Genomic DNA, 213,528 nt, shown 5'->3' with positions numbered 1-213,528 from the left:
GGAGATATATTCTCAATCTGATTTATATCATTTACCATGCTTTTTTTATCATTTCAATAAATTTAGATTTTCCTATATGGCCCAAACGCTGATGCCACAATTGATAATTTCCCTTTTGTGTACTAAATGCTTTTTTATCATTTATTTGAAAATCAATGCTAAATAAATTATTAAAACTCTTACCCTCAATAATCATTTTACCACCTTTATTTATTGTTACTCCGTGTTCATTGAAGATAGTTGTCATTCCAGCTTGTTGCATTTTTCGCACAGACAGCAAATTGTATGGGACATCAGGGCAGTAAAGCACGTCCTCAATTATACCCTCTACACCAATATTGCTAGTAACACTGAGATTGCCTTTCTTAGTGGCAGATATGTATGCACCATTTTTGGCAATATATATTTTGATTGGCGGCTTCAAATCCACGAACTCTTTAGTGTATTCCTCCTTGTTTATTATATGGTCTGATGCTCCAGAGTCCAAGAGGAATGACAAATGTCAAGATATTGACACCAGCCATAAATGCGAAACTTGAAGATTCATTATTTGCAGTCGAAGGCTCATTAGACTGAGCTGTCTGGACGATTTTTTTGTTGTAATTATTATTTTTGTTTAAGTTTCCCCTTTTATAATAAAAGCAGTCGTTTATTGTGTGTCCTTTTCTACCACAGTGGTAACACTTTATGTTATTGTTATTTGTTTTTTTGTTTGGTTTATATTTTTGTTTCGAACCGTGATTGAAATTTTTATTAAATTTAAAGTTTGAAGATTAGGTTTATTTTTAAAGGTCGAAGTTCGAGTTTCTACGTGAAGAACTTTTAAACTTGTATCACGATTCTCGGCAGCCAATTTAACTTCGTGGTCAAGCAACCGCGTTTTAACAAAGGCTAGTGTTAAATTGTCTTCCGCTAAGGTTTCAATTGCGGTTACAATACCATCGTACGAAGAAGGGAGTGTAATAAAAAGATGAGAAATTTTGTCCGCTTCTTGTAGTTTAGCACCCGCAGCTGACAACTCGGCAAATAACTCGTCAATCATTAAAAAATGTTTCGAGAGGGGGGTGCTACCTTGAAGTTTGAAAGTTAAAAGTTTCTTACGAAGCGCCAATTGAGTAGCGAGACTTTTTCTCTCATACACTTTGTCAAGACTTCTAAAAACGTTTTTCGCGGTATACTCTTGTTTAGCAAAATTTAAAAAAGAATCGGACAAGTACTCCACGATTGTGCCTTTCGCAATACGCTCAGCCCTTTTCCACTCATCATTTATAACTTTCGGAGTTTCGTAGTCTATGACTTTAATAACGTCGAGTTCACTGAGTAAAGCACGTATTCTTATCTTCCATACACTGTATTTTTCACCGTCGAAAACTTTGATATTCTTTTTCTTTTCCATAATGATAATGATAGACAAACACTTTTCCGATCAGCGACACAATTTTTTTTTTTGCTCTAACAGAACACAAAAAACAGTTGCACACGAATGTGTGTTGTTGTCGATACTTTTCTGTTTTTTTGTTTTCTCTTTTTCTTTGTTTGTTATCTGTATATAGGCAGATCGCAGATGTCTAGACGAATTTGATTCAAGTAAAAAAACGAAACACGAGAGTGAGACACAAATAGTTTTATGTTTAGGCGTACACACACAAATGCATAATCAAGAACCGTTAGCCTTAGCAGACAAGCACAATATGAACGAGAAAAAAAAGAATAAAAATAATGCGCACTTTAAAAAAATTAAATTGAGTTCTTCAAAAAACATTGAATTGAAATTTCTTTAATCCGAGAAGAAATATTTATAGAACAGCGAATTACTGGTCCCATAACCTATTGGATTGATTGAAATAAGGCTAGGCGCGCACATGCAACTTTTAGTTTCGAAACTGTTTGGTTTCTAATTTGAGCACTATAGACTTATACGAGAGTCCGCGCACATGCAGAAACCATTCGGTCGCCCATTCGAGCAACTTTTTAGTTTGTGTTTTGACACAAACTAAACGATCACCCCAAACCAATTCCTTAGTTTGTGTCTCAAGGAATTTTAGGTAACTGCGCGCACTTTCAACTAAATCGTTGAACAATTTTCTTTAAGTGCAAGAGAGAAAAAAAATTAGACAATGTTTTCCTTTCACAAAAAATTCTGAGGGAAGAGTACCACCATACATCTCAATTTCGCTAGTTTTCTCTTTCATACATTAATTGCGAAAATTTATTAGTTGCTTAAACCCATAAAAAATGTCTGTATCCTACTATGATACACGTAACTGCGCGCACATGCAACTAAATAGTTTCTTTCGTATGTTTGTATTAGTGCATTTCAGTGGAATGATTCTTTAAAGTGTGACGAGGTTAGTAGGATACTTCCAGACGCGCAGAATAATATATCCTTCTCGTATGTTTGTTTTCATAATTCAATTTGCTACTTTTTAAATGTCTTTCAAATGTATTTATGTACTGAAAGGAGGTGGTTATTATTATTTGTAAGTCAAAACAAAACATATTTTTAATTTTTTTTATTTTTAGATTATTATGTACTTCAATCATATCAAAGTGCGTCATCGTTTAAAAAATGGCACAATTATTTCAAATGGAATTTCGCCTCTCACAAATGGGAATGTTAAGAGTAAAACAACGCTGTCGCCGTCGAATCCGAATGATATCAACCAGACTGCAAATGGAAATTTATACAATAAAAAGTAACATAAACAACAGTGCAACGGAAAAGCAGCCACAGGAGCAGCAGTATTACGAAGACTAGGATTGTATGACGATCCTAATCGGAGCAAATCTTCATTCGAACATATCTTGGATTTTACCTGCTCATGATATTGGGCTACATCAATCAATTGACGTGCGACCCAAAAGTCGCGAAAGAAAATAATCGAGAGGTCAGACGACGATTTGAATCGATTTAAAATCCACGAACTGACTGAGTCTGAAATTAGATTTGTTTTCAGGGTTATGTTACGCTCTACGATGCCTTCGAGAGCTTCTAATCACGCTATATATATCGGAGAGCTCGAGATTGCTGGAATCCACCGATTTGCTGTGTCCCTGGGGCGGAGGTAACCCTCAAGGATCTCATAATCCAGGACTACGGTTGGACATTCGAGTTCACTGGAACAGAAACACGATGTCTGAACCTGAAGTACAACTACTTGGAAAAAGAATCATGCATCGATTATACTTGGCATTCGATTGTCAGGAGCCACAACAAAAGTATTCAGAAAACAAAAACATGAAAGATCTGGACAGTGGTCTGCGACAATGCAGACAATGTCCGATTGCCTGAGGTAATTGCATTAATGAAGAAATACAAAGATTATTTGTATTTGGATGCGGAGCATAGTGTGGGAGCGATGGGACCAAATGGTCGCGGCAGTGCTGGCGGTCAAATTGATGAAATAAGTGATTCAGTAGGCCTAAATTATTTACAATTTTTAAGGAGGTTTTTGTATGAAATTTTATACTCACAGTTTAAGGCAGCTGCTTGCCGAATTTATAATTATTGAATATAAGAATGAAACAACAACAACTTGTGTGTGCTACCACCAAGTTCACAGGCTGGAGTTATAGCTATTTCACGGGGGCCAACCCGATCATCAGACTCCTTTAGTGGTGCTTAATCGCTTTTTGTTCAATTTAATTTTTGAAGAACTTTTGCCCGAGCTGGGCTTGAACAAGCGATCTAGCGTGTGAGGAGCTAGTGCACTACGCACTACGCCACCGCACCCACATGAAAGTTGTAAGCCAATTACAGGTTTTTTCGTTCTATCGTACTATACTGAACCGATTAGCATTTTTCTAAGTACACACAAGTAATTGTTGTTGTTTTATTCAGTTTCTTTCTATTATCTCCTCTCTTTTTCATAAGCCAACGATTTCGATTGGATTCGTATGAGGAGGGAGATGGGGCGAAAGAGTTGACACGGGTCAAGATTTTTTTTTAAATTTTTACAATTTTTAAGGAGGTTTTTGTATGAAATTTTATACTCACAGTTTAAGGCAGCTGCTTGCCGAATTTATAATTATTGAATATAAGAATGAAACAACAACAACTTGTGTGTGCTACCACCAAGTTCACAGGCTGGAGTTATAGCTATTTCACGGGGGCCAACCCGATCATCAGACTCCTTTAGTGGTGCTTAATCGCTTTTTGTTCAATTTAATTTTTGAAGAACTTTTGCCCGAGCTGGGCTTGAACAAGCGATCTAGCGTGTGAGGAGCTAGTGCACTACGCACTACGCCACCGCACCCACATGAAAGTTGTAAGCCAATTACAGGTTTTTTCGTTCTATCGTACTATACTGAACCGATTAGCATTTTTCTAAGTACACACAAGTAATTGTTGTTGTTTTATTCAGTTTCTTTCTATTATCTCCTCTCTTTTTCATAAGCCAACGATTTCGATTGGATTCGTATGAGGAGGGAGATGGGGCGAAAGAGTTGACACGGCTCAAGATTTTTTTTTAAATTTTTACAATTTTTAAGGAGGTTTTTGTATGAAATTTTATACTCACAGTTTAAGGCAGCTGCTTGCCGAATTTATAATTATTGAATATAAGAATGAAACAACAACAACTTGTGTGTGCTACCACCAAGTTCACAGGTTGGAGTTATAGCTATTTCACGGGGGCCAACCCGATCATCAGACTCCTTTAGTGGTGCTTAATCGCTTTTTGTTCAATTTAATTTTTGAAGAACTTTTGCCCGAGCTGGGCTTGAACAAGCGATCTAGCGTGTGAGGAGCTAAAATTAAATTGTCCTGTGTGGTTCAACGTTGCACCTTCCCAGATGGAAAGGTTTCGGGTGTTCGAGCGGCAGTGTTTACGACGCTGTACCGGCTTATATCGAACAGCCGAATCTTCTTATGTGCATTATTATTCAAACGAGGTCCTATACAACGGGGCTCGAATCAACAGAATTGACAATTTCGTGATAAAACTCGTTCGAGGTCACATTGCAAGAGCTATGTCTTCGACCAACAATTTAATTTTCGGGGCGTTCTATCCGAAAGACGAGTATTTTGAGAGTGCACGCTTGAGCGGCTTCATTCCCCCAGAGGCATTCCTCTTTTTAGATAGATGCGGTCTGATACAGGATAGATTGGCAGTTCCGTTAATCTACCACGTCAGACGAAGAACCGTGGATAGGCGACTCCTGTACAATCGGGACGTCATGGCACAAGGCGGAGCAGAGCTCCTTCGGTTCAGTAGGGCTGTGTCCGAACGGGACCGAACTGATAGGGTGAAGCAGGAGAACCAGTTTTGGTGGCTTCAATCGGCACTTGATAGTGGGTAGTCGGGATGGGGTTTTTAAGCCTTGGCCGGCTTACATACTTGTTTTATAGTTTTAGGGTTTAGTTTTAAGTAGAATAGGCATGGTGGCACGAAAAAAAAAAAAAAAAAAATAAAAAAAAAAAACAAAAAACAAGAAATTAAAAAAAAAAAAAAAAAAAAAAAAAAAAAAAAAAAAAAAAAAAATTAAAAAAACATTAAAAAAAAAAATAAAAATACAAAAAAAAAAAAAAAAAGACAACGAAATATGAAAAACAAAAATGTTAGATAGTTAGATTTGCTGCTGTGGTTGTTCTAGTTTTAAGTAGTTTATAGGTAGAATAGGTAGTTTAAGTTAGTTTTTAAGTTTTATTTAAGGACCTTATTTTAAGTAGTTTGTAAGTAAAAATAAATAAAAAAGGTTATTGATATTAGTTTTTTTCAAAATTTTCTAATAAAAACAAAACAAATAAAATTTAAATGGAAGTAAAATAGATCTTAAGGCCGAAAGGCATTAGTAATTAGTGTTATAGTTTAGCTTAGAGTGTCCGTATGGGACCATTAAGTTAGTTGTAAGTTATGGATAATTTAGGCTAGTTTTATGAATTTTTGTCTAGCTTTAAGATAGGTTTAAGATTGAATTAAATAAAAATGAATTTGAAAAAAAAAAAAAAAAAAGTGCACTAGCTCCTCACACGCTAGATCGCTTGTTCAAGCCCAGCTCGGCAAAAGTTCTTCAAAAATTAAATTGAACAAAAAGCGATTAAGCACCACTAAAGGAGTCTGATGATCGGGTTGGCCCCCGTGAAATAGCTATAACTCCAGCCTGTGAACTTGGTGGTAGCACACACAAGTTGTTGTTGTTTCATTCTTATATTCAATAATTCTAAATTATTTACGTTAACCACGAGATCTTAATCTGATTACTTATTAAGTTAAAACGAATAAATAAATAATAATAAATAAAGGAATAAGTTCATTTTATGATTCGTTAAATAAGAATATCATTTATTTGAAGATCTATTATATTTGTATCATTAAAAATAAATAAGTAAAGTAAAATTAAAAGATGTTTTATTTTCATTGAAAAAAGTTAACATCCATCAAAAATGGCAGTGTTAAAAACCTTTTTGCAACCGAAAGGAAACCAAAAAAAGGAAAATCGCAGTCGTCTAGTAGCCACAATTTTGTTGGGGGTATTTTGTTTTGTGCCAATTTGTAAAAATCCATTTCCAGAAATTTGTATTGACCTATGATATTAAAAAAAAAAATATGATTTTGAATTTCAACAATATATCTACTATTTTCTTTCATAAGCAAAAGAAGAGGACAGATTTAAAACAATTTCTTTTCGTGTATATGAGATAGAAAAAGTGAATAAATGCTTCCTGTGTATTGGTTTATTTCGTTGATTGCTTTTGGAGTTGCTTATGTGCGCGATGTTTGGGCAACTAACGATCAAACTGTTTGGTTTCGAAAAAGTTGCATGTGCGCGCCTAGCCTAAAACAAACAATTTTAACAAAGAAACACTTCACAACTTTATTCCTTTTAAAAACGAAACAGACTAACTACACAGTTGGTTTTTGAATACAGTAGAAAAGGTTGTGTTCAGCAATAACTTAAAAGATATTGAGGTGGCTGAATTCAGCTACAATTCAACAATCAGTGTGGTTTAAGACCAGGAAAGTCCACAGTTGATCAAATATTCACATTACGGCAGATCCTGGAAAAAACTCGAGAACACAAAAGAACATCCACCATCTTTTCATCGATTTCAACCAGCTGTATAGAGCAATGTCTAGTTTTGGCATCCCTGCCAAACTCGTCCGTTTGTGCAGGATGACCATGGAGAATTTACGCTGCTCCATAAAGGTTGGAATCAACTTGCAGAACCTTTCGATGACAAAAAAGGTTTTAGTTAAGGTGATGCGCTGTCATGCGATTTTTTCAACATCGTGCTTGAAAGAATAGTGCAGAGCTCACACGTCAACACTCTAGAGGCACTATCTTTCAAAAGTCTGTCCAATTACTGGCATATGCTGATGACATTGACATAATCGGAAGAACTCAGCGTTATGTCAAAGGGGCTCTTGTGAGTATTGAGGCAGAGGCGGCAAAAATGGGTTTAACGGTTAATGAGGGCAAAACAAAGTACATGCTGTTGTCTAGAAAGGACATACAACACCGACGTCTTGGTCAAAACGTCACAATCGACAGACGTAACTTTGAGGTAGCCAGGGACTTCGTCTACCTGGGCTCCGCTGTAAACGCAGAGAACAACACCAGCGCTGAGATCAAACGCTCTTGCTAACCGCTGTTTCTTTGGACTAAGAAAGCAATTGAGTGGTAAAGTCCTCTCTCGAGGGACCAAAGTGTTGCTATATAAGACCCTTATCACCCCCGTCCTGCTATACGGTGCGGAAGCATGGACCATGACAAAAGCGGATGAAAGCACCTTGGGTCGCTTCGAGAGAAAAGTTCTTCGTGTGATCTACGGTCTCCTATGCATCGAAGGGGAGTGGAGGAGAAGATGGAACGAAGAGCTGTACGGGCTGTACAGCGACGTGGACTTGGTCAGAAGAGTAAAGGTCCAATGACTAAGATGGCTGGGTCACGTAGAGCGCATGGAAACCAATGCTCCGGCCCGGAAAGTCTTCGAATCCGCACCCGCAGGACAGCGCAGTAGAGGAAGACCGCGAATCAGGTGGCGCGCACAAGTGGAAGGTGACCTCACCCAACTTGGAGCGCGAAACTGGAGACATCTAGCTAGGGACCGAGCTAGATGGAGAAGTTTGTTGGGTGAGGCCCTAGTTCACACAAGACTGTAGCGCCACCTTAAGTAAGTAAGTAAAAATAAATAAATTGGGTGTCGCAACAGAACGTAGAGAACCAGGGCCTAGTGACTTACAACTCTCAACGGCTAATTTGAGAAAGCACTTTTTCATGACAAGAATTACTCTTGGAAAATTTGTCAATTCCTCGCAAGAGGCATTACCCGTGAAAAAAACTTCAGGTGGCATAGGATCGAACCCAAAATCCCAAGGTCATGCCACGGGTACAACGATACTAAACCATATACAAAACTCCCCTTAAAAGTGAGTATACCTCTTTAGCTATGCTTGCCTTGTTGTAGGTTTGGCGGACAAAATTATAATTAATTTTCAAACGCCATTTGTTATTTATTCGATTAAAAAATTAACGTCAAAAGTTTCTTCATTAGCGAATAGAGATGACACTTAAGTCAAGTTGGCTACTAGTAGTTCAAATCTAGTAGGCCAATGAACGTTGCATTTTATTTTACACTGTTAAATGTCAGATGGCTGTCCTATTGGGTAGCTTCTTCATCCTCCTAATAAGTAAGAACTAACCAGTTATTGTAACACAGTAATGAATTTCCGCCTGATAATTAGGTTTCAAGTAGCTTAACAGTGACTTTACTTTTATTTTGTAAAACAAGTCCCCTGGAGTATGTTTTTTTTTGCAAAAGTCGAAAGTACATAAATATCGTAACATAGTCGGTTCTTTGGCATACATCTATCTCTTTATATTTTTTTCCTTGCAGATACAAATTTATTAGCAAGTATGACCTATTTTTAGAGACAAAACTAAATGGTTTTATCTCTTTCACCCTACAAACAAATTGAAAATGACTTCCCCCATTAGATCACACATATTGATATGGTGCAACGCATTTCTTATGAAACTAATTCGAAATGTATGTAGTTTTAATCACTGGGCCAAAAAATCTGGGGGCCGAATTAATTTTTCAGAATCGACACTAGATGATTTTGGAAATACAAAAATGGTCACAAAAATGTATCAGTGCGAAAAATTGATAATCTTTTTATTAACTGCCTGGAAGTATAAGACAAATCACTAATAATTGGACTGTTGAATTTGGGGCCTAAGTCTACCCAAAATTGATATACATTACATTACACACTACTCAGCACATAAATGTACAGGGTAGAGAACACAGCACCTTGAGCGAATAGACTTTGTAAGGTGATAACAACACAAGCCAATAAAGGAACAACTATAATAGGCATAAACTAGCATATGCGCGCATAAGTCAACGTGCGAATACAAAGAATCTCAATACGAGTGAACATAATGGAGTCTAGCTCCGTTTCGTTCAATTTTTCTCAGTTTCATTACTTAAGCACACTTAAAGCCTAGTACATACTTCCTCGTGAAGTGAACGTTCGCCAGTGGAGAAAGTGAACTTTTGACATTGCTCACTGGTACACACTTGTGAGTACACGTTGTGAACATGAACAAACCAAATGTCAAAGCTTCACCAACAGTTCCCGTACATTTTGCACGTGAATTGCCCGTGAACGAAAACTCTCCACTTTGTTCTCCACTCAGCTTCACGAGCAAGTTCACGGGTGAACTAAAAACTAAAATTTGTATGGGTTCACGAGATGGTTCACAAGTATGTACTAGGCTTAAGCAAGAACAATCCCAGTCGCTCGCCGCATAAGTAAAATTTGACATGTAGATACGTGAGCAAAATTGTATTATAGCTATGCAGTAATTTCGCAAACTTTAGTGAATTTTCGTTGGGTTTTTGACATAAGCTTATGTTTGCTTATGCCTATTATAGTTGGGCCTTAATACAAGACATGAGGACAGAAGAGAAAGAAGAACAGACAGAAAGAACACATGACAACAGCACGCGGTAGGTTTCGAGACGGTCCCCCATCTTTCTACTAACCACACTCACTGATGCTTGATTTCGGTGATCGATGGGAACCGAAGCTTTATAAGTGACTAGGCCGTTGCCTAAAATCGATATATTGGCGTTTCTTTCCGGTATTCACACTTGATTTGGATCAAATAACGATTTAGAAAAAGTCGTTAACACGCAACTTTCGTTTGTGTTGTATTAAAAACTTTAATTATTAGACAAAAATCTGCATGCCCCATCAAACATTTTCATCAAATCAAACTTTAATCTGGTTGGATATGGTTGAATTAAGTTTTTGCCAAAAAACTGATGTAAGTAAACCGAATGCAAACAAAAGTTTACGTGTAAAAGCAGCATAGTTTATCGAAAAATAAATTGCTTATTATACAAATCTAGTACAATTTTTATTAAAAAAAAAACACAAGTATGGCAATACTAAAGTGACATCTGGCGAATAAAATCGAATTCGCTTTGAAAAAAGCACTTTGTCAAAACAAAAGTCGGCGTTCTTTTTTATTTTGTAAGAAAAGTTAAAATTTATTTTTAGTTTCAACTTCAACAAAAGTCTGTTTAACATTAAATGTTTTCATAAAAAATAAACAATATGTCCACAACCGAACTAATTCAATCGGCTTTTCCACTACCCGCCCAAAGCGAAGATAGCATTTCCAATTGTAAGACTGTAGGCATCAAGAGACCCTCGCGTACCGAACCCGCAGAACAAGATCGAGGAACATTTTTTCGCGCTTTACAAAGTTTCCATGAATCTCGAAAGTAAGTTATTTTTTAAAATGAATACTGCTCAGCGCTAGAACTTATTTGCTTTGCTTTTCACAGCACTCCCATAACTCGTCTACCCAAGATAAATGGCCAAGAAGTTGACCTATATGTGTTGTACAATGAGGTCACTAACCGCGGCGGCTGGCTGAAGGTCAATATTCGCAATGAATGGAACGAGCTGGTAGAGAGTTTGGGCTTTCAGCCGACATGTGTTAATGCAGCTGTAGCTATAAAATCTATTTACACACGCTATTTGGATAAATATGAGCGATTGCATTTCCTCGGCGAAGATCCGGATAAGAACGACGATTTGGATGACGATGGCCGACCGAAGAAATGGTCATCCAAAACGTACAATTCGATTCCAATGACCTACAACTACAAACAACATGAATTGAATGAAGAACAAAGGAATGCGAATCGAATGTCCGAGGATCTGTACAAAGCGTCGGAGTACGATAGGCTACTGCTTTCTCTGATATCGCCACTTCCGAATGAACAGGACTTTGCCATTAACGTGTGTACGCTAATGTCCAATGAGAGTAAACACACCCTGAAGCTAGACCACTGTCCGAAACTTCTTGACGCTCTGCTGGCTCATGCTGGAGTTTTTTGTCATTGTAAGTATTTAAAGCACAGACTTAGAACTCTATCCGTGGGTTATTATAAAATTTTGTAAACCTTTTAGATTCCATGCGTGAGCTATTCCAAGAACTATATTCAAATGTGAGGAAGCATTCATTGCAAACGTTTTGGAAGGATCTGCTTTATGACAAACCACAAATCTTGGAGCTTTCTTTTGACGACTTTTTAACAGAAAAGAATATAGAAAATTCAGACTTAGATGGTCCAGCATTGGAAAGAATCTTCCAAGATGGCTTAAATGCCAATTCAGACGACGCTTATATGCGTTCCCTGGATTTTCTCTCATTGGGACCAGGCCTCGGCACCCAGGAATACATTGGTCAGCGAATTCATCAAGTTTCGTCGATCATAAGAAATTTAAGTTTCTACGAAGAGAACACATATGTATTGGCAAAAAATCGAACTTTTGTGAGGTTTCTGGTGATGGGAGCTAACATTCGCTGGGGCAATCTCCACCACATGGTTTTGGATATGTTTGGAAATATTGCTAATGAATTAGATTTACTAGATCCAACACTAGATGAATTGACACGTTGTCTAATGTCGACAATTTGCGAGGGAATTGAGAGTTCCGATCGGGGTGTTATCATCAGTTGTCTGGAAGTGTTGTATAAGATCTGCCAACAGGATAGCAATGAGGAGCCTATACACAAGTGTCTGGATCAGAAATTTTATAACACATTATGTCTGTACTTGTCATTGAATGACATAATGCTCTTGTTGTACACTTTGGAGGCTATCTACGCACTCAGTTCTTTGGGACATAAATCGTGTAGCTCTTTGGTGCAGGTTAAAGGTATCATTAATTCGCTCGTGTCGCTAATCACAGTTGAGGTAAGAATAAAAGTTAATTTTTCAAAACCTTTACTCTTCATCATTTTCTGTATTATCTATTCTATTTGAAGGCACAATCTTATGGCCCGGATGGGTGTATTCTTATGCGAGTTGTTGAAACAGTTCCTGGGAATATGTTACCAATGGTTGCCCAAAACATTGCAAATATTGCAAACTTACAAAATGCCATACAAACAACTCAACCACCGTCTCAAACTTCTGAAAAAAGTTCAATGGGCCGAGGTAAAAATTTATTCATAAATTAAAATATGTACCTAATTTAAGAACTCTTTAAAATCTAGCTTCTCCAGCACCAAATCGACCAAATCAAGAAGCAACCCCCACTCATGGAACAAAATCACCAGTTCCCACAAACGTAATTAGAAATAAATGCAATTTATAGGATTTAACTAAATTTCTTGAAATTCTTTCAGCAAGATCATGAAAATTTCGCATTGTCTTGGCTAAGTGCTACTTTTGAACCAACACCTTCACCTGATAGTCGTGTTGAGCAACATGAACTCTACCGCATGTACTTGTCGGCCATTCAAAAATGTGGTCGACGAGGCATTGTTTCACACACTCAATTTCCGCGTATGGTTCGAACGATTTTCGGTGCGCAAGTTGTGCCCAATTATAATAAGAAAGTTGAAAACCCTGAGGGCACTAAAGAATATTACATTTGCATTCGTGTTCGATCAAATCCATTGCCAATCCAAATGAAAGTCTCTACAACTCCGAAAGGCTTAAAAGATGGCAAACAAAAGCTAGAACCGGGATCTTCAAAGAAATCAAAGAAAAAAATTCGCTTACACGAACAAATGCGACAGGAACAATTACAGAAATCTACAATTACAACACCACCCATGAGCCCTGTGACTGTTCAGAAGCAACAGCAAATCGTTAATACTCCATCAAATCAACCAGTTATTGTAAAATCTGATATGAATGTCCAGCAGTCCGCACAGCAGACTCAAGTTACCCCTCAAGCCTCGATCAAACAAGAAACACAAATAGTAAATACCCCTCTAAGTCTGCCACCTATGACACCTATCTCAAAAAATGTATGAAAGTTAACTTTACCTTTATGAATTTTGAGAGCATCTTTTAATTTGTTTTTTATTTTTTTAAGGTTAACCCCAACATGCCACAAATTTTGGGAAATGTTCTTGTTACTCCATCTAATCAAGCGACAATAGTTCAACAGGCAGCAAAGCCAATTCAAATTACAACTATTGCTGAACAACCACAAATGGCCCTCCAACAACAGATTCAATTGCCTACTTTATCACAGGCACAGACGCAACCGCAACTGCAGCCACAAGCACAACTAAACCAACAACAACAACAAATTATTGTTAACGCCAATCCAAGTTCGTCAACATCAAATGGTGGTAACGGTGGTGCACAGCCATCCTCGTCATTAGTTAAAAGCCTATTGGCAAATAAGGTAACATCTTCCCCCACAGCTACAGCTATTACTACTACCAATACTACTTCTGCTACTGCCAATGCCAATATCCCTGCTGCTGTTGTAATCGATACGAATGCGAGTGCAGCTCTAAGTACTCCTCAAAGTTGTTTGATTACCCAAAGTGTTAATTTGCATCAGGTAACACCTTTTCTTGTTGTTGTATTGTAGTGTTTTGTTTTCTGTTTTTATTCTAATATTTTTTTCTTAATAATAATATGTAAAATAATTTACTTTTGTAGTTCTAAAGCATCTTACTTGAATAATTGTTTTGTTTTCTAACTAACAGTATCACATTGCTTTATCGCTTGATTAACACAATTATGAGTTTACTGACATAATTTTTTTGAATTTATTTTTTAAGAAAAATCTCAAAAGTTTCTTAAAAGTCGTGAAATTAATATATGTATGTATGTAGAAGAAAACGACAAAATGTCCATTTTATTGTGGGCTTTATTTATGTCATCGCTAGTCAAATTATTAGCTTTGTTCTGTATTCTGTCTAAAAGCCTTCTAGATGATTCTCTCGTATTGATTTAATAAATACACTACGCTTTAAAAACCTCATGCTTATTACATCGAGTTCAGGGTTAAAAATACTTACCGCTGTTTTCTTCGAACAAATCTAAAGAGCGTTGATGACGAAAAAAGGTAAAAATAATGATATTTACGCTACAATGAAAAAAAAACGTGTAAACTTGATAATTTTTCTGATTTTGTCTCTAAAAATGTTTTATTCACTTGACACAACTGAATTACTGACAGAATCAAGCATCCGCAATTGCGGATTATTCGCAATAATTCCAACATCAGCATCCGCATCCTCATAAAATGATGCGGAGTTTGTTGTGGATGCGGATGTTTTTTAACGCTTTTTTTTCAAATTCGAAAAATAGCAACAGCACGGCATACATAAAAAAAACGACCCTTTCACCCTTTTAAATTAAAAAACCTCAGTCCCAAGTAGGCGACGACAAAAGCAACAACAAGTCATATGCAATGGTCACAGATTTGAGGATATAAAAGCTCTTGCTAAGTGCCTCTGGCCAATTTATTTGTATATATTAAGTGAAAAATTGATACAAATACATATCATAAATGCCGCCACCAATAAAAAGCAACATCTGGATCTATTTTAATTTAAATAAAAATGATCCTGACAAGTCCGAATCCAAAAACTGTCGTAAAACATACTAACGAAAAAGACGCACGACTTCTTTGTTGAAATACCACTTGAAGTCAAAGCACCCAGAAGAGTTTGTTTTATTTGAGAGCGCCAACAATGAAAATCTTTAAAAAAAAAGAGGGTGCAGGTATATTTTTTTATAAACATAAAACAAAGGCTTGCTTCGGAAACGATATGGATATGATGCTGGATTTATCAACTGAAGACGAAAGTGAAGGAGAATCTGATAACGCTAGTCACGAAGCACTTCCCCGAAGGGAGTTGGCATGTTACCGAAATAAATAAAAATCAAACAGACTTTAAAAGGCTCTCCAAAGTTGCACTGAGGTATTTATCACTTCCAAAAGCCAGTGTTCCCAGCCAACAACTATTTAGCGGAGCTGGATTAATATACGATCCACTAAGAAACAGATTACAGTCTGAGAAGGCTGCAATCTTGCTTTTTATCAAATATAACTACCCATTTTTAAATTTAATTATTAAATGCAAAGATAATCAATACAATTTTCCTTTATTTACGGATTTAAAATTTTTTTATGTAATAAATCCTAAAATCCGTATCCGCATACGCATCCGCGGATGTGATTCTCAAAAAATTCGCAACCGCTTCCGCGGATGTCAAATTTTGTACATCCGGAACAACCCTGATACATATATGTACATACATATATGTACAAACCTTTCCTCACTCAGCTCCAATTATGTTGGAATTATCTCTTATTCTTCTGTCTTCAATTTGCTCGTACCGTTCTTCATTTTCTTGCAAATTAAACCAAATTCCAACGGTGTCCATTTTTGTAATATTATTCTTGTCCAAAAATTAGATTGTTTTTTTTATTTGTTTTTAAAACTGTCAAACAACTCGATGGGTACTCATTCGAAAGTACAAAATTGTTTGAAAACAAGTTGGTATACCCGGCAACCGATTCTACTTTCATACGAAGTACGAATTGGAAGTGGAATCGGAAATAAGTTTAGAATAGAATCAAAAGGAGAATTGAGGTACATAGTAGGGCCCCTGTTCTTTATTGGTTATAATTAAATTAATAAAATTTCTAGAAGCTCCGTAAAGTAAATTACTGAAAAAATAATTCAGAAAGAAAAAAAGAGTAATAGAAAAATCATATTTTCTAATAGCTAACTACAATTTCAAATCAATTAGATTGATGAAAGATTAAGCATTTTAATAATAATTTGGATTGAAGAATCAATATTTAACATTCTCAAGCTGTGATGAAATAGTTTCAATCATAACATGGAAACGCTGTTGATGATCAATAAATCGCACGTCTCGTGACACTTCTTCCGTCCGTTACTTTTGACACCGCTTGTTGTTAATTCTTAAAGTACATTTCTGTAACGAATGAGATGTATATCTTAACTTAAAGCTGATCACGAATGAGCCAACTTTTCCAGTTGTGATCTGACTTTGTTGATTGATTTGAAGGTATGTGGATATTCAATTCGTTAGATCCTAACTATAAATTCGGCTTAAGCTTTCTAGAAAATAAAAAAAAAACGACGTTCTTAAATTCTTAAGAGTTTAAACGGAGGAATATATTCCAAAAAAGAGTTTCACATTTAAGGTTTTCATAGTTTTCAATCTTTCAAAACAAGATTCAAGTCATGAGAACAAAATACACATAGCTGTTCAAAATAATAGGAAAGCAACATTTTAGAAAATTATAAATTTCATAATTTTCTTAAATAAACCGAGCAATTTTGGATTTGGTTTGCAATTTTGTATATTTTTTCAAAATAATTTGTTTATTTTTTATTAGGAGTGTTTAAAATAATGGGAAAATGTTAAACTAAGTATGTGAATCGGTCAAATTTAATTAATTATCAGTCAGTTTTGAAATAAGAGAAATAAGAACATTTTTTTTCAATAGCCTCCTTCATTGACCTTTAATAGCCTTCTTCAAAAACATGGTAGTCCTTTGTAGTAGTAGTAACCTTGTTATTCGAATAGAAGGAGACATTGCGTTAAATCTGGGATTTTGATTTGTTGGTGATTCGTTGGTTACTAGTTTATGATGTTGGCCTAATTAATAACCAGAAAAACAGCGAAAACTTTGGGCTTTTTAACTTATTTGTGTTTTTTACCCTGAAGGAGATTTTTTTTAAATACAATTATGTTCTACGATTTTAAGGAAAATGAATCAGCCTAAAGTCCTGTCTATACTTTTAGTACGATAATTTGTTCATGAACTTCTCGTTTACTGATTAAACACCAACAATCTAAATTTGAAAATATATTTTAGCTATTAGAAAATTCGAAACCATTACATCTGCCATACTATTTTTTAGTCAGTAGTCTTTTCTCCGAACATAAAGAGCAGTTTCCTTAAATCCGGTAGATTAATTTTTGTTGTAAGTGTTTGAGTCGTTGGTTTAATAAATAATATAGGTTTTGAAGATCAATTACGGAATTGCATCTTTTAAAATATCAAGATTGGTCTAGATTATCATGAATTTGAAAAATCGGTCCAGCACTAAACTAAGAAAAGCAACCGCATATTATGAACCCACTGCCTCCGTGTTTCACTGTTTTGTTTTTGTAAAACAGAACTGAAACTTATTTTCTTGAAGAAGCCTAACATTTTATTCGTAGTTAGACCCAAAAAGATTTATTTTTGTTTCATCACTCCAAAGAATGTTGCTTAACATGTCTTGTAAAATAATTCCCTATTATTTTAAACAGCTGTATGAGTATAGCTGCATAATTGAAGCTACGGCTCTAAACGTCATTTACTTCTGTGAAAAATAAATGTATGCAACATAATTGGATGTTTATTTGTGCATGGAAATAAAAAACATACTTTTGCGTATCGCTTTTTATCATTAAGATCAAAACAGTCTAATTGAAAACTGGAAAACTCTTTAAATTCTTCAATATTTTTTTCAAATGATTCACATAGTCAAGAATTGATTCTCAATTATTGTCTTTAAAAAACTGCTGTCTAAAGAGATATGTGTTTGTAGTTTAGCAAAAGTAGTTTAAAACTAACAAAAAAAAAACGTACAAATAGTTAATTTATTCAAAATAAAATGATAAATAACACTGGTCAACAAAATTCGGTTTTTCTGTTACACAAGCAATAAAATACATTTTTAAAGCATGTCCCGCCTGACATCTAATCTCGCCTTATAATTTTTTTATCACATCCGGTTTTTAAATTATGTTAAAAGCAACAAAAAACTGTGTTTTTGCAGCTAAACTAAAACAGAACATAGTTCTGACAGTAAATGGTATGATAATTTTGCAAATTTTAAACAAATCTTTGTCTTTGTACCTAAAGTACAATTTAAAGCATTAAAACATTTCATATATTTTCTGGAAGTTCTCTTTTTGATTATGAGATTTCATTTGAGCCTAAATTAAGTTTTGGGAAGCCTTGAACTTAATACTTTCATGGTTTTAAAAATTACATTTTGGAATTAATTTTGAGTGCTCTTTGAATCCCAAATGTATAGCTTCAAAAAGCAGATTTATTGAATTTTTAAAAAGTAATGACTCAAAAGCCTGACGTGATAGTTTAATTTTAAAGTCTCATTTGAATTGAGGCTATCAAAACTCCTTGGAAAAGTGCAAATCATTGTCGACCAGTGTTATTTTTCAAAACCTTGTCGACCAGTGTTATTTTTGAAAACTTCTAACATCCTAACGTACCTAAAAAAAACACTGTTTTTAAAAAACTGCATGTTAAAATTAATTAATAACTCGCCTAAGGTTCTTAAATTCCTAAATCCTAGAGTTTACATAATTAAAATGGCGAAGCACAATTTTAAAACTTTCTGGAATGGATTATTATCCCAATTGCGAGTTAAATTTGTCCTATCTGGCTTTCCGCCAAAACTCAGTCAACGAGCTCTTGTTTTTTGTCTCATTCCTTGAATTTGTAAGCACACAAGCCAATATTTTGTATGGATTCTTTAAATTCTAAGAAAAAAATATATATTTTTCATTAAAATACAATGAAAACTCTAATTTACATTTTCTTTGAATCTGCTTAGCAAAAAACTAAAATATCGTAATATTAGTCTACTAAACCGTCGTGTTGTCAATAATTTTTGACTTGTATCTAACTCCCCTTTGACGCAGTATACTAACAGAATAGTTTATTTTCAAATCTAACCCAACATCAATAACTCCCCTGGGATATCGGGTTACAGTACAATGCAGAATGGAGCGGTAAACATCAACCTCAACGTCAACAAAATCATTTAATTTTTAATTTCATTACACATTTTTCTATGTACATTTTCATCAGGTGAAAGATTTTATTTTATTTTAATTTTATTTCAATTGCAACAAATTTTAATCCCTTAAAGTAATCACCCTATTTTATGGAATATATAAATAATGGTAAATTCTTATAGGTGGCTCAACGTCAGCAAAAACAAAAAGAGCTCGCTGCCCAACAGCATCAACAACAACACAGTTCACCAATGAAAATGGCCACCACATCGCTGAGTGCTGTGGTTAATAATCCTATGATGCACACGACGCCAATCAAAGTAGGCCAAACAACAATCAAGCCCTTGAATAGCAGTTGCAGTGATAAGAAAACAACTATCATAACTAGCGAGAATTCGGATAATTCTAATTGGGATCCCATTCCACCATTGGCTCCTTTAAGCTCGGGTTCATTGATCCGTTCGAACGTCATTATCCAGCAGCAGCAAGTTTTGTCGGCAAACGATGATTCGAGCTCAGCTTCGATGGCTTCAAGTATTATTAGTTCATCTCAAATTGAAGGTGATGGATCATTTGCGAGCTTTGAGGGTTTGCTTATGTCGAAGTCAAATAAGACTGTCAGTTCATTTGGCATCGATGACGATAGCTCTAAGGATTCTCTGAGTCGCGGCTCTAAGGACAGTGTACGCATGATTGGTGCAAATCAGATGCTTGTTGATTTGTTGGATAAAAAAGCCTTGGAACCACCAATGGGTGGAAAAAGAAAACATGACGACGACTACGAAGAGTCTGATGAAAAGAAAATCCTTCTCGAGGTGGAGCCAAAGGTCACCGCCTCTAAGAATGCAGCTAATCTCTATGCCGAAATGGCAGCTTCTATTCTCGAAGATGAAGATTTGGAAGAGGAGCAACAGGTGCCACAACAGGCATCTGTTATCCAACAAACGAAGTTGGCAGTTCAACACCAGCAACAACAGCCAGAGCCACAGAATCAATTGATTTCAGTGCCGGTAAATGTGCCGCGCCAACTGATTATGAATCCCAATAATCCCAATCAAATGATTCTGTCTCAAGGTCCGCAGCAACAAAGCCTTCCAACTGCTACGGCCACAATTAAAACCGATCAGGGTCTGCAGACTGTTCCGTGCATTCTGCAAAAGAACTCAATGGGACAACAGATCCTCCAGCCAATGATGTCACAACAACAACAGCCGCAAACACAAACGCAGTATGTCCTCGCAACCAATCCCCAGGGACAGACGTATCTTGTGGCTCAGCAGACGACTCAGCCTCAGCCACAAACCCAGCGCTTGTTGGTCACTCAAACGCCACAACAACAAGCCGCCGGTACAAAGACCATCATAATTCTCCAACAACAAGGTCAGCCCGTTGGTCAGCAGCAAATGATTAACACATCTCAACCCCAGAAGGTAATAATGACTACGTCACAGGGCCAGCAGATGATTGTTACCCAAATGGCACGCCCAGTACAACATCAGATCTATATGAATACTGCTGGAACGAACGTCATTCAAACCGGACCAATTCCCGTCCAGCAGCAGATGATTCAGAAACAGATCACGAATCAATCAGGAAACGCAAATATTCTCTCTCAGCTGTCACATATACCGGCTACAATCAAAATCCATCAAACATCGTCGCCCATGGTAACGTCATCAATTGCGCAATCGATCACAACAACAGCAGCAACTACATCATTACCCCGTCTAGGGAAGTCCGTATCAATAGTACAACAGCAGGGCGTTCCTCCCCCACAGACACAGATGACTCCAGCGGTAATGCAAACGCAGATTGTGCAGCACACTGGAACTCCAGGCGGAACAGAAAAGCGGCAAGTTATCATTTCTAGCGGCAGAACAATTGAATATGCCGATTCCCAGTCACAACAGGGTTCACAAGTAATGCGGATGATACAGCCTGCGACGACAAAACCACAGCCACAAATTCAGCAGGTGTCACAAGCGGCACAGAAAGTAACAACTGCAGCTGTACAAAAACCAGCTATACGTCCAGGTTTGCAAATTCAGCAGCAATCGGCTGCAATAACTCCAGCACCAGTGAAAATTCCGACTCCCCCACCACCACCACCTGCTCCTGCACCTGTGCCAGCTGCTGCTCCCCCCGCCACATCAACACCTCCGCCAACTGTTACCAGGGTTGCACCTTTAAAACCCAAACCAGAAGTAAAAGTTGAAGTTAAAGCGGAGATAAAAGATGAGCCAAAAACAGAGAAGACGGATGACGATAACCAAGTCGATCCTAATTGGCTATTCGTTTGTGATTGGCGAAATTGTCCCAGACGGCGGTTTAAATCTATTGCTGACTTGCATCACCATACTTGTTTGGTGCATTGTCCCGAGCATTTGGATGTTGGTGCCGAAATTTTCTGTCAATGGGGCACTGGGCCAGGATTGTGTGACGGCATTCCACGCAAACGGTTCTCGCTCATGACACATATTCTAGATCGACATTTAACCATTGAGGTATGATTTCATAATAATAAATGTTTATTTTTGTCTTTCATTTTATGAATGTGTGCTTCGTTTCTGAATTTACCTTAAAGAGTCTTCGAGGAGCAGTACAACGACGTTTGGCTAATGGCGCCCAAGCCCCTAGTACAGGTCCGCCCGTAACAATTATTAAAAACTTTGCAGCAGCTGCTGTTGCACAACAACAAGCTGCGGAGAGTACGCGGGGAACCGCATCGCCGGCTCTCTCCACATCATCGAATGGTTCAGTACCATCTACAGGAAGTGCTGCTTTGCATGCAATCAAAAGACACGCATCCGATTTCATCAATCCCAAAGAGCTTATGGTGAGTAATAATTTGTTTTTCGATTTGTAATAGTTTTTTTTTTGTAGTTTTTGTTTCTAGTGATATTGTTGCACTGTATTTAAGGTGCATTTGATTTGTATATGCATTTATTAGAGTTGATATTTTGTCTAGTTGATGCTTTTGATCTATTGACCATAAGCAATCAAAATGTGTTCCCTTTATTTGGTTTTTGCATTTAGATTAGAATTGTAGTTGTAAAACAAACGGAATGTTCTTCTGTTGACTTATATAGATATAAACAAATTTTAGGCCATTTAAAATAGATTCCTTAATAATTGTGTTCATATATACAAATTATTAGTCATTAGTTCATGTCCAAGAACAACAGATCCGTCACGACTCGCATACGTTTTTGAAATGGACTCTTAGTATATGTAAAAAACAAGTACCACGTTACAATATGTGTTCTAAAACATTATTTTTACAATATTTTACTTGTTTTTCGATTTTCCGGCTTCTTAATAATATAGGGTACTTGTTAGGGGCAAATAACTCGACAATTTCATCGCATTTCATGTTTTAAAATATCTTCTGGCATATGGACACCGTGACTGTTCTTTATCAACACTATTCTCACACTACAGTTTACCAAGACTTTCTTTAAGACTTAAGATAAAGATCTACGAGATGATGATGTTTTATCCTCTCTCCTCTGGAAACTAGCAGTAAATGAAATACTAACTGGACTGGATGGGGAGGGTTTCAGAGTGATTGCCTATGCGGATGACGTTGCTATAGCGGTTTGAGGAAAGAATTTATACACCGTAAAAGAATTCTTACAAAATGCCTTACACCAACTAATACTTTGGGTTAATCACGCATTAGTTATACACGGTAATCAGACCGATTTTAACGTAGATAAAGCTATAAACCTCGAAAAAATCCTAAATAAAGTCCAACGTTCCTCTTGCCTATGTATAAGCGTATCACTTCGCACGACCTCATCCGCGGCACCGGACACCCTCTCAAACAAATAGCTCTAAGCTCTGTTATTCGCCTTAAAGTTTCTTCGTAGTGGATTAATAACAACATTGGCCACTCCGTAATTCTTAGGTATTTAGAATCAATTCCAAAGCACACCGACTACACCATCTTCTAACTGCAATTCGACAGAAACTTTCAGATTTCTATACCTACCAGATCTTTCTGGGACGAGAGGACATTCCTGGAAGACGAGTCAGTCCACTTTTATACAGATGAATCAAAAACAAAAGAAGAGGTTAGTGGAGGTGTGTACTCTGAACGACTGAAATTAAGTCTCTCATTCCCCTTTCCCGATCATTGTGGCGTGTTCCCGGCGAAACTTTTGGCGATAAAAGAAGTCTTGTTTTGAAACGTGATATCCATCTGATATCCGTATTTTCTCAGATAGTCGGGTTGCTATAAAATGTCTGCACTCTGTCTCTACAAACTATATAACAGTCCATAAATGTAGATCATATCTAATGGAGATGGCACAACAGTTTAATATTCACCTTTTGGTGGGTGCCGCTCCATAGAGACATTCCAAGAAACTGTAGTGCAGACTAACTCGCCAGGAATGGTACAATACAACTCATTTTACCACGTTTGGCAAATGCTGGCATAACAATCGCTTGACTTTTGCAGAAGCTTTACGGATGAATAGGCGGAAGAAATAGTTCTTCATCTTCCCTGCACATATCCTGCTCTAGCTCAAAAGCGCAAGAATTACCTAAAAAAAATCGTTTTTAATGATCTAAACGATCTTAATCATATAAACATAATCAGCCTCTAACATTTCGTAAGGGACTCAAACAGGTTTCATTGAACTTAGAAGAAAGCCTTAAGATTCATCTGGTATAACAATGGACCATTAAACTGGCCTAAGGGTGCCACTTTTACCTAACATAACTTAACATTCATGAGATTATCAGATCGTATTTCGTCGAATGTTATTATCTAAATTATTAATAGTTTACCAGCGCAGATGAAAAATTTAGTACCTTATATTGTTGGAACCTTTTTTCCTCCAAATACGTTCGATTTTCACGGTAATAATGGTATCAATTTCGGATATAAGGATAAATGTAATTTAATCCGAACAGTGATTTTTTCTGAAGAGTCTCATTACGTTTCTACTCCAAAAATGATAAATCTCTTTTTTTTTACGTACCAGTTAAAACGCTATGTCGATGTAAACACTGGAAATAAGCATGATTTTCGGATTTTTTTGAAAAATGTATTCAACAAATTTTTCGCGAACAGAATACATTCCGTTATGTGAATCATGTGTTCCTTAATATTTTCCACTTATAATTAAAAATAAATATTTATAAGAGACTCATACACCTTCTTCGAAGTGACTTAACATAAATTGTTTTCCACTGAGGATGTTCTAAACTTTGGTCATGAAAAAGAAGCGGTCGGTGTTTAAAAGGCTGTCATTCGGAGGGTATCAAAAATGTAACCTTGAAATTTTCAAAGAATATTCTTGAAAATATGCCTACACTGTCCAAAAAGTCAAATATTGATTTTATTCTATGTCACTATCACCTAGTAGGTAAGCTGACATTGGTTATTACATTTTTTTACTTAACTTTTTATATAAAACTTCCAACACCATCGTGAAGCTACGGCGAACGTAATAATACTATACATTTTATATACAAAGCCTGCATGGGCCTTTAAGACCGACTTGAGTTTTATCGGCCACTTTATGAATTCCTTTATAAGATTAGCGACTGAGTGCGAATTTTTGAAACACGAACCATGATTTATGAAAATTGTTCTGATGTAAGTCTTTGCAAAGCGATTTGCTGAAGTAAACTGAAAAACACTTCAAATCTCGTAGGTAACATCAGCTTGGGAGGAACTACCTTAGATCTTGTTATAATTGATATTTAAACCTTTACTAAATGCTTATCGACTCCATGACTAATTAATAATCAAACAGAGAGAGTTTAAAACAGAAACTGATATAAAGGCATCATTTCCACACATTCGTCTTTAGTGAACATTCAAATACCTTAGATCTTGTTATAATTGATATTTAAACCTTTACTAAATGCTTATCGACTCCATGACTAATTAATAATCAAACAGAGAGAGTTTAAAACAGAAACTGATATAAAGGCATTGTGGCTTTCATTATTAAGCTTATGAAAAGGTAATCTTGAAATAGAGCATCATTTCCACACATTCGTCTTTAGAAGTGAACATTCAAATGAGTGCCTTTTTGCTTTGAGTCTAATTCTCGATTTGCTATTCATAATTCATATTTACATATTTTTTTTCTATTAAAAATAAAATAGTTTTTATAAAATATTGTTTTAACGTAATCTATTCAAAAATCAACTTGTTAACTAGTTTCCGGTGTTATTTTAAGCATGATATGTTTTTTTTTTTCATTATTACCCTAGTATGTTTTAATAGACATTTAAAGAAATAACAAAAAAAATTAATTGAAATACTTTCGAGTAGAATCCCGACTTTGAAAACTTACTTAGCATAGAATCTACTGCAAATACCACTGTTGCTTCGTCTATAACAAATCCAATGCATCCTGCTTCCAATTCTGCTTGCACTACTACTACCACTTTTGACATCGGTACGGATACTTATTCAAAATCAGTACAAAGTAGTTCAGATTCAATGGTTCCTGATGGTGTAAGTAATCGTTCATGTCCATGTCCATAAAGTATACAAATTTATTTTTGTGCTTATTATTATTATGGTTTAGTGGGAAATGTTTCTATTTAAATAATAATAAAATTTAATATTAAGTTATTTAAAAAAAAAAAGAAACTTATTCATATTTTTGTTCTAAATAATCTCAAAAATTCAGGACGAAAATGAAGGTCCAGTTACCAAGAGTATTCGATTAACAGCTGCTTTGATTCTAAGAAACTTAGTAACTTTTACTCCACTAGCTAAAAGGTTCGTATCAATTATTATATTACTTAAACTTTAAAATCTTAATATTTTTTTGGATTTACAGGACTCTGCGGCAGTATGAACCACATTTGGCAAGCGTTGCTTTAAGTAATGTTGAGTCCAGTGGAACTATTTCACAGATTTTATACGAATTGAATAATTAAAAGAGGAATTGATTTTATGAATTAAGAAAACGAATAAGGAAGTAAAAACTAAGATAAAGGTTATGTTTATAGAACATTTTGGAGCAGATTATTTTTTATTACATACATTTCAGTGTTATTATTAATTATAAATACATATATCCCAAAAAATACTTTTTGGAAATAAAGTACGTGTTTAGTTCTGATTATTACCTAACTGGGATTTCATCCATATTTCTAGATGAAAGACAAAACTTGTGTTCGACTATGAATCATTTAAAAAGTTCAAGTACATTTTTCCATATTCCTAATTTAGAAGGAGAATAATATGGAAAGTAAGCCAAAGAATCTATAGATAGTGTTGGGTGCTTCTTTAGTAGCTTATAAGAGATGGGTGGAAGAAATTTCAGGGGCAATTCAATTCGTTCACCTTACCATCATTTAATTTGTATTAAAGAGTATATCTAATATAAATCGTTGGCAATCTGAATAATGTCCAGAAATTTTCCTCAAAAGAAATTGGTACCTGGAAAGAATGTCTAGGAAGTTAATATGGATTATGTACTGCTAAATCCAATTTTTGAATTCTATTGTGCACATAAATTATAAAAATATATATACATTTAAATTTAATATACTCTTCGCTTATGAACATTGCATTTTAGTGCATGGTTCTGAAAAAGATTTTCCTTTATTGTCATCATCATTACAAACAACTTGAAAAAAGGCCTTTAAGAGTACGCTTTATAGAAAGGAGAATGGCCCTTATTAGGAGGAGCGAATCGAACGTTCGACTTAAAGCGAGCGTTTGAGAAATCCAGTATAGAACAAAATTAAGATGGGTGCATTTCTACGTTCAAATGGGTCAACACCTCTTTTTCCAAATAAGTAGGCTTTTGAAGTGAAAATTGAAATGAGATTCATGAAATGAGTGTTTGATTTGCTTTTCGTAATAAAGTTGAGAACTTTTTAAGAATGAATCATTTGGAATTACATGGAAAAAATATTTTCAGATTAAAGATTTAAAGATGGAATTATTGAAGTTATCCAGGCCTCAAAATGTGTGAACTGGTCACGGAAAGTTTCCTGAAAGGATAGTTTTGTATTATGAATGACATACCTTTTTTCTTTTCAATTAGTAGGTAAGTAAATGTTTTTTCAAACAAAATTAAGGTATAGTATGTACAATTTTGTTTTTTAATATAAGGATTCATAAATTTAATAATATTAACACTAAACATTGCATTTTACATCAGTGGCTCTGTTGAGCCGTCTGTTGCGATCAAATATCCTTGTTGTTGTTGTTATTATTGTTGTTGTATTTGTTGGTGTTGTTACTGTTGTTTTTGGTGTTATTGTTGTTGCTGTTTTGTTGTTGTTATTGTTGTTCTATCCATTATATTCTCTTATAAGTGCGTTTCGATATTTCATAGCTAGAGAGAAGTATTTTACCAATGAAATCCAATTCCCTTTGCCATTGAGGATGTTCACCATGTTTTCCGTGGTGAGTGCTCTTGTCCCAAAATATAAAAGACGTAGTTCTTGGAGTACAGGGCATATTCCAAGAAAGTGGACAAATGTTTCGTCTTCTCTCAAGTTACACAAGGAGCATTGAGTTATTCTGTTGCCTGTTGAAAATGTACCGTTTAAATACAAAAGTCCTCCTCTTGCTCCTCCTCCGACCTATTTCTTACGTGTTCCTTTCTTCCTGAAAATATCTACTACCTTCAGTATAGTTGAGGGTATTGTACAGCCCATGTCATGTTGACGCTTGCGCTTCGCTTTCCATTATCTGCGTGTCAGCCAAATCAATCGCATACTGAAACCAATGAACCCAATAATCAAACTGGATCAGTGAGGTAAACGATCGAGAACACAGCTATCACCGGATCAAGCACGTTCTCAAAAAATGCTGAAATCTCGGACGAACAATCCATGAAGCTTGATCAAACAGTAGTGGAAATGTCCACATGGGACACTATGATGGAGCAATTTCGAAGAATCATACAGGAAGAAATGAAGGGCACAAAGGATATAGTAGATTCTCACTCAAAAGAAATAGAAGAATTGAAAAAAGAAACCATCAATCTCAAAAACATACCATGGCATACCGTGGAATGACGATTAGTGCGGTTGAATATCTATGCTATATGTTTTGGATTCAATACCTGCCTGTGCCATCACGGTTTTCACGGTTACAGCCTCTTGCGATGAGTTGACATATCCTTCAAGAGTAATTTCTGTCATGAAAAGTGCTTTCTCAAATTAGTCGTTCGGATTTGGCTTAAAACTTTAGGTACCCTTAATCTCTGGCAACAGTACTCGGCCACAGGTTGAGATTTTTAATCACTAGGCTCTAGATCCCAACGGATTGTTACGACAAATTAAAAAACACTTTTGCTTTTACTTACAAATTTAAAATTATGTATTTTTCAGATTCCTCCTAATTCAACCATTTTTTTTTATCTAGATCTGTCAAATAATTTAATGGGCCAAAATAGATTAATTTTTTTTGTTTACTTGAGATCAAATCTGTAGATTTATCCCTTTTTATATTGTTACTAATACAACTGAAAGAAAGTTTACCTGCAAATTTCACAGCTCTAATAGGCTGAAAGAAAACCGTCATGGACACATGTTTTTAGAATCAGGAATTCGTCTGATATTTTGGTATATGATTGTTTTGGTTATGGTTAACATGAAAAAAGTTATTAAAGATTTAAGTTGAAAAATTCTTTTAAGAAATATTAAAATGGATCTGGCAAGGGGAAGGCTGAAAGTGAAACGTCTAGGACACACATTTTTACAATCATTAGAATTTTTCTGATTTTTTGATGTATCATTCATGTGGTTATCATTTCGACCAAAAAGTTGACTTTTGCGCATTTTGGAGGCCGTCTGTCAAGGGGAAGGCTGAAAACAAAACGTCTTGGACTCACTTTTTTGACATCAGGGCACCATCACTTTTTGTTTATATATCCATTTGAGTGGTTATCACTTCGACCCCAAAATCGAAAAATTACCATTTTCGACCGCCCACCCCCGCTCCCGGCTGAAAAAAACTACCAAAAAGTTGAATTTGGCATAATGTTCCTTCTAAGCTCATTTTTGAAGTGTTAAGTATAAAGAAAATACTAAATATTTCATTCAGGAAATATTTTAATTTTTATCTTTAGAGAAACTACATTATATTAAGTTTAATACAAATTAATTTATTATTGATCATTGTTTTTATTTTCAAGTGTTGTAAGTATGCATTAACATTTTGCTTCGATCAATGCAACCGCCGCCAACAAACAATTAATTCTACCAAGTGCGTGCTAACCATTAACTTCAAGTACCCAAATTTGTAACCTACTGTTTTATTTCAAAGCTTCTCAAACCATTCCACCACAGCATTTAAAATGTCAAATATGTGACATCTAAATATAAAAAAAAACACACCAGCAAAATAAAAGCTACATCTGTCAAAAGTGACGGAAATGGCGCTGACAAGTTTTATTCGACCGGTGCTAGTGCAAGTGTTTCAATCGACGAATATTCGTGCCGCGTATTTCGCCAAAACTGTATCCACGAGATCATCTTCTATCGCTGCAACATTAAATTTCTATTCCACGTCTGTGAATATGTCTGGAAAATATACAACTGTCGAAAAGGGAGCACCCAACTCCACCAACTACAGCATTTATTTTAGTAAGTTGATAAGACTAAAATTATATAATTTCCAAGTCAATAAAATAGATTAACCGGAGTTCTTTTTTTTTCGTCTAAGTTCTCTTATCATTGATTTATACTTTTTGTGATTGATTATGAGTTTAAAAAGCATTTGGATTAAACATTTTACGTAATAATTCAATTAATTAATGTAGATAATCGTGAATAACTTTTTTTGTCTAACGGAAAGCCATTTGAGGTACCAACTTGGATACTTTCTAGTTCTGTCCTTGGTGGGTCATAGTCACAGAACTCACGTCATCAAATTTGCATGCCATTTCGCTAAGCATATTATGATAGAAGTTGATTCGATGGAAACTACAGTGCTACTATATTGTACCGTATTGGTTTATAGATGGCTTGAACAGTTTTTAAGATCAAACCTGATGTGCTATTATATATTTTATAACAGTAAATTATGTAGAAAGAAAAGACTTTAAATATAAACATGCACATACCTATATGACATTCAATTTAAAAGAGAGAATCATCGGTGAATATTTTGTATGAGGGTTTGGTACAAACTAATTTATTTCAACAACAACAAACCGTAATTGTCTGCAAACTTTCCTGACGGTCTTTCAAACAGCAATCTTGTTATAAAAGGTTGGTTAACTAGCTATGGTAGACAACTTTTCTGACTTCTAATAAAAGTTCTCATTGCCACATAGGAATAGAACATTTAAGATAAGTTAGTGAAATTAAGTTGTAATTTGTTAGTATTTATATTTATTAGTTTATTTTTGTTCGGCCTCATAAAATTGGATTCGTAATTAGTTTTAAGGATTGCAAAAATGTCATATTGGATTCGGTATTAAAGCTGGAAGTTAGGTTTTTGTTGCCATTCGTAGCATGAAAGTTGGGGCTTTTTATAATGCATACAATGTCATTGTGTTTTTAAATCTTGTCGAGACTATAACAGTCACATTTGCAATACATCGCCACAATTTAAAAAGAGATACATTTGTATAACCACTTGAAAGACCTCTTTGGTCTTAACAAAATGTATTTTTCATGTTTGGGAACAGAGAGAATAATTGCTTACAGCATCAACACCAGGTTATGAGCCTTAATTTGACGGCAAGTTTTTAAACTTGCTGCCCCTTGACTTGTATATTCGCCTAGTTATTGAAATTAACCAAAAGGATTTACGCAAAGATTTACTCTTTCTTATTTAGCGAAATGCTTCAAGTGAGTTCCTCTTTTTAAGATATAACAAATTCACTTCCTTGTTAGCCTTTGGTATTGGCTTACTCTATCTATATATTGATTTTTTTAGTAATATTAAATCAATACCCTATGCTATAGAATAAACCACAGCCACAACGATACTCTCACAAGGAGGCCATCCTAACATATGTTCCTGGAATTAACAAGGGGGCTATAACATATCCCGTTTTAATTCCACTTTTTTAAACATATATTAAATATCGTTGACGTTTCATTCGATTTGTATATTTACTGATACTTATTGGGTTTGTATAATTTGTATCAGTAAGTCAACCCCTGCCTAATGGGTAGGAAGCAGTCCTTTGTTTACCACCTTTCGTAAGATTTAATCTTAGGAAGAAAGTTACCCGTAGCTTCTTGCGTTCGCTCACAAGTTGAGAATTTTCTCAGTGCAGTTCTAAGCTGTGTCTTTTTCAATAATTATGAATTGATCATTATCATTCATCATCGAGCTGCACTGATTTCTCTAACTTGCTCACCAGGAGCCACCTCGTGAAAGTGCGAGTAAGGTCTTCTTCCTTTAAGATTGTAGACAAGCATATAGCATCCCTACATCTACACGGAAGTCAGTTTGACTCCCCATGTTTGAGAACAAGAAAAAGTCAGTGGATATGAAATCTATACTTGTGGATGACCCATCAGTTTATGTTTTGAGTCAAAAGTTTTTAAGATCAAACCTGATGTGCTATTATATATTTTATAACAGTAAATTATGTAGAAAGAAAAGACTTTAAATATAAACATGGATATGACATTCAATTTAAACGAGAGAATCATCGGTAAATATTTTGTATGAGGGTTTGGTACAAAATAATTTATTTCAACTACAATTCGTAATTATCTGCAGACTTTCGTGACGGTCTTTCAAACAGGAATCTTGTTATAAAAGCTAGGTTAACTAACTATGGTAGGCAACTTTTCTGACTTCTAATAAAAGTTCTCATAAAGGAATAGAAAATTTAAGATAAGTGAGATGTGAAAATGAAATAAAGTTGTAATTTGTTGGTATTTGTATTTATTAGTTAATTTTTATTTGACCTCAAAATTGGCTCGTCTTAGGAAATACCTAATTTGTTTTAAGGATTGCAAAAATGTCATATTGGATTCGGTATTAACAGTCACATTTGCAATATATCGCCACAATTTAAAACGAGATACATTTGTATCACTCCCCGCTTGAAAGACCAAAGAGTCTTAACAAAATTTATTTTTCATGTTTGGGAACAGAGAGAATAATTGCTTACAACATCAACACCAGGTTATGAGCCTTATTTTGACGGCAAGTTTTTACACTTGCTGCCCCTCGCATTGTATACCTATTCGATTAGTTTTTGAAATTAACCAAAAGGATTTACGCAAAGATTTACTCTCTCTTATTTGGCGAAACGCTTCGAGTGAGTTCCTCCTTCTAAGATATAACAAATTCACTTCCTTGTTAGCCTTTGGTATTGGCTTACTCTATCTATATATTGATTTTTTGAGTAATGTTGAATCAATACCCTATGCTATAGGATAAACCACAACCACCACGATACTCTCACAAGGAGGCCATCCTAACACATGTTCCTGGAATTAACCAGGGGGCTGTAACATAGCCCGTTTTAATTCCACTTTTTTAAACATATATTAAATATCGATGACATTTCATTCGACTTGTATATTTACTGATACTTATTGGGTTTGTATAATTTGTATCAGTAAGTCAACCCCTGGCCCATGGGTATAAATTTAATCTTAGGAAAGAAGTAACGCGTAGCTTCTTGCATTCGCTCACAAGTTGAGTATTTTCCCAGTGCAGTTCTAAGCTGTGTCTTTTTCAATAATTATGAATTGATCAGTATCATTCATCATCTAGCTGCACTGATTTCTCTAACTTGCTCACTGAGCCACCTCGTGGAGGTGCGAGTAAGGTCTTCTTCCTTCCAGATTGTAGACAAGCATATAGCATCCCTACATCTACACGGAAGTCAGTTTGACTCCCCATGTTTGAGAACAAGAAAAAGTCAGTGGATATGAAATCTATACTTGTGGATGACCCATCAGTTTATGTTTTGAGTCAAAAGTTCAGTTATTTAAACAGGATATAGCTTTTAAATAATAACACTCTAGAGTAACATTTTAGTCCCATTCATCCTCAAACAAGGAATACTAATCAGTTAACCTTGGAGACGAATTTTGAACGTATGTGAAGTATGGAGATTCTGTTTTTAGCCTCAATACGCAAATGTGGAATGCTTTTCGCGCTCCTCTAATTTCCTAATTGCTCGCATGTGTTTATTATTTTAAGGGTGTTTAGAACCCCTTATAGTATATAAAAAAACACTCGTTTGCGTTTTTATTATGATTCGCGTCTGTTGTTGGTGTTCTGCATTCCGCATCGACCGTTCTACGATCCCAAAATAGTATTGTGGCTAGGTGTTTAGTTAGGGTAGAGTAATAGGCGACCACCTATTTGCTTGGAAATTCTTCGATTAAGACAAAATTTGGTTGGATCTTGAAACACACACTTTCGGCAGTTGCTACATTTCATGTTTATTGGCATAGATCTCTTTTTTAACTTATGTTTTACCGAGCTTTTGAACCATCAATATAGAGCAATATGGAACATTTCCTCTCGCCAATTTTAAGTGACTGTCAAAGTAGACAACTTTTTCCCAAAAAAGATACTGATGTTGATAAAAGCCATCTTGACCCAAACTTTATCGTTGAGTTTTCACCCAATATCGATTAAAGAATTTAATAAACTAAAATGTAACATATAAATTGAATGGAGCTTCTAGACTATGGTTTATACGGTTTCATTCTAGGCAATGCACTCTTGCGTTGACAATCCACTTCGAAAAATCACTTCCTGAAAACGAACTCTTGGCACAGATTTTTGGCAAAACTTTTAATCAATTTCCTAACAACTATTTAAACACCCAATTTTATCTGTTGAAGATGACAGTCAATCGAAGCCAAATTTTCTATCAAAGAATTGTCGCACCTATTGCAATTGATTGTACTCCATTTTTTGGTATTTTCAAATAATTGGATAATTGACCACTTATTCGATATACATATTTTGAAATTTAAAAACTATGAAAATCGAAAGAAATAAGAAGTTACCGTTTGGCAAAATAACGAAAAAGAAGTTGAAAAGAATTGGACGCATGAAAAAATTTTACAAGATAGTGGTTATTGTCTGCTTTATTATTGTTTCACTTTTTGTAAATATTTTTGCAACCAACTTCTAAAATAAATGTTCATATTGGGAAGGTCCAGACGACATAAGGGGCTTGAAAGTAAGGCAAGTGTTAGTATCTGATTGGCCAGCTGCCAAACTATCAAGTAAAATCTACTTCTGTCAAAGTGACAGTTTATCATGCTTTTCGTTCAACTGAAAACTGAACTTTATTATTTATTTATTTTCTGTACAACTTTAATGTTTTCTGTAAAAGGAATCCTTGTCAATTTGGAAAAGCAATAAGCAATATGTCTTTAAGCGGTCCCTAGACTATCAATATTATTGAACAATATATTGCACAATATTATTGACTGGTATCCCACACTGAACAATATTTTGCACAACAAATCATTTGACAGTTCTTTATTTGTGCTTCAACATCATGCTGCTCTTTGAAGAGCATAGTTGTTCTAATGCCTTTAAAAATGCAGCGCATCAAAATAAGACAATTTTTTTTGGAATCAGACATTTTTTTTAGTTCTTTCCAGTAATTGGTTTGCAAAGAGTTCAGTTTTCGGATCAGTTGAGCCTTATCAGCGTCGGGATATCTTTTGCGGTATTTTGCAAGCATTTTTTCGTATGGATCACTTTTAACATTTCTGTTGGAATAATCTTTACGCTTCACAATCCAAAAAGCAGGCACAGTTTCATACACTTCGATTAATTCCACTATGAATTTGCGTTTCTCTTTTTAATTGTTATTGTTTTTCCATTTTGAAATGTTATCACTATGAAAATTCAAAACAATGGACAAAATATTGTGCAAACACGTTCACAAACTATACAATAAATTTGGTTGCACAATAAATATCAAAAGGATTGGATTTTGTACAATATATTGCACAACTCTTCAATATGAGCCCTAGACTAGATAGTCTACGAACTGCTTTACAATACAATATTCAAATATTGATTGACTTGAAGCTTGCCTGAGGAGTGTTTTGTAGACAATTATGTTTTATGTAGTTTTTGTACTATAAACTTAAAGTAGAGGTTTGTGAAGTTCTGTATTTGAAATTCATGTCACTTGAAAAACTAACCAGTTGCTTTGGTCAAAATGTACGTTCAAATAATGAAGTTGACTCCAAATGAAGTCGTTTATGTTATCTGAACCTGCTCATTCTCTGTCATCTGTCGAGAAAATTGTCTTCCAATTGTTTTCTTTTGTTTTCTAAAGTCTTTTACCCGTGTAAACATGAATTGGAAAAAAAATTTTTGGCAAAGGTCATCCAATTTTTTACCAAAAAACGGACAATTTCTACATGATAGAAAATTTGCAATTGTGATCTAATTGGATGCTATTGGAAGATTTTTGACAGTTCGGCCAACATTGGAAGATCTTCCAATCGTGTTTAATTAGCTTTATTCTATTATTTATTGAAGACAACGCTGAACTCCAATATTTCTTGATCTAGACCACCTATAGGGTTTCAGGATTTTGATCTAGGAATCATTCCCTTTCCATTGGTGTGCCTATCTTTGAATAAGACCAACTTAACAACAAGTTATGGGCAAAAATCCATGATCAAACTTTAAATGCGAATATCTCACTTAATACGCTTCTTACAGGCATAAAAGGTTCATACAACATAAAGGACTTAATTTGCAGTCAACTGCATTCTTTGAACTAGTTACTTTTTCAAGTGTGATAAATGTCAAACTCAGAACTTTACTTTATTAACTTCTACCTTTAGTTCATCGTAAAAAAAACTACCAAAAACAATATTGTCTACAAAACACTCCTTAGGAAAGCTACATATCAATCAACATTTCTAATTTGTATTTTAAGAATATATTACTTATTTCTTTTCCAATTTGACATGAAAACCTTTTCCACAAAACATTAAATAAAATTGGTCAGAAAATAAAAAAGTCATAAAAAGAATAAAGTTCAACTTTTACTTGATTGAAAAACATGGTTTACTGTTATTTTGACATAAGCTGACTTGACTTGACAGTTAGGGAGACTTTTTTTGACTAACATTAAAAATGCCTTAATTGGCAGGTCATTTTGGGCAGCTAGTCAATCAGATACCAGAGCTTGCTTTACTTTTAAGTCCCTTATGTCGCCTGATCATGCCCACTTTTAAACCGAGCTAAAAACGTGATGAAATTAAAGAAAAAACAGGTAAATAATACTTGACTTATTTGTCTTCTCTTTTTTAAGGGGAGTAGTAAGTAGCCTAGGTAAAGAGGATATTTTCAATTAGATATTTCTTCTTTCATGATTGAAAGATTGCGTGCCAAAAACTTGTCAGAACAAATGGTTATTGTAGTATTGAACATAGATTGTACTTATTTAACCATTTCCAGGTTGTTATAAAATTATTTTTTCATCATAGGTCTTAGGATAAACCAATTTATTAAAGTAATTTCCTCATTTAGTTGATATTTCTATAAATTCTAAGGAATGAATTTATTGCAATTTTTGAAAATTTGAACTTAATTCGTTTTAAGTTGCATGTTTATAGCGAAGCGTTATCTTGATGATAATGAATTTGTCTAAAAACATGATAACAGAGTTAATTAACTTGTCTATTAATCATCATATTTTTTGTTTGTTTTGTGTCTTTTTTCTGCAGAAAATGAAGCTGGAAATGCCATTTCACCCCTTCACGACATTCCATTGTTTGCTGATCAGGCTAAGACTGTATATAACATGGTAGTTGAGGTGCCACGATGGACAAATGCTAAAATGGAGGTAATAATAAAAACAAATTTTTATATCAACCAATCAGTAAAATAAACAGTTATAAAACGTTTTGATTTTATTAGTATTTAGTGGGGTGACTAATTTGCGTCGTTATAATCAAAGAAACTCATAATTTATTGTCATGTTTATCTATGCACATAAACACAAATAAAAATTCGTGACTCAATATAAATGTTCTATTCCCAATTAACAGATCAGCCTTAAGAACCCATTAAATCCTATTAAGCAAGACGTGAAAAAAGGTAAACTTCGTTTTGTTGCCAACTGCTTCCCCCATCATGGCTACATCTGGAATTATGGAGCTCTGCCACAAACCTGGGAGAATCCCGATCATATTGAACCATCAACCAGTTGCAAGGGAGACAATGACCCGATTGATGTTATTGAAATTGGTTCTCGAGTAGCAAAGCGCGGTGAAGTCATGCAAGTTAAGGTGCTTGGGACAGTTGCTCTTATCGATGAGGGAGAAACTGACTGGAAAATTATTGCTATTGATGTCAATGATCCGCTGGCCGGCCAAATGAGTGATGTTGGAGATGTTGATAAATTCTTCCCCGGACTTCTTCGCGCTACTGTGGAATGGTTCAAAATTTACAAAATTCCAGATGGCAAGCCAGAGAATCAATTTGCATTTAACGGTGAAGCAAAGAATGCAAGTTTTGCTACAAACATCATCAACGAAACCCATAAGTTCTGGGTTGGATTAATTAAGAAGGATTTAGACGGTGGTTCTATTTCATGGTAATACAAATTTTTCGAAGTAACAAAAAAAAACTTTATTGATTTTGATTTTTGTTTTGTATGTAGCGCAAACACAGCTGTGCCTGATTCCCCATTCCTCATTGCTCAAGAAGATGCTGATAAGATCATCGAACAAGCTCCAACTGATGGAGATGTCGAGACTATTGGCGATATTAGTAAGTGTATCAAAATCTTAATAGTGATTAGAATGTCTTATTGGTTGGTTTCTTTCTTTTCTATTTACAGTTGATAAATGGCATTTTGTTCACCTGCAGTAATACTCTGGCAGTCTAAAAACAGTGTGTCTAGGTGTAGAAGTTTTGTGGTATAAAATAGGCTATCAATATGATTGATTCGTAATATCCGTGTCGTAATCGAATTTAATTCAAAATAAATGTTGAACGGTACAAAAAATTGCATATGTTGTTCTATTTTATTTCTTCGACGTTTATGTCTTTATCTAGTTGACATAAAGGGTAATTTATCTCGTGGTTTCAAGTATGTAGCGCTGGCACTTAACAGCTGTCATTTCAACTGTCATAAAAATAGATAGCTTTTTATATAAAGATTTCTTGTCAACTTGCAAAGGAATATTAACCTTTTACCTTTGTTTATGTTCGCCATAGTTCTTAGAGGTTTGATTTGCATAAAATAAGTTAAGTCAAAAATATGTATATGCGCGAAATAATGGGCAGGTTCATACAACCTGTAAAAACATGCCGTTTTGTCACAAGCAGACTTTATTTAATAATAATAATTAGGGAAATTTGTCTTAACTACCTTTCCAATCTATTTATCCAATAAATAAGAAGGCAATGAGCAGGTTCAAAAAACATAAGGGACAGTCAACTGCATTCTTTGAACGTAAATTATGACTGAAGCAACTAGTTAGTTTTTCAAGTGTCTTAAATTTCAAACTCGAAATTTTACTTCACAAACCTCTACCTTTTGTTGATCGCACAAAAATTACCAAAAACATTAATGTCTACAAAAAACACTTCGTAACCAAGCTTTCAAGTCCATCACAACCAGTATTTTCAGTTGTAAATAAATATTACTTATTACTTCTCAAATTTGACAAGGAACCCTTTTACACAAAACATTAAATGGAATTATGCATAAAATAAATAAATTACACAGTAATAAAGTCCAGCTTTCAGTTAAATGAAAAACATTATCAGCTGTCATTATGACATAAGTATACTTGACTTGATAGCTAGGGAGATTTGTTTGCCTAACTTTCCAATAAAGCTGCATTACTTGGAATGCAATTTTTCGGCAGCTGGCCAGTTAGATACTTGAATCTTGTCTTTACTTTATGTCCCTTAAGTCGCCTGAACCTACCTAATTTTTTGAAGCTGCCTCACTTTCAAGTACCTTATGTCACCTGTACATTCTAGATCGCCACCGAATAGTGCTTGAATTGTCTCACAGACTTTAATCAGTGAGAGGATTCACTATGAATGCTTTAACAGTAGGCGGCGTTTAATTGAGGGGGATCTGGTCGTATACCAAGACTCACGATACAGCACGAACGAATGGAATTTCCTCGTCTTCACCAAGATTAAACCGAGGCTGACTGGGTCCAGGTTTACCTGCTCTGGAGGTAAACCGGCGGTGGTAAACTGTCCAGGGGTAAACTGGCAGAGGTAAACCGGCGGAGGTAAACTGAATTAAATTGGGGTCAAATTAAGACATATATTTTTTTCGATTTGGATCCTTTACCTGAACAATTTAAAAAAAAAACATGAATGAATGATCTTTAACAGGACTTTGAAACCATCGAGCTGTCTTAGTCGGTATTTATGAAGGTGCTCCTAGTTGACTACATGGTGCGAGAGTTTTTTATCATCTTGTAGAAAGATGCAACGTACCCTCTAGGTCAAAATTTAATTCCTCTTTTTCTTGACAATGGACATCCTTTGGAGAAGCAAATTAACACACAACTTAGCCAGGATAACCATAGAGTGAATTTTTGGTTTCCTCAAAGAATGGTTTTGACGTCTGTAGTATTTGGATGTTGGAAGTCCTATGCTGGCCAATTAAATTTTGAAAGCTAATTGAGTTTTGCACAAACACATTCATATATTTGAATGTTCACTATTCATTCTAACCTAGCTAATAAATTTGCTTTGCATTTCTTTTTATTCTTTTTGAATTATACGATGGAGAATTCTTCAGAAAACGAATCATAAAAATTCTTTTCTCAGGAAGAAATTCATATGAAATTTTGTATATATTACTGAGCATACGAAACACTTCCAATTATAAATATGTCTTAAGAGTTTTATAATAGTTAATAAGTTTTTCTCGACCTCCGTTGTTAACCTTAACTTTGACTTCTATCAATTTTGTATGAATCCATTTTTTGTACATAAAAATACAAATTTTAAATTGTTAAAACTTTTATGAATCCACGTTACCAAACACACTTAAAATGAAAAGTACAACGTAGACCTTAACCGCAGCTTCTCAAACTTTGGCAGCCACTTGCACTCAAACCATACTGTCAAATAACAGGAACAGCTGATTTGTTCCACATAAATATAGTTTTCGTTTTTTGTGTTTATTAAGTCGCATTCTCTTATTATCAATTAAAAAGCATTAAAAATACTGTTTTATTCGTAGATAAAAAACAAATAAATAATCATGGACGCGAAACAACTCAAACAATCATTGAAAGAAGTCCGTGATGCTATAAAAAATGGAAATAACCCCTTGGCCATTCAGAAATGCCAGGTATGTGTCCAGTCCACTTAATTTACATTTCTTACCGGCAACTTCATTTTCTTTACAATTAATATACATTTTGTTTTATAAATAAAGGAAATCCTCCAAGCTGATCCTAAGAACTACATGGGTCTTATATTGCTTGGAGCTGCATATCAAAGTACAGATCAAAATCAAGTAAGATACTCAATAAGTCGCCATATAATCCTATATTGAACATAAACTTTCCAACCCAGGCAGCAATACATTTACGAAAAGCTGTAACCTGCTCCACAACACCCACTTTAGCTTTGCAGGGTCTAGCGAATTGCGCTTCAAAAGAAGAACTTCCTGAAATCTATGAAAAACTTTTAGATCTCGTTCCGTAAGTCCTAAATATTTTGATTTGAATTTTAATAAAATTGGGTTTTAGCGAGAAGTCAATTGAATACTACGAGAAAATATCATCCATTGGGAAAACTTCGCCGAAAGTCATCCAAAAGTGCATTGAAGTTCTTAAGAAAGCAGCTCTTGCCGCTCAAACAACAGACACCAAACAATCGTCTTATTTAAACTTGGCAAAACTTTGGGTTATACAAGATGACATCGATGATAGTGATCTGGATTTAGTAAAAGAGCCTTATGATATTATTAAATTCTTAAAAAATAACGGTTTGTCATTTGCAGTTCAGATCCTGTCTTGAAATTGCCATAGACGTCAGCGATAGCAGTGATCCTCGCATGCAAATTAAATTCTTCCAGAGATATTTAAAGCTTCTTTATAAGCAAAACGATTTGGAAAAACTATTAAAAACATCCGATAGCATGTATAACATCTTTCCTGACGAACTTTGTTCTCTAGAGTGGATCTGTAAGATTTATTGTGAGAATTACTTAGCTAACCAGGATGTTTTGTCAGCTCTGGAAATGCCCATTGACTTCTATGCTGAGAAATTGGAAAACCTCAATAAACAATCCAGTTTAGCTCTTCTCATTAAAGCCATTAAGGCATTTGACTCAGATCAAATGGCCACAGCTAGAAGTTTGCTCAATCAAGTAAATCAGATTCAGCCGGGCTACAAAGTGGCAATGCAATTAATGGCCAACACGGAAATAAAAATTGGAGCGTATACCTTAGCTGCCCCTATTGTTAAAACTTTGGGCTGGGCAAAAGAGTATGCAGTGTGCATGTCGTATTCTAGGAGTCCAGATGACTTGAGGAAAGCCATAGAAACACTCGTCACTGTTGATCAAAGTGAAGAGGTTTTAGATTCTCTGGCAAGGTAAGGTTTTGTTTGGGGTTAAAATTCGATTGTTTGCTGAATTCTCATTTCAGGTGTTACCGCCGACTTGGCGAAGAGAAGAAGCTGCAGGGTCTCTCCTTGACTCCGCTTTTGGAAGCCAAGTATAAGTTGTAAGTCATGAAAAACCTGTTCGATCTTTCCTTTTTTAATAAACAATCAATATAAAAACAGGTCACCAACAGAAGCTTTAGAAAAGTTAGGCAATGAAGAATCTTACGAAGTTCTGATTTTGAAGGGAGAAAAGAACATTTTGGTTCAAAACTACGATTCTGCTTTGATATGTATGCTCAAGGCTGCTCGTCTAAGACCATACAGAGCTGAATGTTTTGAATATCTAGGGAAAATCTACTTGGCTTTGAAGGATCAAACTCGAGCTATTAAATGTTTTGAAAAATGCACAAGTTTAAATATTCTCAACGAAGCAGGTGTTGATCTTTTAAGTTCAATTTATCTAGAATCTGGAGATGAAGAAGTAAAACTCAAATCTATCGGTTCCATAGAAAAGTCTAAAACTGAAGAATATTTTTTGTTAAGTTTCAGGAAAAGAATCTTAAACTTCTGTTGGCTGCCTTGGAAAAGAGTCCCACTGGAATGTTAAAATGGGCATATTTCAAATTAGGAATACATTATTTAACTGCTAAGGATTATGATGGAGCAATTAATTCGTTTAGGGATTCGTTAAAGTTTGATGTTACTGCAATCGTCTCTTGGGAGTGCTTGGGTGATGCTTATAGGGAGAGAGGGTCTTATAATTCAGCTGTCAGAGTATTTCAGAAAATTCTTGATCTTGATCCAGTAAACGTCTATGCTAAATTACAAGTTGCTTTGATTAATATGGTAAGTTTCTATCCCCATTACTTTTTAACATGTGTTAAAAATCAATTAAGGAAGATAATTATTTTGGTTAAGCTGTTTTTAAACTTCCCATTTAAATACAACTTCTTATTTAATAAACTTGATAGACAGTTCGAATGTATACAGAAGCTATTGAACAATTTGACGAACTACTGGCTGAGCATCCGGACTATCTACCTGCCTTGAAGGGTGCTGCTGAATCTCACATTGGGTTGGCCAATAATCTAAAGCTTGAAAAACGTCTTGGTCGATGCAAGCATCATCTTCAACAAGCTGTCAAATATTTAGAGAGGTTAAAAAGAGTTTAATCTTTAACATTATCTATAATTTTTCAATTTTATTTATTTTGTATTCTAGAGCTTTTATAATTGGCAAAATCGATATGGTCTGGTTGTGGCGACTGGTGGCGAGTACATTCGTTCAAGTTGCATTACTGCCCACATCCAAGGCTCATTTAGAAGTTTCTGGCAAATTGGCAAAAAAAAGTGACGATGATATAGTTGTGCTGGATCGAAAGCAGTTATTAGCTCTTGCCACAAGGTAAGCACTTTAATAAACTTGGTGTAAGTCTTCGAGCTTATTTCACCTTCATAATTTAATAATAACAGATTTTATACTTGTGCCTTGAAACTGACTGAGAACACATTTCTGTGGTATGAGCTGTCGATTTGCGCATATTATAGCGCCAATTTTGAACCAAATAACGAAGTCAAGCATCTAGATCTGGCAGTTAAGGCTTGTAAAATGGCTATAACTCATCAGAGTGATCGTTGGGAGAACTGGAATGCACTTGGAGTTTTTAATGCCCACAAAGCAATCAACGACTTGCCCTTTGCGCAGCACTGCTTCATCCAGGCTTTGATGATGGATCGAAAGTCATACACAACCTGGACAAATCTTGGAGTGCTCTATTTAAAGTTGAGTGATATTAAATTGGCCAACAAAGCATTCCAACGAGCACAGCAATCGAGTCCAATATATCCAAATGCATGGATTGGTCAGGCGATGATAGCTGAAATCATTGCCGACGAAGAGGAGGCCCTTGATCTTTTTAGACATTGTCAGCAATTTGAATACCATTTAGAATCGACCATTGGCTATGCTCATTGGGTGTGCAGTATTCTCTGCGATCCAGAGAAGCGCAAGGAAGCGAGATTCAAACGAACAATCGATTTGATGTTCGCCGGAACAGTTGCTCTGGATGCGATCAATTGGTACTTTGCTGTTGAGGAGGACAACTGCTCCCCGGAAGCACTGTCCTATCAAGGTTTTCTCAATGCCCAACATCAGCTTTGGCGTCCAGCTATTCGTGGTTACTTACAAGCAGTAAAAACTGCAAACCCCGATGCGAGAAATAAGCTCTACACAAACTTGGGATATATGTTCCTAAAGAACAATGAGCCTGAGAAAGCAATTGATGCCTTTAATTCAGTGTCAGAGGCAAGTTTCCAGCCGATTGTTGGTCTGGCTTTGGCCTATTTCCGAGCGGGACAGCATCAAGAAGCCTATTCCGTTTATAATTCGATTCTCAAGAGTGTAGCTGGAAGCGAGGAAGATAAAGCAGCTATGATTTTAGTGGCAATGGCTTCGATGGTGTATTCCTCACAGGGTGAAGCTGATACTAAGACTATTCTATACCAATGGTAAGCGACATCATTATTAGTTTTTTTGCATCTTGTTTACTAATTTATTATTGCTCGATTTTAGTATTCTCTTAAAGGACTCACCAATTGAAGCTCTTTATTCGGCCTGTGCTCTTGGGATCCTCCATCATGACAATCAACTGACTGAGACAATTTTGTGTGAATTGAAAAAGTATGAACGATCTCTAGAACATTGTGCTCACATTGCGTTCCTTACGTCACAGTATCATCTCAAAAACGTAGGTTCAAAATAATGATATGTTAATTTTATCATGAGTTTTTAAATTGTATTTATTTCTTTTTCTTTTTAAAGAATCAAACGAGAAAAGGACTTACTTATCTCATTTCTCGAGTTCATATGTATCCCCAATGTGCCGAGTTGAGGAAGGTTCTGGCAAATTATTTATTGGAGAATTATGGACAAATGCGAAAGTATTTTTTGGCCATCAGTCAAATGGCATTGAGTGCTATCGATTTAGGGCACAGTAGCACCAAAAAGTATGATTTTTATTTCCAAAACATATTTTTAAAATTAATATTTTTTTGGGAATTTCCTTTATTTTGTTTGTGTTTTGTAGAAGTTCATGTTTGGAAGATGCACATTCTTTGATGACGGCCAGTAGAGCATTGAAAGCTGTGGATAAAAATAAATCGATGAAACTCATTCAACGAGCCATACACTTATGTCCCCAAAACAAAGATGCGTGGAATGCTTTGGCTGTGAGTGTTGGAGCTTGATTAATATTGAATGAAAAATAATGCTTTTTTAAAAGAACACTGTGCGTTTTAATTTAATTTGATTAAAGCCTAAGGATGTACATACATATCAAAACAATAATGAAAAGCAACATTTAATGTAAGTTAAAGAATTTTTGATTGAAATAGTAGAAAGATTCGTGTGAAAAATCTTAAACCTTCAAAACAAGTTACAAAATATTTCAGCCGAAATATTTAGTAGTCGTAGATTCTATTGAATTTTTATTTTAATTTAAGATTGAAAATAGAGTAATGTAATAGTATTTGTGATAGGTCGTTTTTTACAATCAAAACCCGAAAAAGAAGAACAGAAGGGGTTAGATAATGAGAAGCTATAAATGGTGCCCTCGGGAAATTTGTCTCAAAATATTTAAAAGTGAGTAAAATTTTGAATTTTTAAGATCGATACAAATATTTTAGGAATGGAAAGAATCTATGTACAGTGAGTGTCATTATCATCAGTTCTACTCTGAACGTCGAACTTGTCGAGTTGTAGAAGCTGAGTAAGGTCAATGATTCTCGAGAATTTTCTCCAGATGAGTCCTGAAACTAAAGGACGTTCTTATCCCTCTACCTTCCCAAAATCATCATCCATTCACACATAAACAAGGCATACCAGCCTACGTTTATGTAACCAACTCCCATCTCACATCCCACGTTGTAATTGCGAAAAAGCTAGCAGCGGTCCTATCTCCAATACTCCTTCTCACTCTAGGTAATCTGTGCAGACGGACATTTTTTCTTCGCATCTCGTTGGACCAAAATGAATAAAACTAACAACAAAAACAAAAATAAAAAACAATTGAGACCGGTATCTCTTCAGGACCGGGCGGCAGCTTGGCGTCAAAGCCTGCGGCCAACACAGAGAAGGGAGTAGTGGCTAACCATTGACCCTCCTCTGCTGTTGGTAGCAACGAGAATATAAAGGTAGCGATACCTAATTTCAGTAGTGGCAGGGTTGTGAAAAATGGCCCTACCACTACTAATGAGAATACTTCCAGAAATGGAAAATTCTCAAAAGGCCTTAATAGACAAAGGCGGCAAACGGCGAAAATCTTAAAGGCCTCTGGTGCATCATCGGGGGCTGAAAGGACACCGCAGCAAACCGCTAGCGTCGAATGGGCCAAAAGCATCCTTGCTACAACAAGATCCAATAAGGACTCTACGTCCAAAAGAGAAAGGTCTCTTGAGGGGGCCGCACCGACACCAAAACGGCCTCGGGTGCACAACACCAGCACCCCTCTCAATCCCATCAGGAAACAATCCAGTTTCAGTGACGGTGAACCTAGATCTTGCATACTATTGAAACGTAGCATTAATGTATTTTTACTCCATCGTTTCAGTGACAAAGATACCACCGTAGCTAGGCTGGAAACAACCAAAGGAAGTTTCTGGCTGGTGTCGGCGTTTCTTGGTCATGACCACCTTGGCCTTCTCCCTGGAAAAACCCTGGAGAAAGTCGTCGCTGAAGCGGAAAGGCAACGGATCCGCCTAATTATTGGGAGTGTTGGAAATGAACCAACCTTCATAACTAAAATTTGACAAGAAGTCTTAGACATAACTCTTGTCTCAGATAGTATACACCATATGATCTTGGACTGGAAAGTATCCAAAGAACACTCGTTCTCTGATCATAGATATATCCAGTTCAATATAAATGTGGATGATAACCCGAGGCCATTGACTTTTCGACACTATCGGAAAACTGACTGGGCTTCATACAGGAACTCATTATAGAGTTCACTAGAACCTGGACATCTAGTCCTTCCTCTAACGCTAATGAACTTGACAACAACGTCAATGACCTTACCTCAGCTATGAATAATTCGCTAGAAATTGCTTGTCCACTTATACACACAAGAGGAAAGAGGAAACGACAATGGTGGGCCTCAGAGCTTGACTCGCTCAGGAAGGAATGCAGGAAACTTTTCAACCGGGCCAAACTAGCCTCTCATTGGGACTCCTACAAAGAGTCCCTAAGAATCTACAAGAAGGCACTAAGGAAATCCAAGCGATCTTCTTGGCGATCCTTCTGTGGCACGATAGAAGAAACTTCTGATGTGCTGAGAAAATGGGTATTTCAAGTAATTTCAAATTTTTCCAGGACAACGAGCCGAAGCACAAGGCGAATGTTGTAAGGGAATGGCTTCTGTATAACTCTCAAAAAGTTATTCAAACACTTCCACAATTTCCAGACCCAATCGAGAATTTCGGGATGAATTGGACCGTCGAGCTTGCGAAAACCCTGTCTCTTCAATAAGTGCACTAAAGCAACGGCTTCAAGAAGAATGAATCAAAATTGACATGGAATACCTTCAAACAATTATAAAAAATATGCTCAAGCGACTGGAAGGAGTTTTATCCAATCAAGGGTATCCAACAAAATATTAAAATCAATGGTAAGAAACATGAATTAAAAAATGTATATACAAATGTAAAAAAAACGAATATTAATGAAGTGTTACTTTTTTAGTTGTCTTATTCTTTATTTAATTTATTTTGTTAATTTGCTATTTTAACTAAAAAATGTATATATATTTAAATTATTAAATACAAAATATTTTAAAGAAAAACTAGTTTTTAACTTTTTTAAGTTTAAAGTGAAAAGTAAAGTGTTTTTATGGAAAGAAACAAAAAAAAAACGGCACGAGTACGATAACTTTGGCGCCGAGATATAATAACGGTTTTTGGTAGAGGGGCTTAATACAAGCATTTTTTACTATGGGAGGGGGGGTCTATCTCCCCCCGTTTAGGCGGTAGGGGCAATTTAAAAAAACATGTACTTTAAATGGAAAAAAAATAATTAAAAAATAACGGTAATACTTACAATTAAGTATTATACCTTTTTTTAAAGCCAACACTTGTGTCTAGTAGCTTGTTTTTAAATCAAGTCAAAACTATGCATAGTTTGCGAAAAACACTGTTTTAAACTCAAAATTTGGTAAAAAAAAAAGTTAAAAATATGGTTTAGAGTGTAATATTTCAAAACTTTTAGATTATCTACAATTTTTTTTTTTAGAATACATTGCCCTTATTTATTTTTGATCGAAAACTGAAAACTAGATGATTTTATGTCTTTTAGTTTTTGAGAAAATTGAAAATAACCACAACTACTATTTTAATTTAATTCTTTTTTTTTGCTTCAAAAATCTTATTTTGATAGTAACAATGGTAGGTGCAAGTTTGGTTGTATGCAACAGTGGGATCCGTAAGAGGGGGGCATGCTGCCACCCTGCAACCCCCTGCTTGGGCTCACTATAGGATTTGGGGTGGGTGCAAGTTGGAGTGCGTGCAAAGTGAGGAGGGAGCAAGGTTCGGTGAGTGCAAGATGAGGTGCATTCAAAGTTTTTTTTGCATTTAAATAAGCTGAATTAAAAAATAATTGATATTATATACATAAACATATGTACATATATGTCATGTCCATTTCAATCTCTTTTTTCTAAATATACCGTTAGGTACTTGACAAAAACTTTAACATTTAATATATTTGAGCATAAAAATGTATTGCATTATAAAAAAATTTGCATTACCTTTACAACAACACAATGGAAGCAAATTCTCGTAGTTTCTTAACATGCACATATGTTTATGTCATACATAAATATGCATATAACTATGTACACACATATAATGCAGCCATAGTAAAAAGTATGTACCTATATAGTTAGATCATAAATAACAAGAGGAAGCATTTGATGTTTAACCGTTTTTTTTAACAAGTTTGGTGCAGGTTATTGTTTACCAAAGCCATTCTCCATTTAACGTTTGAATAAGTCGGATTCCCTTTTTAAAAATGGCGGCTAAACATCCACTTCTTCACCCAAAATTAAATAATTTTTCGATTTTTTGTTCGTTTGGGGATTTGGTATCAACAAACGAAAAAAGTTTCGCGTTTTTGGAAGAAATCGGGTTAATTCCCTCCAAAACGTCTACTCCACCTCTGTGTTGTGATATTTTAATGACCGTGGAAAATTCAAAAAGATCAAAGTTCGGTTGGTTTTGGCGATGTTCAAAAAAGGGCTCAAAAAGAAAAGGTGACAAAACTTGTAGAAATACAATCAACCCATCAATAGGAACATTTTTCCATGGCCCTCAATGTCGGCTAGAGATAAATGAAGTGCTTGCTATAATTATCTCTTTTGTGATTAAAATGCCTGTAAACATGGTTTTCCAGGTAATTAATTAAATCTTAAGCTACAATTTAAGGATTTTGTTTTAAATATTTTCGTAAATTCTCAAATTAGCAATTAATCGCTTGGCGAAATCACGACAATAAAGATAAATTAAGTAAATCTACCATCATAGATTACTATAATTATTGTCGGGAAATAGCCGAAATAATATCCTCCCATATTGATATTAATATTGGCGGTGAAGAAAAAACGGTTCAAATCGATGAAACATTTTTAACGAAAAGAAAATACCACAAAGGCCGTGTCACAGAACAGATGACAATTGTAGTGTTGGGGCTATATTGCAAAGAAGATAAAGTCGGACGTTTCTTTAAAGTCAATTCCAAATGTAGGGAAGATTTGTGGCCTTATATTCATAAATATGTTAACCCCAATACAAGTCGTATCTGTACCGACAGCGCACGCCAATACATAGGTGTTGAAAAATTATTCTCCAGTTCTACTAGTCATGGCGTAACAAACCACAGCAAAGGCGAATATGTCGACAAAGCCGATAAGACTAACACAATAAACGATCTAGAAAATCAAAATAAACTTCTGAAAAAAACAATTTTATGCCGCAAAACCACACTCCACATCCATCAATATATGGCACTTTTCTTTTATAGAAAATATTGCCTTGAAAAAAAATATAAAGACGATTTGGGATCCCAAATAATGGAATTCTTACTAGATATGAAAAAAGTATACCCATGTTTGGTTAATGGACAAGAAAGTGTAGGTCTGCAACTAAAGCACTTCGACCCTCCCGACGTTTGCAGTGAACACCTAGAAGATGTGTTACCGCCAAAACAACCACGGCTCTTGACCATCAATGACGAACTTAACGAACTCCACAGTGACACTAGTACGGACGATGAATTCATTGACGAGACTTACATACCTTCAACACATTGAAAATTAACGTGACTATTTTTCAATAACTCCTGACTTACTTAAAAACTAACTGACTGGGACGCGGAATGCAATGCAATTCTACCTCCTCGTGGTGCATTCTGGGTTATGCTAAATGAATTGCTTTACTTGACTCACAAAATGACCTAATCTTTAACAATTATCCTGAAAGTAAATACCAAAAAAACTCTTTAAAAAGTAGTTTTAAAAACCCCAAAACCAAAATAAAACAACAATCACATATGTAGGTATATACGAAATTTCTAATGCAAACAGTAAGATGCCTAAGATGCAACCCCCCTGCTTGGGCTCACTATAGGATTTGGGGTAGGTGCGAGTTAGGGTGGGTGCAAGGTGGAGAGGGTGAAAGGTTCGGTGAGTGCATGCAAAATTTCATATGCATCTAAATAAACTGGATATAAAAAAAGTAATTTAATTGAAATATTTTGTTTTGGTAATTTTCAATTTTCTCAAAAACTAGAAGACATAGAAACATCTAGTTTTCAGTTTTCGTTAAAAAATAAATAAGGGCAATGTATTCTAAAAAAAAAAAATTGTAGATAATCTAAAAGTTTCGAAATATTACACTCTAAACCATATTTTTAACTTTTTTTTGACCAAATTTTGAGTTTAAAACAGTGTTTTTCGCAAACTATGCATAGTTTTGACTTGATTTAAAAACAAGCTACTAGACACAAGTGTTCGCTTTAAAAAAAGGTATAATACTTAATTGTAAGTATTACCGTTATTTTTTAATTATTTTTTTTCCATTTAAAGTACATGTTTTTTTAAATTGCCCCTACCGCCTAAACGGGGGGAGATAGACCCCCCCTCCCATAGTAAAAAATGCTTGTATTAAGCCCCTCTACCAAAAACCGTTATTATATCTCGGCGCCAAAGTTATCGTACTCTCCCCAAAAAAACGAATATTAATGGCACTCACTGTATGTACATATGAACAAAGTTGGATCCTTAAACCACAAACATAAATGTGTTGAAATTAAAGCCATGTTTCATTGTTTATTGTTCTTGTAAAGTTATTACTTAATTATTTAGGCTTACAAGAACTGACAAACTTTTTCAGTGAGGAAATCTCGTAAAATTTTGGGCATTCATCTTTATAACCTAAACAGTTTGTAGATCTATCGAACATTTTATAGCAAATATGTACATATGTATATAGGTATGTCAAATTCGCAAATATGACAGTATCACAATTCGGTTTTACGAATCCCTCCTTCGTACCCTAAGCTTTTCACATTCACATTAGATCCACAACCCTGCTCTTCAGATGTGGATCTTCAACGGCTTATATACTTGCTGATAATATCACCGTCTAAACACTTACATTGCTTAAATACAGATTAACACAGATTGCGCTCTAAAGAAGTAGCCAATTACGTTCCTCCCCTCAAGTAATTCAACTGTAATACTCGAGCATCCATGAGTACAAATCAGTATACCCTCGAGCCCAACTTCATTTGTACAGAGATTTGTTCTTATTAGCCGTACTATGCTAATGTAGAATGCGCCACACTCTCTCTCTCCCACTCGTTGCAATATTTAGGAATTCAAAACCAATGTGTACCGACACCTCCCTTCCCTTTCTTAATGCTCACGCTTTGTTTTGGCATAATAATATTAACAAACATCATCGAGTGTGTATTTATATACATAAACAAAAATAAAAAAATCAACCCAATCCTTCGAGCCGGATTTGAACCAGCGACCTATGGATATCTATTGCATTTTTTCAACTCTACAGTCCACCGCTCTACCAACTGAGCTATCGAAGGTTGTTAAAAATTGGGTGTCAAACTTCGTAATTCAATAAATAAAAAAAAACATAGGTTTAAAAAAGATAATAAGGGCCAGTTCTAGCTGTCATTGAAGTTAATCCGAACAAATTGTTAAACTAATATTTGACTATGGTCGCATTCACAAAGCTAGTCGCTACATAGTCAAAATTCAACTAGCTTTGTGAATGCAAAATTGCACTACAAAGGTAGTCAATCAGGAACTGTCATATTATTGACAAATACAAATATATAAAATAAGAAACATTTGTGTTTTGAGACCTTTAAATTGTTGTTTTTTCTTTTTAAATTCAATAAAACCAAATAGAAGATATAATATAATTGAATTATATTTGTTTTAAATACCGAAAGGTTAATTTCATTTTGAATTCTTGTGTCCTTACCCACAGCTGATTGTGAAACGTCAAAACCCGTGTGCACTAACTTTGTAGCCGAAATTTGTACACTACGTCGGAGGGGAAATTTCAACTACTTTTGTAGTTAGATTTAGCCAATCAGAATCCCTTGACTACGTAGCCACTAGCTTTGTGAATGCGATCAATGATAAAAACCAATGACAGCTTTCATTGGTTTTCATCATTAAAAAATTTGTTTCGAGGTTTTGAAATAGTGGAAAGAGTCAAATTTGTATTGTCTGGTGTTAAATTGAAGGTAATGACTTATATATTTATATAAACGAGCACTTTTCTTTTAGTTTATTTTTAATTTTATTGGAATCGGTTAAATCAATCTATTAAAAATGTTGATATTTTCGACGTTTCAACTAAAATCTAATGGACCAGCAGCAGCCTTATGGATTCAGTTGTTTAATATGATTACATTTCTTAAAGATTTTATTCACGTTTAGCGTCCTGGTGATTGGAATGCCCATATTACTTGTGTGAAGAATATGATTTCATATTTCCATGCCCCCTGGAGACTTCAGGACATGATAAAACTGCCTTCTGTGATGACCTCAGATGAATTTAAAAGCTTTGTGCAAGAAGGTTACTTTACTATGAGAAGAACTGACCGATTTTGGACAGGGATGTGGTCGGACCAGACAATTGAACAAACTCTAATGCGTGTAATGAAAAGTATGGGTGGCTTTGCAACAGGGCGTGGAATCACTGATAGTGTACTTAGGAAATGGGTTCTAGAGCTGACTACTACTCATAAAATTTGCTCATCACTCTACTAATAAGAAACATGAAAATTTTGGGGAGGCACGTAAAATAAGAGATAATACAGACATTCCAAAGCTGTCAAATTGGTTCCAAAGTCATCCTCCATTTCCAGTTAGAAATTAATGAAATCATGTCAATAGCGAGTGGCATCGTTAGAGATGATAAAGTAACTTGCTTCAACATTTATTCTCTAGGCATGCAGGCAATGAGCCATATAGTGGGCCAAAGAGTTTCAGGAGTAAAAACGGACATAAAAATTGAATACTACAGTTTTTTTTGTGGACAATTACAAAAAAATGCATACCATTATTTTACAAAATAAAAAAAGTACAAACAAATTAACATCATATTTCTTTAGGAAATTTAATAAGCTTTAATTTTGTAGAAGGTTATTTTTTGATACGACACATAGTTTTGAAGATAAACCAGAAAAACCCTTATATTTGTAAAATTTAATAAGCTTTAATTTTGTAGAACAAAATTTTTTGATACGATAATTATTTTCGAGACAAACGTGTAAAACTGAAATAATCTCCAAGTTTCTCTTAACTGCCGCTAGAGCTCACGGCGGATTCTTGGGGACTTTTTTTTGGGTCATCACCAGACATCCTTTAGTAAGTGTGCCAAACTTCAATGATGTTTTTTGAGGTGAAAACCATAGACCCACCATATATGTATATATGGTTTGTCTATGGTGAAAACCTTTATTAACTGGACTATAATGCATTTTCGTAGTAAATGTTAACAATTTCAATACGTCGACGAAGCCAAATGTCAAAAGAGGCCATTTTCACCAATGAGTATAAAATTTTATTCAATTCGGAATTAAATGTGTTGTGTTTAATTTATTTTATTTTCTTTTTACAAATTTTTTTTAAGGATTAAACTTCGTAATATTTATAAACAATACTTTAGTTTTAGTACAAAAATAATAAAAAAAAGGTAAAATATTATCTTAATTAATGGTTAATAATTGGTTTTATAGAAAAAGAAATTAATAAAAACTTAAAGTAAATTATTAATATTTTGCTGTGAATATATAGGGCCTTACCAATAATCAAATTTAGTGACGACTTAAATATTTAAGTGGACTCTAAATAATGAACCATACCAATAATCAAATTAATAGTCAGCTTAACGCTAAACGTCACTCTAAATTTTAGAGTAGAGAAACGCGTGTTTAACTTCGTGATTTAGTGTAAACGTCATGTTTGTGCTGTCATTCTGACAGTTGGTAGCAAAAGAATTTTTTTTCTTCTTCGGGATTGTGACATCTCGTCCAAAATGTTTATATCATTAATAATGTATGTATCGACGGAACTCATAATTTATTTGTACTTTTAATAATTTCACTTAAAAACTTTTATGCTGACATTTCATAAATAAAACAAATACGTATCTGTTAGCATCCAGAACGTGGGGAATGTCATTTCGACAGCAGCTGTCTGTTTGGGAAAAATGTATTAGATAATAATGTAATAGAGCACAGTTTAGTTAAAGACGTGTTTAGTTTGGTTATTGGTTAACACACAAATAAACTCGTCTCTAAAGTTTAATGTGGCGTTTATCTAAACGCTTGTTTAGTCAATAATTATTAGTAAGGCCCATAGTGTTATGACAGCAGCACAGCGGCCGTTTTAAAGGCTAATTCCATAATCTTTTAGTGAGCAGGCCGCTCCATAATCTCGAAACTTTTACTATATGTGTTTTAAGTAGCATCTCACCGTTTTAGTATCGACGCGTAGGGCCTTACCAATAATCAAAATTAAAGCTCACTTAATTATTTAACTGGGTTTCAAATATTTTGGCATACCAATAAATATTTTAATAGTTGGTTCAAGGGCTAACGCCCAGTTAAATTTTATTGTTGGGAAACTCAACTATAAACGGACACTTAAATTAAACTCCATGGTTTGCACTGTCATTTTGACAGCATACGCAACAAATGCTTTTTACGTCACAAGAGTTAAGATTTGTTACCAACATCCTTCTATATATCTCAGTCCCTTGTCAATACAATTAGCTCACTTGAAATTGCACCACCTCTGTTGGTAGCCGAGCCGATGTCTTCCCGCAAACGATCAATAATGAATCGAGCAGTTGTCTTATCAAATCTTGAATTTATTTGTTTTATTTTTTTAAGTTTATGCTGGAAAACAAAAATATTTACCTATAGTGCAGATAAAACTCGGTATCGTCATATTTTGTGAATGGTTCACTTTTGTTTTTGTATACTTTTTGTTTTTGTATAATCTTCCATTATTGAATCGTCCGAATCAATTTCAAAACTTAATCTAAAACACTCTATATAAAGATATAAATCCTCGGTAGACATCTTGGTTTGCCTACAAGCTAAACCGGGAATCAGGATTTATATCTTTATATAGAGTGTTTTTGAACTTAATTTTAATCAAATATTTTTGTTTATGTTTGCAAATTTGTCTTATGTCAATTTAATGCTTTCTTGTTGACAGAGAATGTAGTGGATATTGTAATAGAAGGCTAAGTGTGTTTAGCGATTTATTATTGGTAAGGCCCATAATGATTTGTAGATTTTTTTTTAACTTCCCATAGGAAGTTATTGTAATGGGTCCGATTTGTCAAATTAAAAAATTTAACATTTCTCGACGTTTCAAGGTTCCTAGAGTCGAAAGAAAGATGTCTGTGCGTGCGTGTGTACGTACGTTTGTACGTCCGTACGTTCGCAACGTTTTTTTCGTTGTCCATAGCTCAAGAACCAGAAAAGATATCGATTTCAAATCAATTTTGTTGTACAGATAATAAGGCAGAAAAATGCAGAAAGGGTTCTCAAGAAAATTGCGTGTGTGGTTTTTTTACCATAGCAGTTTGACATGACATTTTTGTTCAACCCTAAATATCTTACGAACCAAAAACGCTAGAGACTTGAATTATATTTTATACTAGCTGACCCGACGAACTTTTTTCCGCCTTAATGGCAATAAATAAGCAGATTGTGTTTTTTTTATTGGAAAAAATACAAACAAAAATGAAATAACTACATTAATCATTCATTATTATTTCTGTATTTTAGTACATAGGTTGCTCTTCACTTAAGTACCTTGTGATACACGACATTTTTTGTTTTTTTATCAGGCGCAAAAACAAACAACGCAGATGGTCTTCCGACCCGTGAACATGCCACGTATAATTGACCATGGGAAAAACATGAATGTTCTAGATTTAAACCACAAACTTTTAAGGATTGGCTTTGTGATTTGTTGATGGTCATGGCAAATGCAAGACGTATCGGAAATTGAAGTCGGCATAAAGGTTGGGATCATCGGGATCCTCGGAATGAGAACTTCCTCACCTTTGAATTTTCCTATCATTATCGTAGCGTAAATTACATTGTTCATCAATTTACTAACCACCAAACGCGTACCGTTGCACAGTTTTGGTTGGTTTATGTTTCGAAGCATGATTACTACGGAGCCAACCTTTAGGCGTAAATTTTGCGGTGGTAAGCCAGGCACGTCCAAAGAGTTTAAAAATTCAATTGGATAGTTGGTGGCTTCATCTTTATTTGTGACGCAGTCAATAGATTTGAATGAATGCATTGTTCCAATGATCTTATTTTGAATTATGTAGTTCAGGTCATCTACATCTTTATTCTTAGCCGCTAAAATTGCTCGCTCACTCAACCATTCACTATTTTTGTAGTTAGAAATAATATTTGGAAATACATTGTTGATAAGTTCGTGTTTTCGAAACGCTGCTGGATTCAAATCACCTAAATATCTTGTTCTGCGTCGCAAATTATCTATTTGTTGCCTTCTGTTGTTCGCTCGACGATTCTGCATTTCCAACCGAGCTGTTTCACGGGCTGCTTCACTTTGCTCTCGTGATTGAGAAGCACGAAGTCGAGTCATACTATCGCGGCGCTGTTCACGTGCAATTTCTTGTTCTTCTTCAGTCCTTTCATTTGCAGTATTTTGTATTCTTCTTGCATTACGGCTTTGTCGGGAAAGATTCGATCGTCTTGGTCGCGGCATTATTAATTAAACTTCACTTCACTTTTAATTAAACTTTACTTCACTTCAATCCACTTCTTAATTATTTATTTAATAGAAATAGTTTTAATATTGATTTCTTAAAAATATCAAATTGCCATCCATACGTCATTACATAGCTGTCATTTTACGTCAATTACATAGCTGTCATTTGCGTTTTGTTATCCCAAGTCTGATTCTTTTTTGTTATACCACGTTTTATAGTGACTGACGTTTCATGTCAAGTCACACGGGGACGCTGTCGAACGGGATAAAAAGTATCCTATGTCCGTCTCCTGGCTCTAAGCTACCTCCCTACCAATTTTCAGCCAAATCTGTTCTGACGTTCTTGAGTTATAAGTGGTGTAACTAACACGACTTTCTTTTATATATATAGATTTTTATATAAAAATCCAACATTCCGTTTTTTTTATAAAAAATAAAATCTACAAAAAATAGTACGCAAATTTGGTATAAATTGATACGAGTACATATAGACAAACTTTTAAGCAAGACAAATCGACAGACGGGATGCGAAGTTATCAGTGTGGGTCACATCCCAGCCTCTTTTTAAATTTTGGTTCTGATCTATGATATTTTAGAGCCAAATTATAGGACTACTCCATAGTAAGTATCCGCCATATTTAAAGGTCGTAGTTGTGAAATGAAAGTTAAGCTCTGTCTTTGAGGGACTTCCAATTTATTAACGAGATCCTATTCATTTAAATAAAGTAAGGAAAATATTTTTAAAATAAAAAATTAAAAAAAAAATAAAATCCCAAATTGAGTATGATTGAAAAATCACAACGCCTTCATTGCTCGTAGCTGTATATTATATTCTAATAAAATCAAAAAATTATCAATTCTGGGATACATTTTGTAGCTTTGGATTTCAAAGATCCCATTTAATCCAAGACCAAAACCTTTTTTGTTTTCAGCGACTACAAATCCGTACTAGTGCCTAACCTCCTACTGAATGACAAAATCCAGCTCTCAAAGAGTAAATTCTCTCAACCAAAAGGTGTTTTATCTGATTTTTCAATATTCTCTATCGTTCTCATTCCCATATAGGTACATTTTCTAATACAAATTCCTCTCTAAAAACTCTCTTTTCACACGTTAACTTCATCTAAAACGCCCCAACCATAGTCATAGGTAAATTTTAACGAAAAAGATCGGAACAAACAAAACCAAAGCTTAAACAAAAAAGATACAAGAAAACCGTCTGGTCGGATCGTCAGTCATGAGTCAAGTCGTTGTAGGTTAGGTATAGTCGTATAGCTATCACAGCAAAAGACAGAAGCAGTGAGTTGTAGAAGCAAGAAAACAATAGCCACAGGTTTTGTTAAGGCTCTACTCCAGTCACCATCACCAGTTACAAGTCGTGTTTACGACTTTCATCAGTCGTTTGCTAGACACACGAGTTGAAGGTTCGCTTAACGGTTAAACTTCAGTGTTCCTTTTGCTGAATTAACGGTCGATTATTATCGCTCGAATTTACACAGGGTATATCTTCATCAGTTTGGAGTTTTGAAATCAATCCAAGGATTAAGTGCGATTCGTTGAATAAAATTCAAAAAAGTGACAAAAGTCACTTCAAATTGACAAGTGAAAAAATAAATATCTAAATACTTGTGTGTTGTTCGAAAAAAAGAAGATATTGTGTAAAAAACAGAGCGTGCGAATTGAGCGCAGTGCAATATCGTATTACGCGATCGCCTACGCCCGGCTTTGGATTTGTATTTGTAAATATTTTGTTGCAGTAACAACAACACCTAACATCAACACCCCACTGTGTGCGGTGGTATCTAATTCAATTCACCTGGGGCACCAGGCACCACAGAGGTACCTAGTGTAGTTGTTCCAGCACCTCGCACCTCTGCGTCTTCCCAACCGTTCGATCGGAACGACAACGAACATACCGCAAATATTTTTGGTTTTCTCCATCCCGCATTCGTGTGATTATTTACGATCATTTATTTTGTATTCATTTTATTTGTTTTTATTTCATTCGTTCAATCTCGGGATTGGATTTCAAATCCATGTGATTAAATATTCAAAAAAATAGACAAAGGCGGGAGAGAGAGCTACGAGCGACGAGCAACGATCAACGCAACGAACGAGGAAGTTCGAAGGAGTACCTGTTTTTCTATTTGCTAGCTGTCAGGCACAAATTGTCATAATTATTTTTGACCTTAAGCTCTATCTAAATGTAAGTGTACCTATCTTTAATTATTATTTAGAATGTAACTTTAAAGATGTTTGTTATATTTTATTGTTTTTTCTTCAACCGGAGGTAAGCACGTTATTTAAAAAAAGAAAAACATTCGTTGGTGCTGTCGTGTCAGTTTGAAAATTGACGTTTGAAGATTGTTTACACTTGCCTTTAGTTTTTTTTCAAGTTTCTTTGGATCTTTCATTTTCGGCATCTGGGGTAGTGTGGGTAGCATGATTTTGACTACCAACCATCAATAGTAGTTATTTATGAATGGTCGTGTTAGAGCATGTAGAAAGCTATTAAATGATAAACTTTGAATTGTGGACGTCAATGAACCTGTAGTCGACGACGACCCACGTGACGTAAGCAAATTATTAAAAAAATAAATCGATCTCGAAAAGTTCCACTCTTTCTAATGACATCCGGTAGACGTCTAATTATATTCAAAGAAGGTTTTTCTATTGTTTCAAGGTTTCCATTAAATTGTTTACCTTAATATTAATTGCTTTTGATAAAATCTTTTCTTTTTGTTGACAGAATTTTACTTTTTGAAAGTGTTAAGAATACGGCTAGACAGGTACCTATAATACCTATGCAATGACTTTTCTATTCACATGTGATTTAAATTTTTTGAAATTCAATAATCAGACAAGGTCATCAGTTTGCAATGATGTTTTCTTGCTAATTTGAGCTCACATAAGGTTTTTATTAGATCATTAAATAAACATTAGTGTACAAAAGAGAAAAATTGTGCAATGTTTGGTGTGTAAAAGATACAAAGTGCAATTAAGATAGGTTAAAATAAGCCAAAGTGCACACATTTAGATGCTTGTAATTACACAGCACTAACTATTACAACTTTTGTGATTTTGTGCTCAATTGTCATTTTGTGTTCTTTTTTGAGTCAAAAAAGTTAATTCTATTGAAACAAAAGATTTTTTATTTAATGATTTTCACACGTTAATGTTACGAGTCATTCGAAAAAATTTTAAATGTACAAAACCACATTTGTACGAGAGTAGAATAGAATTAAAAGCTGCACTAAGACTAAGTAGATTTTTGTGAGATAATATTGCACATATTTTTTTTACGCAAAACTTAAAAAATATATCGAAAGAACGAAAAATTCAAATAAAATTACAATGTATAAAACAAAAACAGAAAAATTTTTAACTGATTTTTAAAAAATGTTTTAATGAACGATGCAGCTTCCTCTTTATCCTCAATTGAGAATTAAATTTGAATATTTAGGGTTGGATATCATGCATGGCATAAAAAGAATACGTTCACAGTTTTTTCAAAGTGAAATGGCTGTGTTCTAAGTAAGATGATTTATTCTTACATCTTTGACGTTTCATTGAAAGAAAATAAAAAATATCGCCAAACTAAATATTTCACCATCATTTCCGAATAAAATATCGAGCGGTTTCGATAAGTGCCTTATGATGCTTCCAGGCCAACACTGCGTGACACCTGTTTTTTCATGGCCCTGTGTTACTATTAGGTCAAATGATTAAGTTCTCTACTATAACAAAGTGGAATCAAGGTCAGCTTTTTGGTCTTTGAATTGTGTTAAAAAGGATTCTTGAAAACATTGCCTTGACCTAAATTCTCTTAAGATTTAAGAAAACTCCTTGCATATTTTTCTTGTCTTAGTAAGTTCCAAATTTTAGAAAAGCAATTTTTGTCATACAAAAGTAGTAAGTTTATTAAGCATATGCATATGAAGATAACCACTAATTTCTACAGCTTTCAAAAACGTACATAATATGATATTTGTTGCTTTTATTTATGTACATATATCTTTTGAAATATCACCGCTTTATTGCAAGAAATTTAAAAGTAATAACAATTAAACAAAAAATTGCAATCTTTTTTCTGTCTAAGGAAACGTCAAACTTTAACCCAGTTAAAAATCTGTATACGCCTGTTTCTGTCACGTACTAAAAAGATATTTGCCAAATGAAGAATTCAAAAAGTGAATGATGATTGTTTTCAATCAAGTCAGTTTTAATAGTTGTTGATGGCATTTTCATTCCACAGCCTTCAATGGAATTGTATTTAAGACTTGAATGAATTAAAAACTATAAATGTGTTCAGAAATTCGTCATATACGCTTTTTTTTTATATTTAATGTCTTCGATTTTATAAAATGGCTTTAGTATTATTCTTTTTTAACTATGCTCAGCATGTTAAATCGTAATAAAAAAAATGGTTGTTGACATAATTAAGTCATTGATCGGTTGTTACCCTTTCTGCCGTGATAAAAAGCTGGTCTATTTTCAAACCTAACTCACTAATCCGGGCCATGAACTCGCCCTTAACTTTAAGAAAATCTATGTTTTAAATGAAGCTATAACTTGTTGTGTTTGGGAAAAGTTCTCCTCTAAGGCTTGTTTATCAAAATTACAAAGAAAACATCGCGTTTTATTACCACAATTATCCATCCAATCCAGATCAGATCAGATTAAGAAAATAAAACAGCTCGGATCATCACATCTAAATTATATTATTTGACGTTTAGAGCAAAGTTGCCATTCGATCGTTTTTGTTCAAAAACGAATGTTTTGTTCAGATTTTTGAGGAAAAATGTAACCTTTAATCCCAAAAATAGACCCAAGCATAAAACGGGATTTCCCTTTCTTGTTGTAACGCAAATAAATAGATGAGCTTTTCTGGATTTCGTCTAATGTTGACAACATGTTGATTATGTTGCTGATTGAAGTTTTTTAAACAGAGAACCAATGGTATTTTGACAACTAGGGGTTCCCAAGAAAACCTAGACTAACCCTGGCTAAGATTTATTAACGAGACTTGATAGGTTATGCAAACTTAGAAGTCTGTTAAATTTGAAACGAGTTTTTGATGAGTTCCTCTCAGTTTACCGGAAAAATTAAAGAACGAAAATCGTAATTTACCTTTTCAAAAATTCTAAAAATAATGTTATTGTATATACAAATTTAATAAAAGTACCTAGTTCAAAATGATTGCATATTATAATAAATCGGACTTCTGCAATGTTGCTCAATTAACTTGCAACAGTATTTTATAATTAACCAAACTAAGATACCAATCAAAAACAAGCGCGAAATATTTTTTTCTTTTAATTAAATATGCTAAATTCTCATAAAGTTATATTAAAAAAAAAAGAAACAATCATTAGCTATAATAAACCTACCTATCCCACCAACCAGGCGTAATGATCAATTATGTATAATTTTTTTAGTTGGTTGTTGTTGGTATTATTTTACTCCACCATTCATGTAAAATTTGCATTTAATTGCAACATTCAGTTGCATGCCAAATTACCATCCAGGAGAGTATTCAAAACAAAACACTCATATATGAAGCACTTTTTCCATATGAACACAAAATGTGCTATCCATGTTGTGTTTTTTGAGTCAGATTGCTGCGTCTCATGCTATGACGTAAGACTGCATGGAATGTTTCGCTATTATTTTTGTGCAATTTGCAATAAATTTTAAAATGGAATTCACCATGGAAAAGACTTTGACTAAGAGGAAGACCAACAAAATAGACATACACATCAGACACATCCAGAGAGAATGAACATTCAAAACCGAAGAAAAAGCCAAAACCAACATCTTGCTTGGTGGTTTGGATTCGGTTTGGTTTGGTGTAGCCCCATCTCCATAAAGAAAAAGCCCATGTGCACCACACTTTAGCCGCATATTATAATATGCTTTCGGAGCTTGTGTTTATCTTTTAAAATCTAAGACTGACTGAAGGTGTTCACTAGACCGCAGATGCCAGGTTTAACCACCAAAATTATGTATAGAAATAAGTACATATCCATATTTACGTGTAGGTAACTGCACTTCTACACTAATTTTAAAAACTGGCGAAGATATTTATGCACTTTTTGAAGTACAAACTTAAGTGAACAAATATTTTCTTTTTCCCGCTACATTGTCCGGCACGTTTAGTAAGACAATTACCTTTAGTTCTAATTGAGTTATAAAATAGTTGAGAAGTGAACCCTTTTGTTTTATTCGGATATGTCAATAAAACTGTCAAAAACTGGTTTTGACAATGTTGGTTGGAATAATGTTGGTTGGGTATCAAAGGGAACACTCACTAAGCTAGTAGCTACGTAGTCAAGTAATTCTGATTTCCCCTCCAACGCGAGTAGTGTAAAAATTTCGGCTACAAAGTTAGTGGAGAATGATTTTGACGTTTCACAATCAGCTGCTGGGTAAAGACACAAAAATTCGGAGAGAAACAAATCGTTCAGTATTAAACTACAAACATAAATCATTCAAATTTATACTTTATTTAAAGAAACAAAAGATAAGTTAAAGTTATCAAATCAAAAATATTTCTTATTTTAAATATGTCAAATATGTCAGTTTCGGACTGACTAAGTTGGTAGTGCAATTTTGCATTCACAAAGCTAGTTAAATTTTGACTACTAGATTTATGAATGCGCCCAATTTAGCAGACTGCGCTTGCAGTTACAATGGCTGCTATTTTGGATCCGCTGTTCTGTTACACGTAAGAAGTAAAACACTAATAAAATGGTATCCGGATATCCTATCTACCTGAGATTGAACAAAACCAAATCTATCTGAGATTGGATCTTGTAGTTTCAGTATGACAGTTCAGCCATCTTTAAAAAAAGAATGCATCTTGATTTGATTTAAAAATCGAAATTAAAATGTAATTAATATATTTCAAGCAACATCTCTGTCATAACATAAGTTATGGAAGAGATGTTGCCTAGAGTTGGAGACTGCGGGTATTTGCTTAATTTCGTTCGAATTGCAACATATTGGAACCACTTTTCTTAAAAGTCGTGAACTTTAATTACCGGCGAGCCGGCCGTGCACGAAAAACGGTACGATACCTTTAATTACTACGAACCCTGGAAAAAAGATAAATTCGGATCATCAGGAATAATTGTACTTGCAGTAGTAATATTTTCGATTTAACTGAATGCACCCGTTCTATTAACATTTCTTGACAATTTTACCTATTGCCTACATAGTAATGCGTGAAAATTGTCTACATTAGAATTACCAATTTAAATAATTTTGACGTTTTGATCGATTTTTAAGCGATCCACTATCATAAAAGTCGAACATTCAACTAGTATAATGACACTTCAAATGACATCAGAGTTTGACAGGTGTCAAAATGCTAGCACTAAAAGCTTGAAACCATGAAATAAATTAAGCGAGATTTATATATAAATACTTTTTTTTTGACGAGGAAATTGAACCCCTATTAATTGCAATGTTCTTTTTTAAAATACGATATACGTTTCGTTTCCTTCATTTTAATGAGAAAGAGAGTGCCAAAAAATAAATGCCACTGATTTGACGTTTATATTCGTCTGCTTGTTAATTTTCCTAATTTTAGAATGAAAGCATTTAAAATCTTAACAAAACAACTATGTACAGTGTCAGCAAAACTCAGCGAATAATTTCGCGAACCTGTCAATCTGACATAAGCACATGAGGTAATATGTCTTTAATGTTATGTTATGAATATTGTATTTAACTATTTATCTATTAAAAACATACAAATATCAATCTCCATCACGTTCCATAATACTTGTGCCGAAAATAATGCTACGTGTTCTGAAAATATAATTATTTTATTAGACATAAAATGTATTGCTTCATAGGAATTTGAAAAGGTTTCTTGCAAAATTTACGTAATTTATAATTATATCGAAATTTCGATTTCACTTAAATGAAACACCCGCAATGAATTGTCAATCTAAATTTGGCAGCGGCTTAAGCTTCGAATCAACTGCAGATGTCGCTTATTTATGTTAAAAACTAATTAAATGATACAAGGTGACGATTAATAAATTGAAATAAATATTTGTTTATGGATTCAGTACATTGGAAATTCATAAATATATTATATAAAACTCAAAAAAAAAAAAAAAAAAATTCCTTATATCCGGAGATTATTGCACTTATCCATATTGCTCATCATTTCTGTCAATGTTGTTAACCTTTAGCAGGCTAAAAGAGAAACAAAACAAACTTGAATATCTTATTCAAGGTTTAATAAATTATTATTATTCAAATTAAAATCTAATGAACCTGGAATTATTTTATTAAACTAACACGGTTGTAGGTAAAGTTGGTGGAAGTGAGATTTGAGATACCTTTTACTAACAAGTTGCCCCCCAGCAAAATATTATTCGTTTTTAATAGTAAATGCCACACAAAGTCTGGTATTTTATTAAATGGTATTTAAATCCCGATAGCGTTGCTTTATAGTATTTAAAAAACAATCAATTTGTCAAAATGGTCATGAGAGATAAGTTTTCCGGAAATTGTATGGTTTTTGTATGAACAATAAACATTTTTACGGTAGAAACCCACTTTAAAAATTTTACTATAATCATTATTTTATTTGATTGCGTAGGTTTTTGACATTAAGAAAATAAATGCATGTAAAGTGACAGTTCCATGACATATTAACATCACTTTGTTATTTATAAATTATCTACTCCAACATTTCGTTTTATTAACATAATCAAAAATCAAAAGATATTTCCAACCAAATCAAAAATGTAGCACCTATGTTCTTGTGTAAACAACAAAAAACTTCATAATGGGTCATGAAGCTTAAGGAACCTGTTACACTGTTACCTGTCAAATTAACACAATCTATCTAATTGGTATTTTCTCAATCAATTCATCAATATCTAAACAGAAATTGAAAATGAAGAAATTTCTGAAATACCTTTTCGAGTCCCTTTTGATTATCTATGAATACACGATGGCACAATCGATCAACTTGGCACATTAACGCACAAATAATATCATGAGTTGCAAACGCACTGAACATAACTGCGCTAACTTACTTTATGCAAACTTTCACTAATGGGTAAACATGCCAGCTTCAGCTTTTTGGTACCAGTCCAGTCTGTGGTGTGCTAACGCAATTTGAATTGGACGCACCTAACTATGTGTATGTTTTTTTATTTTTTTATAATAACAACTTTCCAATATTTTTTCTCTGATTTTTCTTTTCTTTCGTTTTCTTCTACATACTTATAATTTATTTATGTGTGATTTTTGATTAAACAAAAAAGTAAAAAATAAGAAACAAACAACAACTACCGGAATCTTTGCTTAAAGGTATAAATGCGGTATAAAAACTTTAGCAAAATGACAGTTAATAATAATGTAGTCTTGCTCTTAGATACATATGTATGTACATATATCTAATTGAAATAAGCTGTCATTTATGTTTTTATTTTTTAAACAAAAAAAAGATATTAAATCTACTAATGACTTAAAAACTAAAGCTGAGTGCTTTATTTGGACATCATGAATATAGTATGCACTTGACATGAGTATCAAATGAATGTTAGCATTAGCAGTCACACTTCAGTCAGCCCTCGTCAATGTGTCAAAATGTTGAAATCACATAAGGTACACATTGATTGCGATAATGTTTTTTTTTCACTATAAATTTTCTCCTTGATTTATTTCAAAGTTGAATTAGTTCGAAATAGAAAAAAATAGTGTTTATTCACCTTCACACGTAATTTAATTTGACGGTTAGCTAATAACAGTAGCTATCATCGTGTAGAAGTCGATAGCGAACTATGAATTGACATAAAATAGTTGCGTGTTATATGAGTATTTGTCTTAGGGTGTTTTCATAAACGTCAAAAATCTGCGGCAGTAAAATCACCTGTCCAGAACGCGCCGCTGTCTTCCGCAATTTGATACGTCAAACAGACACGGGCAGCTTTTGGCGTTCCATTGATCCAGTTCAAAAAGCAAAGGCAATTTTTTTTTGCTTTTGTATTAACTGTGACAACAAATAAATCAGAAAAACGAAACCAAACAATTCCAGAGTTCTTTTTAAACAGCAAAAATAAATAATTTAAGTTTTTGGTGAATAGTGAGCACCGACGATAAAGCCCTTTTTCTGCATTCCTTGTTGTTTCTTTGTTTTTTAAAGTTTGACAGATGCGTTTTTTGCAAAAATCTTCAACTTCAATTTGACTGTCATTTGTGACCACTGGACTTGTTTGCGTTCTGTTTGAAAAACAACGTATAATTCAATAGAAGACAGGGAACGCGACCGCCGGGCGAAATTGTATCCCATACCGTCAGAATGCGTTCTGTTTGACCAGGCCTTAAATGAATTCGGCAGAATGTGTGCAGGATTTCTTAGTTTCTTCAAATACAGTGCATGCTATAAGGTTAAAACTTCAGGGCTAACTTGCAGTCCTTTTTAAGTTCAGATCTGGAGCTTTTTTTCGTAACATTGGCTGCGTTCAATATCGAGTTGGATTAAGGCTGTCATGAATATGTATATTTTAAGATACCTTATTGAAAGAGTTGAAAACCTAAATTGAGTTAGCTGTTCAAAAATAAAAACAACTTCCAGTTGTTCAAAAATCGGACAAAAATTTTGATTTCGAGGTCCTAATTAATGGAAAGCTGAATTTTCAGATAATTTTGATAATTCATTGGATTTTTAGTAAAAATCATACGAATTTACAATTTTCGAGTTGCTTAAATTCAACCATATTTTGAATCAGCTGTACTGTCAATTACCCACATACCCATTTTGGATCAGCTGTTATTTTCCATGTAATTCACTAAAAAGGCCGATCCATAGAATCCGTCATTTGCAATTGATTTGTTGGCATTGATTGTATACATTGAGTTGTTTTGACAATGCGAATAGAAGACAATATACGGTCTGTTCAAATTCTTGAACCCAATGCGTAGTAAGGAATTTCCAATCTTGGGTCTTAGGACAGTCAAAATAATTTACAAAACAAAGAAAACAATGAGTAACTCATTTTCGTATTTTGTTGCAGTTATCGTTTTGTTTAATTTAGTTTGATTTTAATTCGACGATGAAATACGAAAAACACAAGAAAATAAGACTGGTGGTCAAACCTCATCAGAACAGAACTAGTTCAGAGCTCAGCGATGCGTCATGTTATTGAACGTGCCTATTATAGACAACTAATGTCAACGGACCTCCCGGAGAGAAAAGTTAAAAGCTCAGCTACTTCTTGCGTTGCGTCCGGTAAATGCAGTACTTATAGGCCACATTTACCAAACTATGTAATTAATCGAGCTGTCAGTTGTACACTGTGCTGCAGAGCATGTGACGGACTTTTTGGGTCGGCACCTTTTAAAAAATGTCTCCGGATACCCTTTCAGTCTGATATTGAACGCATCCATTTAATATTTGTGTATTGCATATTTTGACAGCATAAACCGTTAAAATAACGGTAAAAGAAGGTGAGACAAGAAACATTTCGACGATGTTCAAGCGACGTAAATGATTTTATGAAGGTAATATCACCAATCATTCTAAATGCTCTACGTTCAATACTATCCAAGAGGCTTAAGTAAGTTGCAGAAGCACCGCCCAGATATGGGAGTTATACTCAAGCTTTGGAATACATATATAAGTCTTGTAGATAACAGCCAGATCAGAGGGGGAGACAAATTTTTGGCATCGCCTTCGAAAAGCCAAACACCTTGCTGCATTTTTGGCGACATCGCGTATGTGATCGTTCCACAAAAGGTGGTTGGTGATACACTTACTGAGAATATCGAGATGTTCAGTCTCCTCGATGCAAGTGCCATCTATGGATAATGGAAAGGGGGGTATATCTCGCTTTAACGGTACAAGACAGCATTAAATTTCAAGCGGTTTTTTATTCCCCATTGTACAATGATGTTTAGGTCGGAATTTAATGAGCTTATCATATTTTGTTGTTGCAGTTCCACATCCGAAGAAGCGGGATGTGAATCTGAAAACGAATAAGAAAAGCTAAGAGTACTACCGTCATCGAAAAAATGTTTTGAATTAGAAGTTGAAGACAGGAGATCATTAATAAAAATGAGAAAGAGTGTTGGAGATAGAGCAAAGCCCTGGGGCACACCAGCATTTATTTTGTGGTTTTTAGACTTGATTCAAAAGATTATTGAACTACCAATTTGTGAGGCATAGTCCCACTATTTAAGCAGTTATAATGTTTGAAGCTAACGTATTTGACATTTGACAAGCAAAAACTCGTTGATATTTTTTAAAATTCACTTCAAAAATGATTAACAGTTTTACAATAAGAGTTTATTTACGGTGTTATTTCTCTATGACGTAATTTTATTAAAGTCTCTTTAATTTGAAGCCACATGAAAAATAACATCTATGCCAATATTTCTAAAATCCTTTCAGGATCCTAGATATGAAATTCGTGTAGTTAACGAAGGCATACAGCTGCAAAAGTGTAATTCAAACATTTCTTATAGTCCAAGAGCCCAGGGCCGCCAGATGTTACTTACCGGGACGCCGGCCAAAGCGAGATTTTAAAAATGTCTGGGGGATATTTGGCTGCTACAATTTGTCTGGCTGTTTGTAAAGTGTGTTGAAATAGTTTCCAAAATATCATGTATAAAAATAAAGACTCAGACTCTAAGAAAACTGACCTAATTTTTTCGCAAACTTTAAAGTGTCTGACAGAAATTACCGCCGACGAAAACTGTCTGGCAATATTGATTTTAAATTTTTATTGAAATTGTATAAAATATATACAATCACTCAGACTTTTAAGAAAAGTAAGAGATTTTTAACTTCCCATAGGAAGTTATTGTAATGGGTCCGTACGTTCACGACGTTTTTTTCGTCGTCCATTGCTCAAGAACCAGAAGAGATATCGATTTCAAATTATTTTTGTTATACAGATAATAAGGCAGAAAGATTCAGAAAGGGCTCTCAAGAAAATTGCGTGGTTATTTTTTTTACCATAGCGGTTTGAAAAAAAGGTGAAAATTTTGGTTAACCCTAAATATCTTACGAACCAAAAACATAATATATTGTAACATGATACCAAACAAATATTATTTTTGAAAAAAAAATTCCATTTAACTGTTTTTTTTTTCTATAAATCAAAAAAACTGAAGAAAAATCGAATTGACAGTTTTTTTTAAATAAAAATCTAAAAATAACATTACTCAAAGTTGGTAAAAATTAAATATTGATTAAATATTGATTTTTAAAAACTTGAAATTTAGGCTTCAAACTTATTTTATCTTATAAGAAATATTGTTCTCAACATTTTGAAAAATGTTGAGAAAAATCGAATTGACTGTTTTTTACAAACAATAAAAACATACAAAAAAAATTAATAAAAGTTGGTAAAAATTGATTTTCGACTCAAATATCTTTTCAAAACTGTGAGGTATTGGCTTTAATTTACTTTTATCTTTCAAAAAATATTGTTGTCAACATTCAGTAAAATTTTTAAAAAAATTGAATTGACAGTTTTTGTACCAAAAATTAAAAACCGAAAAAAAATTTACAAAAGTTGGTAAAAAATGATTTTCGAGTCAAATATCTTTTCAAAAATTTGAAATATTGGCTTCAAACTAATTTTATTTTATAAGAAATATTGTTTTCAACATTCTAAAAATGTTGAGAAAAATCAAATTGAGAGTTTTTTTACAAAAAATAAAAACCTAAAAAAAACATTACTCAAAGTTGGTAAAAATTGAATATCGATACAAATATCTTTTCAAAAACTTAAAATTTAGGCTTCAAACTTATTTAACCTTATAAAAAATATTGTTTTCAACATTCTAAAAATGTTGAGAAAAATCGAATTGATAGTTTTTTTTTACAAAAAATAAAAACCTAAAAATAAATGTATAAAAGTTGGCAAAAATTGATTTTCGACTCAAATATCTTTTCAAAAATTTGAAGTATTGGCTTCAAACTAATTTTATCTTATAAGAAATATTGTTTTCAACATTCGATAAAATTGTGAAAAAAATCGAATTGACAGTTTTTTTACAAAAAATAAAACTCTAAAAAAAAACATTACTCAAAGTTGGTAAAAATTGAATATCGATTCAAATATCTTTTCAAAAACTTAAAATTTAGGCTTCAAACTTATTTTACCTTATAAAAAATATTGTTTTCAACATTCTGAATAATTTTGAGAAAAATCGAATTGACAGTTTTTTTTACAAAAAATAAAAACCTAAAAAAATGTATAAAAGTTGGCAAAAATTGATTTTCGACTCAAATATTTTTTCAAAAATTTGAAGTATTGGCTTCACACTAATTTTATCTTATAAGAAATATTGTTTTCAACATTCTAAAAATGTTGAAAAAATCGAATTGACAGTTTTTTTTTACAAAAAATAAAAACCTAAAGAGAATGTATAAAAGTTGGCAAAAATTGATTTTCGACTTAAATATCTTTTCAAAAATTTGAGATAATAGCTTCTTATTAATTTTATCTTATAAGAAATATTGTTTTCAACATGAGGACAAATTTTGAGAAAAATCGAATTGACAGTTTTTTTTACAAAAAATAAAAACCTAAAAAAAACATTACTCAAAATTGGTAAAAATTGAATATCGATTCATATATCTTTTCAAAAACTTAAAATTTAGGCTTCAAACTAATTTTATCTTATAAGAAATATTGTTTTCAACATTCGATAAATTGTGAAAAAAAAATCGAATTGACAGTTTTTTTTACAAAAAATAAAAACTTAAAAAAAAAATTAATAAAAGTTGGTAAAAATTGATTTTCGACTCAAATATCTTTTCAAAAATTTGAAATATTGGCTTCAAACTTATTTTATTTTATAAGAAATGTTGTTTTCAACATTCTAAAATATGTTGAGAAAAATCAAATTGACAGTTTTTTTACAAAAAATAAAAACCTAAAAAAAACATTACTCAAAGTTGGTAAAAATTGAATATCGATTCAAATATCTTTTTAAAAACTTAAAATTTAGGCTTCAAACTTATTTAACCTTATAAAAAATATTGTTTTCAACATTCTGAATAATTTTGAGAAAAATCGAATTGACAGCTTTTTTTACAAAAAATAAAAAAATAAAAAAAAACATTACTCAAAGTTGGTAAAAATTGAATATCGATTCAAATATCTTTTCAAAAACTTAAAATTTAGGCTTCAAACTTATTTAACCTTCTAAAAAATATTGTTTTTAACATTCTGAATAATTTTGAGAAAAAATCGAATTGACAGTTTTTTTTTTACAAAAAATAAAAACCTAAAAAAAAAAATTTTTAAAAGTTGGCAAAAATTGATTTTCGACTCAAATATCTTTTCAAAAATTTGTAGTATTGGCTTCAAACTAGTTTTATCTTATAAGAAATATTGTTTTCAACATTCGATAAAACTTTGAAAAAAATCGAATTAACAGTTTTTTTTACAAAAAATAAAAACTTAAAAAAAAAACATTAATAAAAGTTGGTAAAAATTGATTTTCGACTCAAATATCTTTTCAAAACTGTGAGGTATTGGCTTTAATTTACTTTTATCTTTCAAAAAATATTGTTGTCAACATTCAGTAAATTTTAAAAAAAATCGAATTGACAGTTTTTGTACCAAAAATTAAAAACCGAAAAAAAATTAACAAAAGTTGGTAAAAAATGATTTTCGACTCAAATATCTTTTCAAAACTGTGAGGTATTGGCTTCAAACTAATTTTATCTTATAAGAAATATTGTTTTCAACATTCGATAAAATTGTGAAAAAAAAATCGAATTGACAGTTTTTTTTACAAAAAATAAAAACTTAAAAAAAAAAATGAATAAAAGTTGGTAAAAATTGATTTTCGACTCAAATATCTTTTCAAAACTGTGAGGTATTGGCTTTAATTTACTTTTATCTTTTAAAAAAATATTGTTGTCAACATTCAGTAAAATTTTTAAAAAAATCGAATTGACAGTTTTTGTACCAAAAATTAAAAACCGAAAAAAAATTAACAAAAGTTGGTAAAAAATGATTTTCGACTCAAATATCTTTTCAAAACTGTGAGGTATTGGCTTCAAACTAATTTTATCTTATAAGAAATATTGTTTTTAACATTCGATAAAATTGTGAAAAAAAAATCGAATTGACAGTTTTTTTTACAAAAAAATAAAAACTTAAAAAAAAAATTAATAAAAGTTGGTAAAAAATGATTTTCGACTCAAATATCTTTTCAAAAATTTGAAGTATTGGCTTCAAACTAATTTTATCTTATAAGAAATATTGTTTTCAACATTCGATAAAATTTTGAAAAAAATCGAATTGACAGTTTTTTTACAAAAAAAAAATAAAACTCTAAAAAAAACAATACTAAAACTTGGTAAAAATTTACTTTCGACTTAAATAGCTTATCAAAAATTAAAAATATTTGCTTCAAACTTATTTTATTTCACAGAAAATATCGTTTTCGACTTTCAGCAACTTTTATAAAAAATCCTCTAGTCCGTATTTTTCATAAAAAAATAAAATCTACAAAAAATAGTACACAAATTTGGTAAAAATTGATACGAGTACATATAGACAAACTTTTAAGCAAGACAAATCGACAGACCGGATGAGAAGTTATCAGTGTGGGTCGCATCCCAGCCTCTTTTTAAATATAAAAATTTAATCTATTCTGGAGAAAACTCTATACAAAAACGAACCAATTGAAGAAATCTCAAGAATCAACTTTTAAACATTTAACACGGTTTTTCTTTTGATATTTTTAATAATCAATAAATTTATTGATGGATCATCCATAAAAAAACAAAACAATTATTTTTTCAATCAAAATATGTATTTATAGCGGATTAACACTCCCTATCTAAAATCTTCGTTTTCCTCAAAGCAAATTTTATCATAAATACAATAAATAATAGGAATCCAATGAAAATAATTATTTTTTAATTACAAATAGAAAATTAAAAAAAAAGAATTCGTTTTGCTAATTTTCTCAATGTTCAATTACGAAAGAGAATTCAATTAGCTCCATAAGAACTATTTGCCAATATTACATATAGAAGTCTCGAGGTAAGAGCTCTGGGCTGAGTAGAGTACACCTTGGCTTAGTAAAAATTAAAAAAATCCGTGAAGGCATATATACCTGTTAGCCTGTTTGTTACTATGTATATTGGCTTTTTGTGATTTTATACACAAAATATTTTCGTGATTCAAGTTAGAAAAACTCATTCATATATCAATTAAACACACCGCACCAACAAAAACCAGTTAATCTGCATTCTTAATAAAATAAATACAAAACAAAATAATAATAATATTCCCCTCAAAATAAAACCTACACACAAGCTTAGAAATATGTATCTTTTTTTTTTTTTGAATTTAATTTCTTGAAACCTACATAACACTATATAGGAATTTGTATCTATCTATAGTCTTGGATATACTTTTATATAGTTTATACGGAGACGGGCTATTTCGATGTCAAATAATATAAATAAACAATTCCAATCAGCTCGCGAAATTTCAATGGTGCTGTGAAGTTGTATTTGCTGTTGGTTTTGCTGTTACTGTTGGCTGGTTTGGTTTGGGGCTGCCTTCACTTTTCGATCCGAGGGACTAGCCATTTGAGTCGGACTGTTATAAGAGAATTGTAGCTCCTCAGACTCTAATCTGAGGAGTGTGTTAGATGGATATTTTTTATTTCTTTAAAACGATTGCGCAGGTGAATGCTAATTCTTCAATATGAATTATTATATGAGTACAATTTTTGATCTGTCTTTTTTTTTTTCGGCCTTAAAGGTGGTAAACTCACCGATGTATATGAATTTTTTTACTTATTGGAACATGTTATGCGGGTCTAGGCTTTGATGATGGCTAAGGTGAAATTTATGACAAAAATGCGGGAATGCGCCATACAAAAATGTATACATATGTTGGTAGTAGGTATGTAACGTGTTTTGGTTAAAGATTCTTTGAATATCTTATGAAAAATATATATATATGTAGGTGTACAAAATGTAAACGTGCATATGTATATTTTTTGTCAGGTATTAATTTTAATGTTTCTGATGACCGAGTTTTTTTGTTTTTATAATGGTTTTTTGAAACCACATTTTTTAAATCGAGTATAAGTTTTTATTCATTTTCGATTTTTTTATGATGTGTATTCGAAATATTTAAATTTTGAAGATGACAAACATGATTACTCCACCATACAAAAATCCACGCCCATTTTACATATGACTAGAGTTTAAACGGATGAAATAATTTTCTTACAGTTTGTTACTTAAACTAGACATAAATTATTCAATGATTTATCAAAATTATAAGGTTTTCCAATAAGTAGTTTAATTTTGAGATCTGAACATAAAACGGGATTTTTTAAAGAGAAATCAATACATGTTTATTTTATTTTAAAGAGGAAGGAATGCCATTTATAATGAAAAACGATTATCTCCAAATAATTCGGTTGTAGTATGACCAATTAGGAGAACAATAAGCGAAATTGTTAGATCATCTGCTTTCGGTATTAGTAGTCCCAAGCAGCTTACTTACTTACTTAGGGTGGCGCTACAGTCCGGGGCGGACCTGGGCCTCAACCAAAATACGTCTCCAGCCAGCTCGGTCAATAGCTAGCTGTCTCCAGTTTCGCACGCCAAGTTGGTTAAGGGCTTCACCCACCTGAGTGCGCCACCTGAGTCGCAATCTTCCTCTACTGGGCCGCCGTCTCTTGCGATTGGATTCGAAAACCATCTGGGCGGAGCGTTGATGTCCATCAGCTCTACATGACCTAGCATTCTAAGCCGTTGGACTTTAATTCTGCTAACAAGGTTAGTGTCACTGTACAGCCCGTACAGTTCGTCGTTATATCTTCTCCTCCATTCTCCATCTATGCGTACGGGACCAAAAATCACCCGAAGAATTTTTCTTTCGAAGCATCCTAAGACGCTCTCATCTTTCTTAGACAGAGTCCTGGTCTCAGGGCCATAAATGAGAACCGGGATGATGAGTGTCTTATAGATGGTGATTTTAGATGCTCGAGAGAGGACTTTACTTCTCAATTGCCTGTGTTTATAGCGGTGCCTAGGTAGACGAAGTCCTACCTACTTTGAATTTATAACTGTCCATGGTGACGTTTTGTCCAAGACGTCGTTGTTTAATGTCCTTTTTTGATAACAGCAAATATTTAGTCTCATTGACCACTAAACCCATCTTTTTCGCTTCCGTCGCAATTCTCAAAAACACTCCACTGACATCACGCTTTGATCTTCCAATTATGTCAATATCATCTGCGTATCAGAGTAATTGGGTGGACCTTTGGGAAATTGTGCCTCTAGTGTTGACGGTTGAGTTTTGCACAATTCTTTCTATAACGAGATTAAAGAAGTCGCATGACGGTGCATTGCCTCTTCTAAAACTTCAAATGTATCGGTGAGATATTTTCCGACCTTGATAGAGCAGCGTGCATTCTCCATCGTCATTCTGCACAAACGGATAAGTTTGACAGGGATGCCAATATAGATGCTGTCATACGTGGCTTTAAAATCGATAAAGAGATAGTGGGTATGGATTTGAAGTTCCTGGGTTTTTCCCAACGTCTGCCGTAGTGTGAATATTTGGTCGATAGTGGACTTTCCTGGTCTGAAGCCACACTGATAAGGACCTATCAGGTTGTTGACGAACGGCTTCAGACGTTCACATAATACGGCAGAGAGGATATTATATGCAATGTTATGGAGACTGATGCCTCTGTAGCTCCAGCAGCTTTGTTTGACTTAAGTTTTAATATAGCTATCCTCACTTCGTCAAGGTTGGGTAGGCGGAATTGTTGATCTGCGTCGCCGAGGTTTAGTAATTCTATCTCCCTTACAGCGGAATTCGGTTCGTCATCGCCGTTATATAATTTGGATAAGTGGTCTTTCCATATTCTCAACATAGACTCTACTACGATGTTTCCCTGATCGTCCTTACAGGCTTCGGTTCGTGGCTGTTTCGAGGTTTTTTTTACCTTTGGTAGAATTTACTCACCTCATTCTTCTTGTGACATCCCTCTATCTCCTCGATCGCGCACTTCTCATGCTCTATTTTTCCATCTAAGAAGCCGGTGTTCCTCTCGCCTCTTCTGCTCGTAGACCTCCCGAGCAGCTTTGGTCCTTCTGTGCAGCGCGCGCCGTTTTGTTTGCCTGTTGTTTCGCTGCGTGCGTTTCCCGGCATTCGTCGTCAAACCAGGGATTTCGATATTTTGACCATATGAACGCTATCATTTCAGAGGCGGCATCTCTGATGGCTGCAAGACAATGTTGCCACTGGTTTTCAATGCTTAATGCAGGCAGCATACGACTCCTTAAGAGGTTATTAGAGACTCGATCCGAAAAGGACATGGCAGTCACTTGCGATTGTAGCCATCTAACGTCGAATCTTCTCACAGTACTTCCTTGTTTTGTCTTGGATCGGGATATCCGTAGCCGTATCTTGCCTACAACGAGGTAATGGTCCGCGTCAATGTTGGCTACTCGGAATGTTCGGATATCCTGTATAATGTGGTCAATCTGATTGACGGTTGACTGATCAGGAGTTTTCCATGTCCCCTTGTGGATATTGGGATGTGTGAACTGCGTACTAGCTTCCAGAACGTCTCGCCCCCAGGCAAAATCGATCAGCCTTAATCCGTTGTCGGAGGTGGTGTCGTTCCGGCTGTATCTCCCGATTGTGCCACTAAAGATGTCTACTCTTCCTTGCTTGGCATTAAAATCTCCTAAGACAATTTTAATGTCATAGCCAGGGCACTGCTAATATGTCTTGTCCAAGAGGTCGAAGAATATGTCTTTGGTGTCTTTATCTTTCTCCTCTGTTGGGGCATGCACCCATATTATGCTTATGTTGGCGAATTTAACCTTGATGCGGATTGTCGTGATGCGCTCGCTCACACTGTTGAAACTCAAGAATTTTTGCCTTAGTCTAGTTCCAACAACAAATCCACACCCAAATAGACGCTGTCTTTGTTATCGGTAGCAGTCGCCGTAGTATACATCGCAGTCTTTTAGTTTGCGTTTGCCCGGTCCATCCCATCGCACTTCTTGGATGGCGGTAACATCTTTCTTGCAGCAGTTTAGGGCTTCCGCTAATTGTTCGGACGTGGTCTGTTAAGGACCTAACATTTCAAATACAGACTTGAAGTTCGTTGTCCTTACTTCGTTTGCTTGGGTTGTCAACAGTGAATCCGTCCGTATCCGAGACTTGTTGGTGTTTGCAACTAAAGGTATTTTTTACGTGGCCAGGAAGTCACCCCGACGGCACAACCCCCAACCTAGAGGGCCAGATCCTAAGTATAACTCCAAAGATGGGGAGCCGGATAAAACCACTCCTTATAGGCCTGGGCTTCGAATTAGTCGTAGAAGCCGTATAAGGTCTTCACTAAGTAGTTGCAATCGTTTGTACACCGATTACTTATGATTGTCCTTTAAATAAATTTGGTTTTCAACATCTAGTTCTAAAATTATATAGTTTTTACTAGCATCTACCAAAAAAAAACAATTTTTTTAATCACGAATCCGACGTTAAGCAATCGTTTGTCCACTCAGAGTTTCTCCAGAAAATGAACATATTTTCCAAAAATTAAAAGTTTCCTAAGGTTATGTTAGGTAAGGTTAGGTTAAAGTGGTTGTCCATGATGGAAACGGATACACTTGGGCAAGTTTAATGGCCCATTGTGATACCACATGAATCTTGAGGCTTCCTCCTAAGCTCAATGGAACCAGTTGTTTGAGTCCCTTACGAACGTGAGAGGTTGATTATGCTGATATGATTAAGATCGTTAAAGAAGAATTCTCCTAAGTTATTCTTGCGTTTTTGAGCTAGAGCAGGGCATGTACAGAGAAGGTAAAGAACTATTTCCTTCTCTTCCACGTCCATACAGCTACTGCAAAAGCCATTTGAGAATACGCCTAGTGTAGGGTTATGACACCTATCATCGAGCTTGTATGCCATCTGCTTAGAGACAGCAAGAACCTTAAAATTAAAATTGGGTGGCGCAACAGTCCGTTGGGAACCAGGTCCTTGTGACGTACAACTCTAAACCATTCCTGTGTGCGAGTACTGTTGTCAGGAATGGAGGTGATCTACAGTTTTTTAGGCCGAATCCGAACGGCTAATTTGAGGAAGCACTTTTTCATGACAAAAATTACTCTTGGAGAATTTGTCAATTCCTCGCAAGAGGCAGTACCCGTGAAAAAGACTTTAGATGGCACAAACATGGATCGAACCCAAGACCTCTGGCATGACAGTCCATCGCACTAACCATCATGCCACGGTACGGCAAGAACCTTGAACGTTTTAAATCTAGTGTTGGCCAGATGTTTTTTGTGACCTGACACGTAGTGATGTTGTTCCACCTGGTGTTTGCCTTCTTCATAGCGTCTTGCATTAGCAATAGTTTACAAGTACCGATTGGTATGCCAGTACTTCCCAAACGTGGTAGGATGGGCTGCAATGTACCGTTCCTGGTGAGTTCATCTGCCTATCAGTTACCTGGAATGTCTCTATGGCCCGGCACTCTGCAAAGGTGAATATTAAACTGTTGTGTCATCTCCATCAGAGATGATCGACAGTTATGGACTGTTATAGAGTTTGTAGAGACAGAGCCCAGAGATTTTATATCGGCCTGACTATCTGAGAAAATACGGATATCAGATGTTGATATCACGTTTTCTTTAAGTCAGGACAAGACTTTTTTTATGGCCAAAAGTTCCGCTGGGAACACGTTACAATGATTGGGAAGGCGGATTAAGATACTTAATTTCAGTCGTTCAGAGTACACTCCTCCATCAACCCCTTCTTTTGTTTTTGAACCATCTGTATAAGAATGGATTGACTCATCTTCCAGGAATGTCCTATCCTCCCAAAAAGATATGAAAAGTAAAGAAATCTGGAAGTTTCTGTAGAGTTGCAGTTATGGTGATGATGTAGTCTGTGTGCTTTGGAATTGATTCTAAATACCTAAGAATTACGGAGTGGCCAATGTTGTTGTTAGTCCACTGCGACGAAGCTTTGAGGCGAATAGCAGAGCTTGCAGCAAGGTTGACAAATGGAATTTTTTATCTCGAAAATAAGACTAAATCGGTTTTGTGTGGGTTAACACCCAGTCCACACCCATCAGCCCAAAGTATTAGTCTGTCTAAGGCATTTTGTAAGAGTTCTTTTAAGGTGTTAAGATGCTTTCCTGAAACTGCTATAGCAACGTCGCGTCGTCCGCATAGACGATCACAATGAAACCCTCCGCATCCAGAATAGCTAGGATTTCATTTATCAATACTTTCCAGAGGAGAGGGGATAGAACACCACCTAAGACAACTGATAACTATTAATGCCCAAGTGGTGACTGTGAATGCACAAATATAACATTTAAAAAATAGATATCAACAAACATATATTATACCTACACATAATTTAAGTGGATTTCCGGTCAAACATTTTGATGGTTTCTTGTGTTAAACAAAAATGCGTCATAATGATTTTATTTCTTTTTCAAACTAAATTTTCTTAATCATCGCATGGTTCTTGAAATTTTGATGGTGAAAATCAATTTGCATTTATTAAGGAAGATTTTTGTTGTTGTTTTCATTTACAAAAACAAAAAACGAAGTGTTTGAAGAATCTACTATATTTTAAAGAATAAAACTGAAAAAAAAGGTTTGTACCTCAACTCTTTCGTTTGACATTAGTAACAAAGAATTTAATTTAACTTAATGCAATTATTTGAATTTTTTTACTGTTATGGTGGAAAATTTAAAAAAAGATAAACAATAAAATAATAAAAAGTATATACATATATTGAAATATACATACCTAACTATTTTCAAATACAAATTAGCAGCTAAGTTAAAAATGATTTGTTTTTCAATCTCCAATCAATCGTAATGTTATTTTGAAACTTTGATTGATTACAAAGAATTAATAAATAGTTATCAAATATCTCCTTAAATGTGAATTGAAGTATAATTAAGTTGTCTACTTAGCAGCTCACATGATAAACCAAAACGTAAAACCAAAACAATAAATTAAGAAGTTAGTTGGCGGCGCGGCGGCACGGAGATCTACATAACAATAGCCATTTGATATTTTTACCAGATGAATAATTTGCACTCAATCAAAATCCTCAAGTTTTGTAAAAATAAAAATACATTACGAAATAAAACTGATTAATGATAAACAAAACATATATATGCTTTTTTTTAATTTCTACTCGATGGCGTTGGCGTCAAAAAAAATATTAATACAAATTTAAATTCTTAAACGCTTTTGTTTCATCACTTTGTGAGCATTGCGCTAACCATAAAAGAACAATGCATACAAAACAACAATCTTCAATAATAAAATTAAGCAAAACCGACAATATTCTTGAAACATCTTTAGAATTTTAATTAATAGATATAAATGAATAAATGAGTAAATTTGAAAACATCACGTCTTGTCCGTAGTATTCTTTTCAACATCATATAATTACAAGAAAAATACTCTTTTACATATTTTATATACATGCATATGGATATGTATATTATATACTTGAAATAGATATAAAGATTTATATATGCTTGTATTTATGTGTATAAATATATTTGAATACGTAAAATGAAAGTATAGAAACCGGATTTTTATTTATTTTGTATTGAATTTATTTAAAAATTCATAAAACAGCTATAAACTTTTTTTTTTGTTTAACGAAAAAATGTGTAGTTTTAATGTAAATAAGTTTAAGTGAATCTTTAATTTATTTAAATTATTATAATAATCAATATAAAATGTGAATTGATGACAATTTATTTGTGTTGGTATTTTATCTTTTTATTTATTTATCAAAAGAATAATTTAAAAATAAGTTTATCCATCATAAAGTGTGTGATATACTTGTAGGCTATGTTTTAATGGGGATTAAAATGAAGAAACGATTACCCAACAATAGTGTTCAAAAGCTTCTTTTTTTTATTTCTCTGAGTTTTAAGTATTTTTTAATGACCTAAAATGCCCCTAATTTTTAAAAATTTAACTTTTGATAGCAGACTTTTGGAAAATAAACTAAATACCAAAATATCAACTTTGTTTTCTGAATGAAATTTTCATCATAGCTGTAGCTATGACTGCGTAATTCATTTTAAGGTATTCGAAAACCTTTGTAGGCCTTCAAAATCTCAAAGTTATTTTCAAAATAAACACTCTTTCCATTTTCACTTTTCCATTTTTAATTTTTGACCGATTACAGATTTTTTTTTTTAAATTTTAAACTGATTTCTGAAGGTTTACCCAAGGTTAGGGTTAGGTTAGGTTATAGTGGTTGTCCAAGATGGAAACGGACACACTTAGGCGAGTTTGATGGCCCATTGTGATACCACATGAATCTTGAGGCTTCCTTCTAAGCTCAATGGAACCAGCTTGAGTCCTTTACGAAACGTGGAAGACTGATTATACCGATATTATTTAGATCGTTCAGATCGTTAAAGAAGAATTCTCCTAGGAAATTTCGAGCGTTTTCGAGCTAGAGCAGGGCACATGCAGAGAAGATGAAGAACGGTTTCTTCTTCTTCCTCGTCCATACAGCTTCTGACAGTGTCCGGTTATGACACATATTATCGAGCTTATATGCGATCTGCTTAGAGAGAGCAAGCACCTTGAACGTTTTAAATAAAGTGTTGGCCAGATGTTTTTTGTGGCTTGACACGTGGTGATGTTGGTCCACCTGGTGCCTGCCCTCCTCGCAGCGTTTTGCATTACTAGCAGTTTACAAGTAGCGATTGGTATGCCAGTACTTGCCAAACGTGGTAGCAAACCCAAACAAATTCAATTTTTAAATGGTATAATTATAACAGAAAATAACAATATTTAAGCTGAAAAGTAAAGACTTTAAATCAGATTTTATTAAAACCATTGCGGAACAGAGATCCAGTACCCAACGACAGTATCATTTTCTGACTGATAAGTATACACTCTAATGCGGTTAACGCTGAAATTTCTGTTTTTGTAGATTGACCGTCACTGCAGATTGATTGTAACCTAGAAAAGTAATTTTTTTTCCACAAACAAAAACATTACCCGTGTGTTGTTGGAAAATCTATCAATATATAGGATTTTACCCAAATAACAAAAACCACATCCGCAGTATGAATACTACCGATAAAAGTTAAAGTAGAGTCTTAATATGGATGGGTTTTTGCCATTTATACGAGTCTCGAATGGATCTTATGTGATTTTGTTCTCAAATCTTGTTACGATTGATATTGCTTTTATATCTCGATGGATGTGTTCGTTGAGTAGTTGTGTTGTGTTGAAATCATGTGTTTTTCATTGAGGAAAAAAATCAATCTATTACTGTTGATACTATTTACTTTTGTTAATGAAAATGGACTAACTGTGCTTATTTTGCAAGAGAAAATAATAGAAAAGATAGTTAAGTTTTGATTTTCTATCTATGTTTCCACAAAAGGTTTAGATTAAATAAAACTTTTTGGTGTTTCCGCCGCGCAAGAATATTTAAAAATGATTAAGTTTGACAGCAATTTCTAAAATGCAATTGATGTTTCGATGTTTCTTATAGAGTGCAAGTGAGATAGTTTGATTCGCGTTAAACTATAAAAAACTGATTAGTTCAGCGCCATATAAGAATATGCTACTACCTACTCCATGTTAAATCAAAACTATATTTTTTGTACACAAACATGCAAATAAACAGACCATAATGCATTATTTGTAAAACCAATTCCTCCACACAGATTTTTCTTCACAAATTTTGACTCGACTCCGATCCCAGACCGGAATCGTGTCGAATTAAGCTCATTTTAACTCGATTCAGGTATATAAAGAATTGAAGCTTCAACACCACATGTAAATGTAGTAGTCTACGAACAAACCCCCTTTTTGAAGTTTTTATTTTATGTCAAATTGTTTGGCTAAATTTTTGAAATCGACCGCTAAGTGTGAAATTTCTTTTTTCTTGCAAATTGTCCATTTTAATAGTTTAAGATAGTTTTTTTGTTGCTGATTTTAATTTTAACTTTTGATTTTCACAAAACTTTCTTCTATGTGTGTATTTTTTTATTATTATTCTGACAGATTTTCTTTCAGTTGTACCAATTTTTAAATACAAAAATCTGGCTACTGCCGATGGGTTTTCTTGGGAATTGTCTACTATACTATTTATAGAATACAAAAAAAACACGGGTAATGTACATGAATGAAATTTGTTCCAATGCTGAAAGTAGGTTCTTTTAAAAGAAAAGAATTTAACATCTTCATTGTGAACGTTCTTTAAAAAAATTAACATGTAACAGATACATAAGTTGAGTCACAGATTAGACGTATTCAAAATTATTAAATGTTTATCCTCAGCTTAGCACTATGCGATAGTTGCAGTTTTAGTTTTCTGGAGTAACATAATGTGTACCATATTTCTGAGCACGCCTGATTCCACAAGTCGTAAAACGGCTAACTCGGGCGTAGTCTAATCTGGGGGTCCACTTTTCGATTCTTTTTTCCAACTTTTGTTGTCGGCAATAACGTGGAGGATGTTGTCCTCTAAATTATCAATCGTTTTGGGTTTTTCGGAGTAGACTACCAATTATATACGTACATTGTATCCCCACAGAAAATAGTCAAGTGGCTTTAAATTGCACGATCTCAGCCGCCAGCTCACGAGAACGTAACGTGAAACGAAATAGTTATCAAGTGTTTTGTTCAATAAATGAATTGTGACATATGTTTTGTGACATGCTTCGCCGTTAAGTTGAAAGATCTGTTGCACATTATGGTGTTCCAATTGATGAACGAACAATTCAGTAATCATTGCTCTACAGCAGTCATTACAAGTACAACATGTAACATTCTGTACAGCATAGTTTTTAAAGAAGTGTTCACCAACTATTCAGTTTTTGTGGATGTAATACGGTGTCTCAAAGTACTGAAAATTATCGTCACTCTAAACACTGCGGTTTTGCTTAATGACATACCCATTCAACCAAATGTGACCTTCCTCTTGTTTAGGCCGTCGAATTCAAGTAGTATTGAATGGGGTCAAGGTTCAGAAGTACAAACGAATTATGGCGTGCCCCAGGGCTCTGTTATATCTCCAACACTCTTTTTCATTTGTATTAATAATCTCCCTTTTAAAACTTCTAATCCTCTTACCTGCGGACAGTAGTATCTTCAGGTTTTCAAATTCTCAAATACTAAATGCTGCTTACAAATACATAATTTACTACCTTTGCCACTATCCATGATAACACCATCGTCTTATCCTTAACGCTCTTAAACAACTTTTTTAACTTTTCTTTGAAGGATTTTGCTCTAGAGAAATAGCCAGTTGCATTCCTCCCCTCAAGCAATTCAATCGTTATACCCGCAACACTAGAAATGCTCAACAATATACTCAAAAGCCCAACTTCTGTCATACTGTCAAGTACAAAGATTCGTTCATTAGCCGTACTATGCGAATGTAAAATGCTTTACCAAACTCTGTCTTTCCCTGTCATTGTAATGTTTAGGAATTCAAAACCAAAGTTCAATCTTCTATCAAACCCTCTCTCAATTTCCTAATGCTCGCACTGAGTTTTGGCATGACAAAAATTACCAATTCTACGTTTTATTCTTCCATTGCCAATCCAAAGTAAAAATAAATTACTTGAAAACTAACAAAATGGCAGCTATAGTTAAAATAGTGTTGCCAACTTAAAGTTCTTTATCTCTAAAAGAGCACTTATATTAAAGAGATGGGAAATTAAATATTGCAAACAAATTGAAAAACGTCTTAATTAAAATCAAATCACGTTTGTTATTTTTATTTTAACTTCATTAAACTACCTAACTGTTTCATAAACAGTTAGGGAATTTTTACTTATAAGCGACAAGCGACCAAAGAATGAACGAATATTTGTTGATTACGACACTTCCTTCACATGGCTTGTTTTTACTCATCATTAAGGGCCTTGCACATGAGAGCGAATAACAAATGAACGAATGGACGAATAAACGTGATTTTACACATTTTCAAAAAGTCATTTTAAAAAAAAGCACATTTAAATTATAAGAAACCAATTGACACCTATGTTAAGCAGGTTTCACATGAGCGCGACCAACGAACGACAAAACAAAACACAATAATGATAAAAAAAACTATTGTCAAAGTCAAACTTCATTCGCGAAGAATTAAAAACTCTCATGTGAAAGAAATGTCAAAATCGACGAATATTGTTCATTCATTGGTCGTGCTCATGTGAATAGTGCTTTAGGGTGATAAAATTTCATTTTGTTCCCCAAAAAACAAGAAAATTTTGTAAAAACAATTTGGTAGTAAAGAATTGCAGTGTGATTGCTACGAACTGTCAAACTCTATTCGCGTTCCACATACCATCCACACTGCAAAGAATAAATTGTTCCCGCACAACTTAACATCAAAATTATACCACTCTTGTTTTATTTTTTGTGGGAAAGATCATGGCTGAGGATAATATGGAAAATTCGTCGCTGTCTGCGAAAAGAAATAAAGCTCATGAAAAGTCAAAATATGCGAACATCCATAAACCAAAAACGCTAAAACTTTAGTTCCACTATTGATTGTGAAATCATAAAAATTTAAGAATTATGTTGTAAGCAATTTTATTTCTAATTCTTTTATCCTCTTACGGACCCTTACGCAATTTAGGTTCTGCTTAAAAACAAAAAGGAAATTAATTACAGCTCCCAACCAAGTAATAACAATGTTAGCAACTAGCGGTTTGTTGCTTTGTTTTAAGGCATGTGCACATTAAGAGTTACCACAGGCTTGTGCTCAATTGCATCGCTTTGGAAATATTTTTTGTACTTATTCATGTGGGAAAATTTATTTTCTTTTTCACGCATAATTTATTTCATATAGTGCAATATTTTTTCCTCAATAATTACACAAAACTTAATAAACAAAAAAGTACCTTTTCAATTTTTATTGTTGTTGATGATGACGAGATAAAATCTTGAAATAACAATGAAGAGATGTAAAAATGTTGACACTTCGACTTCGACTTCATGGATTCGAATTCCCTCTCTCTAATCAGGTTAACAATATACTTTTATTTTTGTGTTCAGATAATAATTTATTCATGCTTACTGCAGGTAAAGTAGTAATGGCGGGGTATATCGCTGGAATAATATGTATATGGAAGCACATAGATGACTTTCGTAAATGAGGTAGGCATTAATGAAATATAAATAACGACGTCGTCGTCGCAGTGCTGTCAACAGGTCTCTTGACCTCTCTCCATATTTAAGTATAGTGAAGCTTTCAATGTCATGCACAGCTCTAAGGCCTATTGAATTTGGAAGTCACTTTCTATAATATGGCAGGCCATTCCCAAACAGTAAATGAATATAGGTATACGACGTGATTGATTGGGGGTTATTTGAGTTGATGATTGATGCTATATTTGAAGAGTTACACGCAACGCACATTATCAAGGTGAGTTGTAGCTCGTTGAATTGTTTTTTTTATTTCATAGACCATAAAGGTGTCAATACTGTCAATCAAACTATAACGTGGGATGAATTACCCAACAATAAATATACAATGCAACTCATCCTCATTAGGAAATTACAAATGCAATGCAACAGATAATGTGGATTCTTTAAATGGAATTATTATTTGTGTACCTTACCTATACCTAATGTGCGTTTTCACTTTTTTTGTTAATTCTTCTTCTTCATAAGACAATAAAAGACGTAAATAGAAAGTCTAATTAAATATAGCTGAACTAATTCTTTTACATATTTGCCTACAACAACTGATGTCTGCCTCTAAACAATGGCTAAATAACAATATAAGAAAAAATGTCTCGTCTAAATGTGAATTTTAAAAGTAGTAGATCATTAGAAATGAGATGATAATTATGATTTAATTTGTGCAACGTGATTTTGTTTGTTAGTTCAGTTTCTTATTTAATTTGTTTGTTTGTTGGTGTCTGCCACAATGAAAAAATATAAACGCAAAATGTCACAGTTAATTTCCAATGACTGCTTTTCGTGTGAAAGTTTTAGGATGTGAAAACTGAAATTTGCGTGGATGACAGATGAAATACGATTTACAATGACAAAGTACAAACTTTTGAAAACGTCAAAATATACGCCATTTTTAATCTTGGCAAGTTGGAATCATGCTTATAGTTGTTATACTTAATCTCTAATTGTGTGGAAAAAACTCAGAACATATTTCATATTTGACATATGTCAATGTATGAACAATTTTTAAATTGGTTCCAATTCTTAGTAACTTTCTTCACATTTGGGATTATGATGCAACTGTTTTATGGAAAAACAATTAGTTGCGATTAAAAATTTCTCCAACAATAATCTTTCAAAGCACATCAATACAATATGACGTTTAAATATTGTTTAAATTGGACAGGTTCAGACGACTTAAGGGACTTGAAAGTAAGGCAAGTTTCTAGCATCTGATTGGCGAGCTGCCGAAAAATTGCCTTCCAATTAAGGCAAGTTTATTGGAAAGTTAACTGGAAAGCTAACTGTTTTATGTTTTTTTCCTTGTCAAATTGGAAAAAGAATAAGTAATATTTTTTGTATTTAAAAAATACAGGTCGAGATGGAATTGTAGCCTGCCTGAAGAGTGTTTTGTAGACAATTATTTTGTTGGTAGTTTTTGCGGTATAAACTGCAAGTGAAGTAAAGATTCAATTTTGAACCCTGTGAGACTTGAAAAACTTTGCTGAAATTTGGGTTCAAGGAATGCATTTGAATGCAGATGAAATCCCTTTATATGAACCTGCCCATTCCGTCCCACGCAAACAAATTGCAATTACGATAAATTTGTCATAGTCTGACAGTAATATAATTGTCACGCTAAAATTGTAGTTGTATAGTGACAATTATGTCACTTGCCAATACGCTTTGTTATGCAAACTTGTGCGACACATTTGTAGAATTGTCAATTGTCAATGTTTATGAAAAAGGCCAATGCTTTAGTTTTATAAGAACGCAATATGTTTTTAAACAAACCTTTTACATCTTACTATTGCTTGATCCTCAACTTCTTACTCCATCATGGATGTTCTTGTTTCACTTTGACATAAAACAAAAAAACAACAAACGGAATCAAATCAAATAAGATTCAATTTGTTGATCAAAATGTTTGCCTGCCTTGCACTAACCTCAATTGAATCTGTCAGATTTGCAGAATGTCACAACTTTACTTAATTTGAAATATTCATCGATTTTGACGTTTCTTTTACATGAGAGTTTTTAATTCGTCGCGAATGAAGCCACAGCCGAACACCATTCACCACCGAAAACAAAACAAAAATGAATTTTTAGGTTAAGTAAGCGCGATTATTTTATTCGTTGCGAGTGTGGATAATGTGGAACGCGAATAAAGTTTGACAGTTCGTATCAACTATAATTTTTTTCGCGACGAATAAATTTGTTTTCTTTAATTTATTAATATATTACAATGTAAAGTAAAAGTATGTATCATAAATCAAATAGAAACAATTTTGTTATCGTTTTGTTAAGAATTTGTGTGGAAATATGTCTTCAAACGTATATAAACTCACATTTTGTAATTCATTCGTCGATCGTTGGTCGCGCTCATGTGAATACTACTTTAAACATAAAATTCTAAATGGCTGCATAAAATATTTGTTGAAGCCAGTTTTCAATAATTATTCAATTACTCTTCATCTATCACTATTTTGAACACATAAAGGTGGGTTTTAACTTTTAAGTTTTTTCATAGTCTATTGTTATAAATGTATTTTATCTTCTTTGACAAGAAATCTGACAGATGACAGCCCACACGCACTCTATGTGCAAATCGCATTCAAATTATTATTCACCAATTCCATTTTGAACATAAAACATGTCGTAAAAACATTTTGCAAATAAATTACTCGTCTGTCGTATCGTAGGCATCTATAATCAGCTTACTCTCTTTTTTTTTTTAATTTCGATTTCGAGGGCAAAGTTCCAAATATGATCGTGCCTCGTTTGACATAAATAATTCCGCAAAAAAAATTAATAATTTTGTATGCTAAATGCGTAATTTGTAATTTAACTAAATATGAAGAAACTTTGCAATATCTACCTCGGCATACAACATTCCAAAGCATTCAAATTGCAATTAAATTGTTTTAAATGTTTTTAAATTTGCATTTTAGTTTGTTTACCAAAAAATGCCTACACATCAACTACTACCACAAGGTTAAAACCAAACCACGATTTAAATTTTTCCAAGTTATTGACCATCCTTGCTTTCTACCGAGCGAGATAGCGAGGTACTATTTTCGTTTGAAGTCTCTCTTTCTTTTTCTTTTATACAAACTGTCAGTGAGACGCGGCTGCGAGGAACCGCAGCAATAAGTAGGTAGGTGAGGTGCTTGATGTTGATGGGTGTCGATGGCCTGGATTGCATGCTGAAGAGCAACCTCGTTTAAAAGATGATTTATTGTGGTGGTAACGGTTTTCCATGAAAATATTTTACTTTTAATAATTGCTGATGTTGATGCTTTTCAAATCATCTATTGTCTTATTCTTTTACCTTCGTTCCACTTCCACGGTGGCGGAGCGGCGCTGGCGCTGGTGTTGAATCTTGTTAGAAGTCAAATTTGACATTGAACTAATTTTGACAGAATAATAATTAGATAATCAAGAGTAGCCTTGTTGGTGTCGAGTCTCGAAAATAGAAGACTGACACTGAGTCTTGTAACGTGCGATGAATATAAGCTTAAACTCTACAACAACAACGACGACGCGTATTTGTATATTACCAATAACCGCATAAATAATTTGTTATGGTTTAATGTTTCTCCATATTATTTGAAATGAAAACATCATAATGCGTTTGGATGGCGCTGTCAATAATGATGATGAGAGTATGCGCGCACACGATTAGTTGTGTATTCTTCAAGTGGATGGCGTGCGGTTTCGGTTTTTGTAAACTGAACGCGTTAACTTAATTCCACATAGGTATGCCTTATATTAATTTAGCGTGCGATGAATGCGATATTTCGTATTGCCACCGGTTTCGTTGTGTGATGTGGAACTTGAGTTGATATTTGACAAGTTTTCAATCTCAGATTACAAAACAATAATAATAATTAGTAATGAAATGATATATTGCGGATTTGACGTGTGGCAATAATGAAATTAATTGCTCAGTTAAATTGTAATAATGCGGCAACGCTTACGCATTTTTTCTTTACGTTTTTTTTTATTCGAAAGAGTTATAAGTGTGGAAGTTATTGTGTAAGTGGAACTTAGGTTATTTTGCAGTCAATGATTGCGGAGAAATCTGATGCGTTGAATAATTGAAGTGTATTATGAGTATTTATTTTTTTTATCAAAAAGGTCAAACTCATGACAATTGTAAGTTAAAAATCAATGTTATGATATAAAGATCCGGGAATTGGAAAAATAAAACTGAATATGAGAGAAGTCATAGTGGTTATGCGAAAAAGCTTTTGAATTCATTGAATTGAATTGAATGGTAACATTTTTTATCAATCTATTTTTGTGCTATTCACAAAAAAAAAAATTAAATATAAATAATTATAGAGATGGAAACTTTAAGTTTGTATGCTATCTGATGGAAAAGCATTATTTGTATTATTATGGTACGGGTATCTTCTGACACCCCCTTTAAAGTGCTAATTCATTGCCATCGATATAAATCCGTATTTATAATTCAAACATTTAAATTAAATAGGTTGTTCGTTACATAACTGAACGGTCTATTGCACATGTAGCAACAGATATAGTTTACAATCCAATACTCTTGCTTAGGTACATTTTAATAATTTTACTTTTTTAGCATGAACTTTTGAGCCATTGCATATACAGTCTGTCAAGTAAGAGCGTTTCCGTGTTAGTTTATAAAACACATTATTTTATGAATCTTTCATATTTATATATGTATGTACATATATGTACGTGCATTGTGAACATTACAGTGATGCAATTTGGTCAATAATGTTTTATTGGTGGAAGTTGACTAGGCTCGCGTGAGGACAGAACGTGCCCATATAGAACGTTGATCAGTAAAAATGACATTTTAAAAATTTCTATCAATATTCTCATGCGACCTAGCGAGTCGCTTAGTCACATGTTTTTCAGTCGACAGAAGCTTCTTGATTGTGTTCCGCCATTTCAGACCATGAGTATGAAGAAGGGTTCGGATAGTTTTGTAGGATATATCTTAACCTTTTGCCATTAATTTTGCTTGTCCTTGCCGTAGTGTCAAAGCAGGATTCCGGGAAAACAGATTGACTATTCTTTTTGTATTTTTTTTGTCCGCTTTTCCTATCGAAACACGTTCCGGTAAATCATCGAAATTTTTAGCCACTTTATATCGCTGTATCCACTTCTGCCCAAATGCCTTCGACTTTCTCATATATTTAGTAGACGCTGATTGCGACAATTTGGAACCTTTTGGGTGGATGCAAAGGAACACAGCCTTGTAGCGCGATGCGTACTTAGCACTCATGGCGTTTAACGTGATTCTCTTTCAAAAGATCAACGACAACCGAACCTTTGTTGACAGTGCATCAAGGACAAAGCTTTTCTCTATCGGCTCGCGAAAGAATTAGAGCGAAATCTTTCGTTAACTGTCGGTAAAGTCACGCTCTTATACGTATGTATAGCATAGCTTTTGCCATTCAACTGCTTTCAATTCACGGTGACATTTCACAGAATATTTCATAGATCGTGGTGAATATTTCAACACAAATTGGTCTTTTGCCTTTACCCATTTGAGTACTTATCTCGTGTACATACTGTCTTGTAATTTGTGGGTCCCGAAATATCTTCCTTCTTCGCCTTTCCCCCGTTTATTTCTCCATTCACTTCTTTTAAGTGTATGACGTACAGACTTAGGCTACCCGCTGTCTATTTGCTGTTAGGGACAGGAAACGTAGTCCCAACCGTTTATTTCATTGTAACTTTCTTCTAAGAAAGTCACGGACGAGTATCTTTTGGTTTTCTGCCAGGGGCACGAAGGGGATTTAGCACTATTTTAATCCGCCGTCCACTTTTTCTAAGAGTACGGCAGACAAGGCTAAGGCCGACTGATTGTTCTCTAGTTTGCTACTAGGTACGTGGAACGCAAATGCAAACGCAATCCCAATCCCAAAATAATATACAAATAAAGTATATGAAATACCTTGTTAAAATAGTTGGAAAGTTTTAAAACTCTAAACCCAAGTTTTATTGCTTTCTTTGAGAAGAACTCTGGACCCCGAAGAGTACACCTTACAGTTGTACAAAAACAGCATCACACTTAAACTTTCCAAATTTCATAATTGGAATTCTTTGACAGAATATTTGACTTGGATTTCGAAAAACCAGTATTCGTTTACTTTCCAGAACTGTCAATGCATTACAATTTCTTTCCAAAGATCTTTCAATGTGATAGCGATAAAAAGTTTAAGTTTACTATTGTTTTGAAATTGTCCACTGCACTTTGATATTGAGGCCAGCCACCGTTGCAAAATTTTAAACGTTTTTGTTTCTGTCAAATGGACATCAATTTTGATCCTGCGTTTGTTTTTATACTAGTATTTTTTCCACAACTGCGAATGTATAAGTCAAAGTTCTGTCAAAGTGCAGTTGTTTGAATTAGAATTATAAAATATTTTATTTAATTAATAATTAATATATAGTACACTGATTAATATACCAATGAAAAGACGTAAGAGTACAGATTTTTGTATTTCAAAATTGGCACTACTGAAAGAAGATCTGTCAGAATAATTATAAACAAACAAACAAATCGAAGCAAATTTTGTGAAATTCAAAAGTTGAAATTAACTTAGCAAAAAACTAACTAAAACTAAATAAATGGACAACTTTCAAGAAGAAATACTAAGAAAAAATCTGAAAATTGAAATTCTATAAAAAAGTTCATTTAACAATTGCTTCAAGGAGGGGATGTGGTGTTAAAGCCAGCTTGAAGCTCGCCTCAATTCTATATATACCTGGACCGAGTTGAAATGAGCTTGATTTGCCTCGATTCTGGTCGGGGATCAGAATTTTTCATTGTTTAACACGAATCAAACTATCTCACTTGCACTTCATAAGAAACATCGAAACATCCTTTTCATTTTATAAAGTGCTGTCAAACTTAATCATTTTTAAATCTTCTTGTGCGATAAAAACACCAACAAGATTTATTTAATCTTAATAAAGAAACCTTTGGTGGAAACATAGCAAAACATAAATATCTTTTCTAATGTTTTTTCTGGCAAAATAAGCCCAGTTAGTCCATTTTCATTAACAAAACTAAAAAATATCAACAGTAATAGATTGATTTTTTTCCCCATTGAAAAACACACATGATTCGAAATACTCAACGAACACATCCATTTAGATACAAATGCAATATCAATCGTACCAACATTTGAGAACCAAATCTCATAAGATCCATTCGAGACTCGTATAAATGTCAAAAACCCATCCATATTAAGATTCTACTCTAACTGTTATCTGTGTTATTCATACTATGGATATTGTTTTTGTTATTCGTGTAAAATCCTACTATAGTGTGTATAGATTTTCCAACAAAACACGGGTATTATATAATTTATTACAACATATTCTTATAAACGTTTTTTAAATGTTCTTCTCTTTTTGACAACTCAACAATTGCATTCAAAATATTTTGATACATTTTTTATGACTATTTATTTCATTTACAAATATGATGTCCAGCTTTTCTACGAAGTGAACCGCACTGTATAACTTGTTAGTCTTGCAACACTTTTACCAACTTGTTTTATTTAATTTGTTTTCATTGATCTAGTTTCTTCAAGAAGATTTCTATACTTAAATCGTAAGAAATATTCTGTTATTCTGATGTATGCATATGTATTTGTATTTATTGTAAATTTTAATGTGTTTCTATTTTAATTTTAAACCCGATTCAAGAATTTATGCACCGATAACATTTGCCTCAATTCTTGTTCTAATGTTAGGGAATAATTTGTGGAATTTATTTGGTTTAAGTATATGCGCCATTGATACTGTGAGATTCGAATTTAAGATTCTTGGGATTACAAAAATTCCAGTGAAAGTTTAATGTAAGGTATACATAAATAAATTTATTCATCTAAGACTTTTCTTCATATACCCTGTAAATGCAATAACTTTACGTTGATTGACTTTTATCCCCACATAGCATTGATTTTTTTACTGTTCACACGTTGTCCACCTTAATGGAATGTGTGATGCATTTTGTTCTGTCAAATTTTAAATGTTTGACACAATCTTTGCTCAAGTGGTTCCGTAAAGTCACTTTTATTATTACAAATCAAATAGAAAATCGGAACCGGTCAAATAGAATTTGATTATATATATAAAAAGAAATTAATCAAGTTATAGCAAGTGATTTAAGAAATCTGAGAAATTTTACTTACTTTTATCTGAACTTATGACATAATGACGTATGCTACCACACTTTGCCTAGACATGTATAAGGCATTATTCTAAGTTGTTAAATAGATCTAGACCTGAATTTTTAAAATTGCTACGTCTAGAGGCCCTTTTGAATTGCAAAATGAATTTATCTAAATATAGGAACAAATTCAGTCTCAAGCTTTTTGACAGCTAAAGTAAAGAATGTTCCGTTCGAATTCTGTATCAATCGTTTATTCTGGTAGCGTTCACATTACTTTTTAGTGTTCATTTTATATAGGAATTTAAAAGTGGAAAATTTTTTTATATTTATTAATATTTCCTACAATAATTTATTATAATAAACGAGTCTTAATTTCTTGAATTTACTTTTTTCCATTTCAGATACCTTTATACATCAACAGAATTACGTGCCAAATCAATTCCATCCAATTTTGGACTTAAAATGCTGTGTCCGGTTGCTAATCGTTGTGCTTTTCCAAAATGCTTACTTCATTCGTTTCTAAGTGCAATGCTATTTATTTGAAGTGAATCAACAACAACAACAACACAAAAATATAAATCTTATTTATATCTTTTTCGATTCTTCACTGTCGTAAACGTCAAAGTGGTGGCTTTAAGTTGTGTCGATTGAATGCGAAGTGTTTAAGTGCGTGTTTAGATTTTTCAATTTGCCTCAATCCTTTTAAGTATAAATATATTATTATAATATATCTACCTAATTCAAAATAAAATAAATAAATTTCCAATAATAGCAATCATGAATAGGCAAGTAGTTAAATTCTTAGCGATACTCGTGGTTGTCTTTTTGTGTGCATTCAACTTTGTTTATGCACACGTCGCGTTAACCTATCCACCTGCGCGAAAATACGATTTGGATTTTTTAGATAATTCTCGAACCAAAGGACCATGTGGAATGCCAAAGGGTAAGTTAAAAAAATGTTTTTAAATTCAAAATAATAAAAATAAAAATCCACAAATATCCATCCACCTTAGATAAAAGGTATGCATCTAAATCTTAAGTAATTATTTGCACCTGGGAGTGGTGTTGCCTCCTGATATGAAGGCAAAAACCAAGAAACTCAAAGTGAGACAGGATGCAAATGAAAATCTAAAGAAAAGACTCCTACACCGTTATTTCCCCAGGATAGGTACTTTTGAAATTAATTGCCAGGTCTGGATTAAGGTTTTTTTTTTTTAAATGGGCCAAACAAACTGTTTCTAATCATCTGTTTTATAGTTCTTTAGAAGTTTTTAAATTTTTAATGGATAAAAAAAAATGTAAGATAAATTAAAAAAAAGGGGCTGGGATTCCGGCCACACTAATTATTTCCCATCCATGCCAGTCTGTCCACTATTCGAAAACTTCAAGAAAATATTAATAGCAATTCTTTAGCATTTCGTAAAAAGGCCTGAAGTCTAAAAATTTAAGTTTAGGGTTTTGATTTGGTGTGACGGCATTTCTTTGTCTCATTCGTTTCATACTACCAACTTGAGTCTAGAAAAACTGTTAAATTACGTATATCTTTAGTCTTAAACAATAGGACAGATAAAATTCTGTTTTTTTATTTGTATGAGATGACAAAATTTAAGGTCAATATCCTTCTTAATTCGTAAATACTTGAGTTGTAAAACATGTTTTTATTTTAGATTTTCGTTGTTGTAAATATTTGGCAACAATATTTTCCGTATAATAAATAAGTTAATTTCAAAATCTGTTTTTGGTAACGAGATTATTAGTCGAAAACCTTTTAGTTGCATTTTTCGAAAGAGCCTTTGTTTCGTTGGCTGAGCTGTTGAAACCTCATATCGTCCACGTCCATATCTTTCGATTTGGGATTTGGGCGGGACACATAAATGTCGCCATTTTCTTGAAATTTCATAAATTCTTGAAATGGAAAATTTGCTAAGTTTGCTGGACCGACCAGATATTTTTTTGTTTCCAAAGACATCATAAAGGAGATAAAGCGTTCCCTTGATATTCGAGCTTCCGCCATGTGCTGCGAAAACTGCGAAGTTGTCTATTAACTGTCCTTTAGTTATAAAGATGAAATCAAAATTTCTGCTGCTTTGTTAGGGCACATTACTTACTTAAGGTGGCGCTACAGTCCGATGCGGGCCTCAACAAACATGCGTCTCTAGCCAGCTCTGTCCCTAGCTAGCTGTCTCTAGATTCGCAAGCCAAGTTGGTTGAGGTCTTCACCCACCCGCGTGCTCCACCTGAATCACGGTCTTCCACTACTGCGAAGTCCCTCGGGATTAGTTTCGAAGACCTTCCCGATTGGAGCGTTGATGTCCATCCGCTATTTCAGCGCTGGTTCGTTGTCTGTGTTTATGGCGGTGCCTGTTGGACTAAGTCCTTAACTACCTCAAAGTTATAGCTGTCCATGGTGACGTTTTGTCCAAGACGTCATACTTCAATGCCCTTTTTTGATGACTTAGTCTTGCCCTTATTGACCACTAAACCCATTTAATTCGCTTACGTCGCAAAGCTCAAAAACTCTCCACTGACATCACGCTTTGATCTTCCAATTATATCAATATCATCTGCGTATCCGAGTAATTGGATGGACCTTTGGAAGATTGTGCCTCTAGTGTTGATGGTTGAGTTTTGCATAATTCTTTCCAGAACGATATTGAAGAAGTCGCATGACAGTGCATCGCCTTGTCTAAAACCTTTTTTTACATAAAATGCATCGGTGAGATCTTTTCCGAACTCGATAGAGCAGCGTGCATTCTTTGCTGTCATTCTGCACAAACGGATAAGTTTGACATCGATGCCAAAACTAGACATTGCTCTGTAGAGCTCTTCCCTATAGATGTTGTCTTACGCGGCTTTAAAATCGATAAAGAGATGGTGAGTACCGATTTGAAGCTCCTGGGTTTTTTTCAAGATCTGCCGTAGTGTGAATATTTGGTCGATAATGGACTTTCCTGGTCTAAAGCTGTTAAAGCATATTGCCAACATTTTTTCTTTAACAAAAGTATAAATTTTGTCTGCTACTACTACTCAGTTCTAAGGTCTTCGTATGTTGGGTCTAAGAACGATGCTACTAAACTTGGGCATGTACAATTTATTTTTGCGTTGATTTAACTTTTAAAGGATAAATCAATTTATATTCTCTCTTCTTCAGTTAATCCATTCGGCGAGATTTAACATTGATCACAAAAAGTCTTTTTTTTTGAGAAAAAAGTTTAATTGGATATTTATTCTTCGCTAAAAATGTAAGGACTGAAATTCATTTTCTTCACAGCTGATGCTTTTATGTTCAAAAGTTAAACAAATCGTTCCTCTGATTTGCGTACCAATTTCCAATGACAGATTTCTGTCAGTAAAAAATGTTCGATGGATTTCAATCAGGTATTTTTTTTCTCAAAGACAGATATTTTTAATGAACGCCAATTATGTAAACCAATGATAGCTATAATTGGTCCCTTAGTTCATTTTTAATTTTTCATTGAAAAAATCTATATTTAATGTACAGCTGATTGTTGATTTAAAATTTCGGAACAAAATCGTTTCACTGGAAGTGTTTCACTTTCTTTGTATTCCCACCTGTCAGTTTTACTTTCAATGATCAACTCTAATCTTAAATGTTTGATTCTAATTAGAAATTTGTGTTCAATCACAGACATTTTTAATGAAACCTTCATACGACAATCTTGTCATAAAAAATTTTAATGATGAGTTTCAATGATGAAATCCAAGGTTAGATATAAATAGGTCCTAACACTAAAATATCACTATATATTATATGATTTTACCAATCAATTTGACAGATAAATGTATATGTTCTATTCCAAAAAATTCCTGAAATGAATCCCGTCAAAAATGGTGAATTTAAATTCATTCACAACGAACAACGTTTTTGTAATTGGCCCTTACGCAAGATCAACTAAGGCCCAAAAGGAACTCATAAGACCCATTCCATCCCCTTTTATAAGAGTCAAACCAAGCCAAAGTACCAAACCAACCATGCTGTGTTTTATTGTGTCATTTATTGTTAAAAAATAAAATCCCAAAGTGACCGTTTAAGCGATTTGGGAAATACTGTAATTGAACTAGATTTGAATGGAACGCGTTTTTGTGTTTGTTTTTGTTGGGTTTATTTTAGTTATTGACTAGATTCGAAGAGATTTTAACGTCCGTGGGAACTATAGTGAGTCTGTAGGTATCGACAGACACACACTGGTCTGGTTATTGCATCAAACCAGATCGAGTACAGCTTTGGTCGTCATAAGAGTCTATGATCAAACAATCCAGGTCGTGTGGGATTTATTTATTTTTTTGAGATTGAAGTTGACCTGCATTTTGAATGCAGATAAGCTCGCACGTAATTAATGAAACACATGTACTATGTTATTATTCGACTTGATGTAGTATTGTTAAAAAAAGTCATTAAAAAGCTCATAGTTTATACTGACGACTTGCATTGCAAATATTGATATGATTTAATGTTTCTCACTCTGTTAAGACCCTAATAGTGCTTTGTAGGCTATGGGAGAAAATTCGTTTGGTTTTATAGTATTGCGGAACAAGTTGTGCAAGTAAAGTCTAGTTAGTTGACACATTGTGCAGCTATGCTATAATGCACCGATAAACTACTTTGGTGCTGGAGCAGCACTGGATGATACTTAATATTATGATCTAGTTCGTGATCTACGTGATATGGTGAGTTGTTCCTTATCAATTTATGAGGCTAGTTTTAGTGCCAAGAAAACAATATTTTGTTTTTAAATTGGCAGGAGTGAAATATGTGTACGAATATTTGCATATTTATTGCAACTTGAAAATAATGTCATAGTTTTCTCTGAGAGTTTTATTATTTTTGATGATGACAGATAGTATACAATACATACTTATATGCAAGTTTTGTAAGACAAAATTGTGTAAGTTAAAAATTTTGTAAGGACTTAAAATTTAAACAATTTTATAATTGACAGATTAGAGACTAGTTTATTTTTTCTGACAGTGTTAATGTTAATTATTAAGACACATGAGTTTTCACGCGTAATTGAAAAGTTTCCTAAAATAGTCAGAACTGGATTATAAAAAGTTTATATTTGACGTTGATTTTAACAATATGTATTATATGTAAATGAAATGGTACTCGTTGCGTTAATTGAACTTCTTTAAGATTTCTTCATTTTTAAGATTTAGCTTTTCTAAGTTTTCTGGTTCTCACAAAAGGACAGTTCATCCTTACACATCCAATCGCAAATATGTTTCTTCTTCTTAATTATTAGTAAAAGAACCGTAAGTCTTTCAATTCGTTTCTTTGCGAAAATGACTGTCACCTTCACTTTACTGTTAAACTATTAAAAAATGTCAAAAAACAACATTGGAATATACGAATTATTCCTCTCCAAAAAAAAACATTTTTGGGACTCAAGTCATTATTGAGAAAGAACAACTTTCAAATTTGTATGACATTTTCGATTGGAATAGTCAGACTTCGATCTTAAATTTGATCTGAAATATCATGGCCAAAGACACTCTATATAAAGATCGGAAACCAATCTGTCATTCTGGTTTGCCTACAAGCTGAAACGTCAACCACTATGCTAATATCAATTCCCCACTGTTAAAGTCAATTCACCACGAATGGATGAGAAATTCATGAAAGTCTTTGAAAAGTACTAAAATACGAAGAATGAATTGTGTAGTGCTTACCTGACCTAAAATGGAAAATTTTATTGCAACATTGGTTAAAAAGAAAAAAAAAAATTAAATCTAATGCTGAATATAGGGATAATAAAATAAAATTAATTAATATTGGGGAAGTATTTCGAACACATTTAGAGCTACCATACGTTTTCACAAATAAAAAAATACATTTGTATTGTAAAATAACCTTACAAGTAAACTTCTTTCTGAAACAAAATTCTTTGAGTGATTTCCGACAAAACAGTATATAATTTTCATTATTAATCAAAAGGAAACATAAAACCGTATTTATATATTATTTCAAAATTAAAAAAGGCAAATGTCATTTGGGTAGAATGAAAACGCTACTAGCGCTTTTGTAGGTTTATTGGAAATATGGAGGAAGTTTTGAAACTTGGTTTTTTAGACATCCTTTGAAAACTAAAATACTTGTTAATGGTGTTTTAAAATTAAATAAAATTTGTTCCACCACACCAAACAAACATACTATAGTAGATGGAATCTTTGTACAAATATAGATGGCGCCACCCAGTGGCTACGGCGAAATTAGCTATTGCATTTGTTTGATCATTTTTTATATCGCTCAAAATTACCAAGGTTGCAAATTTCAAAATTGGTTTTATGATAAAAAAAACTACAAGCTAAAATGATGACTTTTAGCTTATACTGTTTTAAAATGTTTATGTTATAAACTTTGACAGGGCAGCGCACAGAATTCTATGCTTTCTTATTATTAAACATCTTACAGAAATCATTAATTCGGGAACGTTTTTATAAGTTTAATAAAATCAACAAGAACAAAACAAGCACATAATTTAAGCTTTGTTTCATAACATGGGTGTATTATGTATCTATATTAAATAAGCAATAATGAAAACAATACCCACGAAATCTTCTACAAGGAAAATACGTCAAATCATGTCCGGGAACGTTCCCAAATTGACCGTTCATGAAATGACGACTTCTAATAAGAGCGCCCTTTGACTATACGGCCGCCATCTTAAATACAATCTGACTTTGTCGATATGAACATATTTGAGGTTTTTTTTGTTATTTTGAGTCGTAAAAAAAGAATTTCATCAATAATTAAATGTAATAAATGATAAAATGATGAAATGACTTGTATGTTATTTGCATTTTACAGTTAAAAATTAATAATCTTTTAGTATCCTTTCTATAACTAGATTTTGTGAATAAAATACGGCGATTAAGTAATGACCGAGCTAAATACCCTACATTTTAACAATAAATCGCTGGCAAATCCAATTTTGCACCTTGATGATTTTAGGCCATATGTCAATTCCTAGAGGGCTTTCTGATTGAAAGTGGCAAGCAATTCTTAAATTGTAACTTCACTACATTTCAAAGTGTGTACTGAGTATAATACACTTTCCTTTTTTTTTTTTAATTTAAAATGTAATATAAAGACTTCTGATCCAGGTAAAATTGTACGTTCCAAAAATTATCTTTTTTGAATGTTCTTATAGTTTTTTTTTTTAATTTACTGTTTCATTGACTATTTCATAAAAGGTATTTTGGTATTGATAATTACAAAAAAGTGAGAAAGTTTTAACAATTTAAGTTAAGTTTTCAAATAAAAACAAAAAACACATGAAAGTGTAACATCACCTGAATTAAATCAATTCAAAACACATTTCACCATAACATTAAATGTGAAATCTTCACCACAGCAATTTAATAAAAAAAAACAACTACATCTGTCAAAACAAGTAAATACACCGCATGAAATTGTTGTTGGATTTCACATTATTCATGAACCTAATGCCAAAACTACAAATACAACAATGTAAACAAATGGGTGTTGGAGGGTGTAACGTACGAAAGATTCCGGTCTTAATATGGAGTGTCTTTGGTCATGCCTATGGTGAATTTTGTAAAACAGGGTGTCAGTATATTCTGTGATTTTTGTAAACACTTTTCCTAGAAAAAAAGTTGATATTTTTCCACTTTAGTAATTCTCTTAATTTATAGATTGTTCTCAATATTGAAATTCAAAAATTACATAAACGTACCTTGCTTTTTTTAAATAATTAAGTTTTATTCTGGAAGTCCACTTTTTTACATCTTTACAACTTTAGCAGGAAATGTTAAAAAAGCAAAGCTTTTACCTGAACAAGCCCTGAATTCCGCTTTTTTGTTTTAGTATCTTATATCATACTTATCCAATCAAAATTTGTTACCACATCAAAACTAGTACAAGCTTTTGCTAACAGCTTTTTTGGCGATTAATTAATTCTATTCCTTTCACTGAAGGGTCATTTGCTCTAAAAACCATTGTGTGACATTTTTGTATCTGATGAATAATTTCATTGCCTTCTAAAGTCATACTGTTATTGTAAGCTGTAGTTGCATTATTAAACACACAAACTGAATTATCAATATCTATGTAAGTTTTCCAATAAATTAACTAATCCGTTTTCATCTAGGCTTATTACATAAGTGTTAAGTGTGGTCGTTCCTTTGCGATACTAGGTTGCACATATCAAGTCATTATGAGATCTTTTATACATACGTTGCGACGTCGTTGATCGTCGTAAAAAAGTAACCTGAAAACGGATGTAACGCCATAATCATACACTATATCTTATACTGATCTAATTAACCGATCTATAAATATTATAACGACTTAGATTGATTTCTATAGTTTGTAAGTCTTCGTTCCATGTTGGAAATTCATTCCTCAATTAGTAGATATATTTTTTTATAACTAAAATGGAGTGATTCTTCTCAAACAACACAATTGAATCATTAGCCTTTTTAAAATTAATGACATTGGTTAAAGGTTATACACGAGTCACAGAAACATGTGAGTCACAATCTATATATTCTATACTACTTGTATTTATAAATCTTATTATAAACCTTACCCCCAATATCTCAAGTTGCCTCTTAGTAGTATTCTGTTACATGCAAATTAATTTGCCTACCTTGAACTGGTATGTTCATCGTCACAGTCTTCCAGTAGTCGTCAATAAATACAACTACTGACCAGTTTTCGAAATGCTTGCTCGAATGCACACCTTTGCCCCTAGAGAGCCTACTACAGAAACGAGCAACTACGATGAGGCACGCGGGCGACATTTCATCATTTTCATAGCAAAGCTGATGGTGTACAATGGGACAGAATGGCTTTAAAATTGGCAATAAATCAGATTAAAGCCAGTGGCGTAATTTGGAGGTCTGTCGAACTCATGACACACAAATCTGCACAGGTGTCAGAAATTAAAAACGCCTGTTCGAAGAGATGTCTGTCATTGTTGTAACATGCGTCAGAATGAAAAATAAAAGCAAACTATCCACCATTTTATTGTTGTTGACAGTTGTGCGAAACAACATTCTAATGACACACATTTCCTACATTAAATCTCGTGTTGGATAGGGCATCCCGGATGGTGGTTTTTTTGGACACCTTTTTGAATAAGTTGCGTACCTAAATTGAGATACATAGCTGGAAAAAAAAATAAAATTAACTTTAAGCTGTTCACACAAATCACACAAACATTTAGACTTCGAGGTCCAAAATTATTGTAAAACAAAGTCTTCAATTGATAGTTTAATAACACACTGATTTTTTATTAAAAAACATACATTTCCAGCCTCGTTCAAATTTAATCCTAATTTAAAACTTTTCAACATTATTAAAGTTTAATAGTACCATAAAGTTCTAAGCACAGTAACACAAAATTCAAAACTATCTTTAAACATATACAAAATTGTATTTTCAATGGTTTTGGTTAAAAACTATTCACAAATATTTCGAAAATACGTCTACTGAATCTTGCACATGAGCTAGAAACTGCAAACTGAGGATGTTCGCATATTTTGACTTTTATTTCACATGAGCTTTATTTCTATTCACAGACAGCGACGAATTGTCTATTTATAATTACCCTTTTCAACAAACAAAACAAAAGTGATATAATTTTGAGGTTAAGTTGAGTGCGAACAATTTATTCATTGCGATGTGAATGGTATGTGGAAAGCGAATACAGTTTGACAGTTCGTAGCAATCACACTGCAATTCTTTACTACCAGATTGTTTTAAAAATTGTCTTGTTTTAGAGAACAAAATGCAAATTTTATTATCCTAACATAAGTGTCAATTGGTTTCTTATAATTCAAATGTGTTTTTGTTTGAAATTGACTTTTTGAAATGTGGTAAATCACGTTTGTTCGTCCATGCGTTGTTCGCTCTCATGTGCAAGGCCCTTAATATGATATGTTTGACACTTTCTTACCGACGCTTACCACTTGATAGTGTTTGCAGCTGCGACTCAGTTTCCATGACAATTGTAGAATTTTAGCCAATGGAATAATTTATAGGTCTGTCAAACTCATTTCACACAAATCTGCACAAGTGTCATACATTCATAATGCTGGTTCAGGAGAAATGTCAGCGTCGCTACATGCGTCAAAATGAAAAATGACAGCAATTTATCCGACATTTTGATGTTGTTTCATGTGGTTCACCATTCAGGCAGAGATGTCGCAGGAGCAGAAAAACTCTCGAGCTTTTAAATGCAAAATTTTTAACGTTTTATTAGTTATTACTTATTAGCAACTGAGAGTTGGATGCATTTACACAAAGATCGAAACGATTTTTAACTCAATAACTAAAAATGTAGTTATTCATATTTTTGGTCGAAAGTGTTCAGCTTTTTCAAACCACATGGGTAAAATGAGATGTTTGACATTTTTTGAGAGCTGTTAGTTGACACTTTCTTCAGCAACGACTGCAACTTTGATTCCAATTGTAGAACTCTCCTATTGTGTAAAACATGAATGGAATTATGGACAGACAAAATACTTGTTAGATTTTTGCATATTCAACACAAAATTCTACAGATTGCATATTATTTGATTTTTTGTTACTTTTCAGGATGTTCAAGCCCCATTGTATTACGACGAGCTAGTAGCCAACGGCTATAGATGCTCGTTCGGTTGCGGATCAAAAATTGATCTTGTGACGTAATATGCACACCTGATGGCCGTTTGCTTAGCTTCGAAAGCCAACAATCTTACCAAACGACATTCTTTTACGTCCACGTATATGTATGTAGTATATTTTTATGTATGTGGTAAAAAGCTATGTATATACATATATAAATGCTAAAGTATGTTTATTTTTCAGCAGAAAATACTCGTTCATAAGTTTTGAACACGCTCCCAAACTAGCAGAGATGGGAATTTTATTATTTTTTAATTTTTTTTTTTAAGTAATTCTTTAGCAATGTGCATGGTTTTGTGATAGCCAAACATTATTCATATACATGTGTTCATATAAACATGCAGCATTTTCACTTCCACACATTTATAACACTTGTTTTTCAATTATTATTATGTCCCATATATCTGTAGATACATTATATGAAAATATAAAGTAAAAAATACTGCAGTGGAATTTATGGATTTTTTGCGAAACAGTGATGCAGATTTATGACAGTTGTTGCAGCGGAAAAACTTAGACATAAGACATACTACTTAGTCAGTAGTTAATTTCACAAGATTATTATACAAGTTGGTGTTGTTTTATTATTTTGTTACCAGAACCGCTAAAGTATTCTAGCAAGTTCAAGATGGAGATGTTAATCGCTTAATGCGCACGTGTTCACTCAATGTTAGTTTGATTTAATAGCAAATTGGTAAATTCTGAAAGATTCACATCTCAAAGTCAACAAATTTGAAAGATTGATGGACTTACATTAAAAATTCTGTTTTTTTTTATATGTTTGGATTAATGAAAAATAACTCAATAATTTATTCTGAAGGGAATATATAAAGCAGATTAAGCAATGCATAAAAGTTTGACATTGGAAAAAATGATCTTATACTATATCAAAAATTTATTCGTTCAGGTGATTCTTCAAAATAATAGCGAAGGTATTTAAAGAAAAACAGATTTTCAACCATTCTTTTTTCGATATTGGTATTATTTATTATATGAGGATTAAGAACAACACAAAATAAATTAGTACAAACTTCATGAAGAAAAAAAATGCAACAAATTAGACAAAGTAGGCAATCATAGGTCAAAAAATTGCACGTACAGTGATACAAAACTTAATTATATACATGCACTATTGTGCAATACCTAAGCAACCATTTTGATTTTGCATTTCAAAATTGGTTTTTCGATTCTTTCGATATTAAATAAATTACGCAATTTATGTGATATTGTAGGTTTATGTTCAAAGATTGTATTTTTATCATTCATTGTGAAATTTTAATGTCCAAACTTAAGCAACTTCGTTTCCACTGTAAGAGAATTTTTGATAACGGGGCTTTTACAGTTAAATTTCTCATAGAATGCAATCAACAAGAGTGTAACAAATGTCATTTATTAGTTTGGATCGATTAAGGCCCAGCTTCGTTTTGTTTTTCGATAAGTTCCGAAATAAGTACGATTCCAACTTTAAAATCAAAATAATTAATGAGTATAATCGTGGGACATCACAAATTTTAGTTTCCAAGAAATATAATATTAATAAGTCAATTAAACAACAAAATTTTAGAGGTCGACGGCGTAAAACAACAAGAAGAACCGAAAGACAAATTTGTAACATAATACAAAAAACTTTCATCAGCTCAAAGGAAGTAGTACACTCATTAAATCTTAATATTGATGCAAGCACTGTGCGAAGACGTGCCCTAGAAAATGACCTTCGAAGTTACAGGCCATGCAAAAAACCGTTGCTTACAAAAAAACATTTTAAAAAAAGGTTGTGTTTCAGTCTTATGATAGTAACTCAATTTAAGTATTAAATTAAATTTTTAACTTATTTAAAATAATTAGATTAGATTTTGCAAAAAATTATCACCAATGGTCCGTTGAGAAATGGAAAACGGTACTTTTTAGCGATGAATTAAAGTTTAATTTGATACAGTCAGATGGAATATGTCACTTGCGAAGAGGTAAGGGTCAACGGCTCAATCCAAGATACTGCAATGTCACAGTAAAACATGGGGGTGGCAGTGTGATGATTTTGACCTGTTTCTCAGGATATGGACAAGGTCCTTTCCATCAAATTGAAGGAATAATGGACAAATTAGAATATAAACGTATTCTGGCAGATGTTACCATATTCCGATTGGAATATGCCTCTTCGATGGGTGTTTCAACATGACAACGATCCGAAACACACATCGAAGCTGGTTAAAAAGTGGATTGAAGACAATGGGATTCAAGTTCTTGATTGGCCGTCACAATCACTCGACTTGAATCCCATTGAAAATCTTTTTGGGATTCTCAAAAATCGAGTAGCTCGGCAACGCTTCCAATCCAAGGCGGTGCTCTTTAAACCTTTACAAGAACAATGGAAAAATATACCACAAGATGTCATCTCTAATTTAATAGCCTTAATGCCGAGAAGATGTGCTGAAGTCCTAAGAAATAAGGGAAACTATACAAAGTATTGAATAGTTGCTTATGTTTTGAACATGCGAAATCGTTGAATTTTTTGTTATTTTATTTTTAGAAAATGTTTATAATGTTATTATGTTAATAAAAGATAAAAACAAGATACATAAAAATAAAACTATAAATCCACATAAATTATTATATAGTTATTTTTTTATTATCCAAAGCATGGGGAAAACAATATTGAAATGCAAATTCGAAATGGTTGCTTAGGTTTTGCACAATACTGTATGTATATGTAAGTTTTAGTAGCGAATGTGATAAGTTTTTGCTTTTATAACATCCTTAAGGCGATTCTTCATAGAGAGAACTAGTTTTGAAGTGACATCCGGCGAAATTGTTAAGCGATATTCCAACATTTGCTTGAATGTCAGCAGCTATTTAAGGAGCACTTTACTTGGGATCAGCCTTTACCATTCTTTCAATTTTTTGTTCCATATGAACGTCTAAAATTTTTTTTCAACCTCTTCCTAGGGCCACTTCAAAGCTTTTATTTTTCAAATTATTTTTTAATACATATTAAACTGTAGACTTTGGTCTACCAATAGTTGACGATATCTCAGCATAACTTTTTCCGTCGTTTCTTAGTTTAAAAATCAGTTTTCTTACTTCAAGAGGTACTTTTTTATGAGAAGCCTCCATTTTCAAATTAACCTTCGGAAAATAAAAAAAAAAAAAAAACAATTGAAAAGATCAAAAACGTACTGAGCCTAGATCTCTCAATATCATTACAGTACACAATTTACATTTCAAAAAGAACCGTTATTTCCAATTTGTTAGAGAAGAGAGCAGTGTACAAACATTTGTTTGATGTACGAGCAATTTGTTGACATTCCTGGCAAAATTCTACTTACGGTAAAAAAAAACATGTGGCAAAGCTCGAACATTTTGTTGCATTTCCTATTATGTATTATTATTTTATCAAATAAAGTCAATAGGCTCAGATTTGTGGTAGGAAGTTCATAGTGTAAGGGAAAACATTTATTTTCAATTGTTGTACGTGCAATTTTTTGATGTAGAGTAAATATTTTCCCGTTACGAGATATTGGAACTCTGAAAATTTTTAATGTTGTTCCTTTACAAACATACAGCGGTTTTCCAATAAGCAGATTCATTTTGAATTGTCCTCTATTTTTACAGATGTCAGATTTTGACATTTAACAAATTAAAGCTACTCTAACACTAAAAATTAAACGATGAACTCTTCTAAAACGTAGAATGAAATAAAAGTTAAATTGGCAGCACTCTTATTATTATTTTACTAAAATTTCAATTATTCTTTTTCTGTCTAAACTAAGCAAACAATTTATGTTTTATTTCTGAAATTAAAGTTCAATAATTGATTACCTTGTCTCTGATTCAGTACCTTTATAATAAATACTGAATTTTAAACCAATGCAATTTCTAAAGTTAGTAAAAAGTCGTAAGATAACCTTGCTAAATCGGTTGTGTTTTTCTTATAAAAAAATCTTCAAGGTCACAAAGTGAATTGTGTTGTTTCAAAAATTAAATTCAACTAATCATTTTTCTTTATTGTTAAATTATCCGAATGTCTTAATGCAGAAGCAGAGTGCATGCAGCATGGAGAATTTGTTTTTATTGCAATACAAATATAAATACCTCAACTGTGACAAATGGCTATGTGTTAATTTTTAGATGGAATTCTTAGTTAATAAATTGATGAAATTGCCCTTTAATGCTTCAACAGTTATTACTATTTAATTAATATTTTTCAGTAAAGTGATTTTTGTTTGTATCATTACCAATATTTTTTATTTCGAAATCATTTAAATTCGACATTTGTAAAATTTTCGACCCGTTTTAAGTTAAAATTCTTATGGAGTGTTCCATGAGTAAAATAAATCAATTAATTATTGCTCTAGATCTGTCAAAAACTGATTTTTTTTTTCGGCAGATTTAAACCTCTTTGCACAAATACTAATATAATTTCAAAAATGTTTAGGTGGCACTTTTTAATACGTCAACGAAGCAATGACAAAAAAAAAAATTATGACGAAAATCTGAGTTTTTGCATGGAAAATTACGATTAACATTTTTATGTGAAAGCTCTTCTAAAGATAAGAATGATCTAGACTTATTAACTAATTCACTTAAAACTATTTCCATATTTGAGGAAATATTGTTTTTGAAATATTTTTCTTTTATTTTCTAAGGATACAAAATAAATAAATTTACATTGTCCGGGATATAACGCCGGGGTTCATAAACCCCTTATTTTCGAACTTTAGATTTATTGAAAACCAATTTCCGAAATGCTATCGGAAATATTCGAAAAAGTGATAAGAAAAGATTTCAAAAGAAAAACATGGTTCAAATTTTCCCATGTCGGCATTTAAATTATATGTTTTTCAACACATAAAGTCCAAATCTTACAGGAAAATAAAATATTCATAATATTCATAAAATGTACAGCTTTTCGTTTTATTAAGCTTAAATTTTAAAATCAAGAAATGAATTGCCCTATACAAAAATGACATAAGAAACACATTCACAATCAATTTACATTTCCGCCGAACTCGAAAAGTCGATAAATATAATTCAAAACTAAAAAAGAAATGGAAACAAAATTGTTTACATCAAAAATAAATAACTACCAACAAACTTCTCTCTTTTAATAATAATTCTTCAAAGCAATAAAAAATAAAAAACAAAAACAGAAAGAAAAACAGAAATAAAAATCCGCCGCATTGACCTGAAATTATAATGTTGAACTGGATTTCAACACTTTCTTCTTGAGGTCTTATTTCACCATTGCGATGTTTTCCGTTTTCCCATCTTCATTTTATACATAAGTTGTTTTATTTTCCTGTTTCACAGTTTTGATTCGGTTTTTCTTTGAGGTGCATATTTTTGTTACTTTGGTTGCGCAATTGCATGTAAGTTGATTCACTGCACTGCCCGATTGTCTACGTGATTTTCGCGAGCCGTGTATTACTCACCACCATCAACGCTGCCGGTCTTTTGTCAAATCAGTTTAAAGTTTTGTCTATGCGATGAGCTAAGCAAAACAAGAAAATAAAACTTGAACCACATTCGAGCGTTAATGTTAATTATTATAAACTCGTAGTTAAATTCGAATGAATAAAGTTACAATATTTCCGTATAATATTCACATTTATTTGATTGTCAAATTGGAAAATGGTAAATAAAAAAAACAGGAATTTTTGAGGTGAATTCCAAAGCTTGACAGATACAGTGGAGATTGATTTTGATTGGTCAATGAAATATGGTATATACATACATAGGTAGAGCGAGTAATACAGACATACTTAATGAATCGGTGGGAAAGTTGAGTCAGCAGTACAAATTTTCTTTCAAATTAACAGTTAGAATTATCAATTTGATTGTCATTTTATCGAGCAATCGGTTTATTGGACACGACCTGTTTCTTAAATGGGTTTTCTAATGGTAAAATGAATACATTTGAATCAAATTTGTTTGCCAAAATGCAATCAGAGAAACCGCCTCTGACGTTCTGTGTTTCAAACAGCTGGTTGGGTGAGGATTTCGGCAGGCAAAGCAGCCAAACAACAGGTACGCAAAGCGGCACTGCATAAAAGGACGAGAGCTGCTCACAAGCTCTAAACACTGACAGAAACAGTGACTTCCCAGAAGGAAAGAGATAGAGCATGAAGAGAGTGCGGTCGAAGATGTTGAGACTAAAGGCCCAACTATAATAGGCATAAGCAAACATAAGCTTATGTCAAAAACCCAACGATAATTCACTTATGTTTGCGAAATTACTGCATAGCCATAATGCAATTTTGCTCACGTATCTACATGTCAGATTTTACTTATGCGGCGAGCGACTGGGATCGCTCTTGCTTAAGTGTGCTTAAGTTAACGAAATTGAGAAAAATTGAACGAAACGGAGCTAGACTCCATTATGTTCACTCGTATTGAGATTCTTTGTATTCGCACGTTTACTTATGCGCGCATATGCTAGCTTATGCCTATTATAGTTGGGCCTTAAGAGGTTCAAAAGCAGAAATGAAGTTGGAAAGTTTTATGAGCAAGTGAAGAGAAATTCACAAGTATATAAACCTCGAACCGAAGGCTGCAAAGACGAAAGTGGAAACATCATAGGAACGACCACTCCTGGAGATTGTATAACAGCGACGACGAACCGAATTCCGCTGTCAGGCAGGTTGATCCATTTAATAAATACGACGAAAGCCAACAATCCGTCTTCCCGACCTAGACCAAATAAAGATTACCATATTTAAAGTCAAATCCAACAAAGCCGCTGAAGCAGATGACTTGAATGCCGAGCTCTTCAAAGCAGCTGTAAGATAATGGTTGGAAGAAAGCATGCCCGATGAATGGAACCTCAGTATTGCTTTCCCGATTCTGAAAAAAGAAAAACCTCTATAAACTGCATCAACTATAGAGACATCAGTGTACTCAACATCGCTTGCAAAATTTTCTCTGCCATAATAATTATGTGAACGTCTTAAACCCATCGGCAAAAACCTGATAGGTCCTTATCATTGTAGTTTTAGACCAGGAAAGTCTACAGTCGATCAAATATCCACATTACTACAGATCATGGAAATAGCCTAAGAACATCGAATCGACACTCACCATCTTTTCATCAATTTGCAAGGCCGCATATGACATCGCCTACTGGGACGAGCTGTAAAGAGCCATATCTAGTTTCGGAATCCCTGCCAAACTCGTCCGCTCCTGAAGGATGAAGATGGAGAATTCGCGCTGCTCCATAAAGGTTGGAAACAACTTAACAGTACTATTCAATGTCAAAAAAGGCGTTAGACAAGGTGATGCGCTGTCATGCTATTTCTTTAACATCGTCATGGAAAGAATAGTGTAGAGCTTCCACGTAAACGTTCGAGGCAATATCTTTTAAATGGTGACATTGACATAATCGTAAGAACTCAGCGTGTTGTCAATGGAATTTTGCGACTATGAAAAAAGCAGATAAAAGCATATTGGGCCTCTTCGAGGGAAAAGTTCTTCGCGTGATCTACGGTTCTGCATGCATAGAAGGTAATTGGAGGAGAAGATGAAACGACAAGCTTTCAAAGCTGTACAGCTGACGTAGACTTAGATGGTTGAGTCACGTAGAGCGCATGGAAACTAATGCTCCGGCTCGGAAAGTTTTCGAATCCAACCCTGCAGGACAGCGCAGTAGAGAAAAACCGCGAATTAGTTGACGCCCACAATTGGAAAGTAACTTCAACTAACTTGGAGGGCGCAACTGGAGACATCTAGCAAGAGACGGAGCTAGATGGAGAAGTTTGTTGGGTGAAGCCCTAGTTCACATAGGACTGTGGCGCCACCTAAGATTAGTAAGTTAAGTACCAGAATTGATCGTGTGAACATATCCCTCTTTTGCGTAGCTTCACATCAAAAATCTAACCTTAGGGTGTCAAATCGTATGATCTTAATAGCCAATTGGTGTTGTCGCTAAAAATAAAATATACGCCACCAGGAAACTTTTCACATAATAAAGTCATAATTGGTTGTGTAGCCGTGGTCTGGTGGTAAGTTCATGAGTTTATCCTGCTTGAGTTCAATTCCTTCCTCTGTCACGTAAACTTTTTTTTTTAACGGATACTACATCTTGCGAGGTGGGAGGAATTGAAAAGTCCTCTAAGAGCAATTTTTGTCCTGAAAAGTTCTTTCTCAAATTAGCCGTTCGGATTTGACAAACAAATTGTAGGTCCCCTCCATCCCTGAATTAGCTCGTACACAGGAATGGTTCGGAGTTATATGTCCCTGGGCACCACGGAATGTTGTACTGCCTAATTTCTTTCTTTTATTGTATTGATCCTGTTGTGTGGTTTGTACCAAAGGCATGTTGGAAGCACTTATAGTTTAAGTCATGGCTGGCCAAAAAGGTGGTGAACGAAACGTTACATTGCTGCAAACGTCAGGAATTTATAAATTCGTATCATAATCAACACTTGCAGTTTTTGAAGCAATATTTTCGACTGAGCGCTTGATGCAAAGACCTTACGACATCAGTTTATGTCAAATTTTGTACAACTTTATCGATTAATTGCGTAGTCATTCCCAATAGTGAAAAGTGGCTTTGTTTTAATCGCCGCTTCTGCAATGAGTTTAAATAAACTTGTGGGCTATTTTCAGTTTGTTCTTTTGTAAACATCGTAAATGGAAATTTCTGAACTAATATTATAGCAATCCAAATGACAGATCAGTTTGACAGGTGTCAATTTCTTGCAAGAAGTAGGAATTTAAAATGGCACATAGAGGGATTGAACCCAGTCCTTTTGCATTGTCTAACTTTACTACTACTTTCAACTACATACAACCTCTGAGAGATGCAAATTATAATTTTTCTTAAAAGTGACTATTGTTTTCAAGGTCTTAAACTTGAGTGATGATAAAAATGATGCCTTACATCGTGTTCTAATGTTAGAATTAAATTATAATAACTACACCTTCTCATCAACAGTTTAAATAGTTTTTCAAATTCACCAAGGTAGGTAGAAACATCTCCAAACGTGACTCCTTCACATCGATTGCTTAACTCTTTATAACCTTCAAATCGATAAGTTTATTTTTGTGGTATCCATCATGATAAATAATGACAAAACACATTCCACAAGATCAAACAAAAAATTAAAAAAACAGAAAAAAATTGATGTAGGTAAATTACATCCTCAACACGACAATTACTCAACCACCAACATCACCACCACCATCTGGCTAAGTCTTAATGATAATTATATTGTTTTTTTCTTTAAAGATGAACAATAATCACAATAATCACTCTGTGAACCAAACACAATACAAAAACCGTACACAACAAAAATTGTCGGTACCTACTTATGGTTTTGAAATATGTATTTCTTTTAAAAACACACCCACGCAACTTGTTGCCACAACAAACTAAAACTCCCAATATAAAAATTCATGAAACAACAACCAACAAAAATATTGGAGATAGCGACAAATATCTAAAGACTCCAGTCAGTCAGTCAGCCAGGCAGCCAAAAGCCAACCCAGAGTCAGGCCATTTGAGCCTAATTCATCAAGAGTCAGAGTGGGCAATTTAAAAAAAAAAAAAAACGAAGAAGACCGCACCTCTTTATGCAAATTGCTTTCGATGACGATAAATGCAATCTATCTCTTCCCAAACCACACACCACCAATTTAATTCGTTCTGTGGCCTTAACGCTGATGATGCCTTATTTGAAGATATTAAGTAGCATCCACACGTGAGGATGAATCAGAGGATGAAAATAAATTAGTTTTTAAGAAAAAACTTATAGTAAAACATAAAAATAACAATGACGTTTGCCTGTCAAATTTCATTTTTTTTTTTTTGACAGTTTGTCTATTAAATGGCACCATAAAAACAATTAATTGTGAGTGCAAGGCTTAAAGCCGTTTATCAAAATATCTCCTCCACAATTTTGTTTTGCAGTAATACTTCCGAAATCTGTGAGATAATTTTGAAGTTGAAGAATTCAAAGAAAATATAATTCTTTGATTAATTCTCGAAAATGAATAACACTTCATAGTGAATATTATGCAACCTGTCAAACTTTTTTCCATAAAATAATACAAAATTTGTCCCGAGAAAAGTGTTGTATGACAGAAAGAAAAATGTCTTAAGGTGGGAGGTGTACAAAATCTCCCAAAAAACTATTCAGCTTGCCATTATCTCCAAATTGAATATCTACATGAAATAAATCTCCAAGGAATCAATTTTCATTTCCAAAATTTCCAAACAAAAATCTTCACATCCCCTATTTCCAGGTACGTACTCGTACATATATACCCATACGTCATTTTCATGACGTTCTTCAACCGAATGAAAATGAATGACAACAAACATACTTGTGATTCACTACTTGAACATATTTATTTATTTTTGACATTGGGTTTTCCTTTTGGAGATTTCGGCGATATGGGGAATTATGGGGAATATAACTTGGAAAAAACGTCACTAATACAGAAGGGTCTTGTGTAGTTTTGATGATTTCGAGTGCATTTTGACATAAAGCTATAGAACAGATTAGATCTGTTTGTATAGTGTTCTATTGGTAGACTTTCCTTCTTTCGATAGACAGATTTCCAGATAAAAATTGACATTAGTCAGATATCTCTTTGGAATCTTTTTCTTGATTTACACAGGGACATTTTTGATTTTAATTTTGCTCAATTCATCAGATAAATCTTAAATTACATCTGTCACTTGATAGCTGCCAAACTGATATGGCAAGTTTTCAAAGCGATAGGACAGTCTGTTTCTTTACCCTGAATTTCAGAGAATCCTCCAAATTACTGTTTAGTTCACAATATAGAAGAATCAAATTGAAAATATTTATATGTAAATAAAAATCACACAAATTCAGAGTAGAGGAATAGAACGGGAGATTCGGAAACAAAATACAACACAAACAAAACTATTAACGACTGAAATTGACATTTGATAAAATACTTGACACTTGTAATTATGTGTTTCATGAAAATTGACGTGAACCTTTCAGATTTTATTCACTGGTTGCGATTTGTGTTTTTAAGATCCTAGAAATATTGAAAAAAAAACATAAGAGCATTATGGGTGACTTATGCATCTGTTTTTTTTTTTTAAAGCTACTTTTTGTCGTATTACGATACAAAGTTAGGCAAACTATTGTTATAGCTTTAATCTAGGCCTCTTACTTTTTGTGAACTCTTATGTGATTAAAAATAACTTTCCTTCATAAACAAAAACATTTTCTATGTTTCTTAAGCTCATAAAATTATATTTTGTGATAAAACTGACATTTGAACAATCTGTCAAAACTAATGAACTCTATTTGATCTTTAATGACCGTACATTAACATACTATGTTTACATTATTCAAGGTCGTTTGCAATAGAAGTTCTCTGATCCTATATATACGAATAAAACATAGTTTTTGACCTCGAGATTGTTGTAATTATACTTGCCTATCACGTTTTCCAACTAAAAACAAAAACAGAGACATCTTCTAAAGACTTTTTCCACAAGGTTATGTGACTTCATCAAAACAAGTGAACAAAAACAAAACACCAGCTCACGATTATTGGATTAAAAAGTGAGAATCTGCTTGTTGTTGTAAAAGTGACAGTTACCGAGGGTGATGGTGCATCTCAGAATGATATGATGTATTATGATGATACCTTACTTGGTAATTGAACGAGAGGAACGTGTTAATACCGAAAGTGAAAATGACACTTCTTTAGGTCTTAAGTTTTATGGACCTCGCGCATAACCTGACGACGACTACGAAACCCGACGCGACGCGACAATGTGCTGGCTTTCTTTTCTTGTTTCTTGCATCAGTTTTTATTTTGTCAGTTTCTCTGTATGATGGTCTTCCACAAATATATGTACATCTATCCGAGGACAGGTTAAACAATTATTTATTATATTTTATTATAGCTGCCCTGTCTTTATCTGTACGTAAGTCAGATAATTTCTATTGACAGTTGACACATAACAACATGAACATGGACCATAATGGCCGATGATTGTCGTCATTATGATATGATGCCATTATAAGTACCCATGCTCATCTCATCATAAATGTGTCGATGAAAGTGTTGATTTAATAAGTCTACAAGTCTATGTGCATTACATATTTATGTTTGTAGGTAAAGTTTGTAGAGTTAAACAAAAAACACTTAAAACAAATATGTTGCAATATTTAATAGTGGCTAAATCATATGGCGACATGGTATGTGGTGATGGCGGTTGTGCACACGGCAACACGAGAAGGTAAACACGCACATAATCGAATTGATATTGACAGCTGGGTGGAAAATGGTTTCACAAGATGTGGTCAATAGGCCAGAGGCGTTGTGGTATGTTTGGCAGGTTTCATACCATATAGCTTGGATATCTGCTATATTCATTTATCATTTAATTCAAGGTACCTCTGTGGTGTGGTGCAGCTTTTTTGTTAGCTATTGTTGGGAAAGTCTTATTAAAGCAGCAGGGTAGGTGGAAATGGAAATGAAAATATTATTGTCTGTTTAAATGTTTGTGATTGGCATCTTCAGGTGGCGTTGTGTAATGTCTAAGTTATTTGCTTCCTCATTCTTTTGAAGTGTTGTTGACATATCTATGCATGCTGTTGTTATTGGATACTGAATAAAATTACTTTATTTGCATCAATATAAAGCTTAATAGTTAATCGAGTCGGTAAACAAACATAATAATTTAAAAAAAATTGTAAATGACAGATGACACTTGCAAGTGGTGAATATAAATCAGAAGATCACACCTACACAGGATTACGAATACTAAGTGTTCCCAAATAAGAATTTTAGAAATTCTAATGAGAATTATGTTAATAGAGAAGAAAGATAACATAAATCACAAAAGGCCCACAAGAAAGCTTTTTAATTTTTTAAAAATGTTAATAGTATGCCTGAGGTAAGAAACCATGGGACATATTTTAAGAAAAAAACTGGTTAAAATCTGAGTATTAGAACTTGAAGAAGTGGTGAAAGTAAAAATATAGATGACATCTATACCTATAAATGAATTCTATGTTCATATTTGTATTTTTTCTTAAAGAAATATTTTGTTTTTTAATACGTACAAATGTGAAAACAGCATTCCGACGTCACATTTTGATTGTGTTTCAGTAGTTTTTAGTAGATGTCGATTCATTTTTATGTATTTTATTTGTAAGCATTTTCTTGAATAATTCGTTCAAGTGTCATCAATAAATTAATTAGTTTCCGAGTTACGACTAAGTTATCAAAATTTTAAGTTTATTTGAATTTTAAATTTATATGAATTTAGTTTAAAAAGCAATCGACACAGATTTCTATCGTAAAATAAAGAAATTAGAAGTTACATTTAACCCATTGTAAGTAGTTTAATTTTTAATATGCCAATATTTGGGTAGCTGTCACTTTTGAATCTGTCATCTTTTGATTGACATTTGACAATCATAAAAACAACACCATTACTAATTTTTTCACAACTCACATTTACATGACAAGATTTTTTGAGAGAGGAAGGACCGAAGAGATGCCACCTGGGTAGTCTTCAAAGAACTTATTCTAGTAAAATTAAGAATTGAGAAAAAACTACAAAAATTGGAAATTATACAGCAAATCCAACAAAATAATACCTTCATATCGTTGAAACATAATTTAGATGCTTCACTAAGTTACACATAATAGTAAATTTTCAATTTCTCCAGTGCTACATTACACATTGACAAATACTACATTCTAATTGACTTAGCTTTGGAGATAGTTGACAGATGATGCGATTTAAATCAAACGTTTTATAAATAGTGTTTTAATAAATTCCTTTAACTCTGCATTTAATCTAGTTTGCAAATTATTCCGAAATACGAAAATTTTGCTTACCCATTCATCCAAAAATGAGCTTCATCGCTGAACTAAATTGTCTTGTGAAAATCGGGCACGGTGGCCATCTTGTTTGGTGGCCATTTTTATCAAACGTCGCGCTTGAGGTTTATTCCACTTCAGTTCTAGCATGAATTGGATTTTCTGAGCCTTACGCAAACCAAGATCCTTCCGAAAAATCTTTCATAAAGTGGAGAGTCCAATTTCACAGAGCTTGGATTGCGCCGTGTAAACCGAACTATTATATTGCAAAAAAAAATTTGCAAACGTTGCTTATTTTCAAATGCAAGTGGTTTTGAAACCTTGGTTAATGTATAACCCAGGTTATTACTAAGCTCAGGTTATTTTAAAACCCAGAATATTGTGTTACACAGGTTATTTTGAACCCACTTTATTTTGAAACCCAACTTATTTTTAACTCATGTTACTTGTATTTTAAAACCCAGGATATTTTTAAACACTGAATATTTTATGACCAAGCCTTTACTGTAGCCCCGCCTTTTTTGTAATCCAGCATTTTTAAACCTTATAATTTCATAAGCCAGGTTATTTTTTAAACCAATTTTTTAACCAAGACTATTTATAACCTAAAGCATTTTATTTTATTGCCCTGGTTATTTTTAACCCATGTTATACCGTACCGTGGTAATTTTTTAACCTATGTTAATTTTCATCCCGGTCAGCCCTGGGTATTGTATGACCAAGGTTATTTTGTGTCCCGAGCTATTTTTAAAGCAAGTGTATTTTGTAAACCCATAATTAATTTCTTAACTCATTTTTTATGGTAACCCAGATTATTCCTAAACTCTGTGTTGGGTGCTTTCATAATGTGGATGTCAACTCACCATTAATATAATGCCCAATTGAAAAGTCACCAAATTCTGAACCAATACTTTTGGCTGTTACACCAATTCAGGGAATGAAGGTTAGATGGAGGTTAAATATAAGAACCATTGACACTTCCGTTTCATTCTTAATTAAAAGGGTTATTTTACAAAAGTGAAGAAAAGATTATTAAAATTGCAGCTTTGAGTTTTCTTATATTTTACAGAGTACAAACTTGGTTGCGGGTTTATGAGGGGTTGGTTCAGTTCGTCCTCTAAAATGACAATGAGACATATTTAGGCACTGAATTATTATTCAAAAACATTATTTTTTTTAAATTTTTGTATTGTTTTAAACCAGGTTATTTTTAACGCCTCCGGTAATTTTTGGAAGTCCATTCATAATAAACTGAGTGACAGCTTTGAAAAGCAACAGGTCCGAAAAAAGTATTGCCAGAGTAAAAACCACACGTCTATAAAGAAAATACCCTTTACATAATGTAGGTTAGAACGTTTGATAGATTAAATTTGATTATTTGTTTGAAATGTAAGAATCTTTAATGCAAGAAAACATCGATGTATAGTTCAATATAATCGCTCTATTAAGTCCGTTATTGACGTAACTTAAAAAAAAGCTTATTGAATAATATAAGTTACTGCTTTGCAGCATCACAAAAACCACATTGGGAATACTTATTTTTTTTGTTGCTGTTGCTTCTGTTGTAATCATTGATGCGTGAATCGAAAAATACCGTCTAAAATACCTGAATTAGCAATGGCTACTGCAATATAGACTGCATCCATCGCTGCACATTTCCTGTTCGCCAACAAATGGCAATTTGCTAAGGTTAATGATATGAGACTTCACGTTTCGAAGTAGGTTTACGTATGAAACTCTAGCAAGCTAACGTGCATCACTAACGTCATAATACACTTCCTACGCATTTGCTATTGCATCCACGTCTCGTCGTCGCTTGTCTTCGCCTTCGTCGGTCGCTCGTCCAGGCCAAGCTCCATGCATAGTTGTTCCGCAACCAAAGCCCTCTATACTGCATCTTCATACTTGAAATGTTGTTGCTTAACGACGAAAGGCCGATGAATGACGGGTGGCCAGAAACTTTGTTGCACTTAAGTTGTGAGTATACGACAGCGAATAGGTACTCTTGGTTTCACTCCAAGTAGCCGGTAGTATTCCAAGTACTTGCCAAAAGTGAGGAGCACGTGCCTTTGAGGAATACGAACTTAATAGATGGACAGCCATATTGAGAAGTTCGCTTGAAACACCATCTTTTCATCGCCGCTTAACTTGTACAATGTAAATCTTTGGACATAACACTTCCGCAAACTTATTTTCGATTTCATTAGCGATTAGACGTCTCTGTCGATCGTTTGTTTCAATAGGCAGTCACAATCGTCAATAACAACTTCATGTCTTACCAACAACTTAAATTTCATTATGCTTATGCTGCCCCATCATCAAGCCAAACCTAAGCCTGATCCAAACGCCAAAGTCAGAATAAACTGATGATGAGGCTATGACTAATACCTAGGAAAGTTTAGTTTAAGCGTGCAACTAGAATTAGTCCCACCATAATGTAGCAAGTGCTACCACAAAATTTCAGCTGGAAGCTATTTTTTCGATATTCAATCGTCATGGATAAAATTAAATTTAACAGATGGCTTAATCATTTTTGATGGAGGTCAAATATTGTGGTTCTCATTATTTGTTGTTTTGTTTTTCGTCTGCTTTGTTTTCGTTTCGATTTGTTGTGGTTCTTAATTATTTTTTCATTTGCAGTTTTATTTTGTAAGCCTTCTAAATATCTAGGTACACAAGTGAATCATAAGTACATTAAATATTTTCTATTGATTCAAGTGATTTTGAAAGATATGTACTTAGATATGCGACTGACAATGAGTTAAAAATAAAATTGAAGGTGATTTAATTTAAATAAGAAAAACATTGATAGATTTAAGTTAAATTTGTATATTGAAATAATTACTTTTTCTAAAATGGTGTCAAGTTGGGTCTTGCAATACTTATGCTATAGAAAACTGAAAGATAAATTAGAAATACCCAATTTGAAGAATCTTTCGAGTTGGTTAAGCGATGCATTGAAGTTGACAGATGGGTTTAATTTTCATCGGATCTGTCATTATAGAGTCTGCAAGTTCACCTGCATTTCACCATTTTTTTTAATCTTATACGAATTAGAGCAGTTTTATCTCTAACTTAACTAAAAATGACAGGAGCTAAATTTTGTACTGACAACAATCGAATGAAGATATAAACCAAAAACACTCTAATGACGTTATATGTAAATCCTCGGTATCTATCTTGGTTTGCCTACAAGCTAAAGCGAAAAACTGATTCTTATGGCTGAATCACAATCACGCTTCAGCTTCGTCTACGTTACGGTGGGCCTGCTTCGAGGTTGGTTTGAATGACATTTCTATTACTTCATTCCTCCAAAGAGCAAATAATTTGTTTTTTGACATTTTTTTTACAGCTGTTAAGCTATCAGAGAAAGCAAATGTTTAGATAATTGAACTAGAGCTCCCGTTTACGTTACATTACGTTTTTTTCCCTACGATTGTCAAACGGAACGTGAGTTCGAAGCTCCATTGTTATAGCATGCATTGAATTCCTATGGCTGAACTCGTAAACGTCAGGTGAAGCTGAAGCTGAAGCGTGTTTGTGATTCAGCCATTAAAGTGAACAGATGCGTGGGTGACACTTGCGTGAAGAACAACATTTTGTGTTCCAATTCCAATCTTTTCGTCAACATTACGAATACAACAATGTAAACACACGAGTTTTGGAGGGTGATACGAAGGATTTATGTCTTCATAAAGAGTGTTTTTGCATTTTTGCTTTGTACCAATTTTTTAGTTTGACAGTTGTCTTCGAACGACAAATTATTGCTTAATCAGAATAATGCTTTTATTATTTACTTCGAAACTGTTTTTCTTTTTTAGCTTAGAGCTTTTATAAGCAACTTCAAAGTTGTTTTGCCTTTTTTCGTTCAAAGAACGGTTCGCGACTTATAAGTGCGATTACCAAAGGCCTGTTCTTTTTCCAACAATTTTAAAATATTATTTACAATTTTTAACTATTGTCCTTCCTTAATATCAAGATCGTTACGATTTGAAACAATCGTTCTTAGACTCATTATTAAAGTGTCAAATATTAACGATTTGTATCCAATCACCAATTAATTTATTTTTTATCCAGATCTGTCAAAACACATATTTTCCCTTTTGTATTTATTTTTGAATTAAAATAAATTGTGCGGATCTGAATTTTTAGGCAGATTTACCCTTTGCACTAATACTAATCAAATTATAAACAAATAGCTTTAAATTTGACAGATCTATCACACTCATCACAAAGTCATTCCAATGCAATAATACAAAACAAATTATTTCTTTCCTTTTCATCCTTTTTTTAAGTTTAACTAAACGTTTAATTTAAGAAACAATTTTTAATAAGAATTTTCATGGGTAAAATAAATCAATATATTCTTGATCTAGATCTGCCAAAAAAAATTGATTTATCTTTGATTCAATATCAGATCTGCAGATCTGGAATTTTTTTAAAAACTTTTAAAATTTGTATGCTTAACAAACGATTCCATTCGTGTTCCATGCGTCACGGAAAATAATCAATTTTTGAAGGAAATCTAAATTTACCACGAATTTCAGCAATTCTTCGTAACAATGTCACTTTAACAGCAACATTTTGACATTACAACATTAGTTAACAATTGTTCAAAAAAGAACAGACCATGAACCTTTTTTTTTTATTTTTTCTTGTCAGAATTCTATAAAAAATGCAATATCTCTCACCTTTTCTAAAAACAGGTGTTCTCCAATTATAAAAGGTGACGCTTCTTGTAGCAGTAGACATTCGGAGTCAGTATTTGGCATAACATTGCTCCGTAACCTAAATTATTCAAATTTGACCATTCCCAAAAGAAAAAAAGTTTTAGGAGATATTTTGACTCAATATAATTGAGGTGAATTGAATTGGATCCTCAATAAAAAAAGGAAAATCTTGAAATCGAAACCTTATTTAGATCCGCCGCCCGCCGAAGCACTTGGCCACTTGGGTCGTTAATCAGCATTTCCAATCAATTGGTTGAAGTTGATGCTGATGATGGGCTCTGAATTGGTTGCGAAAGCTAAAGGTGACCGAAACTAAGGCCGAGTTTCTTCTTCCACGTCCACACGTCTATTCTCAACGCAACAACCAATCGATCGATGGTTGAAAGTTAAGCCAACCGAAGAGCGGGCATATAGCATGTAACAACACAACAGAGCCACCATCAGCCACAGCATTCTTCTTTTACAGTTGATGATGGTGTATAGCGTACATAGCGCTCCACTCCAATGGGCACACATACTTGGCCTACTTATGGAGCTATAAGTTCCTTCCTCATCACAGTGCAATGGGTTCGGTTCAAAAGGTTTTATTTTTCTATAGATTGATTGGATTTTTGTGTTTATTGCTATTATTTGACGTTTGATTGCTCGCGCTTTTCAATAGAAACAAAAAACCATACAGAAAATAACCAAAGCTACATTATGAAGTTTTGACCGAAAGTATAATTATTGGGAAACGTCATGCAAGTCAAAATGGCAGAGTACAGTGCGGAAATAAATTATTACGAAGAGTAATTATGGCAATCAATTGTTTTGAGAAGATTTATTTGTGAGTTATGAAGATTCATTGGCTATAACGACGAATTGTGTATGATGGTAACAATATATCTGTAAAAGGGAATTAAGTAAAATTACTTTGTTATTTATTGTTTAATTATAAGTTAAAAGAGTATTTTAATTGGTAAACATGTATTTACCAATTTTTAACATATAATTTACATAAACGCTGATGTGGTAATTAAGATGGGTGCAAAGTTCGAAGATTTAGCTAACAAAAACGAAATTGACGTTTTGTGAATGAATAGAAATCATATACGAGTAAATGATGATTGTGGCATTGCCCTTTCGAACAAAAATTTAATCTGCACTAAAAATTTATAACCATACAAACATTTCAATAAATGTTGACATTTGTGTTAAAAATTCTTGTATGCAGTTTACGAACTCTTAAGAAATTAAATTATATATCAATATTTGTCTACATCCACTGTGACAGAACTTTGGGACTTTAACAAAGTAAACGAACAGACCTATTATTTGTCGCGCTTTAACCTGTCAGTGTACGACCTCTGAAAATTATTAACAAGTTTACGTGGCAAATAATTTTAAATGACCATGATTCCACCTACACTTACTTTAAATTACTATAAAACATAAATGGCAACTTCCGCCTTATTACTTCAAAAGCACAAATTTCTTTAAAAGTTGGTCCGTTCCGTTTACATGTAGCAATTTTTCATGCGGTAATCTTGCTATCGCCGATGGATAGGTGAGTTGCTTATATAGCATAGCTTTACATCTACATATTAAAAAAAAACTCACAAGCATGCAAGTAGTTCTCAACTCTAACGACTTCATCTTCTAGCTTGAGGTAAAATTATAAGGTCAGTCTTCCGTGAAGTTATATAATAATCCATCATTAAATTTGAAATGTTGTCTTGTAATGTGAAGTTGATTTAGATGATCGAATTAGCGTTGTTTCTTAGGGCCTTCCAATAATAAGGTTAATTTTGAAGAATCCACTATTTGGGTAGCTGTCACTTTTGAAGCTATTATCTTTTAAAATTTGACAAACTTATTTAAATTCACTACAAGAATGACAAATCACAATTTTGTAGAACAAAAATCTTGACCGGGTTATTTCTCGGAATGCAGATCGATTGTGTACCGATACCGAGATGTTTTGGATTTAAGACTTTTCTTTGAGGCCACGTGAAAGATATGGTCTATGCCAAAAAGTACAATAGAAATGGTAATCATTTGGCAGATATAGTTTTTAGTTATTAATGAAAAACTTTTCTCTTTAGAATCATAGAAACATTCTTTATTTCTCTCAAAACTCTTTGTATTAAAATAAAATAACCTTTTATTGGAAAACCCTTTATTGTTGTAAGAACTTAACCCATGAGGATTCAGATATAGAAATAATATTTTGTCTATTCAATTGTTCTTAATGAATGTGATGGGCAGGTCTCAAAAACTAAGAAGGGTTTTAAAAGTTTGCAAGTTAACTGAAGATAAACCTTCGTTGGTGTTTATGTTACTAAGTTTAAAAAATGGTTTTTAACGATTTGTAAGTTTCTCCCTCTCGCTTGAACTTTTACTTAACTTAAATCTCATCATGCCTTTGTAACTTTTATTATTTTTCTGAATGCATATGGTATTGGTATCTGAGTCTTCCGGAAAAGACGACTAGAAGGCCCCTTAAAAATGTTGATCTTAAAAACAATTTTTTCTGTTTCCACTTAATTAGCCCCTGGTACGTAATTAGAAGCAGTTAAACACAAGTGATTGATAATATTTTAAGTCAAGTAATTTATATCACTCAAATTAAGTTAAAAGATAAGTACCTTTACGTTATCGTTATGATATCAATATGACATTTTTAACATTTTTAATTAGAAAATTTAACCTCTAATAAATTTATATGATGCCAAAACATCCAATAAAACTACTTATGTAGGTATAATCTTTGATTGTCTATCATAACCAATTTTATAAATAAGTTTATTCTTGTTTTTTTTTGCAATGAATTATCAAAATAAATTTATTTGTTTTATGATTTATATTTCAATTTAAGGTGTATACCTCGAGATACTGCTATTTGCGTGTATTGCATACACAAAAGTATCAGACCTGTTCGAGAATGCAATCATTTTAAATCGTTTATTGAATTAAATTTAAAGATTGCATTCATTAAATTGCAATCACGAATCATCTGTTCATTGTTCTTAATAAGATTTGAGACTTCATACACTTATGCCCGATTTTTAAGTTTTATCAGGCATTTAAATTTTGTCAGTTTCACCAAGCTTAAAACGGGAAATTTCAGGGATATTTTTGCTAAAATAATTGCGTGAGAAAGAAGGAGAAAGCATTATTATGTTGAAATAAATGACAAGAATCGCAAAATGCAATAAAATATCAAATTGTTTGTGTTCAACATTTTACTCCTTTTACTCTGTTATTTTATTTTGAGCTCACAGAGCGCGCTCTGAACATGTTCAGAACTAAAAAGAAACACGAATTTGAAGCTCTGAATGGTCAGAGCTCAAAAAGAAGCACAATTATTTTTTTGACAGTTCGAGCTCTGCTCTGAACTAAAAAAGGAAAACGCCAAGTATAAACTTCTTCAAAATAAAAAACAACCGTTTCAATTATCATGTCGCTCAAAAATTAAATATGAAAACCAATTTTAAAAATAGAGAACGAGGAAAAAATTATACCGTGAGGCTGAAAAAATGGGCTAATAGATGTTGTTGCCCAATTTAGGAATATAATAGAAAATAAAGCCATAGATGGTGTGACTGTAGATAAAAAAAAGAAACAAAACTTGGCAGGAGATATCAAATATCTTTAACTCCACTGTAGCAACCTCGGGCGAAAGGAGTTTTGTGCAGTGATGAAGCACGTATGGGTCCTTGAAGTATAAGACCAAGAAAAAATTCACTCATAAGGTAAGAACCAAAAGAATCGCTGGAATGGGGGGATTGCACACCCGACGACAACATGTACAATTCCAATGAGGACTTTAATGGCAAAGTAGGAAGCGATCGAAAAACATAAATCCTCTGGTCCAAATGGTATCCTCCTATTGTTCTGAAGAGGTAAGCTTTTTCATCTGTCCTACTCCTCAGGTCTAGTTCCGAGAGGATGGAAAACTGCATTTGTCCAGCCCATTCCCAAAAAAGGCGAATCTTCCTCACCGTCTAATAACCAACCGATTGCAATTCGTCCCTTATTTCCAAGGTCATGGAAACGCTGATTAGCTATCAGCTCAAGAAATATCTGAAAGATCGAAAGCTTCTTAATGACCGTCAATACGGCTTTCGTAGCAATAGGTCCACTGGTGATCTCATGGTTCTTCTCACCGAACAGTGGAGCAAATCTTAACAACGTTATGGAGAAAGTAAGATTATTGCACTTGATATTTCAAAAGAATTTGATAGGGTTTGGCATCAGGCTCTCTTATCGAAAATGCGTGCTTTAGGTTTTCATGAATCGTTCCTTCATTGGATTAGTAATTACCTTTCGGATCGTGCAATACAAGTAGTAGTGGATGGAGTCTGAAGTCCATAAAATAAATACTGGTGTGCCCCAGGGCTCTGTTTTATCTCCAATACTCTTTTTCATTTTTATTAATGATCTCCTCTCTGCAACTTCTAATCCAATATATTGTTTCGCTGACGATAGTACTCTTAGATTTTCATATTCATTTCCAGATTTACATCCCTCTTCTTTGGATGTGGAACTGCAACGACAAAATATTAGAAGCTCTTTAAATTCCGACTTAAACAGCATTGTGTAATGGGGATTGAAAAACCGCGTGGAATATAATGCTTCGTAAACCCAAGAATGGCACTTGCATCAATCAGACTGAACATCTCGATATTCTCGTTATGTGTGTCATCAACCACCTCTTGTGGAACGATCACATATGCGATGTTGCTAAAAATGCCGCAAGGTGTTTGGGTTTCCTTAGGAGATGCAAGTAATGTTTCACATTTTCTGAACTGGCCATTATCTTCAAGACTTATATACGTCCAAAGACTGAGTGTAACATCCATATCTGGGCTGGTGCTCCTGCAACTTACTTAAGCCTCTTGGATAGTATTGAACGCAGAGCATTTAAATTGATAAGTGATAATATCATCATAAGTTCATTTACTTCGCTTGAGCATCGTCGTAAGGTCTCTTGTCTGACCCTCTTTTACCGTTATTTTAACGGCTTATGCTCTAGTGAAATAGCCAGCTGCATTCCTCCCCTTAGATAGTTCAACCGTAATACTCGCGCTTCTAGGAATGCTCATCAGTATACCTTCCAGTCCAACTTCGGCCGTACTGTCAAATACAGAGATTCGTTCTTTAGCCGTACTACGCGAATGTGGAACACCTTGCCACACCCTGTCTATCCCAGCTATTTCAATATTCAGGAATTCAAAACCAATGTGCACCGACACCTCCTTTCAACCCCTCTCTACCTTTCCTAGTGCTCAAAATGTGTCTACATAATAAGGGTAGTATTATGTCCTTGAGTGTTTTTTGGAGAAATGCGCAAAGAAAGCCAATTCTTACCAATTTACGTCAATAATGAAAAAATACAATATTGTAAATACCTTTAACCTTATTTAGGTCGAAAAATTAGAATCACTGTCAAATATCAATTTGCAAAGGAGTTGGTGTGACAGCCGGGATAGCTGTCAAAATATGCAATACACAAATATTAAATGGATGCGTTCAATGTCAGACTGAAAGGGTATCCGGAGACATTTTTTATAAGGTGCAGACCCATAGAGTCCGTTGCATGCTCTGCGGCACAGTGTACAACTGACAGCTGGATTAATTACATAGTTCGGTATATGTGCCCTATAAGTAATGTTTTTACCGGCAACGCAAAAAGTAGCTGAGCTTTCAACTTTTTTCTCCGGCAGGTAACTTGACATTAGTAGTCTATAACAGGCACGTGAGCTCCAAACTAATTCTGACTACTATCATTTTCTTGTGTTATTTTATTTCAACGTCGAATTAAAATCAAGCTAAGTTAAACAAAAAGTAAAAAAATAAAAATACAAATATGAGTTAATCATTATTTTCTTTATTTTGTAAATTATTTTGAAAGTCCTGAGGCCCAAGATTGGAAATTCCTTACTACGCATTGGGTTCAAGAATTTGAACAGACCTTCTATTGTCTTCTATTCGCATTGTCAAAACAACGCAATGTATCCAATCAATGTCAACAAATCCATTGCATATGACGGATTCTATGGATCGGCCTTTTTAGTGTATTACATGGAAAATAACAGCTGATCCAAAGTGGGTAAGTGGGTAATCGACAGAACAGCTGATTCAACATATGGTTGAATTTAAAGGAACTCGAAAATTTATTGTCAATTCGTATGATTTTTACTAAAATTTTTTAAATTATCTGAATTAATAAAATTATCTGAAAATTCAGTTTTACTTTAATTTTGGACCTCGAAATCTAAATTTTTGTCCGATTTTTGAACAACTGTAAGTTGTTTTAAAAATAAAAACATAAAACATCATAAAATCTTAAAGTAATACGCACTTGACTGAATGAATTCTAAATGATGACCAAATAAACTCAACAACTGATCCACAGATGCTTTGGAAAGTCGGAACCTCATTTTGAAGTCAATATCATTATAGTCTAAAAATGGATTCTTGTGAACGCGGAATACTCTTGAACGGCGAATAACTATACAATATATAAAAGTTGTTTATAAAATTGGGCATCAATTGCATTAACTTCAAGTGCTTTCATTCGAGTAAAGTTTTTGTAAAAGAATTCAAAGAATGGAATTGAATGCAGTCTTCAAATGAATGCAAATTAATGCGTTAATTCTTAAATGAATACAATCAATTGAATGCATTCAAACAATTGTTCCAGTCTCTTAGTTAATTCAATGAATGTAATCATTGAGTCATAAAATAGATTACGTTCTTTTAATAATCTGATATGTATCTTTACTTACACGAAATTAATTCAATCACAAATTTTCTATTTTTATCTTAACATGAATTCAAATTTTATGATGCCTTACCGTGCCACTGCATGGCGCTGTCTGCTGTTTAACAATTGAACATAAGAATAATATTAAATTATTTTGGTGTGTTTTTTGATTATTGTGAATTATTGTGTTAACTTTTATTTTGTAAATCGTATCCATTACTGAATTTCATCGATATTAACTTATGATTATATAAGACCTTTCCATTCCATTTTTGTTTCATTCAATTTTCTTATTTTTGACAAAAGCAATTACTCCAAATAAAATCATAAACTTTTATTCTTTGCTGTAATTTTACAAATAACTCTTGTCTCTTGATCTCCCTTTCCCTGTACAACAATTTTTAATAACTTTCTTTTTTCGATTCGTGCCGAAGGTATAAAGACAACATAACCTGTAACATCAACCTGCACCGACACAGTGATTACTTGAAAAATAATCGCTTTATACAAGTGGCCATAAATTTGTTCGAATCCTCCTCCCCTGCCCCTCATGATGATGTAGCCAAAGCCCGAAAAAAAGTCGCACAATATATCTTTTAACTCATCTTCCGAGGCCCATAAAGTCATACAATTTTTTGACCAAATATTATGTTTTATTTTATTTCTCTCCACATAAATTCCAATTGAATAGATGATCTTGCTGGCAATGGATCAGCCCAAGACGCGCAAGTGCAGTGACAGCGTTTCCTAAGGCTATATTCCAGTCATAAATATAAAAATCTGCTCTTGCGCGAGACCAGTTTAAGACTTACATATTCACTTCTTTGTAAAAATTGTAAAGTTATGCTAATTGCTTCGCAGTGCTCGGTGTACGGTGTACGTTTCGTAATAAAAATGCGTTCTGCCTTAACGTGCGTTTGTTGTAGTAAATTTCAGTAGTGAGTGTCTTGAAGGTGCGTAGCATACCTTTAAGAAAAATACATCATATACCCGAATGCCAGTTTTGGGAATATTTACGATATAACAACCCTAGCTTTCCGGTCCATTATGCCTCTCTTGTATATTATAGAAATGCATATACAACGCAACGTATCGAACGCGTAAACCTACTTGCTTGGTTATGGTCAAGTCAAGTGAAAGCTTTCACTTTCAGGTGATTTCTGCATTCTTTAATCAATTTTTGGAACTCGTTATTGATTTTTAGGTTTCTTTGTGTATTTGTGTAAATAAATATATCATCTAAGAATTATATCGTAAATGTCAAACGTCAAAATGACATTATACTAATGAATTCATCGCAAATGTCAAACATCAAAGTAAAATTTTACTTCTAAATCTGTCACAATATAAATGATGTCATAATTTAATTTTTTGAATCATTTAATGCTTTCAATACCACTCCTTTAAGAAATTCCTATTTGATTGATGAATTTATGATAATCAATCGTGGATAGATGAATTAGAATTCCTGATGGTCAGTCTTTGAATCCCGTGTTCCTGTCTATGTCTACTCTTTGATTACGTTGTAGATACATAACTCTCATGAGGAAATACCTTTTTATGGATGTTACCAGATCCATCATAGTTAATTTTCAAAAAAAAATTACTGCGTGCGTTTTAATTGATAAATCAAGATCAGTTTTATCATCTACATAAGCTTTGGTTCAGCCTCTATGCCGACTATTTTGGAATAGAAGTTGCATATTTTTCTTCCACCGTTAATTTCGTTTATGTAAAATATCTCTAGTTCAAATATGATTAGGAAGCCTGTTTATATGTTTCTACAGTGGGAAATGACAATTTATTTAATTTTCTCTTATGGTTAATGTTAAAATTTTATCTGGAAAAGTTTTTAAACTATTGAATTTAATTATTTTATTTTTAAATTTAATTTCAGGATCAATAAGGACTTCAATTCTTTCAGGATCGAAATTTAATGTAACATGGCATTTAGCGTACCCACACAGAGTAAGTTTACATGTTTATATTTATTAAAATTGACCCTAGCTCATGTGAAAATCTTAAAGTTTATTTAATTTAATTTTTCGAAAATTTTGACAAAATTCTAAAAACGTACACAAATGTCCACAGTTTTCTCAAAGTTCGTGTATAATATTTGCAAAATTTAATTTAAACAAATTTGGTACCAAGAAGTTTAAACTAAAACGCTGTGTTAATTTGATTTGAAATTTATTTTGGCTCTGCATATGACTGCTGACAGTTGTTGTCAGCGCTTCGTAATTAAAATTGGTCTATTGCCTTGCTGCCAAAATGTTGACATTTCATAAATGAACTTTATGGCCCAACTATAATAGACTTAACCGAAAGTAGCTTATGTCAAAACCGAACGAAAAGTTATCAGAAGTTATCGTCAAAATAAAAAGTAACCAAAATCGATTTAAGTAATTAAGTCTATTATAGTTGGGCCTTTAAACTTACTTCAGTACATGCTCGTAAGTATGACCCAAGTGAGTTAGAAGTTATCAACCTTTCGATTGCAGTCTTCTGTGATAGTTCTGTTTTATTTTTCGATTAATATTGATTTTTATAATCGATAAGAACTTAAGATATTTTACCAACATCATTTCTGATAAAATGATACATAAGACTAATCATCCTCTACTAAGGTTATTCTACCTTTTGCAAAACCCAACCAATTAAACTTAAGCTACTTTACAATAGGTCATATCTTTCTTGTTTAAAAAGATTTATCAACGAGGGAAGAAAAAAAATTGTTGTGGAGAGAATATATGAAAGAAGGATAAATAGCTTAAACCAGCTTAAGTCGAATTAAAAGCCTTTACCTTGAGAAGACTCTTATGAGTATCCGTTGCCAAATGCATGGCCATATTAAGGTCAGTTTTTATGAAATTGCAATTATAGCTCCACGTAGCGTGATAGCTTTACACTATTTGTCTCTAAAGCTGTATAGACACCAAAGAAAAACTTCAGGAGACAATGCTTACAAATTTTTAAAACGTTTCCATTTATTTAAATAACTTTTCAGAACCTTTAAAACTTGTTTTTATTCTTTTATCAATTAGATAACATTCTCGATGCTCCACACTTTTCGTGGGTTCCACCTATGTATGTAAATTCTTGGGAAACAATCGGTTTTCCTTTTGGAATACGAAACAGAAAGTCAATTCAAGAAATTTTTTACGAGCTTCCATATAACAAAAAAAAAAAAAAACATTTAAGAAATGTTTTTTAAAGCGTAAAAAAAGCGTTTTTAAAAAATGTTAAACATTGCAGAAACTTTTTAAAACACCTTAAGAAATATTCCTCTGTTTCTGAAATGTTTTTTTTTTTTTGTGTAGACACACCTTAAGAGACTTCAAAAGGTTTCGCGAGCGTCTAGACCAAAACAAAAACATTAAAGAAAAATTTCATAAACGTTTCTCTGTTTCTGACACGTTTTGTAATTTTTCTGAAATGTTTCTTATTTCAAACGCACCTTAACACTTCATTTTCAAGCCCAAAACTGAAACAAAGATCGGAAACAAAAACTTACTTACTTAAGGTGGCGCTACAGTCCGGGGTGGACCTGGGTCTCAACCAACATTCGTCTCCAGCCAGCTCGGTCCCTAGCTAGCTATCTCCAGTTTCGCACGCCAAGTTGGTTGAGGTCCTCTCCCACCTGGGTGCGCCACCTAAGTCGTGGTCTTCCTCTACTGCGCCGTCCCTCGGGATTGGATTCGAAGACCTTCCGGGCTGGAACGTTGATGTCCATTCGCTCTACATTCCCTAGCCACCTAAGCCGTTGGTCTTTAATTCTGCTAACTAGGTCAGAGTCGCTGTACAGCCCGTACAGTTCGTCGTTATATCTTCTCCTCCATTCTCCATCTATGCGTATGGGACCAACAATCACCCGAAGAACTTTTCTTTTGAAGCATTCTAAGACGCTCCCATCTTTCCTTGACAGGGTGCAGGCCTCAGCGCCATTCTCTAGAGCTCTTCCCTATAGATGCTGTCATACGAGGCTTTAAAATCGATAAAGAGATGTTGGGTATCGATTTGAAGTTCCTGGTTTTTTTCCAAGATCTGCCGGAGTATGAATATTTGGTCAGCCACACTGATAAAAACCAATCAGGTTTTTGACGAATGGCTTACGCAATGTTAAGGAGACTGATGCCTCTGTAGTTGGCGCAGTTTAGAGGGTCTCCTTTCTTAGTGTGCCCGATACTGCACACTATGCTGAGATTCCACTCATCGGGCATGCTTTCTTCCGACCATATTTTGCAGATGAGTTAGTGCATGCTCCGTTCCAAGTCATCGCCTGCTACTTTTAATAGTTCGGCATCGATGCCGTCAGCTCCAGCAGCTTTGTTTGACTTAAGTTTAGATATAGCTATCTTCACTTCGTCAAGGTTGGGTAGGCGGAATTGTTGATCTTACTCGCCGAGGTTAAGTGGTTCTATCTCCCTTATAGCGGAATTCAGCTCGTCATATAATAATTCAGTTCGTTATATAATTTGGAGAAGTGATCTTTCCATATTCTCAGCATCGACTGCGGTTCTACTCCGATGTTCCTCTGACCGTCTTTACAGGCTTCAGTTCGTGGCTGATACCCTTTGGAGGTTTTTTTTACCTTTTGGTAAAATTTACGAACCTCATTCCTGTTGTGACATCCCTCTATCTCCTCGATCGCGAACTTTTCATGCTCTCTTTTTTTCCATCTAAGAAGCCGGTGTTCCGCACTCTTCTTCTTCTAGTCCTTTTGTGCAGCACCTTTTTGTATGCTGCGTGCGCTTGCCAGCATTCGTCATCAAACCAGGGGTTTCGCTGTTGTGGCCGTGTGAAACCTAGCACCTCAGAGGCGGCATCTCTGATGGCTGCAAGGCAATGTTGCCACTGGTTTACAATGCTTGATGCCACCGTTGATTCCATCTTGAGAATTCGTCCGCTGCCGACTGGATAAGGAGAGGTGCCTTATTGGAAACACCTCTTTCCCCCTCTCTCGTTCGATGCCCCCAACAACTTTCCACTGGGGTTGGAACCCAATCTCCAGTTGAGGTACTAGGCAACCGATGTTCACCGCGGGGAGGTGATAGTAGGAGTTGATAGACAGAGGTGGGTTTTGAGAAAAACCTGTGGACGCTTGTGTCCTCTTGAATGCACATGTCTACCATTTGAACATCGAAAACGAAAACACACAGCAAATTAACGAAATTTGTCTGCAATGTTTCTGAAACATTTTTCAAAGAAATGGTTAAAGTCTATGAAACGTTTTTTAAACAATGTTTTCTAAAGCGTTTCTTTGGCGTGGACAACAATATTTCTTTAGTCTGGACGCACCTTAAGAAAGGATATCTAAATTCTTAGATTACCATACATGTTAAGAGTATTTCTCACTTTAAATACAAAGTAACTTCAGAAAAAAGTAAGTTGCTTACCATATTTGAAAAATCTATTTAAAAAGAAATTGTCTGCTAAAGTGAAAACCTCTTTAATGTAAAAATTTACCTTCTTCATCTTACTTTAAAAAAAATATAAAACCTACAGAAATTATTTTATTATAAATTTATTTATTATTTTCTTATAAAAAATAATATAAATTACATTGAAATTATATATTATATTTTGATTTTAAGTATTATAACATTAATAATGTATTAAAATGATAATATACAATGATATACATAGTCAAACAGCAAAACTGTGTTATCTCGAATTCTGTACAGCTTAGGTAAATATTAGTATATTCGCCTTTATAAACAATGGCTTGTCACACCTCTCAATCCAACAATTGCCACCAATAATGTCAGCAAAATATTATTAGCAAATATAGTTCCAACTCCGTCCAATTGGTGTGTGTTACAACCGTCGATATTACAAATTCGACAATGTTCGTCATCGTTGACATCACATGTCAGTTCTGTTGTACAGCCACGTTCTGTGATTTTTCCATCAAATTTCGTAACACATTGATTGTTTTGTGAATAGTTGGGACATATTGAAATCATTGTTGGGTCCTTAACGCAGTTGTCATGCTTGTCAGATTGACAAATATAGCAAGATCGTCTGCCACTTGGATATATCTACAAGTATTGGAAGTTTTGTTTATTACAAGTTTTTTAAGAAAATAAGACAGAGGAAAGGTTTGATGTGCTTAATTTTGACAGTATTATTTGATTGTTCTTACAATGAACTTTATAAACAGGAATTATTTTGAATATAATCATCATATTATTATGTCACACCATTTAATGGTTTAAAAGAATATTGAAATGAGACAAGATTGTTTAAAGAAAAGAAGAAACGTCAAAATATGAACAGGTATCGTAAAAAAGGTATTAGTAAGCTATTAACTGTCAAACTTATAATAAACTGTCAAAATTTCAAATTTAGGCAATGGAGAATGTTAACTTCAATTCTTAAATATAAAATTTGGTGCAGACATCTTTTTATAAATTTAAAGAAAAAATAACTACCTTATCGACATGTTTATATTCATTTTTAGAAAATGTTAAAATATTTACCTTGGTATTACACTTGTTGCCGTCACATGTTTCACATAATTCCGAACCACTAGCGCCGCACACAGCCTGCTCATTGTAGGCCAGTCTATTCAAACAACCACGTTGTGTTACTGTGTTTGATGTGATTCTCATCATACATTCAGTAATGGGTGCGTTGCAGATTTCTGTGCTGTTGATAATTGATGGATGAGTTGCACATTCTACGTCCTTGCTTGAATCACAAGCAACGCAACTTTTAGAAACCGGAAGTCCGTCCTTAACGTTACAATTATCCGACGAACATTCATAAAGTTGGTTCTTTTCTCTCCATTCTTGTAGAGCCAACTCGTCAATGTCACTCGAACATCCCGAAAGTTCTACTTCGTTGTTTTCGTATTTTGCATAGCATTTGTCATTTTTGATGTAGGCTGCACAATATTCTTCATTTTTGTCGGCACAATTGGATCCCTCGCAAACATTACAAGTCAAACGATCTTTGGGATACTTAAATAAGTTACAATTGTCACCGCTGCAGCTTGAGCAGTCACTATTGGCCTCGAATTCGCCAGAGCATTTATGTCGATCTTGAATTTCTTTATCGTCTAGACATGTTCGTATAACTTGAGTTGTTCCATTTGCAGCAATGAACGATGCTGCCATACAACCATTTTGACATTTTCTTGCATCAAAGCTGCCACGTTCCGGTCGGGTCACACAAGAGGCATCCGTCTCAGAATTACAATAAGCACAAGTTTCAAAGTCATTTAGGTCAAAAGCGTCATTGCATTCGTTTGACTTGCAACTAATACAATTGTTTGGGTTCTTGCGACAATAGAGATCTTTTTCGTCCTCGACTTCGAACGCACATCCTCGACGCACCACTTTTCCTCTTTCATTGAAAACAGTCATACAATCTTGTTGTTCGCCATCTAAACAAGCAACAGCTGGCCCCAGTGAGTTTGAGCACCCGAAACCGGTGCAATTATGGCATTTAAGAGGAAGGTTTTGCCACATTCCATGATTTTTGTCTTCCTTGCGGTCTATCAAGTTAAGTGTATTACAACCGCTTGAGGAGCAGTGTCGGCAAGTGCTCTTGTCTGTGGTATCACAGAGCAATTGAGAAGTACAACCACGTTCTGTTCGATTACCTCCCAATGCAGTTACACACTTCTCACTGTCTCTTACATAAGGACAGCTTGACAATTTTGTTGGAATATCCTCACAATCAGGATCGGTTTCTGAACTGCAAGAGTAACATTGAAGTCGGGATTCAGGGAAAATCTATAAATTTAAATAAATTTTGTTTACAATAGTTAATATCGAAGGGAATACAAATGTAAAACAGCACCTTTTTGTTGCATCCATCGCCAAGGCAATGAGAGCATTTGTCACCTCCTGAAAGAATACAACTGACAAATTCATCTGAAGAAAGATCAGCTAAACAGCCTCGGTGAGTTGTGCCATCTAAAGAGCAAATAGAAATTAAAATAATTTATTTTTATTTTGAAATACGAAAATTAAATTAGAAATTGCGGTAAAATCGGGATTTCTTCCTAAAAAAACAGGTAATGTCTACACATTTGGCAGGTTCAGACAACATAATGGACTTTATTTGCAGTCAACTGGATTTTTTGAAGGAAAATTTTTACCAAGGCAACAAGTTAATTTTTCCAGTGTCACAAATTTCAAATTCAGAAATTTACTTCAATAACTTCAGTTGATCGTGGAAAAACTAGGCAAACTTCAATCCATAACGATTTGTATTTTGTATTAAAGAAAGAAATGTTACTTATTACTTTTTAAATTTGACAAGGAACCGTTTTACCGAAAATATTGTGCAGAAAATAAATAAATGACAGAATAATAAAGTTCAGCTTTCAATTAAATTAAAAAAAAGGACCAGGTGTCATTTTGACATAAGTGGACTTGACTTGTCAGCTTTCCAATTTATTAGCGGCAGCTGGCCAATCAGATACTAGAAACTCACCTTACCTTTTAAGTCCCTTAAGTCGTCTGAATCTCATATTTTCTATTTTTCCGTCGTACTTTTTGACATTTGAAATATGAACACAACCTTAATAATGTACCTAAAGTTAAATTGCCATTTCTCCAATTAAACTTACCAGAAGCTATTTTCGTAAAACAGTTGGGATACGGCAGGGAATTACACAAGCTAACAGTTCCGATTTGATGAGCATTTATTGCACAATTAACATCATCCGATGAGTCACATACTACACATTTTTGTGTTTGTGGTAATTTGTCTGGGGAATTACAATCACTTCCATCACAAATATAAACGCGTTTTGTCTTCAAAATATCAGTGAGGTTTTGATTTCTAAATGCACTCAAGCAACCCATTTCGGCAATACTATTGGAACTGTCAAACCTAACGAAACATTGATCACCCTCTTTGTACAAAGGACACAATTCGGATACAGAACTTTCGCAGTTGTCGCTAAGACAAGAGTGACAGCGCAGACGATCTGTGGGAATGTCATCAATGTTGCAACGGCCACTTTGACAAGTTTTGCAATGGGGTCCATTACAATTCTGTTGGTCTTCTATTTCCTTATCGCTCAAACACGTTCTAATTAGTTCATAAGCTGGATTTGAGCTTGAATCTGAGGGATATAATGTTGTCATGCAACTACGATTACATAGCCGGGTCTTAAGAACAGATTTGGGGTTGGTTACACAAGACTTATTTTTGCTTGAATCACAATAAACACATTCGTTGAGTTCACTGAGACCTATAACACCATTACAGCTATTGGACTTGCAATTCAAGCAAAGTCTGGGATTCGCATCACAGTATTCCTCATATTCCTCATCAATGTCGTCACTACATCCACGACGGATGACGTTTCCTGCACTATCATAGACCATCGAACAATCCTGTTCGTTGTTATTCTGACATTTCTTGGCTTGACCAAGTTGTCCATTGCATTCATTTCCCTTGCATTCATAGCACTCAAGTGGGAGATCTTGCCATTTGCCATAGTTATCGTCTTGCCTGCGTTCTAAATTAACAGTATTACAACCATCTGCGGCGGAACAGATCTTGCACTTTTTCCGGTCAGATTCATCACATTGAATATCTGATTTACAGCCACGGTGAGTTGTTCCAGCAACGAACGAAGTAACACAGGAGTCATTTTCAACATATTTCGGGCATATTCCAAGGCTATTAGGTTCCTCGTGACACTTGGGATCCGAATCAGAATCGCAAATATGGCAAGCCCTACGTTCAGGAGGGTAGATTTCCTTGTTGCATTTGTCACCCACACAGGATTTACATGTTGTTGAATTTCCGATAAGACAGTCGTAGAATTCATTTTCCTCCAAGCTGGATAAACATCCACGTTCAGTTGCGCCATCTATAGAGTAAAAGTTCATAAACATAAGCTAGAAAATCAGTCTTAAGAACAAACACTTATATACTAACCATTCAAAACTCGACTATAGCACTGGGTGTAGGGCAGTCGACTGCACTGAGTAGAGCTAGAGACAGAATTTGGTTCGGAGGCACAGCGTGTGTCAGTTTTAGAATTACATAAGCTGCAAGATTGACTTTCTGGTATTGAATCATACGTGTTGCAATCATTTCCATCGCAGAGTAATAGCCGTTTAGACTTAATCAGAGTTATGGCTTGATCGATAGTGAAATCGCTCTTGCAACCAGCTTCAATGATGTTATTCTGGTCGTCAATCAACAACGAACATTGATCGTTCTTTCTATAATCAGTACAGAGTTTCTTTTCTGGCAGTGTGCAATCTTCCCCAGAACAATGATAACAGCTTCGACGGTCATTCGGAATGATGTCTTTATTGCACTCTTTACCCACGCACGATTTGCATAGTTCATCCGATCCATTTGTGCATGTTTGCTGATCGGCTGGTTCTTTGTCATCCAAACATGACCTTGTGGTTGCATAAGCTGGATCGTCTTCTATTGATTTAGGATAAAGTGCAGTCATACATCCCTTGAAACATGTTCTGGTAATCTTCCACGATTCTGGGTCCGTCACACACGAGGCATTAGTGCTAGTGTCACACGACAAACATTTGACATAATCATCTGTTGTGGTGGCTTTGTTGCATTCATTCGAGTTACAGCGGAAGCATCTGTCAAAATTCTCTTCACAATAGGTTTCGTGAACTTGGTTAACCGAATCACTACAACCTTTTTGGATAACTTCGCCTTGAGTATTGAATACTGTCATGCAGTTTTGAAGGTTATTATTTGAGCAACTTTCCACGGGAACTGGAGTCTGCTTGCATGTGGCGTCCTTGCATGTTTGACATTTTATTGGTAGATCTTGCCATTTGCCTGGTTCGCCATCCTTTGCAACATGTTCTAAGTTGACAGTATTACAAGCCGAAGTTGAACAGATGCGACATGTTTTTTTATCTGACGCATCACATGACAGTTCTGATGAACAGCCACGGTATGTTATGCCATTTGCGTAGTTTGTCACGCAAGATTGATTTTCGATAAATTTGGGGCAGACTTGGTTGCTGAGTGGCGTAGTTGCACAGTTCTCGGTGTCATCCAGTGAATTGCAACGGTGACATGTTGTTCGATTAGCTGGATATATTTCCTTATTGCATTTGTTTCCAACGCAAGTACTGCATAATGAGTTTGATTGAGTATGACATTCGTAAAACGCAGTGCTCGCAAGGGCCGATTGACAGCCGCGTACGGTATCACCATCTAAAAATAAAAATTTGAACATCGATAAGAAAATCAAACTAAACAAGATCTAATAAATTGTAATGGAATTGTTGTAATTAAGTATCGTATTAGCAAACGGACCTAAAAAGCTTAAATTGCAATAAGACTACTCGATATACATATAAAGAAGTCGGTACTCACTTTCATTAATAAGAGTAAAGCATCCTGTATATGGAAGCTCTGAGCAAGTATCCGCGTCAACAATTAAATTAGGATTTGTAGCGCATTGTGGGTCAGTTTCAGAATTGCAAACTACGCAGGATTGTTTCGACGGAATGCTCTCATAAGTATTACAATTTTTGCCATCACATAAAAGAAGTTGCTTAGACTTGATTAGATCTGTGACAGCAGCATGCTCGTATTCACTACGACATCCCATTGCAATAACTGTACTTGAATTGTCAAACAAAATGTAACATTGATCATTTGGATGATACGTCACGCATGTTTTTTTCTGAGCATCTTCACATTCTTCACCACGGCATGACAAACACTCGTGTCGCTCGAGTGGGAATTCAAAGTCGTTGCAATTCGAGCCACTGCATGTCTTACAGAAGGGGTCGTTGCCATCGAGACAAGTTTGCCTATCGTCCAAGTCCTTGTCATCAAGACACGTACGCGTCAATTCGTATGAGGGATCCTCCTCCGAGGACCTTGGGAATAGAGCTGCCATACATTGCTGGTTGCACTTACGGGTCTTTATACCTTCAATAGTTGGATTGAGAACACAGTTTGGATTGGTTGACGAATCACAGAAAGCACAATTCACATAATCACTGAGTCTTGTAACATTGTTACAACCTGATGATTTACATTGTTGACAATAGCCACTATTTGTGTCACAATAATCACCGTGTGTTTTTGCAACATCGTCGCTACAACCACGACGCAAAACTACTTCCGTGCTGTCAAATACGGTCTCACACTTTTGCAAGTTATTATTTTCACACATTTTTGGAATTCCATTTGAATTCTGACAGGCAGATCCTTCACATGTGTAGCAATTAAGTGGCAGATCTTGCCACATGCCTGGTTTGCCAATATAATTTGACAGTAGATCGACCGTATTACAGTTGTTTTCCGTGCAGAGACGACAAGTTTCACGATCTTCGCCATTGCAATTCAACTCTAAGCTACAACCACGAATTGTTGTTTCACCAGTTATGGCAACACCACAATGATCGATTTCTTGGTAAATAGGACAGGCACTAAAATCGATGGGGTTGGATTGACAGTTTTCATCGTTTTCTGATGAACAGCGGAAACAAATTTGACGGTCTTCTGGATAAATCTGACAGGAAAAATATTGTATTAGTAAAGACGCAATAAATTATGTGTTCAAATTATGTAAATGCAATATTAAAATGGTCTTTTGATTCATTTCAAAGTTATCAGTAATTTTGACACAAATTTACATTTCCTTTCCTAATAAATGAATGACCAACTGACATTTAAAAAGTCATATAGTTGTTTTTATTGCAATAATACGGTTAAGTGCATTTTATGAACGCATCCGTTGCATTTCTTGTGAGAAGTAAATACTCAATGGGTGAATTCGCAATTGCCTAAATTACAAAAACACTCACTTGGCGGAGTAACAGCTTTTTAAATGAAAATGTCAAAAGGAAAAAAAGAAACAGATGCCAAAATCATACATTTTTGGTGAGAACTTATTCCTAATGTTTTTCAAATTTGGATCATTAAAATTTAATTTCCATAATTTAAAAAAAAAAAAGTGTTTTTAAGTTTGACATACCTGATTGTTGCATGTTTCTACATCGCAAGCATTACACTTGATATCTTTACCGTTGGCAAGACATTTGTCAATTGTATTCATTTCTAAGTCCGCTATGCATCCGCGAGCAGTGCTACCATCTGACAACACAATTTTGATAGAATTTATTAGGATAGTTTGTTCTAAAAACTAAATCAAACAGAACTTACCATTGTGAATCATTGTGTAGCATGAAGTATACGGCAAACTATTGCAACTGTTTATATTGGTCAACATATCAGGACTTGTTGCACACAGAGGATCTTCTGTTGAATTGCATTGTAAGCATTTGTGCGGTGTTGGAAGAATGTCAAAAGTGTTGCAATTATCACCGTCACAGAAGAGCATTTTCTTGCGAAGTAAATTCAATGTTGAATTATCAAAATCACTCTTGCAACCCATTTGAATAACGTCATTGGTATTGTCAAACAAAATATAGCATTGATCATTTTCTCTATAGGCCGGACAAAAAGCCTCTTTTGGATCTTCACAATCACCAATACAACGGGAACATGAAAGACGTTTTTCTGGCAGTTTGTCAACATTGCATTTGTCACCTTGACAGACTTTGCAGTATTTATCATTCCCACTCTCACATTTAGCGCGATCATCGAGATCCTTATCATTTAAACAAGAACGTGACAACTCCAATGCTGGATTGGTTTCATCAGATCTCGGATACAAGGATGTCATGCACTTGCCTCTGCATTTCCTTGTTTTCGAAATATCACCCAAATTCGTAGAGCAATTTGGATTTGTTGCCGAATCACAAGATAAACAGTTCACATACTCATCTAAACTACTGCCATCATTGCAACCCGAGGACTTACAATACGTGCATAGGTCAGAGTAAAGATCACAATGGTGGTCATGAGGTCCTTCATAGATACTGTCACTACATCCACGCTGCACAACTTTACCGGCCACACTAAAGACTGTGACACAATTTTGAAGATTATTATTTTCACATTTGCGTAGTTTGGTTGTGGCGCTGTCATCGCATTCCTGTCCGATACAAGTATGACAATTAATTGGCAAATCTTGCCAATTTCCTGGGTATCCAATATTATTTTGGTAGAGATTGGCTACATTGCAATTTGAGGAGTTGCACATTTTGCAATGCTGCTTGTCAGAGTCATCGCATAAGAAATCATCACCGCAACCTCTGTATGTTACACCATTAACCAGTTTTGAGCTGCATACTTCGCTTTCAGAATAAACTGGACATACCGTTGGTGAATCAGGGCTGTCTTGACATTTAGGATCGTCTATTGAATTACATTTGTGACAGGTCAATCGGTCTTCGGGGAAAATCTATTTGGATAAAAAAAAAATACTTTTAAATTCTCCAATATATGACATATTATAAAAATTAATGTTTGATATAGATTTTAGTCTAGAACCAAGATTGCAATGTTGTAAAAACAATTCAAGGCAAACTATCAATTCTTGCACAACTAGCAGTCATGACAAAATTACTTATGCTAAAAATATCAATATGTCAAACTAAGCCATTCGTCATTGTCAAGATATCAACTTCAGATTATTTTAAAGCGTCTCATTTTGAAGTCTCATACATATTTGCTCCAGTAATTTAAAAATTATGTCTTACTTGCCTGACTCTTTGTAAATATTAAGAAGGAGCAAAATAATTAGACGTCAAAATTGTTCACTTCAAAAGAATCTAATTTTATCATTGTTATTTCTTAAATTCATAATTTTGTTTATGGTGCTCTTAACAAATGTTTTTGACATAATAAATCCCTTCTTAAGTTTAACGAACTGGTTGGTGTTAAACCACTTCAACCAATAACAACCAATTTTCGGCATATTTAAGACATCACATTTCGCTGGGATGTCAAAACAAATGTCACCCGTGATAAACTATACTGTGTTTATTGAGCTCGGTTAAAACTCTTTCCCTGCGCAATCATCCAAGACGGGGGTACAAAATGGAGCTAACACAGTTATGAAGACTTTTTTTTTTTAAATGTCCAATATCTCGTGCCATTCCTTAATCAAGCAAATCTTCAAAATATAATACGGCCCCTAAATACCGTAAATGCATTCTATACCTCTGAATTGCATTTATTTCCTAGACAAGTTGAACAGAGTTTATCGTTGCCACTTAAGCAGGCTTGTCGTTGAGACTTTATTAAATCAGAAACACATCCTCTGGTGGTTGTTGTACCTAAAATTAACAACAAAATTCAAATTAAATTTAAAAATTCGAATGTTTAGCAAAAATTATACCCCAGCTAATTTTTGTATAACACTGAACATTTGGCAAACTGCTGCAAGTATTAACAGTAGCAATATCTTTGGGAGATGACGAACAATTTTTATCGACTGACGAATCACATTCGTAGCAAGTTTGTGGCTCGGGAATTTTGGAAAAATCATTACAATTTTTTCCCTTGCATGTGATCATTTTATCGAGAGATTCTTCGAGCTTGTCAGCATGAAATTCACTTGTACAACCAGTTTGGATGACAGCGCTGTTTTGATCGAAGAGTATAAAACAATTGTCATTTTCCATATAAACGGTACATTTCTTTGACACTTGTGGACTTTTACAGTCCTCATTCAAACATGAATAACACTCCAAGCGATCATCGAAAACATCATCCTCATTGCAATTATGTGATGTGCAGCTTTTACACATTGATCCATCACTACCACAAGCATCCCTGTCATCTAAGTCCTTGTCATCGAGACATGATCGTAACAGTTCTAATTTTGAAGGTTCATCAGCACTTCTCGGCTGAAGTGCGACCATGCATGCTGTGTTACATCGACGGCGGGCTGTCGACGATATAACTGACAAGTCTTGAACACAATCCTTGCTATTCCTTCCATCGCAGTGAATACAATTGATGTATTCATTTAGGCTGGAAGCATTGTTGCATCCATTCGAATTGCAATTAAAACAGTTACTACTATTTGCATCACAATATGTACTAAATTCTGATTCCACGTCAATGCTGCATCCCCGACGGGTGACTTTTCCATCCTTGTCAAAAACTGTCATACAGTGTTGATTGTCATCTCCAATGCACATACTTGGTCGAGTGAGTATAGTTTGACAGTCATCTCCAGAGCAAGTGTAGCAGTTGAGTGGCAAAGTTTGCCATACTCCCGGTTTGGCATCACTTAATCTCTTCAAATTGAATACATTACAGTCCGAAGTGTTGCATTTACGGCATTTAGTTGGGTCACTTGATGTGCATTCCAGTTCAGAACTGCAACCACGATGGGTTATTTCATTGTCTAATGTTGTGATGCACGTTTGACCTTTTGAGTACTTGTGGCAAATGTCATTGTGTTTTGGATTTTCCTCACATGTAATATCTTCAGCGGAATTGCAAATATGACAAGAAATTCGATCCAGTGGGAAAACCTGAAAATTAAGTCAATTGATGAGATTGATAGAAATGTCAAACAACATAAGAAAAAACACATTTATCAAGTGTCAAAGATATGAATTATGTCTTTCAAAGTGCGTGTTCAGATTGGTTTCACTGGATTATTTTGACGCTATTTTTATCTCACTCCCAGCTAGACACTTACATTTCTCAAGGTCAGCATGTAATGTCATGTCATCAAATAATAAATGTAAATACCTCTTTATATTGAGTTTCCTAAATTACGATTCACCAATGTTTTGAATGACAAATTAAGTCTTCTTACGAAATTTTGTAGTCATCAAGTTTTAAAAAAGAACAATTAGATTTAACATTTAATATTGGTGGCGTTATAGACCTTGTTAATATTTTGAAGTTTCAGCACTTGAGCTAGCTTCTACTAGTGCTTTACTTTTGCATAACTTTTGAACCAAAAAGTGGGAGCAGGACAAAATAAAACGTCAAAATTGTTTGCTGCAAATGCGTCCAATGTAAACAACAGCAAGTTAATTCATAAAAGACATAATATAGTTCCAAATGTGCCTGAATTGTGACCGATAAACCAAACTTACCTTATCATTACAAACACTTTCATCACAAATGCTGCATTCAGTTGTGTTATTATTATAACATTTCATAAATTGATCGTCTTCTAAGCTTGAAAGACATCCACGTTCAGTATGTCCATCTTAAACGAAAATATAGTTTTTAAGTCACTTATCAATACGTGATAGTTGGTAAAGGCGCGTACTGTGCAAGTCATGATGTCATTTAGAGTAACAATGTCAATGTATAGTATTAAAATATGTCACATTTAAAATGACGTTAATGACATGTGCTTGAGTAAGTGTGAATTCACTATTCAATTAACAGTACTCGCCTTCCGGAAACGACACTTACTTTTCAAAACTCTTGTATAACAGCTGGTAATTGGTAACTGATTGCATGCTGTTGATGTTGCAATATTTTGTGGATCTGTTGCACAAAATTTGTCAGTAATCGAATTACACAAACGACATGTATGTGTGCTGGGAATATTTGCATTACAATCATCTCCATCACACAAAAACAACTTTTTTGAAATTAACATTTCGTGAATGTCACTAGGGTCGTAGTCACTTTTGCAACCCATTTCTGAAATTGTGCCTGTCTCATCGAACTTAATAAAGCACTGTTCATTGACTGTGTATGATTGGCAGGTCCTGCTAACAGGAATCTGGCATGATTCTCCTGAACAGTGTTGACATTTTCTTCGTTCCTCAGGAATTAACTGTGTGTTACAGAGTGGACTTGAACAGCTATGGCAGAGAGGATCTAAATCATTGCAAACTTCACGATCGTCTAGATCCTTATCATCCAGACAGGTTCGTTCTAAATTGTATGAGGGATCAGCGTCAGTTGTCCTAGGGTACAAAGCAGTCATGCAAGCCTTGTGACATTTCCGAACATTTTTGACATTTTGAACGTCAAAAGTACAATCCGGATTAGTTTGTGCGTCACAAAAAATACAATCAATGTAATCATTCTTGCTAACAGCTATGTTACATCCACTTGATTTGCATTGAATGCAATCGCTTGGATTAGTTGTACAATAGTCTTCGTAATTTTGGGTCACATCATCACTGCATCCTCGGGCTACAACTGTACCAGATTGACTGAAAATTGTCACACACGTCTGCAAATCGTTGTCTATACATTTTTTTACGGGACCATTGGATGAAGCACATTGTTCTCCTTCACAAGTGTAGCAATTAAGTGGCAATCCTTGCCAATGACCAGGATCACCTACAGATTCTCCAATGAGGCTCGAGACGTCATTTTCATTAACCTCCACAAGATTCTCGAATTCCTGAGTAAATGTAAAGAGAACAGTTGTTAAGTTGACCTTTTACTTTTGTAAACAAAGTTACTTTGTTTTGTGTTTAGATTTGTGTTGTTTTCCGTGACATGTTCGAGTTGTGCTGATTTGTTCGATTCCTTGATGTGTGCTGTATTGTGTGTTGTGTGTGGTGTCGTTCTTTTAAATAACTTTTGTATTTGGGCGCTGTTTTGTTTGTGTGTGATGAATATGTTTTTCATTTGATAGTTAGACTGTTTACACTTTTATCACTTGTTTAGTAAATTTAATTTATAAAAACTTCACAATTGTTTAAACTTTATACACGATTTCAAATACTTGTGAATAAAACTTGTTTCTCGAATTCTGTGTCAAGATTACAATAAAATGTGTAAGTGTGTGTATGTGACATCTATGTCAGTTGATAAAAAATATGTTATCATCTAGAATAAAAACAAAAATGGCGGCCTCAATGGTTGCACACAAATCACAAATGTTAATTTGTTACAGCTTAACGCTCGAATGTATTTCAAAAAGAAATCTAATGCGGTTTTCCATGGTTAAAATAAGATTTTCGCCAAAAATTCAGGGACATGGGAAATGTGGTTTGACAGATCTAGATCAAGAATAAATTTATTTATTTTTACCATGGAAAACTCCATAAGTATTCCGACAACGTTAAGAGCAACTTTCTTGTATTTAAAATGTTCAGAAGACTTTGAATTCAGAGATATGAATAGAAAAAGAAAAAGGCCTACAATATTAAGATGATTTCGAATGTAAACAAAGGAAGTTTAATATTACTATTCTGGAAAAAAGTACATTGAACTCAACTATTTGTAATTTTGAATCTAATTCAATTGAATTACTTTATCAAGGATGAAAACTTACTTTTTCGTTGCAATTTTCCCCACTGCATGCTTGACAGTTTTTGCCTCCATCGATCAAACATTGATAAAATGATTCATCTTGCAACTCATTTATGCATCCTCGAATTGTTTTTCCACCTGTAAATTTAAGTAACAAAAGCATTTGATAAATATTTTAAATTATAATCATCGTTCTGTTTTATCATCTCCATGACCTGATCGGAATCAATTATCTGAACTTTAGCTGAATTTATTGTATAAAACTGTCATGAGAAAATGTTTGTTTATTTTAAAAATCAATTGGATCAGGTCACGTGATTGACGCCATTATGATATCTCGTTCAAAAACTCACCATCAGATACCATAGAATAGCATTGTGAATAGGGCATGTTGCATGTAACAATCTTTCCTATTTGAGTTGGATCAATAGCACAATTTATATCGGTTGCAGAATGACAAACTTTGCAGTGTGATGCTTGTGGGATTTTGTCAAAGAAATTACATTCTGGTCCATCACAGAGCAGGAGATTTTTGCTTTTAACTTGTGCAACCAGATCTTGAGAATCTAAATCACTGCCACATCCCAATTCAATGAGATCTTTTTGTTCGTCGAATTTGAAATAACACTGGTCGTCTTTTTTAAACCGTGCACAATATTCACTTTTTGAATCTTCACAGTCGCCTAAGCATTTGTAGCATTTTAAACGATTTTCCGGTAGAAAGTCGACGTTACATTTGTCACCTTTGCATGCCTTACAGAAAGCGTCTTTTCCCTTCGAACACATTTCCCGTTCATCTAGATCTTTGTCATCTAAACATGATCTTGACAGTTCATATGCTGATTGTGAATCTGTCACATTTCGTGCATACATTGCTACCATGCATGACTTATGGCAGAGTTTTGTGCTTTTAATTGACTTTGGATTGATTACACAATTCTCATCGGTCTGAGAGTCGCATGAAAGACATTTGACGTAATCACTTAAGGCTTTGGCAGCATTACAACCATTCGATGAACAACTCAGGCATTTGTCACTATTGCCCTCACAATAACTCTTGTACGCTGCATTGATATTTTCGCTACATCCTCGAGCTAGAACAGACGTTGAGTTCTGGCTAAAAACTGTGGCACATGATTGTTTTCCTTCAACTGGGCCACATTTATTGAGGTTTCCCAATTGACTAGTACACGAACTTCCTTCACAAACGTAGCAGTTGATTGGTTCTTCCTGCCATTGACTAGATACTAGAACAACAACAGCAAAAAATACGGAAATGCAATTTATTAGTCATTGACGGTCTTATCGATAAGTGCTATTTTATTATAGTTATTTTTGCTATCTATAAACACGATATAAGTTCGTAAAAATAAGTTGTAAATAAATAAGTCAAAAGAGTTAAATGCATTTTAGTTCACTTTTTTCTCTTTCTCTCACGAAAACCACCTGCAGGCAAATATGACATATTGTTTGTAAATCAAATTTATGATTCAATTTATTTAATCAAAATCTTATCAAAATATATTGATTGCTTAACGTAATGGAATGTTTTCATATATCTATTGCAATATATTGACCCTAATCTATTTTATAATATAGCAATAATTATTATTTCTTTCGACGTATTGTATTAGTTTTGGTGTTTGAATGAGGCCAAAATAGGCTATGCATTTTTGAAGTCACTTTTGTCGGTTTTTCACTCTAAATGATAATTTAATATTTAAACATTTGTTTCTATTGAGTGTCATAATTATAAATGATTCTTATTTTAATTGGAAAGACTTATTTCGTACAAGAAATTTAACAGGAAACCCTTTAGTTTTGTGGCGCCTAAGGTGACGGACACATGCAGTACACATGACTAACATTTAAAAGCACTCGTTTACTTTATTAAAAAGAATATTGCACTAATATTGTGATAAAAGGTTTTAATTTATTGTTGAATCATTTTTTGACATCATAGACATAAATAAACCTGGTACTTGTTGTAGTGTACTTTCCCTTTTCGACATTTTTTAATTCCTTAAAAAAAGCTGTCAAACTATTTAAATACAAAAAGTTATGTATCCATACTTTAAAAGCTGAGTTATTGTGTTCTCCATTTTTGTTTAGCTGACAATTGACATCAACTTATGACAGTTGGTATCTACACAAAAATCTTGGCGAATTATTAACTATGCCGTTTTATATTTTGACAGTTTTATAAACAAAAAAATAAAATATTTATTACTAATATTTAGCCCTGAGTGCAGTGCAGATATGTATAGTGGCTGATGATAGAAGTTTTATTTTTATTCCATTAAAGCTTACATTAACATTTACTACCCGTGTTTTTTTGGTATTCTATAAATAGTATAGTAGAAAATTCTCAAGAAAACCCATCGGTTATTATATTTTACAATTGGTACAACTGAAACACGACCTGTCAGAATAATAATAAAAAAAGAGGCTGGGATGCGACCCACACTGATAACTTCCCATCCCTTCTGTCGATTTGTCTTGCTTAAAAGTTCGTCTATATGTACTAGTATCAATTTTACCAAATTTGCGTACTATTTTTTATAGATTTTATTTTTTATGAAAAACGGACTGTTGGAATTTTATATAAAAATCACTGAATATCGAAAACAATATTTTCTGTAAAATAAAATAAGTTTGAAGCCAATATTTTTAATTTTTGAAAAGCTATTTGAGTCGAAAGTAAATTTTTACCAACTTTTGTTAAATTTTTTTTAGGTATTTAATTTTTTGTACAAAAACTATCATTTCGATTTTTTTCACAATTTTACTAAATGTTAACAACAATATTTTTTGAAAGATAAAAGTAGTTAAAAGCCAATATCTACAATTTTTCAAAAGATATTTGAGTCGAAAATCAATTTTTACCAACTTTTATACATTTTTTTTAAGGTTTTTATTTTTTGTAAAGAAACTGGCAATTCGATTTTTCTCAACATCTTTCAGAATGCTAAAACAATATTTCTTATAAGATAAAATAAGTTTGAAGTCCAACTTTCAAGTTTTTGAAAAGATATTTGAATCCATATTCAATTTTTACCAACTTTTGTTAATTTTTGTTCGGTTTTTAATTTTTTATAAAAAAACTGTCAATTCGATTTTGTTCAAAATTTTACTGAATGTTGACAACAATATTTTTTGAAAGATAAAAGTAAATTAAAGCCAATATCTCAAAGTTTTGAAAAGATATTTGTGTCGAAAATCAATTTTTACCAACTTTTATTAATTTTTTTTTAGGTTTTTATTTTTTGTAAAAAAAACTGTCAATTCGATTTTCTTCAAAATTTTACTGAATGTTGGAAATAATATTTCTTATAAGATAAAATAAGTTTAAAGCCTAAATTTTAAGTTTTTAAAAAGATATTTGAATCGATATTTAATTTTTACGAACTTTGAGTAATGTTTTTTTTTAGATTTTTATTTCTTATAAAAAAACTGTCAATTCGATGTTTCCCAAAATTTTATCAGATTTCAAAAACATTATTCTCTGTTGCTCAAAATTGTTTTGGAGATGAAATCATATGTTCGTCGTTAAATTTAGGAGGTGACAAATTTTTTTTTTCAGTTTTTTTGATTTAGAAAAAAAACCGTTAGATAGTTTTTTTTCAAAAAATATATTTCTTTGAGATCACGTTACAGTTTATTATATTAAATTAAATTCAAGTCTCTAGCGTTTTTGGTTCGTAAGATATTTAGGGTTAACCAAAATTTTCACCTTTTTTTTAAACTGCTATGGTAAAAAAAACCACACACGCAATTTTTTTGAGAGCCCTTTCTGCATCTTTCTGATTTATTATCTGTATAACAAAATTTATTTGAAGTCGATATCTCTTCTGGTTCTTGAGCTATGGACGACGAAAAAAACGTCGCGAACGTACGGACGTACAGACGTACGGACGTACGGACGTACGGACGTACGGACGTACGGACGTACGAACGTACGTACACACGCACGCACAGACATCTTTCTAAAAATCTTTTATTTCGACTCTAGGGACCTTGAAACGTCGAGAAATGTCAAAATTTTCAATTTGACAAATCGGACCCATTACAATAACTTCCTATGGGAAGTTAAAAAAACACAAACCGAAGAAAGTTTTGTTAAAATCAAAAGTTTAAATTACTTCAGCAAAAAAACTAACTTAAGCTAATAAAATGGACAAATTTCAGATAGAAATGGTAAATAAACATCTGAAAATTGACATTTCAAAGTTTAAACCAAAAAATTTGACATAAAATACAAACTTCAAGAAGGGGGTTTGTTCGTAGATTACTACATCAACATGTTGTGTTGTTGCGAGCTTGAAGCTCAAATTTGTGAAAAAAACGTGTGGAGGAGTCGGTTTTACAGATAATGCGTTATGGACTGTTTATTTGCTTGTTTGTGTACAAAAAAAATTGTTTTGTTTTAATCTAATTAAAAATATTTGTACATGGAATAGGTAGGCATGTTCTTATACTGTGATGAACTATTCTTCATTGTTTATAACTAATCAATCTATCTCACTTGCACTTCATAAGAAACATCAAAACACCATTTGTATTTTAGAAAGTGCTGTCAAACTTAATCATTTTTAAATCTTCTTTTGCGGTGGAAACCCCAAAAGGATTTCTTCAATCAAAACTGAGATAAATCTTTGGCGGAAACATAGCAAACCTTAGTTATCCATTTTCATTACCAAACCCAAATGATATCAACAGTAACATATTGATTTTTTCCCCAATGGAAAATACATAATTCCAAATACATAACTACTCAACGAACACAGCCATCGAGATACAAATGCAATATCAATCGAGGCTCGTATAAATGTCAAAAACCAATCTGTTGTAAGATTCTACTTTAACTTTACTACGGATATCGTTTTTGTTATTCGTGTAAAATCCTACTATACTTTTGATAGATTTTCCAACAAAGCACGGGTATTTTTCAAATCGCTCGTAAAAATTGGCAATTTTTAAAAAAATATGTGAGTGACAGAAATGTCAAATTTTATTCAAAATTCAATTTACAATTATGTCAAATTTGTCAGTGAAGTTATTTTGTGGACAGTGTTCACATTGTTTTGTCATATTATTTTAAAGTCTCTATCCGACTCGATAGTTAAAGAAACATGAAAATTATTGGAAGCTGGTAGAATGATGAAGTGTAAAAATGAGTCACCTCATGAATTTAAAACTTATGTATAGCAAAAGTTGTACCCAGTTTTTCGACATAGGGACAAGCCTCTTGCTACTTGTTAATATGGTTTTTATATACCCTTTTCGAAGATAATTAAGATAAAACTTATAAATATGTAGTATATGCATGTCAAGACGTACAGTTTTGAGAATTTATTTATTTAAATAAAAAGCCAATTGTGATCACGTCTTCGAGAAATAACACGGTCAGAAACTGAACCTTAGAAGCCTTAAAACCTGAGTCCTTATAAAATTCGTTGCAATATCGTAGAATTTCGTATTACAAATAACGAATGATCGACAAACCAGGTTTTTTATTAGCGCTCAGGCTACAGCGACAATATTTTACATGATTTTGATGATTGCTTTTTTCACAATCGCCGACCGCAAAAAGTTCTTCATGAAGTGGAGACCCCAGGATGCTTTAGTTTTAAAAATTTTCAACTTTAAAAGCTTTTGTATTCAACTTAAACAATTTTAATTGTTATGTATCGTTCCATTCAACTGTCAAAGTGACATCTCCCCAAAGAGTGGATTGTTAAAATTGAAACCTTTTATTGGAAAATCTTTTAAAAGCATAAAACAAATGGTATCCAGTTCTAAGCTGATATTAAGTAAGCACTTATTTTTTTAATTTTGAGAAAACTAAGTATGCAATAAGTTAAAAATTATTTGTTTTAAATTAGTTGCGGAAAAAAATTGTATTATTTTTGAAAAAAAAGTATTATATAGTTATAACTTGACAAAATATATTCGAAAAAGTAACGTTGAAATTTTTGTTTATATTCTACGCGCACTCAAGGGGATATGAATACCCTTATAATGACTATACACAGTGCGAATAATTAGGAAGGGAGGATAGGATTGGATAGGAGATACCGATGCACATTGGTTTTGAATGTCTGCAAATTGTAATGAGTGGGAAATATTGAGTCTGGTAAAGCATTCCACATTCGTGAAGTGTGACTAAAAAAAGAATCTCTGTACTTTATTGTACGTCCGAAATTAGTCTCAAGGGTAAACTGATGGGCATTCCTAGAAGAATGAGTATTACGGTTGAATTGTTTGAGGGGAGAAACGCAAATAGGGATAAAATAATGAGAGACATGAAACCTTACGACGGTGCTCGAGAGATGCAAAAGTTTCAGTTAGACAACGGTCAGCTATCATTTTTAGAGCTCTCTTTTGAATTCTGTCCAAGAGACTTAAGTGGCTTATAGGAGCACCTTCCTAAATATGTGAATTGTACTCAAGTTTTGGGCGAATAAAGCTTTATAAATTATAGCCAGATCAGAAGGGGTAAAAAACTTCTTGCATCTTCGGAGAAAACTTAAACACTTAGCAGCATTTTTGGCGATGTCAAATATATGATCACTCCACAACAAGTGGTTTGTAATGCACATACCTGGGGCTGAAAGCTATTCAGTTTCATCGATGTAATTACCACTCATGGATAGTGGCATTGGGGGAGGGTTACGTATTTGTGACAGTAGACAGCATTGAGTTTTCGAAGCATTTAATTCTACACAGTTTTTGATTCCCCATTGGACAATGCTGTCAAGATCAGAATTTAATAAGCTTATCATACGCTGCCGGTAGTACCCGTAGCGTGATGGTTACTGTGTGTTGAAATGTCATGCAAGGGGTCTTGGGTTCAATCCCTGTCTGTGCCACCTAACTTTTTTCACGGGGACTGCCTCTTGCAAGGAATTGACCAATCCTCTAAGATTCTTGTCAACAAAAGTGCTTTCTCAAATTAGCCGTTCGGATTCTGCATAAAAACTGTAGGTCCTTTCCATCTCTGACAACATTACTCGCACACAGGCATGGTTGAGAGTTGTAAGTCACTAGGCTCTGGTTCTTCATGAACTGTTGCGCCATCTTATTTATTCTTTATCATACGCTGCCGTTGGTAGTTCACATCCGAAGCACAAGGATGTGAATCTAAAAACGAATATGAGAATTGTATATTTTTTGTTTGACATTAGTAGTAGAAAGAAAAAAATTGCAAACATTTTTTTCCTTTAATTTTGTTTAGGTGCTAACATGACACCGTGACTCCAGGCATAAAACAAGGATACACGAACATTTAACGATGCAATTAATTGAAGCTTAACATTTTTTTCCACAACTACTTTACAACAAAAAAAAGCTACATTTAACTGCATACTCATTTATTTGAATTTCGAACAATGTAGTGCTAATTTGACAGTCGTGACAAATTTGACAGCATTACCCACTTAAGTCTTCAATTTTTTTTTTACAAAAATCGAGAAAAGAATCGATGAATTTAGAACTCACTCTCTTTTCAATAATTGTAAACAAGACAACTTTCATATTTATTTTAGGATTGGTTATACATTTTTGACACAAACATATGCATTATCAAGAAATTGAATAATTTTCTACCGAAGAAGAAAATTTTTTTCAGAATAAAATGCAAACACTTATTCACTTATTCCAAAGCCTCAAATGAATCAGTTAGATAAATTTGCAGTGCACTCCCTGAACTATACTCGAATGACAACATTTAAGGGATCCAAATTTTTGGTTTGAAAATACAACACTCAGCGAAATATTAAAGGACCAACATTATTTTTTTAACAAAGTGTGACCACTTAACTTGAAAATCCACTTCGTAGTATTTACCGAATTATTGATAAAACTAGTATTATTTTGTCATAAATGTAAATACGATAAGAAATCCATCTTGCTAGATTATGGTAATAATTTACTGTCCAACATCCGGATTAATTAAATTCATAGCATACTTCACATTAAGTAATAAATAGTGTCACAAATTTCCAAACCTGGACCTGGCAGTACCCTTTTTGTACTTCAGGAAGGACTTTTTTGATTTTGCTTTAGTTAGGAGTAATCACTTGTAAATTCACTCAGTACAGTTTCACAATTGTTGTTAAATAATCCACATTTTTTGAATAAGAGAAGTAATCCATGTTTTTATGTTTTATTTGTGCAAATTGCAAAGAGTCACTGTGGCGTATACGTATTTTTTTCACTGCCACTATTTTCGTACACATAATCCTTTTTTGTTTGGTATAAGTTGATTTATTTATGTTTTATTAAGTGTGATGATGATGCTTTTAAACCCACCTAAATTTCCACTAATTAATAATACTCCTAAAACTACACCGAACTTAAACTTAAAGGACACCATATTATCGCATGCCGCCCGCGTATTGTTCAACAATAGACAAAAATAAATAAACGTTGCGATAAAAACAATCGCCACAAAGGGTTTGATTGCTTAGACTAATTCATGGCTGTTCTTTAAACCGATTTATATAGGCTGCGAATCGTTATCGGACGAATATTGTTAATCTTTATGTGATATACACGTTGGACATAATATAAACGATTAGATTTCATGGTGATAATCTGCCTTTAAGCCACTAATTCAAACACATTTCTATAAAAACTCGATTTGTTTGATATAGTTGTTAAATGATTTATTTTATTTAAAAAATAAAAAAAAAGAATAAAACTGGAAAAGACCCAATATTTCAATGACATATGGCACTCAAAACAAAAATGTGTCATTTGTTGGTTATATTAGTTTGATGTATTGACGATGTAAATCTTGATCAAATGTCATAAGTGTCCAAGTTGAAATTTTTATAAGGTTCATATTTTTTTTTTAAATGAAAATCATGAAATTATTAACAAAACTTTCTTGTAATTGTGCAAGACTTTAATTTTTGACTATTAATTTGTTGTAATAAGTTTTTTTTCTTTTTCGTTTTTGTTTTATTTGCCGTGAATATTGTTGAACGTCATTCGTGCGATTTAGTTGCGAGAGTAATAAATTTAATAACAGGTAACAATCAGTAAGGAAGTTATATCGATTGAAAATTATTATTATTTTTATTTATATTTGCAATCTCCTTAAAGTGTTACTTTTTTATTTAAGCCACTTGTTTTTTTTTTCATAAGTATTTGCAGTTTTATTTTTTATTGATAAGATATCATAGGTAAGCAGTTAATCGTTTGAGGATCCAAGGTAATACTCGTTTGTCTATTATGTGCTCTTGAAATGCTCTTAAGAGGAGTTTTAAGTGGCTTATTGGGTTATTTTAAAGAAATACATAATTTGTTCGATTGTTGGACTTTGGAAAATGTATTGACTTTAGGATTTTCTAGTTTAAGGGTATATTAGGTTGGTTTATGGGATGTTATAGTTGTCAAATCTAATTATAATAAAACGAAATATTTATGTCTCTAGGGAAAACTTTTAATTAATTATCAAGGTTTGTAAAAAAAACAGTCAAAATAAATTAAGATAGTAAAACTATTAATTTAAATCGAAATAATAAATATGTTTTGAAGTACAAATTTACTTGTCTTAATACTTGTCTTTTTAAAGATTTAATTAAGATAAATTTATAAAGAGATCTGATAATGATTTGAATCATAAACAAAATAAATGAATTGATTAGATAAATTGCATGAATAGTAAAAAAAATTCAGCATGATAAATTATTTTAGTTTGCACCAATAAGTGCGTTTTTTTTGCCAACAAAACGATGCGCAGTAGCCAGATTTTTGTATTTAAAAATTGGTACAACTGAAAAAAGATCTGTCAGAATAATAATAAAAAAAAAAACAAGCAAATAGAAGAAAGTTTTGAGATAATCAAAAATTAAAATTAATTTAGCAAAAAAACTAACTAAAACTAATAAAATGGACAATTTTCAAAAAGAAATGGTAGGAAAACATCTGGAAATTAAGATTCTATAAAAAAAAGTTAATTTAACTAGACTACTTCATTAACATGTTGTGTTGAAGCGAGTTTGAAGCTAGACTCAATTCTTTATATACCTGAATCGAGTTTATTTGCGTGTTTGTGTACTAAAACTAAATGATATCAACAGTAATAGATTGATTTTTTTCCCCAATGGAAAACACATGATTCTAAATATACAACTACTCAACGAACACAGCCATCGAGATACAAATGCAATATCAATCGTACCAACATTTGAGAACGAAATCACATAATATCCATTCGAGACTCGTATAAATGTCAAAAACCCATGCATATCAAAATTCTACTCTAGCTTTTATCGGTGTTATTCAGATGCAGATGTGGTTTTTGTTATTCGTGTAAAATTCTACTATACTATGGATAGATTTTCCAACAAAATACTGATAATGTCATTGTTTTATATTCAAAGTGTAGTTTTTAAAATTGTGCTTTTTAAACTAAACGTAAATTAAATTTTGCAATAATCTTTAGGAAATAAACTTGACAATTATTAGAAATGTGCTATTTGAAAAATGTTTGAAAAAATAATATAGCATAATATTTTTAGTCCATCATTGTTGATTTTTTTCACTTGTAATCTGCAAGTATTTTTTAAAGGTTTTCTCCGACGATGCAAGAAGTTTTTTACCCCTTCTGATCTGGTTATAATTTATAAACCCTAAATGCGTCCAAAACTTGAGTACAATTCTCATTTTGGGCAGGTGCTCCTATAACACACTTGAGTCTCTTGGACAGAATTCTAACTGAAACTTTTGCATCTTTTGAGCACCGTCTCGTCGTAAGGTTTTATGTCTCTTATTATTTTATCGCCACCTTCCAGCCAGTTGCGTTCCTCCCCTCAAACAAATTAACCTAATACTCGTTTTTTTAGAAATGCCCATCAGTTTACCCTTGAGCCCAATTTTGGAAGTACTGTAAAGTATAGAGATTCTTTTTTTAGTCGCACTACACGAATGTGGAATGCTTTACCAGACTCAATATTTCCCATTCATTACAGTGTGCAGGCATTCAAAACCAATGTGCATCGGTATTTCCTTTCAAATCCTTTCCTCCCTTCCTAATTGCTCGCACTGTGTATAATCATTATAAGGGTATTCATATTCTCAGGGCCGGATTTAGGAGAGGGCAACCTCCACAAACGGGGAGTCTCAATAGAGACTTCGGAAAATTTTTGTTTAAAATTCTAACTAATAAACACTAGTACACATCTTTTCCTTTGATATGTATTTTGTTTGCTCTTTTACCTTTACCTAAAACCTACAGTACTTTGTACATACATACATGATTATTTAATTATATTAATCTTAAATAACAGAAATCATTGATCTATATTTGTTCACTCCAATCAGTGAAATATAAAAATCTCGAATGGCCCTAATAAGAAGAACTTCCAATTCACTTCCCATCTTGAGGGAGTGTCCCAATCGCTTAATGGCTGAGTGTTGTGGTACTTGCCCGTAACCTCGGAGGTTGGGTATTCGTTCCGTGTCTCAACATTTTTTTTTCTTATATTTAAAAAAATAATTGCTGTATATCAGTGTACTTCAATTCTTGGAAAATCAATTATTATTGGCTAATTGGCGATTTGTCCATCGGCTGTTCAAATTTTTGACTTCGTGCAGAATTTGTTCACGTTTTTCACAGCCAGTACAGAGCGGCACAGAATTCTGGTTGGGAAACTATCGGAGAAGAAAAGCGGACAGGTTTCAATCTTGAAAAAGTTCAGCGGCACTGGTTGGTCTTCTCGAGCTGAAGCTACGAAAGCCCAAGTCAACGGCTATTCGGAAATCGAAGAAGCTCTAACCAGTGTATCTTTCAATAAAAGACATCGTGAGGAATGAAGCAATGCACCTTCTACAGAAGATGAGTGGTCTCGAAACCGCTTTGTTTGCAACATTTTGGAACTATACCTTGGAGCGATTCAACGCTACAAATAAGATGTTGCAAGACCCAAAAATGATTCTTGATTTGGCAATGCGTGCACTAGAACCATTGAAATCATTCGTCGAATCCAAACGAAATGATTTTGATAAATACGAGGAAGCAGCCAAAAAAATATTCCATGCTGATGAATATGTACAATCACGCACCCGCATCAGAACGAGAAATGTGAAGTTAAATCCGCCCGAATCAGAAGATTGCATGCCTATGAAGCTGTACGTTCGAGATTTGGATTCCTGGATCACATCGAGAAGATGGATGCTGAAAATTTGGACGCTGCAGCAGAGGCATTGGCGAAAGTGTATCGGGATGATTTAAAGCCTAGTCTTGGTAATAAGTTGGTTCAATTTGTGTCTTTGTATGACTCATACAAAAAGGAAAAGGAATATGGAACAGATCAATCGCCGGAACTATTTTACTACCAAATTCTCGAAAATTAAAATTTTAGAGGTACATTCCCAAACTTCGAAATTGCATTGAGAATGTATTTGGTTTTTATGGTAACAAATTGCACTGTAGAGCGCTTATTATTTTTAAAAATGCAATGCTTCGAACCACGATAGGACATAACCTTCTATCACAGGTTTCAAACATTGAAAGCGATTTACGCCGAGAACTAGATTTCAAAGAAATCATCAACGATTTTTCGGCGAAAAAAGCACGAAAGGTTCCGTTCATTAATCCTAAAATTTAATTTTAGATAATTCTACTAATAATCTACTTGGTTTCCCAGTAAATTATTTACTGAAAAACTCGAGTGAAAAAAATGGTTTACTTTATTTAAAAAAAATAATTTAATTTGACGTGAGGGGGTCTCCGCTTCTTTATTGTCCCGAGGCCTCTGGATTTCTAAATCTGGCCCTGCATATCCCCTTAAGTGTGCCTACAATATAAAAAAACCTAAACGGAAAAAAATACAAAAACACTAAATTTCATATTTTAATTAAATAATCGAATTAAAAGAAAAAAGAAAGTCGATTTTCTTTAAAAAAATAATAAGAAGTTTTCGTAGCAAGCTAATTTACAAATAAAATTAATTTAGTAAAAAAATTAAACTGTTATCTGTCGAGATATTTGAAAGTGTTCTTGTAAGTTTTTTTTAAATAGCTATTTATCATTTATTATTTCTAAAAAAATACAAATTCAACATTTTAAAATTCAATAAGTTTTAAATTAATGCCATTCTTTGTTCTTAATATGTTTAAGTCAAAATCAAATTTAAGAATCAGTATTTTTTACGAAAATCAAGTAAAAAATCAAATCGAGATTTTAATCAAACATTACATTACGATGGTAGAGAAGTCGAAAAAAGTTGGCTGTCCTCGCCTTCAGCCTGAGCCATTATGTTAATTCGGTTCAAGTTTTGAAGTTAAGGATTTAAGAAGACGGTATTTTATTTTTTTTTAATTCGAATTTGCTCAAAAACGAACGATCGATTTTTATGAAATTTCCTCAAAAATATTTTGTTTACTTTTCTTCTTCTGAATAAAATAAATATATTTTTGTATTGCTACAAAAGGGTAGCCCCATAGAACCGATATTTTGATAATTTTTGATCATCAAAACTTTTGAAATTTAGTTTTTTGATGTTTAACAAAATATATATATATTTTTTTAATTCGATTCCTCGAAATTTTGTACGAAAATCAAGTTCAAAAAAAATTTAATATATAAAAAAAACTACTCTGAGTTTAAAAACAAAATTGAAGCTTTTAAGAGAAATCAGGTGTTTTGCAGGTAAATTTTTGAATCCAATTTTTTTAAATAGACTCTTTGGATACAGGTGCCATTGAGTGAGGCCGTGGCCCCGTCCTGGATTGCATTTTGTAAGTTTACATTTTTCAAACCTTAAATCAGTAGAGATATATATTTAAAACTTCCAACAAACAAAACAAAAAAATTAATAAAAGTTCGTAAAAATTGATTTTCGACTCATATATCTTTTCAAAACTTTGAGATTATGGCTTCCAACTAATTTTTACTTATAAAAAATATTGTTTTCACTATACGAAAAAAATTGACAAAAATCGAATCGATAGTTTTTTTTACAAAAAATGAAAACCTAAACAAAAAAAATAATAAAAGTTGGTAAAAATTGATTTTTGACTCAAATATCTATTCAAAACTTTGAGATATTGACTTTAAACTACTTTTATCTTCTAAAAAAATTTTGTTATTCATTTATTCAATTTAACAAAAATAGATTTTTAAACTAAAGTACTTCTTTACATGAAAAATATTGTTGGAAATTCTAACAACTTTTTTAACCCAACACGAAAACCTACAAAGTCTTAAGCAAGACAAATTGACAGACGGGATGGGAAGTTATCAGTGTGGGTCGCATCCCAGCCTCTTTTTTGTAGAAGGATAACGACACAAATGGACACAGAAAGGATTTTAAAAAAAATTGAGTGGGCGTTTTGTTTTGCTACAGCATTTTAAAAAAGTGAACACAAAAAAAGGAACATCAAAAATAATTTGATGGTAACATAAACGTTTTTGACATTTAGAAAAATATTAAAATATTCGAAGAAATGGTTTTTTACAAAAAAAAACACTGCTTAAAATTGTTAAAAATTGATTTTCGACGCGATATTGTCTTAAAACTAATTACATATTAGAAAAAAATATAGGTTCCAACATTGAGCAACATGATAATAAAAATCCAAAATTTTTTGTATATCTACAAAAAATACCACTCAAAATTGATATTTGATTTTCGATATGACGTAAATAAATGGAGGCATTGACTTCAAAATGATTTCATGCCGTGCTATTTTGTATTGTTAGCAATGGTATTAGGAAAATATAACCCGTATTTTCTTATACAAGAAATGAATAACTTTAAGCTAAGTTTTTAAGAAAAATTAAATCCACAACTTTTTTAACAATACACGAAAACCTACAAAACTAATAAAACACATAATCAATTGTTTTTGGCTCAAGAATTTGTTATCTCACTCGAAATATTGTTATTAATATTTTGTTAAAGTTTTAGAAAGATCGACAGATAAGAAGTTATAAGTGTTGGTCGTATCCCAGCTCCTTTTAAAGATTTTTATTTTATTTATTGAAAAAAATCGTTTGTCGAATTATTTAAAAATTCAGAAAAATTGTGCATGAAGTCAAAATGAGTAAACAAAATATTGTGAGATATTTGCAGCGAATAGCATTTTTCGAAAATTAATTAAAACATTTACTTCAAAAGCCCTTTCTGCACATCTTGGTGTTATTAGGTATCTGTAAAACAAAATTTATTTAAAGTCGATATCCCTATCCGTTCCTTATAGTTATGGTCGGAGAAAGAAGATATTTTTAATGCACGTTCATTTAACTAAAAACCATTGATTAAGATCCTAAAGGCCTAAAAAAGGAAATTTCATAAATTTGCAATTAGATAAATTGAACTGATTACAATAAATTTAAATGGGAAGTTAACAAAAAAGTTAACAAGAAACTGGACATTAGACTTCCAAATAGTTATCAGATGATCAGAAGAGTAACAAAGTCGGTTAGTTGAATGATAGGAAATTAAACGCCATTATCTTGTAGTTTTGCACATTTATTTTTTATCAAGACTAGAATAGATACAAATTAGTTTTGTTTCAATATTTTTAGAATAAATGAAGTTGAAGTGCCTTCCAGCAAGACGAACAATTTTTTTAAAAAAAAGTCGTACTACAAAGAGTATAAAGACGGATTTTATAATAAAGAAAACAGGGTATAATTAATTTTAATCAATTATTTATCTATTAGTCAAATAACAAGTGGGTAAAATCATTACTTGAACGGGAATAATCGGGACTTCTTCATAATTACAGCTGCGTTACTAAGTTATTTTATAGGAGTTAAGGATTCAAAAAAATTGCTTGTGGCCATTTCGAGAAATTCAAAATTGAAAGCAGAATCTTATGAAAAACAACAACTAAAGTTTTGTGAACTGTCAATGTTGCTTCTGGATAATTTGTCTATGCTTTTTAATGTAGGCCTGCTAAAATTAAACATTAAACTTTTAAATTAAAGAGTTTTTAAAACTTTTAAAATTTCCCTTGAAAGAAAAAAACGTACCCTCTTAAAAACTTTGTACATTCTTATCAACGAAGTGAATAAAACTTACAAAGTTAGTTATATATTAGATATTTGCTAAAAATATTTTATACTTTATTTTGATAAAATTATTTAATAATGATTCATTATAGAAATCAATGATATTAATTTATTTTTGCTAAGGAATTTACATTAAAATAATATAACATACGAATGCAACAATTATGGACAAACTTAATTTAGCGGCTCCGTTTTTATGATTTCCCGATCCACTACCTGAGCCACTTCCTGATCCACTTCCTGATCCACTTCCTGATCCACTTCCAGAACCACTTCCTGAACCACTTCCTGATCCACTTCCAGAACCACTTCCAGAGCCACTTCCTGAACCACTTCCAGAGCCACTTCCTGAACCACTTCCAGAGCCACTTCCAGAGCCGCTTCCAGAACCACTTCCAGAACCGCTACCTGAACCACTTCCGGCTCCACCATCATCTGTACCCATAGCTACCCTATTGCAGCCCATAATTTCTCCAGACAAACACAAAGAACAACTCCTATCGTTTAAACAATCTTTCTGATCCTTAACCGTTGTTGAGCAGCCACGTATGATCTTATTGCCAACCGACCGAGCGAAGCAATAGGCATTTTCAGATCGTGCAATTGGACATCGGGTTGTATTGAGGGCTTCTGCTTTACGAGCACAATTTGCGTGCTGAAAACAAAGAAAATTGATGTGATATTCAGATTTAACAAGTTCTTTTTAAAAACACACAATACTCGAATCACATTGAACACATTGAAAACTCTTCGGTCCCTCGCTGTTGCACTCATCTGTGAAACACTTGTTGCATTCTATATTTGAGTCTTTTTCACATTTCGACCGAATGTGAGGGGCAATTCCAAGCCAACAGCCTTGAGCTTCAATTCTTTCTAAAACATTAAGCACAAAAATTATCATCCCAAGGAAAATTTCAAAAATTGTATTTTGTGAAAACTTACGACCATCGAATACGCTTACACAAACATCTAATTCATCGTCACATGTTTCAATATTACTGTATGTAGTTCGTTGGCAGTTAATTCCTGAACATTGAAGACACCTCCTTTTCGCTTCGGTGGCAAGGACACTAAATGCTAAGGCTATTACCACAGCCACTAAAGTGGACGTCTGAATTCTTGACATGACTAGACTTTAATGACGAGTTTAATGTGATTCTCAACTACATCTACCATCGGTGAAGACATTCCTGTTGTGGTCTTATCTTGTTTTTTCGATACAAACAACTTCAGATTTTGATGCCTTGTTCGATTGGAAAAACACTCAAGTGTAGGAAATTATGTACACAGTATTTCAAAAATCCTGCTCGTTGTCAGTTGTACATGTGTAAGTAATGTATATAATATCCGCAAACTTTTGATATCTTGTTATGTAAAGGTTTTCAAAATGTTGTTAGGTTAGTCTTAGAAATAGGGTGTTTCTAATTTGAATAGGAAACGTTTGAAGTTCCATATTGCGAATATTTAAAATTTTAATGATGTAAACGCTACCAAAAAAAGATCACCATTTTAATTCACCGATTTTAATTTTTAAACGAGAATTGCAATACATATTAGAACAACTGAAAGACTCAAATTTCATAAAGTTATCTATGAACAGAACTATCAGAACAGAGCAATCGAATTTTTCTTTTAAAAGCTTGAGGACAGTGATGTCGAAAGTATTACAATAGTAGCATAGTAATACTTTCATACTTTTTTCAAGTCAGTAAAAAGATTTCTTTAGAGAAGTTCAATTGTTTCTCAAAGCTTCTTTTAGTAATTCAAAAATGTCTAGTAGTTGTAGGTTGGTTTGAGTATTGGGCTGACTTAAGAAAAAGTTGTATTGTTTCTTTGCGTCGCGTCTTTGAAACAAAAATTCTCAGGAAATATTTCACCATTGCATTATTTTCGAATGAGTAATGTCCAAAAACTGCTACAAAAATTAAATTAAAATTCGGATAATTTTTTTCTTTTTTTTCGCTATCAGATCTTTGCAGAGTAAAACTTAATTCAAGCTATATTTTAACACCAAGGGCAGGGAGGTAGAAATGGCAGTTACAATCAGCCCTTGCTGACTCTTTCAGCACTAGAAACCTCCATTTTGATTCCAAAAACTCGTAAGACCTATGTATTAAAAAACAATCTTTTATAATGGATTTATAGACAAATTCAGTAAGGAAATCAGGACTTTTATTTTGATCTCGGAAAGTTCATCAAAAATAAGGAATGCCCTTTGGAACTTTGACATTCTAGAAAAAGCCAGTTCAGGACATTTACAGAGAAAGTGAATCACAGTTTCCATATCTTATTGGATATAATATAGTCCGTTAAACTGATTCACCTGTGGTTGAATTCTGTCAGAAAAATAGAGAACATTTCACAAGCGAGCTATGAGTGGCTAATTATTGTGGGGGCCAACTCATCAGCCCGTTCAATTGCATCAATGATACTATGACCTGAAACCCAAATAAGAGTGACACTGAGGCTGATGGTTAGGCTGCATAGTTCATCCCAACATTTTTAAACCTATATCGATTATGTTATGGCGGAATTGATAGCCATAACAGCCGCATGGCTGTCAGTGCAGATAGCAGCGTTTCTATTCTGGTTTCAGTTTAATTTGAGTTTTGCATGCTTCTCTGAATATTTGTAGTAGGACTCGAAGAAAGTTCTCAACAAAACTCTGCACTCCATCTTTGACACATTTGTAAAGATGGTGGTATTGCAATTTTTGTAATTATTTCATCCTTCCAATCCTTTCTGTTAGAAAAGATGACTTTAAAATCCTTTCTGAGATTCAAGGCAGAGGTGCAGTAGACGGAGTTTTCCGCAAAAATTTCGGATGAAATCAGTTCCGTGATATTCCTTAAGCCTTAACCCGCTGCACGATACTACATATTTAATGTATAGGTCTACTGGTAGGAGGTGCAGAATAACATTTAAGGCATATGTTGAGCAGAATCGAAAATCCCTTGCAGTTTCAACAATAGCTATTCTCTGAATCTACTTGAGTTTGTCCAAAACTACTTTAATCAATATCTGGTGTATGATTGTAATAGAAACATTCTTTGAAATTAGTCTCTAGCGATATTACTGCTAAGTCTTGCAGTTTTTGTAGCACATCTGGTAGTATACCAGATACAACCATACAACCTAAAGATTTTAAGAGAGAGCAAGTATTATATCCCAAGAAATGCTTTCTTTTTTTTTCCACATGAACTATATTGGTGTTTGTGGTTCTAAGCGTTTAGAAGTTTCAAAACTTGTAGCCCGGAAAACGAATTCTATCAGTATTTCAAAGGACTCAGCTGTGGAGGCTGTCCACAATCCATAAGTTTTTTTTTTAAAGAATTGCCAACATGCATTTTCGATTCTTCACAATGCATACATACTTGTTTTAACCGCTTAAATGAAGATCTGAAATTGCTTGAGTTTTGCTAACTCAGGCTACAAAATTTTAAACATTTTTGTAATGAATTGCAACCACTGAAATATGTAATTGAAGCGTGTTTATAATTTTCAAATGTCATTAGAAATAATAGCTTCCAAAGTGACAGCTGCCTAATAGCTCCAGAAGTTTTTTGGTCATTAAAATAATGAATTAAATTATTTTCAAACGTATTTCTGTACTCGAAGAAGTTAAAAATTAATTTCTTTAACAAAACAAACCTTTCAAACAAGAATTGTCCTTCAAAACAGGAATGTTTCATACTTTTAGAATAATAACATCCAAATATCAACACTTTTATACACAGAACACCTTTTAAAAGAAGTGTCAGTGATTTAAGTCATGTACTCTGATTTCTTATCAAAATAGCAAACCTATACTTTAAGACCCACTTAAATAACTTAGGTCATTGCTTGTCATAAGACTTACGTATGTGATTTAAAAAGAAAACTTTTTTTAAATACAACTATTTTTCTAGTTGGTGAAGTACACCTAGTCTACTTGAGATTTTAACCATTTGTTTTCATGTTGCGATTAAATAACTATTGAAAAATATAATCATCATCTCCGATGAAAAGTCTATAAAAGTACCTCGAAAACTGCAGTTTTTAGTTCATTATTGTTGCAACACAGGTCTAGCCTAAGAATTAAATAAAAATGTCTGCTTTCAGAGTAGTAACTACTGCCGTAGTTTTGTCCTTTCTAGTTGTCATTGCCAGTGCAAGTGCTCCACTGTCCTGTGTCACTTGTGAGGGTATCGGTTGTTTAAGGACATCGTTGGTCAAAACAGAGGCATGCCTTGATCCTTTGGATATTTGTGTGACAATCTTTGATGGATGTAAGTATGAATCCTTATAAAAGCTCTCTTTTCTCTTGACTAAAATAATCTAATCTAAAAACACTTCCCATTATTGTGTAGTTGAGGTCGTAAGGAAGGGTTGTTCCCTACAAATTCCCGTCGAGTTACGCAAAAAATGTAACAACAATGGAATCGAATGCCATAAATGCAACGAAAACGGTTGCAACACTTGGGGACGAGATGACTATCGTTGCATTGAATGTGATTCCTCGAGAAATGCTGATTGTAAGAATAATGCTGCAAATATAGCTCCTATCCGTTGTAAATCACCAACTTCGCCCAATTCATATTGTTATGTTCGCACCGAAAACAATCAAACAAAACGAGGATGCGCCTTGAGTGTTAAGGAGCAACAAGATTGCTTTAAGAGTGCCAATTGTATGTTGTGCTTGGCAGGAGATATGAAAGCTTGCAATTCAGTTAATTTCACAGCAGGATCCAGTAGAGCTTTTTTAATTTAAAATAATATGCCCTTAGCAAAAATTTGTAAAATGCATGAAAAAGTTTGATGTTGTTTTGAGAAATAAAAATTTATTAAAATGTTATTTTTTTCTCAATTATTATAATATACTATACATTTGGCTTAAAGCATGAGCTTACAGGTCACTTCAGATTAAGCAAATTAAACTAGAAATTTTAAAATGGATTTTGCTTTATTTATTCTATCCAGTTTTAGCTATCGTTGGTTTTGATCATTGAAAATCTTGTTTCGAGATTTGTTCAGTTTATTTTTAAGTTTTTAATGATGTAGTTATTCCCATTGACATCTGCTTTATCAGTGTATAATTCAGAACAGAATTGTTACACCAAATTTTTAAATGATAGCTTTAACCGACCTGTCAGAAAATTCCCAATTATTGGTTGCAATGATGCAAGTCCGATAATAGTTATAAAATTTATTTCACAAAATTGTGAAAACAATGTATTGATTTCAATTAACTAGAATTAAGATCTCTAAATGTGAACTAGACTTAATGATTTTTAACTAACCTTTGGAAAGAACATTTTTTGACAGGAAATTACTTAACAATGAAGGTTTAGCTCTATGAAATTTTGTTAATCTTTATATCTGAAATGTTCCAAGTAAGATTTTAAGAAAAAGAAAATGTTTTCAGGTTCATTTGCTGAAACTCAGAAGTTCCTTAAAGTTAAATTTAAAAAATTTAGCTAACACACTTTTAATAGTAATGGTGATAGGGATTCAACTTAACCTTTTTTAACCCTGTCTATGTTAAGGATCTTGTACTGTTTCTTTTAGTCAAAAAAGATAAGATAATCAATATCAAATCAGATGATAGGGAACTTTAAGAAATGTACTAATTGAATAGGCATTTTAAATTGATTATTTCTGCTACTATGTTTTTTTTTTTTCTGGAAAAAATTCCAGAAAAAGAGAATCAATCGATATAAGTAAATGAAAAGGCCCATAACACAATTGTAACGAGTTAAAACTTCTTAACTTTTCTTTAATTGAATTTTATATCGAATCATTATCAAAATTTTATAGAAGATACATATGTTTACATCCTGATGGAAATTTTAAAAATATCAGTCAAAGTTTTCGGCAAGGAAGTTCTTTCATTTCTTAAAAATTAGTCATTGTAAAACTTATTTCTTTTGTGTAGAGTAGAATATTTGTCTCAAACATTACTGATACATTCTTTTTGGATTAACAAAGTTTAGCAAAACGGAATTTTTAATAACTATTCAAACCTTTCACATTTTAAACCTAGAATTCCATTCAAAAACTCACACCAACCGGTCGCTTTTTGAGGATGCATTATTACCTGGTGAACCTCACGTGGGTTGGTGTCGCCTCAGACAGTGATATCTTACAGCTGATCTTGTCTTCCTTGAACGTACGGGTGTTGGCTGATTGTTTACTGAACCGGTAATCTCAAAGTTGGCCAACTGTGCAAGGCCACCCTACCATAAAACACTCTACCGCGAACACTCATTTTGATAACAAAGGTTTATCATTTGAACGTGTTGATGTTCAATCGTGTAACTTGCCAATGCAATGATGATTTGGCATAAGCAACTAAATAACAAACAAAAGATTTGACAGATGTCACCAAAACAAAATGGCCGCCACGGGGCGCCAAAATCTACCCGCTTCTAGTGAAAAATCCTCAAGAGTGCTTTCTCAAATTAGCTTCTCGGATTTAAGTCAAAGCTATTGATTCCCTCCATCCCTGACAACATTACTCGCTCACAGGAATGGTTGAGAGTTTAAAGTCACTAGTTTCTAGTTATCAACGGACTGTTGCGCCAGCTAATTTATTTATTTTAATTTCTGATCAATAGACAACAATTGTTTTTTAAAAGCTTTCAGTTTGAAATCATTGATTTATCTAGTTTAGAGTAGTAATAAGTAATTGATTTATTTACATTAAATTACAAAAATTGTATACAATATTTTGAATTTAAATGCTATGGCTATGCCGTCAGCAAGGTTGACAAAAAATATGAATATTTGAATGTATGTTTTTATAAATTTAATAGAATTCTGTTATTAATAATAATCTATACTTTAAAATATCTTTTAAAAATGTAATTAATTGTCTCTTGTAAGGTAAGAGTATTTTTCACGAAAAAGTAGCGTCTTTGAGTCCTTGTTTCTCAACTCTTATAATAGAAGTTTTTTTTCGAAAGTCTCATGTTCTGATGGTTGCTGCAAACTTTCATGTTGCAATCAGCTTCAGACTTCAAGGTGTTTGTCGGGAGTTTTGGAAGTCCTGTTTCTCAATCATATGGTATAACTCGGTGTATTCAGGGGTAGGTTAAAAAGTTTCTTTATGAAATACCTGTACAATTTTTCGATTTCTTCATATTCTTTTGATCCCCAAACCTGAGCAGCGTGCAAGAGAGTAGATTTCACTACTGAATTAAATATTTTGAATATTATAGTAAAATTAATTTGTTTCTTGGAGAAGATGTTTTTCCATGTAAAACTTTTCAAGCTTCTTGGCAGCAGTCTTCGTACCCCTGTAAATCTCTCAAATTACTTTAAGGAACTTTGAATAGTATACCAATTTGTGTCAGCTTATAAATAAGAGCATTCCTATTGTTTAGGTCAAAATCAGCGTTAAAGTCAACGAAAAGAAGAGATATAAACAAGGTCAATTCGTTTTTCGAATCCACAGACGTCAAATAAATTTTTTTATTCTTGAAATATGCGATAGAAAAAAGTTGAGAAATCGAATACTTAAAGTGTATTCTAAGAGTTTTGACACCAAAAACCACAAATTTATATGAGAAATGAGAATACAGAAATCTCTGACATTTAAGAAACGTAAACATGCCAATTATTAGAAAGAATTTTGTGTTGGTTTTTTTACTCAAAATATGATATTTTTACATTTTGTTTCAATGGACAAATTTGAAGGATCATTATTTTCTAGATAAATGGTAAATGTTACCCTAAAGAAACTAAAATTTGTTTCAGCTTTTATTTTTGAAAAAACGAACTGTTGAAATTAAAAAAAAAAAAAACAATTAACAAATACCAGGAATTCGAAAATCACTATTTTTGAATGAGTGATGGTCAGAATTTTGAAAATCTAAGTTTCAAGCCTCTACTTCTTTTTCTTATCGAATGTAAGTTTTTTTAAAATTGTATTTTTATTACCTTCAATACTACATATCAACATTTTATTGCTTTTTTTAATATCTCTTGCACTTGTACTTATTATTTGCTTTGCACTTAACACTCATTTATTTTTTACCGTTTTATTTTCTATTGAATCATCCACTTGAAAAGTTGTCATCAAAAAGTTTAGCATATATAAAATTGTATAACATGAGTGATTTCCATGGTGAGGTTATTTGGCCGTTTCACTTCATATATTCAACAACTTCAAATATCATAGAGCAAATATGGAGAATTCCATTTATTAATAATTGGGGAAAATGTATGTAAAATAAATTTAAGTTATAAAACTTAAATAAAAAATATTAAAATTTGTCCAAGAAACTTAAAGTTCAGTGAAGTCTGTAGCCACTTCCAGAGAAAAAGACAATATTCAGAAGTGGAATTTTAAAATTAATTTTATTTTTTTTTAAGTTGGTATGAATTTACTAACATGCTAGTTCAAAAGTCAAACTTTTTGTCCATGATTTTCAGAGAATTTTCGAACAGAAGAAAAAGTTAATTTTAAGTGAACAAATTTAAAATTAAATATATTTAACAAAACTAAAAAACTGCTCGTGTGATTGATGCAATGAATAAAACCATTGCAAGTCCAGACAATGATATCTTACTAACTCCAGAAGCAGTCGTTTGTCTTGAATTACAGCCTTCTCCATCTTCTGCTAAGCACAATGAACATGCGTCATCTGCTAGACACTCAAGTTGATCCTTCACATGCAAGGAACATCCTCGCACGGTAGCACCCTTGTACGATTTGGTGTAGCAGTAGGAATTTGGAGCCGTTGGCATTGGACACTGCGTTGGATTTAATGCGTTCAGATTACTGGCGCATTTTTTTCCCTAGACAAAGAAAAAGATTTATTAATTCCTCAAAACTCTCGTTAAATTTGGGTTTAAAATTTGAAAAATAAATGTATGAAAATTTTTTTGAGCAATTTACAGAACTTACATCTTGGTTTCTTTCATCGCATTGATAACATTTGAAATCAATACGTCCCTTATTATTGCATAAGCCTCCAGTGCAGACTTGACATTCAGGGTTATTTGTGCTATTGCATTTCTTTCGCAGCTCAACTGGAATATTCATTAAACATCCTTTTGCAACAACGGCAACTACGTTAGAAAAAAAGGAATAAAATTAAATTAGTGTTCCAAAAATATAAAGAATTAATTTACATTTATCAAAAATTATAGCGCAACTATCCAAATTATCTTCACATGTTTCAAATTTAGTTTGTATGGTTGTCCTTAAACAATTTATGCCTCGACATGAGTAACATTGTATTCCTTGAACTGATATTGGTGCAATGGATAAGCAATAAATGCTTACAAAAGTTAATAGAATACAAAATTTTGACATTGAATTGCTGATATAAGTATAGTCAACAAGTCGCAACAGAAAAACTGATAGAAATGAATTAAATGCAATCTTTTGTAAGTTGAAAATCAATGCACCCTTGGGTAAATCAAATAACTCTTATCAAAACATGATTTTTTGTAATTCAGTATAAATAATATATCTAGTTTCTATCTGTAGTATAATAGGTCTTGTATTGGATTTCTGCTGCAAAAATCATTTACTTTATTTTTCATTGTGATGGAGTGAGTCCTAAACCAGGCAGATACCTTTGCTCAAAATAAGTCAATAGTCTTTTTTATGTATATTTATTCTTTTGGGGTTTTTCATTGAATCCAATGATTGGAATTTTTCGTCACAGGTTAGCTATAGCTTTTATTGCAAATTTCAGTAACTGGGCAAACATTTCCTGATTGGAATCAAGCATTTGAGGCTAGAGTTGATCATTAAAAGTAATATTAAGAGGTCAGTTTCATTCTGACAACAAACATAACAAATTTGACCTTTTTACTCGCTTTTAAATCACGAAGCTGAATTATTGATTACGAAAACCAATAATAGCTATAACTTGCCTCTAAGCCATCAGTTTTTAAACTTTGTGATCTGAAACTTTAAATCTAACGCTATGTGGTTAGCTGTCACTTTTGAAGTTTTCATCTTTGACTAAAAGTGGAATAATATACTCTTTAACAACGCATTGAAATTTTTGAAATTCACTAAGAAAATGGTGAACACTTTAAGTAACCGTTTCTCTTTGCTAGAAAAGTTTCCTGAACGTTTCATTTCTCGAAAAGATCGTCACATTTAATCATCGGAATGTTGTGATTTAACAACCTTATTTAGTTTTCCCTAGTACCAAAAACTTTCCACAAACAAATCTTGAATTAACCATTCTACGTTTTTCAATAGAAAAATTACATTTCCTGTTTTGGCAACTATTTGTAGGAAAGAGACTCCTATGGCTGGGTTTAGTTCATTTTAAAACATCAGACTCATTTCAAATTTTCAGACTCATTGACATGAATTCATAATTTCTGTGAAAATATTGTTACCTTGAATTTCATTACATTGAGTTTCTGGCACAGCTGGTTTCGGGCTAATTTTACAAAACTTATCGTTCCCTTATTGAATTCGCACAGGAACTCGAAAAAAATCAATTCACAAAAAAGAACTCTACTTAATTCAATTTTTTGGAAAGAAATCTGAAGATACTTATTCTAAAAATGATAAAATTTTCAGTGGCAATGTGAAATTATACCTTCTTTTATTTTACCTAATCCAGATATATCTTTAAAGATCAACAATAGTACTTAATCAATTCGAGTTATGTAAGCCAATAAAAAAGTATGTCCAACTCTATACAGTTGTCCATCTACAAATAATAAACTTAAATTTAATCCTTAAGAAGAGCCTTTGTTCAATGATGAAAGTAAAATGCAAAGTTTTCTTAATCTTGTTGAACATATCCTAAGGTTCTGTCCCAACCTAGAAATTTTAGGAATGTTAGCGAAGAAATGAGGCTTACAAAAACTCTTAACCCATGAGAGCAAGTTCGTTCGATTTAGATGTGATATTAAAATACACTTTAAACTCATTCAAATGTTTTTTTCCTATATTTCTAGTTAGAAATAGGAAAACCAAAGTTTTATCTTAAGAATTGAGTATGTTTTTTATCTTATATAAATAGGTTCCACTTAATGTACGTACATACATTTTACATACTAAATAAAAAACTATAATATTTAGAAAACAATACATGTGTTTTATTTGTATAATATAAAATGAAAAATTGTGAGAAGATGTTGTTTTCTATTTTAACTGCGGTCTACTCGTATTAAAATTTGTTTGATTGCATCAAGACCATTAAGCATTCAATAGAGAAAGACTGTTCTGTCTAGAATTATACTAGTTATATACAAGAAGAATAGTTGTTCTATAAAACTAGAAACCTTGTTCAAATAATTTTAAATAAGTTTAGATGACTAACCAATAACCATAGACACTAAAAATGACGATAAAGATAAAAAATATGTATTACTATATTAAGAGTTGTTGTTTTTCAATAAACATCTCTCAACAGCATTTTTGTCAGTGTTTCGGACGGAGTCCAAAACATTTCAAAATTAATTTAAAGGATGGGATGTTTATTTTTAAAGCTTTATTACTAGGAGCAAGTTTGCCAAGACATTGTTGATGGATTGCTCAAGGGGTACTGAGGTTAAGTTCTTAAATTGGCACTGGATTTATTAATTACCGTCACTTTTCCATCGTTTCGTACAAAATAATTCCAACAGAATCAAATCTCAGCCCTCAAATGACTAAATGAAATGGATTTTCCGTGCCTCAGATTTGGAAATTTTGTGTGTTAACGAAGAATACAAAATGAAAATTCGCCATGCTAGAAAATCATTTTCCAATTCAAGCTAACTTTAAGGCCCAACCTGCCAAACGACAACGAAGAAATTGGTCGTGTTGATTCAATTGGACCTTATAATAAAAGGGTTCGAGATACAATGCGTGAAATTTTAGAGCTCTTGAAATCAATAATAAGTTTTGAAACCCATATTTTTCACTCTTCCTCTTGTTTACGCACCCGTACGAAGATGAAGACAACTAGTGTTTTTCTCTAACACAACAATCTCACAAAATGTTTGCACTAACTATCGTACAGTAGTAACTTGTTTCAAAAAAGGGGCTGGAATGCGACCCACACTGATAACTTCCCATCCCGTCTGTCGATTTGTCTTGCTTAAAAGTTTGTAGGCTTTCGTGTTGAGTTAAAAAAGTCAGTTGAATTATTCTTTAAAATTTTAAAATTACCAACAATATTTTTCATATCAAGAAATAGTTTAGTTTGAAAATCTAGTTTTGTTAAATAGATTTTAGTCAAAAACAAATTTTTACCAATTTAAGTTGCATTTCTTAAATTTTTACAAATTAGATGAATGAATAACAATATTTTTTAAATGAAAAAAGTATTTTAAAACCAATATCTCAAAGTTTTTAAAAGATATTTGAGTAAAATATCAATTTTTACCAGCTTTAATTCATTTTTTTTGTAAAATAAAAAAAATTGCAAATCGATTGTTGTCAAATTTGTCCCAATGTTAAAAATAATATTTCTGAAAGTGAAAATTAGTTGGAAGCCTTAATCTCAAATTTTTGAAAGGGTATTTTTGTTGGAAATCAATTTTTACCAACTTTTGTTAAATTTTCTTTTAAGTTTTTACTTTTTTGTTAAAAAACTGTCAATTTGATTTTTCTCAAAATGTTACCAGATGTTAGAAACTTTATTTTTTGTTGCACATAATTGTTTTGGAAATAAAATCATTTTTTATACGTAAAATTTTGGAGGTGGGAAATTTTTTGTGTCAGTTTTTTTTTATGAAAAAAAAGTTAATTGGATTTTTTCCAAAAATTTACTGGTTTGGTATCACAATATACAATATAAAATTTAATTCAAGTCTTTATCGTCATTGCTTCGTGAGATGTTTAAGGTTTACCAAATGTTCGCCCTTTTGTTCAACTGCTATGGTAAAAAAAACCACCCATGCAATTTTTTCCATTATTATCTGTATAACAAAATCTATTTCAAACCGACATCTCTTCAGGTTCTTGAGCTATGGACAACGACGAACGTATGGACGTACGGACGAACGTACACACGTACGCACAGACATCTTTTATTTCGACTTTAGGGACCTTGAAGCTTCGAAAAATGTCAACATTTTCAATTCTTCAAATCAGACCCTAAAAAATGTCAGGCAATCGTCATCAGTAACACTGCAATAGATACTTCTTATTTCCCTAGTATTGAACTTGAGGGGAAAACGTTAAGATACGTTAGAACAGTTAAGAATCTTGGGATTGTTTTTAACCAGAAACTTACATGGGACGATCACTTGACTTGTGCCGTTGGTCGAATATATGCTGCTTTGCTGGTTTTATATATATCTGCCTGTTGTCTTCCAGTTTCAACAAAAAAGACTATAGCAAAATCTCTTGTCCTACCAATACTTTTCTATGGCAGTCCCATTTTCTGTGCCCTTGACAGCGCTAATAAACGAAAACTTCAAGTCGCGTTTAATAATGTTGTTCGCTTTATTTATGACTTGCGACGGTTCGATCATGTTTCGATGCAAGCAAGTAGTGTTTTCAACATGACCTTAAACAACTACATAAACTATCAAACTTTGAGATTTCTTTTTAGACTTATTCATACTAGATCTCCTGAATATCTATACGAAAGGCTTAGGTTCCCAGTATCACAAAGAAGTGATGTTCTAATTGTCCCTTCCTTTAAATTCAGAAATTCAAAACAACAGTTCTTTGTACACGCTGTTGCCCTATGGAACTCCTTGCCTGCTAACCTGGGGCCTTACTATATGGAACTCGATTCTAAAGTAAAACTGTTCGAATTCGCAAAATCGGAACTCTGTAATTCTATAAGCAAGATCTGAAAACGAAACTCGAACAGCTCTAGTACTGCCAAGTCGTTTTTTGTTTTAGAACAAATTTGGTACTACGTTTGGATAAAGTTAATGTCAAAATCTTGCGAATTCGGAAATAATCGTTCTACGTCAAATGTGCTTGCGAAAAGGTCGATCGAGGAAGTTTTTTTTTTCAGAATGTAAGTAGTGTAGCTGATACCTTGATCATATTGGGAACAGAAGTTTGCCTTTGGCGAATACTAAGGTGCGTTGAAATTTGGTTCAATAAGAACATGAATGCATCTTTTGAAAGGCGGTAATTTTTAACAAAGCTGAAATAATATAGATTGGATTAAAAATGCGTTCAATAGATTCTCAATATGGGTATCTTTCTCGCTAAGCTCCATTATGTTGGAATTGTCTCTGATTCGCCTTCTTTCTATTTGTTCAATTCGTTCCGGAGTTTCTTCAGAATCTAACCAAATTGCGACACTGTCCATTTGTATTTGTTTTTATTATTGTTTTGATTGATTTTGATCACGAATATTAATTGACTTTTATTCACAGAAGATTTTTGTTTTTTTTTATCTAATGTCACACACAACGAGACTCGTTCGAAAATCGGAAATTTTGTGGGAAATACTTGGTATTACCGGCATCCGATTCTATTTTTCGACTTTCGAATAGAATCAAAAGTAGAATCGAGTTGCATAGTAGTGCCCCTGAGAGGGATACACAGCAGCACTCGTTTTGAGAACTCTTTAAAGAACTTATACAAATGCTGAAAATGTTTCCAAAATAAAAATCACTTTGTCTTAGAATTAAAAAATGTATGTTATTTAATTTTTCATCATGACCATTTATCTAAAAACAAATTTTCTCTTAACTTCAAGCAAATTGTAAATTTAGCATACTAATTTGATTCCTTTTTTAATTTGATAAAATTTAAATCTGAACATAATAAGTATTAAAAATAAGACTCTATGTTTTAAAATGCTTAATGATAATAAATAAATACAAACAAAATACAAAATACAAAAATACCCATTACAACAACTTATTATGGGAAGTTAAAAATGTGTGATTTTGAATATTATTTTGGGTTTTTAACCCATCGACATCGCAGCCATCCTTCAAATGTATTTTAAATTGATAAAATACTTTCACTTTTCATTTTTTCAAATAAAAAAGTCTGAAAAATTAAAAATTGTGAAACGCAATTTTACTTTGCAGGATATAAATTTGTTTGCAAATTTGCAAAGTGAAAACAAAAAGTGCTAAGTGAAATAGGCCACTACTTTATTTCAGGAAAATTACAAATTCGTGTAACGACATTGCATTGGCAACAAAATATACAAATATTTAATTACAAATATTGTTCAAAAATCTGAAAAACAACTTGGTAAATTTCTTTGTTTGCATTTTTTTGTGATTAAAACCTTAGGAAAATTCTTAATAAAAGCCTTGAATGGCTTTTTTTAGATTTTTTCTGCATTTATGCCATTTTTTAATTTAACACATAATTTCTTTGGAAAAATTTGATGAAGTACATGAAATGATACATGAAATATTATGTACATATGTATGTGTAAATGCAAACATTTTTTTGCAATTAGTCATCAGTACAATATAACAAAGTCAATCAATATTAAGTGCACTAATTCAGTGCAATGCAAAAATAATGTATTTTAAACTAAAATAAATAACTATGAGTTCCTGATAATAAAGGTCATAAAGATATCTAAACCAGTGTATTTTTAGTTGTGTAATTATATTTTTTATCATATAATATGATTCCAAGTAAACATTTATTTTAACACGTATTTAAGTAAATTGTAACCTTGCAGTACTTATTACAACTGACAATTCAAGTACAAAGTTCATTGTTAATCATTATGTTAAAGCACTAAATTTAAATAACAATTCCATATTAAATGATGTTCCGGGTACTTCAAAAGTTAAAATCATTAAAAAAGTAAAAATAAAGGGCAACTAAAATGTTGGTATCAAAATATACAACAAACATTTCTTCTTCTTTGATTAAGAAAGAAATTTCAGCCTTAGTTTGAACTTTCAAATTTTATGCAGTTTAGAAAAGTTTTGAACAAAATGATTACATAGTTGATGTTCACAAGCTTACACCAAAGCTTAAGAATTATAGTTTACAATTCAGTTAAAAAAAGTGCGTATACGCCACAGCGTGTTAATTAAACTTTCCAACTTGTACTCAAAGGTGCTGCAAAAAGCTTTCTCGAATGGACTTTAAACAAATACAAAATGATAATATTTTTACGACACTTTATAGACGATTGTAAATCTTTTAAAATAAATGAATTACTATCGCAATAAGTTGCTTTGAAACAACATATGATAACTGCATTGATCAAAGTATAATTTAATTCAATTAATTTTTACCTCTTTCTTAAATTGAAGTCAGATTGTTTACCTCATACTTATTTTAGGGAAACAAGGGGAAAAGAGTATTAAAAAAAAAACAAAAACAACACGCAATCGCCATGAGAAAGTATAGCGTTCTAAATAACATCAAAATAATTACACCCTAGTGTAGGTAAAAAGACAGAAAGATGCCTTCGCATAAGACTAAGACTCATGCATCTTGAGACCAGACATCACAATTGCACCGTAATGATGTGTCGTGATCCATGTTACACGTTTTAATTTATGTTCTATCGTGCAACCATTAAAAAGTTGCACCTTTGTTCCTAACCTATACCTACATTAGATTTGGATCTTTTATTGTTTTATATGTATTATAATTAGTGTCCTCAGAGTTTCTTGAACCTTAATACATAGCCTCACAGCATATTGATGTTTGTTTTTTCGTTTTTCTTTTTTAGGGTGGCTTTCGGTTACAACTTCTAGACGAATTGGACCGTCCGGTACTTGATTTGACACCACACGTCAATGGATCTGAGTTCGTGAGAACAGATGCCACGTAAGTTTGACATTTATAGCAAAACATAAATTTTTGTTTAGATTTTGGCGTGTTTCTAGAGCTCAATCATCAGAAGTTCAACTGCCAACAAATTTCACCTGTCATAATTGTACCATTCGATTGTTGCGACAAGCTGATGAATGGTCAAATGGTTATCGCTTTTGGTCATGTGCTGATGTAGATATCAAAGATCGCAAGACATTCCGTCAGCTATGCTCGGGCAATGGAAAGTATTTTGGAACTCGTTGCAAATGCAAGGACACTTACTACGGAACTTATTGTCAATATAAGGATGAATGCGTCACTAATTCAGATTGTGGGGCCCAGGGCAAGTGTGTTGATCTGAAGAGTAAATCATTGCCCCGCAAACAGTGCTATTGTAATTTTGGATGGTGGGGTAATGGCTGTAACAAGCGATCACCCTACAAAACTACTGACTTGGACCTCTCTATGCATACACGCAAAGAGCTATCACCTGACTTCAATATGTACTGGAAGCTTCTCGAAGAACAAAAAGAAATCGAAATAGTTTTGCAAGTGAAAGGGTCATCTTGGGTTGGTGTGGGATGGAGACCAAGGAATTTAACACCTGAATGCAAGAATTTCCCTCTCATCAGAGATATTGGGGATCTGACGACGAGTTTGGATGGTTCAGCGTCGGCTGAACCTGAACCATCATCAGAACCTGAGCCCAAGTCCGAACCGGAACCAACATCTGAACCAGAGCCAAAATCTGAACCTGAGTCAAAGTCAGAACCAGAACCAAAATCCGAGCCGGAACCAACGTCTGAGCCAGAACCAAAGTCCGAGCCAGAGCCTAATTCAGAACCAGAACCAAAATCAGAACCTGAACCGAAATCCGAGCCTGAGCCATCATCCGAACCCGAACCCGTATCAACAAGTAAGACAAAGCGTGTTGCTGGAAATAGGGACAGTCCAATAATGGATGGAGTTACCTCCGTTGCAACAAGTGTTTCATATCGTGTCAGTGCTCAATCTGGACGTAGGAGAAGAGATTTATCAGGTAAGATATTGCTTTTTTCTTTTCTTAATTGCATTGTTTTTCTTTTTCACATGCACTTGGCACACTTCCGAGAAGTAGTGTAGATTGCACAGACTAATTGATGGAATCATAGTTTAATCCCTCACATTATATGCACTTAACACGCTTTTAGATGTAGACATGGATAACGAATCTGAGTCGGAGCCGATTACTGAACCAGAACCAGAACCAAAATCTGAGCCTGAACCAAAGTCTGAACCAGAACCAAAATCAGAGCCTGAACCAAAGTCTGAACCGGAACCGAAGTCAGAGCCTGAACCAAAGTCAGAACCGGAACCGAAGTCGGAGCCTGAACCAAAGTCTGAACCGGAACCAAAATCTGAGCCTGAGCCAAAGTCTGAACCAGAACCAAAATCTGAACCGGAACCAAAGTCCGAACCAGAACCAAAATCTGAACCTCAGCCTGAACCTGAGCCTCAATCAGAACCCGAACCAAAATCTGAGCCAGAGCCTAAATCAGAACCAGAACCGAAATCCGAACCAGAACCAAAATCAGAGCCAGAGCCGAAATCTGAACCTGAACCAAAATCTGAGCCCGAGCCTAAATCTGAACCTGAACCAAAATCAGAACCGGAACCGAAATCCGAGCCCGAACCAAAATCTGGAAAAATTATAGCCAAAACTAATTCTGCAACTCAGTCTGAAGGTAAGTTTGCACTTGTTTGAATTTTATGTAGATCTCCTTCACTTATGACCACAATTCTAGTTTTGGTGAAATTTTATAAGGGTAGCTTAAATTTATATGAATTTTTAATAAATTGTTTTAAATAATAATTAAATATTATGTTAAAACTAATTTTATAAATTTCAGCTCCATCAAAATACAAACTTAACCCATATACTCCACGTCATGACTTCAATCCCATGGACTGTACAGACATTGTAATTGGAACAGCTCGAGAAATGACAAGTCGTGTTGGTGATTATTATACAAGAGATCGATCCACACCAAGACTTGATGAATTTTGGGGTGGCGTATCGGATTTAACTTTAGGAACTGGCTTTGAGCTAAATAACATGACAACCATAATTTTCCGAAAGAAATTAGAAGCAAAAGAACCAACTGATCACACATTAGATGATGATTTAACGCATGTTATTTGGGCCAAGGGACAAGAGCCTGGTAGTTATGTACATGTGCCACCATCTGGTCTTGAAAAAGAAGCTTCCTCTGTGAAGGAATTTTATCAAGCCGATGAGTTAAAGTATCATGGACATCAAATGCAACGTGGCGTCACGCAAATTAACTTCTTTGGTAAGATTTTTTATCTAATTTCATAAATTTCAGTTTTTTGCTCAAATCAAATTTATTTTGTTGTTGATTTTTCACAGAAAAAGAAAAACAGCCCGTAGCTACTGGTAATAACATCAACAATGATTGTTTTGGCCACTGGAAGCATCCACCAACTTGTTCGCCTGAGGAACACAATTGTGAATATTATGCATCTTGGGAATCATTAGGAGAACAGATGCGCTGGCACATCGAAACAACAAATACCCAGACATGGACCGGAATTGGATTTAGTAATGATGAGAGTATGTCTCAAACTGATGCAGTTATTGGTTGGGTCGATAAACAGGGCAGACCGTTCTTAATGGACACCTGGATAAATGGATATTCTTCACCGAAATTGGATGATCAACAGGACATAACTAATACGTCGGGACGTATTGAAAAAGGTGTAACCATATTGGAATTTACAAGGAAACGTATAACCAAGGATGTGCAAGTGAGTATAGTTGCAAATGTAATAACGTGGACCTTTAAAGTTGGTTCTCTCTTAGGGTAGGGTCGTAAATGTTGTTTTTGACAATTATTGGCAAATTCAGCGCTGCCATCTATCAACTTTTCAGCTAAGTAGCATGCCCCCTTAAAAAACAAAAACCCCCAACAAAAAGTTGTCAATTATGATCTTATCTTAATTATATTATCTTAGCGTATCTTGCCTTATTAGTTATGGAAATTAGAACTTGACATTATGTTTTAAAAATGATTTCGGACAAGTGGCCGTTGCGGCAATCGGGCCGTATGTCAGAAATAACGCTCCGAATATTCTCTTTCAAGGAGTCATAACCCCACAAAAAATAGTCCAGCGGTGTTAAATGGGAAAATCTTAGAGGCCACGACACAATAGAATCCTTCAATAATACTGTAATACATTTTCAGTTTTTGCAAAAAAAAACTGAGCGTAAATCAAGTGACAGCTGTCAAGATCAAGAAAGCCAATTTTGAAAAAGTAAAGTGAGATTAAAAACCACAGGTCTAAAATAAACACTCGTACTATACTTGCTTACTTACTTAAGGTGGCGCAGTAGTCCGGCCAGCTCGGTCTCTAGCTAGTCTCAAGTTTCGCACGCTAAGTAAGTTGAGGTACTCTCCCACCTGCACTCCACCTGAGACGTGGTTTTCCTCTAGTATCTCCTCGTCCCTCGTGATCTATTCGAAGACCTTTCAGGCTAGAGCTTTGATTTCCATTCGCCCTACACGACCCAGCAATCTAAATTATTGAACTTTTATTATTCTAACAAGGTTAGTGTGGTGGCTTTACAGCCCTACAGCTCGTCGTTGTATTTTCTCTTTCAGTCTCCATCTATGCAGACAGGACCAGAAATCACCCGAAGAAATTGTATTTCAAGCGTCCTAATACGTTCTCATCGTTCTTTGACAGGGTTCAGGCCTCAGTGCCATAAATGAGAACCGGGATGATGAGTGTCTTATAGATGGTGATTTTAGATGCTCGAGAAAGGACTTTACTTCTCAATTGTCTTCTAAGAAGAAGGCTGGTGTTGTTGTCTGAATTTATAGCGGTGCCTAGGTAGACAAAGTCTTCCAAGCTGCGTCGTTCGATATCCTTTTTTGATGACAGCATATATGTACATACTTGGTCTTAACCTCATTGACCACTAAACCCATCGTGTCCGCTTCCGTTGCAATGCTCAAAAAGGCTCCACTAACATCACGCTATGATCTTTCAATTATGTCAATATCATCGGCGTATCCAAGAAATTGGATAGACTCCAGCTTTGACGGTTAATTTTTGCACAATTTTTTCTAAATTTGAGAGGGTTGCTAAAACTAGACATTGCTCTGTTTTGCTCTAAAGATGCTGTCGTACGCGGCTTTGAAATCGATAAAGAGATAGTATCGATTTGAAGTTCCTGGGTTTTTTATAAGATCTGCCGTATTGTGTAAATTTGGTCAATAGAGGACTTTTCTGGTCTGAAACCACCCTGATATGGACAAATTAGACGTTACATAACCTGCAAGTTTTATAAATTATATTTAACTAAATTTTTGTGTTGTTTCCTCCTTTTCCAGGATTATTCATTTACCGACGAAAACTGCTATTATCTCTTCTTCCCCGTTATGGGAGGAGCTTTTAATTCCGTCAACAAGAAGATCCGAAAACACGAACAAAGACTACCAGTATCCTCGAGTAGGATATGTATTAAATCATGTGGAATTGGTATAAAATATATATATGTTTTTAATTTGTATTATTAATGTTAATATGCTTTTTATATTTCTGTTTTAGAACTTGAAATGGCTGCAGCTGTCTCAACAACTCCAGCTCCAAATCGCTTAATTTATGCTGTCGGGGTTAAACTTATGAATTTAGCCGAATCCTTTGAAGCTCCACAACGTGGAACTACTGAATTTAATAATTTAGCTTCGACAATTTCTGATTCTTTCAAAGGAATTCTAAATGAAATTCCAGGCTACCATAAGACCGATGTTGTAAGCTTTGAAAAGTAAGTTCAGACAATTTTTGTCCTGAGTTTGGGTTTCTAATTTGTTTGATTCACATTAACAGAGATGGTACAACAATGGTAGCTAAACTTCAAGCAATTTTCGACAAAGACACTTTAGAGAAAACTGCACAAGCAGCAAACTCAAAAGACTCGGAAAATGATATTGCCGAAGGACGATCTATTCGGGCAGCTATATTGGAAGGAGTTGCATCAGGAAAAGTTGGTTCACTGACAGTTGATCCACAGTTTTTGGACTTCGAACCATTAGAATGTAATTTTGTCACATATATTTTCTTATAACTTTTATGAAAAAACTAAAATTTACTTTATTTTTATAGACAAAAGCAATGCACCTTCTGAAGGAGAAACAAAACTATCTTTCTTCGATTTATCAGAGACACGTCTCTACATTGTTCTAGGATGTATTGCTGCTCTAGTTATAATTGCTTTAATACAAGCCTTCTGTACAATATATAAGACCTCCAAAAAGAGCAACTCTCAAAAGGTACGAATATTATTTTTGAAAAACAATATTTTAAAATTTTGAGCTTAGTGTTTGTAATTAATGTAAATTATTATTAAAAAAAAATACTAACAAGTATTAAATAAACAATACTCATATAAAATAATAACAAACTTAAAATAATTATCTCAAAAGCTTGTTTACGTTATACCCGATGAATGGAGGATTTATCAGCAGCAGCTCCATCAGCAACAACAACAACAACAACAAAATCGTTACTATCAACCACCAACAAGTGTTCTTTAGATAAAAATGAAAACTAAAAAAAAAACAATAATTTAAACAATAATACTCAAAAAAAATGCTGCCAATGAGAATAAATATTTTAAGAATTTACAAAACTCGTACAAAGAAAATACTCCTATATATTTTACTTGTTGCTTATACATTTATATAAAACTTAATGGTGCTATCTAACTACTTTCTACTCCACAATAAAAATACAAATATGGGTAATTTGTTTGTCCTTTCTTTATCACTTTTTTTCAAACTCAGCCAGTCAGCATCTTATGCCTTCTTTCTTTATATTTACATAAAAACAATCAAATATCTTCTATTTAAGAGAACACTAACGTGTTTAAAAAAAAATATTTATTTAAATTAAATTCATGATATTGTAAAAGGATTCTTGAACTTTAAAGATCTGCATATATGTGATTTTTTATGATAGATACGATTTCGCGATTTTTTTTTGTGTTAAAGAAATACATTAATATTAAAATAATCGACATAAATAAAAGGGATAAAGGACCAGAGAAACTTAATCCTTTAGGAGCTACTAATTCCGGACAAATAGCAATTTCCAAAATCCAAGGAAGTGACAAAAAACCTTCCCTACCCAAATGTTGAACAAGTTTGAACGTTGGGAGCATAATAAATTGATTTCTTTCAAAACAGATCGTCAGATTTAGATTCAGGCTTATCCATTTTAAGGTTTCAAAAGTAAACGTAAATAAAACTAATAGGTATCAAATATATGTTTTCATAATATTTCGTTTTTATTATAAAGTTTGAACATTGACATTATATGTGAAAGACTTCATCATTTAAATGACAACCACGCGAATAGCTACAAGCATCGATTCTTTTGACGTAATTTTCGACCACTTTTTGACACATATTGGGCGGTATCTCATTCATAACTTGACAAATGTTGGTTTTGAAATGCTCAGGAGTTAAAGTTTTATCTGCATAAATACTGTCTTTCGCATTGCACCACACGCAAGAGTCCAACGAGGTCTGATCTTGATGGCCAGTTGATATCACTACGACGAGAAATTGCAAACAGGAAAAAAGTCGATTATTATATGACCTTAACGTTCCGAATTGACAGTGACAGTCGTTCCATCGTCGTTTTCGAAGAAGTAAGGTCCAATCACACCTCCAGACCAAAAATTACACCAAACACTGACTATTTGTGGATGTAATGGTTTCTCTTCAATTACTTGAGGGTTCCTAGAAACCCAAATACGACAAATTTTGTTTATTAAAATATACACCGAGTGAGAAGTGTAAATCGCCGTCCACCGCCTTTTGTTCAAGCACCCATTCTACGTATCTACAACGTTCTGAATGGTCAGCTGGCTTCAATTGTTGTGTGAGCTGCACTATCTCTCCTAATTCCTGAGAACGAAGAGGATCGATATTTTCAGTGGTACGAGCAAAACGATGACGCACAGGCCTTACAATTCCTGTAACCAATGTAGTCTCTTCAAATTTCTTCACAATTTTTGCCAATTGCTTGCTTATATAGTTGGACGATTATGTAAGGCGCCAGTTATAGCTATCATTAGATTTCATTATTGAATTCAAACATTGGAATTTTTTTGACAGGTCGTTTATAGCTATCCTTAAATATTTCTGTCATTGAAAAAAATTCCTGATTAAAATCCACCGAAAAATTTTTACTGACAGAAATCTGTCATTAAAATTGAGTGAAATTGGAACACAAATTGGTGGAACGATTCGTTTAACTTTTGAACATAAAAGTATCAGCTGTTCAGGAAAATGAATTTCCGCCCAAAAAATTGAAAAATACATTTTTAGAGAAAAATTACTGTGCAACTACACTTTTTTTTTTTAAATTATTAGTGTGATTTCCGATCGATCAGTATTTAATTTTCATTTCTAATCAAAAGACAACACCGTCAAATATCGATTCAAACATTTTTCCGGATCGATTTCAATGATAGCTATAACTGGCCCCTAAAACATTTGCTTTGGATGGTCTAGAACGTAGATTTAAACACGAATTCCAAGAATATTAATTTCCCAAAAAACAGCAAAACTGACACTTTCATAATGTTTCTATTAAAGTTTTAGAGAAATTATGTACTTAAATGCATCTTTTTCCTTAAATTAAAGAACTAAACATGTTTCTCTCTAAAATTTGTAAGTTTTGTTGACTCCTTTAAGATCAGCATCAGCTCCAATCTACGAGTATGCAGACTAGTAACAATATTAATAATAGACTCCCAAAAATTGAGATACGTAAAAAAGCCTGAAAAATCTTTTTAACAATTTACGAGTATGTTTTATTTTTATTCATGAAATGCATCTTTAATCTTGAAATGCTTTTATATGTAGACAGTCGTCAAAAATAAACAGTTTGATGATATCTTGCTGAGCAACACTGTTCTAAAATGATCTGATGTCTAAAGTTGTCACTTAAGCCCTTGAAATATGTAACTGTAAGGTTAAGATACACATTATGTTATTTAAATTTTGTAAGCCTTTTATAGAGAACATTCAAATTTTTAGCAGTGCTCATCTTTATATTAAATGGCCTGTTGCGTTACAGCCCAGAAACAATTTCGCTGTAATACTCGAACTTCTAGGAATGACTTAATCAGTTTACCCTTGAGCTCAATATCGATAGTACATTCAAATAAACTGATTCTTGTGTCCAGCCGCACATGAAGAATATGGAATGTTTTGCATAACTCTGTTTTTCGCTTAAATTCTGAGGTTCAGAACTATAAACAAATTTGGAATGGTATCTTATTTTAAGTCCTTCCCTATTTTTCAAAAGCTCACACTGTGTTTTAACTATGTTTAATTCGTGTGAATTACAAAATACAAATTACAACTCTGAAATCTTATAGTTTAAAATTTAAGATACATATTCATATGTATAAATTCCTTAAACTGATAACTAGCATAATGATTAAGTCTTTTGTTAAAGAAGTTTTTAGGTCAAATAATACATTTTTTTAAACTACGGCAGTTAGATTTTTGTACATTATAAAGCTTAAAATATAACTGACAGTTTTTATGCTGATAATGCCGCTTTTTAAATCAATCAATCTTTTTTAAACATAAGAAAAATATTGTATGACGTTATAATTTAGAAACCAATCGCGTTTTTATGTGACAGTGGAGATAAATATGTATATTTCTAAAGTACAGTTAAAAATATTAGTTTTATTTTTAGATAAAAGTGGACTGTAATAAAGATAACTATTTTCGTTTGCTATTTTAACCGGAACTTAGATAAGCAATTATTTTTTTGTTTTATGGGATTATGGTTAATTTTCCAAATTTGTAATTTAAGAAAAAAATAATTTTCTTTTTCATATTTCTTACAATTATAAAAGAATATAGACTTTCATGTTTTCGAAATTGGGAGCTTTAGTTGTTAAATTTTAATAACTCTATAACTTTTTTTTGTATAAATATTTAATTATTATTGCATCAACATATTCTTGAGAATTGGTAAAATTATAAATAATTTAATGCTTTACTAATACCAATATGGTGATAATTTTATAACTTTCTTATATAAAGCAATACAAAAAAAGGTATTCTTTATCATAATACTATAAAAATTGCCTCTGGCTTCTAAAAGAATGCAGTCTTTTGTGAATGCAATCTTTAAAAATAATGTGTTTAATTTAATAAGAAGATTGCATTTATTGATTTCACTTTGGGACTAGTAGCAAAAAGACATTTTGTCGGTCCATTCATTTAAAAGCTATCAATTGAATGCAATCTTTTGAGAGTTCATGCATTGCATGCATTCTTTTATACATTCAATTATCAATTGAATGCAACCTTTTGAAAGTTCATGCATCGAATGCATTCAATAATTCATTCCATTATTTTATCATTCTCTTGAATTTTTTGAATTCTTTGCATTTTTTCTATTCTCTGCATTCTTTGCATTCTTTGCATTCTTTTGAATTCCCTAAATTTTTTCGAACTCTTTTACATTGTATTGCTGTTTGAAATCACATTAAACTTAAAAGAATTCAAAGTTGAACTCATCAATTTATTCAAATCAAAATTAAACAAAGAACTGTGGCAAAGTAATGCAAACAATTCAAAAGAATGTATGAATTCTCAAGGATTGTATTCAATTGATTGCTATAGAATGAATGGGATGAAAAATGAATGTTTTTGCTACAAGTGGATGAAGATTGCATGATTTGAAGTCTCAGAGTAAAGTAAATGAATGCAATCTCATCATTGAAATCATCAATGATTGCAAAAAAATCAATGTGCCAGATAGATTTTCCATGGAATTAAAAACAAAATTTGGATATTGATAAAAACTTGCATTCTAAAAAATAGAAAATTAAGATAAAGTAACGAAAAGAACAACCCGGTTGATTCGTAATTTGATTCTGAAATGTGTTTATCTTTATCCTCATCCGATTCTGCTATTTTACTTTCTTTCCATTGGTCAAAATCAATTGATTTATTCTTTGATTTGAAATCAAATCCGCATATCAACATTTGACAGAGCAATACCAATGAAATTCAAATTTATTTACCAACTATTTTGCATTCTTCTTGTTCAGATTTTAAAAACTGACAAATCAATCTCGCTAAGATTTCAACAATAGAGAAGTAGATACTTTTTCATTTAATTTTTTAGGCATAAGTATATTGACTGGTCTGATTTGAATCCCTTAAAGTGAAGTATTCCCTTTAGTATGTATATGTATGTGTTTCTTTCTATTAACATTATTTAGAGCTCAATTATTGTTTTTTTTTAACTAACAACAATTTTCGATTTTAATCTATTTCAAAAATTCAAAAACAAATGCTGACTGGTTGAGGTACGGTTAAACATGCTTCCGATAACTAACAAAATTTGTGTTTTTTTTTCTGCAGAACAATTTAATACAAAACTCTCCTTGGAAGGACTACAGCTCCAACACAAATTATGCCTTCGACCCCTATGGTGAAACAGAAGAGAAACATCTTGGAGCAGGAAATAATACCACCGGAAAGGATAAATCCCGCCACAGGTCATCATCTAACAGTCAACAGACAACTCTGCAAATGTCCCATTCACCCACCAGTAAATCATCTCAATACTACGATGTCAACAATGGACGTTCATCGTCCTCACGATATGACACAAACGGAAATGGTACCCACGACTATCGCAGTAACGGGCATCAAAGTCGTGGCCAACGAAGCAGCCATAACCCAGCGCCAAATGGTGAAAACTACTCCAGGTCATCATACGCCGATAGAGCCTACTCGCTGCCACGTCAAGTGATACAGCAGCAACAACAACAACAACAGCAACAGTCACAGAATACAATGCCATCTGCTGGATACTACACGCAGGATCGTCGAAGTAGGAATCAATCGGAAGATCGGCACAGAAGTCGAGACAGGGATAGTAGTGAAGCGACTCATGCCCGCAGTGGATCTTCCACGGGCACTGACACTCCAGATTTCTACTTTATGCCATCGCAACGGAAATATTCGGGTGAAGTTGTACGGGTTTATGTAGACTATAATAAGAATCCGCAAAATTAAGAGCCAACAAAAATTAAATCAAGGGGGAGGTGAGTTTAAAACGAGTATATTCAATTGAAACGAACGAAAAATTCGAGCGTAAAATGTATTAATTATATAAATAAATGTTTTATGTTTTATTCTTTTTTTTCTAATTATGTGCTTAGTTTTATTTTACAAACAAATTTAGTCATTGTTTTATCAATATGTACTCATTTTATGTTTTTTTTTTTATTTTAGTTATATATTATATCGATGATGATGTTTTAAGTGTAAACAAAATATGTACATTTTTTTATAATGTCAGTTTTTTGAATATTTCTGTAAAAAAGGAGCACACAAAAACATGTAATACAGCTTTTTCGATTTTCAAGGTTTTTGATCGGGATTTACACAAATGCTCTTTAATACTGTTTACATGCAACAGCATCTTATACCGCCTTAGAATCGAATCATAAAAATTCTATTCTCAGATTTCTCACATTAAAACTGAGAAATTTAGTTTGAAATATTTATTAACTGGTCAATTAAAACAAAAACATGGAACAGAATATTACATTTCTTTTGACACTGCTTGACAGTCCTTCACGCTAACACACGAACTGACAATTTATTGGTACTTGACAGTTTTAAGGATTTGTTGTGGGAAATTCTTCATCATCACCAGAACACATTTTGCAAAACTTGAATGTTTGACCATATGGTAAATTCGTTCGTCGTATGTGTCTGTGTGTCAGCCCTTCCCAAGTCTGACATTTCAAAATAAAAAATTACTTTGTTGAGATTGATAGATTACAAAAAGGTTATCGTGATTAGTGATCAATGAACTTTTCCATTGGAAAAAATAAAACAATTTATTTTCAAATTTCAATCTATAGAAATACCTTCTCATTTTCTATTTTGTGTTCCATCATGCAAAATTAATTAATTTATTTTCGATTTCAAATCGCAGTTTGACAGCATTTTAATATGATTTGTGGTTTGCTTCGAATTTGGGATAACATTTTGTAATTAATTTTTACTGTTGATAAATTAAGTTCATGTCAAACTATTAAAGAACATCATGTGAAGTTTGATAACAAATTTGACAAATACAACGACACTAGTTCAACTGACAATAAAGATCAATTGTAACAAAAAAATCAATTTTTAATCGTGTTCCATACGTCACAGAAACAAATCAAGTTGTTGTTTATTAAAATCCATAGTAACCTAAACTGTAATATAAACTGTAATTAATTGCTTTTAGAAAAATATTTAAATAAAATTAAAAAAAAAAAAAAAACAATCATTTTGATATACGAAGTGTCAAACATTCTCTCTTTTTTAATATTTCGCATTAAAATAAATGTCATGAAATGAAAATCTATACTTACAAAAAATATTCTGTTTACTGAAACAAACTTTTTTGTTAATAATTAAAAGTTCAAGCGGACAAAATTAAATTTCTTATAATTTTAAATCATTAAGTATATAATATAAATGCAGATATATTTGTAAGTTATATGTACATGTTTTTTTTTCACAGCAAACAACCAATCCAATAGATATTTTTCATTACTATAGACATAAAACAGAAACATAAAAAAAATAAACAATAAATAGTTTTAAAATATTTACAACCATCCATGTACCAATAGAGAGAAACAAAAGAAAAAAAAACATAGAATTAAGTTAAGCTTATAATTATTATTATTATGATAATTGTTTTCTATTCATTTTATAATATATACACAAAAAAATGTAAAACCAACATATATACATAAATATAAAGTGTCCTTTAACGGTGGCATAAAATAAAGTTTTTTTTTACATAATTAGTTTTTGTTTACAACAATTTCTTAGCTATAATTATTAACTATAAGACGAATGGCTTTATCTACAAAACAAAATAAATACAAAAAAAAAACATACAGTACCTCCCTTAGTTACAATAATAATAATAATAATTGTGTAAATACAATTTGTTTTTTTAATAAAATAAAATAAATAATTTATGTACATTGTATGATATTTTAGGTCAGTGCATTAATGTGGGAAACAAACTTTAGAAAAATTAACCGATTAAATAAATAATTAGATAACTTAATCTAATGATGCACCTACTTGCAAATGGTATCAAACATTATGATTCCATTTTAGGTACTCTTCTTTTTAAGATTGTCTTGTGTACTCGTAATAATTACTAATTGTTTTTTTTTATTTCATTGTTTTGTTTGTAAAATTAAAAAAATATATATATATGTATATCATTAATTTTCTTGGTTCTACCAAAATTCTTTGTAAATAAATTAAATCATTTTAAAAAAATAAACAATTTGATAAATTTAAAATAAATGTTGTTCATATTTGTCTTTGTTTCAATGTGGTTCGATATTGATTAAACAATGTGGGAGAGAAAGCATTTATTTGTATGGTCCAAGGGAAGACTTTACGTACCTTTATTTTTTGTTTCATAAATGCTGACTGAAATTCTAATGTCCGTTTTGATCGAATCAAAAAACCATTTATTAACTTCCCATAGGAAGTTATTGTAATTGGTCCAATTTGTCAAATTGAAAATTTTGACATTTCTTGTCCCTAGAGTAGAAATAAAATATTTTTAGAAAGATGTCTGTGCGTGCGTGTGTACGTACATTCGTACGTTCGCGAAGTTGTTTTCGTCATCCATAACTCAAGAACCAGTAGAAATATCGACTACATATCGATGCTAGAGACTTGAATTAAATTGTATATGATATATTGTAACATGATAATAAACAAGTTATTTTTGGAAAAAAAATTCAATGTATTCAAATACAAAATGTATTAACTCGAATTTTTTAAATGTTTTACAACTGGTAAAATTTTGAGAAAAATCAAATTGTCAGTTTTTTTTTATAAAAAATAAAAACCTAAACAAAACATTACTCAAAGTTGGTAAAAATTGAATTTCGACTCAAATATCGTTTTATCCTATAAGAAATAGTGCTTTTAACATTCAGTAAAATTTTGAGAAAAATTGAATTGGCATTTTTTTTATAAAAATAAAAACTTAAGAGAAAATTTAACAAAAGTTGGTAAAAATTGATTTTCGACACAAATATCTTTTTAAAAATTTGAGATAATGGCTTCCGACTTATTTTAACTTATTGTTTTCAACATTCGGAAAAATTTTGAGAAAAATCTAATTGACAGTTGTTGTACAAAATATAAAAACCTAAACAAAAAAATTAATAGAAGTTGGTGAAAATTCATTTTGGACTTAAATACCTTTTCAAAACTTTAAGGTACTGGCTTTAAACTACTTTTAGCTTTTCAAAAATTAAAAATATTGTCTTCAAACTTTTTTTTTATTTCACAGAAATATTATTTCGATATTCAATATTTTTTTCAAAAAATCCAACAGTCTGTTTTTTCATAAAAACTGAAATCTACAAAACATTATTACGCATATCAACTGACAACAACGAACACCTTCAAGCTTTTATGCAAGACAAATCGACTGACGGAATGGGAAGTTATCAGTGTAGGTCACATCCCAGCCTCTTTTTTCGAATTGTTCAATACAAGTTGTTTTGTCTCTGAAACTTTTTCTCATTCTCATAAATTAACTCCTATCTTCTTCTTCTAATCCAATACATTGTTTTCCTAGGAAAAAAGACTAATTTTTTTGGCAAACTTTCTAAATTTCTGGTGTCAAGAACACAAAATAAGGTTTTTGTTTTGTTTGATTTAACTCCCTTTTTCCTTTTTGCTTTCTTTTGATTCCTGCCTATAACAATTTTTTTAACATACATATCTGCATGAAACGCACCCAAAACCCCACTTAACTGTTGTATTTTAGCTCTTAAATAGGGCATATTTAGAAAACTGTTGGAATCTTGGGATGATTTCACATATACGATCAGGGAGTAGTTAGACCATGCCTTGCAACAGTGTTCTAAAAAAGTCTTATAACTAAAATGTTCACTTTAGCGTTTAGCCCTAATTGCTGCACCGCTTTAAGTTTTCCAAATAACAAATAACCTGTCCAAAAAATCAAACTGATTTTTCGGAAACTGTACGATTTTATTTTCTAGAACAAATACGAATTAAACATATAAAACATTTAACGACAAACAAACTTACAAATTGGTATGTATACAATTATGAACAAAAATAAAAACAATTTAAAAATTAAAACCAAAGACTTCTTGACAAGATTTTAGAACAGACTTATTTCTAAAAATTTCGAAAAAATAATAATAAAAAAAGTCAAAGAAAAACGATTATTACTGATATAACAAGTAGTTTTTTGAACATGTGAAAAATTAAATTTACGATTTAAAACCTAATAAGCAAAAGATTATAAAACTAATGAAACATGATATAACAAATATGGTTTGATGACATTCCCGGTACCGTCTGAAAACTACGTTGAAGACTTTAAATCTAGAACAGCAAGCCTTCCTGATGATCTCTTGTGTTTGATCACTTTGATTTTGTCTTGTATTCTGGTTCCATTTATACCACCGCTTCATAACTTGAGACATCAAATGTAGCTACCTTCTACTGTGGAGCCTGCTGCAGAAATCACTCTCTGTAAAAATTTCCGGAGCAGTTATATCCCTATTGTCTTCGTCAAAAAGCATCAAATTTAGTGTAAGCGGTTTTGGGTCTTCGGGGTCCACAGGAAGATGTGGTAAAACATAGGCTTCGCATTCGTTAGGATTCGTTAGATTGCATAGAAACCAAATCGAAAATCATAGATTTGCAGATTCAGATTGCATCTCTGGTTATAGAAACTGCTTCTTGCACCGAGTCATGGCTGTTAAAATAATTATTAACGTATGTTTCTTTAGAATCAACTTTTTTTGGATTATCTTCTTTAAACAAATTGACATGATAGTTTATTAAAAATTGTGGACATCTGGGACTTATCATCATTACTTGCATTATGTACACCGTAGGCTGACGTGAACTGTCACCATCTCTACATACAAATCTTTGGCATTGCTGATCCTTTTCCTTGATTCGGATTTGATGGAACATTTCCTTTAAATCAACATTTACAGGTATCATTTTATCACTAAATTTAAACTAGCCAGCATGTATGTAATGACACAAGGTTGTCTGTGCCTTTCTTAGCAGCTTCATCAGCGACGCATCTTGGTTTCACTGGCACCTTATTTGTAACAATGAAAGTTGAATAGTACTAAAAACGAAGCCATGACTTTGTCAATTGTTCTTCTGATGCGATTCAAGCATATCCCTTAGCTAACAGACCTTGAACATAATTATTTTTCCATTTAAGAAGATGGGGTTTTTTCTTCAAGGAAGTCCACAAATCTGTTTAGTGCCATCGAATAACTGTCTGGAAGTTTGACATCATCAGCACACCAAAGAAGACCAATGTCATACTGTTGGCGGACTACAATAAGAGAACTTTCCATTATATCAATTGCTCGACTGACTTCTCGACTTGCCAAGACACTTCTAGGAGGCGAAACACAAAACTCTTTAGTGGAAAAGTGACGTTTGACCTAATCATGTGAATCATCTTCTTGTTTTACAGTTTTATGAAAAGTGAAAACCATTGCAGGTATGCAAACTTGGTGAACACAAGAAAAGCATGAGCTTGAAGAAATTTGTTTAGCCCTTCCATACACCATCCACCTAAGAAGAGTTCTGAGAGCATAAGGTTCTTCAGTCCAATTAATATCTTTGGCTTAGCATTTACCAAATCCACCAATGGTAAACCACGAAGTTGCGAATACTTCAGCTTTAAGTTGAAGACATCAACAGATTGACTACGTAGATCCAAATCATTCACTGCATACACGAGTTGTTCGAAAAGAATTTTCCAAACGAGTCACACCTTTAGTTCATTGCAGAGTCAAATCTTCTATAACTCCTTCTAGGACAAGATCTTCAAACAATTCTTTTTCAGCATTGTCAAGGACGAACCATCGTCAAGGAAAGCGAACGTATCAACAAATTTACTGTCCCGTCCATGAAGTCTAATCGGGATAATCTTAAACATTACGGAATTATTTTTGAAAATATGAGAAGAGTGAATGTGAGACTCCGGAACAAATGAACCGACTTTAAAACTAGATTAGTGCAACAAAGGATGTTGTCGTCTTAGACAACCGTTAAAACCACAAATTTTCTTCTTGGCACAAACTCTCCAGTCGTGTTTAGAGGAATCCAAACAAGTGAAGCATATAGAATTCTCTTTCACAAATGAACGTCTTTGATCCTCTCGCAATGCTTTGAGCTGAACACACTGAGGTAAATGATGTTGCTTTTTATTACACTTCCTACACAACGGCTGAACTACAGAAGTTTCTAATGTTTCTGCTTGATGAGTCAAAACTTGTCGAAACTATTCGTATTGAAATTGAAATCGGCTCAAAACATAAATTAGAGTTCTGACATTCACTTTAGCCGATATCGATTTCTTTATTTTTTCGAACTTAAAACAAAAATAATTTATGTCTTCTAAATTTAGATTTTTGAGATTTTCAAGCGATTTAAATCCAATCAAATTAAGTTGTTGTTATTTGAAATAAAACATGAGGATATAATTTAACAGCAATAATAGTTTGAAGACATATTTAGAAACTATTCTTCGATATCATAGTACCGATATTTGGGAACTGCTTATCGCAAATCTACAGAAAATGTTCTTAAACCCTTAGGTTTTTTAGAAAACCCCAAATATGGAAAGCATAAGGTATGAACATATATATAAAGATTATATTGAAATAAAGTAGCGTTTTGGTTAGACCCTAACCTCTAACTATACTTCTTGATTCTTTCTTATAAATACTCGTTCTAAGCTCCCAATCAATCAGAGTATATAAAACACGCTAATAGGTACATAAATTCAGATCTTGTCCCTATTCTTGTGAAACAAAAAAAAAACAGGTAGTTTTGATGACCTTCTTCGGAAAAACAGCCAAAAAACTTGTATTTATTTTTGTTTGCAATATAAACTTAATACATACCTCATTCTTTCCACATTTGGGTTTTTCCAAAAAACTTAAGGGTTTAAGAAATATCGCCCAAAAAACCGAAAAATGCTTGTGCTCATCCATGTACACGAAGTGTATGTCGGCTGCTTTGATTTCCCTTGGAATTATTTCAAAAAATGTTCGAAGTTATGAAATCGATCGAAAGATAGAAACCTGAAAACATTTTCTTTAGATTTCGACTTCATTTCACTCGATTTTGGGAACCTAGCTGATTCTGTTATAGAACCTACTTTAGAGAACATTTTTAAGCGGTGCCCTATTTTAGATTGTTTGTATTTGTTGTTAATCTTTAAAAGTAAAACAATTTTAAGATTTTTTACAAAAAATCAATTTTGAAGAGAAAAAACTCATACATTTCAGAAGTAAACTATAAAGCTGCGATATATTGCACAAGAATTATAAGGAAATACTTTCTATAGGGTTTTCCAATTTGAGGTTTTATTTTGAATAGATCGCTATTTGGGCATCAGCTTACAATGTTGAAGATGTTATTTTTAGACATTTCAAGTAAAAAACTACGCCACTATTGAAAATTGTTCTAGTTTGACGTTGTCAACGTACTTTTTTATTCTATGTACATCAAAACATTTTCGGGAGGTTTCTCATATTTTCGTTTTCGAACGGTTAGGATAGTGCAAAGTTCGTAGATTTGGTACAAATCGGCGAAAATTCCTCTGATCGGTAATCTTGCTAAGGCTGTATTTTGAAAACACATAGATATCTTTACTTACTTTTCCCAATTGGATTTTTACATTGAGTCCAATATTATTTAAAGATGATAAAATAATTTAAAAAAAAGACACATGGTTTCCTTCGAGCCGGATTTGAACCAGCGACCTATGGATTTCTATGCAACTTGCTTTTAATTTTAACACTACAGTCCACCGCTCTACCAACTGAGCTATCGAAGGGTTAAAAATTTTAAGTGCCAAATTCCTTTTTGGTGCTATGAGTTATTAGAGAATTGTAATATGATGAAAATCAAAATTAAGAAGCAAGCATATCTAAAATAATAATTAATATTTCCATTTTCTTGCAGAAGCCAAACAAAACTGTTCTGACATTAGGTCTGAAGGCCTGGTCAAACAGAACGCAGTCCGGTCCGGACAGTTATAACGCACCGCTGTCCCCCGCGTTCCGATACATCAAACAAAAGCCGGTCGCGTTCCATTTGTGACCGTTATACTCGGTCACGTATTCTGCTTGAACAACAACGTATACTTCAATACACATAGAAAACGGGACGAGCAAAATTTGTTTCTTACCTCCAAGCCACGTTCTGTTTGATCAGGCCTTAAGAAGTATTTTCCGTTTTGATAGATCTTTTAAGGTAAAAGTTTGAAAAACAAAATCTATTTGAAGTTTCAACTTCATATTTTGAAACGTTTTTAAGCAATGATTTCGAAAATATTCATCCCGAATGTATGCAGGGACGCAAGACAAGAACAGATATACATGTGCGGGACTTTCCAGCAGACGTTGGCAGGAAAACTTCTTACAAGTATTTGCGTAAATGTGAGAATCAACATTTGCTATGATTTTCTATTTGATTTTTTATACATTTTGACAGTTCGTTTCTGCTTAGATTATTCGTTATATATGCTGATAACCGCTTTGACAATAGCTGTCTCTATTATATTTATAGAAAAAGTCAGAGAGAGCAATAGCAAGAACGAGTGTTCGGTGATTGATATTTAACCATCATTTAAGCCGATTCCAGTTGATATCCGGTTTATTTAGGATATTCACCGTTGAATACTCATTAAATTAAGAAAGATGTTTTGTAGATTTTATTGAACCCGAAACATTTTGGGACGGACTACAGTAAAATTCTCAAACATGCAATATGATGTTTTCTCAAAATTGTGAAAACATAACTCTAAGTTTGAAATGTCAAAATGTCACTCATATACTTAGACGACTTTGGATTTTTCGCAAAACATTTTAAGCATTTTTCGATCGGTCCAATTTTATCTGCCAAAAGTGACAAGTTCGCAGTAAATCTCTCAAATTTTCTATCAAAAAATTGGCTGACTTCTTGCAATCATTTGTACTCGTCTTAACACCAAATTTGTTGTATTTTCAAATAATTGGACAGTTGTCCACTAATTGGACATTGAAAGATGTTCTTTTCAAAGAACATCATGCAATTTTTAACTGACAGAAAGTTTTTTTTAACAAAAAATAACAACAAAAGATTGCAGAACTTTGAAAACTACGAAAATCAAAAGAAATAAGAAGTCAACGTTTGGCTAAATAACGAAATGAAATTATAAAAATAAAGGTTGAAATTGATTGGATACTTGAGAAATTTGTTTAATGTTTCTGCACTTCCTGTTGGTATCACTTCTGAAATAAATCTTCATATTTACTGTCATCTGTCGAGAAAATTATCTTGCAATGAGTGTACTAATTTCATTGTTTTGTAAGGTCTCCAACCGTGTAAACAGACAATTATTAATTGGATGATACAAAATTGTCGGCATTTGTCAACCGATTTTCTACCAAAAACTATCTAATATTTCTATAAAACCAACCAAACGTATAAAAGGACAATTTTCAGTTGATATGAAACAGGCAAATGTCGCATATTGAAGATTTTTGACAGTTGGGCCAATATTGGACGATCTTCCAATCTTGTATACTTAGCTCAATACTCATGTATTTTCTTTATAAATTTGCTTTTCATTAATAGAAGCAAATAAAACGAGTTAAAAAATAAGGCTTTAACTATTATAACAACTTAAAGATGGAAGTGCTTCAAGATGTTAGTTACTCATTTAGAGCAGCTCTAAGAAAAATCAGTCGTGTAGCTTAAGAAAAACAACAATTCGATTGTTTTTATACCAAGTCTTTCAACACATCCTCCTAAAAGCTACAAGTAAACTAAAACGTCAAATTGACATATGGTAATAGTGCTAAAATATTTAAGGTACTAAAATTAAATTTCACTTTTCACAGGACGAAGAGCAAGAGGACAAAAAAGAACACTCTTTTTGTGATTTTCATTTTGATATTTTGAAGATATGTCGTCGTCGTCGCCTGTCTGCGTCTCTTACCTGCCTGCAGACACAAAAAATTAGGTTCCATCAATTAATTATTGGAAACATGTAGCTGAACTTTGTTAATTCCGGAATCATTCGAAAATAAGAAGAAAACTAAGACGACAACTGCTCAGCTTAAAAAAATGGCCAGCATCTATTCATACACAAGGGAAGCTGTTCGTGTTAAAGTCAAGGTTGGTATTTTGCATTTTTTACTGTTTTATGCGTTCCCTTTGTGTTTCCTTCCTTTATTGTCTGCTAAGAAAATAAAATAAATGTCTAATGTTCTATTTTTGGTGGTCAGAAATGTGAACCAAATCTTCCACCTGAATGGAGAAAGTTCAGCGTCGACCCACAAATCACATCGCTCGATGTATTGTACAGCATTCTTGCCAAAGCGTTTGACATCAAGTCTGACTTCTCTATCAAATACAAAGCCTTCGACCCGGCTGGCAATGAAATCTACTTGGCAGTACTGTCCGACTGGGATTTGGATGCAGCGTTCCTTCGCATCCACAACCTCTCAATTCAGACCTCGACCGAACCGTGTCTGATTTTGCAGATAGACATAAAACCTTTTACTGAAGTGCGTGACTGGGAGGCCGAGACGCCGCCAGCTACCTTCGGATCGGGGGCGCGGGAGATAATGCAACCCATTCAGCAGTCGATTGGCATGAGCCAGAAGTATGTTCAAAGCATGCAAACCAAATTGCCTGGGCTGATAATGAACCAAATGGAGAAGACGTTCTCTATTGTGCAGAAGGCCTTCAACATGAACGATGAACCTTTATCTCAACTACCACCTCGTCCTCCATTATCTGACAGCGAGTTTCGAATGTTTCTCGACCCGGTCGGACAGATTTTGCGGCAGGATGAGCTGCGTAAGGTGATTTTTTTGGGTGGAATCGATCCGAGTCTGAGGCGTGTCGTGTGGAAGCACATCCTGAACGTCTATCCGAACGGAATGAATGGACGGGAAAGGATGGACTACATGAAGCGAAAGTCGGACTATTACGTTAAGCTACGCGACACATGGAAGATTGCCGTAAAGCGCGGCTGCGTCGACAGCGAGTTGTCTTATGTCACAAGCATGGTAAAGAAGGATGTTCTCCGAACGGACCGCTTGCATCCATTCTATGCTGGTAGTGATGACAACCAGAACATAGCATCCCTCTTCAACATCCTGACCACATACGCCCTTAATCACCCGTCGGTGAGCTATTGCCAAGGAATGTCGGACATCGCATCTCCTCTGCTGGTGACCATGAACGATGAGGCCCAAGCGTACATCTGCTTTTGTGCCATCATGTCCCGAGTGCGGGTAAATTTTATGCTTGACGGAATCGCTATGACGCAGAAATTCACCCATCTCACAGAGGCATTGAATTTCTATGATCCAGAATTCTATGAGTATCTAAAGCTGCAACAGGCCGACGATCTGCTCTTCTGCTATCGTTGGCTTCTATTGGAACTGAAGCGGGAGTTTCCTTTCGAGGACGCCTTGCGTATGCTCGAAGTGCAATGGAGCTCATTAAAATATGAGTCGTTGACTGGGGAATTAGCCCTCTACGAGAAGGAATTCGAGCCGATTCTACCAGAGGAGCCGCCACCTGCTAGTCCATCGTATATTGTCGCGAAGCCTAGAGAGAACCCGTACACGAAAATTTGCGCCTTGCGTCGCCAGAGCTCTTCGGTGTCGCTTAGTTCTACATGCTCGTCGCAAAATCTCTCTACTTCGTTTACAAATTCTCCAGGTGGGCGGTTAGACGGTACGAAGCGCCTCAACCAAAGTATGGACGATAACATTTCTTCAAGAAGCATACGAAAGAATCGAAATGTTTCCAAAGCCCATCAGAGTCTGGACGAGTCGAAAATGATGATGCTAATGGAGCATTTAAATGAAAATGGCCACAAACTAACTTCCACTGAACTGAGGAATTTCGATGAGTTCAGAGAAACTTCTGTGGAAGGAGAAACTGAAGACGTTGAAAACGTTCACGGTGAATATGCAGAAGAAGAAGAGGAAGATTTTGTTTTCCATCCAACAAATCCGTTTATGGAAGATGTTGGAAAGCAGAACGACGACGATCAAGACGTGCTTCCATCATCAACTATTGCTGCTACCACCACAACAAATGCCTTTCTCGATAGTACCGACACAGCCAGTGAGGACGGCAACAGTGAAGAAAAGCGTACAATTCCAAAGAGCATCATGAAACTGCACAACAAAAACATTTTCTCCAACTACAATGCTGTCAGCAATATAATTGCAAAGCAGATAACGAGTACCAGTGGAGGAGTGCAGGCTCAGACACACGCACAGGCAGGAAAAAGAGGTGGTGGTCATTTTAAAGAACTTAAGGAGAAAATAGTCGCCAACAAGAGAGGAGGCAAGGGTGAGTATTATTTTTAATGATTATTTATTAAAATAAAATTAATTAATTAATCGCCCACCTTTAGAGATGGAAGACTGAAATATGTACTTACTTGATATTTAACTTTTTTAGTTATAGGATTTAATTTAAATTTCACTTTTTGTAATTTTATGTACATTGTGTGTTTATATTCTTATTTAACTTTTGCGTCATCAGGAATTGGGGGCTCTCACAAACTAGAGAGATCCAAAGGAGCAGCTATAAGTGACGATACTGATACTGGAAAAGCAAATCGGGCACAGCCTAAACTTATAAAAAATTTCAATGAATTCCTAAATTTATCTTCGATAAATCGAACTCGTATGATGTTGGACAAGCAATCCTCAAGTTCTCAACCAGCAGGTATACGAACCGATAGTTCGGTACTAAATCCACTGCTTAAACTATCGAGAGGAATTTCCTCTGTTGAGGACTCTGATTCGTCAACAGCAGAGACCTGGAGCGATACGATGATGGCGCAAAATTCTTCTGTTTCGCCGGTGCCTTCAGCGCTTAAATTGCAATTGGATTTAAAAAGGGACTTTCTTCAAGAATTTCCACAAAAGATCGAAAACGATCCAAATATAACTCCCGATGATATTCAGGAGCAAGAATATTATCCAATGACCACTGCAATGACACGTGAATTACGCCTCGAAATGGAGAATTTGGATCGACAAGTCTTTGGTCCATCAACGGTTATTGTTGAACCTCCGCCAATAACGTCGGACATTGAATATGAAAAACTAGATAGGGATTCAATGGACTTAGTTGAGGACCTAAAAGAGGATGAAATTATAACATGTCCCGACATAAACGAGTTGATTGTTCGGCGTAGAGAACGTGATGCCCGAAATTTAGATGCGGCTCAACGCATCAGCACATGCAGCAGCACAAGATCAGATGTTTTTGTTTGGGAAAATCCTCTGCATCAGATGTCCAATAATTCAAGTTGTAATTTCAATGAAATACTGGATCCCAGTGAAGCATCCTCTCAACCTCCTGCAGTGGAACAGTACGAGGAAGAAGTTTTCCAATTTGGCACCGACTCCACTACCAATACCGAACAACTCATTCCATTAATTGATAGCCTAAATCCTTTTATTGAAGCGGTCAGCTCCACTACCACACCCGAACCACTCGTAGAAGCACAATCAAAATGCCCCGATCTAGAGGTCGAAGAAGCCACAACAGCTGATATCACATTCTCGAAGGGTGCTCCTACCAACAGTAACTTCCTACCACCGCCTAGTGAACTTGGCGGCGGCCATCCATTCCTCATTTTCTTATGCCTCACTCTTCTGCTACAACATCGCACACCGATTATGAAAAGTGGCATGGACTACAACGAGATTGCTATGCACTTTGACAAAATGGTTCGCAAGCACGACGTCACCCGAGTGCTAAACCAGGCCCGCTGCATGTATATTGACTACATTAAAAACCAAAATGCACGCACCACTTTCTCTGAAAAAGAAAAAAACAACACCAGCAGCAGTGGTACTTTTAACTCGACGACTTCTTAGACAACTAGGCAACCAAGCACAGATTTACACAATTTGTTAATCAACAACAGCTAGCTTGTATGTACTTGTAACATTTTTTCCCTATAAATTCCAATTCCAATTTAAATCAAACAAACAAATTCACTTAATGTACACCATCAACCATCACTTCAACTTCAACCTACACTTCACACAACACACAACTATTATGCATTTAAATGGAAAGAGAAAAAATATATTTATATTTAAATCAAATTAAAGTCTGATCGCTTGTTATATTTTTCAAAAGAGCAAACATTAAAAAAATAAATATAAAAAGAAGCAAACAACAATATATTATAATACATAGCTTTAAACCTAAATTTTAAATCTTTTATAAGTAAGATATTTGTGCGTATGTTCTTTCTGAGTTATGATTATTTTGTGTATTTGTTTTTAAAACGAGTAAGATTAATATTTAAAAGAAAAACAAGAAAATATTCAGCTTAAACTAAAGAATTTAATTCAAAAAAAAAACAATTTGATATTTATTTATTTTATTATAAACTTTCTTAAAGTAATAACTTATGTATCTCATTTTGTTTTTGTATTCATTCTTAAAAGATTTTTGATCGTATTAGCATTTGGCATTTCGTGCATGAATTCATAAAAAGAAATTAAAAGAAAATACAAAAAAAAAACGAACATATTACAACAAATAAATTCCTGTTTATTTTCGAAAGAATGTTATTTGGTTTGTTTATTTTTTAATATAAACTATTTACCTATCATGTCCGTGTATTTTGGGATCGAATTTAGAGTTTTTTGTGATCGTCTGTTTATAACAACAAAGACAATAGTCCAATTAATAAAGGTTTTCGACTCAAAAAATATCCAACAGTTTTGAAACTTTGCACGCTTACTAATGGATGTCTGGTGATGAACCAAAAAAGTCTCCAAGAAACCGAAGGGAGCTCTAGCGGCAGTTAAGAGAAACATGGAGATTGTTTCGGTTTTTCACGTTTACCTCGAAAAATATTCGTTGTATCGAAACATTTTATTCCACAAAATTTAAAGCTCATTAAATTTTATAAAAGAAGCTCCCATGATTTTGTTCGTATCTATTATAGTTTATAAAATAACTTTAGCGGCTGTTAAGAGAGACATAAAGTTTTTTCGGGTTCATCTTAAAAACTATTTGTCGAATCAAAAAATAAATCAAATTCTCCAAGAGTAATTCTTGTCATGAAAAGTGCTTTCTCAAATTTGCCGTTCGGATTCGGCTTAAAATTGTAGGTCCCTTCCATCCCTGACAACAGTACTCGCACACAGGAATGGTTGAGAGTTGTCAGTCACTTGGCCCTAGTTCTCAAACGGACTGTTGCGCCATATTGCTAAAGAAATATGACATTAATTTGTTTGTACTTGTTTTAGTTTGTAAAATAACTCTATAGGCATTTAAGGAAAACATGTGTTTTTTTTTACACGAAAAGAAATCTTATTAAATATCCAATACCTACAGATCCCACCTGAACTCCCAATATACCTCAAATTGTTGCCTCAGATTTAGATTCCAATAGTGGCTCCGTTACAGGAACTGTAATAAACAACGTCATCCCTATCAAAGCTGACTCGAAACCAAAAATAATTTTTATTTCTCGTCTGGACCCAGTTACTACGCCAGAAGATATAACTTCCCACTTAGTATCTACCAAGAGCATACCTTCCAGCTCATCTATCAAGTGTACTAAGATCAGTAAACCAAAAAGCTTTGTTTCCTCTTTTAAATTAATAACGAATCCCACTTACTTTGATTTTATTTGCAACCCAAATATATGGCCCGCAGTGACTTTAGTCAAAGAATTTACCCAAAGTCAAAAACAGGGTGTTTCTTTGAAAAACAAATCAAAAAACTTAACAGGCTTGCGCTCTTCTACCAAAACGTATGGTGACTTCGTAGCAAGACTACTGACATTTTTCTTAACTCCCAATCATTTCCACACGACGTATTCGTTTTGACAGAAACGTGGCGTAAGTCAAGCTTTTCCGACACAGAACTTTTTAGTTAAGAGTTCGAAGTTTACAGAAACGATCGTCATGTTGGTAATGCAAAGGATTTAGGTGGAGGTGTTCTCATAGCGGTAAAAAATACATATTTCTCTTCTTCTGTATCTTTTCCATTTGTATTATCAATTGAACTTGTATGTGTAAAGATAATGGTGCAGACTAAGACTTTTTTCATTTTAAACGTTTACATACCTCCAAAAAGTTTGGAGTCTGTTTATAACGATCTCTCCTTGGCATTAGATTATCTTATAAATTTGTCCAGCTCTGACACCAATATCTTACTTCTAGGTGACTTTAATTTACCACACATTGACTGGATTCCATCCGAAGATGAATCCTGTTTTGAAGCCTCTCCTTCTTCTTCACAAATAGAACTATCTCTTCTCGATAAAGTCCTTCTTACTGACTTACAGCAAACAAGCTGTATTAAAAACTCAAAAAATCGAATTCTCGATTTAGTCTTTTCTTCTGACGCTATTAGTACTCTTGTTCTAGAATCTAGATCAGGAATTACTAATATTGACAAATATCACCCCCCTTTGGACATTTTTTTTTACTTAAGTAATCACCTTACTAATCAAAGTAATTCTTTTGATTGCTTATATAATTTTGATTTCAGAAGAGACAGTTTCCAGCAGTTGTCAGAAGATTTAACCATTTCTGGAATTGCTGATACACTAGGATTTTCTAACATTGACGAAGCAGTTTCAACTTTTTATAGTATCCTAAATAATTGTTTTGAAAAAAATGTACCTATAAATAAATCAAGAAATACAAACTTTAGCCATCCTTGGTACACGAAAGAATTGCGTTTACTGCGTAACAGAAGAAATAAGGCATGGAAAACGTATCTCAAAACTCTGTCTCAAGTCAACTTCTCTTTTTATGTTGAACTCTTTAACCAATTCAAATCTCTTTCTGATTTTTTATATGCTTGTTACGTTACTGATATGGGCAGCTCTTTGAAAGAGAATCCTAAAAAATTTTGTAAACTCAAAGAAAAAATCAGATGGCTTTCCAGTTAACTTCACTTACAAGAACCTTTCGTTAGATAAAACTTTTGATATCTGTAACGCTTTCGCAACGAATTTCCGTGAGTCATTTGTTAATAGCCCTCAAGAAGTTGATGAAGTATATTTTCATAATCTTCACATTTTTTCGCAAACTAGCTGTAGTCACATACCTGTGCTACAGAGTACGGTCCTTAATCTTTTATCTGCGTTTAATAATGACTGCTCAGCCGGTCCTGATGGTATTCCCCCGATAGTACTAAAAAAGTGTAGTAATGCTTTAGTTGAACCCCTTACGTTTTTATTTCAAACTTCCTCTAAAAACAGGCAAATTTCCCAGTAATGGAAGAAGTCATTTCTAACACCAATTTTCATGAAAGGTAATAAGTCGGATATAAGCAACTACAGGCCCATTGCAAAGCTTTCTTGCATTCCTAAAGTATTTGAACAAGTTGTTTGTGAAAGCGTAGCATCAAAAATCAAATGGGGTGGCGCAACAGTCCGTTGTGAACCAGGGCCTAGTGACTTACAACTCTCAACCATTCCTGTGTGCGAGTACTGTTGTCAGGAATGGAAGGGATCTACAATTTAAGGCCGAATCCGAACGGCTAATTTGAGAAAGCACTTTTTCATGACAAGAATTACTTTTGAAGAAATTGTCAATTCCTCGCAAGAGGCAGTACCCGCGAAAATTAATTTTTTTTAAATTAAGGTGGCACAGGCAGGGATTGAACCCAAGCCCCTTGCATGACAGTCCAACGCACTAACCATCATGCCACGGGTACTACGAAAGCGTAGCATATTTTAGTAAAAATACCATTTGCGAACAGCAACATGATTTTGTGAAAAAAAGATCAACCGTTACTAATCTCCTTACATTCTCAAGTATATGTTTAAACGCTTTAGAACAAGGTTATGAAGTTGACTGTGCATACACTGACTTTTCTAAAGCTTTTGATCAACTTAGCCACGAAATTATTTTATTTAAACTTAAGGCTCTTGGTTTTCCACCATTTTTCTTAGCTTGGATTAAGTCATACCTTGAAAACAGATCCTAAGAGGTAAAATTTAGAAATTATCATTCTGAACCTTTTGTTGCTCAATCTGGTGTTTCCCAGGGAAGCCATCTTGGCCCTTCTCTGTTCATCCTGTCTATTAATAACGCGATGTATCGTCATGTCTACGCTCAAGTGAACTTCTCATTTTTGCTGATGAAGATTTTCAAAATAATGAAGTCCAACCATGATCGTATTCTTTTACAAGCCGACATTGATAGTTTCACATTTTGGTGTGGGAAAAATAGCCTCTTACTCAACCCTTTAAAATGCCAGACTATAACTTTCACTAAAAAACTAATCAGTAACGTATTTGACTACTGTATATCAGAGCAAAAACTCTGTCGTGTCTCCACATTTAAAGATTTAGGTGTACCTTTCTGTTTCAACTTAGAGTTTTCACATCACATTAATTTTATTGTTAATAAGGCAAGTTCTATGCATGGTTTTATAAAACGCTGGGCAAAGGAGTTCAATGATCCCTATGTTATCCTTTCTTTGTATAATTGCCATGTTCGTCCTCATCTTGAATATGCCTCGCAGGTATGGACTCCCTATTACGAAATTCATAGAAAACGTATTGAATCAATTCAACATAATTTCATTCGCTTTGCCCTAAAAGGTCTTCCTTGGGAAGATCCCTATGATCTGCCTCCCTATGAACATCGTATTCTACTTCTTCAAATGCAATCTCTCCATCAAAGGCGTGTTAATAATGACTTAGTATTTTTTCATCAACTCATTAATGGTGAAATTGATGCGCATTATTTGCTTTCTTGTGTACATTTGAACTACCGGGGCGAAACTGTTCTGCGCAGTTTTTAGGAAGTTATATAGAAGACTCCATTTTTCTCCGTTAAAGATTTGCAGGATTTCGTCCAACGACATTGTATTTTTGTCCCAGATTGCTCTTCTTATTGGGCTAAGTATGAGACAGGAACCCACGAGGTGTTGTACATCCTACATCCCTAACTCTTAAGTTGCACATAGTTCACTCCACATCTTTTTCATTGATGTATGGCAGGTAATTTAAGTATAGTAGTTCTCCCCAGGTTTTAAAAATGGTAGATATCATATCTAAGTTAAATCTATCATCAAAATAATTCTTCCGACCAAGGTCATGCTACAATAGTCTGTATGTTGTTCATGACTGGCTTTGTTCGCTTTGGTTCTTAAATTCATTTCGTGTAGACTCTTCTATTTTTGATATTAGATCTTGTATCTTACTCCTTGAGGGCATCTCGTTATT

General features: G+C 33.5%; 9 protein-coding genes and 2 non-coding genes across 17 annotated transcripts; 6 read left to right on the top strand and 5 right to left on the bottom strand.

Annotated features, from left to right (window-relative positions):
• The first annotated feature begins 10,454 nt into the window (after positions 1 to 10,454).
• Positions 10,455 to 26,172, top strand: LOC129949535 (AT-rich interactive domain-containing protein 2). Of its 2 annotated transcripts, none has more exons than XM_056061056.1 (11): positions 10,455 to 10,744; positions 10,808 to 11,370; positions 11,439 to 12,229; positions 12,301 to 12,472; positions 12,532 to 12,605; positions 12,664 to 13,293; positions 13,362 to 13,679; positions 19,270 to 21,591; positions 21,672 to 21,923; positions 25,750 to 25,841; positions 25,903 to 26,172. In XM_056061056.1, the coding sequence occupies exons 1-11, from the start codon at positions 10,575 to 10,577 to the stop codon at positions 26,000 to 26,002; spliced, it is 5,484 nt and encodes a 1,827-aa protein (XP_055917031.1). In that variant the 5' UTR covers positions 10,455 to 10,574; the 3' UTR covers positions 26,003 to 26,172. The 2 variants fall into 2 exon arrangements, with proteins under 2 accessions (XP_055917031.1, XP_055917030.1); XM_056061055.1 differs by having other exon boundaries at positions 13,362 to 13,841.
• Positions 26,173 to 29,443: 3,271 nt separating this feature from the next.
• On the top strand, positions 29,444 to 38,024 carry LOC129952240 (inorganic pyrophosphatase). The gene is made up of 5 exons (XM_056064733.1): positions 29,444 to 29,674; positions 36,734 to 36,852; positions 37,058 to 37,605; positions 37,672 to 37,781; positions 37,852 to 38,024. The coding sequence occupies exons 1-5, from the start codon at positions 29,464 to 29,466 to the stop codon at positions 37,881 to 37,883; spliced, it is 1,020 nt and encodes a 339-aa protein (XP_055920708.1). The 5' UTR covers positions 29,444 to 29,463; the 3' UTR covers positions 37,884 to 38,024.
• Positions 38,025 to 40,144: 2,120 nt separating this feature from the next.
• Positions 40,145 to 44,891, top strand: LOC129951292 (tetratricopeptide repeat protein 37). The gene is made up of 14 exons (XM_056063377.1): positions 40,145 to 40,344; positions 40,432 to 40,512; positions 40,572 to 40,699; positions 40,748 to 40,943; positions 41,002 to 41,597; positions 41,651 to 41,728; positions 41,790 to 42,090; positions 42,153 to 42,455; positions 42,581 to 42,765; positions 42,831 to 43,013; positions 43,082 to 44,116; positions 44,181 to 44,355; positions 44,430 to 44,614; positions 44,695 to 44,891. The coding sequence occupies exons 1-14, from the start codon at positions 40,255 to 40,257 to the stop codon at positions 44,852 to 44,854; spliced, it is 3,696 nt and encodes a 1,231-aa protein (XP_055919352.1). The 5' UTR covers positions 40,145 to 40,254; the 3' UTR covers positions 44,855 to 44,891.
• A 6,773-nt stretch (positions 44,892 to 51,664) lies between these two features.
• Trnay-gua (transfer RNA tyrosine (anticodon GUA)) lies at positions 51,665 to 51,758 on the bottom strand. Its single transcript has 2 exons — positions 51,722 to 51,758; positions 51,665 to 51,700 (listed from the first exon to the last, which is right to left on the bottom strand). It is a non-coding gene; the product is annotated as a tRNA-Tyr (tRNA).
• Positions 51,759 to 58,262: 6,504 nt separating this feature from the next.
• LOC129951878 (uncharacterized) lies at positions 58,263 to 196,194 on the top strand. 6 transcript variants are annotated; one of them, XR_008782248.1, is made up of 14 exons: positions 58,263 to 59,167; positions 95,751 to 96,292; positions 133,206 to 133,276; positions 183,011 to 183,108; positions 183,150 to 184,132; positions 184,284 to 184,817; positions 184,983 to 185,426; positions 185,504 to 185,901; positions 187,491 to 187,638; positions 187,708 to 187,924; positions 187,987 to 188,195; positions 188,263 to 188,429; positions 188,583 to 188,899; positions 193,566 to 193,704. XR_008782248.1 is itself a non-coding variant. In XM_056064230.1 (14 exons), exons 2-14 carry the CDS (start codon positions 96,127 to 96,129, stop codon positions 194,223 to 194,225), a joined length of 3,945 nt encoding a protein of 1,314 aa, XP_055920205.1. In that variant the 5' UTR covers positions 58,268 to 59,167; positions 95,751 to 96,126; the 3' UTR covers positions 194,226 to 196,194. The 6 variants fall into 6 exon arrangements, 5 of the variants coding, with proteins under 5 accessions (XP_055920207.1, XP_055920205.1, XP_055920204.1 ...); XM_056064230.1 differs by lacking the exon at positions 188,583 to 188,899 and having other exon boundaries at positions 58,268 to 59,167; positions 184,284 to 184,336; positions 184,487 to 184,817; positions 193,566 to 196,194; XM_056064232.1 differs by lacking the exon at positions 193,566 to 193,704 and having other exon boundaries at positions 58,264 to 59,167; positions 183,168 to 184,132.
• LOC129951877 (uncharacterized) lies at positions 136,957 to 159,164 on the bottom strand. Its single transcript, XM_056064227.1, has 15 exons — positions 158,705 to 159,164; positions 150,745 to 151,638; positions 150,414 to 150,529; positions 148,586 to 149,534; positions 148,258 to 148,373; positions 146,535 to 147,681; positions 146,357 to 146,472; positions 144,452 to 145,595; positions 144,264 to 144,382; positions 142,649 to 143,798; positions 141,218 to 142,486; positions 139,893 to 141,149; positions 139,118 to 139,233; positions 137,791 to 139,050; positions 136,957 to 137,349 (listed from the first exon to the last, which is right to left on the bottom strand). Exons 1-15 carry the CDS (start codon positions 158,766 to 158,768, stop codon positions 137,020 to 137,022), a joined length of 10,047 nt encoding a protein of 3,348 aa, XP_055920202.1. The 5' UTR covers positions 158,769 to 159,164; the 3' UTR covers positions 136,957 to 137,019.
• LOC129951879 (uncharacterized) lies at positions 166,511 to 167,591 on the bottom strand. Its single transcript, XM_056064233.1, has 3 exons — positions 167,367 to 167,591; positions 167,140 to 167,297; positions 166,511 to 167,079 (listed from the first exon to the last, which is right to left on the bottom strand). Exons 1-3 carry the CDS (start codon positions 167,548 to 167,550, stop codon positions 166,552 to 166,554), a joined length of 870 nt encoding a protein of 289 aa, XP_055920208.1. The 5' UTR covers positions 167,551 to 167,591; the 3' UTR covers positions 166,511 to 166,551.
• LOC129951882 (uncharacterized) lies at positions 170,457 to 171,258 on the top strand. Its single transcript, XM_056064235.1, has 2 exons — positions 170,457 to 170,692; positions 170,774 to 171,258. The coding sequence occupies exons 1-2, from the start codon at positions 170,512 to 170,514 to the stop codon at positions 171,172 to 171,174; spliced, it is 582 nt and encodes a 193-aa protein (XP_055920210.1). The 5' UTR covers positions 170,457 to 170,511; the 3' UTR covers positions 171,175 to 171,258.
• Positions 174,738 to 175,793, bottom strand: LOC129951880 (uncharacterized). Its single transcript, XM_056064234.1, has 3 exons — positions 175,542 to 175,793; positions 175,315 to 175,478; positions 174,738 to 175,205 (listed from the first exon to the last, which is right to left on the bottom strand). Exons 1-3 carry the CDS (start codon positions 175,723 to 175,725, stop codon positions 174,909 to 174,911), a joined length of 645 nt encoding a protein of 214 aa, XP_055920209.1. The 5' UTR covers positions 175,726 to 175,793; the 3' UTR covers positions 174,738 to 174,908.
• Positions 196,195 to 202,014: 5,820 nt separating the features above from the next.
• Positions 202,015 to 202,116, bottom strand: Trnay-gua (transfer RNA tyrosine (anticodon GUA)). Its single transcript has 2 exons — positions 202,080 to 202,116; positions 202,015 to 202,050 (listed from the first exon to the last, which is right to left on the bottom strand). It is a non-coding gene; the product is annotated as a tRNA-Tyr (tRNA).
• Positions 202,117 to 204,149: 2,033 nt separating this feature from the next.
• Positions 204,150 to 208,687, top strand: LOC129949933 (TBC1 domain family member 25). Its single transcript, XM_056061665.1, has 3 exons — positions 204,150 to 204,443; positions 204,554 to 206,645; positions 206,841 to 208,687. Exons 1-3 carry the CDS (start codon positions 204,393 to 204,395, stop codon positions 208,187 to 208,189), a joined length of 3,492 nt encoding a protein of 1,163 aa, XP_055917640.1. The 5' UTR covers positions 204,150 to 204,392; the 3' UTR covers positions 208,190 to 208,687.
• Positions 208,688 to 213,528: the final 4,841 nt, after the last annotated feature.

Source organism: Eupeodes corollae, chromosome 3 (genome assembly GCF_945859685.1).
Source record: "Eupeodes corollae chromosome 3, idEupCoro1.1, whole genome shotgun sequence".
NCBI classification, from domain to species: Eukaryota; Metazoa; Arthropoda; class Insecta; order Diptera; family Syrphidae; genus Eupeodes; species Eupeodes corollae.
Note: the sequence above shows the minus strand (reverse complement) of the source record. Positions and strands in the feature narration are given on the sequence as shown.

Coding starts and splice junctions, on each gene's coding strand:
- LOC129949535 (XM_056061055.1), top strand. CDS start 10,575: ATGTCCACAACCGAACTAATTCAATCGGCTTTTCCACTACCCGCCCAA. Junction 12,473..12,531: donor AAAAAGTTCAATGGGCCGAG/GTAAAAATTTAT, acceptor TTTAAAATCTAG/CTTCTCCAGCACCAAATCGA. Junction 25,842..25,902: donor TTTACTCCACTAGCTAAAAG/GTTCGTATCAAT, acceptor TTGGATTTACAG/GACTCTGCGGCAGTATGAAC.
- LOC129949933 (XM_056061665.1), top strand. CDS start 204,393: ATGGCCAGCATCTATTCATACACAAGGGAAGCTGTTCGTGTTAAAGTC. Junction 204,444..204,553: donor CTGTTCGTGTTAAAGTCAAG/GTTGGTATTTTG, acceptor TTTGGTGGTCAG/AAATGTGAACCAAATCTTCC. Junction 206,646..206,840: donor CAACAAGAGAGGAGGCAAGG/GTGAGTATTATT, acceptor TTGCGTCATCAG/GAATTGGGGGCTCTCACAAA.
- LOC129951880 (XM_056064234.1), bottom strand. CDS start 175,725: ATGTCAAAATTTTGTATTCTATTAACTTTTGTAAGCATTTATTGCTTA. Junction 175,479..175,541: donor CGCTATAATTTTTGATAAAT/GTAAATTAATTC, acceptor TTTCTAACGTAG/TTGCCGTTGTTGCAAAAGGA. Junction 175,206..175,314: donor GCGATGAAAGAAACCAAGAT/GTAAGTTCTGTA, acceptor TTCTTTGTCTAG/GGAAAAAAATGCGCCAGTAA.
- LOC129951882 (XM_056064235.1), top strand. CDS start 170,512: ATGTCTGCTTTCAGAGTAGTAACTACTGCCGTAGTTTTGTCCTTTCTA. Junction 170,693..170,773: donor TGTGACAATCTTTGATGGAT/GTAAGTATGAAT, acceptor ATTATTGTGTAG/TTGAGGTCGTAAGGAAGGGT.
- LOC129951292 (XM_056063377.1), top strand. CDS start 40,255: ATGGACGCGAAACAACTCAAACAATCATTGAAAGAAGTCCGTGATGCT. Junction 40,700..40,747: donor AAACTTTTAGATCTCGTTCC/GTAAGTCCTAAA, acceptor ATTGGGTTTTAG/CGAGAAGTCAATTGAATACT. Junction 42,456..42,580: donor AAGTTGCTTTGATTAATATG/GTAAGTTTCTAT, acceptor TAAACTTGATAG/ACAGTTCGAATGTATACAGA.
- LOC129951877 (XM_056064227.1), bottom strand. CDS start 158,768: ATGGTGTCCTTTAAGTTTAAGTTCGGTGTAGTTTTAGGAGTATTATTA. Junction 146,473..146,534: donor TTATACAAAAATTAGCTGGG/GTATAATTTTTG, acceptor TGTTAATTTTAG/GTACAACAACCACCAGAGGA. Junction 141,150..141,217: donor CTATAGTCGAGTTTTGAATG/GTTAGTATATAA, acceptor TTTACTCTATAG/ATGGCGCAACTGAACGTGGA.
- LOC129951878 (XM_056064228.1), top strand. CDS start 96,127: ATGAATAGGCAAGTAGTTAAATTCTTAGCGATACTCGTGGTTGTCTTT. Junction 133,277..183,010: donor ATTTAGCGTACCCACACAGA/GTAAGTTTACAT, acceptor TTTCTTTTTTAG/GGTGGCTTTCGGTTACAACT. Junction 184,133..184,283: donor TAGGAGAAGAGATTTATCAG/GTAAGATATTGC, acceptor ACACGCTTTTAG/ATGTAGACATGGATAACGAA.
- LOC129952240 (XM_056064733.1), top strand. CDS start 29,464: ATGGCGCTGACAAGTTTTATTCGACCGGTGCTAGTGCAAGTGTTTCAA. Junction 29,675..36,733: donor CAACTACAGCATTTATTTTA/GTAAGTTGATAA, acceptor TTTTTTCTGCAG/AAAATGAAGCTGGAAATGCC. Junction 37,782..37,851: donor CGAGACTATTGGCGATATTA/GTAAGTGTATCA, acceptor TTCTATTTACAG/TTGATAAATGGCATTTTGTT.
- LOC129951879 (XM_056064233.1), bottom strand. CDS start 167,550: ATGTCAAGAATTCAGACGTCCACTTTAGTGGCTGTGGTAATAGCCTTA. Junction 167,298..167,366: donor TGTAAGCGTATTCGATGGTC/GTAAGTTTTCAC, acceptor TTAATGTTTTAG/AAAGAATTGAAGCTCAAGGC. Junction 167,080..167,139: donor TTCAATGTGATTCGAGTATT/GTGTGTTTTTAA, acceptor CTTTGTTTTCAG/CACGCAAATTGTGCTCGTAA.